This window comes from Opisthocomus hoazin, chromosome 10 (assembly GCF_030867145.1).
Source record: "Opisthocomus hoazin isolate bOpiHoa1 chromosome 10, bOpiHoa1.hap1, whole genome shotgun sequence".
Taxonomy (NCBI): Eukaryota; Metazoa; Chordata; class Aves; order Opisthocomiformes; family Opisthocomidae; genus Opisthocomus; species Opisthocomus hoazin.
In genome coordinates this window covers 24,291,807-24,580,164 of record NC_134423.1, presented here as the reverse complement: position 1 = coordinate 24,580,164, position 288,358 = coordinate 24,291,807, and the positions used below count along the sequence as shown (strand labels likewise).

The following is a 288,358-nucleotide window of genomic DNA, read 5'->3' as shown; positions in this document are numbered from 1 at the left end:
TACTAATCTAGTAAAGATTATCTATTGCACAATCTCTTGGAATAACTTCCATTTCCAGTACAGTTTTGTTAACATAGAGTTTTCCAAAGTCAACCAAATCAAAATGCTCATTGGTTCTTAGCAATGGCTAGCTAGACAAGATTTAATACCTTGGGAGCCCTTTGCTTTATCCTTGACATGACCATTTTGCTTTTAATTCGAGAAGGCTTTGTGGACAGACTGGTGCCTGCTCAGCCATAATTTTTTGTCCTTCTCTAATTAACAATCTCAGCACCATCTGCATTAACAAGGGTTCAAAGTTCATTGGCACTTTTGTTTTCTTGCAGAGGCCTCTGGGAGGTTACTAAGAAACAGCATTTCTACAAGGCTGTGTTACAACGGAATCTGACATACAAAAGACTACTTAATTCATTACATTTATTTAGTATCCTTATAACTAAAATTCCAAGCTCCACCTTCTATCAACAGTTGATTGCTTTTAAAGATTTTCAACAGCCAGTTACAGCATCTGCCTGAGCGATCCCAAACTTCTCTTGACCTCAGGGACAGAGAGCCTATTTCAGCTTTACCTTCACTCTAGCTGAGCAACCAGCCTTCAGGTTGTGTGGGTGAGTTTGGCTAGACTCTTCCCACAGAAAACAAATCATCTGCAAAAGGGAACTCCGGCCAGCCTTGCTGAATGGTTCACAAAACATTCACTTAGCCTGAAGCTGGGATTTGTGCCGTCTGAGCCAAATTTCAAGAGAGGCAGCAAGGGTTTCTAGTGCTGGGTCAATGACAGGCAGGTTATGGAACTTATGAGTAAGTGTTGAGGCCTGTCTCAGACCCAAGTTTCAGGGATGCAGGCTTAGCAAAGTGGAATCCCTGAGAACTGAAATTCTCATGTAGAACCTTAAGAACTGAAATTACAGCTCTCACTGCTTTTTCTTCTGGGATCTGGCTGTCAGCTGGAGCCCATTTGCACATAACCTCAGGTTTGCAGATACCTCCTAGACTTCTGAGACAGAAGTCATTTCATTTTAACTTGTGATGATGATGTTTTAGAAACCACAAGGAGAAACTCCTGCTCACAGGTCTCCTTAGGTATCTCTCCAAGTTATCTTCCAAGCTTTATGGCTTCTCCAGCGACAGTGGGCTCTCTTACAAACAATTTCCATCAGCAGCCAGCCTGAGAGCTGCCTGAATCACTGTCCAGTCCCCTGCAAGCAGGGATTAAGTGGTGCATTAAAGCTCTGTATTCTGTAAATCTCTGTTAGGCTCTGTTCTCTCTTGTCCACCCTGTTCTGGGCCTTCCCTGAAGTTGCTTATGTTTGGTCCTTCTGAATCTGAAATCATAAGGCACTGAGCACATTAAAACCATGGGAACACACAGGCCAGTGGAATTTACAGGTTCAGCCTCTGCAATGAGCCACAGACTTCGTAGCAGAGACTGGCAAGTTGGATGGAACAAGGGAGCTTGGAACCGTTGTTAGCCTAAAGATGAGTCCTGCTTTGTGTCATTGGCCTCGCACTGCTTAGGGGATGAAACAGATTATTCCTGATATAAATCTAGGACCAACAGTAAAAGACTCTTCATGTTGGATTTATTAATCCATTTTCCCTTGGTCCTTTTACTCCAGGCTTTGTAAACAAGAGAGCTGTGTTGTTTGGCTGGCTTGAGAGAAAGAGGTTAATACTGAAGACTACACAAGGTTCTGCAATTAGACAATTTCTTTGTAGCATAACTTAGGCGCCAGGATGACCTCAGAGGCCTTTTCTGCTGTTGCAGAAACATATTGGACAAGTTTGCTCAGCAGCTGTGCATTAGTGTTCCGTATTAAATGGGCTGATTATAAATTACAACAGCTACCCTAAGATCTTCCCATCATTTTGGATTTCTTCACGGCAACTTTCTTTCTTTCCTTCTTTTCCCTTGCCTCCAAGGGCTGCTTTGCAAATATGTGCCATCTGCTGGGAAAGCAGATGGGGGAATAATAAAAGTTATGTTTTATGGATTCATATGAAGATTGCTCTGTCCTTTTTCTCCCCTCATATTTCTTTTCAGGAAAAGAAGGTTCAGGCAAGCAGTGCAGGACTGATAGCCATGGGAAAGATGAAGGTGTGCATACACCACAGTGTCTGAAGGAAGAGAGGAGAGATTTTTCAGAGCTCATGATACAGGTGGAGTTTTATTATTATCATTTTGATGCACCTTAGGCTTTTTATTTATATTCTAAATATAATCCATCCCACCTGTACTATCTCCCTCCACACAACAAGAAGTTCAATAAATGGTGTATTTGTGCTTGCTGGAGTGAAGAGCTCATGGGAAATATTAGTGGAGAAGAGGCTGACGGCAGTCCTCTTGGCAGCCTGGGAGCGGGCACACAGCTGCTCGGCTGAGTGCAGTGACCTCCAGCCTAGCAAAGCGGCCCAGCTGCTGGGCATCAGTTTGTCACTCGCCTCAATTTCCTCTGCACACTGAAAAGACCCATGCAGGAGGGCCTGTGTTTTAGAGTTGCAGGGGTCAGGAGAGGGGGCTTTTTTAGTTGGGAGTTTTTTGGTAGATTCCCCGCAAACACTAGCTGACTTTAGCTGTGAGATGTGTTGCTGGCTTTGATCCCCTTTAAAAAACTGCTTCTTCTGTGTAGCCTGTGATGTATGTTTGAGGGCTGTTAGTCTGGTGTGAGCAACTAGCAAAAGCTACATTCTGATTAGATACACTTATTTTTCCAATTGCTTTCTGGGGATAGCTGGAGTGTCCGTGCTTTCTTAACTGAGGTGTGATTTTTCACTGAGAAGCAGATGCTCTTTGTCATGGAGGAAAAGGAGCACAAGTTCCTCTTCAGCTGTGTTATTATACCCATGTTCTGTAATCAACGGGTCTTTTCCTCTCTTACAATGTGGGCCTCAAAAATTTTTGAGTGGCATGATGGATTTTCTTGCAAGAATTCACAGCTCTACTTGCTCTCTTAACTACCTGTTACAAACTCTTAGAAGTGGTCTGTGGATCCCAGGAGTCCTTAAGCAGCAGATTGAAAACATGGCTTGCAATTGTTTGTGAGCTAAACTCAGAGCCTAAACATTTTGGCTGACTTTTGAGCTTTGTCTCTCTCTTTTTTTCCGTTCTCCCCAATGCATGCATCCATCTCAAGGGACCTGGAGACTCACAGCCTAATTCTAAGCAGCTAAACCAAACTGAATGTTTTTACAACGGTGTCACAAGCTTTTTGGAGCCTGAAACACAGCAGGAGGTTTAGGCTAATACAAACCAAAAGCACATTTGCTAGCCTGGCCTTCATGCTTAATGTGAGCAAAAGAGGTGTTAGGGTCAGGTCAGTGGCACGCGGCACCTCTGAGCTGGCTGAGATGCGAGGGCATGAGAGCAGCCACCTGATCTTAGGGTCAGGCATGGGAATGGGGCTCTCCAAGCAGAAAAAAACATTGAAAAGCCAAACTGCTTGGGCTGAGACTGATGACTTTAGAGCTGCTGTATGTATTGTATATTGTATGTATGCATTCTGCTCTAAAGCTGGCATACTGCATAGATGGTAGGAGTAGTTTGTTCACAGTTCAGGGGAAAACACACAACACTACCAAATGTTAAGAGGCTTTTTAGACCAGTGGAGAAAAGGATGTAACAAGATCCTGTCTGTGTTTGTCTGACATTGATTTCCAATTGGGAAATGAGGTGGATGTTTTTAACGGGATGATGAACCCCTGGAGTGGTTGCCTACAGTTGCCTAAGGGATGAGACAAGATCTCTGTTACTAAATCCAATATACAAAGTTCAGCTCCCTTTTCTGAAGGAGGCAATCCAGCTCAGCTATAAGTTCCTGAGCTCTATAAAAGACCACCAGGTGAATTTTTACATCCACAGGTAAGTGGGGGGTCACATTAGATGATCATAATATTCTTTTTTTACCTTCAGAGTTGAAATCCTTGAGCATGTACTTTATAAAAGTGAAATCAAAAAGATGAGAAAGGTCTTAAAGCCAAATATTGCCTGCCAAACCCAATTATCAGGACTGCAGTTCAAAGTGATCTGTGCCCTTGCTGGGCCAGAAGCATTTGACCACTGATTACAGCAAAGGATGTAAGTACCAGAAGTGAGAGGGCTGCAAGAAAAGGGTGCACTTTCCCCATGTAGAGAAAAGACTAGAGAAAAATGTGAATTGCCTTAGGCCAAGTTAATGTCTGAGTTTCAGAAGAGGACCTCCCAGAATGGTGAAGGACTCCATGCATTCAGAGTGTGGCTGCAGGGAACAGAAGAAGCAGGAGCTGCAAGAAAGCCCCAAGATGACTCTGAGCATGAGCAGGGATGAAACAGGAGATGGGCAGCTAGTACCAAAATTAGGATGTGACTGGTAGCCCCTGCTTCTTCTTCTACCCTAGCAGCCACCACGCAGGTGGGCACGAGACAGGTAATCTCACACCTTCAGTGCCTCCCTGCAATCCCTTGTAAAACAGTGAGAAGAGCCCTTGTTTCCCAGTGCAGAATGGAGGGAGCTGGCAGTTCCGTTAACGAGCATTTGCAGCCAAGCCTGTCTTGTATCCAATGCACTGCATGCATACAGGTTATGAATAATTTCTTCCCTAAGAAATGAGCCCAGGTTAAAAATAGCCTCTGAATTTAGCTGCTTGCTGCCTCCTTCCTGCTCGCTGAGGCCGAGATCTGTTGAAGTGCTGGCAGTCATTTTAATGTGGAAATGTTTAGAAGCCAAAATTGTCTGGCATCTCTTGCCAGTATGGGGAGCTCCGGGGACAGCTGTAGGGCAGACAATAGAGTCTGGTTTTCTCCTTACCCTGGCCTGGAAGTGAAGGGTAAGAAGCTCACTCTGAAGACAACTTCTCCATTGGCCATTCCAGCCTTGACCCTCTGCTAAGGTTAAGGGCCAATAACACTAGGTAGTTTTGTAATGTGGTACCTGGGTTTGGATTAAGATAAGATATTTTCAAGCTGCTACACAGACAAACTGAGCTTGGTACTCTGCCTGGTACACGGGGCAGCCCCTTGCGTGTAATGCCAGCTCCCTGTTACTGTCTATGGTGAACCTGTAAAACAAGGCATGCGTTTGGAGTGTATATGGCAACACTCTCACTTGTCAAACCCTGCTCCTCTTCTGTGGGATTACATCTGCAAGGAGTGTGCAAAGCTGGAAGTGTTGCAAGTTTAGGTCCTAAACTATGCTGATGCTTTTTATTAATCCTCAGCTCAGGGCTTGCAGGAGTTTGTCACCATATGAGAAGCAGGACCACAGAAATCTGGTAACACACAAGGATTCCCTCATCGCCTGCTGACCTGAAGGACTTAGTAATATCCTAGAATGGCACTGTAAGTAATGATACTTTCTTGCAGTTTGCAATGAAATAATCAGGATTAAACCCAAAGGCATGATTAAAACTATGCAGCTCACATCAGTTATTTATTTACTAAACTGATAATGCAGTGGTTTTTGATCTAACTAATCAAACCTCTTGGGGTGGGCAGGGTTCAGCAGATCATGCCTGAAGAAGAGATGGAGACTTCTGGTCTCTGTGCTTGGAAGGAGAGAAGGAAGGGGGAATGCAGGTATATAAAACATCTTCTGGCACCTCAAATATCAAAAACTCTGTGAGCGATGCCCTGTTTATGAGTTTCTGGCACACATATCCCCGCACAGACAAGATCAATCATTGATAGATGGTGCTAGGAGGGTGAGAAATGTGATTTACACTGGCTCTGGAAGGTCTTGAGTTAGATGCCAGCTACTGAGACAGTTTAATTGGAGCCTGCAGGGAACTGCAAAGCTGTAATACTCCATCCATATTATCAAGGCAGGAGTTTTGTCACCAAGTAAACCCCTTCCTCTTCCCCCAGCACTTTGAAAAGACACCATGGTTGTCTTGGTTTTGGAACTTTGGAGTCTGAAGTTTGTGTCCCCCCGTCCCCATCGTCCCCATCCTCGAATGGCTCCATGCTCATCAAATGCAGCTATACCTTTCTGTGGTGATGTCCTGAAGCATAATTTCCATGGCTGCTCTCAAGTCCTGTCACTTCTTCCCTTCCTCAGTTGCCAGAGCAGTGTGCACCCTCAGGTCTCACTCAGCCCTTCTCCCCTGTTTTGTGGCTACACCTTGTCTGCTCCCAGCCTGAGGTTCATTATAAAAAATGATCCAGTTTTTAGAAATCACAAGGTTCTGTGTCTTCCACTTAATTATTGTTTTATTTTAATAAGCAATTATGTTTTGAAGGCATCTCAAGGCTCCAGGCATTAACCACTTATCACCTGCTGAGTGATTTAAAACTAGTGAAGCACAACCCATTTGCAGGTTGGAATAAGGCCTGAATCCTATCAGCAGACAAATGAGTTCAGAAATACTCTGTGTTTGTAACTCTTTGCTTATGGTTTCATCTCCTGGTCCTCAGAGAAGGGCCAGTTATGTGCTGGAGGGACTGGAGGAATGTCTGTTCCCTTGCTGCTCTAATAAGAAGCAAAGGGCTCATTAGAGGCTGTGAAAGGAAGACTATCTGTTGGCCGTTCTGTACTATTTACTGTGCCAAGTATCTTCCGCAAGTCTCTCTCGGCTACAGATCACAAAACCCTAGCTGCTAAATCAACCCACGCTTAGGTATCCCTTGTGTGAGAGATGCAAATCACCTCCAGGGTGAGACTGCTCAAGGGGCAGGAATCCAGTAAGTCTCAACTCTAGAACTGATACGGAGAATAAATGTAGTCTCACAGGGCTGAGACATTAGGTACTGTTATTGGTTTGTCTTCAGGACTTGTTATTGCCTACCAAGAGGCAATTTGTTGAACCTACTCCAAGAGCATGAAACTAGCTGGCTGTAGCAATTTGTGGGAATAGACCCTGAGCGTCTCCATAGATTGCAGGGTGCTCTGAGCATCATACCTTGGACAACTAGACGTGCATTATCAAATGCTGGCTGGCTTTCTTCTGGAGCTTTTATGACCTAACGGTTTGTTTTTTGTCCTCCCACATCTCCTTGACTTCCAGGTGGCACAGTTGGAAGCCCATTTGAAAACATAAACCCATTACATCTTCTCTATTTTTATGTCACACATTAAAAATACGACAGAGCAGCCAGGCCTGCATTGAATTCCTCAGCTGGAAGGCTGAGTAGCCCAGCTTGTGTGTGCCGTAGAGCATTATTATTGACATTATCTACAGTGCTAGTCAGCACGTGTGCCATATGCTCCAAGGTGTATGTCCTCCACATATTGACTGAGTCATTTTATGTTTTCCATATGGGATCTGTCCTCAAGGTTCTATACCAACTGAGGCATTGGGATAACAATCACAAAACTAACAAGCATAATAAGGGACCAAGAGGGCTGAACCTTGCAGGGAGCCCCTGAGCAGCAGGAATAGGAGGCTTCTTAGCTCATTTCTTCCTCTTGAGTTTGGAGATAGGAAGGGAAGGAGAGGTGGGAATGAGACAAAGTGAAAGTGAGGGTGGTGTGTCCTTACTGCAGTGAACTGTTTCCTTCCCACTTGCTGCCTGATGTGTCCTTTGGGGGTAGTAAACTTAAAAGAGTCCTTTTCAATGCTGAAAATGCTCTGAATAAAATACGGGGTAGTAGTTGTTGGTGAAATGTGTTATTGTCCACAAACGTGTCCCCCAACATGACCTGAGCTGTTTTGCTCTTGTTCCAAATCTCCAGGCTCTTGGCCCATGCAGGGTAATGCCTCCTGGCCACTTTCTTGTCCACTCTGCCCACTTTTCCAGCCAGACAGTAACGAGGACAGCAGCTTTCTCTTTGGAGAAACACAGCCATTTCTAAGCAACAGCCAGCCTGAATTACGTGTCAGAGCAGCCCATGTCATGTCCCCACCTGTGCATCATCAGAATGGGCCCAGTAAAAAAACTCATTTCCCTTTATTTCCTTGTGATTTTACCTTCCCTGTCCATTTGACCTTCTATTGTCATCCTCTGTTTCTTTCTGGCCCTATGTCTGCTCTGATTTAGAAACCGATGGTTCCAGCATATGTCTCAACAGAGAGAAAAAGACATCCAGAAGAGTGTGTCTGTCAGTGTCCAGAAATGTGGAGCTTGCAGGTGCTGTTCAAGCCCTCCTTTCCCATGCGAGGTCTGGGCAGTACTTGCTCTGTGCCCATCTTCTGGCCTTCCAGCCTCAGGCTCCCTGGAGCTGGGCTAGGATGCCTCAGCTCTTTTCCAAAGACTTTTTGGTGTTCTCAGCTTGCATTTGGGGCACAGCTCAGCAAAGTTTACTTGTCACATACCCAGCAGGCTGGGGACAGCAATGCTAATATTGCAACAACTTTAGCAGAGCTCAGTGATAGGATTTGACCAAATTGCAGAGGGAAAAAGAAGCACCTGTGTAAAAACAGAAATTCCTCTGGATGATAAAGTCTATTAGAAGCAAATAAATAAAAAGCCAGGCATGAAAGGGGCACATTCTGATTCTTTCCTATTGTCTTAGTGTGATTTGAACATAATTTGATGGGGCTCAGCTAAGCAAGCAAAGCAGAGACCCTGAGGAATGGGACTATGTTTGCTGAGAAGTCAACATCATGCTGCCACAGCAGTAGGAGCAGAGGTGTGAATGAGATATTGCATAGAATCAGATCCCTTTCTCCCTACAGGAAGCTTAAAGAGATTGGAAATGTACTTGAAACCAAACAGACATAGCTGGACTTCCAAACTGCGTTGGCATTTTGCTTTTTCTTCCCCTTCCCCAGGGCAGAGCTCAACAAAGAGAACAATGAAGATGCCCTGGGACAGACTTGTGAAGACAGGACCTGGCTTTAAACCAGCGTGCAGATCTGCCAGGCGGCGACGGTCTGGGGCAATGAGGGTAAGAAAATAGCAGACAAACTCAGGTAAAGTTGAGAAGTACCAGGAGTTTCTTGGGGGCAGACATCAAGCTTATCAATACTTGTCATATGATCTATCAAAATTTATGGACACATCCCTGCTTGATGTAAGGTCTATGCTTTCCCTCCAGTCTAGTTATCTTGTTTCCCTGCAACTAGAAAGCAAGGTTTCTTTGAAACAAGACATTTTTCAGACAGCTGATGTAACTCCCTTGCTGCCCAGCACTTAGGGTGAGAGTGAAATATTTGCAATTCAATTGGACATGCTTTTAGGGCTGCACTAAGAAGTAGTAACCACTATCTAAGCGTGGAGCAATTACAGAGATGTCAGTTTATGCCTGAAGAGCCCAAACTTGCACGTGTAAGCTATACAGCAATACAGGGCTTGGCACGACTAGTGATGGCAAAAGATGCAATTCTGAGTTGCACCAGAGCACAGTTCAAAAGCTGTTTTGAAGGATGGGACACTTTAGAGTTGTAAAACGTAGATATTAGAACTAGAGGTGATTCTTCATGATGTCTTACGATGGTGAATCCATCCGCCTTGCACTTGTCCTATGGAGGCAATACAAATATATTTCCTACAACATTTTCTCAAGTGTTTGTTTTTTTTTTTCCTGTTGCTGTTAAGTGAGGTGATGTTTTTCCTACATAGTCTTGGTGGATATGCCTCAGGCAATGCTGAAACATAAGTTCTCCAGCTTGTCTGTCTCCATTGGTTCTATACAAAGCTTAGGCTGGGGGATGAACAACTACTCAGTAGTGCATCCAAGCCACAGGGGAATGGCTGGTGAAACAGGAGGGACACCTTGATAGAAGAGCTGTTTGAAGGAATATTAATTATCAGGCAGCTAGTTCTGGACAATTGAATCTCAACTCCAGATGTTCCCATTCTGACAAAGTGCTTCAGCAAAATGCTTAATTGATTACTATCTTGTGAGCTCTGTGCGTGTGTGATAAAACCCAAGACTGCTGAGCTAGAGGGATTGTCTGTTGATAGCAAAACAGTGCAGTGAGTGTTTCTTCACCTTTTTAAACTTATGCTTTTTTATCATAGGGAAACCAGGCCACATTTCAAAAATGTTCTTTAATTTATAATCTTTATTGTAGTGTCATGGTGCTGATTAAAGTCACTGAAGGCCCCAGTATACATGAATGAAGTGAAATAAAGACACATCTGTGTTTGGTCTGAAAGGCTTCTGAGCCTTGTTTAATGAGGGACTGCAGATTTAAGGCCTTCTTGATTTCTGTGTATCTATATAACAGTTGTAAGGACAGGGGGGGAGAACTAAAGAAGAAGTAGGCCATTGGGATAAAATGAAATCAACTTGAGCTTTTACCCTAGGCTGTAACTGAACCAGAGCTGAAGTTCAAATAAGAAATTATTTTCCTTCTTTTTTTTTTTTTTTCCTGGCCTTTGAGCTCCAGCCAAGCCCAGAAATGTCAAACAAGTATAAGTTGTTCTATCTTTGGGGAGGTGGGCTCTAAGCACCACAAGGTAAGGGAAGATGTATAACAGGTAAAGTGATATCTTGCAATGAGATTATAAGGTCCCAGAGATTTGACTTGTATTCTTGCAGCTGGATGGGAAAAGGTTTTTCTTGCAGACCAGATCCAGCTTCTGGTGAAATCACAGATATCTTTTCATTTAAGTCCAGTGGAAACTGTCATGTCCCTAATGGAGATGGTTCTCACAAAAAGGTTCTTTTCATGGTGATTAGTAGACTGGTTAGGAGCTGATCCAGTGTGGTTTCTCACTGGGGCAAACACACTGACCTCAATGGAAACATCCCTGGCTTTTAGGTCTCATTCCTTTTCCATACTACAAAAGCTAAATTGAAAGTAGTAGAGGAGTGAAACTAGTTCCACACTTCTGAAAATATGAATTCTTTTGCTAAAAGTATGAAATGTATTAATGGACAAGGCTTCTACACAAAACAGCCTTATTGCTAGGCAGTACTAGTGTGTTGTGTTAAGAGAGTAATTTTATGTTTTATTTTTGACTTTCCTCTCCAGAGTTCCAGGGCATTAAATTCTGCTGTGTTAAAAACCGCTATGAAGACCTCAGTGCTGCCCATGACTGTTGGAAAAGGACAGATTTAACATGGGAAAGGGATCTGAATTTGATTTGCTGAAATACCCAACTACTTACTCCTTGGTGTTTCGTTGTGCTGAATGCTTTTGTTCCTGCCACAGTTGCTCATCTGTGAGCAACAAACTGATGGCACAAGTCTCTGCACACAACCTTCATGCTTCTCCATCTGTGGCTTAAGACGGTTCACAGCCCACTTAGTCTGCAGTCACTGTCTGGATATGCCAGTCTCTGCAACCACTGATGTGTGTGGAAACAGCTAACCAAAGGCGAAAAGCCAACTTGAGGGCAACTGTAAAGCAGAGACTTAGTAGTTCTAACATGCAGAAATTTAGGAGTAATTAATCTGTTCTTTCAAAAAATAGCATCTATTTTTAGCTCTCAAAGGGGGTTGTTTTCTAGGGATTAGTGACAGGCTGTCCTGCCAAGGTGTGTAGGCTGATTTTGGAGAAGCATCCAGACAGCCTGCATGGAGGCCAATGTCTTGCAGACTCCTGAGAGCCCACTGGCAATGGGAGATTTTGTATTAGTCTTAGGCTGTAAAAACTATAGCTGAACTGTGTCTTTTTACAGACAGTCCTAATTCAGCCAGCTCAAAGGGAGCAGCAACTCTGGAGGAATCCAAGATGCCTTGACTTCCCTTCTCGGTGACAAACCCAGTACTCTTCCTTTGGAAAGCACTGCTGCAGACAAGGCAGGTCATCCTGGCAGCAGGATGGAACAGTGGCTATTTATGCATAAAACTTAAGAAAGGAATGTGGGATTTTTTTCATCTGCATACAGCTACCCGATCCCATTTCAAATGCCATTGATCCTCATCAGAAATTGTAACCTTCTAGGCCATGAACCAACTGGCAAGTGCTACAGTCTGTCATGGCTCGCGTGAGAATAGAATCCAAATACCCAGAATGACACAGACTCAGATTTGGGCATCAAATCTGAGCCTCTGGCAGGGAGATGTCAAATCCTGGGCTGAACCTCTTCTAGTCTGTTAGTTCCCAAGCTCTAAATGACAGACAGCTCCAGTAGCTAACAAACTGCTGGCCCGAGAGAAGAGATCAGTGGGAGCAGTTGGGCATTGATGAGCAAAGGCTGAGAGCCTGCTCCACGATGTTTAGAGCTTTGTGATAATAATTAGATCTTAAAATGTGTCGGTTCTGCATGACACAAATCATCAGCGTAGGCCAGGAGCATGTTTCCATGGAAGTGTGAGTGTGTGCGTCTGTGTGATTTGCGCAAGAGCTAGCTAATGCAGCTGTGACACTGCATAGGCATATCTCAGTTTGTAGACTATAGGAGTGGGAGGGAAATGATGAGAGAATGAGGGACTCTTGCTACCTCCTAATTTCCACTGCCTTCACCACTTCTGACTTCCATAAAACCTTCCCCCACAGAGCTGCAGCTAGTGTTGCTGCTGTAAATGTGGTGAGGTGCACAGCCACGGCACAAGGGTATTCAGGTAACAGCTTTCCCATCAGAAAAGCTGTTGTCTGTAAACTGCCATTTGAGTGTTTGGAGAGAACAAAAATGCTATGTCTTTATTGTTTCTGTTTCTGCCACTTCCCTTGTCTCCAAGGTTTTCAGGTTTTGAGGAGAGAGGAGGCTGTTCCTCCTAGGGAAGAGGAGGGGCTAAGGTGACCAGGGATGACTGCAGAAGCAGAGAAAGAAGCGATCGTCACATGAAGTGGATTTTCTGCCCTGAACAATTGCAGTGTGTTGAAGTTATACCTGCTCCATGCATCCTTGTCATCCAGGGGCACCACAGCAAGCAACCTCAGCTGATCATCTGGCATCTGAGACCAGTAATGGTCAGGGAAATTTCCCCTGTCTGTGACCTCCACCTGCTCAGGACTGAATCGGTTGGGACTTGCTGACATCTTTGGGTCTTTCTAGGATCTAAGGCATAAAATTGCACCTTGCTTTCAAGACAACTGTAATTTTACCTTCTAGATTTCTCTCTCTTTTTCCCTTCCAGTCTTCTCAGTATTGCCTGTATGGAAAATCCACAGTCCTTTCTGTTGTTGCTCCTTTCATTTCTTTTGTGCCTGATGAGAGCTGGCTAAGGATACATTTCCTATCCTTTTGGTTTAGATCCTGGCCAGGTGTTTGTGGAAAACCTCATGCATCCCATTTGCAAACCTTTTCCTTTAGGGTTTGGTGTGGGAACTTGTTGAAGATCTGGACACGAGTTCTGCACTCTGCTCCTCTGAATGTGACTGCAGCCATCTGCCAAAAGGGTGGTTGTAGCGTCTATTGCTGTTGAATGTGAGATCAACATTGCCATCCTTGGGCCTGTCTCTTTTGAAGGTGCTGGCATGACTACGAATCTTGATCCCTCTTTCCTAAACCCTTAATTTCAGGCTAGCCTTTCAAAGGGAAGAGCACTACAGTTGCTCTTGTGCAGTCTCTGATCCACCAGCACGACCTCGTTGAGAATTAGGTCAAAGCTAATGCAAAATAGATGAAACCTTGCAGAGCAGAGAAAACCCAGGGAGACTCCAGACTCAGAGAGCAAAGTGCTTTGTCACCATATTAAATCAAATCCACAACACAGCTAGTTTATGGTAGCATGTAGTCTGCAGAAGCTTTGGAGGATTGAGGAGTGAGGTCAGAAGGGATCTGAGGAGCTATTAATTTTATTTCTGTGCAGTAAGTATTTTTATCCAACCCCTGTAAAGAAAGACAAAATGCATGTAGCTTATGGAGCTTATGGTTGCTGAATTTCACATGGATTTGAATGTCAGCCTCTTAACTGTGGCTTGGTAACTCATCAGGCCTCACAACAGAAGCAAATATGTTGATACTCAGCGCTGGAGAAGTCAACTGAGCAAATGAGCATCCCACAGGAACAAAGGTTGTAACTTTCCTGACCACTGCTGCAGCAGTGCCAGAACCACCACTTCCACTTTGAGGTGGAGTGCATGATGTGTGGAGGGAACCTAGCAAGCCAGAGAGGGGAAGACATGTTTCCTTTCAGCATCTTGGCTGGATTGCAAAGCAGATAATCTTGTTCTGTCATGCAAAATTGCCTCTTCATGTCTTTCATCTGTGAGGGGTATTGTCTTCTCTTCTGGCATGCCAGCTGCTTTGGGGGTCATGCTGGTCTCTCCTGACCATCAATTTCTAATATTGGAGGGGGCTGCATTTCGAGGATGAAACAAAGTAATTCCTCTGTCAGCTCATTGTGAGATGTCTCTGGCTAAAAGCCTGGGAAGCAATTTTCTTATGACCTACTGTTTGATGATAGCGAACTGTTTCATGGTGCTGCAGTCTCCCCCACATGCTTGGCTTTGACTGATAAAGCTCAGCTGAGACAGAAAAAAACCCTGCTGATCTACATTGGTGCTGCTGGCAAAGGCCAGAGCCCTGCATGGGGCCCCCAAAGAGGGATGGGAATCTATCGAGATTGAGCCTGATTTAATTCTTCTTATAAAGCATCTTGGCAGCTGTCTAGATCTGACAGGTTGATAATAAGACTTTCCCTCAACGCAAAAGGGAAAGTAATTTACATTGGCTTCACACCTCTGGCAAGCAGGAAAGATCCTGCCCTATGTTAGCATGAATGGGGAGCAGACGTGAGAACAAGAGCAGGCAGCACCAGGGGGAAAGGAGGAAGGTTTGCTCCGTGCTTGAGCAAGCACAAGAAAATGCCATTTGGAAAATGCCGACGGGTGAGAGAGCTGGGCTTGGAATCAGCATTCTGTCCATGGCAGCAGTTCAGAGCAGCTTTCCAGCCAAATCCTGAAGGATCACTCTCTTAGAAGAACAGCAGCGCTACCTGATTTCATTTTGCTCCATTTAGCCCAGCGCTTCTGCTGATACACTGCTCGCTCTCCCTCACTACAGGTGCGTGCACATCAGCACCAAGCTGCCCTAAGATAGTGTGGGGATTTTTTTGTCATTTGGTTGATAAGCAGCTGATAGCCTCTAGGGAAGGACCATGGCACTCATTGTGCAGAGAAGGTCTCTCCAAGAGGTTTCAAGAATACAATTACATGGCATCTAATTCCCCATTACATGAGCAGATGCAGCCATCCCCAAGAGGACTAACAAGCCAAGTTGTAACCTGTATTGTATTCCACTTTAAATCTGCTGTCCTGCTAGTCTGGTTCTGAGTCTAGTGTCCCTTGTAAGCTGTGCCCTCATCAGATTTCTGCTGGTCATGTCGCCTCCAAAAGGAACGACTTGAGGCAACCTTTCCATGCTTCATACATGGGCTCTACTGTGCCCATACCTCAGTGCGGTGTCAAGGGATGTAACACTCTTGGGATGCACTTTGTAACCCTCAGGTGAAAGCATGCCAGGACAGTGCCATGTCCTTCAGGCAAATGTAATTTAGAAAGCTCTGCTCTTTGCAACCCACCAGCTCTAAAGGCCTCTGCCCTTCCTGCCAAAATTGAGGTGGTGGGGAGGGAAGAACTGGAATTATGTCAAAATCAACAAAAGTGGATGGGTGGTGAAAGCATTTTGTTTGCTTGTTCCCTGACCACTGGGATCATGAAGAGGCTTTGTTCTGCTGAAAGGCACTGACTGGGGCACAGGACTTTTTCTCTTGGATTGCCCTCTGTTACAGAGATGTTTTTTGGAGACCTGGTGCTTGAGCATACTCAGCCAGGGATAGGGCAGACTGGGAGACTCCAAGGAGCTTTTTGATGTCCTGGTCAAACTTTTTGGAGGTGGGAAAGAGGACACTCAGGTGCAGAGAGCTACTGAAAGCTGCTAGGAAGCAGAACAGAAGAGGACCTTGTGCTGCAGGGACACAGTGACCAGAAGGTAATTTTTTCTGACTTCTTATTTAATCTCCCTTTAAAAGAAACCTGTGTCAAAGTTTGTGTTAGTGTATTCCAGCTTTGGATAGTAAATGCAGCTGCTTCAAGGAAAGTGGAGGTCCCAACTCAAGGTTGTGGCCGACTTTAGGGTGTTAGCAGGGGTGAGTAGGGCCATGGAGTAGTGAGGAAGTGTCACATGGTGGATGGGAAGGTGTAGGTGGTTGGAGAAGGGATCTGAAAGGCCAATATTGTGGAATGTCATTAGATGATTCTGCGGTAGAAGATGATTAGGAGAAGGTCCACGATCCTTTTTTGGGGAAGCGGTCTCTAAAAATCAGGACTATGAGAACTTTATCTGAATATTAGTTGGAGGAGCAATGTAGCAAGGTGTAGAGACCGCATCAGTATCCTGGCTGAGCTGTGTTAGAGGGCAGTGTGCTTCTGCGGTGGGTACTTTGTAGCCTTGCTGTCTGGAGGCCTCAGACACTGCCTGTCATTGTGGCAGGTAGATGAGAGACCCTGCTAGAAAGGTTCAGCACTTACAACGATCTGTACTAATGAGAGATCTTGCCTGCAAGCAAAAGAGCTGAAATTAAGACAAGTGCAAAGCACTCCTCTCAGGCAGGCAAAGCAGAATACACAAACACAAAACAGGGAATACGCAATGAGGTGGCAGTACGGGAGGAGAGGACCGGGGTTGCGCTGGTTCACTAGTAGAATATGAATCAACCTCGGGACGCTGCTGCAAAACAACTCATATCCAATGCTGTATTAACGAGTGCTCTTTGCAAGATATGAGAGGCAATTATTACAACCTGCTTGGGGCTGGCACAGCTTCAGCCAAGTGTGGGTGGCTGCAACTGATGTGAAACTTTGTCTAGACCCATTGTGAAATTTAGGGAGGGAGTCCAAGATGGGGGGAAGGGAACAAAACAACCAAGTGAATGGTAAGAGGTTAGGCAAACAAGTCCTATCAATAAAGATTGAAGGCATTGCATTTGTTCATTTCAGGAGAGAAATGATGGCAATGGGATGCAATGAGTCTTCCTACACAAAAATAGTGCTTCTAAAAATGCTGCTGATGAGCTGTTTTCCATGGTCACTGGTGTAAGAACAAGAAAGTGCTTGAATTCAGTAAATGATTTAAGAAGTTTCTTAGGAAAACCCTTTTAATCCCTAGAGGGGTAAAATACTGAAGCAGTCTGTCTAGGAAAGATGAGGCATCAGCTTTCTTAGTGAATTTTTGGAATGGGCTAAGACGATTGGGTTCTGATCCCATGAAATGTCTTTCTGCCATACGTATTTATAATTAAGCACAATATGAAAACACAGCCTCTTCCCTGAGGAGTTAAAAACCCATCTATAATTAGATAAAGTCTTTATCTTTTAATGGTAAATCTAGGTTAAATGTGCCTTACGTGACAGCTGTGTTAATGTATCATTGTGGAGCAAACATCAGGAGGAAAGGGAGCTCTTTAAACTAAAGAACAGTACTGGTGCAACAACATGAGTATGAAACTGGCCAGCCATAAATTAGGCAGGAAATTGAAAGAAAGTTTCAAACTGTCAGAACATCACTGTTCTGAAACAGCCTTTCATAATGGGAATGCTGGGGGCAAAAATCAGAACTTGTTTTTAAAATGGAGCTTGCTAAATTAATTCAAAGTATTACAGAGAACTACTGCCTGTCACAACTGAGTCCAGGACTAGGAGATCCCTTTTGTTGCTGTATTATAGGAGCTGAGGGGAAGAGAAGTATTTTTATGCCAGTGGGACTGTTTTCTACTCTTTATTGACACAAATGTACTGCTTTCATCCCTGTGCTTTTTCATGTGTGAGGCTGTTATTGATATTCATTTTAAGATCTGAAGGTCACGTCTCTGTTTAAAATTGCATAATTGCACCAAGGTGAAGGAGGGAAATCCAAGTTTGGGAAAACCTTCTTGAAGGGGGCTGCAGATCCCCAGGTGCTAGGTGTCGTCTTGACTTTTCCAAGGCTGCAAACACTTTGTGCTGATTAGAGTGAGTGTTGTTTGGGGTTAAATGCAAGCAGCTAGGAAGAGCTAGGAAGCTAGCTTTGGGGAAGAGCTGAGCTACTATAGCCTGCTAAACTAGAGCCGAACCTTATGTGCTAGGTGGTTACTGCTTGGCGGGTGGGGTGAGGTGTCAAAGTGGGGCAAGAAGCTGCCGCAAAGCAACGCAGTGTGCCAAACATAGCTACTAGGACAGCACAGGCTCTGTGCCAGGAGAGGAACTTCATTTCTTTGCTGACAAATGAAACAAAGATGTGATTGGAAGTGCCACACTTTGCAGGTATGAGCAATTTCCCTATAATCAATCATCCAAACCAAATTGTTTTCATTTCTTTGCATTATTTAGCAGCCATTTGATGGCAGACAATATGAGCTGGATTTTGTTTTTCACTTGCTCGTTACGCTGATGTGATTTGTGGGCTTTGGCAGTGAGATGTTGGGGTGAAGGAAGGCTGAACTGAGCTGCTGTGTTCAAAAAACTTGATAACCAAAGACCACATCTATAGTTATCAGCTAATCACTCAGACATAGATGTTGTTTGTCTGTTCTTACTAGGTCTGTAAATTATCTGGTGGTGCAAAGCTGACAGTGAAACACCTACAGGAGAGGATGTCAGAAGAAAGAGGGAAGGAGTGAGGAGGTGATAACGTAGAACTGAGTTTGATAAGAGTCCCTGGCTCCTCCAGTAATTGCAAGAAAGGTGAGACTGATTGAGACCTATCAGCTCTCTTGGGTATTCCTAGTTATATGAAGCTATTGATGTGGTTAGAGACCGTGGAGGGGAGGGTTAGGTAGAGCAGGAGGGCTGGTTCCTGTATCCTGTGCTGAACCGTATTGAACAATTCCCTTTCTTGTGCTAGGGGGAAGCGTACATTTGAGATCTCGAGGGATCTATTTTACTTCCCCTTGGACAATGTGTGTGATGTGGGAGAGGAAGGATGACTTAGTGTGAAGCATGTGTTAAGGTGACTCCAGTGACTGGTTTGTTTTCTAACATGGATTCTGCAGCTCAGACTCTTTTTCCAGCACTTGCTGGTACTAGGTCAGGCTGAGAGAGAACTGCTTGGTGCAAATATAATAAAAGGTAAAGGTGTGGGGAGAGATAGCAAGAGTAATGCCTACTGCAGAAAGTGTGCTTTTCATCCCTTTTAAGTCTGACTTTCTCCCCATTGCAAGTTGTGGCCAAAGAGCCTATTTGCATCAAACAAGTCAGCTAGAGCCTAATTTATAGAAGTGCATCCTACAAGTGCCAAGTAACACTTCGTGTCTCTAGATGAGACAGAAGGGGCTTTTCCTTCAGGCAGGCAGTACACTGAACAGGACATTCTCATGCACAAAATTCAAAGCTATCCTTAAGGTGCTTCGTACCAGGGTATGTCTCCACAGGCAGCATCCCGCATCATAGCTAAGATGCAGATCTCTCTGCATGCATATCATGGCAGGTGTGTGTGACCTGTGATGCAGCAAATGTCCTGAAAGCTCCTGCTAATGCAGGCTGTCCCACTCTGTGGTGGTCCCCAAGGAATGCTTAGACTAGGATCGTGTGGTCCCGTCGCAGGGAGCTGGTAGGTATCACTGCTGGAATATCTCCACTCAGCACATCCCAGAACTGCTCAATTTTGTTGCCCATCAAGGCAGTACGCAAGAGCTGTCTTTCAAAGAGAGCTTTAGGATGGACAGAATTGGAGATCAGTTTAAGGATTCATTTCTGCTCTGACTCAGTCTTGAATATTTGTTTAAATATCACTGGTCTGTTTCAGTTTTCATTTAGCTGGCTTTCTAACAGTTACCGGTGGTGTGGCATGCGTGGGAGTGTGGGGGGGGTGGTTTGCTGCTTGTTGTCAAATCTGAACAAATAGAAGGCTGGGAGCCTGTGCAGTTAACGCTGGGAATCACAAAGGCATCAGGACCTCCTAGCATGTGTAGGTAAACAATAAAGGTATTTGATTATATCACTGGCACAGCAGATTAGCTCTAAGTACACACTCACCTCTCTGTGGCTCAGCTTCTTGTACGAAAATTAAGGATCATGATACTTTTCCTCCTGCCTTTGCCTTGCCCGTTTGGCTGGTTGCTTGTGGAACAAGGAATATTTCTTATTGAGCACTGCTGTACAGTGCTTAGTACAACAGACCCCTGATCACAGCAGGGGGCTTTCAAGTGCCGCTGCGTTAGGACCCCCACAGAGATGTCTGAACCCTGGTGGAAGCAGCAGGCTGTGTAGCACTAACGAAGGTTATAGATTAGGCTTGTGCTTGTCAGACTGTAATGTAGTGGAACTTCTCTGTAGCAAATGCTGCTTGTAACAAAACACTGTTTACAGACATCCCAACAGTAAGAAATGTTATTTTTCCATTGCTAATTAGTTCTTGATAGGGCAAATGTTTACCTGAAGTTGAATGGATACAAAGATCTTTGTTTTCCTGCTTTTCCCTAAGTGTGCTGTGTTTGCCCCTAAGGGTGCATCTTTCCATCTCCTTCATGTCTTTATTTTCTTTTTTAAGGGCCATTTAAATGTTGAGCACTGCAAAGCCTTGAAGTACAGGATATTTATGGACAATGCAAATTGAGTGTTTTTCCTCATTATTCTGAGGCAGTGAATTGTCCTCTCCTTTTATAATGACTATCAGGATATAATGAAAATTTAGTCAGGCCTCTTGATGGCCACTTTGTGCAATACCAAAGGCCTTTATCTCTTCTTTCACTTCCTCCATCCTGTTTCTCCTGATCTTTAGAAAAGAATAAATCCACCGCGTCCTCATGCTGGTTGATGTTTCTAAGTTCATTTAATTAACCGTGGTTTCCCTCCATTCTCCTCAATCCCAGCTTACCACTTCTCACCGAGATCGGATTTGGTGGAAGCAGAAGCAGATTCAAACTTCAGAATTTACTCGGGTGAGACCAGCAGAAGATATCATCTCTTCAAAAAACAGCTTGTTTGCTTGGTGAGGAGTTGTAGAGCAGGAGGAAGAGCAAAAGCCCTTTAATTCAGTTAAGTAGAAGAAAAGTTAATCTTCCACAGGCAGGCAAGGGATGAAACTAGCTAAATACTTAAATAATGTTCGAGGTAGGACAATGTGTTTGCCCACAGTTTAAACTCTGAGTACTACTCTATTTGAGAAGTTAACATACAAAGTTGCATTTGAACACCACCATCCTTATCCTCAAACCGTCCTCAGTGTGTCATTACTTCATGGCTCCAACTGAGAATCAGTTCCTGCTCTCAAAGCCGTGGCTGCCCTAGTGATGAGGGCCAGTTTGGAGGAATACTCTGTAGTAATCATAAAAGGAGCCTTTCACTTGTCTTTGAGCTATTGGTAAAGGCTGGCACTTGGATGGAGGTAACAAACCAAGAAACAGGTCTTTCTGCTTTGCTGGGCTGGTGGAACCAGCCATGCTGCTTGTGCTTTTACTATCAAACCTTCTGTAGGATTACACAGGCAGCAGGCCTTTAGTGTCATTGGGATGTGGAGAGGTTTAACCTGTTCTTTGGCTCAAATTTCACTGATGTCCTGTTGCCTCAGTTGTGTACCTTCTCTTACTGGGAAGTAAGTGCTAGGGACTAGGGCTGGGGTGGTTTTTTGCTATCTCTTTTCACTACCAGTGGCACATGGCAGCAGCTTCACAAGGGTTATTAATATCCAGAATGAAGCCCTCCATACTGCAGCAAGTGTTGAACCAGAAGAGGAGATGTGGTAGCAAAATACTCCATATCGTATCTCTTGTTCTTTCTGCTCCCATATTGTCACAGAATCACAGAATGGTCGGGGTTGGAAGGGACCTCTGTGGGTCATCTAGTCCAACCCTCCTGCCGAAGCAGGGTCACCTACAGCAGGCTGCATAGGACCTTGTCCAGGCGGGTCTTGAATATCTCCAGAGAAGGAGACTCCACAACCTCCCTGGGCAGCCTGTTCCAGGGCTCCATCACCCTCAGAGTGAAGAAGTTCTTCCTCATGTTCAGACGGAACTTCCTGTGCTTCAGTTTGTGCCCATTGCCCCTTGTGCTGTCGCTGGGCACCACTGAAAAGAGTGTGGCCCCATCCTCCTGACACCCACCCTTCAGATATTTATAAGCATTTATTAGGTCCCCTCGCAGCCTTCTCTTCTTCAGGCTGAACAAGCCCAGCTCCCTCAGCCTCTCCTCGTAGGAGAGATGCTCCAGTCCCCTCACCATCCTCGTAGCTCTCCGCTGGACACTCTCCAGTAGCTCCTCATCTTTCTTGAAGTGGGGAGCCCAGAACTGGACACCGTACTCCAGATGGGGCCTCACTAGGGCAGAGTAGAGGGGAAGGAGAACCTCCCTCGTCCTGCTGGCCACACTCCTCCTAATGCACCCCAGGATCCCATTAGCTTTCTTGGCAGCCAGGACACACTGTTTTTTGTCCTCCATGCTTGGCTGTTCTTTGCTGGCAAAAATATAGCAGTGCTTAAATACTGTACTCGGGTCACCGTGGCAGCCTCTGACTTCCCTTGCATAGGGGTAGACTGGCAAGAAGTGCAATCAGCGTGTGCTGTACACTTATCTGCATGTCTGTGTGTACTCAGGGAGGCTTGGTGTGCATGTGAGCAGACTGAAGTTACTAGCTTTGCTCTTTTCTATCTCCTCACCTTTTCCAGTAATCAAACCTTAGTAACCACCAGAGCCAACACACAAATATAGGTCCTTGAGATTAATCTGTCTTAGATGAAGGGGCAAAAAATTCCACCAGCTCCTGCTGGCAGAGTCATTAAAAGCTGCTTTGCCGAGCTTTCCGCTGCTAGAAGAACTCATCCTAAGATGCTCTGTGACGAAAGTTCAAGTTACAATGGCTGCCACAGCCTGAGCAGCTTTACCTCCTGGTGTGAGCCTGTGATTACACGGCAGTGATGGAAGGCTTAGTCATAGCAGCGGGTCTCCAGGAAACCTTATGTGGGGGAACGTTGCCTTGAGGCAGCAGACAGCGTTATCAAAAGCCTAACAGGGACATATGCAAAAAATGGGAGTTTAATTGCCAAATTTCCCCTTTATCTTAGTATAATTAACAAGCTGGTGTTTCTGCAGCTCTAGTTGAAGGGAATGCTCAGAAATGTGTTATGGATGAGTTAAGGAGCATGGGAGTTGTGTTACTGTGTTATGAAGTCCTAGTGGCTCCTTTCACAAAGTCGTCAGGTAACATTATTGAAGAATGATCCTTTCTTATAAAACGTGCCAACAAAATACAAGCTTTGCTATCAACCTTGATGGGTTACACTCCTCTCTCCTCCATTCCTTGGCATGTAATGAGGCTTAGCTGGCCATTCACTCGTAGCAAGAAATAAGCACTAACTTTTCAGATAAGGGGTGGACCCTCAGAGCTGAGGCTAGCAGCTTTCTGTGAATGGTGACTCACAAACTAATCGGACATACATCCGCACAAGTAATTTCAGCAGACTGGTCACAGCATGATACAGAATGAATGGGATGACTCAACACTGCTGTGTCTGTGTTGCATGCAAACTACCCAGGAGGTGACACCTGGCAGTACCGAAAGGTGAAGACTTGAGTTAAGATTTCCATTATGACTCAGCTTAGTGTCATGTAAGACCCCACCGGTCCGACAACTTGTGCCTTGCACCTGGCGATCACTAAAGCCTGCTCAGTTTGTGACTAAAGAGGCATTTTACTGTAAGAGCTGGGTTCTACCTCTTCCGTGTTTGTACATCCTTGCTTTGCAGACAAGATGACATGTCTAGTCACAGCAATGAGAAGCAGAGCTCTGGAGTGAAAAGTGAGCTCGGCTGAGCTTGGGTGTGAGTGGGACTTATCTTGGGAAGGGACTAGCAGTGTTTTTCAAGGCAATACACTCCCAGGTCTTTTGAAGCCTTATCAGGGATATTCCTGTTTTATCTATAATGGCTTTTCATAAGGGATGCAGAATGCTCCAGTATGTTGCTCATGCATCGAGTATGCACAAATCATCCTGGTTCATAGAGCAATAGGTGGAATTGCAAAACTGCACTTAATGACTGACAGCCACCTGCCGTACGTGCTTTCAATGTGATATTATGAAGGATAATTTTTCTCCTGCCTCTGAAGCTGAAAGAAACCCAGGGGAGAGGATCTCTTGGGTTTATGTGCTTTGCTTTTAATTGATTTTGGAGATTAAAGCCTGAGTGAAAGTATTGGCTTGAAAGCCCTGCGTATAGAGAGCTTCTGTTTTTGTCAGAGGATGTGCACGGGAAGCATATTGTCAGCCTGTCTGGGCCCTGACCAGAGGCTGTCAGGATGGTGTTGGTTAGTCCAGGTGATGTTGTTTTGGGGGATGTGACATTGTTTTTACAAGCTCAACGGACTGTAGAAGCTAAGTGCTTGAGCCGTGAAGCACTGATGACCAGAAAGACTTCATAGGCTTTGAATCTGTCCTCCACAGACAGGACAGAGACCCTCCTGTCCTGCAGCTGGCTGTAGCTTAGGCTGCAACATGGTCTCTGCTATGTTACAGAGGGTCTGATTTTCAGGGGAAGCAGAAACTGTTCTTGTGGAGAGCAGTGGAGAGGGACCTGGGTGTCCTGGTGGACGACAGGTTAACCATGAGCCAGCAGTGTGCCCTGGCTGCCAAGAAAGCCAATGGGATCCTGGGGTGCATTAAGAGGAGTGTGGCCAGCAGGACGAGGGAGGTTCTCCTTCCCCTCTACACTGCCCTGGTGAGGCCCCATCTGGAGTACGGTGTCCAGTTCTGGCCTCCCCAGTTCAAGAAAGATGAAGAGCTACTGGAGAGAGTCCAGCGGAGGGCTACAAGGATGATGAGGGGACTGGAACATCTCTCCTACGAGGAGAGGCTGAGGGAGCTGGGCTTGTTCAGCCTGAAGAAGAGAAGGCTGCGAGGGGACCTAATAAATGCTTATAAATATCTGAAGGGTGGGTGTCAGGAGGATGGGGCCACACTCTTTTCAGTGGTGCCCAGTGACAGCACAAGGGGCAATGGGCACAAACTGAAGCAGAGGAAGTTCCAGCTGAACATGAGGAAGAACTTCTTCCCTCTGAGGGTGACAGAGCCCTGGAACAGGCTGCCCAGGGAGGTTGTGGAGTCTCCTTCTCTGGAGATATTCAAGACCTGCCTGGACAAGGTCCTGTGCAGCCTGCTGTAGGTGACCCTGCTTCGGCAGGAGGGTTGGACTAGATAACCCGCAGAGGTCCCTTCCAACCCCTACGATTCTGTGGTGATTGATTCTGTGGTGATTGGTTCGGTGGTTCGGTGATTGTGGGAGGTGCACTCCTGGTGTGCCTATCCCTTTAGCATTCACCCATATGAATATTGGGGTGAACACACTGATGGCCTTTAAAAACAGATGTGGAGGCAGGGTAAGCCAGCTCTCCTCTTGCCTCTCAAAAAAATCTCTGTGGAGAACTTGCTCTCTCCAATGCCCCAGCAAGCAGTACCTGCCCAATACTCTTAACAACCCTGTTCTGGAGGTGATGGGACCTTAGCAACTCTAGTGTCTGTTCGGCTATGAAATACAGGCACGGAGATAAAACTTCATCCTGGCTCTCAGGGTGCACTGGGATTTTGGAAGAGCTCCAGGCATAACCTGAACCCCAGCCACAACTGCAGCAGTGGTCTGCTGATGGAGATGGGGGGGAACTACCCACAGCATATCTCAAGACATTTTTGGGCAGTGTATCATAACTGAAGCTTGGTCTCTCATCTGCATTTTATTATTAGGGATTTTTTTTTTTAAATTACTTTGAAAGCTGGCTAGTTATTTACATTCTCAACTTCCTTGATATTTTGTGTCATAAATCCTACCTTAGTCTACCTTGTATTTGATATATAAATAATGCATCTATCCTGCTTAGGGAGCTGTCTTCCGACGTCCCCTGCCCTCTGCAAACACATGCACGCAAAAAGCTTTTTTTCTGCCCTGTTGATTTTTAAAACAGGACGTTGGGCAACAATAAAACTGAGGTTTGTCCTTTGCAAATTGTTCCTAAAACTTCCCTCCCACCTGTCCTGACTCCGTTCTTAATCAGCCTGTTTCCCTACCAGCTTCTTTGGGCACTTAAAAGTTATAGTCACAAATTATACCACCTTTGAAGGACTTTCTCATAACCTTTAAAGTGTTGCCTGGAACACCATGAACAAAAACTTCCCAGTGAGGGGATGAATATGTTTTGGGCTCTTTTCCTTGGCAGACTGGGTTCTGGCTCTGCCTCTCGTTTAATGACATTTCTTCTTGTCCATGAACAGCATGTTTCTGTGCCTTCCTCTAGCTGCAGCGCACCAAATTGAATGTCTGCATCTGCACACCCTGACCTCTGTTTAGGCACTAAGATAAAGTGACCTAAAGATCTGAGGGGCTGGGCGTTTGTAGCTCTGATTAGGATGTGTCCCACCGCAGGGAGTACGGAGGGGCTGAGAATCCTCGGTTGACCAGTGTTTAGCGATAGCATGGAAATGCCAAGCTGGAGGGCTCTGAGTGAGCCCATCTGTCATAATACTAGGACTATTTCCCCAGCAGTGGGTGTTTTCTGTGTATTGTGCTATGGCCTGGAGCTGGTCTGGAAAGGATCCAGGGTCACAGCAGCCAGCAGGTGAGACTGGAGCCTGCTGACTGAGGTGTGCTGTTTAGAGTTGCTTGGAAGAGTAAGATCAGGGTCTGGCATAGGGAGGAGAGGGGAATTTTTATTATTGGGCTGATTATTTGTTATAGGCTGTTTGATAATTTGCTCCAGCACTGGAAAAAGCCAATAACTTGTTTCATTCAGGTCTTCATCCTGTGTTTCCTGCCCAAGGAAGGTGAGGGCACAGCTGCAGAGCATGGCCTGTAAATGACTGTCAAACTCATGACCTGTATGGATGGGTAGCTCCTTGTGAGGGCAGTGATTCATGCTCTCACATCCTGCTCTCTTGCTCAGTTGTGCTTGGTGACCTCCTAAGACACACCAGGGCTAGGTCTTAGTGAAAGTGGTGTGGAAATACCCAGGTCTGTCAAGCACTTTGCAGCATGCAGAGGTTTTGCAGAGCCTGACTTTGCCGAATGGAAAGCCTTAGTGCCTGCATCAGCCTGTAGCAAGCTGTGCTGCCTTGAATGTTCCTTCTGCATTCCCTGCTGTACATCTCCTCTGGATCATCGTCATCCATGTGGTTTTTCCTGCTAGGCATTCCCTCCAAATATCTCTCCCACATATGCCTCCTTTAGCACATGCCTGGCAGGTCACACAAGGTGATTAGGGAAGTCTGCTGTGATGAGCAAGATACAGGGTGACTCCAGAGCAGAGCAAATAGCCTTAAATGATATTGCTGCTGGGAGCTTACCACTGGATTGGCTGTAATGACCTTCATTTTATCTCTGAAGGGCTTTGTGATGCTCCCCCTCAAGAATTTGCTGAGTCAACGAGAAAGAGGAAAAAAAATAAAAGGATAATTTTGTTTCCGTGACACACAACCCTTGCTCTGCAGGCAAGAAAGTATGTTGTCTCGCTGGTGTCTGCTCCTGCTATACTGGGAACAGGCTTATTACAAGATCCCACTTCAGCATCCCCCGTGTGCTGCCACAAGGCTTTAACACCACAGAGGTCCCTTCCCTGAGCTGCATGCAGCTGCATTGATAGGTCAAGCATTCAGTCTGATGGTTCTGCTGTTAATGTGAGATGTCAAGGGGCATGCAAGCACAATCCTTTCTTGATGCATGACAGTTCCAGCCTGTGTAGCCGTCAGGGATTTTGATTTGGCTAATTTCTTTGGGAATCTGGAAAAATCTCTGGGTGCTTTTGTATTTTTCTGAAGGCCCTCTGGAAATCCATTTGTGTAGCTAGCAAAAGTGCACATGTGGATGCAAATGGAATTCTTGTGCTTGCAGAACGATGGACTGCATGCTTGTAAGCAGACATGCTCACCAGTGCTCTAAACACAATCTAGCAACATGTAGCCCTTTCCACATTGAATTTGTTCTCAGCTGCTCCCATGTAATGCATTTCTCTTCTCTGCATATCTCTCGGCTGTGACACTGCTGCTGTTTTGGTGGATTGCTTCTTGTAATCTTTCTCTTTTTTTCAAACAGTGAACTTGTTCCTGATGTAATTACTGTGATAAAGTTCTGTGGCTTGACGGATCATCCTTAACAGCACTGTTGCTCTTGACTTCAGACAAGAGGGTATTTTATTTCAAACTTTTGTGGAAAGGGCGGTAAGCAGTAAACAGGTTTGTTTTCCCCAGCACCGTCTTCCTCTGCGTATGTCTGGCGGAGAAGATGGTCTCTGTGTCTGTCTTCCACAGCACTGAGGTTCCCTTGGGACTTCCCTGCAGCCTAGAATAACACTAATGAAGTACTGAATGGTGGACAGCATCTTCTGTAGGTGGTGAATTTAGTGTCACCCTAGTCCTCATAGGCATGTGCCCACCATGCTGATGATGGTGTCGGAGCCTGTGTTGGACTCTGCAGGACGACCTCCACCCAACCCTGAAAAGCGGTGACTCTGGGATGAAAGCGGTAATACTGTTGTGATGTTTTTCCTTGCTATAAGCAGAGCACAGCAAATTGCAATCAAAACACACTTGCTGATAAGAATGCCAAAGGAGAGTCTTGTATGTACTCGTTGCCTGAATCCTGTTTGTCAAGTGTGGGAAGGCCTAATAATGTATGATTCAATGAATTTCTGAGTAAGGGGGGTGGTAGAAACAGAAGTTTTGGCCCTGTCTGGCAGCTTCTCTCTTTTTACAATAGTCTGTGACCTATCTTGTCTTTCGCTATTTAAAAAAAAAAACCCTAACAACTACTTACTCTCTGAAACTCATTTTTACTATTTGTTTTCACAGTCTCACTTGACAACTAAAAGCTGTAGCAATTGCAGCTTTCCAGGCTCAATTGTACTGCATACTGTATGCCATAGTGCCTTGGAACAATTTACAATAAATAGAGGGATCCATGGGAAAGAGGGATAAAAACAAATGAGCTGTCAGCATGATATAGGAGCAGGGAGTTTTCTAGGTTTCTGAAGGAACCTCATTGCAATGAATTCCCAAACAAAGGGGAAAGATGGGATAAGAAAACAGCAAATAGTGACAACCTCATGATGTGTTAGAGATTTACCCACTTGAAGGAAGCATTTGGAGGACATCAGGATGTTTGGGGAGTTAATGGAGTCTGCAGGGATTATGCCACTGTGGATCTGCATGGGGCAGTGTAAGAAAGGTTTGGGTGCATGTGTGTAAGATACAGGACTGCAGGTCATTTTGGGTCAGGACAAGAACTTTCAGTGCCTTTCCTTGTGAGTCCATGAGATGCACAGTATTGTTTTTCTCTTTTGTGCTAAGTCCTTTCTTGGCCTGCAGAATGGATGTGGTCCCAGGTGTCTGTCTCTTCTGCCTGGGGAGAGGTCAGTTCCTGCTCAGCCAATGTGGCTACATGCTGCTCTTCACCACCTTGTGGGAATGTTCATGTCACCCTGCTATTCAGGAGCCTGGGCTGCCTGTGAAGCCCAGAGAGCCTCCAGAGGCCAATTTCCATTAATGCGGTCCTTTGTGACCTTGTGGACTGACCTTGATAACTCCTGCAAACCCACCTGCAGCAGGAGAAGTCAGGGGAGCCCTCTGTTTGTGTTTTTTCCATGGCATGGCTCTTCAGAGCTCAAGGACAGTAATTGAATGTAATGTCCAAACCCGTCTGCAAATCCCAGTGCTGTGAACAGGAAGCTTCAGAAGAGCTGCTTCCCTCATCTTATCTTTCACAGACAGTTACTGTGTTCTTGATGTAATTATAGTGATAAAACAATGTGACATAACTGCTGGCTTCTATCACGGTATCACTGTTGTTGACTTAAGTGACAGGGTAATAATTTTATAAGAGACCTTTTATTTTTCTTTCCCTGGCAGCCACTGGTCGTGTTTAAGCATAGGGGCTGATATCTCTGATAAGGCGTATTATGCACGTTCCATGAGTCCTAAAACTTTTTATCGGTTTTATTTATGCACTTCTCTTCCAGTGAAATTTCCATTTGTTCCTGCAGCACCCAGGCAGTGACTCTCCCCAGCTAGCACAGGAACTGGTGTTTGCACAGTTGGATTGGAACTGCAGTGGCAGCAGTCAGTCATGCTCGGTGTTTGGGAGAGGAGAGAGAGAAAAAGGCTTTTTTTTGCACAATTCCCTTGCTTTTCAGCTGTTGGTGCATTGCGGACATGCTGGTCCCCCTACTCAGCTGGAGGAGGTGTCCTTGGGATGGCTCTGATGAGAAAGCTTGGTTAAAAATGAGCCACATGAAGAGGATTAGAGTGGACTCAGACGCCTCCCTTTTTTAATATATCAAAGCCCTGACAGAGTATATATCTGTTGCTTCAACTTAGCTAGGAAGATGCAGCCCAGAGGCAGACAGTGCAGGGAAACTTTCAAGCCAATGGGAATCTAATCATATATATTTATGTCCCTGCACTCCCTTGTCTCGGCTGTACATTTATTGATGTAGTTTCACAGGAGTGCAGAGCCCTGCTGATCTATGCTGTTGTCTAATGCTGTCAACCAAATCTCACTGTGAAGCACAGAGCATTGGATAAGGAGGGACATGTGGTACTTCTGGTCCATCTTGCAGCCATCCACACTGCCTAAAAATACTTACAAGTGCAAAGCATAGATCTTCACGGCATGTGGAAAAAGTGCTGTTCTTCTCCGTAAATATTTCCAGGTGATATAACAGGGCTGTGCATAAAGTGGTGCATGTAGGCTCCTTCCAGGAGTGCTCGTGGGATCAGATCAGCTGGTAGGACTTGCTGGATGTTCCTGATATTGCCTTACCCAGCCAGCCTGGCTCTGAAGATCCCTAGGGGAGATCCCTGCGACTATGCTGCACAGATATTAGTTCCCTGTCCATTTTGGTTGGACAAGCCTAGGTGTGTAATTCTGAAAGCTGGAGGGGGATGCCCTCATAAGCTCTGTTTCACAGTGTGCAAAATTGGTTGTGCAAGACAGAGTGAAAATACGTTTTGTTTACCTGTACAGAGTTGTCAGGAAGGATGATGAACTCAGGCAATCTAGTTATAGGTAGACTGAGTGCTCGTTTGCAAGATCTTGCATATTCAGATTATTTTCCTGACTTCCTTACTTTTTTGTTCATTACAAGACAAGAGAATGTCTGGAAGAACTGATGTTTGCATTTGGTGACAATCAAATAGAGGAAGGAATCATCCAAGAATATTAATGGGCAGTGAACCTTACAGGGTGTATAGTTTGAGCTTGTCAAAATGGCTCTGTGCGGAGTTTTGACAGTCTGCAGATTTTGAAGAGAAAGAATTTTTCATCATTTTAAACCATGCCAAACTGTTCATATGAGGAATATGTTTTTTATTTGGACAGTTCAGAATTTTCTGGGCTTTGCTTATCCAAGCCGTAGAGGAGGAAGAAAAAACCTCAAACTTAGTATGAAATAATTTTTCTGTCTCTGGTTTCTCTTGGAAAACAACACCAACATGTTGGGGTGGGGTGGGTGGACAGCTGCCTGCAGAGGCAGGATGGGCTTTAAAAAATTTCTACAAGTTTTAAAAGCCATAGTTGGAAGCAAGCCCGTGGAAGGTAAGACTGTTATGCTGTCTTTCCCAGCATGAACAACTGGGAACTGGTGCGTTTGCAGAACTGTACAAGAAATCCAAAAGCAATCTTACAATAATTCTCTTCCTCTGTTGCACTGAGAAACCGCCTTCCCCATGTTTTAGCATCACATTTAGGGAAAAAGGGAGGTCTCTGGCTGGTGCAGGGGTACCAGTAGCTGTACCCCATTGCTCTGTGCTGCTGTGGAGGCTTTTCTCGTGGCAGCGTGCCGGGGGAAAGGGAGCAGCTCCCTGCCTGTGTTTGTTCATGCTGCTCGTTTGTGATACAGTTCCCTATGGCAGCCCCTAATGACAGGCTGAACAGTTGAAAGAGGCACCAGGGGTAAGAGAGGGATGTAACTGCTGTTTTAATGCTTCTTTTGTAGTCTTTTCCATCTGTATTGAAGGTGCCTCTTTAATACCAAGTGATGACTGCCCTGACTGTCACTCTCTGGGAGATATTGTGTTTAGGTGCCCTCCTGGGCTTTTCAGGCAATCAAATGGTGGCACATGGCCGTGATAAACAAATGCCTTAAAAAATTCTCTGCCTTGCTATTGAAGTGCTCATTCTGCCGGACGCGCAACCCATCACACAGTGCAGAGAGGAGAGCTTTTCACCTAGTGCTGTCATTCTTGCAGCCAGCAGCTTTTGTGTGGCTCAGAGCTGTGGTAGAGCCCCAGACAATGGAGAAAAGGATGTTTTAATAATAACCCTTTCGGCCATCGATCTGCTGCTGATGGGAACTGCCAGGAAGGGCCCTTGGGGCTTCGGGCTGGAAAAGGACCAGGTTTGTCCTGGATCATGGTTGCACAGCAACTGCTGCTCATTGGAAATGATGCTTGGCTGGGGGTGGAAGAAGCTGAGGAATGAGGAAGAGGGGCAGATCTGGGCTTGGAATGAATTAATATTGATTGTGCAGATGAGAGGGTACTGGATCTTCCCCAGTTACCGAAATGGGCCATCAAAGAAATGAGATCTGGCTTTTCCTTGTGCTGAGTTTAGCCATTGCCATTGATGAGGAGGTAGTGGGATCATTCTCAAACCTTGGGCCTGTTAACAAGCATAGGCTAAATCTTCATTAAGCTCAAAGTGATGGCTCATGATGCCAAGAGCTGGTGGGATAAGTTAGAGCTAAGACTGGGGCATTATTCCTGAGTGCACTTATCACAGCTGTTACTACCATGTAGGTGATGGATGCAGGCATTTCATGCAGCCTGGTGTGGGGACCCAGCTGTGCATTAGACCATAGACAATTACTCTTGTTGCTTTGCCCCTGGCCCATGAGCAAATATCCCCTATACCCATACCCTGCCATAGCTATAAGGCAACTGGTGAAGAACTTGGCTGCAGTGTCTAAAGTGTGAAAAACGGCACTTGAGAAGCAAGCAAGCTCTAAGGTGAGGGAGATGCTGTCTTGCCAGGTTTCACACACACCAGTGAAGTGGGAGCTGGTGACCTTCAGCCAGCCTCCGTGATGCTCCATACATGCCCAACGCAAGGCAGCCCGTGGCTGTGCTGGGACGAGCAGGGTAGCTGGAAGAAGATGGATGAGATTCCTTTTTCATTATTAACATAATCATAAAATATCTTACAAATAATATCATGTGTAGGCATTTTCATAACTAGAGACCTCAGAGAAAGATGGCTTGTGTGAGCAAGTAGGTGCTGCTAAGCATGGGGGTGCCTGGCTGGTTGGACAGGGAATAGATGGATGGAGACTTCAGGTCTGTTGTGCAAAGGAGGCCCATTAGGTGGGGACCAGCTTGGGGAAGTGTGGGTTAAGATGCTGGAACACACTAAGTGCACACAGGCAGGCTCCTCCTCCTGCCTGGGTTTTCTTCATTCAGCGTGTCACCCATTTTCTTCTCTCTTCATTTCCTCTCTCCTCATTTCCTCTTCCACAGATTAGTTATCACTGCAGCTTCCCTAGCCTCTCCCCTCCCATCATGAAGATCTGTACAAGAAAGGCCCAGAGCCCTGCAGGGATTTCTGTGCTAGTTTCATCTTTGTTTAGACCCTCGGTTCACCTAGGAGATGGGCTGTGGAAAGGACAGGACTCCTGCAGTGCTTTCTTCTGTTGGCAGCAATGGATCTCCTCTTGCTTCATTTCCCCTTCCTAAAGGAGAGATCAGCTTCAGGGCCAAGTTTTCCACTGCTGTGTATGCAATAGTTTTTAGAGTAAACCTCAACCATGTGAGTGTGTTTAATGGTTTATTGCAGCATCTGAAAAGGGATCCCATGCCTTCATCTTGTTTTCCCCTTCGAAAGTAATTCCGTTAGTACGGCCCTGCTACTGCAGGGGTCTGTGGTTCTTTGGGGGAGCTGAGGGTTGCTAGCCTATGTATCAGTTGTGTTATATATTGCAGGCACACCTATGAAGCTATGAAGACCGCAGGGATTTCATACTTCAAAAAAGTGAAATTAATTCTGATTTCAAAATAACATTTTGTTAAAGTGGAAAGGGAAAAGTTTTGCGTTCTTCTTTTGAGGCAGCTTTCATGTTTTAGGGGGAATGGAGGAGAGAGGAGGGAGTGATGGATTCAATTCAGCTAGTCCAAAGTAATATCTCATTCTTATAAATATTTCAGCTGTTCTCAGTCAGTCTGAGAGCATTATGGTTACGCCAGGTAGTTCAGACTTATAAGAGATGTAACATCAATTAATTTGCAGCCACAGTCATCTATATTATATCACCTACTTAATCACAGGCATAAGAGAGCTGCTGACCCAGGGCTCCAGCATCTTCTTTCCAGGTCAAGCAACAAGTCACTTCTAAACCTTTCAAACCACTTTCCCTTTCCCGTTGGTGTGGGGATTATCTTATCTGACAGCTCTTTGCTGCAAGATCTTGTTTTTATTCCTGGTAAGTGAACTCCATGATGCCAAAAGAATTGCAGTGTCTGTTCTTGTGCTTTTCATCAATTCTTGTTTTAAAAACGAATAAATAAAAATAAGCCTCTCTGTAGAACCAGTTTTGGTAGGTAGGTAACAGGTGGAGGAGCTCAGCTCTTCTGTCCTTGGGTGAAGTGGTGGTGTCTGGGAGCTGGGCAGAGCGTCGTTTGGAGATGATGTGGTTGATGAGTGTATGTTCTGGGAAGACTGATGTGTATCGTGCCAGAGAGAGCCCAAAACAAGGAGCACTGTATTGAACTCTTACAGATCTTCAAGTGAGTCTTCGGCACTGTGAAGCGTCGTCACTTCAGTACTCCTTCAGGACTTCAACTAGACACTTGCTCTAAGCTATAAACATGAGAGCTACTGTGTGTGCCAAGGGCCACATTCTCAGATGCAGATCTGAACATGTTCAAAAGAGATGGGCTCTTCCAAAGAGGCTGGACTACTCTGTGTCTGTCCCTGCATGAACACAAGAGGAGACACTTGTTTTAGTAGGGTGTTTTGCTGGGCTTTTTGGACTGGTGGATTAGCTGCTCCTGGTATCCCCAGGGAAAGGCAGATAGGATGGAGTCATCTGGCAGCAGAGACCTGTCTGCAATCCACAACCTGATCTAGGCCACACTCTGAAATGCTGCAGGGCACTGTATTTTATTTGCTTTCTCCTGCATTGAATGCAGGAATGTGTTTGGTTAAAGGATGCCTCCCAGGGAAAATTCCAAGTGTCTTCCAAGTATGAAGTCGAAGGCATCAAAAAGAAAAAAACAACCCACAAAAAATACCCACCTGTGCTTTCTTCCAGTTCCTCTTTGTTGCAAATGTATGCTTGATTTCCCATTTGGGTTCATCTGGCTTTATCTTTCAGTTGCTGTTGGTTCTCACTATGCCTTTCTGTGTGTACGCAGATAGCTCTCTAATATTTGAGGTCGTTGCTGCTGGAAGTTGCTAAGTTGGTATTCTCCACAACTATCATTTCTGATAAAGTGAATTGAGCTCCTCTTAGTCCCTCACAGCAAGGCGTTTTCCCTACTGCATCTGGTGGTTTTTGTAATTCTCTCCAGCACCATCTCTAAGTGCTTCTTAGCAACGTTTGAAAAACGTATTTGTGAAAGCTGTTATCAGCACACTAGCATCGGTCTTATTCGTGCAGTCTGAAGTTACAAGCCACCTTCTCCATCCCTTTGCATGCAACTACAGACTGTATTAGACACTACTGACTATATGCTTCTATGGGAGCTCACAGTCAGTTTCTTTTTATCAGGAAAGAACTCCTCTTTTTGTACGTGTGTGCATTCTTGTTCTCACTGCACAGAGACTCCCTCACACTTCCCTGCAGCTTTCCACCCACAACTGGTAGGTTTGTTTGTTCCCTGATGCATACCTCTGTGTTTGGTTTGCGCAGGTCCAGCATACCAGGAGGTCTGCAAAGCTCTGTGGGACCTCCTGCTGAATTGCTATATGCTGCTCCGCCACCTTTTGTGTTGCCTGCAAATCTTAGTGGCAGGGATTTTGTGCTGCCTTGCTGAACAGCACTGGAAAGACTGACTGGCATCGGGCAATACCTGTACCCCTGTAACCCCACTGAAACCGGCCTTTTCGGGTGCTGATTTACCCACACTTCCGTCTGTCAAGTTTTATGATTTCAGTGATTTATTCCTTCCTCCTTTCTCAGTCCCAGATTGGTGGCTATAGCAATTGTGGAGAAAACAAGAAGTGGGGTGAGAAAGGCTGGGTAATCGGAGGGAAAAGTGGGGAATGGCGAAAATGCCAGGTTTGCAGGTACCAGGCACAAATATGTGCGTATGTATGTGTACATGTTACAATACAGAGGAGAAAAGCCTGAAGTCTCCTTTAGCACAGCCTGTAATCCTATTAGAAGGATTACTCTGTTGTCCTAGGCTATCTGATCGTGGTAAGAACTCATTTAGGTCAGCTGTTTAGGAAATTTACACACACAAGGAAAAAAATTAAATAAGCCTCTTGCTCTATTTCATAGGGATCGACAAGCTCCTTTCAGACTTTCTCTGTGCTACTGATTACATCCCTGCGCTTGTAGTTTCTCTGCATCCCTCTTAAACCCTCATGTAAATGACTTGCTTTCAGGTTTTTACTTCTAACAGCAGATGTTGGATAGACAGCATGATAGCTAGACCCCAGGTATTTCTGGACCTTGAAAGGATTAGAATTTTGAACAGTAATGTACTTTGGGTTTTGCTCTCCCTCTGTGCATGTACGCACATTATAACTTCGAGAACAAGGGTACAGGCAATCCTGATTTCTGGGCAGAACTTAATGAAAGCTAAATCTGGTCTGGTAGGGCCCGAATCAGTTTTATCCATGGCCTGCTCATTATCAGCAATGTTATAATTTAATTTAAAGCCTCTGTATTTAGAAGGTCAGTGAAGCACTCCAATGATTTCGTTTGTGGAGAGAGAAAACATGGTAGCAGTCAGTTCAAGTGCCTGTCTCCCTTGGTGCTCCAGCAAAGCCAGTATTAAACAGAGGAGAACTTAAGACAAGCAACCAAACAAAGTAGCTGGATGTGGAAACATAATTATGCAGCCAGGTAGGAGGCCCTTCATGTTAGGAAAAGTGTGGTGGGAGCCTTCACCTCCCGAACTGGAGTAACGCCATGGCTGTCCTGAGCTTTGCAGTGTATTTGACAGCCCCTGCCCCCCCAAATGTTTGCTGCAGAGCTGGGAGGGAAATGTGCATCAAAATCTCACCTTTTGCTGCCAAAACACAGCCCGCTCACGAAGGACTCCACTCTGGTTGTTGGCAGGGCTGAGTCTACAACAGGCAGTTGAGCTGCTTCTTTCCATCCAGAAGGAAATGCTGTCAATGCACACACATAAAGGTGTGAATCCCTGTTTTCACATGGCATTTTGGGAAACTAAACTCTCCAGCATCTCCGATCAGAGGAATCTACCTGCAGTCTAACAGCACTTTGAGGAGATCCACACTTTTGTACCTGTCCAGGAGGTCCACATGTCTGGCAGCCCAGTGCGGATCTTGTCTACCCAAGCTGCTGTAATCCCAGCCGTTTCTGCAGGAAGCAACCTGATCAACAGTGCAACATGTGTTTATGAGGTGGGGACCCTTCCAGAAAACATCAGACATAGTGTGAATGTGCTACGGTGGATTGAACAGCTGGTCTGGTATATACAGGCTATGTCTGTAGTAACCCCTCTCCTCCTCGAGCACCTTGCCTCTCTGTGTCCCTCAGCACATGGATCTCATTGAGTGAGCTGGAGCATTGCCCAAAGTCTTTTCCTCCTCTTCTTCCATGCTGGGATCTGAGTAGCAGCCAGGTTGAGATTTTGTCAAGGTTGCTCTTTCATTACACTGGCATAGGGCCCTGGGGTAGAAGAGTGCTTGGTAAGGGGGAAGTGAAACACTTCTATGAGCATGGAAGTCAAGGTACTCGTGTGCATTGGTAGGCTTTCTTCACCGAGAGATGTCAGATCATGGTCGCAGGTATTTCTCATTTGTACTGACAAGCAGGGCCCTTCTGGAGAGCCCTTAAGGCATGTTGGTACACAGGATTTGCAGGGGGAGGGGTGGCCTCCTCCATCCCACCATGTATTTTCCTTTGTTAAGGCCTATGGACTGTTGGATATCTGGGAGATTCTTACACCATCCTTGGTCTTGCTTTTCCCTCCAAGCTAGGACAGCAGTCTTTTACCCTTTACTTCACCTCCTCACCTGGCTCTCCTTTGCTGGATGTATTCTGGTTCTAGGGTACATTAGATGATCCTTGTTAATTCATGCCCAGCCAACATTTCTTCTTTCAGCTAACCAGACTGCTTGCTTTAAGAGTGGAGGTTCTTACTGCCAGATACCTGCTCCCTCCTCTGTGTTTCCAGTGGAGTGCTGGTGACATCCAGTGTCTAGCTGGGCTTATCACTGGCACACGTGTGTGTCCTACGCTGATATCCCCAGGGGATGCTATAGATCTAAAGACTTGTTTTCCCCCCAGCTAGTCTGCATTTGAATGAGGAATCATGCACCATGTCGGAGGTGTTTGTGACATCTGTAATTCACACATGAAGAAGAAGGAACCTTTGAGGCCAGAGTTCCTAGGAAAAGCTGCCTTTAAAAGGAGAGGCAACTGTGTGCAAAGAGAAACAAGAACTGAGAAACAAATCACGGCTTCCATTGGAGATAATGAGAATCTCAGATAGCAACACAACGTGCAACTTACTGAGGCCAGAGCGGTCCTCTCTCTCCGTTCCCCAGGGAGGCTTAGCGGTTTGTAATACTCACAGGGTCACTGCTTCCTTTCCCTCTCTGAAAGCAACACTGGCTGTGCAGGAAAAAGGCTGGAAAAAGATGCAGAAGAAATGCCAAGGGCCAGTGGCACAGGCAGCTCCTCCGCTTGCTGCTTTGTCGCTGCCTGGGGTGCATGCAGAGGGACTCACGTTTCTCAGGCTGGCAGGGAAGGAGGCAAGTCCCCATAGACCAGATGCTGAGTTCTCAGTTGGGACTGACACTGGCAAGAAGGACTTTGCTGAAGCACTGATGGTGGGAGGTCTGTTACAAGCTTGTCCCAAGTACTGCATAGGCACAGCACAGGCTAAAGGCATTATTTACCCTCATCCCCATTTTCCACCCTGTTTAATTAACTGGGGCAAACACAGTCTGTGCCTCTAAGATTTCCTGTCATGGAGATTCCTGAAGCTGTAGAGTCGTTCCCTGAGACTAAATAGAAGCCCTGATTGCTTGGGTCATTAAATACAGGACAAAGCACAGGAGAGTGATCTGTCACTGGTGGGCTAGGAGAGAGAGCAAATGGACCTTCCTGTCCCTAAATGCTGTGATTTCCTTCACTCCTCATTTCCTTTATGAGATTCAGCCCTGAAAGTAGTTGCTGCTCCTGCAGCTGTGTGCCCAACCCTGGGGGAAGAACATACTGTTGCTCTTGTTCCCGGCATCCTCTCTCCCGTTTCACACATCGTATTACAAAATAGTCCTTCCTCAGCAGGGCGCAGGAGTCTCAGTTTGGTGTGGGTGCAAGAGAAACCTCTGAAGGTCAGCTTTATACTTCAGCACTTTACAGATATTTGGACTACAAACGGCGGGACTAGGCATTAAAGAAACAGAACTTTGCTGCATGTTAATGAACTTGGGATGGAGTCTGCCTCTCCTTACTTTGAAGAAAACTTGAGATGAAGCCAAGTGTTTTGATCTCTGAGGGGATGAAGGGGCCCTGGACTAAGCTGCCAAAGCCACTTATTGCGGGACCTGTTCTGTAACTTCACCTCCCATGTGGTCCTGTTTTCCCTGACCCCTTCTGGTGCAAGAAGTCCAGAGGAGTAACGTGGTTAGCCTGCTCAAGGCCAGAGGCAGCTAACTCCCAACAGGATGCTTTCCCCGTCATCTAGCTCTGATGATCTTAGTTTATACTGTTTGTTTTCTTTAACTGAATATTTTATAAATTAACATGATTTCTGCATAGTGTTTGTCTTTCTCTCTGTGAGCCTTTATGACCAAGATAGCCTGGAGTAGGCTAATTAAAACACCAAACCATGACTGTGTCCCTAGCCAAGGAGTAAGAAGACCATATAATGGATGTGATGCTGATATAGATCTGGGAGCTGGTGAAGCAGAGCACCAGAGGATCTGTCTGTGCCCATCAGTCTTACTTAAGAAGCCTTTTCTATTCATTGCTGTTGAGGCCTGTGTCTGCCTTAAGTGGATGCTAAGATTAGGAGCCTCTGGGTGAACATCATCCTTCCAGATACCAGTGCTGCCAACGATGCAGTCAGGTACTTCTGCAGACTTCAGTGGAAAGCTCCCAGAATGCAGAGGCAAAGCTGTGCACCGTTATGGCCTGGAAGGGCTTTTCCTCTGCACTTTATTGGTGAGCACTGCCTTGAGAAGCAGCTGAAGTTGTCTTCCCGGCCCCTTAGGATGGATAGGTGTAAATGACATGTTCATGCTTATCTCACTAACTAGAGACAAGGCTGAACTGCAGCTTTTCTAACCCTAGGTGCATTGAGGAGCCAGGGAGAGAGCTGCCATTGCGGCAGCTGGAGGCGTAGGAGTTAAGTCTCCTATGTTCAGCTCTAAGGCAGTCTTAAGGGGACTTTTCAGAAGGCTGCCTCCTTCCTTTACAGGCCTTTTTTCACTATTGTTCTTTCAAGATAAAGAACTTGGCTCTGTAAAGGAGTAAGCCAAGCACTGTTTTATTGCTACCAGCTGAATAGTAAAAAGCCAAGCATAACCCATTTGCTGTTGTGCAGTGGTTAAAATCCAGCTCAGTACTTTGCATTCCAAGACATTCTGCCTCATCCTTTTTCACAGATTCCCTTGCAAGCAGTAAAAATATCTTGCAAACAACTTACGCCCAACCACAAAGCCCCCGTGTAAATATGCTGGTGCTCAATTACAGAGAGGAAGCAATTGCACAACAGCAGCTATAGGAATCCTTGTTTAATTTAAATGAGGTAATCGCTTTCCGTGTCTGTAAAGGCACTCTAATGTTAACCTCAGACTTGCAAGCTGGTTATCTGCACAAACAAATTCAGATCATAGCCAGGCTGGTGTTAATGCCTTAGGTCTTAACTGAACAAAAGCCTCCTCTGGGCATGGTCTTTTTAAATGTTTATATATATAAACCTGTGCTTATTTATGTCTGCAAGTATCTGGCTCCTCGACTGCATAACCAGACACAGGGTCCAGAGTTGGTGGGTATCAAAGCTTGTTGGATGAAGTAGTTCTCCACCTACCTGTCTGTGATCATCTTTACCTCTACAGCCCATGTTCCTGTGCTGAACCTTGTCATTTTGCAGCAAGCACCTTCCTCTGTAAGGGCAGCAAGGCATGCTCTGTATTTACACTTGCATGGAGAGGATGGACAAACTGGGGGTCTGGAGGAGGCTGGAAGCAGAGGCTCTGCAGGGAAGCAAGGAGACACTGCTGGGACAAATGTCCTGAGCCTAATTCCTGCAAAGCTGTAGGCTTAGAACGAGAGAGGCCAACCAGAGCTGTGATGGATGAACAGTTGCCTGAGAATTAGGGCAGTTTAAGCTTGTTCTTCCCCTCCACAGTGTCCTTAAGGTCTCTCCTGAAGACCCTTAACATAGATTGATGTGTACAAATCCTTTCTCTCACATTGCCCTCTCTTCTCATTTGGCTTAATTTCTAGTACAGATCTGGCTCCCCATTCTATTTTCTATTTACCAGGAGTGACTATAAGTGAATCTCCTTGTAAGATCAGCAAATGCAGTCCACTTTCCTGCTTATCCTTTCCTTCAACAATTTTTGTACTGCGGTTTGAGCTGAGCTTTTATTACTTCTGACAGCTAGGGTTATGGTCTCTGCAGAATGGCTTCCCTAACACCTGTAAGCACTCTGCCAAAATCGGTGTTAGCTGGTCTCAGATTTAGCAGCCTCCAGTTCCAGACACAGATTTTCAGTATCCCTGGCCCAACACTCGTTCCTGCCGTAGCTCACCTAGTCAGCATCAGAAGCAACTTAACACTCATCTCATTGTCTCAATCTGACCCCACTCTCTGCCTTTAAAAATGAACAAAGCAGTAATCTTCTGTCACCAGTGCTGCCACCCACAAGTGAGGCTAATGGTAGGAGAATAAGATCACCAGGCTGTTTTCTGTCATTTTTTCCACATGAGGGACTTGAATTGCATTTCTAGTTTTATAATTCATGTAAAACAAAGAGGAAGAGCTGGAAGTGTGGCTCTAAATAGCGAAACAGCAGTTCAGAACCCAGCAAGATGCATTTCTAATTGTCGTTCTTCTTGCAGGGACCATGAGAGCTGGCAGGACAGGGCTTAGAGGGTTAGCTCCCTTCTCTGCTTGGAATGGAGGTAGTCAGGGTGTCTCTACGGGGTGTATGGAGATGACAACTGCTGAACCCTTCAGACCGTTTTCCACCCTAAGGTTTTGGCTGTAGCTGCAGCAAGTAAGGGTTAAAGCTGTTGGTGAGATCCCAAGCTCTTCGGTGTTCACCACTTCCTAATGCAGACCAGGAAACTTTTGGCAATCTTGCTGTGGTGCTGTCATTAGCATACATTCATTTCAAATTAATTAAAAGCGAAGATGAGATTCCCAAACTCATTTAACTTCTTAAGCTTTGTCCTCCAGTGATTGATAGTGGAAAAACAGCTGGGGACCCAACGTGTCCTTTAGAAGGGGATGAAATGCAGTTAATCCTGGTTATATCAAAGGGAGCGGAAATGAAAAGTAAATTCCTATTTGAAAAGAGGTTTTTTTCCCCTGTGCATTTTCCCCACTGTGTTTTTCCACACAGTACCTTCTTGTCCAGGAAGGTTGGAAGATATTTGTAGCCCTGATTATTTAAATATTAATCTGTACTTTAGGATTCGTTTGTGTGTGTGAAAGAGGAAGACAAATGCAATGGAAATCTTACAAATGTACTTTCTATCCACTGTACAGAGCTGCTTCGGAGTGTGCAGTGATGTGAGTCAAAGCCAGAGATCTTATACGCTCTGACAGGACTAGTCTATTATGGGTTTCAGAAGTACTAACCTGCAGCAGCCCCACAATATTAGGTGAGGTATGTGGGACCGAAGTTTGCCTAAAATCTATTCATTATGGTTCCTAACCTGGAAAAATTCCCTTGCTGAGCTGATAGTCTTTGCAGAAGTGGTATCTGTGTTACATAAGGGAGGGTGTTTCATACATAAAGACGTCAGGATGAGAGGGTGGGCTCCCAAGGTGCTGGCTCTGAAGAAGGAGGTGTAGGCACACTTTATTTTGTAAGTGAAATGTGTGAGTTGAGAGTTATGTAAATCTAGAGTAAAACTCTGTTCTTTCCCTCTCCAAATAACCCTCCGTAGCTAGTTATTATTTTGAAGCAATTTTGCTCTCTGATGATTCAGTGAGGGAAGCTGCTGAAACAAAACAGAAGTAAATTGCAGAATAGTTAATACTGCAGAACAGCATAGGAGGCACACATCATCTTTAGTTTTTGGGTCTCAGTCCTCGCTCGGCAGTTAACCCTCACCAAGCCAGGGCAGAATATCTATGAACTAGCTGAATATGGAGGACATGTAATAAACCACTTGCAAAGAAGCTCCAGTCCAAGAAGTAAAAATTCATAAACAAGCTAGTTGACAACATTTGAATAATGAATAAATAGCAGAGAGAGGACAATTAATGTCAAGGAGGAACGGGCAAATTTTTTCACTACGCCTTTATTCATCTTCCCTTAACTGGTATTTTCCACTAAGGTAGGATGTGAGGCTGGAGAGCCAAAGACCGTGGACCTGAGATTTGGGATGTCCTAGTGGAAGTGGTTTTGGGGGCAAGCAGTTGAACTAAGTCAGGCAGAGCAAGAGGGTGTTGCTCTGGCAGCATTGGCCTTGTGCCATAAGATGCAATGGAGCCTTACTGAAGGTTTGTATGAGGAAGTTTTCGTAGCACCTGCCCACAATCTGCTCAGCTACATCCCACAGAAATCTCACGCGTTCACACATAGCTTTTGTGGGTTTGCAGTTCTTCTAAGTAGACATGAATGATGGGAGGGAACGAGTGTTTCCTCAGAGAGCAGCAAGTTAATTAATGAATCCAAAGCACATTACTATAGCAATGAGCTGATGTATTAGAAGTCACTTCAAACCAGTGACTGAAGGTCATATCGATGTGCCATGGACCTTGCATATACACACACAGTTTTCCCCATCTTCAGTAAACATGGTATGTCCTTAGCTGAAATTGGAATTCAGACCTTTCAAATGAGTGGGCATAGAAACCATACTCCTGAAGTGTTTGAAATAAACCTGCAGCTCCTGCATGTCTGAGCTGCGCATCTAAATATGTTTTGGTGAGGCCTCTGGGGCTTTTGAGAAGCCTTTCCAAATGGATATGAGTCATATACCACTTAATCATTTAGATACTGATGAAGATTGTTTGTTTGTGAGTTCTACCCCTTTTTCTGTAAATTGAGTTGGCTTTTTTTTTGGAAAAGCAAGTGTTGGCTTTTCTGTGAGATGTAACTGGTCTGCAGCTCCTAGTTAAAACCAAGCTGTTCTTCCTTGTATCTGTATCACTGAGAATCGCCAGTAAGCAATGTTTCCTGCGATGGAAGTGCCTTCCATGTAAGACAAGAAGTCATGAGGTGTAGGGAGACGGAGAGGAAAGGGAAAAGTAGAGAGGAAGCATGTCCTAATTTTGGCTGGTAAATGGATTTCTGTATTTGTTTGAATGAGAGCATAAATCTGCTGTTCAGACTCACTATTTCACTAGTTTAACGGCACCATCCTCCTCCTGCTCAGCTGTTGCATGTTGCTGAGGGAGTTGGGGAGGTTTACAGGCGTTACATCTCCTTTCAATATTTGTATTTCATTCTGCCCCATTTATGATATTTTCCTTTGAAATAGTTATTTCCACTGTGTAGGCTTTTGCTTTTGCTTTCTCTGTTTAACAAACATTAATTTTACATTCTCGCTGAATCCTGTGGATAATGGCAGTCCACCTGAAATCTGAGGTGACTTGAAAATTGCATTAATGAGTAGTTGCCTTTCTTTTACCTATGCAGCTAGAACTTCCAGACAGTTTCTTGAGACCAGGTATAGCACGGTGCCTGATTCTACTTAATTCAAACAAAAGTAGACTCCTTTTGTAAATCTAAAGGGCATTTGGAAGTATTCCTGAAATGTAAGGAGGAAGAGATGAAACTAAAACCTAGATTTCTGGATGAGGTAGGTTGAATTGGGAATGTGCTGGAGAAGGGGGAGGAAGCAAAGCAGCAGTGCCAAAAGGCAGTGGGGTCACCTCAAAAACTGGCAGCTGGTCTCCTTCCAGAGGCTTCTCCAGAAGGCAGGACTTCAGGGGAATAAAAAACACAGTAGCCACACTGCAATTAGAAGGAATCCTGCAAACCTGCTAGAGGCTCTATGTATGATGTGCATCACATGTCTTGATTTTCACCCCTTGTGACTAAGGCTTGCCATACTGAGGTTTTCATCTCTTGGGATGAAGCCACCTGCACTTTTAGACCTTCAGGACCTTTTGTACCTTTTCTCTTTGATTTGATTCCATCTTGTCTTTATAGCAGCCTTTGATTTCCCAAGTGAATTAAAGTTCCAAATGTCATATATCTGAGGATTGGCGTAAAAGGGGGTTTAAAAGGACTTATTTTTGAGCAGTAGGAACCACATGCATCCAGCATTGAACAGCTCCCAGATGTTGCAGCTTCATTTAATTGCTGAAATCAGAGATGTTGGGAATGGGAAAGTCTGATCTCCTAAACTGAAAGGCATAGGACAACATTTGCTCATCCCGTGGAGATGCTGCCAGAAGTCTGTCTCTGATTAGCAATGTTAGTGGAGTATTAACATAAGCCACGCCAGCAAGGGAAACTGTAGAACACATTATCATCAGGAGAGCCAGCTGTGTAAAGGCGTGTAAAGATGATGATATATGTAGTTTGTGACTTGGGAAGCTGACTGCTGAACAGCTCCATCCCTTAATCCAGAAAGAGCAGAGCAGGGATGGACATGCCAGCCTGCTGTTCTCCGTGATATTGTACCAAAGAGGGATGGAGCAGGGAAAGAGTAGAACAGATGTTGCCTTCATAGGAGCAGGGAGATGAAGGGGACTTCCCAGCTGAGTCAAGACTTTTGCTGTCACAGTCTGAATACTTTTGGCCCAGCTCAATTTTTCAGCTGTTTCGGATCTTGCTTTTTCAACCTCTGTGGAAGATTGATCTAGGGTCTAAATATTGTGATGGCTCTGATTTCCACTCTGAACATCTCAAGAGGTACTTTGTACTATTTGTTGTTGTTTTGTGGGGTTTTTTTCCCCTTGACTCAGAGTCTATGAATAGTCTGGTCTGAGAGTGAGGCTCAGTGATGTTGTAAAGCTACTCATTTGCTGTACTGCCTTGGATTCCTCATATTCAAATGTCAGCCATACAAGTCCTAGAATTCCTCATGTTTGCCCCATCACATCTTTCATGATGTCAGTATTGCAGGTGACAGAATTCTGTTTCTCTAAGTTTGTGCTTGAAATCCAGAGCCTTCAAGTGGGCAAATTTGGTACATCAGCTCCTGAATTTCTGAATTGTGGGCCTTTCTGCTCTGCCATGTGAAGAAAGCAGTGAGCTCTAGATCAGTAACACACAGAACTCTGGAGCAAAATGCTTTAATGTGACAGGACCAACAGGCACTTTGAAAGACAGTGGTAAATCCTACTGACATGAGCTTGTTTGCATAGTTTCCTGATGGAGATACACATTTCACCCAATGACCTTTTTGACATTTTCCTGGTTTCCCTCCTGCAGGAGCACTTCAGCAGTAAAGTGCCATACTCTGCTGAACAAACTTGGCATCTCGTCAAGCTGACTTATTTGGTATGTATTTACACTTGTAGACTTTAGTACTCTCCTGGCAATTGAGCTTCCTTCCTGCCTACATAAATATGATTTCATTATTAGCTTTGTTTAGTTGTTGTTCTGCATCTGTGTGCTTTGCTTTCCAAAGCTGCCAAAGAGAATTGCAGGTGTCAATCGCGATTTATGCCGAAAGCACCCTGAACTCTCTACCCTACCTGCCAACTCTAATAATGAGCAGCACTTTGGACCTCTTACCTAAAGCAAACCATAAGAACTCACCCCAATAACTTTTTACATTGAGGACCCCGTAACTTCTGTTAGAGCCATGGCCTGTGTTTTTGTTTGTTTTTACTTTTAAAAAAAGTATTCAGTTTTTCTCAAAGGTACTGCTCTGTCTTTTCCCTCTTGTACTCAGACCTGTAATGTTTACTCAATACACAGTCTAAGCCAGAGAAGGTGCCTTTGCACAAAGGGTCCCAAAGTACATGGGATTCATCTTGTCTAAGTTCTTGCGAAGTGCAAGGGAAGGTGCTACAAGCATGATCTGGACAGGAAATAAAGATCTTATTCCCACTATAAATGCTATTTGAGCAATTTACAATTTGAGGTCATACAGTTGCTCATAGCACTGTATTAGCCCTCCAAGGGTGTTAGCGGTCTGAGCTCACACTGACAGCAGTGGGCGCCCATGTTGATCAGGTGTTGTGGGTGCAGGTGATGACTTTCCAAATGCCTCCTAGGAAGACAGGGTAACTTCCACTTAGGGGAAAATGAAGAGCGAGTGGTTGGAGCTCCACTTTTTTCCACTCTAGGCACTGCTTGGCTGTTTCTGGTATAGGTACTGCCAAGATCTGACAGGAGCTGGCTTTGGCACTTCAACAAAGAGGCAGATGAGCTGCAAGTACACAACCTTCCACAGTTCTGGGTTAAACCAGCTGTTGTGCCTTTAGAGAGGAAGGAGGCAGTTTCTGCAATTCCTGTTTACTGGAAACTAACCGTAAGGCTCCTCTGAGCCCCTACGTCATTCATTCATGTAACATTTTCTGGTTGAAAGAAGATGTGTTTGTATGTTCTGGACTGAGGATGCACTGAAGATGTGCTAATGCCAGTGGTCTGTACACGTGTTATCTTCTGTGCAATTCTCACAGCCTGTGTACCTGTAGTTCTCTCCAGGGAATCTCGGGGTCAAAGCAGAGCTGTAGGGAGGGTGGCATTCACTGCGTGTTCAGCCTTTCAGAGGTAAAAATACTGCAGGTGACTGTTGCTTTGAGTGACTTCTAGATTTCCTTGCAGGATTTTGCAATTTCCCTGCAGAGGAAAAATTTTCCTGCACATTTCATGGAATTAATTTCTACTTTGAGTCCTAGAACTATGTTTGAATCAAAGTATTTCTGCTAGAAAAAAAAACACAAATCTCACTTTACTAGGTTGAGACCTGGCTCTGTAGTGGATGGGAAAGTTGCTGAAATTAGGGTAGATCTGTTTGTCTCCTGGGTGGGGGCCGACAGGAAAAGTTTGATGAGATGAAGGAGAGCCGAAGAAAGAAAGTGAAACCAAGCAGTGAATTTGCTAGCTGCGATCTTTGATCTGTGGCTGTCTGCAAACAGAATCGCAGCTTTGTGATTAGATGTACATGCTCATTACGTGTTGTACTCTCCAAGCAGGCATTGTAGGTACAGCACACTGTATTCCACTTCCTTCTGCCCAAATATCTTTTTTCATCTATATTGCATTAAGACCTTGAGGCCTATCATCAGGGAGAGAAAAAATACAATTTTCTTATTGTACAATGCATTTCATTCCCAGCTGCTGTATTAAATTTATTCCTATTTGAAGTGGTGTCTGTGAGTATAAATCATTTAAGTTTATATGTTTTTGTTGCTGTGGCAACTGTTTGACTAATTGAATTCCAAAGTGTCTCTCTCTATTTCAAAGCTATGATAAAGGGCACGTATATTCTTAGCAGCAGGAGTCTGAAATGGGGAGGGGGGAGGACAGTCAGCCCAGTCAAAATGACATGTCCTCAATCTCCTGTGCACAGGCTTAGCAGCTGCACCTTTGGCAATTGGTGGGGAGGAGGGCAAGGGCTGTGGAGGAGCCACAGCTACCTGTAAGCTTTCCCTGAGTACCATACTTAGAAATGCTGTTCATGCCCTTAGCAGGATGGAGAAGGCATGGAAAGCCCATGACTGAAGCAATGGGAAGGTTGTGTTTTACCTCTGTGTCTGTTTTCCCCATCCTTCATTGGTTCTCAGTGGACCTGAGGTGCCAGAGTACTCCATGGTTGTAAACAAGCCCAAGTTATAATAAGCCCCATCGTCTTTCCACAGGGACTTTGTGTGAGCTCTTGCGGCTTGTCTACTATCTGGGATCGTGCGTATGTTCCAGAGGGATTTCTTGCCTTGTCAGTTTTTAGGAGGAAAAGGCTCCTCAGAGCTATGGCAGAGGGCTAGGGAATACTGGGGTGTCCTGAATCACCCCTGGGGGACTTGCAGGGACAATTTCTACCCTGCTCTGTAATATTTTTTTCTGCCTGCAAAGTAGAGGTAGATGTCCTCCTAGACTGAGCCAGGAGACAGAAACATTAAAACTTAGCTCTTCGCAAGGGAATATGTCCCAGGATGATGGAAGGAGCAATTCCTTTACAGGCAGAAATTTCAAGGCAGGAACCGGCCTGCCTGTGCTATTTCCAGCTTGTTCTGGCCACTGCTGTTAGCCTAGAGAGGGCTCCTTTTTGTGTTAATTATGTAGGTGTTTATTACTGCCACAAAATGTTAATAGACAGCCTAATGGAAATCATGCTGACTAATGAGAAGCTCCTGAATACCTGCTGCTTTTCTCTGGGAATAACAGCAGCCACAATCCAACAGGAAATCATTTCCCCCACTCCTGCCCTGCGCTTTTACCTTGTGACTACATCGTGCCGTTAACCTTTCGTCTGGCTCTCTCTGCAATCTGGGGGAAGGCCAAGACCTCTCCCTTCCCTCCACCCGGAGGGGATACAGGGGTCTGAATGCCTTTCCTGCTTTCTAAAGAGTAATTTGTGAAGGGTTTTATGGAGCTTGAAAAGGTTACTCTATGCACCTGAGCCGATTCAGGGTGTCTGTGGCAGGAATGAAGTACCAGGAGCCCTGAGCAGATGGAGTCCTTCCTTTGCCCGCCTGCCTGCAAGGGACGCTGGCCCATCTGGGACATGTGCCTGTAGACTGACAGCCCAATTGTAGGCAGCCTCAGCTGCTGTTTATTTTGATGTGGTTTTATTCCCAGCCCATTAGATGGTCCACCAGCCGCTGCATGCTCATGCAATCATCTCGTCTCAGACAGCCAAAGACAAATTGTAATAGGTACTGGGAGGGGGTGGAACAAGGTGACTCCTAGGGAATTTGGTCAATTTAGAAAGGTTTTTTTTCTTCTTTGTTGTATTTTTAATGAATTTCCAAAGGTTTCAAACACATAAATGCCTTAAATCAATTATAAAAGGGAACCCTGTCCATCAGGCTGCCCGGTCAGAGCTAATGTGGCTAAAATGCAAACCGTCAGCTTCTGGGTTATTATTCTGATGTAGAGAAAGGAGAGGGAGCTATGATTGATGAGCTGTGAGGGTGAAACCTGATTTTGGGGCTCAGAAAGCAGCAGGAATGAGTAGGTGGTGCAGCATTTATGGGGAGAAGAGCGGGCTCCTGTTGAACAAGAGTAGGAGTAGGCAGAAGAGTGGTGGGTTGTAGTAGTGGGGTATATGTGTATGTACTGAGTTGGGAGGGCTGTCATGCTGGAAGGCTGTTGGTGAGAAGGTGGGTGTGTGCTGGATTGGCATTGGGATGTGTAGACTTCTGGGGGAAAGGGTGGCTTTGGTGGTGACCGAGAGCATCCAGGGAAGCAGGTATGCTTGGGTGTTCACCCACTGGAGGAGAGCACAGACCTCTAATTTCCATGCGGGAGGAAAGGTCTCTCTTCACCAAAAAAAAAAAAAAAAAAACAAAAAAAAAACAGCACAAAAACACCACCTCAAAAAAAACCAAACAAACGAAAAAAAGCCCAAACTCAGGAGGTAAAATCCATTGGAGATATTGGAAAGCTGCATAGTTGAAGTTGTGAATGAAAAGATTCTGTTCACTGGGCAACATGGGAACTCCCAGCTGGGACCAAGTTCCACGATTTTTCCCCTGTGGGCAGAAATTTTATGCTTCTGTCTTTGCCTGCCAAAAATAACAATTAAAAAAAAAAAAGTGGTCTTACTACGGCAGAAAGAGCCAAACATCTCCCTCGTGGGCTGTCTCACTGAACAGTTGTGAAAACACCAGATTTCATTGTAAAGGTGGGATTTCTCAATGGTGAGGAGCTGCAAATGAGGCATGTTGCAGGGTCCATATGGAGTTGCTGGTAGGAGCTCAACACCAGGCTCTTGGAAGGATTTCAGAAGAGGCTTTTGGGAAACAGCAGAAGAGCAGTTCAAAAGGTTGGCTTTCAGTAATACATAATGCTGTAAAAATAACATCTGAGCATCTTCTGTTACCTGGGCACTGGTACCTGGATCCTGTCGAGTGTTTTCTCTGGCATCCATTCTCCCTGCCTTGACTTTAGCAGGTTGTGCAGATTATTTTATGATCAATAAATATCCAGGCAGACGCTGTGAAATTCCAATCAGAAAAATTTACAACATTAAGGCAGATATTGTATAGCAGGATATAAATAAATAGAAATTGTCAGTCAAATTCCTGGCAGCTAGAGTCTGGTGTCAGTTGCAGTAAATTAAGTGTTTCTTCACAAATCACCTTTATGGTTTTGCCAAGTAAGTGTATCTGCGCAAAGGCTTTTTTCAACTTGCAATGGTAAATATGCTTTGGTCCCTGTAATTTCAGCATGAAGCCAGAGTCAAGAGGAAGCGAGTGACAGCAGTGGATTTTGCCATAATCCTGAGTCATATTCCCAGCCCCAAGATTTACTTGGGGGAGCTGAGTTTAGATGCTGAGCAATCCAGGCAATAACAAACCAGCCACAGGACAGGGAAGTGACTGGAACCTTTTAAGCCAAGGAGAGCTGTCTGCACTGTGGGAGGGTTGTTTGATGTAATGATGTGGAGACACATTGACTGCTGTTGTCTCTACCAGGATGAAGTGAGCTATGGTTGGTGTAGGCTGTACCTGGGGTTAGGTGGGAAGAATGAATCAGTCAATAGTGAGACCCTTATTTACTGCAGGTGGGACAACATTTTACCTACAGATTATTACCTTTTGTTGATGACCTTTACACTTGCTGGCCTGACCAACAATACACAAGTCGTAAAGCATCATCTGGAGGTTCCTGCACTGTTGAGATACCTGGGAACTGCATTAATTTTCAGCATAGACTTTTATGAGTTCAAGTATGTTCAGCATGGAAAAAACAAAGGAGAGGAGGACCTGCTAGTGGTAGTTTTCTACTTTATTTGAGAAGAGAGAGCTACATAAACTATGTCAGGAGGGTATAGGTCTACACACAGTTTCATCAATCAATAAATGGAGTTGTTAACATAACACTGAGGATGTGATACTCTGAAGAAGACATAGACACATGACCAAGGAGTATTTACAGCGCTAACATACAATATATTTATATTTGAGAGAGAGATTTGTGTGCATCTGTGCACACAGATACCACTGTGTACAGGTGGTGCACGCACACGTAAATAGGTATAAAAGGCTTTAAAAAAACCTTACATAATTCAAGAAATGAGTCTGCCTTTCATTTGCAGCAACTGACTATTTTTAAGGTGGAAATGGTTCTACTTTGTGGTTGTCTGGAGTGGAGGTTTCATTTGAAATCTCTGTTCTCCAATGGCCGTTGGCTGAACCTGAAGCAGGTTTCCGATGTGTGGTACGCTGTGGTGGGGTGGTGACAGAGGATGTGTGAGGTGGATGAAAGGGAGGGCAGTGGAGTTATGGGGAAAAGGGGATGCACAGCCTCTGGGGCTGGGGCAGTAACACAGAGATGAAAAAAATGACCTTTGGTGATGCCATTAAATCATCCTTTATACTAAACATAAATTATCGACACAGTTTTAAAAAAATAATTTTCTGTTTCATTTCAAGGCTGGGGAGAGAGGAAGGGACGAAATGGGGCAGGAAGGAAGGGAAGGTCTGGGGAGGGTAAATACCTCAGCACTTTAAAAAGTCCCTTGACCTCACTGCAAATCCTTAATTTAAAAAGTCTTCTTGTAAGTCTGACTAACACTGTATCAGTCGTCCCCTTCCAAGGTAGCAGCATGCTTGATGCACATGATGTGTTGGGGAGGGAAGAAGCAGGGACCCTCCTTTGGCCAATACCAAGATCAGGGTTACTCGTCTCCTGAGTTGGAGCCAGTGTAGGTGGGATGGGCAGGCAGAGATCACAACCACCTTGCTTTCACCAGGTTCTCCCTTAAGGGGTAACCTGGGGTGTTCCCAGCAGGGGAAAATGGTGAGTTGCAATTTGCAGAAGGGGAGACTGCAGGATGGAAAAGGTTGAGAACCGGCTATTCAGTTGCAAAATGGCAAATAGTGTTCAAGGGATGCAAAAGAAGCCCCAAACTAAGCAAACACATGGATCGGTGCATGGGGTAAAAAAAGTGCCAAAAAAAATCAATTCAGTAAATATCACCAGAGGGTTTGTTTGTTTTCTGCTCATGCAGATTTGCAGTGACATTAACTGAAGTTAAAATAAGCTGGTTTAAATAATAGTAACAACAAAAATGCCATCAAAATGTCTTTCCTCTGAGATGTAGCCCCATCCTCCTCTTAGTGTCAGCTCACCTGCCAGAGTGAGCTGTGGACCAGCACCTTCTGGGAGCCAAGCCTGCCTGTGTGGTTGAAGGGCAGTTCAGCTGGGAGTGGGAGCAGTTTCCTGGAACTGAAGTCTACCCTTGCAGATTTCTGGAGGCTGGGTGTTTCTCCTTGCAGCAGGAGTGCCAGCATGGGAAAACAGAGTGGTTTCTCTGTGGAGGTCATCACACTGCCACACAAGCCACTGATGGACAATAGTGGTTCAACACAGATGTGTTGCAGAAATCACTGGAGGCAAGTGCACAAAGCAGCCCCTAAATACCATCCCAAACCCAGCCTGGAGGCGCCAAGACAGCCTTCAAGCAAGAAGGCTGTGTATCCTCAGCCTTTACATGAGGAAACCTTGCCTCCTTGCCTGACTCAGAAGAGGCAGAGGAAGCTGTAACACTCACTGAAAGCTAAATAAATGGCAATCATTTGCCTGCACAAAAATCCTTCATTTCTATTAAAATAACTTATGTAAAATAGCATTTCATTAAGACAAGGTGGGGGAGGGGGATCTAATTTAATTTATTTATTTATTTATTTTTGTTCTGCTTTAAGCCTATCTATATGAAGCTCTCATGCAAGAAATTGCCTCCCAGTTTAGCTGAAAATTTAAAGGACACTTCTGAAAAAAAAAAGCAAGTCTCTTTCACACAGGGACTTGGCTGGGTGTTGGGGCTGAACAGGGGCAGTGAGAGGAACTAAAACAGCCTAGCCTGCTTGTACTGAAGCCAGAGCCATCAGAGGGCAGAATAAATGCAGTTACAATTTTGGTATTTATAAGGGTTTGAGGCAGAGAAAGTGTGCCTGGGAGAAGCCCAGCAAGGCTGAATGTTTGGAGAAACCCTCAGGACTCATTTAGATGAGCACACACCATTTTGTAGTGCCTGCTTCCTCATATCCATAGATCTTCCCTAACCAGGAGTCTCTTCTGCTTCGCCACACCTCACATCGGACTTTCACTACCCTCACAATCATTGATCCCTCACTAGGAAATAAGTCCTTGCTCATTTCCTTCCTCTCCTTGTGTCCCAGTAGGCTTCCTTGCCCCCTTCCCTTAGCACCATTTGTTCTCTCAGCTCTTTATTAAATTGTCTTTGTCATCCCCTGCAAGCTCATCCTTTCTGACTTCCAGATAGCCCTACGCATCAGAAGTCTGGCCTTAGTTTTTCATTTTCAGTATTATTAATTAGAAGTTTTGAGGTCCTGTGTCTCAGGCACTTCCCAGTCCTCACTGTCTCTCAGTGTCAGTCCAAATGTCCCAAAGTAGTAACTGCCAATCACAGCTGGGGAATATGTGGGAGATGGAATACAGAGGAAACTGCTTCTAGGAATGAGCATGTGTTGGAGGTGGGGGGAATAATCCAACTTTCTGGCCTGCTTTTCTTTCTCACACTAAGTTTTTCAGGGATGGAATGGGCCTACATGCTCCCGACCAATAGCTTCCCACCATGATGATGAGGTTCAGGAGATGTTCAGCCCTAATTTGAGGATATATCTTCATTCAGTATGATCCAGGAAAACAAGTGGATGAAATCCCAAGCATGCAGGCTTAACAAGCTGGATACTGAAGTACCTGCCTTTTTTGCATGTGAGATATGACTGCTTCTCCATCTGGAGCCTTGCCTGTTGATGCTTGCTTTTTCCTGCATGCTCTTCAGCTTTGGCTGACTCTTTTTTGACAACTCTCTGTTACACAGTAATGTGGCTATTTCATGGATTGATGTCAAAATAACTTTCAGGGTCCACACTGCCATTTATATGCCCCTTACTATGAATTTTCCAAGGTATTTGTCTGTTTACCCTTTACCAACAGGAAATTTAGTTGATGGCCAAAGCTGAATCATGTGATGCTGCCAATAAAATAAATACTCTCTTTCTAAAAGAATAGCAGTATAATATCTCTCCATTTATCAAACTGTCCCAATACACAAGAAGATAGACACATTTCACAGTCCAAGTTAGAGATGGAGCCTTCCTAGGTGGAACACCAGTGCAGGAAGAAGTAGAACAGAGAGTTTAATTCTGAAGGAAAAATGTTTCTCTCTCACAATGGATTGATGGTTTTGTGTTGTAAGCCATCCCACCTCCATCAGATCCATTAGATTGAACATTAGGAAAAATTTCTTCACCAAAAGGGTTGTCAGGCATTAGAACAGACTGCCCAGTGAAGTGGTTGAGTCACTTCATCACTGGAGGTGTTTAAAAGATGTGTTGATGTGGCGCCTAGGGACGTGGTTTGGTGGTGGACTTGGCAGTGTTAGGTTAATGGTTGGACTCCATGATCTTTCAGGTCTTTTCCAACCTACATGATTCTATGATCACTTGAAAACAAGATACCGGCTGATGATTTCACACTAGAAAAAAGGATGGGAGAAAAGAATGAAGGGTGAGACAGCCGTGCCCTGAGCGGTGTGGGCATGAAGTCCCCTGTTCCTTCTGGAGCTCCTTCAAGAGTGGAGTCCCTGCTTCACAAGCTGGCGGCTCCAGGGGCGCGGCGGGCGCCGCCGCTGTCCGCGGTGCTGATCCGCAGGGACGCGGCTCCCGACCTCTGCCGGTCCGCCAGAACCTCCAGCTTACTTAGGGGTTTTTCGGTGTTATTCTTGGGGACTGAACGGGTTTATCCTCATTGTGAACACCACTTGCACCAAATAGCGGTTATACAAAAAAAAAAAAAAATAATATGAGAAGAAGGGGCACACCAGGCACTTGCTGCTGAAAATGTGCTGGGCTACGAAGCTGTGATATCATCCAGCAGGATCCGGTCTCTCTCTTCCTCTCCCTCTCCCAAATCTGCCGCTTACCTTAATTTCAGTTTTCAAGAAAGCCATAAGCTAGGATTTGTTCTGTATTAGCAGAAGAAGGAGAAAAAGGAAATTAAAAGTGAGACAAGGTTTGTAGGATAGAGAGCTGCTCCTGTCCTGATGGCCAATGTTTTTAGTTGCCAGGGTGAATATTCCGAGTCTTTTCTCATGTACAGCAGTGGATTTTCTTGTATTATAAACCAACCAATGTCTTTTCCGGTATAATGTTTATTTTTCTCTTGTAGCGTTTCTCTTCCTCTCTCCTGCCGTTCTATTCCTAACATCATAGTGATCTTCAGTGCCCCTCAGTATACACTGCCTTTATTGACTTCGGATGAAGTTGTGGGTGTTCAACTCCTTCAAGGTTTAGCCTGGTGTTGCACAAGAAGGTTTACTTACACAGGAACAAGAATTCAGTCCCTTGCTGATTATTTCTATTGTCTCAGTCTAGCTACATAAGAATGAGGCTGGACTCAAACAGATCACAGCCAGAATCAATCCAAACCATCTCTCCAGCAATCAGAACAACCTGCTGGGAGCTGAGTAACAGCTGAATTCTTGGTGAGAGAAATTACAGGCATAAAAACAAAATCAAATAGACTCCTTGTGCTCATTCAACATTTCAAGGCATATTTATAGGTACTGCTGCATGGCATCTTAAATATCTGAGTTTAAAAGGAAACTAGATCACTCCTGTTGGGGAAAGTAATTTTTCTGTTCTGTCACTTTCACTGTCTTTGACCCTCATGAAAAAGGGGGAAAAAGACACTGAATTACACACCCTTTCAGTCCCTGTCATCTATCCTTCAGGCTGTTTGGATCCCCCTGAGATGGATCTGTGAAGATAAGGAGATGTGAAGGTCATTCCTCAGAACTGGAATAGGAACAAGAGAACTGAGCAGGAAGCTACTCATGAAAAGCTGGGGATTTCTTGCTGTATGAAGCTGGCAAGGGCCTAGTAGGTGAACAGATGACCTTGCAGTCTAGGTCCTAGTTGAGTTCCCTCCTTGGACTGCTCCACTGTATCTTTCTCCCACTGCTCCCAGGTCTTGCTGTCACTGGAAGGAAAAGCTGAAAAGAAATCTTACCATTGATGAAAATCCCTACATAAGGGAGATAATTCCACCTTATTTTTTCAATTTTACTTTCAAGAAGACAGAAGACTTGGGAAGAGAATTTTCTAGATTTTAAGATTTTAGGAGGGAGAATATTCTTCAAAAAGGTTCACAGGAAAATTGAGCAATGGATCAGCATGTCTTCTGGAGAAATAAGGCAGAAAGCATATGGCTGTCAAGGCCAGTGCTCTTTAATGGTCTAGTAGAAAAAGCACTGAGTATTTGCCTTGGAAACAGTAGTCAGTGAGCCTCGGGTGGGGAGCAGTGTATGAACCAAGATAAATCAGCAAACTTGCCATTGGTTCAGGACCAGAACGAGCTAAAACTCCTCTATAGCATGCCTGAGACTCAAGTGCTGTGTTATCTCTGTGACATAGGCGTCTAGGAAGCATTGTGGATAACAGATGGCTGCTGAATGGTGAAAGCAGATGACAGATTCTGGGCAGTGCAAAATCAGAAGACCTCAAATCCTGATTACAAAAGTCGGTTCTTGAGATTAAATCAAATCAGCCACCCGAGAAGAAGGGAGTCACACAACATTGCACAAAGCCAACATACTATCGGACACGGGAGGGCTCTTGTAAAAAGCTCCACCTCCCTCTCCCCCCTCAACACACATATACACACACTGCCACATACAGCAAAAAATATCAAGGTTATGTGTTTCCTGAGGTATGGTTGAACAAATAAATACACTTACAGAGAATTCTTTGTAAAGCAATAGCAGAATGAGTAACAGTGCATCACTGCCATGGGAAATAAAAAGCAACCCAACTGCAATTCAGCCAGAACATTCCAAACCCCAAAGGTTGGCCTCTTTTTTTTTTTCTTTAATGTGTCTGACATTTTATGGCATCAATAATGCAAACAAAGAGGAAATCATATTTGCAGAACACTAATGCACGGATGTCTAAAGCGAAATACAATACTGATTACTTTTTAAATGAAGCCACCGGTTTTTGATGTCCTGTGGTGGTTAAATTGGTCCATCAGATTCCTTCCAAAGCAAATTCCAGTCCAAAGCAGCAGCTTGACCTTCTCTGTAACCTTGGGTACCCTTTTCAGCTGTATTCTGATTTGGGATAGTAAATGTTAGTTTGAAGCAATCTTCCTGATGGGCCTGATTACAGAAATGCCAGTGGCACACAACTCCATCTGAAGATCGGGTGAAACTACAGGCGTGTCCCCTCTTCACAGGCTATCCAAACCCTTTGACAAATAGAACAGTAAGCCTACTATGAAGAGCTGTGGGTAAGAGGATGGGTGAGCTCTGAAAGAGATTTCTAGAAGTCCTATTGATATTTTGCTTGTAGGGTTAGTAGCTAATCTGTTCCGCACCTGACAGCTTGTCTCTTGCCTAGAACCTCCTGCAGATGACTGCAGAGCAACGCCTCGGTATGAAAACAAGTGTATGAGTAAGAAGTTCTGGCAAAAACACACAAACAAAATGCCCTTCCCTTCCTCTTCCATTTTTCTTAGATGCTAGGGTTTTTTTTTTAACAAAGAAGTGCATCTCAGAGATGTATCTTGAGAACCCTAGACAGGATTGTCTCTATCCACACAAGAGTGAAGAAGTTGTGCTTCTGCCTGGGAACTGTTGCTGCTTGACCTACTCTTACAGCAAAAGACTAAAGGGCTTGGGGTCCGGCCTACAATTCCAACTTTACAGCAGGAGCATTGAGTTCAGGAGTCAAGAGACTTCCTTTGAATTTTCCTCTGACTTGCAGTGAGTGAACTGTGTGAACTTCTTTAATTCATGCAGTTTTGGTTTGGTAGACAGAGTTAATAATGTGTCTGTGAGCTGGTGGGTAGGATTGGATGCCATCATCTTACATCAGCTGGGAGTTTGTCTGTCATTTAGTCCTGGATCATGTCTGATCAGAGCATTGTGTGTGGGGATTGTATGTGTTAGAGTTAATCAGTGCAAGCAGCTAATTGCCACTTGCTGACTAGTGCCTTTTAATTAGGACTGTGTTGCTGGGTGGATATGCGAAGGGAGCTGTTTGTCACTGGCAAAAAATGTCAGCCTCGTGATGTAAACCTCTTTGGGGAATTAAAAAAAAAAATACAGGCTGGGGCTACTGTCACTTTAGCACGGTAGGAAATCGGTTTCAGCAGAACTGGCCTGGATGAGGTTAGAGTCATGCTCTGCTCGGGTCAAAAATGATAGCGGCTGCTCCCCGACCCTTTCTCCTCTGCAGAAGGGTGGGACACTATGGGCTTCAGCTGGGATTTACAGGAGATACCCCACATGCATCACAATGAGCTTTGCTGTAAAATTCACTGCACAGAGGTTAATCTAGATGTCAACACTGCCTGACAGCAGTGAAATTACTCCGGGGCAGTGCTCCTTCTGAAGTCTTAATATAACAGTCAATTCCATCCTGCCTGCAGGAAATGAAAGTTTTCTGCTTTGTGTGCGGAATCATTCGGCGCCAATTTTCTCACTGTTTGAAGTCCAAACTGTTTGTGGTCTTGGGATTCACCTCACATTAAGACTTTCACTTCATTTAAAAACTCTGCTAGTCAAGTCCTGAGAACTGCAAGGACAGGAGCCGCGCAGGGAGGAAAAGAAGAGGGCAGGGGGGAGAAATCTTATCTCACCGACCACATAGAACTTAAACAGCTTCACCAGCTCTCTGTGCTCTGAAAAGGGAGTGAATGCAGAATCTCAGCTATAGAAGTATCAAGCAGCAAAGATTGGGGAGGTTGAAAGCTAGCAGAGAGTGAGAGAAAGTGTGCAAGAAGACATCCGGACCTCCCAGAGCTATGATTTTCTTTAGAAGTATTTTAGTCTTTCCCTGCTGGCACCTAAGTAGCCAGTAGTTCAGCAGTTAAACACCCCCTCAGAACAACTGCTCAAGTTTTCAGCTGTAGGATCAGTCATTTGTGCTGGGCGGGAGATCAGTTCCCATAGAGGACTCCTGACAGTGTGAGGAAGCAATGGTTAGGTTTGTTGTGCCTCCTTTCCCCTTGGAGGGATACTAAAATTGTGGGACTAGAAGAAGTGAGGAGGAACCAATGGTCATCCCTTTAGTCTGAGAAGACCTGTCAGATTGGTTGTGTGAGAAATTCAAGCCATTGAGATGAAACAAACCTATCAGGTCACTTAGCTGCTGAAGAAAGCTGTAAGATTGCGTCCTTCTTTCTCTTTGGTCTCTTATCTCTTTCCTTGGTTCAGTTTTTCAAAGTCACAAACAATGGGACTCCTATCACTTCTCTCACTGAGTCGTTTCATGGCTCAGCATCATGCTGGAAGGGAATAAGAGCCATAGGAGACACAGAATGCTCCTGCATTCTTCTTAGAGCAAAGACTGTCTCCACCTGTGTCATTTATGACACTGCCAGCCAGAATGGATATTTTGAAAACACCTACATTCTCCAGGCTTGAAACTCAATATGACTGCTTGCAAGGAGAGTGGCAAAGGGAAAAGATTTTTTTAGGACTCAGCAGCTACTTAAAGAAACATTAAATGCACATGAATTTAAAAGACACGTCGGGGCAGGGGTGAGGAAGGCACTTTAGCAGTAAAGAAGTTTGTCCACTCCTGGAGAGCAGTGCTGACAGGGGAATTTGCTCTTCTTCTGGTTTTGGTACTCATCTGGAGACAGCAGCACTGTTATTCCAAGGCTCCATAACCCTACCATCCATCAGAAAGCCACTTCATCTGAATGGAGAATAAGCCTTTTGGGTGGTGTCAAAGCATGCCTGTGTCTGCTGAGTCTCATAGCAGAGAAGCCCTGTTGATACCCAAAGCCTTCCAGCTATCAGAGGAGCCACGACAGCATGGTATCAAAGCCAGGATCCCATTTATTCAGCTTGTTGTCCTTACCTTTTCCTTACAACCAGAGAACACACCTATAGCAGTTACAAAAACATGGGATATGAACCATGGCTGTAGTGGTTCAGCTGATTCATGGCCAGATCAGAAGGAAAAATGGACATATGATGCACCAAAAATTCAGCTACTTGCATTGCCTTTTCATAAACCATTGAGAGTCACAGTTGGGCAAAGGATGTAGACCCTCCCTGGGGGAGGAAAAATAAGACAGATTTAAAAAAAACTTCTTAAGATGACATTGCTGAACAAAATACTGTCTCGATGCAGACTGGCACATGAATGTCTGTTGATCAAGTGTTGAGAACTACTCCTGGTTTCATGGGCTTGTGGTAATCCAAGTCTATATTCTTCAACCCATATCCTGAGCTCAGGGAAACTCATGTATTTGAGTTCTGGGAAACAAGAGCCTTTCACATGAAAGGAAAAAGCTCATATAGTATTATACTTCTGTCCGTGGCCCTGAAAAAACAACTTTTCAGGCCTTCTTTTAGTTGCACTTTCTTATAGAAAAAAAAAATCAAAAAAGAGTACAAACCCTAGCAATTTTGTTTTCTGGCTGAATAAATGGTCCCTTGCTTTTACGGGTTTCTCTCTCCTTGTTAAACAAATATTTGCCCAGCGTTCTAGCTAACTGTTCCTAGAGCTCCAGTATGTTGCTATTTTCTTTTGGTTTTGCCTGTGTCCACTGTGCTATTTAAAATTCTATGCCACACTCCTGAAACCAGTCTCAATTTCCCAACCCAAGACACTCATTTGCCTTCTAAAGCCAACTTTTCCCTTTCCTTGGCTTTTTTATTTCCCCAAAACCCTGAAATGAGGCAGCCCAGGCTCTTTTTCACCCCCAAAATGCATGCATTTGAGGGGCATTTAAAAAAACCAGATGGTCAAGCTTTGTGGGAGACAGGAGGAACTTTCAGTCTGGCAGTATATTCCATGTCTTCCCTTAGCTACATTTCAGCTTTCATCTTGCAGCTGGACAGACTAGAAGGAAAAGTAATGGCTGGAGAAGACAAGACAGGTCACTGAGTCCCTAAGGCATCATTTACTGCCCGAAGTTTGCAGCCGTGGGATGCGATTGCCATCCGTACCATGCATAGTACCTTCACTTCCAAGAAAGCAACATTTCAGTGACACCCTTGGGTGTCTGAGTTGGTGCTAAAAATTTTAATTTTTAGGGAGCAGGATGCAGCTGGGACAGGGAAGACCCCATGGCCCCTTCTCAGCAGTGCCCAGATTGATGTTCTTCCTGGCTCCCTTTCCCTTGAAAAAACTGCTGATGGAGGAGGGTGGGTGGTAGGAACACCTCTCTGGGCATGCTGGGAGTTAGTTCTGGCTTGCCCCAGAGCTGGGTGAGACCGGTGTTCCCAGGTAGCAGGGATAGCTCTCTCCTCTTAGCAGAGGCAGGTTAGTGGGAAGTATCTCTCCTGGAAATGGAGGAGGAGCATGAACTTATTTCTCTTTGCCTCCAAACAGTCCCCACACTGAGATTTATGGCACTCTGTGAGAGTTTCCCCCCAAATCTGCTCTTCTTCCTCCCCTCACATGAAGCAGGGCCACCACAGAGCCTGTCTTCCTACAGGGAAGAGCATCATCACCATGCAGCTCTGCTTCTGGTCCAGGGAAGATGCTTCTGGAAATGAGATCTCAAGGTGTTCACCAGGAACTCAGCACAGCTGCTTTCCTTCTTCCTTTCCAAAACTGTCACATCAAAAAGGGATGCAGTAGTTTCCATCATGTCTTTAAACACAAAGCAACCTTCTCCCCGCCAGCAAATCTCCATCCAGCACCAGTAGGCCAAGGGGCATAAAGCAGCAGCAGCACCAACCAGGAAGATGTCACGCCACAGAACTGAAGCTTATCCAGCTCTTCTGAGAAATTGCTCACAATTAACTTTGACAAAAGGACCTTTTTCCGAGGCAGTCGCTGCACTTGGTGGGACTAACAGTAAAACAGACAGACAGCCTGAACGTTGGTCTCAGCCACTTCACATCTTCTGGGGACCCACCTCCTTGCCTCTCATAGACCATGTATTCCTAACCACGCAGCAGCAAGGCTCGGTGTCATGCTCAGCTCCTGAGCTTGCCTTTCTGTCGTAACCATACAAAGAGGTGGCAAAAGGGACAGGGTGGTGGTGCTGGGGAGGAGGGGAAGGAGGAAAGAAGGAAGGAAAGGAGGATGTAGCTGCTGTGCAGAATGGTGACAGGGGAATCTCATCAAACGTGGGAACACAGTGTCTGTAGGTGATTTGATAGTGTAAAGGCCTGTGACATTGGCCAAAAGACAAATGAGAACATGAGAGCGAGAAAGAGGAGTGGACAAAATGGTGGCCTTGCACAATCTGTCATAGTGCCTGGGAGCCGCAAGAGCAAGACATTTGGGGTGAGAGACAGGCAGCCCCAGGGCAGGGTTTTCTTTTGGACACACTGGGCAATTAACAGCCATTGCTTGCTCTCCACTGGTACAGTCTCCAGTCCTTTTAGCGAAAGCAGCCTGCATACAAAGCGAGCGAGGCCAGGGCTAGCAAACTTTCAACCAATCTTTTTCACTTCCAGAGGTGGACCTAAGTAGGCAGATGAGGAAAACTAGGTGTCCCCTCCCAAAGGAGCAAGATCCTGCTGTTGAGGCGTGGCATGGTACTCTGCTCCTGTGTGCGGACTCCTGGCACCAGTCCACACCCTTGTCCCTGACCATGCCATCTTTGGTGTCCATGCTGTGAGCTGCTGGTGCCTGTTCAGTGGCAGTCTGTCCAGCATGTTGGCACAAATCTGTCCCGCTAGCCCAGATGTCTCTAACAGGCAGGGGAAGGCTACAGCCTTACTCCCACATGGTTATACCCATCATCTCCCACCCAAGCTTGCACTGCTATTTACACAAGCACAGAATAAACCCAAGGCCACTGCTGCCACCACAAACCTCCTTGTAGCAGTGTCCCCTGTCCAAAACCATAAGCCAGGTCATGACACAGCCATGGGTGGAAAGTAGAGATTGGCAAGAGACAAGGGGAATGAGAAGAGGATGCAAAAATCTCCCCCTTTCAATAGCCAGCCATAACCAGTCACCTACCTCCCCTCTCATCCTGGTCATGAACGCTACTCTGGCCATGGGAAAGGAACCAAGATCCCTTCTTCTTCTCCTCTTCCCCCATCTGTATTCCCTTCCAAACAAGCGCCACGTCCGAGTGGGCTATTTTTGTGCTGGCGGTTGTTACCTTCTCAAAATTGCCTTGACGATGCCTGTGGCGCCTGCTCCCTGCCTCCTGAGAGCAGCTGCGAAGCTGAGGTTTCCCCCTCATCCTCGATTCGCCATAGGAAAAAAACGACCTGGAAAGGTTTTTTTATTCTAAGCCCAGTCTGGACGGATGGGATTCAGCGTCTGAGTCAGCCTTTCCCCACGTTGGGATTATTTCCTGCTCAAGGGAGATGAGCTATAGGGAGGATGCTTCTGTCTCTCCCTCGCTGTCCCCACCACCCCCTGTCTCTGCCTGCCAGGCTTTTATCCTCATTGAGATGCAAGGCTGGCCACTGCGGCCATCCGCTGAGCTGTCTGCTCCTGAAGGCACCTTCCCCTCCTTCCCCCCCCTTCTCCCGGGGCTGCCTGTGGAGCTATTCTTCAGCCTCTGCATTTCACAACAGCTCAAAGGCAGATGCATCAATCCTTTCAGGGGATGGGAACGTGAGGAGAATGGCAAGGGGCCTGCAGGCAGGTGTTGGTAGGTTCCCAGCCATCTCACAAGCCTTGTCCCTCTCCCTGTCCCCTGCTAGTTTGTGCCTGAGGCATGGGGCAGGGATGGGGAACAAAGAGGATGGAGAGGAAGAGCGCTGGGATATGCTGACCCCATAGGCATGCCCAGCCGAGATGCAGGCACACTCCCAGCTGTCTGCATGCTGCAGCCTTTCCCCCATTCAGGGAGCAGGGATCCAAGCCTGTCCACTGAAGTTTTACACCAAGGACCAATATGGCCCTGGTGCAGACAGCTGAGGGAGAGGAAACTACCCCATGGCCACTAGCAAACGTTAAGGGTGGAGAGAAAAACGAGGGATGGGGACAGGGTTTGTTCCTCCCAAAGTCGCCGCCTGCGCTGGGCGCCCTGAACAAACGGTATTCCTGTCTCGCACGCTGAAATGAGTTGGGGATGATTCAGAACCGGGTCTCCAGGACCCCCCCTCAAATCCCTTGTGAAGCTGCTTCGGTCCTGCTGCTCTCCCATCCCTGGCAGCAGCCGGTGTGCGGCAGGAGGGGGTCTGGGTCCAGCCGGCTCGCTGTCTGTGGGAGGGCGGCTGGTTCCTGGTGTGTGTTTTACCCGTAGGTGCCACAATCCTTTGACTGTGTGTTCAAAAGCCTTGAGTCTATACATTTAAGAATCAGCAAATTAGAAAAATTGTCCTGAAATGTCGGAGGGAGGAGAAAGGCAGGAAGGCAGAGAGGGATGGGGAAGGACTGAGAGGGAGGGAAGGGACTGGTAAAAGAGAGTTCATCCAGGGGCACTGCCCTGGCTTTGTGCCCATCACCTGCGGGCTGGGAAGGAGGGCGGGAGGCAAGGACGAAAAGGGAGGATTGATTTCACACATTCAGTGCATATCATACAACCAGGGCAAGGCTTTCCTCCCGGGGCTCCTACCCGGGATGGCATTGCTGCCATAGCCATTCTAGAGCCCTGCCCAGCAGCCCGAACCATACTCACAGCAGGGTTACAATTCACTGCTTCATTGCTCGGGAGCAAGATACCGTCTCCTTTCATTCTCTTTTTTTTTTAATTATATATATCTTTTAAGTACTTTTTTCTCCCTTTTTTGTTTCTTTTTTTTTTTTTTTAAAGTCTTACAATTTTCTGTAACAGCAGCTTCTTTCTGTATTGGCGTGGAAGTTATATATAGAGAGATATCTATAAATATATATAAGCCAAACTGCCTTACAGGTTGTTGTTTTGTAGGATTGTTGTTGGTTTGCTTTTTGTTTTGTTTTTTCAGTGTTGTACGTGTAGCAGGCACTTGAGTTTATATGAAGATGTTTGCTTGGGAGCTGAGGGGCAGAAGGCTGGGAAGGGGGAGAGGGAAGGAAGGACGGAAGGAAGGAGCAGGCATTTTCGATAAGTGGCCACTGCTAGCCAAGGATGTCCAGGTAGATTGGTGTGGCCTTGCCCAGAGCATGAAGGATCTTGTAGATCTCCTTGATATTGAGCCGTTGCTGAGGTTCTCTCTGCCAGCAGCCCAACATGATGTCATAAACCTCCTTGGGGCAGACTCGAGGCCTTTCCAAAACTCGGCCTTGGGTAATGCACTCAATGACCTGAAACAAAGAAAGCAAAGAGACATTGAACACCAGCTGGGCAGTTCCTAGAGGATGTCCTGTCCCAGTTACTCCTTGGCTGATGTGGTATTGTTTAGTGAACGGGAATGCTGAGAAGCCAAGAGGTCTCCCCTGTTCGTGTGTTGTTAATGATAATTTTACAGTGAAAAGTTTGTCTCCAGCTGCAGTCTTGCAGTTCCCAAAAACCTTCCCCATTTGACACCTACCTACCTCAGTGAACTCTCCAAAGAGGAGGTCACAAGCAAATGAAATGAAGTTTTAATTTATGATGTCAGTTTTTCTTGCTAATTGAAGAAGGAAAAAAAGCCTTAAAATCCCCAAACTAAAGTAATATTTTGTACAGCTGAAATTATATTTTTCTTCCCTGAGAATCAAAAGTTCTTTCCATGGCAAAGCCCAGGAGAGTTCTACAAGGGAGAGTTCAGACCATCTTTTCCAATCTCCATCTCCAAGGGCAGCTTTGCCTCATTTTGACATAGAAAAGCAGCTGATGGAATGACATTTCATCTCAAATCACATCTGTGATGGAGAAAAAAAATTTGCAGTGCTAACACTCTGTTCTGGGTCAGGTCAGTGCTGCTAATCAAAGAAATGTGAGCTCTTGGACAGCATAAAAGTTTCTTCAGAAGCATGCCATTGGAAAGGACTCCCCTAAGCGTCTGTTTGTGCTTTGTTTACCAGAGGAATGGATGCAAAGGAAAGGGAAGTATGATTTGTCAGAGAGCTGCTATTACCATCTGGCCTCCTTGGTTGGAGTTGATGAGTCCCAGCATTGCAGTGTACGAGTGACCTGCCATGCTCTGCAGATAAACACAGATCCCAAGCAGTGTGTTGAGGGAAGCCACCCAGCAAGGGGTGTTTGGAATTTATCATTTATGAATAGTAATGGGCCTGCCACACAGCTCAACAGATACTTATCACTTTGCTGTTTGCATATAAATACAGAAAGGAGACATTAGGGCCTGCTGAAAACGGGGCGAGGAAGACGCAGCATGCAGAGAAGCCTGCATTGCCATAAAGCTGCTGGCGGCGGTGACCTGTGGGACAAGGTGAGTTCTGGTTTCTGACAGGACATTCTGGATATGTACAGGAGCCCTGTGGTGGCCTTTTCTCTCCAGGGCAAAGGGAGGGTGCAGACAGAAGTTAATGGACTGTCTGAGGCTTTCAGACGAGGTGATGCCTTCTGTCATCCCTCTGCTCAGGCAACGTCACTTCCATCCTTGAAAAAATCTGCTAAAAAATGCTCTGGGAGTACGAGGCCACACAGATGCCACAGGAGGGAGTGGGCATCCAAGCCTTGATAACACCCACACCCAGCAGCAGCGGTGCTTGGCCAGCCTGGTGATTGCTCACGGTCCGGTCCTGGCAGCCCAGAGCCTGGCACGGACTCATTTAACTTCTCCATGGGGCTCTGCAGCTGCAGCCAGGCTTTCGCTGAGACCTGCTCTGACGCCTCACCATCCAGGAGCTGGTGGAGGTGTCAGTGCCCTGCACCCAGGTTCTGCCCACCTCCATAAACTGTAAAAAGGAGCCAGAAGAGAGCTAATGTGGCTCCCTACCACCAGGGTAGTGTGGTCTGGTGTGGGAGTCCTCACCTTTCAGAAAAAAGTGGATACAACAACAGGAAAGGGAAGGACAAGATTTTTCCAGGGATGGTAGCAAAGCCAATACAGCTGTATCTATGCAGATTTTAAGCAGTTCTCCTTCCCTCAGGGTTAAGGGTGACTGTTCCCAGTCCTACTGCCCTGCAAATGAAACTGAGGCAGAAAGCACGGGGGCAGCTGAGCTGTCACATTGCAGCATGCCTATCACCCATGTACAAGCGACTTGTGCTCATTTGTGTGTGTTTGTATTTACCCTCCCAGGGAAATGCAAGAGCAGCTCATTAAATAGCGTGACAAATAACTTCTGTCGCTGTCTATTCCATTGTTTGCGTCTCTAAAATGTTTGCGTGTGCTACTTTGGGATGTACAGTCAGGCCCCATTGAGCACACGAATGGGCAAGTATTAGAGCTGTAATGCAACACCTTGAATTTGCCATCTCTGCAACTCACTTAATTAAGGGATGTGTATCCAGAAAGCAGAAAATGCACATTTCTCAGTACAAAAGGTGAAATTTCTGAAATCCATTAGATACACAGTAGGATAAAAATGTGCAAGGTTCCCACACACTGCTATGTCAATGCATCTTGTTCCTTTTCTGTAATGCCCCCTGCTATTCTGAGCAAAAATCTTCCAATGCATTTCTGCTGATGTGCCTCAAACCTCAGCCCTGACACTCTGCTAATCCCAGCCATCCTTCCCTCAACATTTTTACACTACAGCCCTATACTGATGGGCTGCAACTTTTGCTATTCAAAGAAATAACAAGAACGAACCAGCTCCTTGGGTCTTACCCTCAACAAGCTAGGGGAAACCATATAATAAATATCTGTATGGGAAAAAGCCCCACAGAAATGCGCCACGTGCTATATAACAGGCTTCAAACACTTTCTCACAAACTGAAGACAGCAGTAAGAGCCTCAGCTGTAAATTAAGGAGAAAGAGAGCAGAGGAAATGCAGGGCACGACAATAACTTAGATCCCAGCAGTAATTCGGGTATTCGCAGTTCTGGCAGCACCTCGAGAGTTTATCATCAGTTGTGGTATGTCAGAAACTTAGAAGGGAGAGACTGAGGATGAGCCAATACATGGCTTTGGCAGAGCCCTTTGATTCCAGCATGCCTCAGTTTCCCCAGCACTTCAGCGAAGATATGACACTTCTGCCATGGTGAAGTGTTTTATCTCTGTGCCTGAAAACGGATGCAGTGACAAACTATTGCAGGTGCCAAAGAGGGGACCACCTGTGTACAAACCGTTTTGCAAGTGTCTGCAAGGGACAGATGATAAAAAGTACAGTTTCCAGCTGAGGTATCTCAGTGCTGTTGTACCTCTGTGTTTGAGAGCTGAAACCAGGGCTGCTTCCCATACGTGAAGATCTCCCAGAGGATCACCCCGAAGCTCCAGACGTCGCTCTCTGTTGTGAACTTCCTGTACATGATGCTCTCCGGAGGCATCCAGCGGATAGGCAGCATGGTGTGTCCTCCAACCTGGGTGAGGGCAAAGGCACAAGGACATCTGAGTGAAGAGAGCCCTGGGGAAGCGGTCAGCCCTGGTGTGATGTGGACAAACTCAGGGCCTCCCTGCGAGGTACATCAACATGGAGCTGTTCAAAAAAGCTGGGCTTGCTACTGCCTCCCTGACCACCCATGAGCTTACCCACCAATCCCACCTGGTTAACGTGATGGATAGGGAGTGAAATGTATGAAGATAAATGATGCCCTCTCCTCCCAAAATAGGTTTGTAAAGAAATCAAATGACAAAATGCCAAGAGTATACTGAAACTCCACAGTCGGATGGAGGCAAGGCAAGAAACAGTGTTCAGCCAAGTATTTTGCTGAGTTTTGCAGGGCCTCAGTGCTCTGAGGCAGCCACCAGAAATTCAGCATGAGGTTTATCCCTCTTTTCGGTAAGGTTTTCTAAAAACCATGCAGAGGCATCTGCACATCACCTAATTGCATGAAAGATTTTGTGCTCATAAAACTGCTGCGGGCCTTTTCAAAGAGTGCTTTGAATATGTAAATGACTGCAGGACCATACTGCAAAAAGGCGGTCTGTTTGTAAAGAACAAGATTTTGCAGGCAGGGGTATGCCAGGCATTTAATGGAGGCAGGAAAGCCAGCCCCTTTGGAGAGTTTGGAAGTGGAAGAGCCCATGGGCAAAGTCCCGTTGGGGTATGCCAAGCCAGGGAAAGGCACTTTCTCAGTCAGGATCTACCTTTCTCTAAGGCACATGAATCCAGCAGGTAGAAACATGCAAACAGTTTGAAAGCAGATGGATTTACCTTCAGATTCACTAGAGATTTCTAAACAAGCATCTCTGAGCAGGACAAGTTTTTCTCTGTTCTGTCCTACATAAGAAGCACCATCTGTGGGGAAACAGCTAATTGATAAGACCAGCCGGCGCTGGAAGCAGTATGGCTGCAAGTCCCCAGCACTTGTTTCTGCTGAGGGTAAAGTGCCTGAGGTTTTAGTGGTGATGAGAAAGAGTGCTTTTGTGGCACTGCTTGGAAAACTGCTTGTCTCATTACGGACACCAAAAAAGCAAGTGCTAATAACTTTGTAGTGCTGCAGCTGAATCACACAGGAAGAAACCTCTCTCATCCTGTGACAGATCAGGGGAGAAGGTATCTGGTATCTAGGTTTCCAGCATATATGTGGCTATTTAAAATAATGACATTGTTGTGCTTACTTGGATGAAATGTTTCTTGTACAAACAAAAGCTCTCCTCCGAGCTGCTAGTTTTCCCAAGCTGCCACGGGTTTCTTTGCCTGATTAAAGCAGAACTAGTGTGGCGTAGGGTCAGTGCAGAGACACGCTGCAGTGCTTGGAAGCAAAAGGGACAGTGCTGGGGAGGTGTGTTGGAACAGGGTGTGAAGTGGGTATGATGCTTAGCAGGCTTTCTGCAAGAAGGGTGTGAGTCTGGGGTTTGGCAGAATTTGGACTCGGGCTTGCACTGTTGTACTCGGAGGTCTGCGGACCAACTCTTTTTCTAACTCTGAAACAAAGCCTCCTTCAAAAAAAAAAGGTGTTTTAAAAGTCTCAAGAACATCTTTCTTTTCTGAGTGCTCAGAACTGTGATGCATGAAGATAAAAAGCTCATTGCATTTCTACACCTCCTATTTAGAGATGGCTTGGCTGGTGTGTTCTCAGCTTGCAGCTCTGAACTCCCAAGAATGTTCTCCCGTAATGGAAATATGCTTTTCTTTGTTTGTTCCTTTGAAACCCTGACTGCAATTTTAGCTCTTTCCTGCATTCCCAGCTTTTACAAGTTGCTCTCCCTTCTTGTGAAGGGCTCCGAGGAAATGTTATCGACAGAACAGAACATACATCAAACTTGATTGTTACAAAAACTGTTCTGTGCTAATGCTTATTTTGTTCTCCTTTAAGTAGCACTAACTCTTCAGTTTTCCAGCAATCTCGAAATGATTACTTATTGCAAAGCTTTCCATATTTGCAATATCCTGAATCTTGCAGGATCATTTGAGATTACAGGTAGTAATGTATCGAGAACACTTAACTCCTTTTTGTACAGGTCTTACAGCAGTTCAAAATCTATGAGCCAGGTCCTCAGCTTACACGAACGGTATTACAACAATAATACTTGAATGGGAGGGCCCTGATTTACCCCACTTGAGAATCTGGCCTTGAAAGCAGAGCAGAGAAGCCAGTAGTCCCACCTCAGTTCTAATAAGCTAAAATAAACTCGAGGTCTTTGGTGTCTTCTAGACACATCCTGGTGAAGAACTGCCAGCCAAGTGACATACACAGGTAACAGTTGTCCCAATGATGTGACAAAACAGTCTTGCCTTAGCTCATATGGTGGGGTCCAGGGACTGCCAAAGCATTCATCACATCCCTGTCATGTGAGACATATCTTTTACTAAAAATCAATACAGTAATAATTAATAATAAAATTCATTTTTTGGGGGGAAAGAACCCCAAGCAATATCCAGAAAGGTGTGGGTCCCAAAACAGGGCTCAGTTCTGCTCCTAGATAAGAAGGTATTCTTTGCAGAGGTATTCTTTGCATCTCAAACAAGGTGCTACATTTTTGAGAGCTAGTGTTAAATCTTGCACCTACTAGCTAACTCTAAGCAGAACAGTCATCAGTTAAACTGTACCATAAAACCACTCCAGTGTCTAACCTAGCACATAAGGCTGACTATTATATTTTAAAGTATCTCCTGTAACTATCCCTTATTGCTCCCCTCACAAACTGATTAGGATTAAAATTCCCATTTCACAGATGAGAAAACAGATGCAGGAAGGCAGGGAGAGGCCCTGCTCTGAAGCTGTGTAGTAAGAGAACACTAAGTCGAGTCTTCCTGGTCTGCAGTCAGCCATACCCTGTTATTTGCTGATGTAGCAAAATGATTTACAGCTGAGCACAGAGGAATTGTGCTACTGATGCCGTAGGAAACAGTGTATGTCCAGGGTGACAGAAATCCTTTGCGTAACATGTAGTGGCTGTAATCTGTGTTATGCCACTATAGACTTGCACGATTACCACAGCTACATACTTTTTTTACAGGACCAGTCATTGCCAAAAGCGTAAAAGCAAAATGATGCTATTAAATCAGGCTAGAAAAAGAGGATGCTGCTTTTTTCTTTTGCAAAACCAGTTTGCATGGCGTGTCCTTGGCTTTGGAAAGAATCGTTATGTCTTTAGAAAGAAGCTGAAAGTTTGCTTCAGTCAAGCCCTTCTTTACTCAGAGCTGGGCCTGGCAGATTTCAGAAATAAGAGAGCATGCAAGACTGATGCTTGTCAGGAGCATGCTACTTCTGAGTCTTTTCTAAAACAGTCATGTCATCTTCCCACCCCATCTTCCTCCATTTCCCTTGGGAGCCAGGGATGAGGGAGCCCAGCCACCATGCAGGTTCATCTTCTAAAGGCCTCTAAGGGTGAAATGTCCTCCAACATGTCATTGCGACATCTCCACTGGGGACACACCACAACCCGGAAGAGGGATTTGCTGTCAAGCAAATAAGGCAAATAAATCCTCTTCTGTTCCTCCTTTTAAATCCTATGATACTGCCAAGCTCGTCCTTTCTCCTTGTTATTTTAATGCTTCGTAGACCTGCAGACTGGCCTCTTTATCCCATTGCCATGGCTGTCTGGCTTTGCTTGACATTTTTAGCTCTGTAAGTTTCTCTCCCTATATCGTTTCCCTGTGCCCACACTGACATATTATTCCCACTGCTTTGCTCTTTCAGCTTGCAGTACTATCCTGGTAACAAACAGAGCAACCAGTGCATATCCTCTGAGTGGCCAAGGCTTTCTTTTTCTGTCTCCATTTCAAGATCACAGTATCTTCTACTAATTTCCAACCTTTCCTAGTGGATAGTCCCAACTGCATGACCTGATCTACAGCCACATGTTTCTGATACTCCAGGGCACCTGGCCTCTGCTCTGAAACCTCATTACACATCCAAGCCCGCAGACTTGCAAGATAACCAGCCACTCCCTTTGAACAGCTTATTGCTGTATTAGACATGAACCTCAGGGAGCTCGGGGAGGTTCATGAAAGGCCAGCGTTAACGGCCATTAGGAAGAGAGATAATTACTTAATGCTAGTACAGCACTTTGATGATGTAAAGCCATGTAAGTGCTATGTAGAAGTATTATAAGGCTCGAGGTTTGTCTGCTACCAAGGAAAGCTGGTGTCTGGGGAAAAAAATCTCCTTGTCCCAGCTTTCTGAATGACATCCAGCTGATTAGGAAGGGAAAAATGACTTCTTATCCCCAATGACTTTGACAGTACAGCAGCAGGTAATGGAGCAGCAGTGTTCGGCGAAGACTGCTATATAGCCACAGTTTGGGCTACTAACAGAGATACCATGGAAATCAAAACCAGAGCAGGACTGAAAAACCCTCATGAGAGCTTTAGACTGGTGGGAATCCAGGTACTATCATGTTAAAAGCAGCTCTCGGTGGGCAGCCCTGTTTTCCCCCTCCTGGCTTCATGTACTAGCTCCAGGGCTGTTGCTCTGCGGCATTCAGAGCGGAGCCACTGAGCCATCACCTCTGTGTTCACAGCTGAAGGTTGCTTCACGGATCTCAGCTAAGAAGGGAATTTGGTCTCTGGCGTACTCTAAGACTGTGTTTTATTTTCCTTTTTGTGGAGTTTCCTTCCCAACTTTGAAATAAAAAATAAATCAGTGCTGTTGTGTGCTTGGTCATTTGACATTTGCTATCCAAGATCATTTGACAGCTTTCTTCCTGTTCCTGGCATACTTCAGGGAGGTTCTGCTCCGGCTTCTGCCTGAGGAAAGTCACACAAACAACCATAGGTGTCTTCGTATAGTGCAGCATTATTTGAACTTCCCTTTTGTGTGCAAGAAGCTGGAGTTTGTGCAGAATCACGTAGCAGTAGTGGAGACCTTGGCACCATTTCTCTCCAGGAAAAATCCATTCAACACTCAATCCACTTGGCCGAGTGATGACACACGTTCTCTGATTGCTGTTTCTGTTCCTGCTGCTGTAGGTAGGGATAACCTGGGCTCTTGTTTAATTGCACACCTGGCTGTCATCCCAGGCTGGGATGCACAGGAACATATGTCCTTTAGACCTCAGCTCTAGGAGCTGGCTGATCCCTGGAAGATTCTTAGCTCTGAACCTTCCCCCAGCAGCCAGATGTATGTCCCCATCAGGACACATTGATTCGTGCTGCGGGCAGGATGTGTTGTTCCGCAGTTCTGGACAGCCTTGTATGAGTAAGAGCCGCAGGTGGTTGGGTCACCCAAGAGGACACAGGGACAAAAAAAAGCAATGCAAGCAAGAAGCAGGAACAGCTTCTCTGTTTGGCTAAGCTGAGCTCTTGGAGAAAAACAAACAACAAACAAAACTGCTGTAGATCATTCCTTTGTAAGTCGAAGTTTGTCAGATCAGGTTGAGGCATGAGAAGGTGGCTTCTCAGGGGCGAAGCAAAGGGCAGTATGTGCTCGTGGCTGAGGATCCAGGAGAAGACACTCCTTCCCAGCCTTCAGTGCTGGATCCAGCAGCATTGAGAGACATTTGTCTATCAGATGTGACAGTATTTTGCTTCTGTGAGTCCTAACAGATTCCTGGGCACCTTTTGCAAAGCAAAAGGATTAACTCTGAAATGCCAGATCGAGCTGAGCTTTGCTGAACATTAGCTGTCCCACATTTCAAAGTTTTAACTGTCACTTTACTAGGCTCTTAAGTACCCAAGTAGTTTACATCAGAGGTAGCTGAATTTGACTGCAAGTTGTGACTGGATGTGATTCCCAAGTACATTATCTGTAATTTCCTTTCAGCTTATCCAGAAAGAAGGGTGCTAGCTATGTCTGAGACTGTGCCATTGCTCTGGCAATGCTCAAAAAATCCCCAAGGTGTTCTCCTGACTGAAAAGGCATCATGCACCATGGCCATACCGGCCCCCAGGCTGAGCCTCTTCGAAGTGATTCAAAAGCCATCACTGCAAACTCTCAGCGCAGCCCTGTCCTTGCCCTCAGGTCTTGGGCCTCTGCTGTCCCTGCTTTCATAGCCAGTGCTGAATGTGAGCTTAAAAACAGTCAGCAAACAACGAAAAGCTTCCACCAAACATTTTGACTCCCTTGACTTGTATTGTCCTCACCATGCAGCACTCCGCATGTGTCTGCTCCACTTTCTAGGAACCGCAGATCTGGTCCTCTCCTAATCCTCACTCACTGCACCATCTCTTCCATTGCATGCTCCAGCAGTGCCGCAGTGTGGGGCTTGCTGCCTGCTCCCCTGTGTGCCAGTGACTGAAGACATGTCACAGCAGTTCACAAGGGATCACAGAGGGTTTCTGGAGATTTACAGAATGCACAAAGCAACCTGTAGTTGTTTCTTCCACTTGCATGCACCTGTGCTGGGTGTCCTAGCCTTGCCCAAAGCAGGGGAGATGCAGGTTGTCTGCTGCCAGAGGCGTGAGGGTTGGGCTTACCCAGAGAGAGCATGGGGAAAGGAACCAAATGTCCCTTTCATGAGGTGATGTAGGGAGCCAGATGGACTCGCTCAGGAGTGGGAAAGACTGACCAGGCAGGGTTAATGCGAAACTGAGAAGGGGGTGAGACCTTCCTGCTGTCAGTAGGACTGTTTGGCAAGGGACCGTTTGTTCCCCCCAGATACACATACTGTGTTTAAACATGAGTCTAAAAATAAAGCCTGCCATTGACATTGTTTTTCCTTACTTCATTTAACAATCTAGTTGCTTTATGACCTGTAATTCTGAATCACGTTGAATCAAGCGGTGTAATTTGCAAGCAGGGACAGCGGCCTTTCTCCCCCTTCCCCTCATCTCTGCTCCACTGAGTGTGTTTTAATCCCACGGTTTTGGTTTTCAGCATTCCTAATGAGCTATTAACAAGCTGCCAATTACTTATGCAAATGAGGGGGGCAGACATGGTGGGGTGGCTGTAGCTAGAGGTAAATTCTGCTACCTCAAAACGGCCTGAGATAAATCACTGCTGCTCTAAGAGCTGCCTGTACCCAAGAGTCCTCTCAGTTATATTATCTGCCATCTAAAAATGCCAGAGGTAATGCAGAGGATGGTTAAGAAAAGGGAAACAGAGGAGTAATCGCACATATATTTTTAATTATGTTTGCCAATAATCTATTTGGTGCACTCCTTACCACGGTTCACCCCTCCCCTTTTCTTTCCAGAACTCAAAGCAGCAGCACCCACTGCTAGGGAAGGGCGGCACAACCAGCCTGCAGAGCAACCAAGGCAAATTTCTCATTCATGTAAGTAAATACTCGAGAAGCCATGATCTCCAGCTGTGGGACATCAGCTGTGAGGAAGCCCAGCCATGCTTCACTCAGCTGAGGAGACATGGGAGCAGAGCAGCTGTAGCTTGCAAAGCACCAAGTGGTCAGCGAGGCCACCACCAGGTCCTAGCAGGTCCTACTCACCTGTCCTAACAGTTGCTGCTAGAGCCTCCCCATGTGAAGGAGAGGTGACCAGCCTCCTGAGTCTCTGGGCCACCTACTGAAAGATTCTTGTGGCCCAGAATGACCGGGGAAGTGGTAGAACTGGGGATGTGTTCACTAATGGGAGACCTAGTGGCTTCCCAGGAGTCCTACTGCTTGGCTGTGGGTTGGCACTGGGCGGCTCTGCGGAAGGATGCATGCAGATGGTGGCCTCTGTGGTCTTCTGCACCAAAGCCACAACATGGGCACCGCATCTGAGCTGTTCAAAAGCTACAAACTAAGCCACCTTTCTCTTGGTCACTGCCCAGGTAACAGCAGGGGCTGGGAAGGCCACTAAACCTATTCAAACTACAACCATCAGATAGTCAGTTCGTCAGGAACCATATGGATTTAGCAACTTATCTGCACCAGGCTGGAGGCCCTTGCACCACACCACAGTCTTTTTTAGGAAAGACCTCCTGAGAGACGTTCAATACCCATGAAACAGCACAGCTGTCAGCTGGTTCCAACTTCAAAGGGGATCTGTAGTCTGCAAAGACTGCAAGTACCAACAGAAATTGTCCATGACTGATCTGCATTATCATTTTGCAGTGAGCTGGTAATACTACAAGAAGTGTTTAATAGCTCAAAAGCTAATCAGAGAGAGGCTAAGTTAAACCATCATGATGCAAGAAATGCGTCCATCAGAATTCCACTCTTTTGGCAATGCAGATAATGAAAATCAGCTCAGTTTCTGGCTTTGGAAAGTAGGAAGAAGATTTGACCAATAAATCTTAACCTGGCAGTATAAAAGCAAAGGCTCAAAATGGCCTGAGAAATGCAGCTTAGGAAATAAGACCAATAAAGCACTTGCATGTGCAATCGCTCTATGCTAAAATGCTTTCAGATTGGTATCTCATAATTTCCCCTTCCATCGTCCCTCTGTGTCCTGTCAGTGACTCCCCTCTGGGTAACCAATAATGCTCCATCTTCGTCTGCAGCCAGAGCCGGTCCTGACTGACGACTATACATGATTTAGATAAGGCTCCATTACTTAACTTCTAGATGCTGGATAATCAGTTCAACTGCCTTGGCATTAATCATAATAATATTCAAAATTCATTAGGCTAGATTGTTTGGAAATCTATTTCTTGTTAATGTCAGATTCACTGAACATAGGCCTGGCAGCGTAGAGAAAGAAATTTAATACAATGCAGGGTATAGGAACTCCCTGTAGAAGTGGTCCCTTCCTTTACGTGCAGCAGTTAAGTAGCAGTGAAACACTGTGAGCGTGCTGCCTGTTGGTTGATCAAGGGGCATCGCCAGAAATACCTGGCAGAGAGTGGAGTTTTTCAGGGGGAAGGTTAGATGCTCAGATCTGTGCCCACAAATCTTCACAGTACCTGTTGTATCTAAACACTGGGCAAGCAACCCAGAGACTTTTATGTGCAATCATGGTATGGAGGTATAAAAATCGAAGTCTTTTTAAAATATAAATCTGTTCCTTGCTTTCCTGAAAACTTAAGAGTACTTTAGGTTAGAGGATGGGGCCTTAGTGCTTTACCAAGATGAAAAACTTTCAGCAATAAAATAGCTGGATCATTCCTTCTAGCCAGTTTCCTGTAGGCCAATTGAGGACGGTTCCCAATGGTGCGCTTCCTAATTGTTTATTTGGACTGTTTAAGCATTTTGGGTGATGGTGCCTTCCTTCAGGTATGAGTTCTCACCCTCTAGTTGAACAGTGGTTTCTCAGCAGGGAAAGATCACAGAAATACAGAACAATTCAGAAGATGCATACACTTTCTCTCCTAATGAAGGCAGTGCAGGCACAGATGGCATCTCAGACAAATACGTTGCAAGCCGTGTTAAAATAAAGAGCTCATCATCGGAGGCTGCAGTGTCACACCTACTAATGATGTGATTAAACTCATCAGTGCCGGTGGGAAATCTGTGCCAGCTCTGGCACTGCTGAATGGAGAGCTGCATTTCACAGCAGAGGCAAACCCCAACGTCCCCCCTCCCCTCCCCCCCCTCCAACCCATGAGTTAGGCCACAGTAGAGACACACTGTATGTACGATGCTAATGGCCAGACTTCCTGAGACTCAAAAGAGGGGAGGTTGCCCTGGACATGCCCTTCCCATGCCTGCCTGAAGCAGCACTGCCAAAAGGTGGTGTGGCAGGCAGAGGAGACCCTGCAGATGGTGACAGCAGCCAAAGAGGGACAGGCACAGGAGAAGAGAGCGACTGCACCCATCTGAGCATGGCTGCGATGGGGCAGCAGCAGCAGCCCTGGCAAGAGCCAGAACTAAAGCCAGCAATAGCAAAAATGGTGGCACATCCAGAAGGTGAGGCTGGAGTTTGGCTGCAGGATTCTGCTGGAAAACAAGCTGAATTTGAAAATTTTAAGGAATCAAGCATTGCATCCTCTTCTACTCTTATTTTTCCACCTGAGACTTTCTGTGCATTATTTTTCCACCTGAGACTTTCTGTCCATTCTTTGTCAAGTTTTCTGGATGCCCTTGAGTAGGACAGAGTTGCTGGAGTCCCATGCATTTTAACCACTGTGTTAAAATTCTTCCTCCCTACTTTATTTAGCCAGGAGCATAAATAAATAAGCAAACCCACAAACACAGGAACCTGGTTCCCAGATGCCATTAGAGCCCTTAAGCACTAAGTGGCCATCACAGATACCGCTAGCTGCCTTCTGCTCCCCTTCCTGCAGTCAGCCAGACGCTCCACCCCAGTGAGCCCCGCTGGGACCATTTCACAAACCCAGCACCCGGTTGGACAATTCTGACTGCTTTTGCTGTAATATAGGACTGCTTCTAGATGGTCAGCTCTCCGAACTGAACAAATTTTCCTAGATGAGTCTCTAGCCACCAGCTCTCCATTAGGGTTAGCCACAAGAGGAAGGACAGAAGGAGAAAGTGAGTCTAAAGAAACCACTAATGTTCTGCAGCATCTGATAGGATGAATGACCCCTGCAGACATACACTGAGCAGACAGGACAGTCCTCAATTATGTAATTGCTGGAGCATTTACTTCAAGGAGAAACATGACTACAAATGCTGGGCTTAAATCCTTGGCTGGTTTCGCTGCCTCTGGATAAGCTGCTCTAGTCCAAGAGCGTTACGTATGTGTATGCAGCATGCACAGGCAATAACACACATGTCTGCGTAGGAAACAGCTTTACAGCCCAAAGAGCAGAGCTGAAAAAGAAATCCTATTAAATTTCTTTCTGCCCTTTTTCCTTTGTGAGTAAGGGCCCTAAAGGATTTGCTAACGAATCAATGGGTGCCAATCCAAATATCCCAGTGGGCAACCCACGGCCTCCCTCAGAAATTCACAAGCAAATCTTGCCTACGGATGGAAATGCTTGCCACACTGATTTTTTTTTTTCCCCAGCCTCATCCTCACCACGTTATCCCTGTGCTAACGTCTACATACTTCTCTCAATGTTTTCTAACCTTCAGACTCACAACTCCGTAAATATTTGCAATCAGGTAGCACATCTTCCCACTCTGGTCATTCTTTAGACGAACTATTTACATACAGCTCTTTCTATCCTCAGCAATCAATCGCTTCACACTGTCTTTGTTTCTGCTGCACCTCTCCAGAAGCTGTCGACCTTATGGATACTCTTTGCAGGGCTGAGTCAGGGACATATGGCCATGTAGTAGAAGAGTATTTAAAATAATGATTGCTGTAGAGGCACACACTTTGCTTTTTGACTTGGGTTCTTTACATGGATGGCTTCAGAAGAGCATTTGTTTCACTGGCACACTGAAAGCCACAAGCTTCCTGGGGAGCTGCCACTCCACAAGGGACTGTGCTGGCTGTGAAGAGGACAGGGTTTTTAAAGACAAAATGCAGTGTGGCCTGGGGCGGGCACAGTCTTACTTTACAGAGATACGTGCTGTATATTGATCAGAACTGGCTCGGTGCTTTATTAGCCACCTGAGAGGTGCAATGAGCTGCTACTGGAATTTGTGTTTGATAACCAAAGGAATTTGTCATTCTTCAAAATGCTCCAGGAGTGGGTGTCTGATTTGGGTGTGTGTGAAAAACGGAGGATGGCAATCCAGAGCAAGAAGCAGGGAGGCAGCAGGCACAAGGAGGGTGTCCTGCTGCCCACCCCTCATTTTTACCCCCGGGGCATCCCTGCTGTAGCATCCCACATGGCCCCATGGACACTGTCCCATGGGGCACGACCCAGCAGTCACGCAGCTCTGTGGCTCAGCAGAGTCCTCCACCACTGGCAAAGCTCTCCCTGATGAAGCTTGAAGAGCAGCAGCCGTAGCTACCGTTCAGCCCCCAGCTGCCTGGCACACTTAGCTCCCTCAGAGCCCTCCTTTCTGTTTTGGTTTCCCTGCATTTCCTAGCAAGCTGCTGTGGTTTTTCTTTTTTCCTCCTTCTCACTGGCAGGTACAGGTGGCCTTGCTGCCCTCTCATTGCACCTCCCTCAGCTTGAATTTTAAACTATTTAACAGCTTTAAATGCACCTAATGAGGTCTCAGTCTGCACTTTGCTGCCATCCCTCTGCTCTCTGACACTGGGAAGAAGAGTGGTTTGGAAACCTATCACGGACTTCCCTGCTTTGGAGGTCTAATTACATGGTAACTGGTGACCTTGTAAGTACAGGGTAATCTGCTGTGTAATACCAGGGTAAATTATCCCAGTACTTCTGTCTTTCTCACTGCAGCCTTCTACAGAGATGGAAATACAGCCGGTTAAATGGTAATTAATCTTTGAGCCACTTGACACTTGCTCAAGCCAGTGAGGAGTAACCAACAGAAGCCCACTGGCTCTGCAAGGAGCAAGGGACCAGCTCAGGAGCCACCACTTAGGGAGTGTCTGGTGTCGCCTGGCCAAAGCAGGGGCCACTTTATCACCCAACCTCTCTGGGTGCCGGCTGTGTAGGGCAGGGGGCATGGGCTGCCTTCTCAGAGCTGGATGTGGCTGTCTCCTGCCTGCCCTGCGTTAAGCATCACTTGTTGGGAGGGACACATCCAGTCATCTGCAGGAGGAAAGGGGCACCAGGGGATGTGGATGCCTGAGGGGAATGGGCACTCGCCCTCTCTGCGTTAGCAGGATGGGGCCAGAGGTTCAAAACTGCTCAGCCCTGGTGGGGGTGAGCTGCCTGGAGCACTTCCTCACCCTCCCCCTGAGAGAGGTGCATGGGAACGGCACCAACAGTTTCCTCTGAAACCATCCAAAACAGCCAGGCATTCACTCTGCAAAACTCCAGCAAAACCAGCTGAGAGATCTGCTTTCTCCCTCTTTGCTGTGAGATGCACCTCGTTCCCTCCCACACTAACAGCCTGTCGCCCCGAGGCTGGGGGCTGCCTGTCTGACCCCTGATACCTTTGTGGCAATGAAATATATTTGCATGCATTTTAGACCCACTGGCATCGTGGCCTCTGGAGAGCTTTGGATTTTTATAACATCCATGGTAATAATTTTCACATTATAGGCTAATAAAATATTTTAATTTGTTAGCAACATTAAGGTGGGCACTGTATGATTCTTATGACATTTAAATAATGCTTAAAAAAAAAAAAAAAGGAGGGGGGATTCTGAGCGCATTTATTTTCCAAACAGGAGCTTTGAAATAGAAAGTCAAAATCCCACACACTGGTACCGAGATCAGCTCTGACACCCCCCCCCCCACGCCTGTTTCTCTTGAATACCTGCCAAGTTAAATAAGCAAACATGGGATTGTGGCGTCCTAGTTGCAAACCTGTTTTTGTCAAGTGAGCCCTGCTCCTCAGTCACTCCGGCTGGTTATGCTGCACGGCTGCGACTCGATCTAAACATGTATGATTCCATGTGCCATTGCCCTCTGTGGGCTAGGTCACAACTAATGGGTGCTACAATGAGTAACTCAGCATTTTTGCACCTCTGCCTATACTCGTGTATTTCTTTCTACCCCTCATCAATCATACGCTGATTGACTAACTGAACAAGACTGTAAAGCCAGCAAGTCAGGGGCCTAAGCCATCCCGTCACTTCCATGGCATGCAACGTACACTGTGTGCCCCAAGGCAGAGTGCTGCACCAGCCCCTTTCCTCTGGCTGGGTAGCAATTGCATGGTTTGGAGTGAAGAAGACTGCAGTGAGTAAAGCAGGGGCATTTCAGAGGAGGAAAGTTGCCCTTGCAGCTCTGTGGGTTGATATGGCTGATGGCTCTGTGCATCGTTTCCTAACCTGTAAAATGGGGCAATGCAACCCATTGACTTCTCAAAGATGCTGCTCAGGTAATGCCTTGTACAGTAAAGCAATAAATGGCATGGAAAAGCCTGCCAATAAAGGAAAAAATAGTCAAATGTGTAGCTCAGGGTTAGTTATACCCAGCAAAAGAGACAGAGGGTTACACAATGAGTATTATGGAGAAGAATAGCAAAGAAGTTCCTTTGTTCTGTGAGTACTTTTGCCTTGTAAGTCAACTGTATCATACACGATTAAATGGCAGGTTATTATGCAAAGTCTGTACTACAAGGCAGAGGCAAGTGTGAGCTCGCCTCCCTGTTATCATTACATGACCTTGCACGTTCCCCTTTGCAACCTCAGCATTTTTCTGTGGATTGGATTTCTGGGTGGTTATTTTAAGAAAACTGTTTTAAGTTTCTTGCTTCTGTGCCAGGTACCTGCTGCTTAACAAACGGGCCATGACTAAGCATAGTCTGGAAATTAGCAGCATCTACGAGTTAAAGCAATGAGATTCCGGGACTGTCTTCCCTTAGGAGCACATTTAATAGTGGTGCTTGATTATGAAAAGGATAAATCTGATGTGATTGATGCAACAGGGGATTGGATTTGATGATCCGGGGAATCCCTTCCACCCCTCTCTACTCCTAATGAATTTATTTTTTAAGAGTGGGGGTAGATGCAGTACTCTAGTGATGGTAAACAACAGCAAAGTGTGTAGATACCTACTGATGGTTAGTGGGTCTCCATCCCCATATTTAACCTCTTCCCATCACCAAGAAGGTGGAGCAGGTCTCTCTCCTGGTTCCCCCCATCCTGAACATGCCAAGAAGAGGTGGGCGCAAGGATGCTACCTGCTTCTCTCTTTGCATTTTCCAGCTATTGAGGACTTCCAAAATTCACTCTCCTTGAACCAATACCACAAATGTCTCAGCTCACAGGGTCGCTATATATTTCTAATGTACTTACCTGTCTCCCAACACCATAATGACGGTATCCCTTGCAATCTTTTTTTCATGTGAATCTCCTTGGAGAAGATGAACAGGGATCACTTTATAACAATGGGAAACCAAGGCACAGAACTAACTGACTTTCATACGGCAACAGAGGACATCAGTAGCATGGAAGGGACCCGCAGCCCAGTCCAAGTCTGGGGTCTCACTGCTGGACTCTACTTCTCCATGCACCTAACTGGGCTCTCCCTTTCAGAACTGGAATTGCAAAGTAGAAAGTATTTTTCAGCCCAAGCATTCACTGGTCTGGGATTCCCGTCCTGTGTCAAGCCACGGGGGCTCAGCCTGGGGTCTCTGAGGGCACAGTGCACAGTTGTTTCACAAGAAATGCATGGGGAGAGTGGTTATGTTCCTTTTTCCCTCTGAGTAGTTTTAATTCTTTAATTCCTACTTGTTAATAAGATAAAATGCTGTGATTTCTGCAGGATCAAATAGTGCAAGATAAGCTAAGGGAGTTTAATTACCATGCTTTCAGGGCTGGGAAAAAAATAATAAAAAGTGAGTAACAAGGTTGTGGGTGATAGCTATAAATATGACCCAAGCATCACCTGTCATGACATTTTAGCCAAGAGGAGGTTGTCATGTTAGTTCTGGGCATGGCACTCTGACAGCGAATAAAAATCATAAATGAGAGGGCAAGGCTTGCTTTCTCCAAAATGTGGCTATTCACAGACAAGTGCTACATTTCTCCAGGACCTGATCCTGCAGATAATACCGGGTATAGCACTTCGGCACAGAGTGCTCCTCTGGCTTCCCCAGGGATTGCTCAGAGCAGTGAGTGCTAAGCCCAGTGGTAAGCAGTTACAGGATCAGATTCATAGTGTGCCAAGGATTTTGGATGAAAAGAGCTATAAAGAAGTCACATATTATTATGTCACATTGCAAAGGTCAACCCCAGTATTTGTTCTGTCATAAGGACATGACTGAAAGGCAAAAAAATAATGTCAGGGCACAGGGGAAAATAAATTTTAAAAAACTGCCTTCAGGGCTGAGGATACAAAATTACATCAGTGTTTAGAGCTAAATTCCCATCCACACCCTGCAATTCAATTTTGACTCAGAAAGGCATAAACGTAATAAAATCACCTTTCGGTGGCACGTCTTCTTATCTGCTGACATATCCCCTGTAAAATCAGCGATGTCTAAACTCACACTCCCATGTGCTTCTGGCAACAGTCAGGAGCTGCCAGAGCCCTGCTCCGTCACGGATCCCAGGAGGGCTTTGTGAGATCCACTCAGCTGCTTAACACCACGTAGGCATTCTCTTAATCCCAGTCACTCCCAGGGCAGGAGGAGTGGTGGTGACACTGGGAGGAAGATGGATGGTGGAACAGCTAGTCCTTCATCACCTGGCCAGGAGCATACAACTCACCTAGCAAAATCACAGGGAGGTTTGGGTAATTGGACCCCAGTAATTTGTCCTGATCACGGCTACTTCACAAATATTTATGCCCATCTCGCTGGACTTGCTGGCACAGGGAATCTATTGAGAAATAAAGTGTGGAAGCCATCACTTTCCTACCTTAACTTATGATGGGTCATAATTGCTCTGCACAGACAGTGTCTTTGCGTGGATTAGCTCAATCCGCTTCCAAAATGGACTCAAACAAAGGCTCCCCAGCTTTCTGGATCAACAGAGCACTTCCTTGTGTGCCAGCAGCAAAACCATGAAGAATAAAGTTCAATCTTGGCTCCTCTCACAGGCTTCTGTAGCTCACCTCCAGTAGCCTTGCAGCTTGCTGACAGTGGCTTCTAGGATGCTGGGACCCTCTGGGCTGAGCATCCCTACGCAGAGGCTCCAGCATGCAGTGAGCACAACGCAATGGTGGCTTGCCACCATGGGAGGGAGGGCAAGGTGAACAGAGATGTTACCAGCCCTCAGCCACCTTGCGCAGCTCCCATCAGCTGCCACCTTGGCAAACCCAAACTCCTTTGCACTGCCAGAGCATCAAACCCACACCGATCTCTCACTGCCACTCCTCTGGGCAAGGGACAGGAGCAGCAGCGGGGCAGTGATGGTTGACATCCACTCACCCAACTGTTCAGATACCGAGGCTGTGTCTAGACTAGCAAACAAAAGGCATCAGGGCAGGCATGTGATGTTCCAGCTGTTCATATAGTCTGGTTTTAGTCCATGCCAATTTGACAGTGTTAAGCAACTGCTGGGAGGACAACACAAGTCAGGGACAGTTCCCAGTAAGCAGTGCAAATGCCACCCTGCTTGGAGGTGCAGAGTGGTTTAGCTGTACGGAGACAAACGGTGCTGCACTCGCTGCCGTCAGAGCCAGATGATGGTCCACGCTGTCCACTAGTGCAGACACAGCCTGAACACCCGTGGAGGAAGATTGCACTGAGTACTTTGCATTCATCACATATTATCTCACCATACAGACAAGCCCCAGAGAGTTGCTATAGTAGAAACATGTCCAGTTCCCATCACACACGAGAGCCCCTTCGCTGCCAAATGCACTAGACCCAACCTAGTCCCAAAGCCACTCAACCCCATGTGTCACTTCATGCTCAAGCGGCACCAGTCCCCCGCTTCCAGCTGCCCCAGGGGTCGAGATCCACTCACTGTTGCAGCTGCCGGCGGTGCCAGTCTCTGTCGCTGCCACGCTGTGCTGAACTGGCCCTTCGGACGCGGCCCTTCCTGACAGTGAATGGGTGAAAACAAGGGAAGGAGACAAACAAAAGAGAAGGGAAGGGTGAGAGAGGGAGGGAGGGATGGGGAAGATGAAGCAAGGGGACAAGAAGGGAAAGGGTATGTCTTTAACCGAACCGTATGTCTTTCACTGGCTACAATATCCTAACACTGCACAACCCTTCCTGTGAGGGCACGGGGCAGGTGGGACCCCCTGGCCCTGGTCACCACCATCTTGCACCCCACACCATCACCTGCACCAGTTTAGAGGGAGGGTGAGGAGCCAGCACTGGTACTGGGTGAGAGTCACAGGGTGCTCTGGCCTCCTGAATCTTCTTCGTGGACTGTGAACTACATCCCTCAGGGGACCCAGAGTCCCTCTCTGACAGGAGAAATTTTAGGAGGCTTGAGCAGTTCCTCCCTATCAGGTACTTAACCATCCTGCTCCTCGTCCATCACTAGCCTTCCTGGGCACAGTGCAGGGACCCATCTGCTTCTGCCAGCAGAACAAGACCCAGGCCTGATGTCCTTACTCAAGTAAGTTCAGGTTATCCAAAGTTAATGGCACTGTTGGCCAAATGTCCCAGCGAAGATCCTGATACATCACCCTACGCTTCCCCAAAAGTCTTTGTCCCATCAATACTGTTGCAGGTTGGGAAGGAAGAAAAAACTTCATCCCACAGCTTCCGATTAGCTGCAAACCTGCCAGTGCCTGCAAAACTGAACCCTAGCAGGGGACAAGGGAAGCAAAACAATGGAGCAGAAAATACAGCACTATGTTTTCCAGTGTATCAAGGCAGGAAAGATTTGGGGAACGGAAGGGAGGAAAAGGGGTAGGTATCTCAGTGTGCAAATTAAAAGTGAATGATGAGCCTAAGGTCTACTGACTTTCTGGTAAGGTGTTTGTATTCCCACCGGGACAAAAAGGAGACTAAGTCCCAAGATGAAAGGGCAGTTGGTGAGCATGGTTGTTTGGGGGGAGACTTCTGGCTGTGCTACTTAGGAGCTCAGGCTGACAGCTGCCCTGGGAATACCAAAAATACAGCCTCAGGGTGTGTCCAGCTAGTCATCACCCCGGGTGCCTTCCCACCCCACACCAGAGGTGAAAATTGAGCTGCTGAATGTAGCTGACAGCTCATTCTGCTTGGGGGATTGCTGCGTGATTGACTGGCTCACCTCCCTTCCCAAAAAGTTGAGGTAGGAAATGGGTGGGGGGGAAGGCTTAGAAAATTGTTTCATGATGGTTGTTTAAATTGCCTCTGCATTACATTGTTACAGTTAGGGAAAAAGAAAAGACCGATCTATCACATGAAGCCACATCCTACAGGCAGCTGTGGCAGAGGTATGGACATTGGAAAGAAGCAGAGCAAACGAAGTCATCCAGCAGTGGAAAAAACCATCAATGTAATATAGTGCAGAACAAAGAAAATTCTGCCTCTAACACAGAGCTGAAAGAGAAACATCTTCCTCTGTCAGATCTATTACCATGCATTTATTCCAATAACAAATAACTAACCCAGAGAGTAACCCAAACCTGATTTATTCCTCCGTCTAAGTAAATATGAAGAGGCAGCCGAATCTGACTGTAAAAACCACTGATCTCATATGTTTTGCTTGTATGTATTGGAAAAAATAGGAGTGGAGTTTCTGCCTTGCTGCCAGGGGATGCTGGCAAAGCATTTGAGCTATAGATAGTGTATCTTGTCACTAATGACTGCAGGGAACTAAAAGGGATTTGGATTTTTTAATGCTTCACATTAATTGATAATATGGTCTCAGAATTCACAGTGGAACACAGGATTTGCTATATTGTATCAGTCTAGTGGCCCATAAAATCTGGCATCTTGCCTCAGTGGTGCTCAGAAAAATCATAATCTGGTGTCTTTGCTTATAAGGTTGCTGGCCATTTCTATAAGGCCATACAATTGAAAAAGAGGAAAGGTCTTTCTGGCCTGCACAGGAATCCTCTTTAAAACCCTGAACGTGATTTTGGCAGTGCTGTGTTACGTCTTTTGTGTTTTTCAATGCAGGGAAGAAACTCTGTGGCAACAAACATTTTCAACAGACACACTGCTGGCTTTCCTCTTGGTCACCACAGCCCAAATAGTGAGAAGGTGAACTTGTGTTTTCAGAGGGCAAATGAGAACACAACTGGGGCCAGAGCCTTGGAGATGCCTTGTACTGAGCAGAACGATATTGATTAGGCAGTGTAAAGGTTTCCCTCACTAATTCCTTTAGCAGTCTTATGTATTGCCCATATAATTGGATGGGGATGAGAGAGGTGGAATCACTTCAAAGCTCAACACACACGGAGAAAAGATCCTATTTTGTGTGTGTGTGTAATTTTGTGCATCGTTGCCCCTTGATTGTACATTGAACACGGTCTCTTTGACAGCCCAGCCCTAAACAGTCTGTTTATTAAAGACAGCTGCTTGCAAATAGGGGCTTTCTCCATCCAGCTGGCGTAGAGAAGGAGCTCGCTGCGGCTGTGAGAGAGGCAGGACTATGAAACAGAAGGGGATCAGGAGGGGAAAGCCTGCAGAAACTCTGACCATGCAGGAATCAGGGGTAAAAAAGAAAGGCAATGATTTCTTTCCTTGCAAACATCTTAAGGAGGATGATGAAGATATTTGCACCTTAATTTTTCTAGGGAGGTCTTCAGTTTGTCTTGAGGCAAAGCATAATTTATCTCTGCTCACACTAAACTGGTTTAGAACTTCTCTGGCTCCAGTTCTTTTGCTGATCACACTGAGTTTGGGGATGCTCCCCACCTTTCCTGACCGATATGTGATCTCATGACAGTCCCCATGGTAAAGGAGAGCTGAGATCATGGTCCTGCAGGCGGGAAAGCAGGAGGAAGTCCCGGGCCAGCTGGGATGCAGTGGGGAAATGGGTCCAACAACCTAGAGAAGGTGAGAGGGGAGTGTTTTACACATCCAAGTCTCCCTCGACTGTAAGTGGCAGTGCTCCTTCCAAAGCGTGAATGTTTCATTACAGTATTCTCAGGAGCACACACACTGTTACTGGTCCACCTGGGGCTAGAATGATGAAGCTTGCTGGCATATGGTTCTCCACCTTCTTCTGCTCTAGCTACAGTTTAAATCAGGCCACCTTGGTACAACCCAGGAGCCATGAACTTCTCTGGCCTGCTCTGTACAAAATCCTTCCTTGTTTCTGGTGACACGACAGAGGAACATGTTTTGGAGAGATCTCCATCACAGGAGTCTCTCTCTGTCTCAACACTGGGCACTGTGCTCTTTTCCACACAACTTACAGCTTTCAGGCTAATGGGATGTTCAGAGCGGGGACAGCGGGAGGAAGGGAGCGCATCGTATACAGGCAGCCTCTAGCAGGTGGATGGTCACTTGGACAACACAAATTAAAGCAGGGGTAAAAACAGTTTCACAGTCAAGGATGCAGGTAGGGAACTACTTGAAGATGGGTGGGGATCACAAGTAGCTTCTCTTCCCTCTCTGGATCTGTTGGCTGCACGCAGGGTCCACTGAAAATGGAAGAGAGCCCTGCCCTCCTTAGTTAAGTTTTATGGGAAGGGAATTGTTTTGACGGAAAGGGCTTCTGAAATGCCTGCAGGAAACTTGCTGTCTCAAGTTTTCACAGCAGAGGCGAACAGGCTTGGGTAGTTTGGCTACGTCGAAAAACAATCCCAGCTTTCTGAACTGAACTGGATCTCCGACTTCGTGGAGATGGTGTCACTACCCCTCAGCTGGGTCCAGCATTTTACTCCCAATACTCTCCCCAGCTCCCAGGAAAGCAGAGATCAGCCTGGAAAACTTTTAAGAACAGCTAAAGCCCAGTCAGCTGGGACACTGACCTCAGTCAGAGATGCACAGGGGAGAGTATGGAAACAGAAAAGCCCGCAGCATATGCGCCACAATAGACTTCCGGTCCTCAGTAAATCCAGTGGCACAGGGATTTCCTGAAACAGGGGAAGTATGTTGTGTTTGCTAGCTCCTCAAAGATTACTTTTCTTCCACAATTCCATTCAATCACTTTTTCAGCCCATCTCAGCTGGTGGCACCTACCATCTCCTGAGACAAGGAGTCCCAACACTTTTCTAACCACTGTAGTATCTCCATTGGATTATAACATGCTATGAACATCACCAGGTGTTTTAGGTTGTGAAATACTGAATAATCAACAATTCCTCCCTATTTGGTTACATCTATGACCTCCGCAAATGGAAGGTCAGGAGTTAAAAACCATCAGGAAGCTAAACTGAAGAGGCTTTGAACTCCCAGCTCTCTGGAGCTCAGTCCAATGGTTGGGAGAAAGCAAAAGCCTCACTTCAAATGTCTGGGAATGGGGCTGAGCTTGATTGGAAGATCATAAGTTTGATTAGCTCTCAGTGTGTGAGGGTTTGGATGGTTTGGGGGGAAGATAGAGGGGTTAACCATGGAGGTCAGTATTTAGGTGAACAATGAGACTATATTAAACAAAAAATCTGAGCCAAATGACTTGCAATGCAGCAGCAACATATCCCAAGCAGGAGGAGACATAAGCATGGAGGTCAAGTACCATAGCAGGCAGTTTTTATTTCCCAAAAACAAACTGCTCTTTTGTGCCTGTGCTTCAAAGAAGATGTCACAAGATTGCGAGAGCTCTTCACCTGCCACATCCTTCTTATTACTGAAATGAAATAAATGGCAACAGCATGAAAACAGCAACTCAAGCAGGAGAAAGACAGGTAGACAGTGAGGAAAAGAAGAGGGGGGAAACAGGGTGCGGGAGGAGGTCTTGGCAGGGTGGAGAATTAGGGCAATTACTATTTCTGAGAAAATGCCAGAAATACAACACAATCTAATTTCCCCAATTAATTCCTTTGCACTTGAGTTGCTTTGTGTGAAGGGCTCTTAACATTTCAAATAGAAGGAAGGGGGAAAAAAAAAAAAGACTCAACATTTGTTTTTTTCCCTCGGTGTAGAGATGGGGAAATGTTGAGGAAAAATATCTGGCTAAAACACAAGATGATGCTGTTACATCTTCCTTTCAGGAGATAAGGAACTGTGCCGCAAATTCAATTTGCAGAGGTTTTTATAGGAGCCACAGAGATATCAAAGACCAGCACATTCAATATCACACTGACTTTTCCTGCATGCAGAACACACCAGGACAAGCACAGAGACAGTTAACCCACACAACCCACATTGAGCAGTTCCCTCACCTCCCTTGTTTCCAACCCTACTGCAAGTTAGGGGGAAATGGGTTCTTCAGCCCTCAAACCACCAGTCAGGGCAGCTGTAAAGCACCATGGCATGAGCCATCCACACCTCATGGGGCATAGAGGTGGCAATGAAAACAGAGAAAGAAAGAGCAAATCAGGGGCTGGGGCAGTGGGACATGTGGGGTAAACAGATACTGAGAAGGGCACATAATACTTTCACCAGCAGACAGGGGCTCCTGCACATAGAAAGACTGTAGCTCTGCTTGGCTGGCCCCTCTGTATCAGTACTAGGGGTCTCCAGGTCACATCTCCAGGTCACTATGAGACTTTCCTGCCCTTACCTATATAGGTATGACAAAGCAAGACACGTTCACTAGAATCCCACGTAGTACAGCAGAAAATTAAAGTACTTTTCATTCTAAGTCCTTTCCTTAGTGCAACGTACATTTACAGAGATGAAACCTTCCCAGCGCACAAGCAAAAAGGATGGAGAGAGAGTAGCACATTGTATTCTTCACCTCAGAGAAGGGCTACAAGAGACAGAAGGTGATGCTTATCTGCACAGCGCTTAGGTGCTGGAAATGGTACTAATGTCGGAAGCTGAACGTGGCACACACATTGCAGCATCTACACAAGATTGCACACAAGAGTCAGCACAGCCAGGGACTGAACTTGCTTTACCCCACCCATCAAAGCTGAAACAGAGCCTGAACACGCTGCCTGGATGTACGGAGTCTGGCTCACACTCTGTCTGGAGCTGACTAATCCTGCCAGTGTATACCAGGTCTACAGTAATACCTCAAAGCGGCAGCTTTTCCCCCCCTACCCCAACGTGGGTCAGTACCATATCCCAGACAGAAATTCAGAGGCAGTTTTCCTCCCCTCTGCCTGCTGGCATTTGCCTTTGTAGGCGATGCTGCAGAGCCCTAGCACACTTCTTGCAGGCTCCCTCCTGGTGCGAACAGGACTGGGCAGCAATTTCCCTCCGCAAGGATCGATCTCTCATGCTGTAAACATGCTGCAAGAGATGGACTGTAAAGCAACAGAGAGAGCTTCAAGGGACACAAAATCAGGTGTTGCAGAGCTGAAGGATAAACATGGGCATTAAGGAACCCTGTCAAGGATGCACAAAAAATGCCAGTGGAAGAGTACAGCTAAACTTCTGCAGTGAGTTCAAAGCTGGTGGGAACAGAGCGCCATTCAATGATGGCTGTGATAATTTAGGCACCCTCTATCTAGGAGAGTGAGGGTCAGACTAAATCTGCTTTCAGTGTAAGGCTTGTCTATTGGTCTTATCTACCATGCTGAATGAGCCTCCAAAGGAGCATGACCCAGGCAGCTGCTAAACCTTGGTGATCTATTACTTGCATGGAAACTTCACTGGAAAAATAGCCAACTGTACCCGGGAGAAAGAAAACAATTCTGAACTCCAGAGAACTAGAGAAAGAGGTGGCCTAGATGGGAGATGGTCATCAGAAAGCAACCTGACAATGGATACTGAATATTATAAAATATATGGGGTTTTCACTAGCCCTTTTAAAGACAGAGAAGAAAGAAAATGTTTACACAGTAAACCTTCTGCTTTAGAGGAGGATGCTTCTGCCAGAAGGATCCTAGACTTTTTAAAGAACATTGACCTAAGGCCAAAGTCATAGCAGAAACATTGTTTTGATTCTGATGGTCTAAGGATGTGAGAGCCACGGTTCATAGGAAGAGATATTAATCTTTTATTAAACAACTGATACTACTGAAAAACAACAACAACAAAAATGCTCAGAGAGGGCTTGTGTGTCTAAAATTCATTCTTTTTTCCCCTCCAACAATATTATATGTTCTAATAAAAGATATTACTTCTTCCTGCAAACCTCGTCTCTCCCAAATCCAAACAATGCTCCAGAGTGGTGAGGACACAGAAGCAGGGAGCGTTTTTTGTGATTATGTTTAAGTCTGTGTTGCTAGAAATAGAAACATACTTTCAGAGCCCTTCGCAAATCCTGCATGTGTCTTTTTTTGACAAGCAGGTATCCTCTACTTGATGAACTGTGACGAGGAGAACACTCAGGACAGACCTCTGGGAAAGGATGGAGCTAAATCCCTAAGAGCTTTTAAGCAGAGGCCAAGATTTGGGGCAGCATGCCAGAAGGGTAGGACATAGGAGATCTGGACAGAGGGAAGTCATAATGAGGTTTAATGCCTACATAAATCCTCTCTCTAGTTGACATGTGTCTTCACTGCTTATGTCCCACCCACGTCAGGACATTACCTTGGAAGTTATTCTGGATTTCTGACTACGAGTTAAGACTGTTCTCTTCCAAAGATGAAGAAATATTGCCTTTTCTCTGGGCAGCTGCCACATGATTTTTGTTTTGGAATTGAATTACGCATTTCGGGGTTTAAAAGGAAAATGATCTGGAGTTTACCAGAGTTCAGGTGAGTTCAGAGCCACAGGACTAGGGAGCAACCAAGCCCCAGTCTGCTGAGTGAAAGAGCAGCTGGGGGTCCTAAACCCAGCCCTGGTGATGTTCCCAGCTCTGGACAAACCCCTCTAGCCCCTGTGGCAGCCTCCAGCTCCCCAGGCAGCACTGGGCGGGCACCTTCTGCCTGACTTGCTGCAGTCTCTATGCCACACTCAGCTTGGCTGAGGCACAACTTCCCTGACCTGTAGCGTCCCACCACCTGCTGTCACAGTCCTGAGTCATACCTAAAAAAAATCACCTACTCACACATTTTTTTAGAGAAAACAACAAGGAAAACAAAATCCACTGAAATCTTTTCTCTCCAATATGGATATATTTTATCCTGCCTTCCCACAGAGACCCACACCAATGACTGCACAGCACATTACACAACACATCACAGAAATGCTTCTTCAGCATCTCCGCCTTTACTTTTCACAAAGATGCTGGGCTACTTCTCCTCATCTCCTCAGTCCCTTCACTTTCATCGGCTTTCTAATCAGATGCTGTTTCACCTCTCCCCACCACCTACACCTGCTGTCCCACTCACTTTGATCTGGGGCAGTACAACCTCCACAACCATCTTCTCGCCATCCTGTCTTGTTGAAAGAAGGTTTAAAGGCACCATCTGATGGGGTCCCTCTGTGATGCACAAGGAAAAGGACGCATCTGTCTTCAGGCAGAACATGGAGAGCCTTGCAGAGAGGGAAAACAAGCCTCTCTGCTGCTTTTGTTACACAAATGTTTGTTTTCTGTATCCAAATGTGTAACAGGAAATTAAGCAGTTCACCTTTGTTAAAGCATTTTTTCATCCCACAAATGCAGGAGCCAGATGGTCTTCTTTCTTTGTTTTAAAAGATTAAAAATGGGAAAAAAGGAAATGACTGGGAGCTAATCCTCAGCCTGGAACACACTCACATACCCACATGCCCAGTTATCTGTGCTCGTGGGGCCTGGGCAGGAGCAAACACAGGAAACCAGCAGGCTGAAGTGAGTCTGCTTGCAGAGAGCTCCAGACCTGTCACTTTGTGTCAGCTTCGAGGTGGAATCCTTAACTGTGTCCCCAGAAAATGAAAAATTACAGTATTCTCCCTGGACTGCAGCTTGGACACATCAAGCATTATTTTCTAGAAACCACCTGAAGCAGCTTTGCTCCAGGTCCTACTGATGGGAACAGCAGACCATTGACAGGGGAGAGCTGCTGTGCACAAACACTGAGAATCAGACTGGAATTCTACCAGGCAGGTTGTAGACGTGACCAGTGACAGCACCAAAGAGTTAAAGTTCAACTCTTCAGCCACCTCTCCACCTTCCATAGGTGAGACCCAGGAGCCATTTGGTTCTCACATTTCTCACAGTGGAGCTCATTTGCTCTGTATCTGTATCCATTCAAAAGCCCTCGCTGAGATACCTTGGTGGATTTTGTGATGGGTCTATGCACCCAAAAGGGTTGTCTCAGGAGCCTTGAAGAGCCAGTTTTCATGATTGTGAAGTCAAACTGTTTTTCTCATCTATGTTTGCAGGAGAAAGTGAATGCTTCTTCTTACCAAAGTTAAAGTCAAGTCTAATACAGCCAATTCACAAGACCCATGTGCCTTCATTAGTGTCACAAGCAGGTTTCTGTTCAAAGGGTTAATCAGTCGTGTTCGTAGGGAACTTCGAAGTGCAGGTTGCCACACAGAAACCAAACAGATTTCCCAGTCCAGAGACGGCAAGGCTCACACCAGTTCTTGCAGAGAATGAATGTGGCAGTGCAGTGCAAAGGCAGAAGGAGAGGACAGGTACAAGATAGTGGTGGATGAGGAAGGACAGAGCCTGTCACCGTAACTGTGAGTGCACCAGAAGGGTGACTAATGAGATCAACTCTATGTGCTCTCCTAGTAAACATGTCCCACAAGGTACTGATCAGAGAAGGTGATTGAGAAATGAACCTATCTGGGTTCTTCTCATATGCTGGAAGGAGTGTGGCTGGGCTGTGGCTGAAGGACAGGTGAGGAACACTTGGCTCCTGGACTTCTGCTCTTTGCTGGGGGGAATACAGGACCTGGATGGGCTTTCCATCTCTGCCATTGAATCCTGCTTTGGTCTTGGGAAAGTCACGTAAACCCTCTGCCACTCGTGCCACCGGTCTAAATATGGGCAATCAGAACCGTATATTGCTAAGACCCTTCTTCTAGGACTACTTCTGCTTGTAGCAGAGGAAAGGTCTCCATGCATGCAGAGCATAGACTTACTGATCAAGAGTTTTGAAAGTACCAAAAGTCAATGAAAACCGAGAAAGGAAAATCAGCTAAGGACAAAAGGCTGTGCTGGTCTGAAGATCAGCTCTTGCTCTGGTAAACAGGTGATAATTAGTTACTGCTTTGGTCATGCTTGGCAATTTGTGTTAGCAGAGAAAAGTCCCCTAAAAAGCTTTATGACACTGCACGAGATAGTATGGAGCAATCCTCATCAAAGCATTTTGCACAGACAGGATGAGGTCTACAGGACACCACCACAGAGAAGACAAAAATCCCACAACAACGGACTGGCCTGTGGAGATCATCTCAATTGCCACTTTCTGGGGGACCTCCCAGCCTGCTCATGTCAATAGCAGCAAATTCTCCCAATGTGCAGAGAGCTCTCGGTGCTGCAGGAACACAAGGTTGGCTGGGATTGTCTCAAGCGATGTGACACTTATTGTGGTTGGGGTAGGTCTAACATGGCTGAAGGAAAGGAGGCAGACAAGAACATGGGTAATCACGTGGGCTGCTTCTCATTCTCCCCTCGGCTCTTCTCTTTCCTACTCCTTCCTGAAGTTTCAGCAGTGATGGGACCACAGCCAACTCTCTTCCCTCACCATTGCCCAGTAACTGCAGCAAGACCTTTTCCCAACATGGGCTTCCATGCTGCACAGTGAAGTTTGGTTCCCTCAATGGTAATTAAACTCAGTGATAAGCCAATGTCCTGGGCTGGGAGAGGTCATATGTCTCAGCAGCAATCTGATCACATTTTTTCTCCTCCCCAACACAGTAACTACAGTTGGCAACTGACTATCACAGAAAGAAAACCTTCTGAATCAGATCAAGATCATAGGTCAGCCCTTTCTCGGGTAGCTGATAGAAATCATCCTCAAAGCCAAACATCCATGTTGTAACCAGAAATAAACTAGCTTTACTCCAAGCATCAGGATAGAAACCACTGCTCCTTAGCCTGAAAAGCCCTTCCCTGCTGGTGCATATCCCAGTGACAAATGCCTACTCCAGTGTGCTTCAAATGCTTTGCACATCACAGCTTCCCCTGTAGCTGAGGAAGGGTGAGAAATGCGCTGTCCCCCAGGGAGGTTGCCATCCCGGGCAGATAGGGCAGTGCAGATGGGTACAAAGGGAGTGTGCAAGACAAGGGGACAGTGCGAGCACAAATCACAGAAGAAAAGGCTGGAAAGGCATTCCTGACTCATTGAGTCTGTCCCCAGAGATGAGTGCAGGATTAGCCTCTACACTAAACCCAGGCATTTTATCTACCTGCTTCCTGAACTTCTTTAATGACAGGCCCTCAGCAACCTACCTCTGGCAAATTATTGCATTGTCTAAATGATGACCCTGCTGGAAAAAAGTATTTTGAGGTTGAATGTAAATTGCATCTTATTTCCTCTTTCATATTTTATGCACTTATCAGTCACTCTTTCAGTTGCCTTTTCTCTAGGTCTCTGTATTAAGTTTCTTCAATGTAATACCGGAGGTCATAGCCTGTAGTCTTTGTCATGTCTTTGGATTACCTTTAATTTATCAATGCCTTTAAAAAAAAGGGAAGAAAAAATAGGAAGGAAGTAAGAACAGGATGACTTCAGAGCCATCTCGGAGCATGTGACTGTGTGCTGGGGTACCATAGAGACCTCTGTGTGTAGACACCTGCATGGATGTCTGAACTACAAGCACACCCAGTACTGAAAATGAGTGAGGACAGTGATTCAGGGATGTCTGATTGACATCTGTGCACATGTTTCAATGAGGGAATAACCAAGCAAGTGAGCACAAGAGCTCCAGAAACTGATATACTGTAACGTTTCCTAGTCTCCCTTTGCTCTGAACATCAGACTGCAGCTGGAGCTGCCTTACCCTGTAGTAATCAGTGCTGTAGACATCTCTTGACATCCCAAAGTCTCCAATCTTCACCAGCAGGTTGGCTCCGACCAAGCAGTTCCTGGTGGCCAGGTCTCTGTGGACAAAGTGCTGGGAGGCAAGGTACACCATTCCAGAGGCGATCTGGCTAGCGATGTGGAGCATCTGGGATAGCCCTAGCTCCCCTTTGGCTTGTCGAGGCTGCCCATCCACGAGGATCATAGCATCTGGGCCATGTGCCCTATAGGGAGGAAGAAGCAAAAAGCATAGAGTTGGGTCTCAAAAGTGACCAGAAGATAGGAATCCCACAAGGTCGCTGTTCCTGCTGGGGTGGGGGCTAGCCCCCAAGTCTGCACTGTGAGGATGCACACACAGCTCCAGTGGAAAGAAAAAATAAAAGCTTAAGAGAACAGGAGGTTGAGGGAACATTTGGTGGGTGAGTGGGTGCCATACATCCTTCTCCTATCCTTACCCTACTGCAAGCGATCTCTCATGGCTGCAAGTGGAGACAGACTGCCAGGACAGAGGGATCACTGGCTTGATGCAACATGGACATTCTTCTCTGGCAAGACATATGCGAAAACTAGTGAGCCTCCAGATACTTACATGTTTGCTCCAGTTAATTCTTATACCTTGGAAACCTTCCCAGAGGTAGAGATATCATCCCCTTTTCTTCCACAGCCATCATATTTTTGTTACCTGATCTCTTTATTAATCCCAAACAGCCTCCCCTATTTCCTCTGAACACCATATGGCCAAACAACTGCCCTCTGATTGATATCAATACAGCCAGAGATCACAGAAAAGGTTTCAGGTGAACACAAGCAGCTTCATCCCTGGAAAATACCTTTTATACCCTAAGCTATCCCAGAGATAACACAGGTACTGTGAACTGTGAAGGCACGAGCACAGGTGCAAAGGTTAGACCTGGATGTCAGCAGATGTAGAGAACATCCTGCACAACAAAAGGAAATATATTGCTGAACCAAGTACATTGTAAATGCAGGACTTACGGTCAGTCTCGTTGCTGTCCTGTGCCCTTTTTAGTCCCCTTCCTCACTGTGTACCAAGCCTGTCTTTGCCATGCTCCCTCTGTGATGTCTCTTCCCCTGGTGCGTCTCACCCTGTTGTAGCCTATGTGAAGGTAGAATAACAAAAGCCCTCATATTTAGGGAAAAGCAAGAGCTTTTGCTGTGACCTTCCTCCTTGTGACTAAGATACAGTATAGCATCTCCTCTGAGTCTTTCATACTGTTCTCTTTGAAATGACTCTTGGCATTTCACCCCTGTCATCAGCGGTAACCCAACAGAGAGACAGCAATTTGTAATTGCACATACAGAGCTTTCCCTCCTTCTTGACATGGGACTGAACAACCCACAGGAAGATCCAAACTGTGCCTCCCTTGTCTCTGTTCCCTAATTGCTCTGTTGGGCTTGAGGGTGCACCAAGGGATTAACATTTGGGTGTTTGGAGTTCAAATGATAGTTTTTCAAATGCTACCCTCTTCAGCTACCTCCTGCTGCCCTGCCACTGGGAACACAGCCCTGAAGGTTCTCTCCTGGTAGAAAGGACAGCTGGAAGAGAAGAGGAACTCCAGAAATCAGTGCTAAAGAGCCAGGGGTAGTTTTGGGGAGCCACAAGTGTGTGATGCTGCAGTGAATGTGGGATGAGCTGGCTGGGGCCAGCACTGCGGCAGCAGGAGTCTTGGAAGCTTGTGGGCATGGTGGGAGCAGCAGCACACTGGAAGGACTGCTGAGGGCAAGGAGGGGCTGCAGAAAAGTGTATGCAGAAATGACTCCTTGATGTCTTATTTAAACAGCCTACAGATGGGTTTACCCCAGGAAATTACCTGCTGGCAACCACAGATGTTGACAGCAGGTGAAGCTGAGCCAGAACTGAGCAGGTTAGCCAAGAACAGCAAAGCAGGACAAACAATAGCTTCTAAAACTGTGCTGGACAGTTTGTACCAGTCATGCCTTGCAGTTACACCATATTCAGCTGCAGCTGATACCTGTTGTCATCAAAGGTAAACATTCCTATGTGAGAAGTGAAGGATATATTACTATCTCATTACTGCCACCTTTTTCAAATACAATAATGGCCTCCAAAGAAATGTCTGTGAAGGAACACATGGTGTTTAAAAAATGGTCAACCAACACCTTTATTTCACTGGGTCTTTGTACATCTTACTATATAGGACACATCTCAGTATGTCCTATATAATACATACATCTTCCTCCCTTTCTCCATCCCACATGGTTATAGTCCAAAAGAAAGAGGTATCAACACATTTATGAAATTAATGTACTAATATCCCTCCTGTTAAGTTGCGTCAAGAAACCTCCAGGGAATACGAGAGGGATCTGCCCATCTCTTCTTGGAGAAACGGGTTTATTTCATCTTTACAGAAAGGCCTTGAGATTGTGTGGATCCCCTGTTAAAGAACTGTTGGGGATTCTTTCTATTATGGAGTCGTGGAAGCTTTTGCCAACATGGGGAATAAAATTGCCCCTCTGGCTTCTTCTGCTGAAGTGCCTCTTTCTGTCCCAAGACAGTCTGAATGTGGGGCCACTGCACTGGAAGGACTGACATATAAACATCACAATTATGCAACTTTTCTAACAAATTCTATTGCCTTTCTGAGTTAACAGCAAATGGCAACAACATGCTATAGACTGCAAAGAGGGTTGCTATAGACTGCAAAGAGGGTCTGTAAAGGCAACATGCAAATATCCCTACTTGAAATGTGCTGCTGCCACAGACAGCAAACAAAAGCTAGGAAACCAGTGACAGACGGAGAGGGAAGAACCGGTGGAGATACTCAGTGAGCAGAGAGGGAAGGCGGTTGCTGCCGACCCCCGAGCAGCAAGTCTGTGTGCCAGGCAGCATCCAGCCTTGCCACAGACATCCTGCGGGCAGTCTCCAGCCCCTGTGTGCACCAGCCCCAAGGATGCCGTGCTCCCTGCAGAGCAAAGTCTGTATTTCCCCATGCAGGATCTTTTCACTACCCCTTTTCTATTAGCCAGGACACCACAACTGCAGTGTCCCCTGGTGCAGAGAGCAGGGTAAGCTGTTGTAACACCAGAAATGGTTTCACACACAGGGCCCCTGGGAGGCATGTAGAACCATCCCAATAGATGCCACCTCTAGGCCATCTGGTGGGTGTTGATCCTAGTGCTTCCTCTTGCCACACCAGTTAATTTTACAGACAAATAAAATTCTCTGTCTTCTGTGGGAAGCACACAATGGCCTAACAACACTTAGGGGAATTTATTTATTGTGCTTTTCTCTAGGAAACTGGGTCTAAAGTGAGCCTCTTCCATTTTATTTCTTTTCCAATTTCTGTAGTTAAACTGGGAAGAGTCCATATGAGTGTCTCTTACAGACTCCCAGTGTCCCTGGCCTCCAGTGCCTGGGAGCAACTGTCTCCTGCTGTGGACTGGGTGAATCATGCCACAATAAAAACTGCTTTTTACTGAGGGATGCCAGGCACTCCTACACCACTGACCCTCTCTGACCCCTTACAGCCCCTGTCCCCCAGAGTCTCCCACCAGCAGATAGCCGACCTGACAAACAAAGCCAAAGACTCTCTTTCCGTATGCCCCCTTAGGAGTTTTAAGTTCCCATTTATTAGGTATAAGGTCCTTTGTCCCAAAAGCCAGCTTCCTTTGGGACACAGAGGGATTTCACTGCCTATCACACACCAACATGCAGAGAAGGGAGCTCGTAGCTGCTTGCTCCACAGATGCATGAGAAGGAAAATCTCAGCCAAATACAGCTGGAAGATGTGCGGCTGTAATCCTGGGGACCACGCACTGGAAAGTTTCTTTTCTTTTGTAAGAGCCAAAGATAATACAACAACGAGCTTTTGTCTCCAGTGACACAGGGACAGGCCCTGGTCTCCTAGGTTGCGAGTGTTTCTCAGATATCCCAGGGAATGGCTGGGAGATGGGGATGGGGGGGTGCATGGCTTCAGCACAGTATCAGCCTTAGGAGCACACTGTTGTGCGAAGCAATTCCATGAGGCAATGCAGTGGGCACAAGACATACCTCTGTGACAGTGAGAACCAGTTTTGGACTAAACTGTTTGGGAGGTCAGTTAGAACAGAGCAGGAGGCTATGTCTCAGCTGTAATGTCTACCTTCTCTAAAGAGATAAGGTTACTGGTTCTGCCAGGAAAAAAGATGGGTCAATTTTCTGCTCTTCCTTGTGAAGCACTTCAAGAACATGGTGTCTCATGCTCTATTTAAGACTGCCTTCCCCCAGTCAGAAAGCTGAGGCACTGTCCTTAACACTGCGTCTCCAGTCTTCACTAAAACACCGTTTTAGCCCAATGCACGGTTTCATGCCTGCAGGCAGAGTTCAATCCACTGCTGCTAGGAGGTTGCTGAGCCCTTGCAAGACAGGGTACCACAGGAGAGGGTCCCAGGTGGCGTGGTTTTGCCTCACTTTGCAACAAAGAACCACGCAGTTACTCTCTCACTCCTTCCCCCTCCCCAGTGGGATGGGGAGGAGAATCAGGAGGAAAAAGGCAAAAACTCATGGGTTGGGATGAGAACAGTTTAACAGAAAGGCAAAGGGAGAAGAAAAAAACAATCAATAATACTGATACAAAGCATATACAACATGCAGTGTTCTCACCACTCAATGCTTAGCTTGCTCCTGAGTAGCAAAAAGCCTCTTCTTCAGCCAGCTCCCCACTTAAATACTGAGCATGACATCACATGATATAGAACATCCCATTTGATTGGCTGTTTGGGTCAGCCCAACCAGCTTCTTGTGAAAATTAACTCTATCCCAGATGGAGCCAGGACACCAAGGTAATCAAGGCTGCTCCCCCTTGAATGTGGGTATGAGGAGCTCTGCAAAGCTAGTGTAGCATCAGCCTCCACTCATCCTACCTTGTCAAGGATGTCATGTATCCAGAGGCTGAGACAGGGACTGAGCTATAAAATCATATTCAATCTACCCACAACTGTGCTAAAATGAGGACAAAGAAACCTTTGGGGTCCTTCCCCCTTCTGGTGTAGATGATTGCTTAGAAACTAAAACCTCATGGAGGGAGCTGTGTTTCCTGGTCAGAAACTGACTGTGATGGTGGAAAAATAATCGTTGCGTGTATCCCAACCCCAGGTCTATACCTGCTGTGCTCAAGCTTCTTGTTCCTGCTGCAATCATGTTCACACTTAGCAGTCAAAACAGGAAAATATCAAGGGTCCAATTTTCTAAAGACTGGGAAATAAAACTACTAATTATTTCAAGAGGCAAGTACCACTCCACTTGCACGCAGGTTTCAGTGGGTAATTTCTGTATCGTGGGAGAACAGCACCACAAACATCCTCCCACGGTTGCTCCCTGCCCCTCATCGCTGGCAGATTCAGGGCACACAAATGATCTGCCTTATGCTGATCAAATGGCTGAATGATGACTGGGGGGTCCTCCAGAAATTTGTATCTCTCTAGAGGCAGGGAAGGCAATTATGGCACTTCTTCAGGCCTCGCCTAGCTTCTTGAGTAGCGTGATGACATGGGCCTAGGATATTTTGTACCTCAGTGAGCGTCTCTGTCTGATAAAGCTTAGGGAACAAGGACCAGGGCTGGACTCCACAGGCATTGCCTGAGACCCCTCCAACATCTCTCAGGTCTTTTCTGAATATAGGAAGGAGAACTAGACATCAATAAATACCCAGGATACCAATCAGACCAAGGATTCCAGCAAGTTTCTCGAAGGAATGTTTTGGTTCTGGTGCTACTGAAGCTGGAGCTGGGTGACATGGGGAGTGATGGATAGTAGCCTTCCTCCTTCAGCAGGGTATGGCTTTGCTGGGTGGATGGGACTCTGAGCTGCTGACAGCCATGGCTTCAAGCCCTTCTACCTCCACAGGGCAGAGACGGATTGCAGCCATGCTTCCTGGAGCTTCAAACTTGCTGAGGTGGGAGAAGAAAAGTCTGGTTTCCATAGCTCACAGGGACCGCCCCCGAGACTACCTAAGAGAAAATGCTGGGGCAGGGCTAATAAAGTACCAAATCTCATGAGGACCAGCATCTCCTACAAGCTGTCCTTGAAACAAGCATCTTTCATTATCCAACCCACCAGCATTCACGTGGCAGTGGTGTAACTGCTGTACCAGATATGTATAACAAGCCACAATGAGGCTGTAGAGCAGCTGTACAGCATCTCCCATGCCTTCCTCCACACGTACCTCAGGAACTTGTTCAGGTCCCCGTGCTTCATGTACTCGAAGACCATGATGAGTGGGTCACCATCACCACACACGCCATAAAACTTGACAATGTGCTCATGCTGCAGGTTGGTGAGCAGCTCTGCCTCCCTCTGGAAGTCCTTGCGGGCTGCCAAGGTGGGGTCTTTCAGTGCCTGAAAGAAGGGGCACAGATACACACAGGGTGGGCTCAGGTAGGGGCAAAGCCAGAACACATGGGTCGCAGTGTCACAGAGGAGCTGATGAGGAAAGGAAGGGAGTGGAACCACTGCCACTGGCATGGTTGCATTGGGAGGACAGGTGGTAGGTGCCGGTGGCACCACCTCGGCATTTTGTTCATGTAGTTACCGGCCCAGTGGGATCCCCAACTCATTTCCCAGGCAACAGCAAACATGCCTCAGAGGGTAATAGCTTCCAATTATTCCCAACTCGGGCAGGATTTGTACTGGTGACCTAGGGGTGAATGGCTTCATATCTCATTATTATTAAATTCCTGAGCCAGCCAGTCCTTGCTATCTGTCTTTTATTTTGAAATAGCTGACTACACTGCCTTGATTCAGAAGATGGATTTGCCTGGCTGTGCAGTTATTGTGTGGATTTTTCAAACTGCCTCTGAAGAAGGACACTGTCAAGTCTTTTCTCATGATTTTTAAAATCATGTTTTTCTTCCCTGCTGTTTATAACAGCTCCCCTGGCAGACAGATGCTGAAATCGGTATCCTTAGTTAGAATATCTCATCTTCCACATTGCCATTGCACGGTAGCCTGTGGGCTCAGTGGACTAGCCCAATGTCGCCAAGTTGCTATGAAGATATCACTGTGGGTGCAGCCAGTGACCAGGGAGGGTTCCCCAGGGTTGCAGACTGGCTTGTCCATGCATTATTGTGCAGTTGCATCAGAGAGCTAGTCTGAAAGCAGCGTGTTGTTATCCCAGAGTATCAAGGGGGGGTACTTAGTAAAAAAGTTGAAGTCCAGAACACTTGACAAGATGGTATGGCCACAAGAATCAGAATGGTCTTTGCAACATTTAAGGAAGAGGCAATTCTGGTTTTGAGTTGCTGGGCCTCAGTTATATTCTCCCAATCCTCCACATGCCAGGACTGTTTAGTACCAGTTCTGGCTTTAGCCATGCAGCCTAACAGGAGCGGAAAAGGATTCCGGGCAACTTGTTCCAGTTATCCCCAGATTCAGTCTGATGTGCACTGGTTTCCCCTCAGTGGTGGGGAACACTAGGTAGCTCCCCCCCTTACTTACACATAAATACGCCTGCCCCCTATTCCCCCTGCCTTGAATCCCCCCAAACACAAAGGAGAGGTTGGCATCAGCAGATGCAGGCTCCAATTTACATGCAAAAAGGGATGTTGAGCATCAGAATGCTATGCATAGAGTAAGGGGCTGAGCACACTGCTATTGCACCTCCAGCTGGTCTATGGCACTGGGTGCAATGCCATGCACAGCAATGTAGTCAGTAGTAAGGACACTGCCTCATCTCCTCTTCTGCTCCCAAACTGCTAGTAACATGGCATAATTTAATTTCAATTCCATGTCCTCTGGGATAGCTTAACTAGAGATATTTAGATGGATGTTAGTTACACTGTGCAGATGGCAAAGCATCCATCCTTATCTCAGGCACCCAATTACTTTTAGTCATTTAATATCTTCATAAAGTTGATGCTACCCTCTTTTTCCCAGGAAAACAGTCCCCTCCCCCATCACTCTTTTCTCCCCCTTTTTCCTGTCATTGCATGTAATATTTCAAGCTGCAGTGAGATTAGGTTTCCTCTCTTTCACATACAATCATTTCTACAGGTGTTGGGACTGTGAGTTTGTAAACATCACACACACACAAAAAATTGAAAACACACATTATTAAGGTTGCACAGCCAAACATTTAGAAATGAGGGAAAGAGGAGCTGGAAGTGATAGAATAGGGAAAGAAGACCAGAACTGGAGGAAGAGAAGGAATGCCTCAGCAAAACCACTGAAATGCCACTCCTAGGAAAGTATGGGGTAGATTGTATTTGTGCCTCCATCACATGATGCCTGCGTGACATCTGGCAAGTCACTCAGCATCTGCAGGTTGCAGCCGTTGTCACAAAGTGTCAGTTGTTCCAATAGTACCTGGGAAATCCCCTCTCACGCAGCATCAGAACCAGGTCTGCACAAGCGCCATGTTTATTGCTGCAGCAGGGTTCGATGTGGGTCTGGTACCTGCTGCCACAGGGCTGGAAAGGCAGGTCAGTAACTCCATCCTCCACTTAAGTGGATATTTTCAGCTCAGTTCCCTGCTTCTCAATATGCCCTCTGCAAAATGGGGATGATACAACCCCAACACCTCGCTGGGAGGCTGTGAAAACCAGCGCACTCACATGTAGGGAGCTCTCAGGCACAGGAGTGATCATCACAATGAAGCAGTCCATAGACATATGAAAAATGTGTTCAGAGGACATGCCCTGAATACCAGCCCCTTCAGCATTTCTAGTACTTGACTCTGTAACCTCAGCACTCTTTGCTGAATAGTGGTTTTGTGCATCTCTTGGGATGTTTTTAGAAGCAAGCTGAATAAAACAGGAAGCTTGTCCATGCCATCACATCAAAACTCAGGTTATCTGCAGGGCTGCAACCTTTAGCTCCGTTGAAAATCTGAGTCCATTTAAACAAGTAACACAGCCTCTTTCTTTGGCCCTGGGAGGGAGTCCCTGAAAGCAGAGCAGAGGCAGACTCTGGGCTGTGGACTCAGCTGCCCTAACGAGCATGTCCTGCTGCTGCCCTGAGCTGCAGTGACCAGGGAGGTAGTTCTCAGCCTCCATCAGAAGCATGAGATATTCAGGAAATGCAGCCAAATCTCAGCTTAATATGTGAAGTCTTTTTTCTTTTCTTTCTTTTTTTTCCCCCTAAGACTTATAATATGGCCCAAATTAGAGTGAGTTTTTCCCTGCCCCCCCATCCCAGAGCTGGCGAGAAACCAGGTTTCAAGGCCCTGCTCCAAAGCTGAATCTGTATGATCTTGCAGGATGAAAGGCACTCTGGAGATGTAAGCTTATAGTACCAATTAACAGAAACAAGTTCGGATGCTGTTTCTGCCTACATGCAAAGGAAACTCAGCAGAGACTTGAGACACAGAATCGCACAAGGGATGGCTGACACTGATAGGCAGGTATCAGCCTTATGAGCAGGCAATTAATCATATGGGTAGCCGTGCTACCTCGGCTTTAACCAGTCTCAGAGGTGAAAGGTGCAATCGTGCAGTTCACAGTCAGAGTATAAGGGGACAAAAAAAGGCTTGAACTGCCAATAATTAAAACAACTCTCAAGTAACTGGATGCCTCCAGCATCCTGGAGAGAGTGCTGGAACCTTTCTCCTTGTAGAGCGTCAGTTCAAATGCAGATCTTCTTCCAAGGACTTAGGTGGCATCAATTAACTCCCAGGGATTAGACTTGTGTGTCTGCCAACTGGTGCCACTTGAGAGGAGAGCACATTTCTGCCCTGAGTGGGGTCCTCTGCCCAGAGGCACGCTGATGGGGCACAGCTCACATGAGGACCCTCACAAGGATGCGAAGAGCACAGCACAAGCCAAGCTGAACTTGTGTCAGCTCAAAATCAGGAAACCAAAACAGGAGCGATCCGTGGCTATCCAAGCAGTCCCGAGCTGAGTTGCTTTGCCCATCTTGCAAAAAACCTTTCAGAGAAAATAGATCCCAGCAAATTGGTCAGTCGTGCTCAGGTTTTAAGTGCTCATTTTTGCTGAGCCTTTTTTTCTGTTTCAGCTTCTGTGTGTTCCTCAAAGAGATAAAATCCGGAAAGAGAAGGGGCCTGCTCCCTCGCAGAGGGAAGGTGGACTCCACACTGCGCTGCTGCAGCTGTGCGGGATCTTGCAGCTTCCAGACCAGCTTCTCCTCCCAGTCTGTCTCCTGGCTGCATCAGCAGGAAGAGAGGCTTTGGCATTGGCGAGAACAGACGACCTTGAAGCGAAACACTGAAAGTTTGTGTGACTAAGTGGATTTACCACAATCTCCGGCACCAGATAAATCTCCTCCCCTGGCCCCCAGCCCTCCCCTGCTTCCCTTTCCCACGCAGGCTCATCCAGCCTCGTGTCGCTGGCCAGCCCCTGCCCTACTCTGTGCCATTCACTCTTGGGATTTACCTTCACTGCCACCAGCATTTTGTCGTTGGTGGGGCTGAGGTTGTAACACTCGGCCAAGAACACCTTCCCAAAGGCACCTTCTCCCAGCTCCCTCTTCAAAACGATGTCTCTCCTCTTAATATGCTGGACATCTGTTGGAGGGAGGGGAGGAAGAGGGAGAGGGTTGAGGGAAGAATGAATCAGGGTTAATTCAGGGAATGGAAAACAGCTAATTCAATTTTCTAGCAAGCTGCAAAGGATCTGAAACTGCTTTGCAAAAATATCTACAGGGATCTTTTTACCCACCCACAGAATGCAGCCATCTCTGGGACGGAGCTAGCCTCATGCAAAACGTCTGCGAGGAAAGTACTTGAGGTTTCTCATGTTTTCACTATAAGCTCATGGCAATCTTGTCCTCAGTGAGAGGATCCTTTGGGGCTAAATCTGCTACAAAGGCCTGAATCTCTTTGGAATGATCCTGGAAGTAATTGACCTCCTGTGAGGCGTAACAAAGGTCACATACTTCTGATGCCAGGCCAGGTGAGATTAGAAGGTCCTGTTGAGTTTTGCATTTCAGTTGGGATCAGCTTAAACCCAAACTTGGGCAGATTTTTGAGGCTGGACTTTGGCAAGTCAAAGCATTCCTAAGGGGAGGAGAATCACTGACCCCCATGCACCTTAAGGCAAGAGCAGAAGCTGGCTGGAAGTGCCAAGTACTGCCCCACAGCAAGACCCTGACCCCGCAGCCATCTCCAACGCAACTGTTCCTTCAGAAACAAGGTCATCCCAGGATAAAGTCATTGGCACAACACACAGACTCAACCCATTACTTTCAATGATCCTTTCCACTGACATTTAGGACAGCAAGGACTGACAGAGAATAGCAAGCAAGCTTTCAGGAAGAATCAAAAGAGCAATAGCTATTAATTTAACAAAGGTGCAGAGGTCTATGAAGATTGGCCTGCTCAGCTAACAGAGTCATTCATAAGGGCTAGATCTACCCAGTTACTGGGCACCTACAAAGGTAGATAAGTGACTAGCAGGATCTCCGCAAATGCTGGGTCATGAGTAAATGTCACTGGTTGCTGGGAGAGCTTGGAGGTCTCCATACTCTTTCTTGGGATGACACTAGAGCACAGCTGCTTCCTGACAAAGGTGTAAGCACCTTTCTGGCATCACAGTGCCCATACAGCTCCTCTGGAAATACAAAATGGCTTTTTTTAATGCCTGGAACGAACTGTGGAAGCAGCTAGAGACGCACAGCCATGAGAGTGTTGTCTGGATGCGCAATACGCAGACTTAATATCTCTAAACTGCTCTTCAGTGATGCTTACTGCCTCCCTTGAGAACTGTAGTAGCACAAACCACCCCCAGCTTCAGCCTGATGGTCATGGCAGGGCAGTGGGAGTTACACACTCTTCTCCAGAGCTTGATGAACAAAAGCTGATGCATTAGAGGTCACCTCAAGTAGCGGCATTAGATGGGACAGTACCCTCTTCCCACTCCTCAAGTGGGGCATTCATAACTTGGCCCTGCATCTGCTTGCTCACAAACCAGACTGTTTTTGCGTCTTTTCCATCTCTTCCGTGTGCCACAGAGGCTGGACAGGTATGTACCCCTTAGCTCAGATGCATTTCCCTTGGGGCACTGCAGATGCAGGAGGTGGAGGGGACTAACACCAGCTTTCCAACTGGCTGCAGGGAAGCATCACCAACAGTGACCATAATCTGCCACCAGCTGCTACCACCCAGGTGCCTGAGTAGGCACCCGCATCGACCCAAAGGAGCATATGCCCCACAGCAACATAGGTATCACTTAATGCATCAAAACCCCAGTCGATTGGAAGACTAATATCCTAATGGCTTTCATACAATTAAGCTTTTTAATTAGGAGCTCACAGGCAGGTTTAAGGAGCTGCCATCTCCGGTCCGTTTGCTTGTTTGGGAAGATGGATGTTGCAAGATTGTATAAGCAATGGGCCTTGTAAAGAAGGATGCCTCTATAGAGAATTCCTGTTGACCTTTTCATTAATTGTTCAATAGACTGAAAACTGTTAGTTACCAATATTAATAATATTAGTAACATTAAAGCACAGGATGGTACATCCAAAATGACTTTGGTTTTAAATCTGTAGTGACAGCCAGGGAGAACAAATCACATGTGGATTTTGCCTTCTCCACCTGGTTTAGCTAAGTGTTTAAGGAGCACCTTGAGAAATCTGAAACATTATGTGTTGAAATGTTAAGTGATGCACTTGGGTGAGGAAAGTCCTAATCTCAAAAAGCTCAAATGGCACCAATTTACGTAACAGAGCAGAGGAAAAGGGTTTTTTCCTCTTTCTCTTGGCAAGTATTTCTATAGCACTCATCACTACAGTATCTAGGATTTACTGTATTGATGAACCATGTATTTGCATTCTTGGTCTCCTGAATAGCAGCAGTCAAGAAAGCTGCGGGGGAAACAATCTTGTATTAAGAGGAGCCCAAGGACACTTTAAAAGACTCAGAATCCCAACAGAAAAGTAGAAATTGCAATCCAATTGCCCCATTCGGTGTGAGATAAAAAAGAAACTGCCTCAAAATAACCAACAACACTATTTAAGATTATTTACACTTCTGATGAGTTAGTGGTAACACCATGAGAACTGAAGCAAACCTCTCTTTCTGAACTCCCCAGAGTGTTGCCCAAAATTTGCAGCTCCCAATTTTTCCTTCCAACAACATCTTAATAAATGATCAGACATTTCTGAGAGCCAGCATCCAGACTGTGTAATTAAGTCTACATTATTAAAATAATATCCCATCTGTTTTCAAGACCAGATTTTGCAGCAAGTGGCTAGGGTCACCTGAGAAGCTTCAGGGAAAATTTATGTGAAGAATTAAAGGAGATATTGTGGCAGACAGATATGAACTGAGAGAGGAGCAATCCTTTTGCGGTAGTGGACTCCTGTAGCATTGCTGAATTTCAAGTAAACTTGGACGGTTATAAAAAATTAAAGGTCCATGAAGTTAAGCAGTTTGACAGCAACTGCACTGTCTTAATGTAGAGTCAGAAAAGTACTTTTGCTGATCCCAATTTCTTTCAACCTCAAACAGCCATAAATTTTGCTTCATAGTATTTTAGGCACAAATGGAATAACAAGTGAGTTATAATAAATTGCTTTTTCACATGCTATAGGCTTAAAATACTGAAGTATACACCAAATTCTTCCATTCACAGTGATATCAGCACTATGATTAATTCTACATTACTATTAAATATGGGCTTTAAACATAAAGCAATGACAAACCGCCCTGGCACTGTGCGAATGGTTGTGTTATTGTGCTAACCTTGCATCTCGTTGCTCGTCTGTCCTGGCTGTAACTCATAAGGAAGGCCGAGTAGCCATGAAAGATGCTGTGCTGCAAGGGCACCTGGGAGGTTCATCTGCATAAATCTGTTTACCTCTTCTTGGAGAAAGCTGAGCCCTGTCTGATAAACAGCTGTTGTTTATTTGTTTTAGACAGGCAGTGCTGTGCTAATCTGTCTCGGCTGTGTTGCAGTCAGCCCTGCCGACAAGGTGTATGCACACTGTCTTCCCATAAGTACCACTCTTTTTTTTTCTCCCCCCTGCACCATTAACTTATAAAAACAAGCCAACAAGACAATTCAAAAGAAGAAACCATGCAGGAGCCACAGCACGACCTGACAGGAAAATAACCAAACTTGACAGCATGATGGGAACTCATTCAAGACAGCGCTGTACCTACAGGAAGGATGTAAGCATACAACGCTGAAGTAATTCCAGCTTTAAATGAAACATCTTGCAGTCCTTGTTTTGGGATTACTGTGTTGCTGCACGACACAGAAGGAGAGTTGGGCAGATCCCCCACCTTTCTTCTTGTCCATCAAGATTTAACACATGGAGAATGTGTTTCAAGCTCTCGCTTTCACTGTTGTTCTGAATGACACACGAACCACACCAGAAAACACCCGACCTGCAGCTGGTTGGAAATGCCCCATGACTTCAGTTCAGTGACAGCAGCACGTGGGTAAGCTAGAGCATTAACAAGAAGCTAAGCCTGGGCCACTGCACTCACCTTTACAAATTGCCTCCAGAGCTGAAAACTTTCCTTTTCTCTGGAAGAGCTAAGGCAGCAGGGTTGCAGCTTTGGATCTGCGATGGGATCTCACCTAACCTCCTTTGAACCTGTTGCAGGATGGCTGACTTGATCTGTGCTTAAAGTGCACTCAGTCAGAAAAGTGGCTATCTAAAACCAGCAAATTCTTGCTCCCCATATTAGCTCCCATGTGTCCCTTAGTCATGTCTGCTCCTCTTCTCAACACAAACATATTCTAGCTTGCTAACCCTGCGAACCCAGCACAGCCGTGGGACATGGGGAAAGAAGAAGAGGGAACAAGATTGATTCTGCTTTTCTGTTACATCAATCTACCGTGTCCTGATGGGTCACTTCTGCACTAGCCCCTGGGATAGAGCCTGGAAAAGCCAGAACTTTTTTGTTTAAATCACTGATTCAATGATTCTTCACCCGTCTTTTACACTCATATTTCAGAAGCCCTGTTGCTTGTGACAAAGTCAAGGCAAAAAGACACCGACTCAGCCTCCAAGTCCCAGGCAGAGCATACAAAGCTCATTAGAGACCATGTATGATGAAATCACCTTTTTTCTAATAACCAGCTCATTTCAATCACATGAGCAGAAATCAGTAAGTTGCATGGGTACATTTCATGACTCTAATTTTCCAATTATTGTCTCATTTCCAAATCAGTCCTGGGGGTCAGGTGAGGAAGAGTTGGGTTCAATGACACTGAGAATTCTGCATTTCAGATTCCCATCACAGCCAGCATCCTTAAAACCATGGTTTGATGATACTCTTGAATCCTGGATGCACATGATGAAGTGTTTGGACACAGATGACTACAGCATGAGGTAAATGGACAAATCAAACTCCAGAGTAAACCACAAGCAGTGTCAGTATTTCAGTTACAGCAAAATGCAAAACTGCTTCTTAAGCTGGATCATTTACACTGACTGGAACTCGGTCTGAAATCAATTCCTCATATCTCCTGCTTTCAAACTTCTGGACAGTGGTCTGTCCGGTTGCTGTCTTTCTAGCAGGTTTCTCGTCCTTGGACTCCTAATTCACGAATGACATGTAGCTCACTGGGGAAGCACAGCAAAATTACAGAAATTTCTGCTTTTACTTCTGCCATCCTCTTTATCAGCAGCTTTCTCTTCTAGCCTAGAAAAGACCAATATGAATTTTCTGTCTGTTTCTTCTTCTCCACACATATGGCCCTGTTTTCCCTAGAGGTAGGTCATTTCCTTCACCTCTCCATCACCAGCTCCTGACTCCCTTATCTTTGTCACATCATGACATTTCTTCTCTTTTTTTCTTCTTCTCTATTTCTTGCCCCCCTTGCTGTTCAATCCCTGTTTTAAAACTGACTTCTTTTAGATGTATTTCTAGGGTATCCTGATTTGAGTTTGATCCTGGGCTCTTTGTGGTAATGGCCTTGATTTTTATAAGCTTCTAAAACTTCATATGCATCAACAGCACTTTATAAAGGATAACAACAATGACATTTTTCAGTGGTGGCTGAGTCATTTGCTGTAACAACTAATTTATGCCAAAGAATTGTCTCTTCTTTCTTTATACATAAATTGTCCAGAAAAAGGTAGCAAAGTTCTCATTTAGTCAGTATGATTCACTTCTTTCTTGACTCACTGCTAAAATAGTTCTTATGAATAAAACCTACATAGCTTCCCTGCTCCATGACGATTAAAATCAAATAAACAAAGCTTACAATTTACACTGGAAATCTTGTCATTAACACGTGTAACTACCAAACAGAGTACCTTCCATGTCAGGCAGTCAATTGCAACCTGGATGTCAAGAAAAACGTGTTGATGAGTTACTCGATGTACCAAATCAGAGCAAAGTGTGCAGATTGGGTAGGACCAGATCAAAAAGCCTTGCCGCTGGAGGGCTGATAAGTCATTCTCTCACAGAATTGTCTCTTAGTGAGAGAAGATAATCCACAGGCTAGCTGCACAGAGTCTGAGTCTCCCTCCTGGCCTGGTGCAAATCCATCAAAGTCAATGAAGGATATTGATTTCAATCGTGGACTGCTGTGAAGTACATGTAAACAAAAGAAGAATCAGTCCTACATCATTTAAAAAAATGGAGACGTAACCAGGCTGTTTCTTATCTCCGTATGGACTCTGAGTAGGTAGCCCTCCACTTCTGGTGACTTCTCTCCCAGCTCTGACACAAGCCACCTCTGGGAAAAGGCCCAGATACGTGCTTCGGCAGCTCGGCGCTGTGCCCGGGTGCTGGTTCTTTTCCAAGTTTCTCTCTTAAGGCACCCTTCAAGGACTCAGATTCGAAAGAATTGTGATTATAAGCACCAAGCAGGTCTGACAGTCCTTTAAAAAAAAGCCCAAATTGTGGAGGTTTATGTAAACCATATCTGAATCTCTGGCAACATGGTGGAGCAGGTACAGTCCTCAGCTGAGCCACGTGGGATCCATCATGTGGGTGCACCAAGGTCCTTCCCATCTCTTTCTTTGCAGGCCCTGTGGACAAGACCACCTCACTCAGACCTTTATCTTCACTTTGGGGGCAGTGTTTCAATCTTACTAATTCTGCATGGCAGTTCTAATAGCCATTTGTGTGTGTCCACGCAGCAAAAACTGAGATGTGAGACTTCCTCACATCTTCCATCCATCTCTTCTCTGGCCTTGATGAAAACAACCTGAAATGCAAAGGATGCTCTGCTTTTGAGGATTTTCAATCTCCAGCAAACCAATGCAGGTCATTGGCTTCACAGCCTCTCTTCAGACAGTTTTTCATCTCTTGTACATTACCAAGATGCTGGCGACTTGCTTCCGGGCACCTGATTAAGTGCCCGTTTATGTACTGTGTTATCGAATGGTTGTGATCATACTCCTTCATAAAGCCCTTAAAAGATAACCACTTGATGTTTCTGCAGTTCTTTGCATTTTTTTACCATTCCCTTCATTCCTTGGGAGCAGCTACAAGGCATTAGTGCAGATCCCAGATGTGAAGGAGGCATTATTGCCCAGCTGACCCGGAGCTAATGCAGTACATGCTGCTAAATGGAACTTGGTAAAAAATAGTAGGTCTCGACGCATTTAGCTGGACAATCTGGACTAAAAATAATTATCCAGGAACACCAATCTGCACCAGGAGCTGACATTCAGTGTCATGAAGTTCAAGAAAACAGGAGAACAGAAAACAACCTCCTCAAGCCGTATCTCTGATGCTTTGAAAATACCTTACATCCATCACTTCCAAGCATGCCTCCGTCAACAGCTCCTCTGGCTTTTGCTGTTGCAGTAGCAGGTGGAGAGGAAGCCCTGACTCAAAGGGCTGCCTTTCAGTCGTCAGCTAACTCCAGCCAGCCGCGATCCAGGGAGAGCCGCCTTTCTGCAAAACAGCCCTCAAGCTCCACAGAGCAATTTGATTAGTGGCACGGAACAACTGGATTAACACCCGCTGAGCTGCCGTAACTTGAGCTGCTGCATCTCCTCTGCAGCACCAGCTCCGATAGCAGCCACACAGCAACTGCCGGCAACAAAAGTCTACATGTACAGTGCTCTCGGAGCTACATGTAAGTGTACAGGGAGTGTGTGTGTGTGCACACGTAAGTGTGTAAAAGAGGTGACAGAGAGGCAAAGTGCAATCACCTCTTAAACCAACAGCTCATCATATGCAAGCCCCAAGCCTGTCAGACTCCCTCACCACATCACGCTGGAAACCATTGGGAAGCCGGTGACATTACCTCGTGTGACATACCTGCAAAGTTTAAACCCAAACCAAAGCAAACTCTCATTTTCGTCATGAAAAAAATCTGAAAAATAATAATGTTAGAACATGCCTGACACCACCCCCCCAAACACTTTTTAAGCAAAAATTTCTGTCACAGCTTAAACCTCCTATAAAAACATAACATCATTTCAAACTCTTCTCAACCATTTCAGTCCCATAAATCTGAGTACAAATCACCTAGTAATCATTTTATGGAGAAAGCAATGTAAAGTGTCCTGTGCTACTGGGTGCTGAGCAGTCTCAGCTGGGATGCACAACATTACAGAGTCCTTCAGAAGCACAGCCATCCCAGGAAGATCCCAAAGCAAAGGAGCTACAGCAAGAGGAAGGCTCCTGTACATCAGCCCCAGAAAATGTTTGGCAATGACTAGAGCAACAAAGAAAGGCAACCTCCAGCAAACCTGGGCCTTGCACAGCAGCCAGCTCTTTCCTTTAAGAGAGCATCCACCTCCTCTTCTTTCTGTAGGCTTATAACTGACTGAAATTACCCAAACAAGAGCTCATCATATCAACGGGACCCTTCCTTGATCCAAAAAGGTAAATCCCTTCACCCATGCTGTTGTCAATGGTTAAAATGTCTGTTAGTATGGAGACCTGGAAGACTTCCCAAAGGAAATCTTCTGCTTACAAGGCTCCCTGCAGCCACTGAGGTCGGGGTCTGGAGCAGGCATGCAGCAATAAGAGGGTTCCCAGCTGCACCTTATCAGTCTCTGCCACCGCCGAGCCTGCTTGTGCTCAAGACGTGTCAAGATCCCCTCAGGTTAGGACAGACCCCTTGGTACCCCTTGCTGCTTTCATCTCTAAAAAGCCTGGGTGCAGGTTCACCCCGTGCCCAACTATGCCTCTGTACATACCAACTCCTCCTCACCTGGCTCTCAGGGGAACATGAAACACTGCTAATGAGACTAAAACCTTACAAATGTTCCAGACAAGACTTGAAAACCAACCAACGATTCCCATCATCTCCTGCACTCTCTCAGATAATTTCTGGCTGACAGTAGGCTGCAAAGCCAAGCTGCCTCTCCAGCTTCAGCAGTCTGTCCCCTGAGACATCCAGCACCAACATCACGTCCTGAGGGGAAGCTCGGGCTCTGCCTTTTGTATACAAGGGTTAACATACAGGACTGGGCTCTTCTGAGGAGGAAGACTAAGCCCATCAGGAGACAGGTAGAAGAGGGACCGGAGTGGGCTGCAGAAGTCCTTGCATTGGGTAAATGTCCAAGATCCCCATGGCAGTGTATCGTAAAAGGGACGTTACACAAAGCAGCATCCTTCATCAACTCACTGGTGCGCTTCAGCAGCTCTTAGAAACCAGGACTGGGATTCTTGGCAGGGTGCGAGGAAAAGGGAGTGAGAGAGGGGAAGGGAGTTTTTCTGGTGAACATGTTTTCTTTCCACCAGCCAGGCCCCTAGGTCCCCTGCTGCCAAAGCACTCAGAATAAAACATTAATTCAATACCACACATTTAATTACACATTATTTGAAAGTGAATTTATTTAACAGAGGAAAATAGTCTTCAGAGAGCATCTGCCTCCCTCAGACTCATGCGTCGGCAGGGAAGGGGCTTGGAGAGGAGATAGGAGAAATAATGGTTTGTTTTACATCAGCAGCTATTGCCGTTCAGTTCATTCCTTCAAAAGGGGAGATTTTAAAGAGATAGAGTTGTGTTTTGTCGGAACTTACCGGCTGATTTGATTTTCCAGCTAGTTTTCACTTGATTGGAAAGTGCTGCTGCAGACAGATATCGCTTGTCTTTCTTTTTTATTATTTTTCCGAGAGAAAGGAGGGATTACTGGTGGAGGGACAGAGGAGGATTCGCTGCCCCTCAAGGGACCACGCAGTAGTCGGATTTCAGGCTTAAGGCTTAAACAACGCAGTAATCAGACACTTAACAGCATCCTATTGCTGAGATGGATAATCACAAGAAAGCTGGAAGGGACTGGGTCTGAGCAGCAGCCTCCCAGCTTTGAGATTGTCTCCCAGCAGGAACGCAGAGGCTTACCTCCTGGCCCAGAGGTCTCAGAAGCTTTTGGCTATCATCGGCTCCCCCAGCCTGCGAGTTCACTGCCATGGCTCTGCCTGCTCCAGTGAGGCCAGAAGCCTGGCAGCACCTGCTTTCAGGCAGCGTCAAGCCTCACATTTTCCCAGTTAAAGCTCCACTGCAGAGACATGGGAACCGACTCCAGTACCTGCCACAGACACCCCCTCTTCAGCTGCGTGGGAATCACACTGAGTTGCTGCAAGACCAGGAAAGAGCTGCCGGGTCCTTTGTAGGAAGTTTGCTCTCAGTAAACACAACCTGAGCTTTCTCTTTTGCTATCCTCTGGATTTTAGAACCCCTGAGCCTTCCTAGCAGGAGGATGTCACCCAGAGCTAGGTTAACTGACTCATGCCACAACATGAGCCTTTCTCCCAGCCCTCATCCCTGCTCTGGGTCTTACTCCCACTCTTTAATTTGGGAGCAGCATCAAAAATCTCCCTCATCCCTGCAATAGCCTTGATTCGATTGCAGTCCCCAACTGGAGTGACAGGCAGACATGAAAGCCTGCCATGCCAGAAGCATCATCGCTGCTAGCGTCCAGTGCTCACTCCAGCAGGACACCTTATCCCAGCTAGTACTTACCCCCACAGCGGGGTATGTCTCTGACTGACAGACATCCCATGGTCAATCTACTGCCCTTTTTGGCTTCACCAGCCAGATCCTGCTGGTGCCATCCTGGTCTCAGCAGTCATCTTCAGAGACATCACGCAGTTTACTTCCACACTCAGGTAGATGCTGTATCACTGGGTTCAGATCACAGTCTTAAGCTTTCCCTTGCAATTTTGAGGGTTTAGGGGGGTTTGATACTACTGTTTCAATGTTGTTCAGTTTCTGGTTTGAGGGACCTAGCCACAGGCGCATGCTGCTTCTGCCTAGTCAGACTCTGCTGTCATTGCCTTCCTAACAGCTTCTGACCTTAATGTGCCCCCACCATAAATGCTAAAAAAATTCCACATATATTGAATATGTTCTGGGGACTATGTGACTATTAGAAGGGTGGCATTAAACAAAGAGGTAGGGTTTGGAAGTGGTTTGAGTGCCAAACTTCAGCTGTGGTCCGTAGTGCAGAACGCACTCTGAACAGAGTAAGAACTGGTTCCAAAGTTGGGTGCAAAATGAAGAAGTATTTTTAGAAGTAGTGCAGTTCCCTCCAGACGTGGAAGTACAAAAAAACTTTCAGAAGAATCTGTTGCGACAGAATTTCTGGACCATCTCAAAGCAGGCAATTTGGTGAGAGGGCCTGGTCTTCTGCATTTTCCAGCTATTGCTCCAGGCCAGTTAGAAATGTTTCTGATTGTTGCCAGCCCCACCATCATCACAAAGCAAAAGGACAATTTTGGACATAGCATCTTCTGCTTTTTTTTTCCTCTTTTTTTTTTTTTTTTTTTGCTTCTATGATCTCTGGGTACCTATGTCTTTTCTTGCCCCATGCCCTGTCATTCATCCTTGAACAACTTCCTTTGGTGGTCATTAAATGAGTGCCTAATGCAGCTAAACTCATGGAACAAGAAAAGTCCAGAAGTGAGACCATATGGAGTAAAAACATGAGGTGTTGAAAGACAGATCTCAGGCTCAAGTTATGATTTCATTAGAAAGCCTCTCTCCAATTTGCCCAATTTCCATTTCTCCCCTTCCTTCCCACCTCCTTGGACTCCCTTTCTCACAGGACCAACACAGGAGGTGCACTTACGTCTGTGGCTTGATGAGGTGTTCCCTCGGACTCATGTTTTCCTAACACTCCGAATGGACCTTGCTCCATCTTTGTTTCTGCCTGAGGTTTCCTTGGCTTTCTCCCGACTTGTTTTGTCTGCACAACCCCATCCCTTTTTTCATCTTGCCAACTTCTCCTGCAGAAGGAAACCCCTGAAGGAGGAGTAATGTGAGACAGCTCTGCCTGCTGGGCTCTAAAATTACTGTGGTTTGGGATTTCAGCAATTGTTACGAGGCAGCAAATTATGCAGAGAGGAATAAAGAGAAGGACGAATTGTACAAAGGAATTAGCTAATCTGATAGGCATAGCAGCTGGTCCTCATTTAGCTCTCCAGGTCTGTGCATAGTTGGGGCTTCTTGTACTCCTTTGGTCTGCGTCCGAGTCACAAGTAGAATGCAATGAATATTGGACTGGTGCTCCTGTGATGCGTCTCACAAAGAGAAATCCACATTTCCTCTCAGGTTCCCCTTGCTGCTGACAAATGAGAAGGGTAACGATAAGTCGGCTCTAGACAAAAGAAGGGAGCCCACCAGTACCCTGGGTCCATCCTGCAGAAGAGGACCTCTGAAAGGCAGCGGCTTGACCATATGTAGACTCTGGAGCTGCTCCACGGTGGGATCTGACTCATTTCACAGACACTGGCTAGGCAGAGGCACTGTCGGCTCAAGACCACCTTCCTCTCCTTGGCAGAAACAGAGTGCTTTGAGGAGCGAGAAGTGAACCTTGGACAAGGCTTTGGAAATCCCTCATCACCAGTTCAGGACTATTTAAGGAACCACATGCTCTTGTTAGGACACTGCCCTTCCTTCCCTGATGGTACTGCTTTATCATATCCTTGCCATGTCCTGCCTTTATTATGATTATAAATGAGAATCCATCTTGGGTTTATTGTCTCTGACACTCCCAGCACAGGAAGAACATGGGGTCATAAAACACTGTATATTTGTCCATTTGTCTGTCTGTCATCTTTCAGCAATGTCTCACACCATTATGAACCAGATGGTTGGGGTGAATTTTACAGAAAAACATCACAAACTTCACTGCATGCAAGACAGAAAAAAAAATCTATCGTTTTCTCCTGTGGCAAAACATCAGTGTCTGCACCAGGGGAGAAATACCAAGTTAATTCTTCTTAAGGGCCCTGGTGAGCCTCGAAAAAACATTTTGCAGTGCTGGTAGCCTCAGAAGACATGATTAATTGCAGATGGTGAAAAGGTGCATGTTCAGCTTTAACTGAACTATGCGTGAGGACTGGATGATTGCTAAGTTGGTATTCAAGACACACGGGTAAGAACCTACTAGGATCTTCATCTACAAAAACATTATTTTATATGTATACTTATATATATACATATATATTTCTCATATATGGCTTAACAGCTTAAATTTAAATGTGTATACTGGAGTTTTACAGCAACATACTGCTAGTGGAAAGGACCAAAATCTGCAAGATTGCTGAGAAAGGATGGAAAGGGAAATAATGTTTTGCAGGTAGCTGAGGATGCAGAGACATAAAAAGCACCCCCCAAAGCTGGCAATAGCAATTTGTAGATGAATGTATGTGGGTGATGCTGCAGAGCACAGAGTGGGGTATAATGGTAGAAAGATCTCCAATATGCCATTAGCTGTTTCTTCTCACTAGCCTAGGACAGGTCTCATTTCATCGGAAAATCTCTTGAACAAGAGTATATATGTTGCTTTCCTAAACTGTCTTAATTGGAGGGCCAGCATCAGATATTGGGATGGTAATGTGGAAAAATCAGAGGCCAGTTTCCACTAACCTAATCCATCAGTCTGCCTCCAAATCCTGTTTCATTATTGCAGTCTGAGCTTGGAAAGTGACCCCAAATTCAGCTTGCATTATAAAGGTCACTTTGATGTCTTTTCTTTACCAATCAGAGTTTAAATCAAGTCCCGTAACCTTTTACCAGGGCAGAGATTGTTCAAGCAAGTAACGTGCAAACCTACCCAGATCAATATCTGAGTGCAGATGAGCACTGAAAGCTGTAAACTTCTCTCAGACTTCTTGCATTTACACAGTCAGGCTGCAATTCTCCTGCAAACAGAACTCACAAGAAGTCGTCTGAGGTCTCAAGACTAGAAACTGGAATTGCAGAGAAAGAAGACTAAATTAAAAAATAATGAAGGAAAGAATAATTACCGAGCTGCTCAAAATCACATCTTCATTTCTGGAAGGAGTTCAATGAAGGAAAAGCTTCCTATGCTGTCCAGCTTGCTTCATTTATCCTTTCTTCGTAGCCTGTGTTGTGTCTCTGTTGCATAAATTACAGTTTCCCCAAGCTACGTCTCTCCAGTGTGGGTCTATTCCCAGTGCTGCTCACGGTATTGAAGGAGGGTCAAAGAGGTCCTCTTTCTCTCGCTGGTTCTCTTCGCTTGCTTGGGATTTCTCTCTCCAATGCCTCCCAAATCAGGAGAGGCACTGGGTACGTTTGGGACCATGGCCATAATCAGTGCTGGTGAAAAAGCACTCACGGCCGTGGTGTTACTGCAGGGACAACTCTGGCTCCTGGTTTCAGTGGATCGATAGCAGACATTATGAAAAACACAGATGATTAAGACTGACTGAAGACACATCACTTTCAGCCTCTTTCCAACTGGAAACACTGTTAGCAATATCTCCTTTCTGTCTCATGCTCTTAGGGCAGATTTCCATGCAGGCTCTGATTTTAAATCCTGCACCAGTGCTTCTACCCCCAGTCATTAATCTCTTATGCTGGTCTTCTCAAATACTTGCTGAAAATCTCAGTGTACTATATCCACTGAATTTCCCTTATATATAGTGGCAGTTAGCTCCTCGGGGAACACCAGTGGATTAGTTGAGTGTGACCTCCCACTACTTCAAGCCACATAAGTTTGGCCTTCACAGAGTGTTGCTTTTCCAGGTGTTCTCCCACAACATCCCTTAAAGTTTAAGAAGATTTTCAAGAATATCCCAGAGCAAACATTAAACTCACTGGTCTGTCTCTTGTCTCTGTTATGTCCACCCACCTTCCAGCTCCCATCCATCTGCCCCATTTTAGACAGGCAATTTAAAATGTCAGTGGAGAGCTCGGCAAGTCGTGTACATGCCCACAGTTGTGTATGTTACAGGATGTGCTCTCCATCTGTAGAGGATGCTCACTTTGTCCTGTGCCCTTGAACAGCTGGCCACTGATACGGGGAGATCTTTCTCTTCATCCTCTATAAAGTTGGATGCAATTTTGGCAGATGAATAATATTTAATAATCCTTCTCTCCTCTTATCGCTGATATAAGCTGGCTTTCATTCTCTGTCGCCAGTCTAAGTTCTCTATATATCACTCTCGAGATAAGCACTTTCTCCTCCATATCCTCTGTACCAGCTCACTCCTCGAAACTCCAAACTGCTCTTGCTGTGAGGCCAGTTTTATTGTCTCTCAGAAATACTTCCATGCAAAAGGACCTTGTTGTCTGAAATACAGCCTCAGCATCCCGTGTGACTGCTGTTTTCCAGCCTTTTTTTTTTCCTCCTGCTTCTTCTGTCTCCCCTCTCCTTTCACTGTGATACTTGAGCAGTTGCGGATCACGATCTCTTGCTTAGCCAGCCTGGCGTATATCAATCCTTTCATCCTTTCATTTATTCTCTATATTTTCACTACACTGAATGCTTAGGGCAGCCTTCCCAACTGTATCTTAAAGACCTGTATTAAAGCCCAGCTAGCTTTCTTCAACTCGTTTTGCATTCCCCGTAAGACTGCTTGCTGAGAGGCCAGTGGTTTTGTATGGCTGCCCTTTCCACAGACCCTCCTCAGCACTTCAGCTCTGCAGGGAGTATAATCACTGCATCCTAGATGCTCTTCAGTTTCAAGTATATTTATTAAAGCTGCTCAATTTCCTTTAATCTGTCATTCCTCCTTCTCCTCCCCCCACGATTGCCTTCTTTTCACTGAACTATAAGTGCACTGAAGGAGGCTTTTACCTCTGACCCTCGCCGCCTGCTGGGTGCCTTGTGCACTGATTATCGCTCGTTACCTGTGCAGCTTAATGAATGCGCCGGGCCCTTTGCGAACCAGTGCAAACGTCGCAGACAGCACGCTCCCACTGGTGACCCCTTGGGACTAATTGAGGGAGAGAAGACAACACTTACATGCACAAATTGCCTGTATCATCAGCACTGAGATGGAAATAAAGACCAAGAAACTATCCCAGGCCTGTCTGAGAGAAGGAAACCTTAACGACAGAGAGTGTCCGTGTCTGCCAGAGTCTTGTATAACAACGTAATTCTCGAGGGGGTTGAACTATGTTTTTATGTAGGTGATGCGTGTCCCTTCAGTGACAAGGTTGAGCGTAAAACCACAAACATCCCTTCAGAGCTGGAGCTGAAACAGCCGGAGAAGCCCCAGTTGATATGAAAGACATCAACATGCCTTCCAGTATGTTAAGCTGTGTGAGCACGCACACACCTCGAGTTTTAATTGCTGTATTAATGTATTAAAGCACTGACACAAACAAACAGGGCTGCTTTCACAAGCTACAAAATCCTTGAGTACATTGTAATTAGCTGGGCTTGTTAAACCACTTAATAAGCAATAGATAGCATGTGTCTTATGCCCCCGCGCCTTGGCTCAGTGGGAAAGACAGGCAAGTGCTCAAGTATGAAATGAATTCAGTTCTTAGGTGAACCTTTAAGAAATATCATTTAATTCCCTGTCACAGAAAACTTCTGCCCTGGGCAGACAAAGATGAGACCAGTACCAGGGTCACAGATTTCTCTGGTCACAGTCCCTATAATTCCCATGGGGTCCTGTTCACTGTCTGGCCATGCGCTTCCACGTGCTTCTGTGTGAACTGCAACAGCCTGGGGAAGGCAACACACTTGCCTCAGTTTCCCTTCCCAAAAATGGCCTCCAGACTATACCCTTAACAAGTCTTACTGACTCTTCATTGACAAAGTGCTCTAACAACCTTCAAACAGGACACATACAGAAAAAGGGAAGCAACACACCAGGACAAAACACCATGTAGACAGCATTTCTCAGCAGATCCCAAAGCTTTAGAGACTAACTGTAGGTTCATAGGAGTCCTTTCTCCTTTGAAACCCCATCCTCTCACTCACTACACAACAATTTCACAAAAGGAATCTCACTGCTCAGCCTTGACTGGGTGGGTTTGGAGGAAATGCATTTCCCTGTCCTTACCCAGGCCCTTAATTTGGGGACCAAACCTGGAAACTATTAGACTAGAGACTGTATGAAGCCCCCTGAGAATATGCCTGATCTGATTACAGAAGAGGAAAGAGCTGCCATGTGCTCACTCCAAGACTAGGCAGCTCCCAGGCTGCGTCTGGTGGTTTCCAAAGAAAGGTGGGAAAGGCAGGCACTGGGACCATGGAGGAGAAAGCACCGTGTTGGACGTGGAGGGGGGTTACCTCTTCAAATGCTGGGCTTCTTTTCTTGTGATGTCTCATTTTTTGGGTATTCTGGGGAAGAAATATCTAAAACCCTTTTCTGAACCAGGTAACTGAGGAGTGTCAAGCATTTGGCAGTATCCGAGCCTCCAGTATGTTCATCTGGATGGGTTATGGAGAGGGACCAAAGTAGTGAGAGCCAGGAAAATCATCCAAACGGAGCCCATAAGCTTTCTGTCCAGCGAGTCATTAGCAGGACTCATGCTGTGATCACCCTCTTCTCACTCCCTGAGGGGTCCAGGGAAAGAGGAAAACTCAGCATGAACACAACCAGAGCTGTGAGACTTTTCTAGGGTTACTCAACATCCCTGAATGCAGAACAGGGAGGCAGTGCCTTCATTTTATCCCAAATTCCAGCTTACACTCCCAGTGATGCCACCAATCCACGCGCCCCTGTGCAGTCCAGCTGGCTATCTAGCAGCCAAATCAACTTTCCCCAGCACATCACCAAGCACAACAGCAGCTCTGAAAGAGTGAGCAGAGAAGCTTCCTTAAACACTGCCTCCACCTAAGTCCACCACCAGCACTTACAGCTCTGCAGCTTATTCCTAAATCCCACTGGATTCTTCCTTCATCTTTGTTCTGCCTCCTGTTCTAGTGCTGCACCCCAGGCCTGCTGCCTTGGAGCTTCCTCCAAATGCTGCATTCATCCATTTTTAAAGGTGACCTTCCAACTTTAAAGGAAGTTAGTAAGCCTCCCTGTCTTCATTTGCCCGCTCCTTCTTTTCAACCTCCTTATTATGAATTAAAAAGGGGTCTGAAAGGTTTCTCTATTAAAAAATAAAATCTTTAGAAAGAACACATGTTTCCAAATCATTTCTCTCTCGGTTTTTGCAGAAGCCTTCTTGAGTGTCACAGTGCTTGTTTGCTTGCTCCAAACTATCGGCTGCCAGCTCTGATGGTGAAACCTGCTTGGGTGTTTGAATTCCTCCCTTCCCCACGGATGCCTGCCATCCCCACCCCACCGCTGGCCTCCCCTCCCTCGTGCTGTTGCTGCTGTTTGGCAAAGCAGTGCCACGAAATGTTCTGGGTGAAAAATAACCTTTGAGGGAGCAGGGGTGGGAGTGGGGTTATTTTTAACTTGGATCATACTAGACACCCGGGTTAGACTGTGGCCTCATAGGCTCTTGTGCTGGTACAAATGAAGAGCAGCAAATAAATAAAGTTCTCTTTATCTCACCTTACTGCCAAAGCTGCATCTTTCAAGCCCTGGGGCCGTATAGTAAGAGAAAGGGAAGGTGTCTCCAGCCCTTAGCAATAATAATATTACTCTTGCCAATGAATTGGTCACAGTAATTAAAAAGGCAGTAACAAAGCAACATGATAGCTTCCTGCTGTTGTGGTACAACATTTTGCTATTTAATCAGAACAGGCAGGACCTGAATTTTTACTGTAACTCAACAGAAATAAAAAAGAACACTATGCTTTTGTAAAATGAAAGCTCAACTTCCAGCCCTTCTCTTACATTATAGAATCAAACCAAAAAAAATACAAAGGCAAAACAACCGACCAGTCTCTTCCACCCTTTTCACTTTTTTGGCTGTGAGTTCTGGTGCTATTCAGACTAGTTATGTTGAATATTTCTTTTTGCCAAGGGACAGGACACCACACACCAGTGCCATGCAGCCACACTCTAGATTTAGTCATCAGCATCAGTGTCCATCCCAGAAACCATAGATATTTTATGTGCTATGGACATCTGGCTGCCAGGAACAAGGCTGAAACCCACAAACTCATTTCATGGTGACCACCGAGTGACCACAATTTAGCAGAAGTGCTTATTCACAGTTGGCTTGTGCCGCACCGAGCCTGAAAGTACCTGGCTCAGTCAGAAAGCAGCCAGCCTTTCTTTCCAAACCATTCAATTACATTTTTCCCCGCTGATCTTTGCCAGACCCAGTGTTAACCCTTCAACCCTGCTTGACCCCAGAGCATACCTTCGACTCATTGTTCTCCATCCAAGTGGCCGTGTTGTTCCCAGCAGCCCTGCTGTGCTCTCACAGGCTCACTAGGACATACCCTTTACTCCTTTAAAGGCCAGCCATCAAGCTGCACAACAAGGGAAGCAGCTACAATTATCTTCTGCTTCCCAAGGAAAAGGCGAGATCTTGAGGAGAAGGTGCTACCAGGTCAAGTTTTAGTACAATAAATAATGGAATGTTTCTGAGCTCACACCCTCAGATTTTACTTAGCTCTGATGCTTGATTTCATCTTTGGGCTATGAATGATTCATGGAGCCTTAAAATATATACAATCTATTTCTCCCAGAACAAAAATCTTTATTCAGGGTGTTGTCAGGGAGCAACACGTGTGATACCTGTACTTGGGCTGGGCTGTCCTTTGAGAAAGGACCCTTGTGGCTCCCCACTTCTTTCCAGACCCAGAAGGTATTCTGAGCTTGAAGCTGAGCTTTGCAGGAGACCCCAGCTCAGTCCCTACCACACAGAGATGTGCTTGCTGCTGAGGGTCTCAGGAATTGCTTTCTTGAATCACACCCAGGACCAGTTGAGAGCCAGGCTCTTCTCATTCATTCCTGGCAGCTAGAGTGTACAAATACCACCAGTGCACTGTGGGGGACTTGAATCATTTATGCAGGATTACAGATGGGAAAGCTGCAGCAGAAACTTACCTCTAGGTCACAGCCTCATCCACTGAGGACTTTACCATCCCAACTTCCAGTTCTCTTCCTTCAGCATTTAATGATTGTGTCTCTTCTCTTGGAAATCCAACACCACCTTCCCACCATCAATATTTGATTCCTACTGTGTGTACAAACACAAACATACACACATCCCTGCACCATCATCAGCAAACATCTACTTACTTCTCCAGAGAAGAATATAATTTCGGGCATTTGCAAGGATGTTATGTCAAAGTAACCTTCTTTCCAGCTGGAGAGATGACCATCCTCTGATTTCTCGTTGGGGAACATAAGCATGGGCCTGGGTAAGATCTAGTGAAAGCTCCGAGCCCATGAGGATCCGTCCTTACTCAGAAGGGAGCACAAGCAAAAGCACAGGCAAGAGATGGAGAGGTCTCAGACAGGGCGGGCTTGGCAGCAAAGTCCTCCATGGCTCGTGTACAGCAAGCTATTGGATGCCTCCCTCCCTGTGCTGGCAGGCCAACAACCCAAGTAGCCAGCAAACATGAGCTTCACAGCTTCACATAAACTAATGGCACAGATATGCCCCCAAAGGTTGAACCATCCCTTCAAGGGATCATCCAGTATATTCCTGTGCAGTCCATTTGTTTTCTGTCATCCTTTCAGGATCAAAGAGACAGCTTTCAGTCTATGCTGTATCTGCGGCTCATGATCACCATTTTTCCTTGCTCTTTGGTGTTTAGTGATCTTCTTCCTTAGAAGGGACATTGTCAATGCTTACCCATTTGGGTGTACCTGACAATATCTTTTACATTCAGGAGTCGTCTTTATTTCCTAAGGGTGACTCTGTTTTTTTGGCAAGAGATATTCTCCTTCCCTTGTAAGACTCCTATTGATATCAATCTGCCCATTTTCTATGAGGCTCAGGCCAACACCACTGAATCCAGGGAAGGAAATTTGGCACAAGATTAGATACTTCACACATTACAGTCATGCAGAGGAGCTTAAGGACCTACACAGAGCAGTGCCCAGCTCCCAGGAGTCTTCTCTGAGATTAACAGGATTAAACTGAACTTTCAGTCTAGTTGTGGGATAGTATTTTCATCCAAGATGCACCATCAGGGACTTTGCTGCTTTCTTCTGAAGTCATGGCTACAGATCTTCTGTTGGGATTGAGTGCCAAGTGTTTCATGTGGTTGTGAAAGAGGCAATCCACCTGACATGCATGCTCTGCTGGCACCAGGCAGAAGGGCGAAGGCACACCAGAGCCTTTTTTGTTTGTTGTTGATGAAAATGAGAGACTGGTGCTACCATCAAGTAGCTACCCTTGCAGTTCTGTGCTCCCGAGCTTTCCAAAGGAGTGAAGAGCCATGCCAAATGCCTCTCACCGCTCTGCCATACCTGCTGGCACCCCGGCTGCACCCCAGCCACCAGCCCTGACCTGGGCAGTCAAACAGAAGCGACGGTGGGGGTTAACCCCAGTCTCCAGCAGCACTTGGCTCTTCTGGTTTTCATCTCTGAAACAGTGCCAGATCTGCAGCATTTCCAGCCAGAGGAGGCCCTGCTAGTTCCTGAGCAGGGACTGACAGTTTCTCACTGATACCATCTAATGCAGTCAGTTATCCTTTATGCATTTAGAGCAGATCCATCAAAGTAATTCCTGCTACAGGTCTGAATTCAGTATATGACACACAATAGCTCCCTAGAAAGAGAAAAGTGACACTTACCTGTCTTTAAGCAAGTTCCTTCTCAGTCGCCTGCACCGTCTGTGCACCGTGAGATGTGATGGCTTTGGGGGACGTGTACCTCTGGAGTTGTTCTAAGAGCGCTGAGCGTATGACTGGAGATTAAACACTCTTAAACTTGCAGCCCCCTCTGGCACCATTTGATGAACAAATATGTCTCAGAAAACACAAAGCAAACCTACCTGCAGCTACATTCAGCAGCCTACGGAGGACTAGACCAGGCACCACCAAGCAAGGAGCGACTGTGCACAGCTGCTCCTGTCGTCCCCGAATACTGCTTGGCATTGATGCAGCAAAACCAAAATGCTCTATTGATCCAGAATATCTCTAAAATTGCCAGGTAACAAGGCCTCATGAGGAAATCTCAGCAGAGATACAAACTCTTTAGCCTGGCAAGATGAGCTCACATTGGTGGTGGTTGAAGTTCACACTGCATTATCACGATGCCACCTTACATCCCTGTTATTGGCACCAGGGCCTGAATCTCCACAGGACCAGGCCCTGAACACATGCAGAACATAAACTTACAAGACCATGTGCTCCTTCTCTCTTGTACCAGATGCTGCAATGCACTCCTTACCAGTATACTCCACAGAGTGCAAACATCCCTCCCTCCTTCTCCCAATTATCTTAATAAACAGCCTGGACACATCTCTGACTCACTTAAGTTAATGATGACCTGGCCATGATTAGCTTATTCAGACATCCTGGCAGTTTACCGAGCCTAATGTGACTCCAGTCTGGCTCTTTCTGACTTTTCTTGAAAGAGGGTGATCTCCATCAGCAGCTGTGCTGCAATCAGTGAATGGAGACCCACACACAGATCAGACACCGGCTGCTCCCAACATTCAGGCTGGAGCCATGAAGGTTACTTGCTCTTGAAAACAAGCTCTTAACTACTCCAACGGCCTGGGGAACAGCAGCTTTTCTTGCCTGCAGACAGACCTGGTGGGGTGGTACCAGTACCAAGATATGAAACAGAAACACGGCCTCAAGGACAACCCCAAATACCAGATTACCGAAGAACATCTTTGCATATGACATTTCTGGCTGCCTGTCTGAAACATTCACTCACCCAACCTGAAAGTAAAAGCAGCACCAGTCAGCCAGTCACACAACATGAATATTTGAAAAAAAACCCTTGGAAGAAAAAGGCCAAATAGTCTGAAATCATAGGCAAAACCTTACAAAAAGTCAACTCATCTGCAGGAATCGGGCACAGGTCACAAATGACTCACTAACAGCAGAGCAAATTATTTAACCAGTGCTTGGAATGAATCCCTCTGCTTTGTAGACAACAACCAAAATTTATTCTTTTTGATTAGTCAGCAGTTACACTCACAAGTTCAAAATTAATATTAAAGTTCAAATGTAATTGTCTTATACTTGCACTCTGCTTTACTGCTGGAGAGACTATCATCTTCACTTAACGAAGGAATCATCCCACATTTATTTACCAGGGCTGGGAGTGTGGGTTGCGATTTTTTCTAGCTCTTCACTTGACATACTCCAAGCTTGAACTCCACCTCAAAGTTCTGTCTGGCAAAAGCTCAGTTAACACTCATGAATTTCTGTACTGATTTTAATAAGAACAGGCACTTACTATTTCTCTGGAAACCAATTACCAAATCCCAACAAGGAAGACAGACAAACAACCCCAAGAACTCTAATAGTGCATCCAAGGAGGTGAAATTTGAACTGAAGAGTGACGTCAAGAACCAGCACAACCAAACTGAACTTCCAGCAGAAGCAAAAATGTATCATATCTGCACCCCTAGGCCCTCTGTGTCTTCCCTACATGTCAGTTCACAAGAAACACAAAGGAAGCCACATTTAGCAAATTAAGTTATTTATATCATCGTGTTTCCTATGCTGTTTTTAAGGGGTCAAGGCAAAGCAGTATCTTTGTGATCCCCCACAGTGTGGACACGGGGTAGCATGTCATAAAGCCTGCAGTGCACCCCTGTGGCACAACAAGCTCAGGCCACCGAAGATGTGGGGCCAGCAGGCTGATGCTCTGTGGCATCAGACCACATGCTGGCACCACCAAGAAGCCTGCCTGTCACAAGGAGAATGGGGGGACATCAGAGAAGCCACAAGAGATACTGGCAAAACACAATGCACCGCAACACCAGAGGAAGATACATCACTTCACCAGGCAAAGCACCTTTTCCAGCTCTGTGTGTGCTGGTCTCCCGTCACACTCTTCACCCTTCAAAATGGCTGTATGCACTCTCCTGCAGCTTGTTAACTTTTCTGCCAATTGATTAGGGTCTGCAGGCATTGGTACATACACAGTTAATGAAGACGCTTTGAGTCATTGCATAAACCCCACCAGAAGAGCTTCAAAACGTTAAGTAAAACTGACGTCATTGATTTCCTGCATGCTTTCTTCCTGCTGCTTCTCCAAACCTGTGATTTTTAGCTTTACTACTGTGTCTAGGCCTCTTTTATCCTCTGCTAACGCCAGGGCTTAACCCTCAGCATCTGCAGCTTGTTCTGGGTACAAATCAGAGCAGAGCAGTGATGCACTGCTGCAGGTTACTGAAACAAAAGTAGCTCTGCCTGGTCCACAGCTCCTGGGACTTCTGCCCCACCATCCCAGCCACAGATATGTGCTGGAAAGGCCAAAGACCTGGTGGCAGGGAAAACTACCACCTTTGAAAAAGCTCCAGCCTATTGAGAAAGAAGAGCTAACTCCTTAAAAGCATGTCTAAATAAACAAAAGAGCAGCAAAACTGTCAAGACTCATCCTGTGCAACTTGGATAAGCAGCTACAGAGACTCAGCACACCCCAGTCATGACCTACAGCGCCACACACATCAAACACTCGCCTGCTGCAAGTCCAAGCCCAAGGTCCCACCGCTCCACGCGTTGTTTCCATCATGCAGAGAGGTATCGTGCCAGAATCATACCATGCCCATCACACTCATTCCAGGTATGAACTAAAAGAAATGTGACTTTGTCTTTTTAGAGTCAAAACATGAGGAAATGAAGCTTCTCTGCTTGTTCACATGCAGGCTCTACACTCTGCAAAAACTGAGAAAGCAGGGTTGTGATTTTCAGGAGAAGCTGATATGTACCACTGCCCACACCCTACCAAACCAGTATCCCAAGCTGCTCCAGTAACAAGCTCTGTAAACAGCTCAAGAGCCATTTGAAGCCAATGCGGGAAGGGAAAGCAGGACAGCAGTATCAACTCATGGTCCAGCTGTCTTGAAGAGCACAAAGCCTTCACATGGGTGAAGGCAACACAGATGCAACAGAGGCAACCAAGAAGCAAGCACAAGGAGAAACAAGTGCCCAACCCCTCTGCAATGCATGTCAGAGACCACAATCATAGGTAAGCTATCTGCTTGGGAACCGGCAGCAGCAAAAACATTGTGGGAGCTCATAGGTAAGGAATCAGTTGCCCTGAAATACAAAGCAAGGTGAACTAAGGTTGACCATACCAGCAGCCCAAGTAATTGGCTAATCAACCCCCTATTTATAATGTTTCTGCACTGTGAAACTTGATAACAGACCCTGAAGTAGTGGGGAGGAAAAAGCAGAAATTCCAACACCCATGTTTTTTTCCCACACCTCAAAAAGCAGAGTGAAATTGGGATGAAATCGAATGCAGCTCAGCTGCGCATCCCATGTGTAAGGTTACATGTCAGAAGAGAACCATTTGTCTCAGGCATTGCAGACATCCTTGGAAAGGTAAAGATCTCAGCCATCAGCTAATCCTGTGAACCACAGCACCTAATCACTTCTAGAAGCACTCTCATTAGAAGAGAATAACATGCAGAAATTCACTCATAGCATCATTTTGAGACATTTGATTGAAAGTCATGCCAGGAAGTTACAGGAACAGAAGGATGATGAAAAACATGTTTCTATTTTGCTCATCGAAACTCTCACCAGGTTTTCTAAAAGGGTTCCAGGACTATCCACCAATCTTTGCTCAAACCCACCCCCAGCCTCATGCTCACAGTCACCTGTAGGTTGGCACAGCAGCTTTAAGTCACATAAATGACATCTCCCATTAACGATATTGAGACACAACCACTAAGACTCATCCTCATGCCGAGCCCTACACACTGCAGAGTGGCTCCTCTCTCCTTAAGAACAACCAACAGTCCTTCCATGAACTGCTGATGAGTAACCCGAGTGCGTCACTTGCTTGTACCCGACGACCTCTACATCACACACATCCTTGCTAGCTTAGTAGGAGGTTAATTGTCCCTGATTAAGGGACACCAGTCCAACACACAACAGTAGAGCAATTTGCATAGCCAAGCAGGGACACATGCAGCACCAGCATGTTCTGAAATGAGCACTGCAGCCAGAACATTTTTTTAGTGTCAAGCTCCCTGAGACATAAGGCTCCTAATAAAACTCCTTCCACCAAGTGTAGAAAATTGCCTTGGCAAATTCTGACACCATCTCCCAGCAGTACTGTCTTGTCCCTGAGAATATGACCATTTTGATCTACAAAAACCAGCAGGTTGTCAACTGAGATCACCAGCAGCTAAGCTCTCAGGCAAGAAAACATCTTTGTACCTGATGAGATAGATTGACAGAAGCAAGAGCTACACCTGAGCAATGTTCACATCACAACTGTAAAACGCACCTCCCGCACCCCCCAAATAAGCAAACAAACCAGGCTCCCCACACATTGACCATCTCAGGAAGAAGTAGACTATAGGATGTGTCATTCTGAACATTTATTTATTTTGTCTTCAAAGAAGAGACCTGATGCAGCTGTTTCGTTAGAAAATAAAGTGTTTATTAAGAAACTAGACATTGAACACCCCTATAGTCTCTGTGAAAAGGGACCGTCCCATTTCCCATTAGCACAGGATGATAGTTATGACAAGATAAGAATGCTCAAAGATGGAGGAATCTCATTGACAGAAAATGAGGTAATGATTTACAATAATTAAAAATAAAATAAAATTAAAAAAAAAAACAAAAACATCCTTAGACTTGCTACTTAAAGCCACCAATCGCAAACAGCCATGACTGGCTTTTGTTTTCAGCAGTGAGGAACCAGAGACTTTAATTGGTGTTAAACAAATGGAGTCATCGATCACAGTGGGGAGAACTGCTTTAAATTATGCCGTACGGTCCAGAGGGTTTCTTCTAAGCAGAGATGGACCTGAGCTGTAAAATTCAACCCTTCCTCTGCTAGGGTGTTTGGGTATAGGCTTCTGGTCCAGGCCCATGGATGTATCTCTACGACTGATACACACAGTTGAGAGCAGAGTCCCCTGAACAGTGCTAGGGAGAGGAGACAGTTCAGACGGACAAGACATCCCCAGGTCAGGTGGGTGACTTCCAGGAGATGGGGAAATTCAGTTCAGACAAGCACCCAGTGATTCACACGCTTGGTGAAGCTCCTCCTCACTCTGTGAATCTGCAGAATTGAGGTGTCAATAACACATGGCCGCAGGTCCTCTCTGGTGGTGCACCTCTTGCATTTCCAGCTCCGATGCGGGCAGGAAACCTTGTTGGGAGTTTTGGTCATGGTTTGTGAAGCTATCCAACCTGAGTCAGGCCTCCTCGTCTTAACGCAGATGCCCCCCTAAGGCATGTCCATTAACTTAAAGCAATCTGCTACTGTTTCTCCTGTACTCTTCTATTGCACTTTTCCTTTTTATGCGAGTGAACGAGGAGAAGAAGCAAGAGAATGGAATATTCCCAGGGACATCCCTATAGGAAAGCTCATAATAAAACCTCCTGGCAATCTCCAGGGCAGCTCATGCAGGTCACCCATAAAGGCAGGATGAAGTAGAACATCCCATTCTGAGGCTTCTGCCCAGTTCTGGCAAAGGGGGACCATGACTCTTTTCAGTGGCAGCAGCCCTTCTGGGCTGGTGATTTAGAGACATCCCTGATGTGATATGGTCATCTCAGGCCACCGAGAAGGCAAGCAAAACTGAGTGGCTGGTGAGTAAGCTCCTGGTTGAATCCTCCTCTGAGAAGAGGATCTGGCCACACCTGAAGCTTTTGGAAGGTGTTTTTTTTCCTCTAGAGAAAACTGCCTTGCTTATAGGTTAACACTGATATGTATGAGCAAATCTGTATTTCCCGTACATGTGATGTCCAGAAAGTCCAAGGAAAGCCCTTGGAAGTTGCTGCGAGGGCTGCTGGCTTCTCTTGAGGATAGGATCAAAGGGTTTACTTTTTCATCTGAGAGGCTTTGGATGAAGTACGACAAAAGTGGGATGGGAGAGGGGGAGAGAATACAAATATTGGCCAGAGAACAGGATCGATATTCCTGTTTATGCCAGAGAAGAAGCAACAGAATACTTATTTTTCCTCCCCTTCAGTCAGTCTGCCTCAAACTGATGTTTCTGGGTATGTGACTGGGTTACAATCAATCTCTAGCTGGGTGGGAATACAGGGGAGAGCTAAAGAGGGCTGGAAAAGGCCCAGGAACTGGGACCTGAGTGCGTCTGATATGCTTTTCCATTTTGCTTACTGCCCTAGTCCTGGCAAGGACACAGACCCTCCTGCCATATGGATTCTCCATCCATGCAGGAAGTCCAGGCAACTCCTCAGATAAAGCTCATCACTCAAGCAGCAGGGAGAGACCAGAGTACAACAACAATATAGCCAGATCCAACAAGCTGCTCTAACACAGACAGACAGACAGACAAAAAAAGCCTCCTAGAATATGTGCACTTCAGAGATAACCGCATTCTTTTCCTGTCAGAGAAGTAAGATTTTTTTTTTCTTTCCGTTATTATTCCTTCCAACATTATTTTCTGTGCAAGAACTGGGAGCAAGGCTGCCTTTGTTCTTACCAAAAGTCTTCATTCTGCTTTAGCTTCTTCCAGGCTCCCCGCCTCAGCCCGCTCTGGGAGACCTCCCATGGCGATGCCACGGAAGAGGTGGTGGCAGCGTTCACTGGGTGTAGCGAAGACACAAGCTTACAAGGAAAACTCCAAGCAGGGAGGACATGACTAAAGATGTCAGTTTGGTTGGCTTGGTTGGTTTTGTTTTGTGTTTTATTTTAAAGCAAAAGTACAATTATTTACTGTGTTATTAGGATGACTCCTTTCAATTGGGTTTTAATTCTCTTTATTTGCTCTCATTGCTGCTGTCGTGCCTTGCAGGAATATTTAACGAACACAGCGACCATTGGAGGAAAAGAACAACCCTGTTATCTGGTGACAGAAAACCACAGTTTCAGTTGGCTTTAACGTGTGTACAGGCAGGGCTGTAGAGTCCTATTAGGAGGAGACCTCAATCCATACAGACCACGCTTACTGCTTCCCACCATTTTGAGGGCACAGCCTATAAACTTGACATCAGAACAGGGACTTTTAAGGAGTTTTTAAAAGCCATGACGTCCTTTGCTGAAATAAACACTGACATCCTCAACATAAATGCCTTGGTTAAGAGGTTTGGAATGTCCGGGGAGGCTTATTGGATTCAACATAATTTCTCTGAAACCTAAAGGGGAAAAAAAAACAGAAAAAAGAAAAAAGCAAAATAAAGTAAACAAAAAAACAAAAAAGAGCAAAACTAGAAAAAAAGAGAGAGATATCGACACACATGTAATTATTAAAAAAGAACCAAATGAATAACCAGCAAACGGCTGCCGTTAAATTAAAGCCAAAATACCCTCTCTGGGCAGGGCTACCTCGGTCTGTCTTTCCATGAAGAACAGGCAATTACTTCTTATGGTGAGTGTGGGCACACGTGCTCTGAGGACAAGTGGCATGCAAGCAGTCTGAACAGAGAACTGGGAACAACTCTCTTCTAGAGGTTCCCACTACTCAGGGGCAGAAAAGTCCTAACTCCTACCTATCCCATCTTTCCCCTAGGCAGGGAGTGAGGAAAATGGAGAATCCTTTCTATGCCTGCTTTTCTCTCATGATCTATTTAGTGCGGCTTAACAGTTCTGAAGCCAAAGAGCACCATTACAAGGCTGGGGAGACCTGACTCTTATAACCCTATAGACCTCCTTAGCCCCAGCTGTCCCATCTACACAAAAACCTGCACACTAGAGGCATCTTCTCCTTACACAACCCCACCACTTTAATTTGAAGGTTTAGGATTTGCCAGAAATACTGGCCAGATGAAAAAGAAAAAGAAGTGGAGCAGAGAGAGAACAGGCATGCTCCTTCCTTCAGTCCCTATGAACTTACTGGGCAAACAGAACATTTTCAAGGGCTGTATTAACCATCTCTTCATAATGCTCCTGCCTTAGGATGCCCCAGGCAGGGAAATCCATTACTAGCATGTTTCTATTACAGAAATTATTAGATGTTTATTACTGTTAAAGATGAACATTATTCTCTGAAGCTAAATAAATGCAAATATTCAGGACTTGTCAGGGAATAATGCTCTGGACTGGAGGGAGCAAGCCTGTTCTGGAGCACTGGGTGGGAGCTTCAGGAGGGAATCCTTCTGCTGAGACGTCCAGTCCCACAGCCCTCTCCCCAAGGTCTGAGTGGAGGAGAGCACGTTCTGTTTCACTGTTAGGACACAGCCTGATGTTTAGCCTATTTTTCCCTTCTTCCTGACTGGAACCCCTGTTTTCTATCATCTTTTGTGCTAAGTGCTGCAAGTTCTTGTAGAAAAGACCCAAGCATTTGTCTTCAGGTGGCAGCTAATAATTTTTTACATTACTTTCTCAGATACCTGTTTGTAACAAAATTTCTACAACTGAGGCCATCCCAATGGACTGGAAAGAGGCATGGCAGGAATAGGCTTTAATCCTTGAAAGTAGCTGCTAAGACTGCAATGAAGTTGCTCTTAGCTCAGATCAAGTACGTGGACATAAAAGGCTTCTAAGCCAGCTTACCAAATCCCCTGAGTTGCCAGGACCAAGACATGCGTGGCAGGATCCTGATGACTGCTCTAATCTGTCCGAAATTCTCATGAGTTTGAAGAGTTTTTTCCAGAAAAATTACTGGGATGTCTTGGCTATACAATTACTCTAAGGTCTGGAAAATGCTCCTGCTCCTCATACAGCCACAGGATCCACAACCAGCCTGGTAAGTTACCCCAAGTCTGGCACCGCTAGAGAAGCACAGAGCAGCTTGGATGCCCTTGTGAATTGATCTCAATAGGAAAGGTGCTTTCCACTAAAGTAGGAACAGAAAGTTTCTCACACCGTATCTACAACAGCCAGAATATTTTTTTCCTACTTCTTCTGTTTTTTTCTTTTGTATCTATATGTCTTTCTTCTCTGCACTATCTTGTTCTATCTGCTGATCAAGCGCATGCCTCTATTGATGAAACTGAGGATGCAGACAAAAGCTGTTTGTTTGGTTTGGAACTGTTTAAACTTGTTTGGGGGAAACTATCTGTTATTCTCAGTGGCCCTGAAGAGCTGATCCACATGGGAGAGTAAGCCAGACTCAGCTTTGGTTGATGTGTCACTAACAAAATTCATAGGCAAATTCCAAGTGTTGAAATATCATTAGTAGTGAGAAAGAGCCTAGCTCAACTCTCAGAGCCAAAGCAGAGCTTAAAGTGCTGATGCTTGGAAAAGTCAATGTAAACTAAGTCCATTTCTTATCAGAGTCACTGGGAGACAAATAAACATGGCATCCCTGAATGTCACTATTTATCGTGTTTTGTTTTTCATAATATAAATATATTTTATGGCCACCAAAGGATAGCTGGGAAAGTCTATACTCAACAATACCAAGTATCTCCAAGGAGTACTCCTGTCTGCTTTATTTTCTTTGCAGTTCTTAGCTCTGCTAAATTAAGGCAATTCCACTTCTGCCGGACCACATCCAACAGACCTAAAAACCCACTGGGGACATGCAGCCTCAGCAAAGGGACATGTGAAAGATCAGCAAGACTTAAGGCTGGGGATGCTACGGGCTTTGCTCTTTGTCGTCAGTGCTATGCTGTGAATCCCAGCTGCAGGTATCTCCAGTGACAGCAGTCTTTGCAGAATGGGACTGCAGTAGGGGTTACCCCATAACCAACATGCAGTCACTACTGAGGGACAATGAAGAAAGTGGCAGGAGGACAGCCTACATTTCTGAAGCTTAGGTGCTGAACACATATACTACTGACTTGGGCAAGTAATGCAGCATTGGTCTTTTTGGCATCCTCTCCTTCTGATTTATTAAAGTCCCCAAAGAGTCTGAAAAAAAAACATGCTTCTCTCTGACTGTTTTTCTCTTTCCTCACTGCTGTCTCCTCCCATCTTGTACTGCTACCTTCAACCCCATTCTCTTGTATGGAGCAGAAACCAAAAAGGCTCTTGCTAGGTTTATGTCTTCGCTGTCAGATGTGAGATGGATGATGTTCACTGAGATGTCCAGGGTTAAAATGGGTGAATCTCAACAGCTTCAGAGTTTGGATGCTGCTATGACAAATGTCATCTTTCTACCATCAAAGCTATTAGGACCTGAAAAATGAGCTTGGAAATGTCTTAAAGAGTGTGGGGGTTTTGTTTTACTTTTTTTTTCACCAAGAAGAAAAATAAAAGAGAAAGAAAAGTATTCACCTTAGAAGGAGTTGGGGAAATTTTAAAAACAATCCCCTTTGTGGAGTTTCACATTTGTCAGTGCTAGCTGGAAAATGGGAGGAAAAATACTAACTTTGACATTAGGTTGTAGATTTGGAGGGAAACTCCAATATATAAGCCTGAAAATAGTAAGGAGGTAAAAAACCCCACCCTGTAGATCCAAATCAAAAGCATCTCCAGAGACCTACAACATTGGGAAGGGTCTGACAGATTAAACTTTGTGCTTCTCCCTGTTCTAGTGAGCTCACTTTTTAAATTCAAACGTGATACTCTCTCTACTAATAGCCATGGTATGGTAGTGGAATAAATGTATGGAAAGTGTTGAAGAATAGGGAAGCAGGAATGAGCTCAGGTTTGCTGTGCAGCTCTAACAGCTTGAGATGGAGGGGGCAGATGGGGCATTTCTCTAAGCAGGCTGGAAGGATGTGGCAATGAAAGGACAAGAAAATTGAAGGAAACCAAACCATGCAATCAGTTTTTGTCCTCAATCTTGGCCATCCACTTAGTCCTCCAGAGCTGTCTTGCGTTTCCCAGCACCCTGGCTAGTGGGTCTCAGGCACTCTGCCCCATGCACACACCCAGTCCAGCCTACAGATAGCGCCCTGCAAGCAACACCCTGCCTCCACTGACTGAGAGCAAGACTAAGGAAACAAACCAGATAATTTCACCTCGCCTTCCTTGTTTGCCTTCTGATAAAATTGCAACCATTCAAATATACCACACTTCTAGGGCTTGTGAGATCTGAGGCTGCTCCAGGTCACACAAAACGAGCAGCAGCGAACATGACACGGGGACGCGATGGAACGATGCAGAAAACGATGCCCAACTCCTCACGGCATCTCCATCCACCACAGCAGGAGTGGTGCAGCCCAGTTTTGAAACACAGGAATGCAAACTGCTTCTAAAGCAGCAGCATAAATTGCTGTGGGAACGGAAGTGAAAAGCAATGGGATACCATGTAACACCTGGCAAAAATAGGTTAAACAAAAATAGCAAACTAGGGGCAACAAGCTGGCCAAACATAACACTGCTATCCACACAGCCCACGTTAGGCAACGGAGCTTTGATCTCTCTTCTGTGTTACAGCAGAATTTATGATATAAAGGAAAAGCAATAGGAGGCTCAAACAACAGTATACATTTTATCTTTCTCTATGCACAGATATGTAGTATGAATAGCACCAAAGGCGGCATGAAAACCATCAAGCCTGGCCCGCATCCAGAGCAAAGGAAACAGCCATCCGTCTAGTCAAAGCCAGGACTGATACATCTATATCTAAGGGGAAAGCAAGATAGTAATCCAGGTTCCTGTCATGGATGGGTTCATCTGCAGGGCTATAATACAAAACCCTCTTTTTTTCTCCCCCCCCCCCCCAACACACAGCAGGGTGAGATGAAACCCAGCCTGAGGCCTCGCTTGCCACAACAAAGCAGGTCACAGAAGCTCAGCAGAAGCACATTATGAGGTTCTCCCTGAATCTCTCAGCATGCAGAGAAGCACATCATCTCCTCTACAGCCCAAGGTAAAGTCAAAGAGCCTGGTCCTCCTGTCATTTACACCAGCCCAACACTGTTGACCACAATGGAGAACCACAAGAAAATTCAGCCCACAGATGAATTTCACACCAATATACAGACATCAAGCAGACCTTCAAGTAGATTACAGCTCTCATAAGATTCACAGAAAGGCCCTGAGAGCTACAGAAATTCTTATGATTATTCATTTTCATGGAAAGAGGGTCCTTATCCCTATCCACAGCAGCTCACCTTGCATCTTTGTTCATTTTCCATTGTTTAACCTCAGGCATGAGAGTCTCCCACTTTAGTCAATGACACTTGACGTCACTGGAAACCTCTTGGGAATATGCTAGATGGAGCTCTAGCTACAGTTTGTGGCATCTTCATCTTCTCCACAACCCCAAATCATGAGCAGGGGATTGCAGCACTGCATGTATTTTTAAGGAAAGGGAAGAGATGGTCTGAGAGCAAGCAGAAGCAAATGGGTCCAGAAGATCCCATTTCCATAGAAATTTCTCTCGTGCTTAACTAGAGCAGAGGAAGGGGTAGGAGAATACCACAGGCACTCATCAGCTGAACAACGTTCCTTGAGAAAAGGGCAGCGTTCGCAGATTTTCACGCAGTGAACTCTTTAAGACTATGTAAGATTCATTAAACCTTTGGTCAGAGGAATTCCAATATCCATTGCATTTCTACTGTTGCTGCCATTAATGTGGGCCATGTCCGTATTAGCCGGGATCACAAGTTTGTTTTCTCTGGAACTCTTTCATGCATGGAGTAGTTCCAAGATACTAAATGATGTAGCCTGATAGCTCAGGAGGCAGAGCTCCAAGATTCCCCACCGATCCCTCTTAGGAAAAGCCCCAAAGCAGGAAAGCACTTACCAGGGTATAAAACAAAAAAATAAGAGGGAAAAAAAAAATTTTTTTTAAATCTATTTAAGACTAAGGACAAAATAAAAAGGCTATTTTCAGGTCTGAGATGCCCTGTGATTTGAGTCAAAGCTACCCTCCCTGCCCAGAGGCAGAGCCAATGCTTTTCTCCAGACTGCACAGAGGTACAGCTATTTAAAGCCACTCGGAGGCCCACTGCATGGTGGAAAGCAGCCAGATCAGTTGGGCCTCATTGGTTTTGTTTTCACTAGATTGAAGCCAGAGTATGTGAAATGACTTGTAAGAGGACCAGGGAAGGGGGAAGGACTGGGCACCCAGAAGTTTCACCCACAACATGCAGAGCTTAGTCTCTGCCTCATTTAAATTGTACTTGGGTCAGAGAGAAAGTACCTGAGCAAAGAGGATGGCTGCTTCATCCCTCACGACACCCACGGCCGCGCAAAAATGTGTGGCAAAACTCTTGGGGTTTATAGGTCAGCCATGAGAACAAGCTGCGGGAAAGTGCAAAACGCCTGAGAGTTTGGTGGTAGCTGACATTCTGAAGCTATTGCCCTGCCTCTGCCCCTCTGTGTGCTTGCACCGTTATGTCCAGGAGCCTTCTCCTCTGCAATTCTCACTGCCTGGAGGATCAACCGCGTCTCTCTGCCTCCACAAGTCCCTACTTCTCACCACCATGCACTGTCTGTGCTTCTGCGCTTTGCAAAGCCCGCGGGACGCAGCATGAAAGATCCCATCCCAACAAGTAATACATCATTTTCATCACTTTGGTTTTCAAATATATTCTTTTGTCAATTTTTAATTTTTTTTTTCAAGTCATCCCTCAGAGTGCTGCCGATTTAAGCACTGTGCACAGTAACAAGAGTTCTCATTTCCACTTTGCCTGACAGGTATCCGCGTCCCTCTGACACCGCCTCTGTTCCCCAGCCGCTTCAGATAGCAATAGCTACCCTAAGCATCTTACACAGAGTTATTGAAACCGCTGACTAATCTGCCCAGAAATGAATATCCACTGGGAAAGAATCTGTTTGGGCTCGTGTTCCTTAATTGCTGATTAATTCCAGTTATGGTACAGCTGATCCACCAGTACGACAGATTGCCACATCAAAGAGCCAACCAGCAAAGGAAGCCCCTAAGTTAGAACAGCAACAGCCCTGTTGCAAACTTCTTTTCAGCCAGAGAGCGCTTCGTAAACGTTAATCTGTTATGCCTTGCTCATTCCCTAGGGAGGCAGGAGCTGTTACATCATTACACAGATGGCAAAATGGTGGCAAGGAGCAGGACCATGGTTCCTCCAAGGTCTCCGAAGAAACCAACACCAGCTGTGGGCTCTCAACAGGGAATAGCCCCAGCTCCCAGACTCCTGTCCTCTCCAGGACCTCTGGGGTCTAGAAGGGGATGGAAGTGCTGGATAAAACCAGATGGCCGGGATGTGAGAACAGAGGGAGACACATATGGTTGACAGGAAAGCACACAACCACTGCAGCTGGGACCTTCACTGTCCAGGCAGTGCCAACAATACTCTCCTGCTCTTCAGAGGACAGGAGGAGGCTGGTGGACGAGCTGATCAAGGCCTAGGATAAATCCTTGCTTGCTCAAGGCTCTTTTCTCTGCTGTCTGCTGCAGCAATACATTGGGGAAGGCCAGAACTGCCCTCCAGGAAGCCCAGGAGCAGTACAAGCCCAAGAGCCTGAAGTGTCAGGAGAAGCATCCTGTGGGGAAAAGCGATTTTGTGGAGTTTACAAGCTGAGGATGGAAACTGAGGAGCGCAGGAGATCTCAGCAGGCAAGGAGGCACCGAGCACTACAGAGGAGTTGTAAATGGGAACAGGAAGAGCTGAGGGCAAAAACACAGTGAGAGCAGCAGGGACCCTCAAGGAACAAGCTTTTGTTGATTTTTTAGACTGTTTGGATACTGTGTTGTCTGGAATTATTGTCCTTCGTCTGTGTATCTCCAGCACTTCTAATCTGCTGATTGTTTTGGAAACAAAGGCTGTAACATAGCTCTTCTTTTGGTAATTCCCCCACTAGATGGTTCTCAAAATAAATGGTCTTCTGCACCGAAATATGTCAGAAGTGCATCATTAATCTTCCCAGGGGAGAGCTCCCAGCTCTAAATTTTGTTTCAAGACCATGTTTTGGTACCTGCCAGTATATGGTAAGCCCTAAAACACACACCCCAGGGCACAGGAAGGGCTGTGCTTTCCCCAGGGGAAGAGGGTACAGCAAGCAGAGGAACACAGGTTTATGCTGGGATTGTGCTGCTCCTAGGGGAAAATTTGGGTAGTGCCAACAAAATGTGTGGCAGGTATTTGTGGTGGCCTTCAGTCTGCAGGAGGGGAGAAACATAGTATGTTTTTGCAAGAGAAGGTATGAAATGCCTGGCAAGATCCTTGCAGCCAGCAAAGCAGAGATGAAGTGAGTGGGGACCCCTCCCATGCAGTGCACCAGGGGGGCTACTGCTGTGCAAGAAGACCCTTGCTCCACACAGAATCACAGAATCACAGAATAGTAGGGGTTGGAAGGGACCTCTGTGGGTCATCTAGTCCAACCCCCCTGCCGAAGCAGGGCCACCTACAGCAGGCCGCACAGGACCCCGTCCAGGCGGGTCTTGAATATCTCCAGAGAAGGAGACTCCACAACCTCCCTGGGCAGCCTGTTCCAGTGCTCCGTCACCCTCAGAGGGAAGAAGTTCCTCCTCATGTTCAGACGGAACTTCCTGTGCCTCAGTTTGTGCCCGTTGCCCCTTGTCCTGTCACTGGGCACCACTGAAAAGAGCTTGGCCCCATCCTCCTGACACCCACCCTTCAGATATTTGTAGGCATTTATAAGGTCCCCTCGCAGCCTTCTCTTCTTCAGGCTGAACAAGCCCAGTTCCCTCAACCTCTCCTCGTAGGGGAGATGCTCCAGTCCCCTCACCATCCTTGTAGCCCTCCGCTGGACTCTCTCCAGTAGCTCTTCATCTTTCTTGAACTGGGGAGCCCAGAACTGGACACAGTACTCCAGATGAGGCCTCACCAGGGCAGTGTAGAGGGGAAGGAGAACCTCCCTTGTCCTGCTGGCCACACTCTTCTTGATGCACCCCAGGATCCCATTGGCTTTCTTGGCAGCCAGGGCACACTGCTGGCTCATGGTTAACCTGTCATCCACCAGGACACCCAGGTCCCTCTCCGCAGAGCTGCTCTCCAGCAGGTCCACCCCAAGCCTGTACTGGTGCATGAGGTTGTTCCTCCCCAGGTGCAGGACCCTGCACTTGCCCTTGTTGAACCTCATCAGGTTCCTCTCTGCCCAACTTTCCAGCCTATCCAGGTCATGCTGAATGGCAGCACAGCCTTCCGGTGTGTCTACCACATCTCCCAGTTTGGTGTCGTCAGCAAACTTGCTGAGGGTACATTCTAACTCTTCATCCAGGTCGTTGATGAAGAAACACCACAACAGATAGTGAGCTTTGCAGAGCAGGGAAGTTCTAGCACATCACAGCAGGGAAGCAAATGAAGACCTAAGCCCAAAACAAGTGGCTACTGTCAATTAGAAGTCTTCATTCAAAGGAGGGAGGAAGGACCAGGGTTTATCTCCTACAAGATTTTTCCAGCAAGTGGTCTAGCTGTGAATTTTTGCTCCAGCAGTCAGCTCCAAGCTTAACAAACTACGTAACTGCCAGACCCTTCTCTGACCCAGTTTCATTATGGGTCTGAAAATAAGTCTCCCTCTCACATCAAGTCACCCAAACGCACAATGCCTTTAAAGCACTTCAGCCCAATCTTATTTCACACCATGTAATTCTGTGCAAGCCTTTGTATCCACCCCACTTGTGTCATTGGTGTGTGCTGATCAAATATCAGCAGCGATGAAGGACATGGAAGGGCCTGAGCTCCCAGGCCCCCAAACAGGGAGGCACTGCAACATGGAAACTCATAGGAACATGGTTGTTCAAAACCGATTTTCCCTCTGCTAGAGGCTTTCAAGCTTGAGAAAAAGGAAAACAGCTTTGCTTAAAAAATACTTTCCTCTTCTGCATCATCTGTCATCCGAAGTCCTGCCTGCCACCACAGCCAGGGCATGTCCTCCTCTACATATGCTGCTCCTCAAAGCAAGAGCTGCCCACACCAGCACGAAAGCATGCAAAAACATACACTTCTAACGGCACTCTCATGTTTACATACGTAACTAAATGTAAGACATCACAGTCCACAGCCCTGAATTCAACCTCACTGTCGGAAACAGCCTATGCACAGAGGAAATCGAGCTAAGCGATACCAAAAGTGCCAGCAGAAAGCAGGGAGAGTGTGCACACAACCTGCTGCATGCGGGACACGTGGGACGGCCAGGGGGAAAGCGTGTGAGAGAAAAGCAGAGAGGGATGCTGCAGCGCGGAGCACGTGGCAGGGAGCAGAGGACTGCCAGAGAGGGGCCGGAGAGCGTGCGAGCACACACGTGTGGGGCTGAGAGCATAACGCTGCTGAACATTTACTCTCACTTTACATTACGGATTTAATGGCTTTTAACAGGAGACTTTGTAAGCGATCAGGAATTGGAACAAAAGGAGCTGGGGGAATAATTATTCTAACCAGGGGAGCTAAAGAACATGGCAAAATCGCGTGCTGAGCAATCATGCTAATTAAAGGCACCCAGAAGAATCAGGATAGAAACGCCAAATGGTATTCACTCTGCTGCCCTAATCCACTAACTGCCTCATCACTTTGACTCCCACCAGCTGTGGGAAGGACAGCTCTGGGTGAGTCGGTTTGGAGCAAAACAAGTGATGGGGGTGGGAAGGAGGTTTGTTGGTTGGTCTCCTTTGTGGTGGGCTGAAGTGACACTTGGCCTGCCACACTGAAAATGGCTGCTTTACACCAGCAGCCTGGAGGGGGACCAAATGCCCCCACAGCCTCTGGCTTAGCAGCAAGGATCCAAATGCACTGCCCAGGAAGCAGAACAGCTGATGGCAGCTAACAGCATGAGGCTAAACACAACCCACAGCCACAATGCTGGTCCTTTCAGCCTGGTCAGCCCTGCTGTGTGACTGCTTTGACCATTAGCTGTGTGAGGTGGCTCAGCACAGTGGTCTGTCCTGGGCTGTGTCCAGGGAGTGTTTTTCCAGTGCCATACCAGAGCTCTGGCAGCACTGAACACACTGCTTCCTTGTCTACACAGCTTTGGTCGTCACTGAGTTGGTTCCACTCAGGTTGGTGCAGGGGCTTTCAAAGATAGGGACATCTGCTGTGCAGTGGGCATCATCCTGATCTTCTACTGCTTAAAATGTCAGCTAGGGTTTGTGCCATGCTAGCATCAGAAAAGCAAGAACTAACACTACAACATGGGCAAATTTTCACCTAGAAAAAGTGGAGACAAGCAAAATGTCCATGGTGTAGGGAAAGGAAACACAATATTGCTCCAAAAGCCTGCAGGCTTTACAGACCCAAACAAAAAACTTCTATGTGCTCAGCCTGGTGTGAAACCCAGGACAGACTTCTCAAGGAGCTGCTGAGCCTCGACCTGTGGGGGATGTCAGGGGGAGATCTTCCTTGGACATTGCTGGAGATCAACAGGGCATTACGTGCCAAAGCAGATGGATGCAGAAAACACAGTGATCAGAACAAGACACACAGTGGTGAAATTGCATGCTGAGTACAAAGAAGTCTCCCTTTGTCCTTTCCAACCTCCAGGAGAAGGTTAACCTCTGATAACTGCTTGGATGAGATGTGAATGCTTTTCTCTGCAGCAGTGCAGACCTGGGTTTTGTTGCAGCAGTTGCCTGCACTGGCACAGAGTGAGAGCTGTAAGTAGGGGAGGTGGGGCAGCAGAAAAGCAAATGCTAACAATTGCCATTAAGTAACAGCTTTCTGTCTAAAAAGCAATGGTTTGTTTGTTAATCAACAGGTCCATTAACACGGAGCAAATGCCTCTCTAATGGACACCCACAGGATCACAAGCTGAACTATTTGTGTGTGGCATCTTTTGATTGATTCACCCTAAAGATCATCAAGTAAATGAGAGAGGATGTAATATTTCTGCAGGAAACATTCCACAGCGGATACATTGATTGCAACATTCAGCCAGCTGCTGTGTGCCAGTCTCTTCTTAAAGAGACTTCATATTTGATTCTCTGATTAAATACATCAAAACCGAGAACAAATCAGGGACGTTGGCTCAACCGTGCCAGGTGCTTGGCCCATGGAGACCTGGTACCCTGCCAAGGAGGGTCACACGAGTGGCTGATGTCAAGCCTGCTCCCTCTCTTCCTGCCCTCAAGACTTACGATCCCATTCCCTTGGTCCTTGGTTGGCCACACAGATCACTGCCATTCTGCTGCCTGGCCTCTTCCTGCCACCACTAAACCCTCGACCCAAGCCAAGGGAGCCTGTTTGGTGGCACACCAGGAACACAGATCTTTTGACTCATCTATTCAACTCTACCTGCAGCTAAAGCTGCAAAATCATGGTCCATTTTGCCTGGCAGTGCCTCTGACTCCTGCTCTGTCACCACAACGAATCCGTTTTTAACCGAAAGCCCACTGAACACCCAACAGGACAGAAGGAGACAGGGCTGAGAAGGAGGAATACCCTGAGAACCCAGGAAGAAAGTCCAGGACCCGTAAGGAAAATAACAATAAAATCATCAGCTGAATAATTTGCCACACTAGGAATCCCAGCTGGCAGCTATGGCCCACGAGCCAGAGCTAAGGGCTTGCTGCAATCTTCAGTTTGCAAAAGCGGGTTCTTTTTCCCACAGACCAAATGCTGGGCTGACATCTCCTTTATGAGCTGCTGAAAAAACACCATCTTCTGAAGGAGCTCTGCAAAAACACAGTGACACTTCCAGTTTACGAGCAAGTCCTGCCACCGCTCACCAAGCCACAGCCTTGTAGGTGTCAAAGCCACTCTGAACAAGACCAGCAGGGCCAGGAGACCAGGGCCGCTGCTACCACTTCTGAAATGACACTCTTATTTCACATGCAAATGAGCCACACAAATTGAGACCAGACTGTCCTTTTCCCCTCCGAGCTACTCATAAATAACAGAGGCATGAAGCAGGCTAAGGGTCTTTGAGGCAGGTGAAACACAGGGGTACAAAGAACTGAGCATCTAATTGGAGACAACAGGAGAAAGCTGAACACTCACCCAGGTCCCTTGGGGAGACACAGCTAACCCTCCCCTCCGGAGATAAGCTCCATCAAGAGGGCGTCCAGCCTGTTGGAATAATGACTCCTTGAGGCAAATCAGAGGTGCCAGCAGCTACAAATGAGGGCCTTTCTCTGCTGTAGCTTCCATCCTTTCTCCCCTTCAGTACCAGCAGGGAAAAAAAAATCATAAAAAGAGCCTGCAGATCCTATTCAGGCTGAATTACTTGTGCCATTGCAGCCTCAGAGCCAGACAACAAGGTAAAAGCTGCAGGTATAAGCTTGGACATGGATGCTGGGCTCCTGCCCCCACTTTCTTTCTTTTCAAAGAAAATAAAATCAAGTTTGTATCGACTATTGAGAAAACAAGACAACATTATACAGGACACGACCCTCCACAATCAAATTAGGTCATTGCAACATCATAACCAGCACAGAATACGTAGCCCTGATAGCATATAGGATCAAGGAGAGTGATTTTATGCAGCAAACATTAAAAGACAAAAAGAAAATTAATCATATCAGGACACCAAGCAAAACCAGAGTGTGAGCTAAGTTTGGAGCAGCAGGAACAAGCAGCACTCCTGTCTCAGGGCTTCGATCCCTGTGTCCCCATTCAAACTGGCCTGCCACTTCTTGGAGTTGGTCATTAAAAACCTGGCAAGTGCTGGGAAATCTCTTCGCCACTTCCTGCACAGCTTTCTTGCTTCCCCAGTCCCAGAGCTCTGATAGTTTCTGAAAGTGTAAAGCCACTATTCACAGAGCAGTTTGCCAGCCGTGGCCCTCACGGAGTCAGCAAAACGCCCAACAGCAACACACCCAAGGTGCTGATTTCAGGAGTGCTGAGATCTGTTTAGATAGGGGACTTAATGTCCTAGTTTTGCTGTAAGTCACCACTTCTGTGTCTGTATATACATTGCACACAGATGATCAGAAAATAAAAACTAAATGCATGGTCCAGCTGGGAAGACTTTCACCATTGTGGTTTGGCATTCAGCTCTCCTCCCATCTCCCTCCTCCAGCTCACATATCTCAAACATCCCCTGTCCATGCCCTCTTCCTTGGTGTACCCCAGTGCAGGTCACCCCCCATCCCAGCTCTCTGCTCTCCTCTCCTGAGCATTCAGTCTCCCACAGGAAAGCCTTCATGACCCAACTGCAGAGACAAATCCATGAAGCCGTTTTAACCCAAACACCCTACTACAAGAGGGAGGGAGGTCTCCAGCAGTCCAGGCGCACACGTTGGTAGGTATTTATGGTGATGTGGAGGCCACCACGTGTTTCTGGAAATGCGAAGGTGGGTTAGCACTAGGTGTAGCAGCAGTACTGTTCACGATACCTGTACTGTGAGGTTCTAGTTGTGGAGCCTGGGGTCTGCGTGAGCTGCGAGGTGAGTACTGCCACACCAGATGGGTCAAAACCCAGCTCAGCACAACTGCCCCAGTGCCTGTTTCACCCCATCAAGTGGAGGAATATGCACCAAATATATTCATCCTGATACATGCAGGAAGGAAGACACAGACCTTCCTAAAACCTATGATTTACATAGCAGTCTGAAGCAGTGGTTTTCCAACTGCATAATGAGTACATTATCTTTATCTAAGCTGATTCTCCAGAGATGAAGAGATGGAAAAGAATAATCGAAGCAAACTGTGATAGAGTTTTTGATTAAGCAGCTGATGATCAATAAAAGTTATCTGCAGGGCACAGAGTGTTAATGAGCTACCATTCCTGTAGCAAAGAAACACCTGAGCGCATGTTCCCCACTCAACACAGCCCACAGAGGTCAGGGAGACCTGCTCCTCATGGATTGACAATGCGAGAACATGGGCCACCGAGTCCACAGGCCTCCACTGCCCTCATTCCTGTTAAAAGGGCGATGGTGGAAGAAGAAGAAATAACCTTAATGAGGAATGTGGATAGAAAGAGAGGAATGAAAAAGGTTAACAGCCTGATTCGAGGCCTGAGATGTTATGTTTGGGGAAAAAAAATATAAATTGAAAAGGCTTTCATAACCTTCTCAGACAGCTCCATTAATTTAAAGAGGCCTTAGAGCTCTGCAGCTGTAACGCTGGCGTCTAGCACACCTACAGCAGGGAGCAAGCAGGACCAGCCGGCCAGGCTACCAGCTCTCTGCAAACACCGATGCAAGGCACGGAACAACCCACAGCACACCCCGCAATTACTGTCCCGTTACCCCTTCCCCCACTGTGATGTCACAGCAAAGAAGTATTAGGTGCTGAATCTTAATACTTATTTATATCTTAAATTCATCCCCAAAGATTCTAAGGCATTAAAGAGTGGACTTTATAGAGAATTTCTCATAATATTGTCACCACCTGTTTAATAGCATGCAGCAAGTGCGGCTGCACAAGGGTTTCAGAGAGCAAGTGGAAAGGAGAGCTTCAAATTAAAGCTGAGACGAGACTCACATCAGCAGAGACATAGAATATCATTACCTCTTCCTGAATTTAGCCATTTCACTGTAACTAATCATTTTACTCTTCCAGAAATGTCCGGACAACTGTTAGTGACCACAGGGAGCTGCTAGGATCTTTGTATTACATTTTCTCACCACACAGTTGCCTACTCTGACAGCCCAGCCCAGCCTGCCTACGAAAGGGATTTGTTTTCCCAAAACTCACTTAGCCTTCTCGTCCTTGGAGGGTCTAGGGAAAGCTGAGAAAAAATCAGCAGACAGGATGCTCTTTCTAGAGTGTCCCAAAGGGAACAGAGGGGATGAACAGCACATTAGGATTTCTCCCCCTATTTCTCAAACTCTCACGGAACTGTGGTTTGCAATTGCCCTCTGCAGAGACTGCGACAAGAAAGATCATTAATACTGCTTGACACTGAGGATCTTTTGTTTTAAAAAAGCACTGCAATTACTTAGTTCAAATCTCTATATTATTTATAAGATCCATATCTATCATGGATATAGTATTTACACTGCTATGGGGAAGCGTAATAAATAAGACAATAAGTGCTTCGTTCCTCCAAGACAAGATGAAAGTCTACATCTTTGAGCATGGCGTTTTCCTTGGGCAGCAAGGCTCATATCCCAGGCTCGCCACTCAATTCCTTCAGCCAGGAACTAAAGCCACTTTAAAAAATAACTGCTCTTCCTCCAAGCCCAGCACCCAGGCTCCAACCAGCTCCAAAGAAGAGGGCCAGGAGGCAATGTCTAGGTGGAATGAGGTCAGCAGAGCTCTTAGGAGGTGAGCAAGGAAAGGTCTTTTCAGAATTAGTTGAGAGAGCAAAGCATAAACATATTAGAAGGTAGCATGGCCCCCATGAAGGTGGAAAGGGAGAATTTGATGTAACTTATCTGGAAGTGAGCAGAAACAGCTCAGAACTGCCGTTTTGTGGGATCATAATATACAGCCGACAGCTCTGAGAACTTGTTTGTCCATCTAAACCCCTGACTCCAAAAGACTGGCTGTGAGAGGACTTCAGGTGACAACTCATACACATGCAACACAGTCCAATGGGCTGAACATGGGCCAACCTGCTAGCTGTCAGCAACCTGGTGCGACCTTGAGCAAATCAATGTCTTTCCGGCTGCCTCTCCTCATCCATAAAATGGAGAGATGAAGATGCTTGGCCGGCACTTGATGGGCTGGAAGGAGAAATGCCTCTTTCCAGGAAACAGTGGAAGTGCAAGGTGCCGGGTCACTTCTCCTCATTGAGAGGAGGATAAAATACACCCCATCCCTCAAATATTCAGCTGCTTGCTATACTTTCAGTAAGGTTCCCCTGACATTTGGTCTCTGTTGGGATCTGGCATGAGAACAGGACAGTCCCACCCCACCCCATCCCTGGAATTTGCCCAGGATTTATTTTTAACACAGCCCTCAGTGTGAACATTTGTGATGGGATTCGTATGAATTCTTGCTGATCTCTGACACTGAGCTAGCCTCACCCCTGGCTGCGCCGATAGCCAGGACTGTTGAGAGAACAGATGATACAACGTCCCCCATCCTGAACAAGGAGTCTAACATGGGGCGGACACAAAGCATCCCATCTCCTTCCACATGTAGGAAAGAAGCTTTGGGCAGCCACCTCAGATGGAGATTCTCCTGCTGTCCAGGGGGTGACTAACTTTTCCTAGAGCATAAGACACTCCAAACAGGGCCCTAAGCTAGATTTAAAATGAACTTTCAGAATCATGGAGCCCTTTGCCAAGCTCTTTATTTCCTGTTGGTTTTGAATTGTGAGAAATGAGATAGAGCAGAAGCTGTGTCTCATCTGAGAGAAGACTTGAAGACTGAGCTGCAGCTTTCTGGTGTATCAAGACCTCAGGTATGGCTTGAAGCATGAGGTCCTTTGCTTCAGTATATACTTGATGGCCATCATCTCCACTTGCTCAATGCTCCACATCAATTACAGTGCAGAGATGTAAAATGACTGATATTTTAATACAAAGGGCCTGTCATTTATTTATTAGCTGGCAACAGGCCCTGCAGTCCAGGATAGATGCATTATAAATCAACTGCATTTCTAACCATTAAATATTCATCCAATTCATAATGTAGGATGCCTGTAATTTCCTTATTAGTGTTGAGTGTGAAAGATTTTTCTTTCTCCTCCCTTGCTGTTACTTTGTGTCTTTGCTTTCCCAAAGATCTTGCTCATCTGAGGATTAGCTCAGCTTAATCTTGCAAGAGGGAGGCACAGGGGTGGGAAGGGCTGGGAGAAGAGAGACAAGGGCTGAAGTAATTTTGTTCCAGTGTTTTCTTCTAATTGCAAATTTGCCATATATACTTAGGAGACTTAACTGCCTGCTCTCCTAGTCACACTTATGGGAGCCAGAGAGACTGCTCGTCCTGAATTTAAGAGATGCTTTTACAGAAAAAATAATTAGATAGATCCCTTTTCCCTCGCAAAGGGAGAAAAAGGAGGTATGGTGGTGAGATAGGGAAGGATGATGTAAAATCTGTTCAAATGTATTAGCAAGAAAAGAACATACGCCCAAATGTTATAAAACAATACATTTCGAATAGATCAAACATATATATATATATATAAAACCAGGTAAGTAAAGTAAGCTTCAGACTCCGTGCTCCAATTCATTGAGGGGAAAATAGGTCAGTAGGGCCAAAAGAAAGGTGTGACATTTTTGCAGACCCGTGACTCTGTCAGAGAATGGCAGGTACTGCTGCAACATCAGCCAGAAATAGGAACTTTGAACTAACATCAGGAAAAGCCAAGTCTACACAAAGCTGCAAGTCATCACTGGTTCAAATACTGCATTCCATATTGACCACGATTAGCTGCAGATAGCAGGACAGCCCAATCATTGATGTACATGCAGAAATTTTCATGCTTTCACTGAAACTCTGTTCCTGTCTCCTAAACAGATTTATCCAGGTAGAAACAAGGAGAGACAACCCAAAAAAACAGATTCAAGCAGGGTTCAGCATTAGGTAACTTGCAGTCTGTTTAGAAACGAGCATGCAGGAATCTAAAAATGGATTATGCAATAAACCCTGCCTTAATGGGAGACAAGCCCGGGCATCGAGAGCAATCCTTACGTGATGTGAATTCAATGTACTTTTCACCTCAAGATATTTGGATATGAATCTGACATCAGCTACACGTGGAAATGGGTTTGCTGAGTTCTCAGATGGGTCTGTTCACTTTAGTAAATCACACCAAGTTCAACAAGGCTAGTGCTTTGTGCTTAACCGGACTGCAAGACAGCTGCTTCAGGTCAGGGCTTCAGGAGCACACCAGCAGTAATGGTGCTTCCATTAGCAGCATCACCTTCCTCCATCCCACCAACCCCACCGATGGTGAACCCACTCCCTGTCCGCATCCACTACTGATGAGAGCAAGACAGCCAGAAGGATGCTGAGGCAGGCTGGATATGTTCCACAACTAAGAATGACAATTTCTGCCTTTTCGTTAGATTAAAGTGAAGAAATCGAGCTCCGCTCTACAGAGAGCGGTACTGTCTGCCTGCCCCATGCTACCAGGAGGCACGAGCCATCCCTGCCTGAGCACACCATCTCCCCAGAGCCAGCCACCACGCTAGGCTGGGAAACAGAAGCCTGCTTTGACATGAGAAGCTCTATAGGCAGAATAGCTTTTACATGGGTCTTTCCTCAGCTTTCGGGACTGAGCAGGGTGTTTTGGGCTGTCCAGCCCGAAAGCAGCACTCAAGGTAGGTTTTTGGGTTTTTAACCTCTATTGACGTACAGCTTCACTGCTGGATTCTGGGCTGTACTGCTTGTCCCACAGGGCAGTGCTACTAATAATGTTCCCGCTGTGTGTGCAGCCATGCAAAACTGCTCCAACTCCTAAACAATAACTGCTATTTTTAATTAGGAATCATAATTTAATCAGACAATGAACAAATAACGAGACCCCGCAATCTTCTAACCAGAGAGACAGCTCCTGTCTGATCGCAATAAGCCTCCACGCACTTCTGAGAGCTAGATTTTAAAACTGAAAACAGTCTCAGTTAGACTAAAAAGTCACAACATAATGTCACTGAAAACTCTGGGAGCTCCCAGTGCCTTCAGGGGTACCTCACGGCCAGGTACCACGAGTGCATCCCCCTTGTCCTGGGAACACAGAGGTACCCCAGCTGCCAGATACTTTCCCAACAGCCAAGCATTATGAGCTCCAGTAAACTCATTAAAAGCAAGACAAAGACTTAACTGACAGCCAAAAGAAATCAGCACCAGAACTCTACCCACATGCACATACACACACCAGCTATTTTTAAAGCGACCCACAGCAAAGTTCACACAATCAATGAGCCAGTAGGAGAATACTCTTGAACCCTCCTTCATTACACCTGATGCTAGGGGCTGCCAGAGTTTGCAGCAGCCTCAGGTCGTGCACTGTGTCGCTCGCTCTTGTCTTGCAGGGACGAAGCCCTGGGCTTGAGAAGCACTGGCTGATGAACAGACCCCTCCTTCATGTTTCGGAGCACCATGCGGTCAAGAGAACAAGCATGACTGGATAGACAGAAGCACCAATACCTGGGCACATAGCCAATAACATAGGAAATGAAATCCTGCTTTATCCCCATTTCAACCCACTCCTTTTCTCTCACTCTGCTACAGTGAGTCTTGACTCATGCCAGACCACAGGTGAAAAACATGGTGGTGCTGCCAAGCCTTGAACATCCCCTAAAAACTGGAGGTGCAACCATCTTTGATGGCTTCGGGCAATCCCTAGCAGGGAATTGCCTGGTCAGGAGCATTGTGGTGTCCTTGGCTTTGCTGAGCAAAGGCAGAACTGCCAGTGTGCTCAGCAGAAATTCACTTGTGCTACAGCAGCATCAGTTGTGAGGTGGAGGTGATCGGTGCGTAGGTGTCACCATGCAGGAAGTTGTGCCATGGGGAATGAAGAAGAGCTGATTCAGCAGAAGTTTTATACCACCCACAGTGCATGGCTGAGCGAGTGGAGAACACATGCCCATGTACGCAGGGATGGTGGTGTGTGCGTGGGGGCCAGGGGATGCTGCAAGAGCAGTGGGAGTGTGTGTGAGCCCCTGTGTGAAATGAGCAGGTGGTTGGATGCAAGATGGAGTATCAGGAGTGCACGTACACATCCTTCATGAGATGGCGCATGTCTTGGGCAGCCCAGTCCCACCTGCTTGATGCAGGGATGAGGCTGCCAAGCAGCGAGAGCAGCCTGCGTTGCTAGAACCACTCCAAATCCAGAAGGAAACCAGTTCAGCACTTCCCCTCATCTGGCTTGTTAAGTGCTTGACAGTTCACACATCATGGGCTTCCTTTCCAAAATCACCCCAAGGAAGCCAACTCTGCTTTCTGGCCCCACAGACATCAGGATTAAACAGTCCAGAAGAGATGTTTTTAGGCCAGAGGAGCAGGTAGAGTTGTGTATGAGAAGATACTTCCCTGTCCACTCCTTGATGTCTGTATCCAGGAGTATTTCCATCACCAGGGCAGCCTCACTAAAGGCAGGTCAACATTAGCAACTCTAAGCCATGTCCTGCTTGATTTATGGGTTTCTCTTCATAATGGATCCCCATCATCAGGAATGTCCCTGCCCAATGTGTTGTCACCCACTGCAGCTGTTCTGCCAATGTCGCTACCCCATGCCATGGCTGGAGCCTGCTCAGACCCCTTTGATCTTGGGTGTTGCTACAAATATCTTCATTGAGCACACACTAAAGTAGCAGAAGTGGGGTCTAAAACCCCAGCAGATGCAGGAAGTGATCAGCTTGTGTGCAAACCAAGTCGGGTGCACACCACATCTGGAGCAAGGCAGGGTTGCGCTTCTGGCTACAGCAGCTCCTTCTAAAGCAGGCAGGGGCTAGGCAATGCCAGGTTTCCCACCCTCCCATGCTGTTTTTCTTTCTTTTGGTACAGCCATACAGACAATATCTGCAGAGCTGACTGAGAAGCAAGGTATATGCAACGGATTTTGCTGGCCTTTCCAAAACAGCCTGAAAATCTCTCATTTCTGTAGCACCATCATGGCAGGAAAGTCTGAAGGCTGACTCACTGAGCATGAAGCTGCAACAGATACAGGTGCAATAGGTGGGATGGGCACTCCACCTCTGCAAACACAGGTTGGACTTCTGAGTTCTGGAAAATGTGGATATTTCTTCCACTTGCTCATTCAGAGCAGGATGAAACAACACAGAGCATAAAACAGCCACAGGTAAGGAAAACAAGTGGAGAGGGCTGGTAAGACCTGAACGGGGTGGATCAAGTCCCACTGGCCGTGGCATCTTTCCTGTTAGTCAGATTGTTGCAGTCTGGAGAAGGGGATGAGAAGGCAATGCTTGGGGCAGAAGTTCATTCCTGCTCCAGGGGGTGACAGAAGCAGTAATTTTTGTTGCTCATACTTTTCTTCAGGTACCTGCAACATCTCCTCTGGAATCATCCAGCCAGAGCCTGCAAGCTTTCTTCAACGTCCGAATCTTTTGCAAGACTTTCACATCAGCACTTGGAGCTCAGAGCAGTTTGTATGAGGGGCAATGCAAACCAGACGGAAGGGAAATTTGGAGGGCAAAAGGTCATTGCAGCAATCCCCAATGCCTTCCACCTGCTGGCACCTGAGTCTTGAGGTCAGGGCTTTTCCACAAACCAAGCCAGAACCCCAGGCTTTGCTAGGACACCTGAGGAGACGCAGAGTAGAGTAGCAAAACACACATAAATGAGAATACAGCCATTCATAGGTCTTCATTAAATTGTGTAAAAGTATCTCATGCAGGTTGACTGAGAAGAAGACTGTAAGACAGTGAGGAGCACTGGTGCAGAAGAGTCTCGATCCGCAAGTGCGTACTTCAGAGAAGTAATGAGCATTGGGTCCTGCTGGAGAAGAGCCTGGGGCTTTCGTGTTAGAGGAGAGAAGAAGAAAAGAGAAGTGTGGACAAACTGGAGAAATAGCAGAGACCTGTGGGAGGAACCGAGACCTGGAAAGCCTGGCCCCAGGCTGGGCACTGGGCAGCAGAGTGCTGCTGTCACTTCATGCTGGGCTCCACGTTTATATTGCATGAAAATAATATTTGACAAGTCCTCTTATCCTGGGGATGAGGGGGAAGGAAAAGTTTCTATTTTCCACGACCAGCAGGTTCAGTTTTCTGTTTTAGCCAAATGAAAGTGCAAGCATTTATGGGTCTATTTTTATGTTGCTGTTGTTTTTGGCAAAAATGGGAACATGAACTGACCAAAAATAGAAATGCTGCATACTTTTTAGCTTCCCATGCCCAGGATGAGCAAAACACACTAGGCAAACAAAAAGACTTTACAGGCGTAAGGGTAAATATCCTTCCCATTTCTGTTTTCAAGACCTGTTAGAAACAGAGGTAAGGAAAGCTATTTGTTTGAAAGATAGGATTTTTGAAATGACCACAATGTTCCTTTTAAACTGCACTGAAATACCAGATAAAGACAGGGTACTGAGTGAAAGAGGGCTGATGGCGCTTTTATTGTGTGATTTGCCTTGTTTTTTTCTGAAGTACTTCTTTTTAGCCGATTACCATGTATTTACAGTTAGTGTAATTATATCTAATTACTTAATTAGCATGAATACGTGTAATTACTAACTTCAAATATGTAATTATGTCAGGGCAGCCTGTAATAAATGAGGTTGAAAAAAACCCTCATTAGGACTCTACGGAAGGATGGCTGCTCCACCCGTATGGAGAATGCATCCCAGTCCCCAGACTGAGCCAGTCCTGGACGAGGAAAACACAGCCAGCTCCAGTTATGCCTGGTAAAAATCTCCACCAAAATCAAACCACTTGCCCCAAAAGTCTAGCTTCACTGCTGTGGTGGGAACCGAGCAACGCCTGCTGGGAGGCAGACAGGGATCTGCAAAGGATCTGCCCCCCAGATTCATTTTCTCCATCGAGGTTTGGATTTTTTTCTCTGATTTGTGTCATTCTCAAGAAGACTTCTTTTGTCAGGCAAGAAATATGAAGGAACAGAACAACTCCAAAACCATGCTGTGGCATCTGAGTAAAGCTTGAGAGATCAGATCCAAGAACTAATCTGCATCTGAGGCATTCTGCTTATAATTAATTACTACTTAATTACTACTATTAAAGTAAAACAATCTTCCAAAATATTTATTCTGAAACATTACCAATTTTTCACCACAGAAATTTCCAGCTGCTCATAATTACAAAATTTGAATTTTGCATATTCAAACCCTGAACATCAGGAGATGGAGCTAAAACAAGAAGTTGCTGTTACTGCCAAGCCTGCCCGGAAGGACAAATAGCCATCTTCTGGACACAAATGAGGGCAGACAGGATCATGTTTTGCATGACCGAATCCCCTGACCATAGGCTGAAGCCACGTTGTGCTACATCCTGTCTCCTCACCACATATTCTGTCCACAGTGTTTGCCACAACAAGTCCTATTCTTCTCCTCTTGTCTGTTTATTTCCAAATATAGAGAGGTGAAAACTCATCACAACCTGTCGCTCCTCCTGCTGACATCTGCGAAGCCAATATGCCACTTGTTCTCTTCTATGCGCAAAAGATCAGGAGAAAAAGACTGGTTTAGGTTATTCTTCTGAAATTGATTTGCGGTTGGGACTATCCCCGTTGCCAAGCTCTTTGCTTAACCCTCCGGTTAGGGCTGAGGACTCCTGAAACAAGGACTGGTTGCAAAATGGGGACAGCATCTTCTCAAAGACTCAGTGCTTCATCATGAGAAAACAGGGTGGTGCAGTTTCTCCCATGGCTCTTTGAGAAGTCCTCAGCCAGGAAGTGAAAGAGGAGCCCAAGCGTAGCTCGTCCCTCCCGCTCCTCTAAATCAGGCAGTAGCAGAAAAGGGGTAAGACAACTGCAAAAATGCCAGAAAGCCAGTGGTGAGAGCTGGCTTCTGCACTGTTCATCCCATTGATGCAAGGACAGCACATCCCCAGTGAGGAACACGTCTCTACCTCCTTGAGGACACATTAATGAGAAGAGCCCACAGGACAGCATTGCACAGCGGGAGCGAGAGGGGCTGCAGCTCCGCGGGCAGGGAGCCTCTCTCCATATTTCAGCTGCAATTCTATTATGCAGAGCTAAGTGGCTGGGAATAAACATCCGTCATCCCTGCGTGATAAGTGATGTTTTCTAGTATAGAGGGTGACAGAAATCTATATCACATCAATGTACTATTAATACTGCATTAAGCATATAGAGTTTGCTCTCCTCATTGCACCGCGGTAATGGGTATCGGCATGTCCCCAACCCAGACAACATCCAAGAGCACAGGGATGCTTGCAGGAGGAAGGAAGCAGAAAATCTTCATGATGGAGAGAGAAATCGCTTGCTGAAGATGTTGCTCTAGGAACACCTCAGTGCAAAGGAGAGACACTGGGTGCCCCAGAGCACCTTTGCTCACAGCTGGACAGTAGCTCTGTGGGAGGTGGGTGGCGGGAGAGGGGTGACAGCTTGCACCAGTACAGGCTTATCTGGGCATCAAGGCACTCCCCAGCCCAGAGGACTTCTCCTCTCTACAAGTGACAGCAAATGAAGAAGTGTTTTGTGTCCAAGTTCTGCACAGGAGGACAGAAAAACTCCCTGGCACGAAAACCACGGGAGAAATAAATATTCTCCAGCTCAGGTTTAAGTTGAGCAGAGCACATCAGGTGAAACAAACCCCTTACAGTGATATCTCCCCAAAGCATGGTTAATTTAAAAGGTGAATTATGAAACTTTCCAGCCTCAAGCAAAGCCACCAGTGAAGTCAGAAGTTTTGCCCAAGTCCTAGGGACTAAAATACAATACATACACCAAATCCAGCCCTGTCTGATGTCTCAAAGCCCGAGTTTTGCCTTGTGAATGACAAGCAAATCTAAAAAAATATAAGGGCTTTCAGCCTCCCAGCGTCCAGCTGTGGTTTGCGCCCCACAGCCTCGCAGCCCCAGGAAACTTGGAGCTCAGAGGTGGCAATTTGCCACAGATTTCCAAATGTGCAGTTGTCACTAGTGCTGCATTTCACCCCCGTGGCACCATCCACAGGAGACGCGGCTCCAAATGCCATCCCTAAGCATCTCTGTGAACTCTTCAGGTCCTAACTAAATAGCCCCGCGAAACTCTGAGGCCAAATCCTGCCACGAGTGGCTTCCCCTGCAACCCACCCAGCTCTGACAAACCCCACAGGGCACATGCTCAGAGCACAACTTCCTCCTTTGAGGTTTAAGCTCTGCTACTGCACAGCTGCAACAGCACCCACATCTTGAAATGATTGGCGCATAGATCAAAGAGTTTCAAGAAAACATAGGAGGGGAAAGAAAAAAAATAACATGAGGGAGCCCCTCCTCCCAAGCCATCAGAGTTGGTAAATGATTTTGAGATGACGTGCTATAAGAAATGTAAAATATATAATTAACGGCACTGAAAAACCACGCTACATTCAACTTCTCCGCTCCTGCCTAATCACCACCCTCCTCCTCCCCTCCCTAAAACAGACCAAATTTAGCACATTAAAATGAAAATCAAATGGAAAGCCAGGCACGTTCATTGGTGTATCCCATCGCTCCAGCAAGTGAAGCATGGCGATAACAGCTCGGGCACTGGCTCATAGCACCTGGGAGGGGCTGCCCCAGGGACATCTCCACGGAAGCAGTGGCTGCAGCTCCACATCCCGATAGGAGGAGTGGTGGCCAGGGAGCACCATGCTGCTGCCGGGCACTTAATGCTGAATGAGTTTCTGCAGGTTGGGGGACTGGCCTCTCCCTGTTTCCAGCGGTTGAGTTATGTCTCCTGCACTTACGAGTCAGCAGCAGCCAAGGCAAGAGCAGAGGCGACTCCAGTGCAAAACTTCCTGCTTCTGGCTGGGCCACATAGATAGTTCAAGCGGGGTTTTTTTTTCCCTTTTTTTTCACAAGCTTTCAAATTTTCCAGTTCTGTCTGGAACCAAGACACACCAAAAAGATGAGCAATAGCAGGAGAGGAACATTATCCGAACCTCCTGCGTTGCTTGGCTTGCATTGCAGAGCTGGTAAGAGGCCTGGGAGAACTCAACTACCGTTTTCGAGCCACGTGTCAGGGAGGCTGCATCTCACCGCTGGCATGGGATGCGGTGCGGCACTCCCAGAAAAGCATCCTTTTACCCATTGCTTTTCTTTTACATTCAGAGTTTAGGAGTGCAAAACAGAGAAGACCACTTGATCACCACCTGCTATTCTAACGAGCTCAGTTCACAACTCAGATTTATAGAGGGAAGGTACAGAAGTTTTACAGAAGCCCATGAAAACGAGACATCCAGCATCTAATCCTCCTGTTCTTTATCTCCACACATCTGCCTTATCTGTGGCCACATGTCCTGAGCTTTCCCTGGCCCGGCAGGGAGCCAAGGAGGCAGCCCCATGGCTGGGAAACTGCTGGAGGAGGAAGGGGAGGCAGGTCCTTTCCCCAGCCAACAAGGCAGAGCCCAGCTTCAAATGGCATTTTCAGGCATGTGGGGAAGGTGACTGGTGGGTGGCAGAGGGAGGGTGAAGGGAGGTGAAGGTGAGGGTGGAAAGTCCTCTCTGGAAGCACCTACATGTATGTTGTGATTTCTGAGACCTGAGATTCACTTTGGTTTCTGGACCATACCAAGACCCACTCTACTCAAAAACCTCCTTTTCTTCTTCCTCATCCTCTTAACTTCTTCCTCCTCACCCTCCTTCCCCCATCCCCCCAACCCATTTCCTGGTCCTCGCAGGGGTCTCCAGCCGAATCGGGCACTCACACGTGTCTGGCTTGTGGCAGTTGTGACCTTGTCGGAAGTACTGTGGGTTCTCGATGACGGGAATGCGGGTCATGCCGATCACCACCGTGTCTGGGCCAGCATCCAAGGACGAGGGCGTCGTGATGCCGTGGTTGATGTGGTGGAGGGGACTAGCTGAATCCTCCTCTCCGCTGATCACTGCCACGGGACCTGCAAACACCACACACATCCATCAGGCACAACAGGGGAAAGAGGACCCACGCGACCTGCTGACAAGCAAGAAAAAATAGTCAGACCCCCAGGATGGGAGTAATGGGAGTCTCCCAGCCATCCCCAGCCTGTCTGAAGTCCATTAATTGCTCTCATTTGAGCAAGGGCATGGAGGGAATTTCCCATAGGAGGAGCCCTGTGCCATGCTGGCACTTGCACCTCTTGGGAGCTACAGGCACCCAAGGCTGGCAGAGAGAAGAGCCCCCAGCAAGATACAGAAAAGGCAGCACCACAAGCTTTAGGCTGAGCTGTGACAAACCCAAAAAATTCCCTCCTCCTTGCCACCTATAATTCATCCACCACCATCCCAAGTACTTCTAATTCCCAGTTCTCCATCTGCTGCTTGCTTATGGGATCTGTTATCCATCCCCGTGAGGCTGAAAGGGACCCGGCGGGGATCTCAAGGTGTCCTGCCTGCACTGACCCCCATGAAAAGTACTGAAGTTGCTGCTCCACAAGCATGGAGCCCTCAGCATCCATCTCCTTGGTGAATGCACACAACAGACTTTCCCCACCACCTAAGAAGTACCCACCATCATCCCAGCCAAACGCTGCCCTCCTGGGCCAGTACACGTGCCTGCCCTAAGTCCCACAGCACCCACTTATGCATCCTTGTCTACCTTCAGGTCCCCAGAACCTGAAGGTCCCCAGCAGGTCCCCAAAACATCAGCATGTCCAAATGCACCCACATTGATCTCCCTACTGCAGCCAGCCAGCCAGCAGCCATGCTGCAGCTCCTTCAGTCCCCTGCCCCAGCCATGAATCCTCACAACCAAGTGACTGAACTCAAGAGCATCACTACTCTAATCTTGCCCTAACCAATGGCAGGCTTGTTCCCATAGGTAAAATAAAGTGGTGAAGGAAAGACCATCCATACCTGAAAGCCAAGGCCGGCATCCCACACAGAGCTATTTTACAATATCCAACTGTACCTCAGTTTTGGTTTATGCTTTATTTTATTTTTAGATCTTCTAACTTCAGCCTTTGCTATCAGCCGCCAAGGCTGGAAACCTCAGAGGACATCAGTCCTTAATATATTATTCCCCACTTCCACCTATTCTCACCTGTCCTGGGGTCCGACCTGCAAACCAACATCACAAACACCTCCATCGTGAGGTGAAACCTGATCAGTGCTGCAGCCATTCATGCTGTGTAAACACAGAATCCTGAGCAGTTGGGCAATGTGGAGACTGCACTGCAACCTTCCAGGAGGACCTCCCTTATATATTCACATCAGAAGAAAAACCACACTCAACAAGAGATGCTCCTTTTCTCCTGTCTGGATGCTACCAGGGGCTACCAGAAGCTCAAGAAAAATGAGCAGAGATGATGCATTGAGGCTTCAAACCTATTCAGAGGCCTGCCTTTTACCTATGTCACATAGCAAAAGCCTCTCTGCCATCAGTAATCTACTTCTAATTGCACAATTACTTTACTATGTAGCACTAGCAACAAAGAGGGGAATTTTCAAGCCATTTTACTCTCCGAAGCTTCTGGGAGGAGAGAGCGAACACCAGCTCCATGCAGTCATTCTGCCTGCATTAATCTAGTCTAAAGGCTGCTCATTTTTGGAGCTTCAAGTATTGTTTGTTCTTCCAAGTGGGATATAATAAAATTATTGTGTAATTAGCAGAGTCCTGGCAGCCATGGCAAGTGTTTTAGTCACAAGAAAAAAAGGTCTCTCCCTTTATTGTGAACTCCTTCTGGCAGGTTCTCGCTTTTTTTTTATGCTACTTCCCAGGCCTGCATGATTTCCAGCTTTTGAGACGCAAAAGCAAAATTCAGCTCTTGCTGCAAGACGCCTCTGTTGGGACTACGCACACTGTATTTCTCCAGACACAGAAAGCAAACAGGAAATTTAGCTTTGAATGGCTTCTGTTCTTTCGTGTTGTCAAGTCTTTACATGCAAACCAGGAGGATTGGTTTTTGCAATGTGTGCATGTCCCTTTAGCCATAGCCTTCACCACTGGCTGGCCCAGCTGCAGTGGGAAGACCTCTGCATTTCAAGGTCCAATTCACAAAAGAGGTCATAAAAATATCATCTGGTATAGACTGGTGTAAATAACTTGAACAGAGACCATAAAGATCTCCCTTGCAGTGGCGCAGTGTGAGAGGCTATTGAGGGCTTATTGCTTTCCCTAAGCAGCCAAGGTGTTGCTTCAAAAGAAGGTACCTAATTATGCAGTGGGATGTGAAAGGCCCCTCTAATAAAAGGTGTGAAGGAAGTCTTCATTGTCCTCTGCTTTCAAAGCAGAAATCACACCTTTATGACAAGGAGCGGAGAGAACATCTCCTACAGCATTAGTGCTGGAGCAAGATGGTTGGTTTCATGAACAACCATGGGACATACGCCAGGCCGGACCCAACCATGCTGGGGACGTAGTTCTCAGGGGCTCACAAAGCCCCGCCAGTACATAACCCTTGCTGTCCTTGCTTGCACAGCACCTCCTCATTTTTAAGAATCACAGATCACAGCAGTGTCCCTCTGGTGCAAGCAGGTTAGAAGGACACAGCTACATCTAAAAGAGTACAGCATGATCAAGGAGGTTGGGTACTTGTGAAACTAAGCACAGCCAGCATCTGTTACTCAACGTTCTGATGGCAATTTTCTTGCCAACAAACAGATCCCGAGTCTGACCTTCTTAATACTCCACGGGTTTTTTTTTTTTGCAGCTCACTTCTTAGGAGGAATTTCTACAAGCGATATCCCTAGTTTCATGCCCCAGACCTGTCCAAGATCTATGCGGTAAGAGACAACCATGCCTCAGCTGATCCACAGTTGCACTCCGAGTCCCCAGCAAACAATGGGTCCTGTGAGCGGACTCAACCTCTTAGTCATCCACCTCAAAGTTGATGCTGCTGAGCTTGGACATTTACAAGATCTACCAGCTCTCAAAAGCCTCAGAGACAAACTCTGATGCTCCATGACCATCTCAATCCCTTCCCATTTCTATAAAAGTGGAAAACTCAAGAACTGCCAAGGTGGACCTGCTGGAGAGCAGCTCTGCGGAGAGGGACCTGGGTGTCCTGGTGGATGACAGGTTAACTATGAGCCAGCAGTGTGCCCTGGCTGCCAAGAAGGCCAATGGGATCCTGGGGTGCATCAAGAAGAGTGTGGCCAGCAGGACAAGGGAGGTTCTCCTTCCCCTCTACACTGCCCTGGTGAGGCCCCATCTGGAGTACGGTGTCCAGTTCTGGGCTCCCCAGTTCATGAAGGATGAAGAGCTACTGGAGAGAGTCCAGCGGAGGGCTACAAGGATGGTGAGGGGACTGGAGCATCTCCACTACGAGGAGAGGTTGAGGGAACTGGGCTTGTTCAGCCTGAAGAAGAGAAGGCTGCGAGGGGACCTTATAAATGCCTACAAATATCTGAAGGGTGGGTGTCAGGAGGATGGGGCCAAGCTCTTTTCAGTGGTGCCCAGTGACAGGACAAGGGGTAATGGGCACAAACTGAGGCACAGGAAGTTCCGTCTGAACATGAGGAGGAACTTCTTCTCTCTGAGGGTGACGGAGCACTGGAACAGGCTGCCCAGGGAGGTTGTGGAGTCTCCTTCTCTGGAGATATTCAAGACCCGCCTGGACAAGGTCCTGTGCAGCCTGCTGTAGGTGACCCTGCTTCGGCGGGGGGGTTGGACTAGATGACCCACAGAGGTCCCTTCCAACCCCTACTATTCTGTGATTCTGTGATTCTGTAGTTGCAGCCAGGACACCACAGGGATAGCACACCACATACACTATAATCTACCCTTGCAAGAATCCAGGGACAGTTTACTGCCTCTGACTGTATTTCCAGTTCTTGAAAAAAGCAAAATAAAGCCCATTTGCAATACTCCTAAGGAACACACCCAATGGATACAATGCACTAGCTTTCAAGCTCTCGGGAACATTTCCGATGACGGTAAGCACTGAGCTGGCATGGACTACAACATATCATTGAGCCAATTCATCCCAATATCCTCAACAGGATATAATTGTGTTAAAGACATAATTTACAGTTGAGGAGTTCTCCAAGTTTCCCCTACTAACTTGAGTGAAGGAGAGGGGTAGGAATCTGGACAACATTAAATCCTACAACGCAATCATGGCTCTTTATCACTTCCATTCTTTCATTCGTTGATCCTCATGAGTCCCTTCCAGCTTGCGATATCCTACGATTCCCATCTCTTCTGGCTGGTCACAGCTGAGATCCAGCTCCCTGATCCAGGATCCACATGACCACTCTGTTGGTCCTCAGAGAGGCAGACGAGTGCTGAACTTACTGTACAAGCCTGAGACAAACTTTAAAAGCATCACTGATATCAAGCAGTCACTAATCACTTTTATAGGTTTGACTATTGCTCTGACACACAAAATACATATTGACATTAGTAACTCCTGGAAATAAAGCAGCTACCTAGACTTCAATTTTTTTAATCTATCTTGGCAATAACATATAATTTTTGCTGCTAAGTAGGTAAAGAGTTTGAGTTTCTGAGGTATAATGCTGATGAGTGGCTTTGTTTGGAATAATTCTCACTGGCTTCAGCAGTGCATTTTCCAGATAAGGTTAAAGGAAAAAATGGAGTAAAAAAAAAAAAAGAAATACTTAGGTTTACCTTCCACTTGACAGAGGAATGGTCAGAGACACATAGGAATGAAGCCAATTTTGTACTGCAAAAATGCAGAATAATAGTGAAGGGTAGCCTAGATATATCATCCTCCTGATATATCATCCTATGATCTTAAAACACAATATAAAGTATTTTGGAGCTCCTCTGAAATTTAAAATCTAAACAGTGATGTAGTAGCTGTTTCTGTGAATAACTCAGCCTATGCTATGGAAAAACATAGTGTGGCTATTAACTTAAAAAATTGTTGGTTAATACTTTAAGAAGCTTCTGGATGTTCTGAGAATTGAATATGCCATGTCTATACTCTGAAAGGCTTTCAATGACTCTTCTTCCATCCAAGCAGGGGTCTCACCATCCAGCAGCATCCACACTGCTTGCAAGGACAGGGTTTATCCACTCTCCGTGCTAACCCCATGCAGTTGTCCTGACGGGGAAGCAACAACAGCGACAGCGATGGAGCCACAGAGCTGCAGAGAAAGGCTGGGGACACACTAGGCTGTCCCAGAGCTACCTCTGGGTGAAGAGACGGGCAGCCCCTGCACCAGCCCAGAAGCACAACCACTGCTGGCCTGCCCCTCTGCAACGCCAGCAGGAGACCTAACCACGATGACCAGAAAATTAGGAGCTGAATGCTTCTGATATTACTCAAAGAGCTCCAGGGCAGCTTGAAAACGTTGCTTTTGGAAACATCACAAGCAGCAATGCCCTTCTCCCTTCCCTCCCACACTTCCTCCGCAGCCAACTCCTCTTTCCCAAGACAGACAGCTCATTCAAACACCACCATTCCCGGCCTCATCGCTGCCCTCTTTTCTCTCCCAGCCTCCTGGTCAGGCTATGTTCCATCCATCCCAGCAATGCTACAGCTCTTCTTGCTTTGCCTCCATTCTGATATTATCATCTCTTCCAATACTGAGCAAATACTCTCCCACATTGCCCCAAAAGCGCTGATTTTCGGAAAATCTCCTATCGTTCTCAACTCCGCACTCTTCCTGTGGATAAACTAGAGTTTGGCTTGGTGTTTTACTTCATCTCCTTGTTTATCTGGAAGCTCTATGAAATAGGATATACCTTTTAGTCCATGTCTGTGAATCGCCTAGCTCATTCACAGTGTTATATGGACAACTTGTTACTTAAGAAAAATAAAGCAAATAATAATAAACAGCTTAGGGAGCCCCTGTTTGCATGATCATATCATAACGGTAAATTATTTATCAAGGCTAAGAGCTATACTTTCTGATAAAACACAGGCTCAGGCATATAGGGAACTTTATAAATAACCACAGATTAGAGAAGATAAGATAATGGTCACTTCATACACATCCATAACATAACGAATGCTCCAAGGCAGAGAGGTGAGGAACAACAAAAACTCCAGCTTGTTATTACAGTAACCTCTCCAAAACAACAAAAATGATCAAAGGTGTAGAAAACATGACCTCCAAGGGAAAACTGAAAGAATTATGCTTTGTGTTAAGAGAAGAATACTGAAAGAACACGTGATAACAGCTTTCAAATATGTAAATGGTTGCAGCAAAGAGAAATATGATATCTGTTCTCCATGTCCACTGGGGGTAAGACAAGAAAAAATAGGTTTAAATTGCACTGAGGGAGATTAGGGTTTGAATGTTTTCCTTAATCCCTGGCAGTACGGATGGTTGAGCACTTGAACAGATAACCCAGGGACGTTGCAGCGGCTCAGCCACTGCCAGGCTGGGAAGGGAAAGGTTAAAGAAACTTCTTTGAAGGACGGTTTCGCTACAACGCCTGATGCTGCTCAGAGCCCTCTCAGGCTGCAGCACTTTTTACCTGCAACGAAACAGCCCTCAGCAAGGACTGCTCTTCCCTTTTTGATGCTTCCAAAGAAACTCCAAGCAGGGACCTCGCCAGCGCTGCAGACCAGGTTTGGGCAGCCTCCGAGGGTGCAGCACTGGACCAGGACGGAGCCACGGTCTCTCAATGTGGTTTCAGAGAGAACAACTCCATCCACATCCCAGGCCACATGCTCAGGACAGAAACTGAGTTTGCTGAAGCAGAGAGCGAAGAGGCAAGCGCTCAGGGATGCAGGGTGATCCCCTTCCTCCCACGGCTCCGGGAGCTGTCACTTGGAACATCATTTTTTGATCAAAAATGATCACTGCAAGAGCTAATTGTGCCATCCACATTTTCCTGTGTAATATAAAGGAGCCATATAATTAACCTACTTAATTAGGAATTGTATATGACCCATAACTAGAAAAAAAATGCTCTCCTAGTAAAGTGGGTCACTGTGCATTGTGTAGCAAGCACTGAAGCTGATCTCATTAAACTCCAATATATATTATGCACAAAATCCTCTCCTCCTCTGACTTAGACCGCTGTTGGAACTTCCGTATTTCCCTGATCTTAATCTGAAATGCTGTTCTTCAAAAGGCCATATCACTGAGTGGCAAGCAGATAATTCCAAGACACGATCTCTCAGCCTTGCTTTACAAGTCAGAGCTACGCATATATACATACACTTTTGTTTTTAATGCAGATAGTGGTGTCTCCTTCTCTGGAGATATTCAAGACCCGCCTGGACAAGGTCCTCTACTACCTACTGTAGGTGACCCTGCTTCGGCAGGAGGGTTGGACTAGATGACCCACAGAGGTCCCTTCCAATCCCTACCATTCTGTGATTCTGTGATTCTGTGAAAACTAACCTCAAACTCCAGTTCATCAGGAAACCAAAAAAAAATGTGCTGGAGTCGAAATCAAACCATCCCCCAGGGCTGATCTCTACATCAGCAAGGAAGGGAACTGAAACTCATAAAACAATAAGCACAAGCACAACAAATACAATTAAAACTCTGCCCATGCTCAGAGCAAGATTGCATTTACTGTCTCATAAAAAGCGCCTTGTCCTGTCAGGCAAACAAAAGGAAATCAATTTCTTAATTTTTATTGGCAGATGTGGGCATGGGGCCAAGTCAGCGCTTGGTGCCTGCGTGGAACCTGCTTGGAGCCAGACTGCCGAGAGCTCCAGCCTATCCCCTGCCCTCCTGCAACGGGAAGGAGGCACTTCTTATTCCCAGGATCGCCAATCCCAACTGCAGGATGGGCCATCATGTGGCACCTCTTCTCCTGAGCCGCAGCAGACCCCTCGCTTGTACAAAATGCTGGGTTTTAACCTGAGACCCCACTAATTCCAGCTCTGTACACTTGCTTTTTTCACCACCATCTCAACCAGGTCCAAGAGTTTTTTCCCACACCCGTACAGCTCAGTTCTATCTCCCTATCCCAAGTACATCCTGGGATATCCTCCTGCAACATGGAGTGATGTCCTCCAGCACCCATGCTGCAGGAGGACATCACTGGAGAGGCTGGCCCGTACAGCACAGTTCTGGCTTGAACCGCACCATGACCAGCTGTGAAGCCTGCAAAGGTCCTGACCACTCCTCTGCCATGGCCCACGGCGTGCAGACTGTCCCATTGGCTTTTTGGGGAAACAACACATGTAAATGGTCATATTCGTGGGCCTTGCAGGCAGACGAAGACTCTGAGAACATAACTTTGAGCTCATGAAGGAGTCTACTCCAAATCCTTGGCTTTCAGCTCCTCCAGCAGCAAAGGCAGGAGAAAATGAACAAGCAGGAATCCATTTTCCCAGTTCTTGAATGAGAAGATGGGTTCAGGTCCCTGACCATCTCGAGGAGCTGAAAATCCCACTGCACTTCAGAGTGAAAGAGAACGAAGGGCAGGCCTGGGTGCCCTGCACCCACTGCTGCTCGGGTTGGATACGTGACTCTTCCCCCACCCTGCTGTCACCTTCCACCCTTTTATAAATTGTGGATGCATGATAGTATTAAAAAAGGGCAGTCAGATCCATTGTCAGTGGGCGATCCCTACGTCAGCAATCCTTAAAGCACTTCAGGATTTTTCCTGATGAAATGGTCTGCCAAAATGTCACCTTTTACAAAAGCCCCTTTCCCTCTTTAACTACTGACATTTCCATCTCTCTCATTTTTTCAGGTGTTTTCAGGGGAAGAAGGCAGCTCTTGCTACAAAGGAGGACACACCAGCCCTACATATTCCTCCTCTTGTCCATTCCAGCCTCCAGTTGCCCAGACAGTCCCGTCATGGAGCATCACTCCAGCCCCAAACCCAAACCTCTCCCAATCCTCCTATGTCCTTTCCCCGCCTCTGCCTCTCTCAGGTTTATTAATTGAGCTTAGACACGAGTCCTATAAGCACTCACACACAGCAATGGAAACATTAAGATCAAATCGTATAAAATATGAAGTCAATATATATGATGGCACAAATGCATAAATCCAGCAGAACAAGCAACTGAAAATGCTTACAGTAAAAATGAGGAGACAATCTAATAATTAAAATAGGAGAGCTCTGACAAGCCAGGGCTGTGCGTGACAGCAAAGCCAGCCAGCACCTGCAGAAAGGCCAAGCGGGAATTTTTACATCTAGGCTTAAAGCTCCCAGCCCAGCAGTACCAAACCTCTTCAGCTCAGAAAGTGTATAACCAGGAAAGGGACTGCAAACAAGATACAAGGGTAACCAGGAGAATATTTTAAATCCTGCAACACAAGGATCTACTAACTCTTAAAATATCGACGAGCCAACACCTTTTCCCACATAATAGGGGAAAGATACTGGGAAGCTGCCTCATTTGCCAACAGGAAAAGCTTTTCACTGCTGAAGTCAGATGACAAAAACAGCTTAGTAGTACAGACAGCGAGAGAGGAAGAAAAGTTTGGTTTATTCAATTATTGCCACAGAAAGGAAGACGATATTTCATCTGGCAATACCAGTGCTGGCATTCAGACCACCCCAGTCACCTTCCACCATTCCCCCCACCTGGCTTTCCCTTATTTGTTGGTCACAAGCCAATTTTTCCCACTGCTGGGCATGCATGCTCCCTGTGGGATGGGAGGAGCCTGCTGGGGTCCAACACATCAATCATTGCAGAGAAACCTCCTGAGACAGTACCTTGGATGGCAGAGCCAGCAGCTGCCAGAGAAACACACACCTGGATGAGGCAGGAGTGAGCAGGGGCACCCGGCGATGCAGCACCTGTGTGCAGTCGAACTCCCTGCACGGCCCTGCTGCAGCCCTCCTGCCCCAGCTCCAAGGGTCAAAGAGCTGGTAGGATGTCTGGGTGTCTGTTGGGTAATAGATGTGCAATGAGACATCAAAACAAGGTCCTTGCTGCCTCATCTCCCACGCACAAGGCCATCATTTCCATCTCTCTTTATGGGATCAGCTACATTTGAAGCCAAAAACCTCATTTTCTTACCCCAGGTCTCCACCATTCCACTGCACCCAGCTGCCTGTTCCAATGCTGGGCACCATCCTGCCTGCCCCACATCCTCTGCTTATTGCCGTTTACCTTTTTTTCCCCCTTTCTTCTTCTTGACTGGAGATTTGCCTCGGATTTTTTTTCAGACAAAGTCACCGAGCTGTCACCTCGGGGGCACCTTGAACTCTAGAGCAGTGCAGGCTTTACGAGGCGAGAGCCAGGCAGCGGCTGGGTAAAGGCCTTAGCAGCACCTATTAATCTCTTGGCTCACTCATCCCTATCACAGACATACCGTAAAAATGATATAAGCGTTTCATTCAAAAGGTGCTGCAGAGGGAGTGGGGAAGAGCATGGGGCCATTTGATCTCCAGTGTGTCTGCTCTTTACCTCCAGGTATAAATACAACAGCAAAATCAATCGGAATAACATCATATCAACTTTCTAATCTCTTCTGTTTGCAAGATGCACTTTATATACTGCGGTGTTTCCTACAGCTTGTCTACAGGAGGCCCCGGCACCTTTGCACCTCCCAACCCGCTGGTGTGCAGCCATGTCCTCGCTCCTGGCCCCTTCAGTGGAAAGCTTCAGGATCTGCAGATCCAAACCACGGCTCTTCCCCTGCTCTGTATGGGAGATGCGGAGATATCTCCCAAAGAAACATGGCTCGTCTGCGTAAGTGCAGCGCTGACATGCTCTTGCTGAGCTCTGGGTCATGTTAGCACTCACTATAAGGTAGATGCTCGCTCACTCACACTCCTTCCTGAGTGAATGGTAGCTTGCTCAGGGTTGGTTGATGGACAACCAGGCACACTCAGATCTCCTGCTAAGCACACCGTGGGGGGACAGTCCCACCGAAACAGGGAGACAAGCAAGGCAGCAGTAGTATAAGCTTTCCTCACAGCCTCGGGACTCCATGGCTGTATTCACCCAGGGGCTCGCACATGGTGGTCCTGATGGCTTTTCACCTCCTCATGAGCATTCAGTACCCAGGAGCCAAGTGACCCCGCGCAAACACCCAAGCCTGGAGCAGGGCTGCCTATTCAGCGCTGAGCAGACACATTTCCTTCCTGCATTTCCAATTTATCGTCAGCCCAAGGTTTTTTATCCTGCTTCCTGGCCCCCAGCCACCACAGCGTGAAACTGTGACAAACTGACAAACATTTTCCCTGAACCCTTGCTCGGGTGAACGTGCAAACACAGCATGAGGCTGGAGAAAGGGCTGCCTGACAAGACGTCAAGGGCCATCTTCTGCAAACTCCAGCTCAGCACCGAGGCTGAGCATGCTCTCCTCCACCTCAAACCAGACCTAGGCTGAACAGCTGCAAGATGGAGAGGAAAGCAGAGGTGGTTTAAGCTACACCTCGGTCTTAGCTTCAATTCAGCCAGCAAAGAACATCCACATGGCGTGCATTAAGGCTGCAACAACCGTATTAACTCACTGTGGCCGGCGTTGGGTAAAACTTTGGGACGTGGTATACAACTCATTCAGCATGGAGCTCCCTTAGTACAAGGAGGCCACCAATGATGCCTCATGAGGTGCTCCATTGGCAGCTCCACCACCACCATGCCCAGCGTGCTGCTGGATTGGTGACCTAAGCGAAGAGCGCAATACTGCAGGAACCAGTGTCTGTGGCAGGAAATACCCAAAACAGCGAGAACCAGTGAAGAGCTCAGAGGCAACAGCTGGAACCACTACTGCCCTCCTGGCCCAAGGGTTTTTCTGACCTTTGCCAAGACTGGTGCCCAGCACTGCTAATAAACACAATCCATGGAAAGAAAGCCCTGCCAGCAGCAGCTCGATAGTGCAAGCCAGTGCAGCAGCACACGCATCCCACTGGTCAGGACCATAACACACTATGAGTAAGTTTCTTACTATCTCCTTGCCTGGGTCCACCAGCTGCCTCCATCCCCCTTCCATTGTTCCCCTTCCCACGCCTTGGCTGCCGCAAGATCAGTCTTGGGTCATCTTGATCTACTTGGAAAGCTTAGCTGCCATGAAAGCAAACCGCTTGTCCTCTCGCTCCAGTCTCTTACTGAAATTAGTGCCAATGGAAGCGTCACTATCAATTTCATAATGTTATTGGATGGACGTAAAACTGGGCCAAGTCCCATGTTCCTGATGGGCCATCAAAGGGGTGGGGATTATGGGTAAGGAGACAGGCAGCCCTTGCAGGAAAGGCAAAGGCTCCAGATCAATTAGTCTGACGAGGCTATCTTCCAGCCACATCACTTCATGCTGACACCAGCGCCTTCTCCCTGAAGCCCAGCCACCCCTGTGCCGAGAAAGTTTATTTTCTCCAGCGCTAACCAAAGCCTCTCTGAGCCCAGGCAGCTATGCATCCGCTATCCAAATATCCAATTTATGAGACTCTCGAGACACCAAGGGATTGTGCTGTCATTACAGGACTTTAATTTTCAGGCCTTCTTATTTTGGTTTAATATTCTGTCAAGATTAAAAAAAATCACACGTTAAAGAAAAATAAATAAATGCCCCACTCTGCATTGCTCAGAGATTTCAAATTAAATGAAAGCTCCAAATGCAAAGTACCTGGCACAAGACGTGGTTTGTCTTTGCTCAGTGTTTTTCTTCCTAGGTTTTTTTCAAGATCCTTCTTGGACCATGAAACTAAACCGGTCAGTACGACCATCTGGTTCTCGTGCAATAATTAATAGTGCTTGTAATTTTTCAAACAAAAATAGTTCTCAGTTGTTGCGTTTTTGGTCAACTTTTGACCTTTTTGTTTTTAAATGGAATTTTTATGAATACATCAAGCAGCCATAAAGGCTGCAGATGCCAATGCACTGGGTTCAGCAGACGCCCCACGTGCCCAGTCTCTGCCAACAAGTGAGCGACTGCATTCACTCAGGGTGTGAATTTGCAGACTCAAACTTAATATCAGACCCGTGATGCTTGCTTTCAGGGCAAAAGATAAATCTTTACGTGGTCAAAAAATAATAAAAAGTCTTTGCAGCTGTAGTTTGGCTTAGTTCATGCATGAGGGCAACGAAAATTTAAAACATCTGACTCTCAGAAAGTCAATTCTTTTTTTTTTTGTTCCCCTCCACAGTCCTCCTTGAGATGATCTCCAGCAATGATATCAGTCTCTCAGATTTAATCTATCCCAAGATAAATAGCGTGTTGCTTACAGAATCAAAATATATTTAACTTGTATAATGCTTTAAATCCTGAATCAGCTCCCGCAATATTATGAGACTCTTCTGGAATATGAAGTCCATGTCAGAAATATCCACAAACAAACAAATCCTTTTTCCTTCATACTGAGCAATTGGGAGAGGAAGCGTGGCCAGGGCTTGAGCAGCCCTAGCACTCCTCAGCCCGTGATGCTCATATCAATAACGGTGCTGGAGGTGTCAAGCTTTGCTGCAAGTCTGGGGATGAACATTTGCTAAAGGGAATAATCATTGAAGAAATTAGGTTTGTCAGGTTTTCTTGAGTCAACTGTAGACTTACAGGTAGGGGGGAGACCCTTGACATTTTCAAGGCAGAACTGATTGGAAACCAGTCGATTGTTTTTGGGTCAACTAATACTAACTGCAGCATCAATACACTGGTGTCATGCCTTACTCCAAAATTTATAATCCTTGGTCATAAAGGTGGTGGTTTTTCTTAAAAATCACAGAAGAGTCCCCTAGAGAAAGGCTCCAAAATTACAGCTTTCTGGGAGCTGACAGCTCATTTGCAATGGGGTTTCTACCTGCCTTGCTGGGACCCTCACCAAGTTTGAGAGGGGTCCTGTGAACAGGGAGGCAAAACAAGGAGAGGATAAAAGACTGGGAGTTGCAAAGTGGGACAGAAAACTCCCCACTTGGAGAACTCACTGCATTGCTGATCCACCAGCCAAAACAACCCCTTTAATGAATTAGAGAGCTATTCATTGAAATGGCTTCCTCTGTCCCCACACTGTCAGTTAATCTGTAATTCAGATAGAACAGTCAGAAGGCAAGAGTCCAGCATATAAAATGATTAATTCCTCCAAGGCCTTAGGAAATTTCCCTTGCTAAACAGCGCAGCATGCTCCCCTCCTCAACGGTGAGCTATAGGCATGGACACAGCTCCCATTGGAGGTCAGCAAGGTACGCCACTTGCATTTAAATACAGGTGCTAGCAAATGCATGAGGACTGTCCTCATGTTGCTGGGTTGGCAGTCCCAGGGTGAGGGCTCTATTCCTTGCAAGGAGCTGGCCTCACACCTCCCAGCACCTTCCCACTCTGCAAGCCCTCCAGCGCCCGGCTAGAAATGCTCAGACACTTGTCACCCTGTCATCCCAACACCAAAACTTATAAAGATGGGAGTTTTTATGCAGCAAGAGTGTAAATTGTCAATTAAAGCAGGCTGGTCTGCAGAAATGCAGCATCTACGGATTCCAGTCGAGAAACAAGCAGGTGGTCACCAATGCGAGCACGGAGGTTGGGGCAGAGCACATCTCCTCTCCCAGCTCCTCCATGGGAATCACCCCCAGTTCCACCTCTGTCCTTTACAACATCAGGAGCTAACCAGGGCACTGGCCTCAGGCCAGAAGACGCCACTGAAGAAGCCATACAAACAGAGAAGCTTCAGAAAAGAAATGACGGGTGAGAGTTAACCAGATGGACACTCTGCAGAGGGTGGCTGGGCCATGGGAACAAGTCATACGGAGCTCCAAGTGAGACAAGAGGCACCTGAACATGGTGCCATCCCTGGAAGCTGTGGAATCACAGAATCACAGAATGGTCGGGGTTGGAAGGGACCTCTGTGGGTCATCTAGTCCAACCCCCCTAACAAAGCAGGGTCACCTACAGCAGGCTGCACAGGACCTTGTCCAGGCGGGTCTTTAATATCTCCAGAGAAGGAGACTCCACAACCTCCCTGGGCAACCTGTTCCAGGGCTCCCTCACCCTCAGAGGGAAGAAGTTCTTCCTCATGTTCAGACGGAACTTCCTGTGCCTCAGTTTGTGCCCGTTGCCCCTTGTCCTGTCACTGGGCACCACTGAAAAGAGCGTGGTCCCATCCTCCTGACACCCACCCTTCAGATATTTATAAGCATTTATTAGGTCCCCTCGCAGCCTTCTCTTCTTCAGGCTGAACAAGCCCAGCTCCCTCAGCCTCTCCTCGTAGGGGACATGTTCCAGTCCCCTCATCATCCTCGTAGCCCTCCGCTGGACTCTCTCCAGTAGCTCCTCATCTTTCTTGAACTGGGGAGCCCAGAACTGGACAGCTTACTCCAGATGACTCCTCACCAGGGCAGTGTAGAGGGGAAGGAGAACCTCCCTTGTCCTGCTGGCCACACTCTTCTTGATGCACCCCAGGATCCCATTGGCTTTCTTGGCAGCCAGGGCACACTGCTGGCTCATGGTTAACCTGTCATCCACCAGGACACTCAGGTCCCTCTCCGCAGAGCTGCACTCCAGCAGGTCCACCCCAAGCCTGTACTGGTGCATGGGGTTGTTCCTCCCCAGGTGCAGGACCCTGCATTTGCCTTTGTTGAACCTCATCAGATTCCTCTCTGCCCAAATTTCCAGCCTATCCAGGTCACGCTGAATGGCAGCACAGCCTTCCGGTGTGTCTACCACACCTCCCAGTTTGGTGTCATCAGCAAACTTGCTGAGGGTACATTCTAACTCTTCATCCAGGTCGTTGATGAAGAAGTTAAACAAGGCTGGGCCCAGTACTGACCCCTGAGGGGACACCACTAGTTACCAGCCTCCAACTAGACTCAGTGCCGCTGATGACAACCCTCTGAGTTCTGCCATTCAGCCAGTTCTCTATCCACTTCACCGACCACTCATCCAGCCCACACTTCCTCAGCTTCTCTAGGACAATATCATGGGAGACTGTGTCGAAAGCCTTGCTGAAGTCAAGGTAGACAACATCCACGGCTCTCCCTTCGTCTACCCAGCCAGTCATGTCATCGTAGAAAGCTATTAGATTGGTCAGGCGTGATTTCCCCTTGGTGAATCCATGCTGACTACTCCTGATAACCTTCTTTTCCTCCACTTGCTTGATGATGACCTCCAGGATAAGCTGCTCCATCACCTTTCCCGGGATGGAGGTGAGGCTGACCGGCCTGTAGTTCCCTGGGTCCTCCTTCTTGCCGTTTTTGAAGATTGGAGTGACATTGGCCTTTCTCCAGTCCTCGGGCACCTCTCCTGTCCTCCAGGACCTCTCAAAGATGATGGAGAGTGGCTCAGCAATGACATCTGCCAACTCCCTCAGCACTCGTGGGTGCATTCCATCGGGGCCCATGGATTTGTGGACATCCAGATCGCTTAAGCAATCCCTCACCCAGTCCTCCTCGACCAAGGGAAAGTCGTCCTCTCTGTAGGCTTCTTCTCTTACCTCTGGGGCCTGGGATTCCTGAGGGCCAGTCTTAGCACTGAAGACTGAAGCAAAGAACGCATTCAGTAGCTCTGCATTCTCCGCATCCTCCGTCACCAGGACACCCGCCTCATTCAGCAGCGGCCCCACGTTGTCCCTAGCCTTCCTTTTGCTGCTGATGTAGTTGAAGAAGCCCTTCTTGTTGTTTTTGACATCCCTTGCCAGCTTCAATTCCAGGTGGGCCTTGGCCTTCCTAGTCGCATCCCTGCACGCTCTGACCACATTCCTGTACTCGTCCCAGGTGGCCTGTCCCTCTTTCCACATTCCATGGACCTTTCTCTTCCACCTGATCTCCGCTAGAATCTCCTTTTCTAACCATGCAGGTCTCCTGCCTCCTTTGCTTGATTTCTTTCTCAGGGGGATGCATTGCTCCTGAGCGTGGAGGAAGTGTCATTTAAAGAGCGACCAGCACTCTTGGACCCCCCTGCCTTCGAGAGCCCTGGCCCACGGGATTCCTCCCAGTAGCTCCTTGAAGAGGGCAAAGTCAGCCCTCCTGAGGTCCAAGGTTTTGATCCTGCTTGTCGCCCTGCTTCAAAACAAACATCTTCCTATAGCCAGGAAAGAGGCATGAAGAAGGGGAAAACCCTATTGCAAAGGACTCTTGAAAGGATGCAAGAGGCTGAGCGTCAAAACAGTTGACCCAGCCATGGCTGGCATAAGCAATGGCCATTGTCAATATGAAGTGACATTAAGGCAGGACCGTCACAGTCTCTATTTGATTCTGCTGGGTCTTACAACCTTAGTCACCAGCTTTTAAAGCATGAAAGCATAAGAGTCATCATCAGCCAAATCCCTGTCTCTCAACACATATTCCGTATCCTGCCCCCAAGCTACTTCATCAATGTCCTGAAGGCAGGTGGGAGAGAAGCTGTCTTGCATTAGCCTGCGAGCCATGAGGGCAGAGACAGACGGGGCATTCGGCATTTATCTCAATGACTAAGTGCTGCCTCCCTGCCCCCCACCCCATGCCCCCAAAACGCATCCCTTCCTTAACGGCTTTGTAGCTCTCGACAAGAGATGTGGCAACACATCCACGCTGGTAAGCCAGACCTGAAGACACATGGAGGTTGAGTGACTTTTCCATCTGCACTGTCGAGGGAGCAGGAAGGAGTGAGTGGGATAAACAACATCCTCAGCATGGTGATGAAGTGAAAAAGAAGAAAAAAAAAAACAAAGAAAAAAGGGAGCTTGCACAAGGCTGGTGGCTGTCTAGCTGGGAGTAGCATGTGTCTGCTGAGCATCAGGTCAAGTGCTCCTTGCACAAAGCCCGCTTTGGGCTGCCAGAGCATCCTGCAGCAGACCCTGACAAACCCACTTCCAAATTCACCTGCATGGAGGCACCCATCAGGCTGGTGGCACCCTATGGACCATGGCTCAAGTGTGCAGGCAGCAGAAGTATGCGACCGGAAAGCAACATGAGGCAGGGAGAGCTGCAGCGGTGGAAGCACCTGTGCCACAGCCAACCTCCTTTCTCAAAGCAGCTATCAAGTCCCTGCAGCAGTAATGGAACAGAGCCACATTTCATCCTACCTCTCAAGGAAATCATCACTGCTGTTACGCAGACACAATTATGTCTCCAGAGCCTTTTAACTGCAGCTCTTTAGGGCTGAGTGGGTTGATAGAAGTCTGTTCACGGGGCTGACATCGCTTGGCTGGGTAGGGACACTGCCACTGAGTCAGTGGGTGGGGAAGGATCAAAAAATAAGACTGGTGATGGTGGAAGTCCTAGGCAATGCCAAGGCAGCATATCCTGGGGGATGTGCCCCTACTCCCTTAACAGTATACCACAAAGGCCATGCCAATTTGTCATCTTATTCTTCTAGAAATTCCTTTGAAAGAAAAACAAAATAATAATATATGGGAGCTGCCTGCTTTCCTTTTGTTTTTTACTCCCCCTCTAAAGGAGACCACCACTCGGAGAAGGATGGCTGCACTTGTGTATCAGCCACAGCAAGGCAATGCACAGCAACATAAGGCTGTCTCGTCCGCAACACCCTCACTCTCCAGGTAGCCCTAAGCAATGCCAGGATCTGAGCACTGGGAAATGAGAGCACAGGAACACGGCTTGGCCATCAGTCTCTCGGACAACTTGCCAAATCTGTGTCCGCAGCAGAGGGATGCAGGAAGCTCTTACTGTGGGACCCTTGAACCACATCGCGTAGCCCTCTCCAAGCTTGGCAGAGCCAGACGCAGGCTTCTTTATTATATCTGCCATCTGTTTATTTGCTTTTCAATCCTCTGCTCCTCCTGGCTATGCTCAAAGACTCCTACCTGTTCTCCGAAAGCTTTGCTGGGTGTCAGTAAACAAACCACAGGCAGGGACGAGAGTGGGGAGGGGGAAGGCAGGGGACAGCGGGGAGGGGAGTGGAGGGAGAATAAAAATTTAATTAAAAGACACTTTTGCTTCAGGGCCTCTGAAAATTACAAACTCATAAATCTCTTAGTAATGCCCTGAGTGTTTGCTATGCCAGGCCGCCTACCAGTCCCACCAGGAGGGCCACAAAGCGCAAGCACGCAGCTCACCGGCTCCCTCCCTCCACCCTGAAACATTAGGCAACCTTGAGCAGCCTGTCAAGCCCCTGATAAGTGTTTCTGCAACGAGGAGCTATCAATCTCCATCCCTGTTAGTGGCACGGTGCAGGGAGCTACTTGGTTTTTTTGCAGCCGTGGCACAAGAAGAGGTGGGAGATAAGTCATGGCAAGATGGGACCAGAAGACCCTCAAGACATATTGCTAGAAGCACTGGTTTCTTCCAAAGCATATTTTCTAATAAGAATGGTCAAAGAACAGGCATAAAACAAGACATGGATCCAGACGGACTTCTGCTGGCCAGCGCCCATCTGATGGCACTAAAGAGAAAACCCTTCCTCTGATAATTCCCCGATGAATCAGCCCAGTATTTTCTTCTGTGGCTGAGATGAATCTTCACCAGGGGATGCACGTATGCTGTCCAGCCCAAATGTACTTCTCACAAGGACAACACACAAAGATAGCAAGCATCTTCTGTCTAACAGCGGCAACAACAAGCTGTTTCACCGTATTCATCATTCGGCAAGCAGTGAGGAACAGACTGAACGTCCAGCACGTGGGGGTGTTGCACGGCTCTGCTATATTTAGCAGAGCTCTCAGTACAGTCTTTGGTAGTGCTATGAACCAACAAGTCTTTACCAGTAGTCTGTCATAGCAAGGCTTGGAAAGGAGGAATCTGGGGTATTTTTCACCCTTTACTCACAACCGGTCACAACTTTGAAGGTGGGAGTAGAATCTGTTCTCAGTACCATGGTCAAGTCTTGGACCTTCTCTGCTAACAAGCAGGTGGTTGGTAAAGCGGTAACGAAGTCTTGCTGGCTTTCCTTTAAAGTGGGCATCAGTGGGTGCGAATGGAAAGTTTCTTGCACAAGGAGAGATTAGTACATAACAAAATGATTTGCTGAGTGATATCCTTGGCTAAATTGCAACCAGAAAAATAATAAAAAGTTAAAGACAAGCTTTCAGAATTACCCAGCCCACCATGGGCTACACTTTGAACCATCTCAGCTATTGACCCATCTAGTAACATCTATTTTTCAAGAGATTGAGCCAAATGGGAGAAACCAGTGTCAGTTCTACCAGGAAGCAAGAGAAGATAAAGTGAAAAGTTATCTGCCAGAAAGGAGCAGTCAGCTGCGCTGAAGAAGCATCACCAGCACCAACTTTTACAGAGTCTTTCTAGGAAACCACAAAAATCTCACATCCCTCCATTTAAGCAACGACTGCGCTTCTGTTTCAGGTCACAAGTAGAAGCAAAAGAGCTGAAAACTGAGGGAGGAGTATCTGTAACAGGAAAGCTTTGGGAGCCAGCCAGTTCTCCAGAGCTTCCCAGCTAAATTCTCCAAAGCATGGTTTGAAACACCCAGGACAAATATAGACTATTTGAATCAAATTCTTAACAACCTACAAAGGAAGGGTGTCAACAGTCCACTTTGAGACTTTGTTTCACATTTCTAGACCATCTGCTAAAGGATGAAACCCCACTAGGCTGAGAAGGCAGCACAGCTGATGCCATTGCTTCCAGCAGGTGCCCGAGCACCGGTGGAGCGCAGGCAGCCACTAAGGCTGGTTTTCCCACAGCTCAGGTCCCCTCGTCCTGCTGGATCAGGTATCCACAGGAGCAGAACTGGAGGCAGGTCCGAGTCAGGCTTTTTTTATAAATAGATTTTCTTGGCTTTATTAAGCTCTCTTTTCCAAGGCTGCTCTCCAAATTGGAAATGTGTTGCTTGGAAAGCTACAGGGTGCAGAGACGAGAAGTCAAGCCTTCTCGAGAAAAAGCAGCAGCTCACCATGCAAATGACTGCTCTGCCAGAAGCATCAGTAAAGAGGACAAACAGCTCAGAGTAGGATCAGGGCAATTTAACTACTGTGCACACCTCCTGTTCTATAAAAGCATCCTTGATATCATCCATGTCTACGGACTGCTTGCGCACCCATCTGTCTGCGTTATTATTTACAGTATCTAAGTATTTATCCACAACACTTATTTATCTAAGTGGTGTCTCCTTATTCTATTTATCTTTCTATAAAGCTGTAATACTTGTTTCTAAGGCAATAGCGCTTCTTTTACCCCCAGAATTCCCAAAGCAGGGCAGTTCCCAGGGGACGTGACTCCTTCCTCTCGTGTCCTCACTACAGTTCAGAGAGGATTGCATGAAGGTGGTGGGTGGGATGGAGATAGGACGTGTGCCCACAGGGCAGCAGCAGCTGAGGGAAGGTGGGCAGGCAGGCAGGAGGACGCATCCATGCGTGCGTGGAGGTGCGCGTGACAGCAGACGTGTGGGCAGGGTTCAAGCTTTGAAATGTGGAATATGCTGCCACAGGGTATTTCTTTTTCGGTGTAAGCTGGGATGGCGGCTGACCCAGCTTTCTCCTTCTACCTGCCTAGCTGCATCTCCCTCTTTCCATGGCACTCTACACGCAGAAACGCACAAACCCGGCAATGCTCTGCCCTTGCTCATACCCAGATAACTTCACTGGGGATGACCATGCCTGGTACCTCTCAGGGTTGAGCCTTTGTTTTTTTCCTACAGGCATACTCACAGCTTGTGTCCTCACTCCTCGAGTGGGCAGTGAGGGCAGACCCTTATGGAATCAACAGCAGGGACCACCCCCTGACTAGCACGAGGAGCAATGAGCACCCTCAGACCCCATAGACAAGGGAGGTGGTGTTTGGGTCTGCATCCCCCACGCTTCTTTACTTGTGGCATTGCCTACTGCTTTATCCTTCTTTTTTTTCCCCTTGAAAAGTGACAAAGGCAAACAAGAGCTTATAAATTATCAATTCTTGATTGATTTTGCTGAGAAAAGCACATAAAACAATCACACAAGAGAGCAGAAGAATAATTTAGCATTTCAAGTGGGGAACGGGGAGGCTGCTTAGACAGCTCTATGTAGGCAGAGCTCTCCTGAGTCACCCAACAGGATCTCCCCGCACCAGCCTCTTCCTCTTGCCCTTTCAAAACAGACAAGCAAAGCCAGAACCTTTTCTAGCAGCTTCTGTAAAACACAGAAACCTGTATTCCCATTAACAGGACAGTCCCAGATTAGTTATCTGATGGTGCACACGCATGAACGCAACTCCATGCACACAGGCTTCCACTAAGAAGATCTCGTGGAGTGATGGTCCAGCACTGATACACAGCCTGGGAACTAATCTGCAGCAGAGTAAGACTTCTGCATAAAAGGCTACAATTTCCACCCCAAAAGCTGCATCACCAACTAGGCAAGGCTATTATGAGCAGGTTTGTTAAATCAGTCTGCATCAACAACTTGCTGCTGTGGATGGTTCATGCAACTGTGGTTCTCCCATTCACACTTAGCTGCATACTAGCAGATACTTTTAGAGCTTTTTTCCATCTGTGGACTCCCAAAAAACAGTTCTGCCAAGCGTTCACAGCTCTAGAGTTTCTCCAGCATCACATGCAAACTTGCTTTTCTGAGTCTATGTGAGAAATGACAGTTTTTCCCAAAAAATTAGCAATAGCAGCACCCCACTGCCTGCTGAAAGGGCTGCACATATCATGCTTCAACCGTTCCACCAAGACTACAAAGAACACCATTGAATGTCACTTAGCCATATATGTAGCTTTTAGTGTCTGTTTATGGAATCAGTATGATATTGTAGATAAAATGTTTTCCAAGGTAGTTGATAAAACTACCCGGGGATTACCTGCAAAGTCAGGGGAGGAGAGAGCAAACCAAACCACCCTGCATCCCTGAAAGAGCTGCTATCTGGGGACCGAGACATCCCGAGAGCTGCAGGTCACCAGCTGAAACCCAGTGCTAGACCAGATGCAGACCAGAGAAAGCAAAGCTATTACCTGCACTTTAAGCCAGCCAGCCGCCACACACTGTCACAGTAGCAGCAGCGCTGTTTATTGATACGTTTTGGGGTTTTATAGGTACATTCACTACTTCCCATCTCTTCTGTTCTGTAGCCTTTGGCCACGAGAGCCCACTGTACTAAACAGACAGACAAGACTAGTAGTTGGATTCTGGATGCAGGGGAAAACTATTTGGTTGGCAGCAAAGACATTTGTGCATGTGTCTGTCTAAGCGTTGGATTTCAAACTGTCTGGGTCTTTACTTAGGTTTAATTCTGAAGAAAGAAGAAGCATTTTCCACAGTATGTAAACCTGACTTACTTCATCTGCCTTTTACACAGAGTGGTTTCATTTTTGACCACACAGCAGGAAAAAAAAACAAACATATTATTTAGAAATACATAAAGGAGCAGATGAAAGAGGTGGTGGCTCATAGATGGGAAATTATATTCCTTCACTGTTGCAGTAATGATCTGATTAGGATCCAACCCTACCGCATCCTTCATGCGCTAAGTCATCTTTCCAGAGTTGCAGTCGCCTGAGGGCGAGGGGTGGAGGGAGGGGTTGCACAGGAAGCTCTGGTACAATGCGGTACCGAGAGGATTGTGCGTTTGCCCTCTAGTCACCTTGCAAAATGAGAAATTTCCTTTGGCACCGAAATACCTTTTATGAGGATTTTGGCAAGCAATGTCTTTTTAAAACTAGTTTCGTCTCTCAAAAATAATTTATGTGCATATTTGGATCCTTTGAATCCATCCATCCAGTCAGTTATTTCCCCCCTCTCCCCCAGATTTACCACCTTCCTTGCAAATCTGCCTTTCATCTCGCTTGCTCTGGTTTCCAAGCTGCGTAGGAAACCAAAAAAAGTGTGCCAGCGTTGCTCCACCAAGGCCTATTCTGGCTGCTTCTGGCAAGATTTTCAGGATATAGTCAGAATATCTAAGTTTTTCCTTTTTCCCCTTTTCAGAAGTTAATTTCCTCTGATCCAGACAACACTCTCAGGCCAGACAAACTCCTGGGGAACTTCCCACAATTAGCTGCCCTCCTCCAGGCTTCACACTTGCCATGATTTAGGACAAGACCCCTCTAACGCAGCCTGAAACCCAGCTAAGCTCCTCACTTCATAAGAACTGCACATGTGTGCCAAGCCCAGAATGAGCCATGGGATAAGGTCCAAAGGTAGGACCCCAGAGCTACCCCGTCACCCTCCAGGAATGGCAGAGGGAGAGAGCATCGGTTCACTGCCAGCCCAGGGGAATTGTCCCTGTCTTGGGAGCCTCTGACCATGACAGAGGTGCTGCACCTCCAAAGGGCTCAGCAACTCTCACTGGACTCACGATGTAACCCATCATATCTACCAGGGTGATACCAAGGTGCCAAATGGTTTTGGAAGAGGCCCAGCACTTCTTTGACAGCAGCATGTCCATAGGCACAACCTGCAATCCTATATTGATCTGTACCCGTACAGCTGCCCCGCAAATATCTCCCCTCCCAGGCTGACACGCAGTGGACACCATGGACATTGGGAGAAAACAGTCCCTGCTCCTCATGCAATTGGGAACATCTCTCATCCACAGACATGGTGCGCAGCTTTTTGATGTGATGCTGTTACTGCTGCTGGTATGCACGCTGCCTTCACCGCTACAAAAAATAAATCCTGGGGTTTTTTTCCCCTGCCTTCTTAGTTTCATATTGACTTTTTGTGGCCAAGGAAATACAGCCCTAAAGACAATACAAGGACAGGGAAGGTGGAGCAAAGGAGATCAAAGATTCCAATTTACTCTCCCACGTTCCTTGTAGGAGTCAGAGATCAGTCAGCAGTAAAGCTTTAGCAGTAGACATTAGAAGGCAAATAAAGAGGTTCTTTTTCTTAATGAAAGACATGATCGACTTAACAGGAATCACACATGCAGGACCCTGCCCTGCTGACACCCAAAAGGAGGTTTCTGCAGGTCTCCAATGCAAGACCAAATCACTGCCCATGCCATGGTAGCACCTCCAGTGCTCAGAAACCAGGGAGCTTTGCAGGGGCTGTAGGTACCCTGTATTTCCACTACAAATGGGTAACAAGAGGGACAGGAAGGCTTGAAGCCTGGGTCAGCTGCAGAGCCGAGGGCCCAATGCAGGTCTAGTCCCACATGGCCCACATCTGCTTGGACATGGGACTTCCCCAGCCAGAAACCTCAGCCACGCACGGCTCCAGTGCTGCCAACTCCCATAGATGTGGGCTACCAGAAGGGATCCATCCCTTCATCCCCCCACCCTAGCAGGGCAAGAATATTATCACACAATTTCAGACATAGCCAAAATGGACCATTGATCTGTTGCTGCAACTGAGGAGCTGGGATGTTGGACCAAATGGAACTCCAGGCTGGTTTGCAGACTCATGTGTCCAAGATAACGCAGCAGACCATGCTTGTAATTTGTCAAATGCCACCTAGAACACAGCGCGCACAGCCAAAATGAACATTTTTTTAGAGGCAGTGACATAGAGGAAAACAAGCTCGGGTCCAACTGACTTCGTGGCCAAAGATTACTGGCTGCAGCCTGCCCCAGTCCGTGTGCTGTACCTTGGTAACCTTGGAGGGTCGCGCTTCGTGCTGTGTATACGAGAACAGCATATTCTCTGTATGCATTTCAATCTCCTTTATCAGAGTCATTTGGTTCCAGCAGATCTAAAGACCAATTCAAATATCACAGCCGTAGCGTTACACGAGGGGAGTGCAGGGCAGGGCTACGTAAGGCTATCACAGCAAAGGCTGCAGGCTGGGAACAGTACTGGCTCCTAAAACCTCCAAGAGCTGCTTGTGTTGTCTGTCAACACAAAAATAAATCATTGCCTGTGCCTCTGTCCACACACCATCTTTCTTGTTTTCTTCCACTTGGTAGTTCAAACTCTGCCAAATTCATTAGTTTAGGTCACGTTTATGGATGACACACTCTGTACAGCCACGAAAAAAAAAGTAATCTTGGCTCTTGGGTGCAAAATATTCTTGCTGTGTCCATTGCAGCTGAGGTCACAAGAAAAACAAATTCACTAGCACTTAGCTGGTGCATACTACAGCTTTGTTTCCAACCACAAAACATTCCTCAAAAACAATGGCCAAGAAAGCGCTGCTGCTTTTTAAACATTACGTTTCCCAGGGGTACGCACTGGGTTATTGAGTGTAGGGAAGATAGGGGAAAGCTTTCGTTCCTGTTTGGGGACTCATTTGGCTGCATTTCTTTTCTCATCATAAGTTATGGTTTTACTTATATTTTATTAAAGTACCTAGAGGCCTTTGGGAATGGATGCCCAGGAATAAAAAAAAATTTAAAATGAAATTTAAAAAACCCAGCAGGATCAGGAATGCTGCCTTCTGCATGCGGATTTTGTCTAGACTCGAGACAAGGCTTAGCCTGATCACCCCACTCACTCTGACCCCATCACCTTCAGCTGCACTGCTGGCCATCCACAGATCTTTGTCCCTGCTTACCCAGTGGCCCTCTCCTCCGAGCCTGTGGCCCCTGCCATCCCCATGCCTCTCAGACCTGACCCACGGCACCGGTCTGAGCAGTGAGACAGCGCGAGGCCTAATGCCTGGCTCAACCCGCCGTGGTAGCAGCATCTTCTGCTCATGTATACACCAAAAGCTGCTTCATGAGTTCAAATGCTCCCTTTAATGAAGCGATGAGAAAAAAAACCTCCTCTCATGCTGCTGAACACAGCTCCCTCCTCATGCCCCTTTTGCAAATTACTGGGATATTGTCGCTAATTATCAGGCTCAACAAGTGAAATTGTGCAATTTGCTACAGACACGCTGGAGAATCGATGTGAAAATCAGGGCCCGGCGCGAGAAGGAGAGGGGAGCATGCAGGAGCCCTTTGGGCAAGATGCTGTGGGGCAGCCCCAAGGGAGGGGGTCCTGCCAGCGGTGTTTTTGTGTTTGTGTTTCAGTGTTTGCTTTTTTTTTTTTGCCTGATGTTTACTTCAAGCATCGCACTCTGAGGGCTTATAAAGAGGATTAAGTGGTGAGGAGGTCTCGCAGAGTTAGGAGGAATTAATCAAGCAGCAATCAGAAAGGAAATTAATCTGAAGAGTTAATTAATCAGCCAAGGCAGGGAGACTGCAGCCAGTCGTCCCTATCACGCCTTCCAGGTTGCTATTTCACGCACCGGCAGGGCATCACGAAAAGAAGAGGGAGGTCCGGGGTGGGTGGGGATACCCAGACACCCCTCTTCACTTTTTAAGGAGAAAGCAGAAGTCCAACAAGCCCAGGTTGTTTCCATACCCCCATCCCACCCTGCAGGGACCTTGGTGAGGACATTTCTACCCAAGCGCAACAGGGCGAGCACACATCATCTGCCCCCCTCAGCCCAGCTCAGAAGTTTGCAAAGACTGAGGCATCCATTTCAGAGAGACTTCCACGCTCCTCTTACCTCTTTCCCGTGGAAAAGGGATCTAGATATGCAGCCCACAGTTTTTTGATTGCTTAATTGATTCTATACACCCCATACTCTCTTTCCAGCATCCTAAATAGTCTTTTTACTTCTCCATTGTTCAAGTCTTCTACATATGCACCACTGGGGATCACTTCCCCTTCACTCTGGTCTAACTTCATTTTACATATTTAGCTTTTCTTTTTCTTAATCTTTTCTTAAAATATATTCCCTGCAGAACCTTAATCATTTTAGTTGCTTTTCTCTGAATTCCTTCTAAAAGGCGTCAGGCAGAATGTTTTGCAAATTTGCTCTCATCCCTTCCAGACTGCATTTTGACTAATGCCCGTTTCCCTTGGGATGAGACGTACCCCATGCAGGCTGCCTGATCAGGGATGCTCAACCTTCACTACAGCCTGAAGCACTTGGGGTAAGAAAACTCCCTGATTCACAGGGGCCACAACATGACGTATCTTTGAACTTACATGACCTAGGCCAGTTTGGGAAGACATCTGAAATTTCATTAACTTCCCCAGTGTTAAAACTCTTTATGCACAGAGTAGGCATTTTGGTTACCTGGATGTGGAGAACAGCTTGTATTGTGTGTTTCATAGACTGCAAGCAAAGATTCATTTCTGTGTGCTGCCTACAACCTGCCTCCAGGGAGGTGCAGCTGGTCCGGAGCTGAGCCCAGGGTGCAAGGAGTTATCCAGCGGCCCCAGACCAGCTCCTACAAAACCACATCTTCATCTGGCAGCAGGGCCCATCCCTCCACGCGGTCACCCTGTGATCACCGAGAAGTGCTCTTTGGGGCTGCTGCCTTCTGCGAGATGACAGCTCAAACCCAAACCAGCTCAGCTCGGGCAGGTTGCATCATCCCACAAAACAACGGTGTCTTCCCCAGTATCAGCAGCCCAGGCAAATGCCATGGTGATTAGAGAAACAGTAGACAGATCGAGGTTCATCTCACAGAACCAGGGCCACCTCTGCAGTTAAGGGGGAGGAAGACATCTCCATCTGCCACATTTGGGCAGCACAGGCAAAATGACCTACCAGGTGCACGTGGTACCATTGCCAGAGGATTCAGGACAGGAAGGAAGCACGCACTGTGACAGACAATCAGCATTAAACATCTTATTAGATACACAACCTTCTCCCATCCAAAATATGTCAAAATAAAAGGAAAACACCTTCATTTGTCAAAAAAGGACCTGTCAGGCTAGGGGAATGGCTGAGAACTGGCTGGAGGCATTATCATATGCAGAGGTGATGAACGACTGGGGAGAAAACAGCTGCAGCGAGGATGCCAGGTGAGGGTTTGCTGGCCACTCTCAAGTAATGTACTCCGTCAGCAGAAGGCCCCATAAAGTAGCTAGAGCAGACTTAAAGGAAACCACATCCACTCATTAGCTTAAACAGCCATGTAAGCCCTTAAAGCATTTATTCTCATTTTTATCCCATTCCCTTCACATCAGTTTTATTTCCAAGGAAGACTGGGAAGCGCTGCCTTCTCTCCTTAAGTAAATGCCACGCTCACACAGAAAACTCCCACATCACCCAAGGCCGTCCCTCCCCCTAAACCATGAACTTGTCTCTTTTTCCTTTTGATACATAAAGGCTATTTTCACACATCCTCTAGAAAGAGCACACACACGCACTGCGTGTCTGTAAACTGCTGGATCCATTTCATTATAACTCACTTCTTCTGTGACTGCCACTTATAAAAAATTGATTTTAATAATTTATAGTCTACTCAGCACTACAGCACTCTGATCACCAACAGGTATCCAAAATGCTGGTTCTGGTCCGGAAATCTCTCCATTCAGAGCCAGGGCCTCAGATACCTCAGCAATCAATGCGTCTCGGTGTGGTACCCCGATAGCGAGATAAAAGAGATGCTGCTGCTCTTCTCCACACTAATAATGCCACAGAGAGGATGCATTAGCAGATAGCAGCTCATTCCTTTGAAATCTCCCTCCTCTCCTGGCTCCAACAGAGACTAAGGAGTGAAGATCTAGTCCCTTGGGGGGTTGCCACTGTGTTCTGACTTTTAGGGGTGCAGTGCTTTTGATTTAGGGTTTTCAGGTGGCAGTTCAAAGCAGAAGACATTAAACCCTTGTAGAGCATCTGAACCCACTGCAGGAGAATCCCACAGTATCGCCTGCAACAAATCCCTGGGTCACACATAGCTGGAGATGAATAGATAAAACACCAGGATAAACTGAAAGAATAAACACCGTGCACATACACACAAATATGTAAGCTTGGATATAAATAAGTGCGGATAAAAATGCACACCCTCTCAGATGATGCTATCAAATGCATTATTCCCCAGATCCCTACAGAGCAGCAGACCATCTCCAAGGTCATATTAGCGTAGAAGTAATGTAATCCCATTACCCAGACTCCTTCTCCCTCCCTTAGTTTCTATGTTGATGTTTGCTCTCTTAATTTTAAACACCAGCCATGTATCTTGTGGACCAGCTTGGGACCACTTTGCTCTAGTAGCAGTAAACACACGGTTTAATTCACTCATTCTCCAGTTAAAAAAACACAAAAAACACAAAAAAAAACCCACCAAAAAAAGCAGCTTTTCCTGCATGAAATACACACGTCTGCCAGTACGATGATCAACGCAGGGCATGCTGAAAGCTGCTGTAACTAACTCGGGCTCGGAGAAAAAACGGAGCATGAAAGGCGGTAAGCAGAAAATCCGTACATACTGCTCTGTCTGGGAGAAAAATATCCAAGTGGCAAATAACTCAGCTGTGAACAACCCACCATGTGAGCGTCCCGAGGATGCAGCTCAGTGCTTGTGCTAAAGGGTATTTGCTAATTCCCCGGGTGAGAGACAGGTCATTAAGAGGAAAGCTGGACAGAGTGCTTAACACCAGGGGGGAAGCAGGGAAGTAGGGTGAAACAGTTGGCAAAGCAAGCTGCAAAGAGAAAGAGGATGAAGGATAGCGCAGGCAGCGGCCACCATGGCCACTCTGCCCCATGGTCAGCAATACTGGTCCACACAAGCCCTCTGCCAGCTTCTCCAGGGAGTTCATTCTCTGGAGCGGATAAATCTTTAGACAGTTTGGCCCCTGGGGTCACAGCATGCAAAACCTCTTGGAAATCTGGCTCCACTTCTTCGATCCAAGCCCTAAATTCTGCCCATGCTGGACACTGTCCCTCCTCCACTCTCACAAACTTTCCTAACAACTCTCCAAATCTTCCTGAAATTCAGGTCATTGCTCTCTGTCTATTCACCTTCTGAAAATATCTCTAATCTCCTTTTTTTCCTTTTGCTGCCTGCAGAAGATTGTGATAATGTGTCTTCCTTCACACCTCATCTCTTCTAGCTGACACAATAACAAAAAAGTTTAATAATAACAATGTCCAACAAAGAGTACAGTGATCTGTACTGACTAATCGTTGGTGGATGCAAGAGAGATCTGCCAGGAACATGCATCTCAAAAGACACCGAGCATATGCTTAGACTTCTCCCAAAACCCCCACAAGTCCCTTTATGGCAAGCCCATGCTGAATGAAGACCACAAGGGTGGTTAACATGCACGCCCAGTCTTCAAGGAAGATGCTCAGGACAGCATTTCAGGATGCTTTTTGCCCTAAGCATGCTTTCCATCTTTGGGTCTCCCAGCCTTTAACCAAGTCTGATGGATGTCCCCAAGGCTCACTGTACAGTCAGTGGTGAGACACACATAGCTCCAAATGCTGCTGCTTCTGCCTAATGAGGAACCCACCCCTCCTGGGTGGCTGTGGAGGGAGTCTGCAGTGATTAGTCTCATTAAGCCTCTGTAAAAGCTACTCTAACATCAAACTGATGGACTATCCAAGGCAGACTTGTTAGCAGAGGATAAATGAAAATCCAGCCTTGGTATTTTAACAGTCTACAAGGCATCATTTCTGCTTGGATGGCCCTTAACCCTTACATGTTCTGGATGGCTCATTCAGCTGCTGGTCACAGCAGGGAGCCCATCTCAATCCCCAAGCCTGTCTCTGTCCCAGTCTTCTCATCAAGACCATACAAACTTGCCTGCTCTGAGTTACTGTGCGTAAAGCCTTTTTCACTAGTTAATGAAATATTTTTTTAAGTACCTTCCCTTGTTCCCATTGTACATACCTCAGCACTTGTTAGACATTACACCTGGGATTGGTGAAGGATGTTAGAGGAATTTCAGTAGAATTTGTCTATTAATTCCTTTCGCTACTTTTTAAACTCCCGTGCTTAGTAAAATGCTGGCACACATGTCCTTCTCAACAGGTAGCCACTAATGAAATTATCCACCAGCTGCTTTTACAGTAAAGCTCAGCTGAACTGGTAGAAACCCTCCCCAAAAAGTACTGCCAAAACAGTGGGGCTTGGAGCTGCTGTCACAGCTGGCAAAGGCTGGAGCAGATGTGCATCACCTGGTCCTCACCCTTGCAGAAGCACACACACAGCACCCCCCCGCCTCCCAGCCTTGTGTCTGCAGCACAAGGCAAGACACAAACTCAGCAAAAGCCTAACCTGTGCATTTGTGATACACCCCAAAAACAGGGGTAAACTACCTCAAACAGATGAGGACTGCACCTTTCTTTGTCCTCTTTTAGAGCCATTATTTACTAGAAACATTTCCCTCAGTGTCCAACTTCTAGCAGACTGTGTCTTGATATCCTGAAGACTTTCTTTGGTACCGCGACACCTTTGACCCCCTGTGCCTCAACAGCTGCAGCACAAGGCACGAACACAGGCAACGCTGCCTGCAGTGCTTCTGCTCACTCCCAACACGTGCTAAATGGCAAAGATGGATACACACACCTACTTCCAGGCTTAGGACTGGTGAGTTTAAATTCAAATCTGCAGTCCTGTAGTAATTCAGGAAGGTGCTGTGATAATTGTTGAACCTGATCTGAGTGTGATGGAGACATGAGGTTAATAACTGGAGGCTGCCAGGCGCTTTCCCCTGCTCTGCACTAGCATAGGATGGCCTTTGGCTCCAAAGACATGGGTTTGTGTATTTTGCTTTGGTTTTATTGCTGCCTGGAGACAGTTGTATGTACCTCCTCAATAATTTAAACTGACAGAGCTGTGCTGGACTCTGTATCAACCAAACCTCTTTGTCAAGGCAACATCCTTCAGTAGAAAGTCTGAAGGACTGCAGTATGTTCAGTAGAGTCACATCCACAAGTCTCACATCTCCCATAGCTGCTGTCCTTACAAGACAATAAAAAAAATCAAGATTCAACCACCAACTTTCCATCTCCCACACCGCTTACCAAAATGGGAAACACTCAGTGCTCACTCCTCTTTCCTCCTGCCTTCCCCATTCACACTCCAGAAAAAGACGCAAGCGCTGCCTTCCCTCCCTCTCCACTGCTCAAGGCACGTCATCACACTTCGGAAACCATTAGCACAAATTCCAGCCAAGATTATTTATTCTTAAAAAACCTGCCCAACAACAAATTTTCCTCCAGCCACTCCCAGACTCCGCAGCTCAGTGCAGATAAATAGGCACTTACCACCAGCTACTAACTTCATAAAGCATCTTCCCATCTTCATTCCCCGGCGATGCCTGTGTGCACACACGTGCTTGCACTCCATGTGCACAAAGCACTCTGCGAGAGGACTTTTCTCCTTCCTTACCTAAGCGAGACATGAAGCACCACGCTGTCAAATAAGCGCCTGGGCTGCTGCATCGCCTCTCTCTCACCCTTACACATCCCCATTCCTTCTCATCTTCCAACTCCAAACTTCACAACACCTTTGCATGTAGTAAAAGCTCCATGCTGTCCAAAATGTGCGGTAGATAGTGATGGTGCAGGGCCCATAAATTTTTCAAAAGACACATGTGCCATAGCAGAAAGCTCAAAGATCTTGAAGCACGTGGGGCTTTGTATGTATGTGCCAGCTTAGCACCGATATCTGAAAGTAAAATACTCAGAAATGGCTTCTGGGAAATGCTCTCAGGTGCCGGATTCAAGATTGAAGTGTTCTCCACTGAGAATGAAGGATGTTAGAGGACCTGTAAGTTATAACAAATTTGCACGAAAGCCTGATGGCTTTGGGAACCACATATGGATGAAAAAAAAAAATCTAAGGGTGAAGCCTGATGCAGGAAAAACATACAGATTTTTGCTACTGATTGGAAACCAGGATTTATCCTCAAGGCATAGTTTCGGGCAGCACACTGCCTCCCTGCCTGCATCCAGGAGGGTTTCGAAAGGCCGGTATCAGAGCGAGTTGCTGCACCATGGATCAGCAGACCAAACAGGAATTTCCACTAAGGTGGATTTTGCAAAAAAGAGAGCTTACACAGCTTTCTGCCAACTGTCTAGTACCAGGTAAATAAATGCCAGTTTTGGTGTCATCCAAATAATAAAATAAAATTTAAAAAAGAGGCATCTGGCAGGCATTTAAAGGCCCAGTAGCACGTGTTAGTATAAAAGTTTAATAGCATCTCTCCTCATTTAACTGAAAAGCAGAACCTCATTCCTTTTTGGCAGATTAACAAAAAGGCTGCCTGTACAACTGGTCCCAAAACCACTGGCTGAAACCCTAACAAAGCTCTGGCAAAAGCACACCCAAGTGAGACATCCTTTGCTATAGCATCCTTAAACCCAATACAGATCTTAGCTTCTGTGTTGGGATGCACGTAAGAGGAAGCAACTTATTTTGGTGTGACCTGATCACAGCAAGTTCAGCAGAACTTAAATCAATGCCTTTACTTATACATATCAAAAGGTAGGAAGGTGCCCTGTTTTACCCTTACATCTTCAGTTTTAATATGTCAGAGTGGAATACATGTCCTTTGCTGATGAGGGGTTTTAGCACACGCTGACATCCCATTAACTCCAATATCATGTTAACAGCAGCCAAGAAGCATTACTCGAAATCTTTAAGCTGAGAGAATAAGCCCAAATCACTCCTAAATACACCAGCAACATAATGAACTTTGATAGAAAAGAAGCATAGTGAAGACCATATGTTTTCTTGTTAAGAAGGTTGGACTTGATCTCAAAGGTCTTTTCCAATCTTAATGATTCTATGATTCTTTAAGAACTAAATAGCTACGTAAAAAAGGGGAGAAAATTCTAAAATCCAGCTGTCCTGCAGCAGCAGAGTGGAATTGAATTTCTGCAGGCACCCAGCAGAGGAATCAAGCTGTATCTAATTTCAATTTCCATCATGACACTTTAGATAAAGGAAGATTGACAGCAAACAGGAGGTAAAAGAATTAATACGCTTTTTAAAAAAAAGGAGAGAAAGAGAAAATAGCGGTCAAACAGCTAAGCAAGGTCCTACTGAAAAATACAGTAATATTTCCTCCCTTCATCCCACATGCCAAGGGGACAGACCTGCAGCAGTCTACAGCAAGATACTCGGCAAAAGCACTCAGCAGCCCAAAAGGCATGAAGTCTCATTACCAGATGCTGCTACCAATTTAATTCCGAGCGGAGAAACTTGTCAAGAAGGCAGACGTACTCTAAATCTGTAAGGACATTTCTCTTTATATATGCACACATATGCACATAACTTTAATTTGTTCTCCTGGATGATGTGCAGAAGAAATTAATAAGCTGAACTTTAAAATTATAGTAAAAAAATCAAAGGAAATCTTAAGAAAAAAATATTTAAGAGCCTAAATGATAGCAGAATCGAGAGGATGAAGCAGTTGGTCTATAAAAACAAATCATGCTGAACTACCTTCAATGCCTTATTTTCCCCTGATTGAATTACAAAATTAGTCAATGAAGGCTGTAATATATTCGGGCTCAGTAAAATATTTGGTAGTGTCTCAGCAAAAACTTCCTTGAAAAATTAATTCAAACTGGCTTGGTTGTGAGTGCTGTCATATGACAGTATTAATAACAACAGTAAATTTGAGTTACATGTCTCTTCCCTGCTAGTGCCAGTCTGGATGCCACAAATACAGCAAAGCTTTAAGCCGGAGAGACTCACCACAGGGACTGGTGATAAGGCTGGGTTTATCTAGCATCTTTATTAATTAGTTGGAAATGAAACAAACCCACTGAACTAGCTAAGCTGTTGATATGTGCCTGTTTAGGGGGCAGAGCGGGACTGTAATACTTTTGAAAGCCACCACTGATATGGTGGCTCAATGACCGAGCAGATCTGGCTCATTCCTGCTGGCTCCACGACCTTCTTGTAAGTTGAGTGGCACCAAAGGCACAGAAAAATCACATGGGCAGCACTTCCCTTAGCCAGCAAACACAGGCAGAAGTAAGAAAACCAAGATGCAAACTTCAAATAACAATGAAGAAGGACAAGTTTTGGAGATAAATCACAAATTTAGTGGGAGGCAGAAACCTGGAAAACAGTCAATGTCCAAATGGGCTGGTGGCAACAGCAGGCTGCAAATGGGTTATGAACCTGTGAGGAAGTAGGACCATGCCCTGCACAGGGGGCAGATGTCCCCAGCACGCATTGAGGGACAAAACCTGGCATAATCCCCACCCTTGCCAGGTACAGGACCAGGAGTCTCCTGCACACCAAGAAAACTCAGGAAAGGACAACAACAACAAAAATACGACCATGATGCTAGAAGGACTGAACTGGGATGAAAGAGGGTTTGCATCCATGCCCTGGCTTAGCACTGCAGGAAGAGCCAGCTGCAATGACCCTGGGGACATCCAGCGATGCTGAAGCCAGGGGGATGGAGAGTAAAAGCATGTAATGATTTAACTTAAATAGAGACCAACTAGTTCTCCAGGGCAGCAAACTGCCCTGCCCCGGGGTCCAGCCCCAGAACGCCTTTGGTGACCAGCACAGAGCAGCACGGGGACCCTGCATGTCACAGGTCCTCCTCATAGCTCCCAGCAGCTGGTTTCCCAGCATTACCCCTCACCAGTGGAAGCGGTTCCCCAGCGTTACACCCCACCAGTGGAAGGGCCGCCTGCCCTGCCCCACTGCGCCAGAGCCCCTCACAGGTAACTCAGCCCTGCTGCAGCATCCCATTGCTGCGTGCGCAGGGATGAGCACAGGAATTTACCCAAAACCCACACAAAAAAAAAGTCTAAGAAATCAATTAAGAAATCAATAAGAACAAATATTGATCCTAGACCACTGTTACCTCAAAATTATGGGATTTTCTCTATTTTTTCCATAACATGAGACATCTCTCCTTCATAAAAAAAATGTTAGAGCTTAATAAGTAAGACCATGCTAAATATTACCCCCACTATCGATCAGAGAAAGAGCACACCGTTGCCAGGAACACCTTGGATGAAGACATTGTTTGCTTATTCACACAGATCATGCACCTGCTGATTGTGGGAAACTCTGGTTCTGTATTCCTCTTCCCAAAGCAGGACTGAAGCTGGAGCCCAGTGGAAGCACCGCAGCCCCTGGCCAGACCCAGGAGCATCCCTGGATGCCATGAGAGGGTGCCGAGGCACTCCTGAACCAGAAGTGAGCAGACCGGGCCAGCAGCTCCCATAGAGCCCCACAGTCTGGGAGGACACAAAGCAGAAATCAGCCCGTCAGGACGCAGCTCCACATCCGTGATCCACATCTCCATGCTGCATGGTAAGAAACGCATCTCAGCCCAAGGGCAGCAGCGGCTTTACCTTCCTCCCCGAGTGCCAGCTCCACTTAGCGTAATGATTATTAAGCTCTGTCAGCAGATATGAAACCAACAGACACAGCTCCACAGGCAAGCGCTTTGAAAGCCGCCGAGACGCTCCTGCTCACAGGTTTTCTTTATCCATCTGGAAAATTGCGGATGTCACAAGAGCTTTTAGAACATCAAGACGAAATCGTCTTGTCAGCAACAAAAGGGCCAGTCCTCCCCTGCCCCGATCCCAGCAGCTGTCTCAGCACTGCAGGCTTCTGCACGAGTGGCCGGTATTTTATCAGGACGCCGATGCCGCCGGTGCCAGAGATCTTCGCCAGCACTCTGCCCATCCTGGAGCTACCGTGGCACCGGCATCTCAGCCCGTGTCGTGTGAATCTTACTCTGAAGGAAAAACAGGGTGAAGGAAAACAATGTTTTTCCCTTCACACTAATTCACAGCCTCTTGCCTGACTCTTCACTGCATTAGGCTGGGAAGATCTTGCTGTTTGCTGGGGAGAATGAAGCATGTGTCCTGGGACAAAGAGATGCAGGTTCACTGGCAACAGCTCCTCCTACAGCTGGTTGAAGTGGAACAAGAAGCAAGTCAAAGAGCTTTTAATCCAAAACTGAGGCTGATCCATCCATTTTCTCTGCCATAATTATACGGTTTTTCACCCGCTGTAGTTTTTGAAGCTGCTGCACTGCTTCGGCTTGGGTGGCATTAAAGGCAGATGTGGCAAAACCACTTTGCCAGAGACCATGCTTCTCAACAGGACTCTGATAAAAAATGGCTTTTTCCTTTTCTGTGGAGAAAACCCCTTGCTGGTGACAAAGTGAGGTCTTTCCGCAAGATCAGAGGGTATCCAGCAGAGTCACAAAACCACCCCAAGACCAGGGTGTGTAGGATGCTGGGCTGCAGCGTTAAGGGTCCAGAAGAGGCTGGTAACTCCTGCAGATGCTGGGCTGCCATGAGGTAAAACAATGAAGAAAAACTTTTCTGCAGCTAGCAGGTTCCAGTAGATACAGGGAGCAAAGAGGCTGCGAGACGCAGAAGATGGCCACAAACACCAGCTCCACACTCTCCTCACACCGCAAGCCTAGGAGCAGAGGGGAAATCCTGCAATACAGCCTGAGTGTGGAGCAGAACATGTTGAAGGCGGGGGTGAGATTTTGTGGGTGCATTGGGCATCATTCCCAGCATGACGCTCCTCAATGGACCCTGATGGCAACAGTACTTCATACACAGAGCCCAAAGTGAGACCTGTTGCCAGTTTACATGGCCATAGGCAATATTTCCTGGGTCCCTTTCCTGAACCACAAGACAGGTCCAAGGTGGAACAGAGCATTCCATCCTCTGCCCTTCGTCGTCATCCAGGGCCATGGCACTAACTGGAGACCATTCTTCCAAACAGAAACTGGATTATAACCCTGCCCCTCAGACATACAATATGAGACTCCAAATGTGATTTATTCCTTCTGTGCACAGAATACTACCAAAGCAGCTGCCTTGTGTACAGGCATCATCTTCTGGTCCATTGCTTTTTAATGGCACAGATGTAGATTGAAATGAGATGTATGAGCATCACATAGGGATTCTGCACCTCTCCCACCTTCATCAACAGACACTGGTGCTGATGATGGAGTTTCTTGGGTCTGTCCAGGACACAGGCAGGCTCGTTATTGCACCACAAGAAAGAAGTTGGAGATGGAACAAGCCCATTAGATCATCAGATGCTCCAGTGCTCTCTACAATTTGCTTCCTCAGTGCTTTCGCCAGTCAAAGCTTGAACAGCCCAAGTGACAGCTACTGTCCATTCCCTTGGAACGTTATTCCCTGCTGCCTCCAAATTCAAGCACATTCAGCCCAGGTTCAAAACCAAGCAGCACCATTTTCTTCCTTTTCCCACATTTGCCATCACATGTCCCAAATGCTTATCTTCTCAGTCTTGCTGTTTAAATCACAGTTACCTGTCCCTTGACCAAGTGTGAAGCTCTCCTGCCCCAGCGTTCAAGGACAGAGTGCCAGATCTCAGCATCCCTGGCTAAACACCACATAAATGAACAACAATCCTACAGCAAGTCACGAGGAGGAAGAGGTGATGAACTCACCAGGGACATCCTCCCAGAGAACCATTTATCATCATTAACAGTAGCAAAATCTTTTTCAAAGAGTAATTGGACAAATGCAATATAGACAAACTACAATTAAAATACTAATTAAACCCCTTTACTTCTTCCTATACTGCCCTGCACCTGATTAAAACCACATCAAAGTTGACACTTAGTTGTCTGGTTGTTGGCTGCCTTCAGAGAGGCACAGGAGAGCACACAGCATGCAAGGTTTGTGGAGATCATATCTCTTCATCAAATTAGATACATCGGTTAAAAAAAATACCCTGTCCTGCTGCTGTATGTTGTACCTGTTCTGGACATAAACAGAATTATACTGGCTCTGTGCTGTCAATCCAGCATCTTTCACTAAAGCAAAGCCATGTGAAGACAGATGGACAGACACCATCAGACAAAGAAACAGACACAGATTGGAGCCATGGATGCGAGGAGCAGGCAGGCAGGAGCAGCACTGCTGCGGAGAGGAGCCTGCTGAGGATTAGTACCTTCTGCATGGTCCTTGGGGGAGGCTGCTCAGATGGCTGAGCCTGGGCGATTTCACAGATGTGGAAAAGATGTATGCAAGCAGTTGGATGAGGAATTGGGGCGACTCAGTTGCTCCTGAATGGAAAGCAGACAAAAGACATCTTCCCAACCCTGCAGTGTGAGGGAAGCAGCCATGGCTCATTCTCACCCTCTGCCTTCTCAAGGTTGTGCCCACCGCATACGCAAAGGCAGAAGGAAGCACAGTGCCCCAAGCAGCAGGGTCTACAGCACTGCCACTTGTTAATGCTTTGCTGATGGAAAAGCCAGCGCTCTGAGCCTGGAACCTGAACAGCTTCAAAAAAATTATGAAAAAAAAAAAAAAAATTCAACATATTTCCACCACCTCGGATGAGTTCACATCATGCCAAATCTCAGGTGAGATGAGGGTCACTCACGCAGCTTTTGACTCCACAACGTGAGAATGGCTTGTGAAAGTCCATGGTGAGACACCTGTTAATGTGGAACGGCCCTGGGAAAACTCCATGGGGCTCCTTTGGGGTGAGTGAGCACCCAGGATCCAGCACCCGGCTGGTGACCGGAGCAAATGTGTGCACCCACAAGCGAGGGAGGTTGCACACTGGAAGAAAGAGCCTGCAGTAATGCAACGTGGAAGAGGCCTGGGGCTTCTCAGGTCACCTGAAAAGTACTGATCAGACTTTTTTTTTTAACTGCTTTTAGTAGTTGTCTAAAATAGACACTTTGGTTTTGTAAAAGCAACCGAAATAGGATAATTGCTGGTCAACGTGCTTTACATTTCCTTTATAAATAACTTATGAATACTTCTGGGAGTGGGAAAATATTTTATTTCTAGATCTAAATAAATTCTGATCTTCTCTTAACCATGTCTCTTACAGGGTCGTTCGATGCATCTCTCCAGCCAAGGGTGGCTCCTTGCTCCTTCAGACAGCAACGAGTAGCAGCACCACCCCATCTTTCAAAGCCTTCACTGGACTAAGACCACCTGGGACCAAAGGACAAGGAATGTGAGCATCAACTGCCGGCACGAGAGCAGATCTGGAGACGCAGAAGCGGGTACCTTCTCACAGCAGCCCAGAGGAGAGGTGGGATCTCTCGAAGGTTTGCCAAGGATCCCAGGGCTGCATAGCAGCTTTCCCTTGCTGCGGCCGCACCCATTACAGACTGCATGCTTAGCAGAGGGCGAGGCACCTGTCATTTTGAAGAGTTTTAAGGGTTATCACCTTGAAGCACTAAATAAATAAATAACTAGGAGAGCTTGCATTTCAGCAGAGTATAAACAGGCATTTATAGAAAGAAGCCCCATTGAAACCACACGCCCTTTCAATCCACTTCGCAGGCAAATAAAACCAAGTAATATCAAGTGCGAGAAGTATATCGAGGGACTTTTCAAACAAACAGAAGGATACCAACAAGGAAAAGCCCTGACCTCCAACGGCCCCACAGGGTCTCTCTCTGTCTGCACATTTCAGAGTCTCAGCCCCTCGGCACTGCTGGGCTCTGTGCCTCGCACACCCAGGTTCAAAGAAAGCAACAGCAACCAGTCCCCACTTCCAGTCCATTAGTATAGCTCACCATACAACCCTGAACCCCCATGGTTAGCCGTGCTTTTTAATATATGGCTGTTTCTGTCCCATAGCCGTGCCAGGCTGGCTGATACTACTTTGCTCTTTCTTCCTGCTCCCGCTACACGGCAGGCTCCCAGGAGGATGAAAAGAAAGGGCCCTGATCACAGATTTCTCCTGAGCAACTAACCCTTAAGATGCAGGCTCTCCAAGATGCAGAGTGTTTGTTCATGCCTATACAGCTGCAAATAAATAATCAGGGAAAAACAACAAGTGCATGATTATAGCCAGACATGGCCAAGGCAACGTGGGTCAGAATTAAGCCTCATTTGAAAGGTAGGTCATAGCTCTTGTATATTTTTTTCCTCCCCTTTAAAGCTGCAGAGATAATTACATGAAGGAGGAAAGAAAAAAAAAAAAGATAAACAAAAAAACGAATCAACAAAAGCAAAAAGCCAGGCACCCGAGATATCTTTGCAGGAGCTGGTCCTCTTGAATCAGAACCCTGGAATTGTTCTCCAATCGACTCAGCGGACAGTTACCATCTGTTTATGGAAAAAAATGTTAATAACCCCCAATCATAATCAAATAGGCAACCACTTTACTTTAAGTACCTATTAACTAATGCTAAATTACAATGGAACAGCTCTGCAAGTACTTCTGACATCCACATCCACATCAGCAGTGCCAGCACTTTGATCAGGGCTATTAGAACAAACACCAAATGAACTGATAGCGATGCGATTCCTCAAACATTACAGAAAGCGTGGGCAGTATTTATTTACTGTTCTTTCTTTTCTCCCCCATCTCCTTGTTGTTTCTGCCTACTCAGAAAGAAAATATGTATATGCTCGTGTACAGATGTACACACCGCCCGTCACAGCAGACCCTGTGAAAGCCTGATTCCCTGTGTTTTGTTTTTGTGTCCAAGGCTGAGCTTCCATGCGGATTCTCCGAAGCCCAGAAAGGCTCAAGGTATTTCCATCAGTGGGGCATCACCTGAGTTGTCATCCTCTGTTTAGCCCCCCTGTTCCCATTATGCCTGTAAAGGCACTTCTAAGTCCTTCTCCCTCTCCTCTGAGTGGAACTGGTCAGCAGAGCCAAAAGCTGCAGCAGAGAAAGGGAAAAATCAGGCAGGCAGAGCTGTACACACATGCTTGCACGTGCGCAGAGAGGCAGCATGATCACACGCCTTATTTCTTTAGGAAATCAGATTAAAAACCAATTGACTCTTTGCCAACTGTAACCAAGTCTGAACCATTAGCTGGCACTGTCTCCACTCGAGGAAGAAAACCTCGTTTGGAGAATGCAAGTGGTTTTTAATCTCAGAGCCTGGAAAATAGTTCATCTCAGCAACATGGCAGGTGCTCTTGTCTCTGGATTTTCTCTAGTGTCTTTCTCCCACTATCCCTGCACACTCAATTTTTTAAAATTTTTTTTTAAAGTTGTGCAGCACCAGGAATACATCACAAAAACACGCATGAGCACACGTTCTTTACCTCTAGGCATTTACAAATGTAATAGAAAACAAGCAAAAGGAGGAAATATAGGTCAATCAACCTAAGCATTTACGCGGCCTTCATTGCTGTGCCATCCGAACATTTTGTTAGTCCCAGGACTTTTCTGTGCCATTATTATTGTTTTATGAAATTTCATTTTTGTTAGTCCCGGGACTTGCATGTGGCTTTTTTATTATATTAAGAAATTTCATTTCCTGTCATCTGCTGGGATTAAACTTTGATGGGAAGACACGGGTTTACGAGGCTTGCGGTGACAAGCCTGACCCCAGAAGATGAGGTGTAAAACCCTCCACCTCCGGCGGGCAGTCAGGGAATGCAGGACCCCAAGCCTGGAGATGTAGCAAGCAACAACTGAGCGTGGGATACCGGTCTCATTACTCCCATGTGCTCTATCCCATCTGTAAAACCCACTCCCGTGGGACACGGCAATACACCGAAGTGCCCCGACTCCCCATTCCTTGCTCTGCTAGATCCCGTTCTTCTTCCCACAAGGCTTGCAAAAGCATCTCAGATCCCCCTCTAGATACACTGCCCTTCACCAAATGATTGCAGCCCATATCTGCGACTTCAATGCTTCTCAGATTTTGAATTCACTTTTCCCAGTGGTTTCCCCTCCGCTGCCTCCGTGTTGCCCATGTAACGCCACGTTTCACAAAACGCCTCTTTGTTTGCCATTTTCCTGCTGCCTCCACCACCCCAGCTCCGGTGATCCCCCAGCTGCTTCAAACCACCCCTACCTCCCCCCAGCTACAGGAGCCAAAGTCGACAGGCGGCCAGTAAGGGGATCTGACCTCCACCATCCCCTGCTAATGAATGCCCTCTCTGGAGGGAGCAGTGAAAGGCGAGGGGGATGGCGCAGAGCCAGCCTGCACGAGCTCAGTGGAGGGGCGCCAAGGAGCCGGGAGCACAGCGTGTTAGAGTCCCCTTCACAAGGAGCTTTTGTTGATGCCACTGGTGCAGCCCGTCAACGGCACGCTTGGCAGCACAGGCTTTTCCACCACTTGGCTGCTGGCTGTATCAGTAGCTGGGTCGTAACCAGAGCGGTGGCTCTGCCAGGACTCTCATGCAATGCTCCAAGGGTGTGCTATCAGCCAGAAGAGGACAAATGTGGACACATCACCATCTCATAGTCCTCCCCCAGCCATGTGTCCCAAGACTTTCTTTTCAGCAAAGGCAGCTGGGATGTTGGACACTTTGCAGGCCATTAGTCCACTTTTAAGACTGGTGGGCAATTCAGTAGGTTGCCCAGGGGGACTTTCCAGCCCAACATGACATCCAACCTTGTCAGTCGAAGTCCACCTCTCTGTCTCTCGGAGATAAACCATCTGCTTAACACTACGAGACACAGAAGGAAAAAGATGTGCTCAGAGAGACTCACGAGGTGCTTTGGGTAAAGAGCCCAACATGAGCACGCAATGTTCTGCATCCGTGACAAAAACAACAGGAAAAACCTGCTCCTGCAGGCCTGCCAAGCTGGGATTTCAACAACAAGTGGCAACATATCAGCTGGCAACAAACAGCTCCTGATTCAGGGAATGATGCACTTTCCCAAAAAGACTCAGGGTTTGCATTTTTTTTCTTAGTAAATGATAACATGCTGGGTGCCACACAGGATGGCTCCTGCCCAAGACTTAACTGATAATGAGGGCATCAAAGGAAAGTGCCAGCTAAAGGATATTTGCCAGCTGCACCATCCTGTACAGGGTGTCAGAATAAGGTAGGACCTGTACATGAGTCCCTGGAAGAGCAGCGTGGGGCCACTCAGTAAAGCGATTTGATGATTTGGACAAGGACATCACCTCATAAGCAGGAAACCTCTGGGGAGACGGAAAAGAACAGCAATCCATCAGTGGAGTGAAAGGGGAGACACTGGGGAAAGAGACACCAAGCACAAACTCAAGCTTCAATGTGTCATTGCCATCTGCAACAGCTCGGCTGAGACCCCAAAGCAAGCTAATGAGAGAACAAGGCTCTGGACTCATGGACCTGCCAAGCAAGGAAGAATACTTTAGAAACTGCATTTTGGAATGCATGGAGGGGACTGTGACATATCTTGTTGGGGTGAGAAATAAATCAGCTACAGCTGGCAGGGCAGGCCATAGCCAGGGTACCACCAAGCATCCCAGCCACTGCAGATGAATGGAAGTGTTGCCTTTGTGTTGTGGGTAAAAAAGTGGGGAGGTTTGGTAGTAAGCCCAATACGAAGAGCGAGATACAGGCTAAAGATGCAGTCTGGTAGCATGGGAGTTGACAATGGCACTACGGCTAAACAAAGAAAACTATAGGCAGAACAGACGCTGGGGAAAAGCAGGAGACTCGGAGCAGGCAAGGCCATGTGCTAGGAAGACTGTCCACAGGGCAGGAGGATCTGCAGTCTCCAACAGGGAGCAGAGCTTAAAGGTATGAGTTGGCTGCCCATGGTGCTGCCCATGACACTCGTGATTCATTAAAGACCTATCACCCTCATTTCAAAGATGTATATAATTTCTGTCAACTTCATGTCACCAAGCAATGTCATCAATGAAACTTTCAGAAACTTTGCAGGGTTGTGTTTTCATATCAGAACTGGAAGAAATACAGCATGACAGGGAAGAAAGCAGGCTTTTCTGGCTAAATGTTTTTGTCTCCCAAAGACTGCACGCATAAGGGCCCATCACAGCACCCCTCTCATTTCTGGGAATGCAGAATATCCACTAACACACCTCTACAAACACCTCTGAACACGCATACACACCTGTTTACCAAGACTGGTTACTTACATAATGTTCACTCGCCTTTGATTCTTCCATTAGGGTTAGAAGTTGCTTCTCCTTTTTATATTTGTATCTCTAAGCCCCATCAGCAATAAATGCCCAAGCACTTCCAAAGTGTTCTGACAAATTCCTCCAGCAGGCACATAATATCTTCCCAATTTTACAGATGGGGAAATTAAAGCATAGACAGAGGTTAAGACAGCTAATTGCCTACGGACACGAAGTGAGTCAGTAGAAGAGCTGGGAATTGATCCCAGGAACCGTGTCTTCCATTCCTCTACTCCACCCACCAGTCAGTACACCCTACCAGATGGTTCTTATCATTGGACATATGGACTAAATATTGCTAAGTTGGTGTAGAAGATTTGCTATTTAATTAAATGTCCTGTCTTCCATCTCCGTAGGATGCACAGGGGATACTCCAGCCAGAATCCCATCTGGACCCACTCAAGAAATGTCTTCATAACACAAACAAAGCCCTAGGCAAGCACAAGAAACATTCCCAAACCTATCAACCTGCCCTGCAACACAGACCCCAACAAGGCCAGGAAGCAGGCTGCGACTCAGAAGCCTTGGAAGAAGTTCATGGTTGTCAAAGTCTGGCTTCAAATCATGTATGAGCCACCAATTAGGCTGGGAACTACTTTGTCATGTGAAGGCTCTTCCTCCAGCCTTCACTGGGCACCACCAACGCTGTCCAACTGGAGATACCAGCAGAGTCACAAAAAGCAGATGGCACAGAGTCATCTGCTTTCTTCTGGTATCAGCTCTGTCACATCACGGTGCTGGGGTTGGTAGGACAGAGAGACCAGTTCTGCCTGGCAGACATCAGAGGCCTTCTCACTTTCCAATCACTATCAAGGACACTTGAAACAGTGCTCCTAAAGTGATTATTCGTGATGCAGAGGAGGAATCTTCCCAACAGAGAGGCAACAGAAAGAGGCCTTCCACATCGCTGGAGAACAGGTCAGCAATTGTTTTCCCAGCATAGACCTTACATATTTACAGCAGCATTTTGGTCCCCATTCACAGACAGGCACAGAATGGGCACACCTGCCTTTCTGACAGAACCCAAACTAGTTTTGTATCCTTCTGCTCCCCCTTCACACCCTGTGCTCTACACCCAGTGAAACACAAGGGGAAAGCCATGTGTCATCAGGTCCACAAAAAGGATTTCACCCAAGCTCTCCTGAGTACAACTCCCTCAACGCATGGCTGCAGGGAAAAGGCTCAAAGCTCTTCTGAGCAACCTTTAGATGTAATCATGTACTGATAAGGAAAACACATGCATACTTCTGCCAAGCAGAAGCACATACAGGTGAGAACCACCAGACTGTATATCTCTGTTACTCTCTCAACAAACAGAAGAGGGTTGGACAGCATTCTCTTTAGAAGGTTTTGCACCAATACTGACAAAGTAGGAATAAAACCACAACACCTTTCCACGTGTGCTATAAGAGCTGGGCAATCCTGGAAGGTGCCTCCTGCTAGAGAAAAGCGACTGCACGTACCTTTCATCCCAAACTTGGACCGCCGGCCGTACTTGTTGATCATAACAAAGAGGACGACCAAGAGGACACAAGCAAATGCTGCCAGCCCAACCGCTATGGAAACCTGAAAGGAAAAAGCCTTAGAGTCAAGACAGAGGAATTTAGCAGTCTAGAAATACAGCACGTCTGTGCCCAGTTAACCTTTCTGTAGGCTCATAACATCTGCTGCAGCCCCGTGGATATCAGCTGTGGAGGAAAACACGAGCAAAACCAAACGGCTCTAGTACATCTTGGCAGCATTGAGGATTAGGAGGACTGGGAACTCCCTATCAGCGATGTGGTTCTGGCACTAGTTCTCCCCAGCCTCTCACTCCATACATCAGCAGGGAAGGAAGGGAAGGAGGATGTCTACTCCAATGTCTAGGCTCTCTATTGCACGGCATCATGAGCCTCCATTTGTGATACCACCACAATGCCATTATGTCACAGCACTAAAGCTATTCTAACCTGAGCTGGGAACACACAGGAGCAGCAGAAAGTTCTTTAGAAGGAGCAACTCTGTCTCCATTCAAACATCCCTCAGGACAAAGAATGAGGGAAAATAGTACACCACAAAAAGAAAAGAGAAGAAATTAAGTAGAACTGGTTTTTTTCCCAAAAAAACCCCTTTGGTTTTCCTAAAGCCTCTAATGGATCCCTATTCATTGTAATTTTTAGTAGTATTTATACTACAGCAGTGTCCAAAGTCCTTCACTGGAACTGTAGTTTCACTGTATCAGTGTACAAGCAGAGGAAAGGAAACCTCCTTGCCCTAAAGGGTTTGCAGTTCCAGGCTTGTTTTAATATTTATGAATATTTATTTCTTCAAGTCTTTGCTCGAGATACTTTTATTGCATTGACGTAAACAACAATTTCTTTGGCATTTGTCCAATTATTCTCCTGTATAGGGTCTTGTCATGCATTTAGACTTCGCTTCCTTTTACAAAGCTGTATTCTGCCGTAACAGAAAATACATCATTTAACCAAGAAAAAAGTAATTTCATTTTGCAATCCTTTTCCCTGCCCTTGATACATTAGCTACGATATTTTAAAATTTTTATTTTACCACACTCTATTTTCATCTCCCAGCTTCTTGTCTGTGCTTTATATCTAATAATCAGTGCACATTATTACTCCAGTCTCACTGTTCAAAGCTTTGACTTCAGTTATAGGAGGTATTCATTTGGATGACAAATGAAACCAAGGTGGATAGAGTTTTGTTCATTCTGTCGACACCTGGTGGGTTTCAAGATCTTAAAACTTCCACAGAATTAGAGCAATTGTGTAACACTTGATTTTTTTTTCCCCAATACTTATACACAATTTTTTTTCTTTTCTACCTGGATTCTGCAGAAAAAAAAGACAATGCTGAGATCTGGTAAGCTGCAGGTTTTCTTTCCTTTTTCATTTTTGGCATGTCCTGCAGAGCAGGAGAGAGGGCAAACTGGCATTGACAAAATTGAACCAAGCTAAATCTAAGTCCCTCACAGGGGTAAACTTAACTGCTCAATAATAGTATGAAACACACAATTGTCTGTTTGTTTGTTTATTTGTTCTCTGGGTGCTACTCTTTTAGAGTGAGAATTTCTGACCCTGCCAGCAGCAACTTCACAGGATGGCTTATTTTCAAAGAGCTCCCTGGTTCCACACTGCAGACCCAAGAGGATCAGATGGTTCGTGTCAGTATTTTATTTGTCTAACACAAGCCACAAAATCCTTCTGATTGTTGCCTTGAGTGATAAAGGAAGAGATTTTCCTTGCAAACTTCTCAAAACAGCACAGGAATGTAAATACCAAATCATCAATAACAAGAAATGCATGCAAAACAGTTCTACTGAGCAGAGGACAGGACTCACCCCAAAAGTGTCCTCCTCTGGTTTGTGGGTCACAGTGATTGGTGGGGTGGGACTCACTTCATAATCACCGACTGAAACCAAAACACCAAAAACAGAAGGTTCAGTGTGGCTGCTATGGGACTCCCAAGGCATCAGCACATCCTTAATGGCAGTGCCTGAGCTAAGGAGATCCAGTGCACCCCTACCAGAGCTGCAGCTTTCTATTTCAGAAGGCACCAAAATCAACCTTCAGAGATTTCCCTGTGCACATCAGCAGAGAAAACACAGACCAGGACAATGCTGATGTCACTCTAACCTTACAGATGAGAAACATTTGGGTGCCTGGTGTCCTAGGGTGGGTGACCTCCACCGCTGAACCATCTCCTGGAGTTTTCAGAAATCTACTGGGCTAAGTAGGGTTAAAACACGAGACGGACTCCAGCAGAACTTCTTTCAAAGAAACAGTTACTTGGATTTTTTTTTTTTTTTGAGAGGGGGAGGAAAAAAAGAATCTGTTGAGGCAACACTACTGAAGTTGAGTCCTGCTTCTCATCCCAGTCGGCACTAGAAAGCATGTTGTAAATGGGCCATGACAGACAACTGCTTTGGGGACTGGCCAGCCTGCATCTGTTTAAGACCCCTTCCGCTACACCACAACCAACTGGTTAGAGTTTTGGTGATATTTATCTCCAGCCCTGCCATTTAAGACCTCTAAGACTGTCATTTCCAATACAGGACCTTCTTCAGGACAATACTAAAGGGAAATGAGCATCTCCTGGGCTCTAGAGATTGTCCAGCTGATCAAAACCTCCCCAGTCATCTTGCTTATGCATGGGGACACCAGGGCCCTACGCAGCCTCCACCAACCTGCTTTTGGCTTCCTGATTCTTCCTCCAGGAAGATGTAAGTCACAGAGGGGCAGGGGGAAACCACAAAAACAAGACACCCATAGTGTGCAAAGGGCAAGGAGACACTTACTTGAGACAAAGTTGTCCGTACTCTCTGTGGAAAGGACAAAGAGAGAAGCAACACAGTTAGTAGCATAGCAAAGGGAGAGCAATCTCATTCCCAACCTGCCTCATGCACACTCCACCACCCCAAAGAGCCCAGGAAACCAAAACATTTTATATTTTGTCCCGTATGGGCAAATGTAACTGGAAATCGCTGCACGCGTACCAGCAGGACATGTCAGGACGGAGAGCACAGGGGTAATGGCGTGGAGTTGAAACAGGAGGGGAGGGATGCTACTGCCAAAAGAGAGAACAGTTAGCAGCACTCTGTGTGGAGACTTTTGAATAGTCTTAAAACAACCCTGCTTTTACCAGGTGAACAAAGCTCAACAGACACACAGGCTCAGCAGGATGGAAGTGGAGGGAAGACAAGGAAACTTTGCCCAGGGAGAAAGTCCTATATGGACAAGGACCAGCTCCCAGAAGGACAGTCCACCTTGGGACAGGGGGTTAGAGACCTCCTCTGGGCTCCCTGAATAGCTCACTAAGCCACTCATGAAAGCTAATAACACCTGAAATGGCCATGGAGGCTGTAGCTGTCCCAGGGCTGCCTCTTGCCCAAGATAGCTGCACCAGTGCCTGCTGTCAGCCACTTGACTGCTCGAGTCTATTCAGCAAAGCTTCTTCAGCTCCAAAAGGCAGCTGAGACCCCAGACGATGAGGTATAAAGCTCTCGGTGACACTCAGTTTACATAGCATGAGAACAACGTCAGTTTTCAATTCACTCGCCCATGTAAGAAACTGAGCCCAATATTAACTGGAGTTTACACAGCTTTGCTGGCAGAGGGCTCCTGGAAGGACACTGAGACATTTATGCTGAAGTATGGGTGAGGTCTGGAAGAGAAGCGTAAAACAACTCCCAAGAGACAGATGCAGCTTTCCAAACCAGGGGGGAAAAAACCTGAAAAAATATTTTTGTTTCAAGTCAAGCAGAAGAGTAACTCTCTTTGGCTTTTTCCAGCAAAGGAAAATTTAAAAAAGGAAGAAATATTTCTTCTGGAGACTTTTTCCTATTAATGCAGACAGGGTCTAGTCGTAAAGCTCTTGCTGCTTCTACATTTTCCTCTTTCCATTTTTCTCTGCTGGACTAAGCAAATTCAACAGAAACCCACAAAAAATTTTCCCATTAAACCCTTTTTTTCGAAGCACAAAACACAGCCAAGAAATGTCAGCCAAGTAGACTTCTGTGAGAAGTTCCCAAAGAACTGAACACTCATCACGGCAGGGAGATAGGTACATTAACCTTTGTGCATTTAATAAGCAGATGATAGTCTATGGTAGAGATGCCAATGACAACATGCAATGAGATTTGTATCAGATGATGACACAAATCTTGTCCTGGGAGCCACTGCCCTACTTCCTAGAGCCACAACATCACAGAGATGTAGGATATAGCAAGGGGCACATCTCCCAACTCCCATCCAGCTTCTAATAGCACCTTTCTCCTCTCAGTCTGGGAAGCACAAGCTGGCACTGTACCAACAAGAGATTGCAGACCAGGGGTTTCTAAAGCAACATGATCACAGGTCCTTTTCTATGCTGATAGGAAGCTTTCCAAGCACTACACTTTCATTAGTCAAGACTAACAATCTCATCCTGGGTAGCGATAGCAAGTCTTGCAAGCGTGAATAGCTATAGGCAAGAAGTGTCTTGAATAAACCACACTGGGGAACCTTCAATTTGTGGCATTTTCTGAGGGAACCTGCCTTCAAATAGAAAATTATAAACGTCAGCTGCATTGAGGGTTAATGTCAGCTGTGGCAGTGGACAGAGCAATGAACTTCAAGGAAAGTAAATTACAACCTGCATTGGGCTGACAGGGTCTGCCAGGATGAGGAACAGCTTGGGACATTGGATCAGAAAAAATAAAAGAAATGGGTCTGGTCCTGCTGAGAGATGGTTCAGGGTCTGTAAGTACTCTGCACCAACAGCACCTGCAAGACGTGGGTGAAGATGCATTCACAAGGGCAATATTTTACGTGTATTTCACACAAACGGATTCTCCCAGAGCCTTTGACACAAGCAGCTTCTCAAACATCAACGTGCCTTCCCATGTCACAGCACAGCTCAGATCCATTTCCTAAATCAGCTCTCTGGAATAGCAGATCTGCCTCCTTTTCTGGAGGTCCAGCACCTACTTTAAGAGCTGTCCCCATTTCACAGATGGGGAAATTGTGTCCCAAAAGGTGGGACCTGACAGAGCTGAGAGTGCAAACCTGTGCCTCTCCACACCCACCTACATTTGATAAGCTGCTCTTCTGCCCCGACAGCAGGAAACATATATAGGTCAGATAGCCAAACAGGGCATCATCGTTGAAATCAGAATATAAATTTTCCACTCCCATCCATATCAGCTCATTTGTTCAATTGTCAGATCTTCAAGGCAGAGATCTGGGGTTGCATTTATGATATTTGACCTGCAGGAAAACTCTGTGTACATATATGGTGTGATATAAATAATAAATGAGAGTACCATTGGTATTTTTCTATATTTAGCAAACGCCCTATTTTGCTGGATTTTCTTGGGCTGCAGAGGCCAATTTAGAGCTGCCACATTCTCATGGCATCATTCCTGAAGGCAGCAGCATGCACAGATCTTAACTCCATGATAGCCAGCATGGTGTTACAATGACAGAGAGCAGACCAAGACTCTCCATGCTCCTACAGAGGAGACAGATCACCACAAAAGTCTCCACTGCACTCCCCAGAGCTGGATTGTCATGTCCTCAAATGCTTTTTTTTGCAGTTAAGCCCTGAATCGCTAGGGATTACAATGGGGAATGTCAAACCATCAGATAAGAAATCACAGCAAACTGATGCAATGCGACTAATTGAGCCATCGCATCTTTTGTAGACCCATCATCCTGGAATTGCACATGTCATATTTAGAAAGGAAACAATCCCAACGCTGTTGCATCCAGCTATAATCATTTCACAAATGCAAGCTAGAAGATAGAAAGGGAAGAGCTACACCACTTTCAAGGGTTTCCCTTTCTTTACTTTATAACTAGCAATCACATAGAAGAATATTTTCTTTTAAAAAATTAGGCAACGTCTTTGGGGGTCCCCAGAGGAGATCCAAAAATAATTGGCCACACTACACTCTATTCCCACTGAAATCCCTAAGGATATTTAAAAAACCCAAAACATTGCAGAATATATAACGCAACAAAAATATCTAAACCAGTTAGTTTCTCTCCCTGTGTTAGTTGTTACAACACCAAAGCACGCTTTAGTAGGAGAATCATGCTGGTCAGAAGGGGCCTCCAGAGGTCACCTCTTCCAACCCATTATTCAGACAAAGCCCAAGGTGGGTTGTCAAAGCCTTGTCTAGGTGCAAGGATTACTGGTGGGACCATAGTAAGACCTTAGGATTGCAAGCAACCCTAATGAGATTAACTGAATAACCTACCTGGAAAGGGCTTTTCAAGGAAGTGTCCTTTGATGGTTTGGTTGGCTGAGCCCAGCTGGTTGGTGGCCACAATCGTGTAGTTGCCATTGTTGTAGTGAGTGGGTTTGTTGAAGAGCAGGCAACCCTCAGACACTTCCCCTTGTTGATAAAACTCCATGTGGATGATCTCTGTCTCCCGGAGGACCTGCCCATTGTGCAGCCAGTGAAGGGTGGGAGCTGGATTCCCATGCACTGCAAATGCAATGCAGTGCTCCAGGTGTAGCACTGGCTCCTCCAGGGTTAGGATGCGAGGCGGATCTAGCAAAGAGAAACATGGCAGGCTCACAGCACACCTCCACCCATATGATGTCTCTGTGCACCATGGAAATCAAGATTATTGAAAATGCAACCTCCAAAATCCATTGTTCCTGCTGTTCTTCCCATGGATGTCTGCAAAGCAGCAGCGCTAAGTCACAAGAACCATGCCACGCTCCCCAGAACGAGGATCTGAACCATAGACAGTTATCTCGAGCTTGTGACCAAGGGGTACAAATTAACAACAGGGATGATCCTTTCACCAGTCCAGAAACAATTTAGCTTGGAGTTGCCTGGTCTACACACTGACTGCTGCTCTCCTTCCCTCAAGGGATCAGAGGGAGGCTGCCTGTCCCCATTAAGGAGGACACTGTGACATAGCACTGCTACACTACACATGTGCAAGGTGCCCTTTGGGGGGTCTTCAGCCACACTGAGCAATTTTGGATTGCAAAGATGTGGAAGTAAACATCCCTCAGTGACTGCTTGTCCTTGGGGATTTCGATTACCTGAATATCCCAAAGGAGTTCTCACCCTCTGAACACCTTCCAGGGGTGTTTTAATTAAAGGAAGTTGAGTGGGAGAGGGAAAAGAAAAGCAGAGACTCCACCGCAATTTATTGCATATGCATTGTCTTTTCCCCCTCCCGAGGACATCCCAAGAATTCAAATGTTGCTGTGCCAGCACTTCTGAAATCCCATGTACAACGCCTACACGTAAGGTCCCAAACCCCAAAGCTGACAAGGTCTGAACTAGAAGAACAGACTTTTGTGCAAAGGACACACAAAGATGTGGATCTTCCCTAAAACTCTCCTTTTCCTGGTACCGTCCAGCTGCAAAGACAGTCCATGGGGCATCTACAAGGAACAAAAACAATGCACCAACATTGGCCCATCTTTTGGAAAAAAGACAGTGAATTTTTCAGGCAGTGAAGATTATAGAAAAAACAAAAGGGTACAGAGCTGGTTGGAACTGAGCAAAATTCTCCCACCAGCACCCAGCTACCCTGAACCACACAACGGTGTCCCAGCCACCTTCTTTCACTCACAAGCCTAGATCTGCATGTGGCTTGTTCACATCTTCCTAGGAGAATTCAAAACAGGCAGCCACCTACATGCACAAACCCAGATCGTTTCAGCATGAAATTACAACCCAAGTGATGGGTCTGGGCAACAAGAGCAGGGGTAGCAGAAACTGTCAGCAGCTTAGAGGATTACACGGGTAGAAATAGGCATGGTGCTGTTTTAAGGTGTGGAAGAAAAGATGCTAAAACACAGTGCAAAAAACACCTCCGTGCTGACCAGTCACCCCAGAGCCGACACAGACTTTAATTATCTCCATTCCTCAATCCATCCATAGTACTTATTGGAAGAAAGATGAAAGTAGTAAAGCATCTACTCCCCTCTTCCCAATCCCTTGTGACCCCATGTCTTTACAGTGGCTCCTGCACTGCGCTGGACGTACAAAATGCACGGGTTCACCAAGACTAGCCAGAATCCTGCGTGGGTCTCCGCTCTACCTGGCAGAGTCGGGGGTGGGCAACAGATTTGCAGACTAGGTCAAATATTACAGACACAGCAACATATAGTAAATCTCAGCTGCTTGAGAGCACAAAGCTGTGTAAACTTCCTCTTAAGGTCAGGTTTGTGTTAAGTTATATTAGAAAGAACAGAGAAAGTTTAGCTACTTGTATCTAAAAGTGAACAGTTGAAATTTGACATGTGTGTGTTTACACGGCGTTTGCAGTTTAACTTTGTAGGAACAGATCTGGGAGGAAGCACTAGCAGCCCTGAAATCAGAGGCAAGATTTACACTGGCTTTAGCAAGAATGACATTTCACCTCTCATGTGGCATCACGGCGAGAAACTCTGTGTTTGTAAACAGAGTTTTAGCCCTTCTGAGGCTTTTCCTTACTCTGCTGGATCTTCCAAGCAATGAGTGGAGGGATGTCAGTGTGGCACTGCTGCACCTCCCCTTCTCTAGTGCTCATTTCTGCATTAATGGAAGCAGCAGGAAAGCAAAAATACTGACCCTTAAGAGAGAGCCATGCAAGTTTCCTCCTCCTCCTCGCTGTGCTCAGCTCCTAATCCTCACCCACAAAACCAGTAAGCCACAGGCAGCAAGTGGCCATGCATTCACACAGTTCCAAGGGCAGCCCTCCAGCCTCCTTACAGTTAAGGTCTCTCCTCTGCTACTTACAGTAGACGGTGAGCAGCACACTGGCATTGCTCATCCCCACCACGTTCTCAGCAATGCAGGTCAGCAGGAACCCGTTGTCCTCACTGGTGACATTCACCAAGGTCAAATTGATGGCATGAACATTGGTCCAGTTGAGGTTGGTCTAAAAATCCCAGAGAGAAATACAGACAGAAGTAAGTGTCCATTGGCTTCTCTCATCCCTGCTCCTGCCCCCAGTAGCTGAGGATCCCAGTTTCCACAAGATGCAAGAAGGTCTCAAAAATCCAAGACAACTAGGATCTGGGTGAAGGGAATTGTTTCCTATAAGAATATCTACTGGGATGAGAGCTGCAGCATTGTGGCACTGATAAATATGACTTGCCTCTACAAAATCTCGATAGCTGCCCATTTCAGCTACAGCTATTGCAAACACCTCTGTAAACAGGTGGTTTCATTAGAGGAGACACAAGTTAATTCAATTAGGGAGCTCTGAGATATGAATCTATCTCATCTCTACTTCCCAGCCATACAGAAGAAAGATTTTGTTACCTTCAGGTCATTGCCAGGTTCTCACTTGGATACTGTATGACCTCGAATTTCTTTTGGATACAGCCCTTTCACATTTCTCATAGCAGTCGCCACCATACACCTGACCCTCTGTCCTGCCTGCACAGATTGAGGGAACCCCTGGTAGGTGTTTTGCCCTTACCACATTGGGCAGAGACACCACTGAGGTCTTGCAGCCCCTACCTGGTGCGTGTTGATGGAGTGGAGATCAGCCACCATCCAGTCAACGTCGGGCAGCGGCGAGCCAGAGCCATTGCAGGTGATGACGGCGTTCTCACCTTCCCGTACTGTCAGGTTCACATGGCTCACACTGATCTCAGGGAGGTCTAGGAGAGCCAGACACCAAAGCGCTCAGGTGCTGAGCAGCATTTGCTACAGCCAGCTGCTGGGTGCACACGAGTAGACTCTGATCATGCCAAGCTGTTTCCCAAAATCAGCCTCCAGCACCCTGGGATAAGTAGCAGGAGGCAACAGTATGGCCTTGCCCTACCAAGGGAAAGATGAGGCTTGGAGACGAGGGAAAATATGAACACCTGAGATGTGCCAGCTGAACAGACCCTCCCATCACACTCAAATCCAAGAGTTGGTGTCCAGTTCTGGCTGCCCTTCCCTTCACAAAAACCCCTTTCTCCACCTCTTCTACTCCCACAGAAGCTGCTTTTGAGGGCAGTCACTCGGGATGGGAAAACTGCATGTGCTGGGAGAGGATCCAAAGCATTCCCACCTCCAGGGACAAAGAAGAGAAAGCCCAGCACTGCAGGCAAGAAGACTGTGCCTCTAATTTAGAACAATCAAGAGAAGATGACCAAGGATGTGTCCTCATATTAAAAGCAGCTCTCCTAATAAACGGTGCCCTTGTTCTTCCTCAGTGGTAGCAGAGGTATTCACTGATTTATGGTGGCTCTGATTTACACCACTTCCTTACTCGCCACCACGGGTGTCAAATATCCTTTCAACACAAAACAAGACAGTGCTGGTTGCAAGAAGAAGGGCAAACAGTCTTCTTGCGTGGAGGAGGCTTTCTGGGCCCTTCGTAGAGGTAAATTGGGTAGGCAGGGCAGGGTGGAACCGACCATCAGTCACACACCACTGTAGGACAGCAGCAGCCGTCGTTCTGACCCAAAGCCATGGATGGGGATACACATGCTTTCATTGCCATCAGGGAGTGACGCCAGGAGGGAAGCAACATCACACTGATTGAGGGGATGTCAGAAGAAAGGAGGCAGTGACCAAGGCCTGGCAAGCTTGTATAGATGTCAGGAATCAGCAGAGAGGGAGATGGGAGGGACATGTATGGTCTCGCTTGGTTGAGCTGGTATCAAACATGGCCACACCAAGCCATGCCAGCCCTCAGCACCGAAGGACAAAGACAAATGGGGTGTTGTCACAACATCCCTCGAGTCATGTTAATACTTGAGCAGAAAAAATCTCCTCTGGAGGAAAGCAGATCAGCGTGACAGATTCTTTCCCTTCCAGCAGACTGTGGGGTCAGAGGAGGTGCTCACCCTGCACACCAGCATATTTGTGTTCCCCAATCGGCACCCTGCTGTCACTTCAAGTCTAATGCCACCTTTGATGGAGTCACCTTCTCCTACTGTCCCTGATCCCTAAGGATTGGTTTTTTTCCCTTTAATCCTTGCAGATTATTCTTCCCATGCGGGGAGGAAATAACAGCACTCTCAAATCTTTTTAGTTCATCCATATGCAGGCACACTTTGGCCAGTTTCCAGAGCTTAATAAAGGAACATCGTGAACTTGAAAAAAAAATTTAAAAATCATAGAAAGCCAAATGTGTATGCTGTTTGTCTACTACTGCTGCAAGAAAGAAACGCAAGTTCCTAGAACAGAGAACATTCATCACAAAAAAATCCCCTCTGGTTTTCCTCCTTTTTTCAGCCCGTGAGTTTGACAGCTGCTTGTTTACAGACAGTGTAATTGTTCTGTTGAAGGTACACCTCCTTCTCCTTACTCTGCAAGGATGCTTTCCAGTAATGGCAATAGCAGAGCAAAAACTGACACCAAACAGGCAGCTGATGCACGGACAAGGTGAAGGAAAAAGGGATAAATGTTGAATATGCCTCATGTTGCTCCTGGGGCCACTGGACCCTTTTAAAAATCAGCAGGAAACAGAAAGAGATATAAAGTCACTCCTACCTCTTCCCTACAGACATGGGCTTTCAATTGAAAAAATAAAACAGAAGAAAATGAACACAGATGTGCATTTCCTAAGAGTAATTATGAAAGATAAGGTGACAGCACCTTTTAACAACATACTGTTTCTAGGATTTGTTAGACGGAAGAAGAGCAACATGAAACATATCCTTTTTCAAGACATCACACAGACTCTTCGCACACACTTTGTCAAGCAACAGCATTATAGTGAAGGAAATGCCCCAAATCACCTGATACCTTCACTCATACAGCTACCAGCCCCACACTTACACAGATATTCTATTTTTAACCCACAAGCTACCCTAATCATCTTCAATTGTCTTGTACTTGATCACATGGTGGGATTCTACTACATCAGGTTCCCCAAGCAAATGGTTGAATCAGAGGTGCCAGACAGGACAGGGCTTCCTCCTTGCACCCTCCTGCCCTCCCCTGCACCCAGCCCCGGGACCCCAGTGCGGGCTGTGCCTTACCGCACTGGGTGATGTTCATCTCCTGCAAAGGGATGATGGCAGCATCCATATTCATGCAGTAGAGCTCCTGGTACTGCAGGTTCGCCTCGCCCTTCTCCTGCCAGAGCTGGATCCAGCGGATGTCACAGCTGCAGTTAAAAAGGTTCCTCTCTAGTCTCCTACAGGCAGAGAGAGCGTGAGAAAGGATGGTGGGGTGGGGAAGGACAAGCAGGGCCACCGCCTGGCTCCGAGCTCCCTGAGGAGGACGGCCACCATGCAGGTGCAAGGGGCCCTTTAGAGCTAGGGGAGAACTTCCTCCACACTATTTGCCTGGGGTCTTCTGGCACACGTTGCCTGCATCTCTCCTGACTCCAAAGAGACCAGAGTTACACATCCATGCATTCACACAGTCTCCTTCATGCACGCACACAAGGTTTTACATCTCCCAGGGCAGCACATGGATACACACAATGTCTTTCACCACAAGATCTGCACATCTGCAGCTGGGTCCCACAGCAGTGCTGTTCGGACACCCAAAACATTCATCCCACAGCAAAGAAGCCGGCAGCTCCCCACTATCCTAAAGTATTGATTCATGTTATCAAACCCCACTTCAGTGGGTGTCCAAAACCCTGATGGGCGAAGCACACCTCCAGCCCTCACAAGCACTCAGTGAAGCTGGCAGCTCTTCTCCTGAGTACCTTGTACAAACACAGCCTCCTGGTGACCCAGGGCACAAGCTAATGCGCAGGGTATTATGCATTTTAATCAAATCAAGCAGCCCTGCACTGAGACCCTGCTGACCTGGCTAGGAGAAATGGAAAAAAAAACACTGCCTTTAATGTACTTCTTTTAAAACAGTTACATACAGTTTATATACCAGGAATGTTTATTATAATTGATTTTCCAACCTATTAACCATTTAATTTACATTTTTAAAGCCCTGCAGCTTTCTGTGGTGATGCAAGGAGGGCAGGTCCTAGCAGGGATGAGAGCCCAGTGCTCAGCCAGGACAGACTGAGTTACGAACATGGTTTGCAATGAGAACTTGAGCATAACAGGAGATACAGCCTGAACAAACAAAATATCTCCCCACATAACCATGATAAAAAGAAAGTAGGGACCAGAAGTGCCGGGGCTGCAAAAGGTGAGCTCAGTCACGCCGAAGCAGAAGGGCATCTCCAAAGGCCAAACCATTGCTTCACGCAACAGCTAGAGCCCCCTGTCATACAGTGGGAAGCTGTTTTTCTGGTCCGTTCCACATATTATTGCAAAATTCATGCAGGCTTTTACAAAATTAATTCCACTGACTAATAGGATTTGGAAACAACCTTGCAAACATGCACAGCCGCTCTTTCATCCGTACAGTACTGCAAGAGGAGGAGGAGGAGAAGCGATCTTCTGGTAGCACCCAGGGGTGTTAAACCTGAACCCTGATGATGCCACTTTGCATATCCTCACAGTACAAGATGCTTTCTGACTTTTTTTCTTTTTTCTTAGAACAAACACTGAGTTAGACTTCACTCTATGGCTTTTCCCTGGTTCATTCCTTTCCTGTCAAAAGCACCTAAACATTTGCAAGACAGGTACAAGGCTCAGACAAGTGACTCAAAGGCCAAAGCACTAAATTTAACAGAGCAGAGCAGCTTAGTGCAGTGATTTGGTGGGATTTGAATGACGAGGCATTCCCTGCACACTATGACGAGTTACTTCCAGTGCCTCACGCAGGCTTTGCGTCCTCTTCAGCATGGTCATGAATCCATGTTCTCCTTGGGATTCTCCCAGGGTCACTGCTACCAGCAGGATGTGAGATGGCACATGGGTAAGGGCCATGGGCTCAGCTAATGGCAGGTCAGGTAACTGGAGTTGTACCCTCGGACCCAGGGGAGCTCAGAGGCAACAGGGGAGAAATTCTGCCCCGTTGCAAATATCCTCTCGGAACAAGGCTGCCGGGGAGAGCCACTGTCCTAGCACTTAAGGGCGGCTCTGTAAGTAACAGACAGCAGCCTTCCCTGCCCATTGCTAATTCATGAAGGCCCATGAATAATACAGGAGCACTGTGCTTCAGGGCAGAACTTACCCACAACCTGCCCCAACATCAGTGACGTAACTTGCTCTAATCGAGAACCCCACAGGGGCTTTTGCACAAATTAACTCCCATCTCCAGCAGCTGGCATGGCACTGCAGGTAGAAGGGGCACAGATGTGTGCACCCATTTTCCCTAGCACGCGTTGCAGAAGCACTCTTGACACATGGGAGATGCCCTCCCTCCTAGCTCGGCGTCTGCCATGCCAGCCAGCTCTCCAGAGAGGTGCACAGGGATTTCCATGCTCACACTGTCCTGCACCTGCCCAAAAACCCAAACCTCCAACTCTCTCCTCAAACCCCATCACTGGCCCAGGCTCAGGGTTTGCAGGGGTCATTAGGAGCTGCAGCTACCATGACTTCTGTAACACGTCCCACCAACAACAACCCTCTGCTTCCCTTCTCCTTCAAGGAGGAGAAGCACCTTGGGGAACACAAGGTGCCGTTTGGCCAAAACCCACTGTCAGGTCAGAAAGCATCGCCATGTGCTGCAGAGACATCTCCCATCACAGCAGGAAGAATAAAAATTGGTGCTGAAAGGCACGGTGGGGCAGCCAAGAGGTCTTGCTGTTAATGGGTGCAGCAGCACCGCAGTGAGAATTAAGGCAAGGGGCTCTTTGTCCTGAGGTGTATCCAGCACAGCTTACTCCCAGAGAGGACAATTAAACCCAAAGGGCATTTTTTGCATGTAGCCTTAGCCTGGAAATATTGCCAAAGAATCGCTTGGTTACAGGCACTCAGGAGCTGCACACACTCCCACACCTTCTGAAGGCCTCATTAAAAACTGAAAACGCCTGTGAGAAATAACAACTATCACAGCCACAAGCAAACTGCCCTCTCTCTGCACAAGCATTTCTGCTTTTTGCACTGAGGAGTTGGCCCAAAAATGGACTGAACCTGCACATGAGCCAGAGCCAGCCACCAGTCCCAAGCAGAGCACAGGCTTGCAGCAGGGTGTGCTCCACCCACAGCCCCTTCAAGAAGCAGGTGCACAGCAGGGCTTGTGTTTGGGACAGAGGAAAGCTGGGACAACCATGCCCTGCATTGTCATTCAGGGGGACGATGACAGAGCCAAAACACTAGAGCCATGTGGGCACAAAGTCAGTTCTGCAGAGACAGCATACCTCAAGTGCCTGGCTAAGCCCAACTTTGCTTCCCACAGAAAGCTGTACCCACTGCCTCCCAAAACTGCCTGGACAGCCTACACCAGGGTGGACCACTGCAGGAGAGGGGTGCCATCAGCATCCCAGTATGTACAGGGACATACAGGACACACACAGAGCAAGTTTTTTTCAGGCTAGGCAGCTAAAAGACATGCACGCCCCATCCCATGCCTCCCCACTCATCAGCTAAAACAAAGCTGTCAGCAGCTAAAGCCTCTCAGAGGGCAGTGGAGATCCTTGCCACACTTCTCCTGTCTGTTTTGATTCACATAAAGCTGCTGTTGAGGTTTCATACACTTACAATTAAGACACTCTCCTACCTTGGGACTGATACCGCTTCCCTAACCTTGAGAACCAAAAAGCGCCCAGCAGAGAGAGAACAAAATCTATTTTTGTTTTTCATTTATATTTATTTCCCAGAACCAGGGCTTCTCTTGGCTGTCCAGCCAGAACTGTTGTTTCCAAACCCCTGCCAGAAAGGGATGGAATAGAAAGGGAAGAACTCAGACAGGGAGTGAAGCGTGGCGTCTGATGGCTGGATTAGCTAATGCAGAAGGCAGGCAAGTACCCACTGTCTAGCTACAACTCTATTAGTGTGACTGTTGGCAGCAATAAGTTTTTAAGCTAGAGCCACAGACGATGTTAAGTTGGACTCATAGCATTAACGGAGATGCTGCTGTGCCCCATCCCCACCAAAGCCTCTTGCTGTAGCATTGCAGAAATCTACTGCAGGGCAAGCTGGCAGGGACTGCTGGTATTAGAAATGCTGATGGGCCGGGCAGAGCAGCAAGATGTTCAGGACTACAAGGTTTTATACAACCAAAGATGTAATTGGATCCAGAGTCTTAGGTCTTTCTGGGAAGGAATTTCTTGAAATGTCAGCCCTAAGCTCTCTGAGGACATGACAAAGGAAGCCAAGGACATGACAGAGGAAACCAGCTGTGACTTCTGGATAAGAAAGGCTCTAAGTCTAATGTTTATGAGCTGTTGCATGTGTCAGATGCTTCCCTGTGCACACTCAGCTTCAGACTTAGGAGAACTGTGCACACGTTAGCTCAAGCCCTGCTGGTCAAGGTCAGCCCGTGCTGTGGGAATTAGGGCTGGAGTTACTGGAAACCATTCCAAGCCTTGCTTCTGGCCAGGAGAAGAAAGAGATAATATTCTTTGGAAGCATGCCTCATTTTTGCCAGCCTTTCTTCAGTGAGTCAGCAGGGGAAAAGCTCAGCTCTGTTGAAAATGAAAAGAAACTCTGCTTTAAAGCAATACCTTCTCCCTGAGCTTGAGATGGCTTTAATGCAGCCAGGCAGCTGTTTCAAGGCCCAAGTTCCCATCCACCTGCCTGCTCTCAAAGCGTGGCATGATTTTCCCGTTAGTCTTCTGCTATTTCCTCCTCCATGTTCACCATGAGTGGCTTTGTCAGGTCTCATGTTCCCTGCCAATCTCCATGTCACATCAGTTGTAGTTCCTCTCCTCCCAGTACTCTCCTGGAGATGATCCTCCCATCACATCCCTTCCCACATGCTCCGCTGCTCCAAGCCACTTCGTTGCAAGTCACAGTTTTGCCTTCAGTGACTATCCTCCCTCCGGATCCATGATTGCCTGGTGGCACTGGGGCACTGGTACTCTACAGGGTGTGTCTGGTGAACCACTGCAGACCCGCACATCCCACCAAGCCTTCCTGCAGACCTAACCCTCTCGAGAAGAGCAGATTCTTGCCAGCATTTATGTGTCCCTGGGGTCTTCTGGCCTCTCCATGGCTGTGCACAAGTGCTGCTGCTCAGTCTGCCTTCCTCGGGCTTGCTGCTTCTGCATTGGTCTCTGCTGTTCACCACCTTCTTCCTTTCCAGAGAGTTTTGGCTCAACGTCAAGTCCTTGGCTGATGTCAGTCTGCAACTCCCCTTCTAGCTTTCACCAGTGCTTCACACTCACTTTATGTGGGCCATGTATTCTGTCTTCCTCCCAGATTCTGGAAGCCTCCTTGAAGCTCAGTGTGCCAAAAAACTGTCTTCTACTCACCCATCCTCTGCATTTCTGAAAAAATTACAGCATTTCCAACTTTTGTGCATCCATTACTCATTTCTGCCCGCCTTGGGGATTTACTTTTCCTCGGCAACAGGTCCCATCCTTCTAGCACTCAGGACCATGACCACCCCACAGTACATAACACATGTCTTTACCTTAATTCCTAACATCTTTATGTGAATGATCTGTTCAGAGCCAGGTGTAGCTCAGGCTACTTCTCCATGCTGTCTTCTCTTCAATAAATCCTAAGTTCAGCATGACAGTCTCATGGCCCCAGGAGGACACTGCAGGCGCATCAGCCTGCCCCATTAACACCAACGTCCTAGTGGATGTCAACTAAAATACATCTTTCCCATCACGCTTTGGGGAATAGCAGCATCATGTTGTTCTGGTACGGACTGTCCTACCTGTGCTCATGTGGATGGAAGGTCCTCAGTGACAAGGGAAAATTTGTCAGGAAGCACCAGTGACAAAGTAATTCTTCCAAAAAAAGAGACTTGACCAGGCTCTTAGCCCAGCCAACAGCAAGCCAAAGCCTAAGGGCATGCACATTTGTAGGTTTAAGTTCATCACTGGAGCTGGTGCCAGGGAGTTGTTTGCCAAGACCCCTTTTGCAGTCCAGTGGCAGGAGAGGTCCATCCGAGGCTCCAGCCCCATGCGGTGCCAAGCCTTCCCACACTACACCACACATCACATCAGTGCTGCTTTCCCACCCCATCACCTCTCCCTGCTAACCAGCCCGCCAGTCTGCCCCATTTCTACCTGCATTACTTCTTTCATCAATCAGGGCATGTTACCTCCGAGAAAACTGCTCTGAGCACAGCTCCAACTGGAGCCAAGTAGTTCAGATCCTTCCCATTTGCCGGGCTGCAGAGCACTGTCCCCAAGTGACTACTACACTGACAGTGACCAAAGCCACCCCAAGTACACCAGCTTTCCTGTCAGGATCACCATAGCAGGACAGGACAACACAACACAGATGAATTCTTCATCAGGTGGGGACAAGTACACTTTGCTGCCCAAACAGCAGCACCTCAATTCCCTTTGTGCTTGGTGTTGTTCTTTTGAGCCTGACTTGGGCTGGCAGACCTGGGATATGCCTGAAGAAACAAAACATGACCAAATGAAACAAAGCCACATAAAAACAAGACCTGTTGGAAGTATCCCCATCAATCTGCAGGCTCACCATTACTGCAGGCCCTGCCAGTGCCTCTAGCTGAGGACTGCAGCCCCATTTGCTCCTCCACTCTCGGGTCTCTCTAGGGTAACAATCATCAATCTGAGTTTTACCAGACAGTGCAATGACAATAAGTAAAGGTCTAAGAATACAAATGACTCATACTATTAAACTTGAAACCTCAGCCAGGCTTGAAAAATATTTAGAGCTGTAATCAGCGAGGAGACAAATTCCAAATTCAGCTTTTTAACTCTGCAAGCCAGATTCCCCATCAGAAGGGCGTTTCTCTATTTTCTAATATCACTATTAGTATTTTTCATTAAACAATTTGACAGAAATAAAATACACTGCAGTAACACCAGTGATAACACACTTACTCCCACTTGAAAGACTGTCTTTATTCTTTCATAAGTCACTTCTAGCTTACAGCTCTATTGATCATCGGTAAGGATGAATGGAGCTTCCCAAGATCCTCTGGGACAAATCCTACATATATATATATATATATTTTTATACCCACCAAACAACTATTTCTAAAATTCAACAAAACAGGTCATCAGGGCAACACTTTATTGATTTCATGTCCACTTATTCTTCAAGCACAGTGCTGAATGCTCTATCAATAATTCAGCAGGCTGAAGGCCACCAGTGCCCCAAGAGAAACACTATCTCATTTCCCACATTGGAGCTGAGAGGTGCCTCGATTGCTGGAGAGCAAAGCAGTCATTCACCGAAAAAGCACGGGTGTCTTACAAAGCACGTGCATGAACTAAGGAAAAACATTTAGCCCTACCCTGCAATAGATGAGGATCAACTATCTGAGAAGATTCACTCAAGATCTGGCCTAGTAAGTATTTCTAATACATTTCCAGAGCTAGTCAACCATTTACTACCCCAAGCATGACTTGTTCATCATCCCGACATTAATTAGCCAGCTGCTGCTGAGTTAAAAGAGAAGCAGTTCTGCTCTGGTGCTCCCGTACCCAGGAAACCTCCCAAGAATGGTGCTGCCCATTGGAGTTTTAGGTAATTATTCACAGGCTCCAAAATAGCTCTATTTGGAAATCGTTCCTCCTCTCAGCCTCCCCTCTTCTCCCAGGAGGTACCTCCAGAGTGGGACTTACAGTTCAAAGAGTCGCAGGGTCTGGAAGAGTTGCCATGACAGAGTGGTGAGCCGGTTCCCAGAGAGGTCTCTGAAAATTAACAAGAAGAAAAAAAAAAAAAAAAAAGAAGTCACGGTAAATAATTCCTACTGCACGTGGCCCTATCGCCTCTGCAGAGCTCATCGTCCTCCTCAATAGGGAGGCTGTTAAGTAGTTTAGGACCCAAGTTTAGATTTCATAATGAGAGATTTTAATGAGGACAAACCCAAATGGAAGTTTCTCATTTTGCTCTTTTTTTTTTTTTTTACCATGGGAGAAAATGTTTTATATCCTGCTGCAATGCTAAGAAAAAAAATCCAAACAGAGGAAGATGCGTCTGATTCTTGCTCGTGAATCTGGAGTTTGACCAACCATGAGCAGAAAGAACAAGCCTGATGTTATAACTTGGACAAAAAGTTAAGCACAAACCTCATGTTAAAAATAGTAACAGCCAGGTTCAAATGACAGCACGATGATTACCCAAGATGTTATCATATGACCTGCAATAGCTGTGCCCTCAAAGTGTCCTGGTGTGGCTGTGTTGTTTGCACCCAGGGGTACCGCTGCTACAGCAGCCAACAGCTTCCCATCCCTCTCTCCATCTGCCCAAACTTGCAAAAACATAAATCTCATATACCTGGGAGAGCTTTGCAACCCAGCAGACAGCGCCTCTTCAGCTGAAAGCCAGAGATGATGAAAGAGCGTAAAAGCAACCGAAGTACTAAAAACAAGAGGAAGAAAAGTGTTTGGGGCAGAGTGAATAGAAAGAGAAGAGCCCCAGGTTTCTAATGGCTTGAGAAGATGATGATGAAAATCTTTCTGTAGTGGGCAGCCTTCCTGGGGACATGTGGCCAGCCTGAGAGCCTCCAAATGAGGGACCAGCCTATGGGATGAGCAGAGGGACAGGTGGTCACAAGCTCTGGAAGAAACCGAAATCCTCCCATACCTATGCAGGCCTCCAGAAAACACAGGAGGTGCTGCCTTGCATCCTTTGTTGAATCCACCCATATCCCCGCCAGCTCCCTCCCCACTGCGAGCCACCCGGGTGGGCTGTGGGTGGGCAGGGCAGCTCGGTGCGAGGCTGCTGGCACCCTCTTGCCACAGCCCTGCTAGCTGGAAAGAGTAATGAAGGGCCAGAAGTATGAACCATCAAGAGGTTCATTAAACCCTTGGCTGGCCAGAGAGGAGGTACGGGACAAAGTGGCACAGAGGTGACAACGGGCAGCCCAGCCATGCCAGGCTCATCACACAATTCCTGTCTAATTTGCCGGAACATGCTAAAACCAAGAGTGCAAATCCTAGAATGGATCCTGCCAGTGCAGGTCTGGTGCACAAGGATTTGGGATGAGAGATTCACGTGTCATCTTACACTGAGTTGCAGCGAGAGTGGAGATGTGTTGGGCAAATGCAGAGAGGGCACAACCCAGGGACCGACAAGGGAAAAGCAACTCTGGTCCTGTCCCACCTGCTACCATGCGGTGCTCTGAAGCCCAAAACTCTGCAATGAGGAGTGGGGAAGCTGCTGCAGCTCACACAGCAACCCATCATCCCAGAGGCTCTCCATGAGCCTGGCAGAAGAATAAGCCCAAACACCATGATGGCACAGCACTGCATGATTAAATTCTGTCTCTGCTTCACAGTAGACTACCCCGCTGCGGAAACCACAGGTACCTCGTTTCACATGACTAAGATCCCACCACTCCTACAGCTGTATACAAACTGCTTCCAGCCTCTGACAAAGTTTGGAAAGGTGGCAAAAATAGCAGGTGAAGCTAAGCAGGGGGGAGGAGTATTGCAAAACTCCCTCTTTTATCCACCCCAGAGCACTGAGCACCTGGAAACTTTGCAATGACAGATGAAAAGTAGGAGGGGAAGGAGCAGCTCACTGCTACTGAAAAGTGAGACAGTAAACTCCCTCCCCCAACCCAGGGAGAAGAAGGAAGCGTAAAGGGGGATGCATGAGAGACAGCAAGATGTGGGAGAGAGGCAGAGATGCAGAGGAGGGAGTGAATCTTGCTGGAATGTCCTTTCTCAAAGGTCATGTTTTGCTACATTAGGCAGAAATGTCAAGAGAAAATTGGATTCTGAAAGAGAAGAGAAAAAACAACAGGCTTTCCACGCAAATAAGAGAATCAAAAATAGCATGATCGTGTTATTACAATTTAGGACACAGAGATGGAGAAAGGAAACATCCTCACTAATGCAAGGAGCTTTGCCAGGCAGATGTGCTCCTCTTCTCATCTCCTGCAGTCCCTGGAAACCAACTCCTACCACCTCCTCCCTCCCCCAGACAACAAACCACAGCAAGTATTAGGCAAAGAGGAAATGGGTCTTCACTTGCACACATCTTGTAGGAGAGACTGCTTTCGAAGGGCAAAGCCGGTGTCCGATCCGATCTGACCATCAACTTCTGCAGAGCCGGTCAGAGGGACGCGCACCAACAGCTCCATTTCAGATCGGACAAGACACACACAGGGAGGAACATGTTTGCCACTGGAAACAGACACCTCAGACACTTTAAAATGTCAGAAAGGTTCCTGATCTCAGCACAGAGACAGAAAGGGGCTGCACACATAAACACACATTAAAAATACACCATTTTGGTCACAAAAAGTCCAGAAGTGAGAGATGCCAGGATTAGGTTTCCACATGCAAAGGGTACATCTTTCCAGCTTCTGCTATAAAAGACAGAGAGCACAGCACTGATTTCTCCCCAGCACAGATCCATCCCACACACTGGATGGGGTAGGTTTCCCAGGGAAATGTGTAATTAGAGACTGTATCGCAGTACATGCACATGAGGAGAGTAAATTATGGCTCCACGGGTAAACGCAGCTCCGACAGTTTGTAACTCCTGTTCAGTGCTTACAAAGATCTCCCGGTGCTTGAAGTTTGACTGTGCGCACTGAATTTCCCAGTATTTTGCAGAGCATAACTGGGGAGGATTGGGGAAAATCAAGGCCCTCCCCAGCCGGGACTAATCCTCTCCCAGCTCCAGCTGCCCATTCTGCCTTCCCACTGCTGCATCCCAGGCCTAAAGTCTGTTGTCAGATGCAGATCCCCATTGTTTGCAGTGACCTGATACCCCACCCTCCTGCACCCATGACTGGGCAGCACCAGGTCTCTCCTCCCCGACCCATTTGCCTTCCCTCCCACTCAGCTGCTTCTCCTCAGCAGGCTGAATCACACTACCCATCACTCTCCAGCCACTCCCAATTACCTCTCAGCCCCAGTGTCCTTATCCATGCCCAAATTTCATGTGAGCTTTGTCTTTATGTTCTCCCAGTCCAACCCCAGTGTCCCAACAAGAGCTGCTGCTCCTTATCTCCTCCCAAACACCCTTTGCAAAACTTCTCCCCTCCAACTGGATCAAGAGGCACTCTGCCTACATAAGGAGATATCCCAGAACAAAATCCATTTTTCCAAGCAAAATCTGCCCTTTGATAAAGTTACTTTCCCCCAACAAAAGGAGGGTGCATGTGCTCTGTAACAGGAGCATCCCCCTGTATTTTCTAGCTTAAGCAAAATAGCCCGTTTCCCCCTCCTCCCTTCCATTACCTCAAACAGTTGAGCAGGTTTTTATTTGAAACTAGAAAGAAATAATAATAATAAAAAATATTAATTTAGCCAGGAGCAGACACCCAACACAGAAAACTTCAACCCAAGCAATTAAAATTTGGCAGAGTTATAGGAAAGTGGAAGCAGTCCTGTAGCAGAGCATGCCAGACAACCTTTATAACATCCTATGCATCAGCCCCACCTGTAATAAAATACAGCACATCACACATTGAGGAAACACAGGCGGAGAAGCAAAACACCTTCCCTGCATATTTCTCAGTGGTGAACAGAAGCCTGTCTGTCTCAGGATAGACCTGCCATCAACGCTCCTGGAACATATTCAAACTACTTCTTTGCCATAGGGCATTTTCTCCATCACTCACAAGATGCCATTTTCCACAGAGACAGTCTTTAGAAATAGCTGACAGGTTCTTTTTTGTCTCCAGAGCAGGTTTCAAAGGAGCTGTGTAGGGAGAGGGTGTTGGATGGAGCTCACCTGGACCAGGTCCAGGGCAACAGACACCCAACCCACCCATGACTCAGGCTCAGCACCACACCGCTCTCCTCCTGCCGCAGCAGCCATGCTCCTGAGCCTCGTGCTTTGCAGGTGACTCATCACACCATATCCCCACCAGCAACCCCACGCATACCTCAAAGGTGGGACATTATCACCCAGTGACAGCAAAGTCCCAATTCTTGCTTTCTCCCACCATCCTCCTCCTGTGTCTCAGGAGGGGACACGCTGTGTCCTGCAAGGTCTCCCACAGGAACTGGGGAGACCTTGCTGGTGACCAGCAGGGTAGGTGACCATTGCCATTTTGTCCCAGCACAAGTGACAGATGGGGGCACAGAGCTACATCTGCTGAACAAGATCGTGCACTGAAAAAGGGGAGGATGGGCGTGGGCCAGGAGAGGAATCTGGGTCCATGCAGCCCAGAACAAGTGGACTTCAGTGCAAAAGGAGATAACATGTTTTCTTCTCCCACAATTACCCAGCAGCCAAAAGTGTTTCCGCTATTAAAGCCATTTTTATTCAGCTAAATTAAGCCAGATGCCTCATTAATGACACCAATGAGCAGGAGCCCCTGTAATTAAACCGTAAGCTATATTATGCAGTTCAGCCCAACGCAATGGCAGAAACGCTGCTGCTGGGGAGGGACCCTCTGTGCCTGTCCCTCCTCCACGCATTTCCGTCCTCCACTTGCCCTTGTTTCCATCCTGACACATTTATTTCTGCATGGGAGAAGTTTTTCACACATTTTAATAATATGGTGCCACTCTGAAAATCCTGTTCGGGGTGGGGGGGGGAATTAACTGCACAGAGCAGCTGGGGCTGAGGGAGCACGAGCGACTGCCTGGCAGAAATGAGAGGCGAAATGCACATCCTCAGCTGCGGTCCCCAGCGCTGGATATGCTGGTGGCACCACATGGGACTCCCTTGATATCCCATGTTCTCTGGGCACAACGGGTGCTTCCCATCATCTCACAGCTGACTGCAGCCTTGGCCGGGTGCTGGTGACAGCAGGAGAGGAAAATGTCAGCAGCCTCACATGCTGCTGTAGGTGTAAGGGTAGCTCCATCCAGGCTTTGCTTCTGCAGCAAGTAAGCTGCTAAAGCTTTGGGTTTGAACCAGAGAAATGCTGGAAAGTCACTCCGGGACTTGCTTGTCCCTGCCAGATAACTTCAGTGACCTCTAAAAGCAACATTACACTCCCCATCGCCTGCCTTGCCCTCTCTTTCCCCCTCCCTCCTTTTCCTGTTTAGTAAGCAGCTTTGCTCATTAAGGGAAAGAATGTACTGTCCTCCCTTAATGAATGTGCTAAAATTACCCCAGCAAGTCCCAGAAGCTGTGGCAGTATGGGCCTCCCCACAAATCAGGCTCTGCAAATATTAGGCTCAATTGAAATGTCCGATAGCTCAGCACAAAGCCCCAGCAGGACATGCTTGAGATAGAGCCTGCAAAAGCACCAGGCAATGCCAAGCGCCTGCAAGCCTCACGTGCCCAGAAAGCAGAGTTAGCAGAACGGGACACAATGTTACATTGGTCAGCCTGAGATTTCATTGCTGCCAGCAGTTCTTTCGTTTGTGCTCCCTGTCTGGGCTCAGCACCAGGACATGTGTATCAGTGCTATGGAGGAGTAAGAGGTCCTCCAGTCATAGTCTGGCACTACCTACAGTGCAGTTCTGCTCCTCAAGCAATTCCTTAGCAACATCCAGGTCTTTACTGACCGCAAACACAGCAGAATCAAAAAGCTTCCAAGGTTCAACCTTCCTTTGTGGGTTTGAACAACGTAACTAACTCCTTTCTCACATCCATGGGTACTGTCCTGTGCCTTGTAAAACATGTGTCACACAGCATGTCCCGTCACTTTATCGTCTCATTCCCCCCAGATTATTTGTTGTTCTAGGTCTAGAGCCAGAATTTGCAATAATATCTCAAACTAAAGCATCCTGCATCAGAGTTGAGCAAGAGACCATCGTCAGTGACACACAAGAAGAGACCCTGCCACTCCACGTGCACCACTGCTAGCCCTGAAGGTGCGATGCTGGAGGAGGAACCACCAACCCCTCTGTATTTCTCAGTTGCACAATCTTGATTCGTAAAATCCCAGCTGACACTGAAACAGGGCTGAAGGAGGTAGAAGGGGTGGGTCTCCTGCGCTGTTCTTTAAACAACAAAATTACAAAACAGAAGTTGCAGAGCAAGTGGGAAAGGCATGAGGCACCACGCCTCTGTCACAGGGCTCCCATGGCCAGTGCCAGCGGCACATCTGCCCCCCACCTCTCCTCCCACTGCCTTTGCCAACGCAGCAAGCCATCTCCTGCTGCTGCCTTCATCTCAGCCCATCCCAAAACACTTTAAAGGCCATTTTAAAGGCCATCTCCAACCCCATGATGCTTCCACACCCTTCAAGTCATCTCTGCTGAAGCATGTCCCAGCTGCACGAGGCTTTGTTTGGAGACAAATCACCTCTCGGAGATTATCATTGCTCACAGTTTTGGTTCAGCACACGGTACAGATGCGAAGCCATCGCCAGGTGCGAGTAATGTCTGCTATGCTTCAAGGTGGATCAGATACAGGGATCTGGCCCTCTGGACTACACTCCTCTCGCTTGTTGCGTGCAGTTTCCACTGCTCTTCTCCAAAGACATCTGGGCTCTCAGAGAACTCGAGGAAAGGTTAAAAGCTGGGTCAGCCCTGCAGTTGCTTTCCCTTTGCCTGCCAGCTTCCCTGCAGGGCAGAGTCCAGCAGCATCCACAGAACACACCAGTCTTCTGCTCAAAGAAAAGCAATTCAACCTGCAATGGGCAAGATGCCTTCCCCACAGCTGCCCTCCTGCAGCTGAGACTTCCTCAGGGCTGCTCTGGCTTCACTCCACCTCTTCTCTCCCTAACTGTAGTAATTTTAGATCCATCTTTATCCTAGAAGATAACTGTATACTGGGTTTTTCTCCTGCTTCAGCATGCAGAAGTAATATTGGAGATTTGTGCCGATTGAGAACAAGGGTTGCCAGCTGACAGCTCCAGCAAGGGGTTGGGTTTATCCTGCCTGTTTGCCTCAAATTGCATGTTTCTTTGAGCTAGGAACAGAGAATGACTGGGGAATGCCTCCCACTCGTAGCATTCCAGTGGACCCAGAGAAAACCCGACCACTGCGAGAGAGGAGAGCTTTGTGCTGCGGCAAGGCATAGCAGGAGGAGACGGTGTGGGAAGACAAGCAGTGCCCAACAGGCATTTCCCAGCATTGCCGAGTACACTGTGACACCAGACCCCAAATCCATGCCCTTCCAGGCTCCCGGGTGTTTCCCACCACCTCCCCGTTGAATACACTGAAGCAGCAGGGACAGGCTCTCAGGAGGTACCACCCCAGCTGGGGGGGTCACCCCAAATGCACAGATGGGCACTGGAAGAGCTGAACAAGGTCCACACAAGAGCCTCAACTTCAGTGCATCAAGCACAGAGCTGATGGGACAGGATCCAGTCCTCCTGCTCCCTCCTGAACTAGGGTTGTGCTCTTAGCTGATAGAGGGCTCTTGCATCAAATTTGTATAAAAAAAAAAACACTCCACCTACTTGGATGCCCAGAAATCAATGAGCCCTGAATAATCTCAAACACTGCTCTTGCAGGGTTAGTAAAGAGAAAAGTAACAGCTGTGTCTGAGCCCTGATTTGCCTGCCACGGGGAGGGGTGCCAGAGGCTGCGAGGGGCTGGAATGGTACCGATAACTCTGCAGAGCCTCTGAAGAAAGGAAGGAGTACAAATATGAATATATATACACACACATACATATATCTCACAGCAATAGCAAAACAACAGGGCATAAGGCAGGCTAAGCTCTCGGCAGACACTGCTAAATGGTTTCCAATTAATTAACTGATTACATGATAGAACAGAAGGGGATTCAAGTGAGTGCTGTTGACCTTTAAGAATAATTAATATCATCAGGATTGCAAAACTCGTCCAAGAAAAATAATTAGGAAGGTTCTAATATTCCCTCCAAAGCCACATCGAAGGGGGAAAGTTCTGGTTAATTGAGGCATAGTTCCCAAGTATTTGCTAGAAAACCCATTTCTCCCTTACACTTGCTTCCCCCTCAGAGCTCCCACACACACATGCTTCTTCCCTACCCCAGCCAAGCCTCCGTCTCCACTCCAGATCCATTTTGCCCATCACCTTATCTACAATCTCTTTCTGTTCCATTTCAACCTGCTTTCCTAATGACTCCTTGCTCCAACCCTTTCTTGCAACCCTATCAGGCCAGACTGGTCCCTGACCCTTCCACAGCCGCATCCCATCCCCTGCTCGTCTTTAACCAGCCCCAAGCTCCACTCTCTGCCTTCCTGCACCTCAGGAAGAAGGCCTGTTCCTTCTATGTGACGTGGATCCATTTTTTATCTCCAGTCACCACTGGCAGCTTCATAGGCTGACAGAAGGCAAGCGCTACATGTAATCCTTTTTCTCCCATTACACTGCACCAAGCACACAAATACTCCCACCTCACTATATTTTTCCTTGCTTCTCCTTTTCCAGTTCGCTTGGTCTACACATCCTGTGTGGGAGAGGGGCTGGAAAGTCACCGAGCCAGGCAGGAACTGCAGTGGTGAACTTCGCAGGGAAGGTCGCTTTGACACACTGGAAGGGAGGTTGCATGAGCAGCCAACATATCTCACAAGGGAAGCGTAAAAACAAACACCCTACAGCTCTGGAATGAAACCCACCTTTGCAGCAAATAAATTTCCTCTGCTGCTTATTATCATTAAAACTTTTGTGGCTTGACACTTCACTAAATTATAGATAAAAGGAAAAATTGTCTTCCTGGGCTCAGAAAAGCAGGCTGCTGCCAGAGAGCTGTGTTTACACCAGCTAATGAAAAGGAAGCTTGCCATTAGCCTACAGCACTTGCCCCACCTCAGCGGGGAGCAGAGCTACCTGCACCCACAGCACAAGGGGCCTGGGAGTAGCGGCTGGACCCCATGAGGGACCAGAGCTGAGGAGCGCTCAGGGGAAGTGGGCTGGCGTGGGGATCAGAGGACCAAAGGGACCACGCTATCAGCCAGCGGAGATGGCAGCTGCCACTCCCCATGCTCCGTGGAGGCTGCTGGCCACAGCAGGAGGTGAGGCTGACTTGCTCCAGCTACACCTCATCAAACAGAAAGAAAAGTACTCAGCTTAGGAGACAGACAGCATCAAGCAGGGAGCTGCCTCGCACCAGGCTGCTGCTTCCCCCCAGGGGCCCATGGCAGGGGGATGGGGAGTAGGGAAGCAGCAGATGCCTGGAGCACACCTGAGCATGGGCACAGCCTTTTGTGCAGAAATGGTCCTGTCTGCAGCATCTGAGCACACAAGGAGGAGTAATGCTCAGAGCAGAGACCTGCCTGCAGCTACACCTGAGCTGTGGTATGATGTGTCTCGTCACAGCCCCAGGCACACTTGGCTGATGGGGACAGGGAACTGTTGGCAACTTAATACACTCAGAGTCCAGCAAAACCTGCTTGCTACACTCCACACTTGTCACCACCCCAAAAGCAGAAACATGTTTTGTCTTTGACAATTACCTCTATCAAAAGAACACAAGAATGTCTGGTCATGGTAGTTACATTTTTCCTGTTCTTCTCAATACGCAATGTACTTAAAAAGAGAAATGTCTTTCACCCAGCATTTATCTTCAAATATTGGTCACTGTGAGGAGTATTTTCAAATGAAAAGACTAATCACCATGAAGCACCGAGTGCTTCAGACTGCAGCAGGCATTCCTTCATTATTCTGAGACAGCAAATTACCCACAATTATCAACACGCACAACTGGATACAACAAACATTTAGCCAAAGCCCACAGGTTGTGGTTGCAGTGAGGCTGGATGGCAGATCTCCGAGAGAACTACTCATGTGAGAAACCCACAGACAGCAGCCGGGTAGCGGTGCTGCAGGACGACTCCATTCACGCTGCAGAACAAAGCCAGCACCAGTAGCCGCTGCAGTTGAGAAAGTTTATACCGCATCTGTCAAACAGGCACCTCGGCAGACTGGCTTCATAGCAGGAGAGACAGGAGATTAAAGGTGCTGCTGGCAGTGAAACCAGGCTGGTCACCCCTCAGTTGGGCTCACACCTGATGGCTGGATCCAGCTCGCACCTGCAACCAAGTGTGCACAGCCAGTGTTCCACTCACTGCCCTGGGGTGCTTGGCTTCCAAGAAAAGAGGGAAGGAGGCAGCAGGGTCAGGCATGGAGGCCGAGCTGCAGACAGAGACAGGAGGTCGGAGAACTGGAAACCTGATGGGTGGGGAGGCAGAGGGACCCAGTCACAGGCAGGAAGGCCAGGCCTGGGTTGGATGCTGGGAAGCTCAGCTGCAGGCAGGAAAACGGGCATCTGGGTTGGAAACCGGGAGGCTGGGGCTGCAGGCGGGGGGGCCGGGAGCCTGCCGGCACTGTCCGTGGTGCTGAAGCGCCGCCCCTCGGGGAGCACGGTGCTGGCCAGGACCCCACCACCCCCAGGGACACCGCTGGGCACCAGCGGAGCTGCCTGGGGAAAGGCCATGCATGGCCCCGTGGCATGCCGGAGGGGAGCAGATGTGAAACATCCTCACCTTCTATCGCTAGGAAGCATATAAACAACGTTACCCACAGCGCCTGTGGAAGACAAACCTCGGGCCCTTACCGCAGACTGGTTAATATCCCATGGTCTCCTGCATCCGACATAATTCACAGCTCAAGCCTTTACAAACACAAATGAGGGGTGGGGGCTGGTGGGAAACTCCACACCTCCGCCCAGTTTTCTAATAAAATTTTATAATTCCAATAAAACACATGACTGCCTAACATATGACATTTAAATTCTTTTCTGGTCACACACCATCATGAATTAATGTCCCATCATTCATGACCTGTCATACCTTACTGCTCAAATAACATATGATTTCAATGTTTCTATTTTTTTTTGCCCTGGTGCTTATTACCTGTACTTCAAAAGGGGAAAATCAGCCCTTCAATCATACTGTTAGTAAACCAGTATCATGGAAAGAAAAATTCCAGGTGAGAACTTGTGTGGTGACTTAACTTACACTTATCCTGCCATGATTGTTCACTCCCCCCCCCCCAGCAGCTTTCAAGGGGGTTTCTGTGTCCTCTGGTCCCTCTTGGGGAGGGTAGTCCTCCCTGTGCAGCACCTCTTACACCGGCACAGGCAGGCAGAATATGCCTTGCACCACATCTAATCAACAGAGCTACACAGTCTGGGGAGCAAGCAAAAGGGACAGCCGGAGACTGTTTCTGGAGTATGTTCATACTGCAGTGACCTCAGGAGCTAAGGAACAAGATCTGGTCCTTGTCCTGCCCTAGTCTGATGATGTCAGAGATATGATGATGTGTAGTTGTTTCTCAGTTAAATCTCAGTTTCAGGACCACATCTGAGAAGAAGGTTTGGCCTCTCTTTGAAGTGAAGCTCACAGCAAGACATCCATCAGGCCATTGTTGCACAGCAAGGACTATGTCACAGAGGATGAGACCCCCCAAAATATGAACACGTCTAAAGTTCACATTTTACCCCAATGCTAAAATAAAGCTAGTTAAAAGACACACACACCCCCCTCCATGTAGGAACAGCCTCATTCAAAACATCTCCAGCATTGTCTGCAGCCTTTTTTAAAGAGAGAACGGGAAAAAAAACAGGACCTTTGAAAAATCACCATTACCCATTTCACATATCTGCCAAAAGAAAACTGATCGAACTCCAGAAAGGAAAAGAAGCCTCACAGCCACACAATGCAGCTGGAAAGAACATCTCAACATTTCAAAACATGGAAGGAAAGACAAAGCCACAGCAAAATCCTGAGAGCCCAGGAACCAGAGTGATAGGCATAACACGAGAATCTGAGCAGGCAACAAATATTGGTGATAGCATTATTAAAATTCATCTTACATTGCAACAGCATCCCACAATTCAAGGCTAGGTTTCACTAGAAATCGCACAAGGTGCTACTCTGCAAATAGGTAAATAAAAGCAGAGAAAACAAATGTTATTATTCCAGGCTTTCAGATGGGGAACTAAGCCAGGACAAAAGTCTTGCTGCAAGGTGCACAGTGCTTGGAGTTGAAACCTTTCTTTCTCAGGTCCCACTAGAGTACATCAGTCACAAGCTCACCACTCCACCTCCTATTACAATACAATAAACCCTTTCCACAGCCAAGCAAAGCAGTCTGCAGTCCAGAATTGTTTGCCCAGCCCTCTGAATACAGGTCAAATTATTTCAACCCAGCCTGAAGGAAAACCATAGTCCTGCAGGGAACTGGTCTCTCCTCTGGCCTTGTACACAATGGCTAGTAAAACACAGGATCCACCTCAGAGGCTGCAGAAAAAAGAATAGCTGCATTTAACTGCTTATCAGTCACCTGCGGTAAGGACAAGGAATAAACATGCCATCAAACCACTGCTGCTGATTAGCACATCAGCAAGGATCTGCAGTACACTGGCATCCAGGGGACAAAGCAGATGGGGGGCAGAACAGGAAAGTTTATGGAAGCAGAGGAGATGTTACTCTTGTTTGTTTCAGTGACTGCACCATAAGCATGCCCAGCATTTTATAGAAGAACTAGAGATGCGTCGGGGAAAATGCTTCCTTGAGTAAACTGCAGCACAGAGTTTTGCTCCAGAAGGGGCTGAAGCATGAACATCCTTAGAGCACAAATGGGAGTCAAAGGGTACCCAAACTACCTGCCTCTTAAGGGATAGTAAAGTAACGTTCACTTCATGCAAATTAAAGGTTGTTTAAATCTCTCATACTTATTTTGCCTATATTCATGAAGAAATTCAGTTCCTATTTAGTCCTTTGCAAATGCAAAATAAAACACATTAAACTATCGAGGAGGTGGTTTAAGTAAATGCATTTTACTTCACCCTCCCAGTGAGCGAAGAGCTTACATGTACTCATATACTGTGTCTCAGATGATACACACAGACTCGTTAGGCTGCACTCACTCGAGAGTACAGACAGGAAATTAAGAGCAATTAACACATGACAGTTTGGCCTAGGAGGAGACTGCCAGGATGGGTATGACAGCAGTGCAGTGATAAAAGGACACAGTAGGAAGAAATCATCAGGAAGGAGGAGGAAGGGTAATAGGACATCCAGAATCCAGTGGAGGGTTGCAGGCAGTCACAGGGCCTGGAGCAGGTTACAGGAAGAGAGCAAAAGAGACTTTAACCCTGCTTCGTATGTAGGAACGGCTCGCTCAGAGCAAGGCAATCATTAACTACAAAGCAGGGGAAAATGACCCTCAAGCCACGACCGAGAGTGAACAGTGCTATACGTGCAGTAATTCAGCATTCTGATATTTAGTTTACGTCTTTGTTTAGTGTAAGATCTCAATCAAGCTCCCAAACACACAGAGCAAAGAAGGTGAAACTTGCCAGCCTTGCAAGATTGTTGCTTGCAGCCCTTTGAAAGCATGTGGGCCTCAGTTGCTGGAGGGCTTCAAACGCTGCCCCGAAACAGCGTTGAAGAGGGCAGAGAGTGACTCACCAACCTCAGCCACCTCAGTTTTCAGTGGATGCAGCCCAGTTTGTTTCCTGTCAAGACTGAAACCATAACACATCTCTGGGGATTTCCATGTCAAAGCCACAAACTATATCCAATAGCAGGGTACCAGTTCATATAACACTGCACAACTGCCATGAACCCAACCAGGACACTGAAGCTAAACCCACCCACAGAAAGCAACACAGCCTACAGAGGAGGTTCTGGAAGGCTCCAGATGAATCACTACTCAGGTTTACCTATGAAAACCAGCCCACAGATCAGCCAGCTGTCTTTCACCAGGCAAAGCAGGTCCCTGTGCATTCCCTCTAGCACCTTCCGGATCTTCCCCAGTCCTCACTCCTGGGACAAAAACACTGACAGGATCACACAGATAAAAATTACTGTGGAGCAGAAGGTGATGTGACTATACCATGCTCAAAAACCAGTTTCACTCAGCAAAAAGCACTCCAGGGTCTCCCATCTTCAACACCCTTGGGTGAAGACTGGAAGAGATCCTCAACCTCATCCTTACTCTGGCAGGCAGCTCTGAGAAAGAGCTCTTTGACAGGAGCTGTGTCTTGGCCAGCCCACAAACCAATTTAGAGTGTGTATAAACCTCCAGAAGACAGTTTAAGAAGAGCCTCTGAATGCAGACAGAAATGGCAATTATTAATTTTCTAAACAGAAATCTGACTACTTAAGCCTTATTTAAAAGTGTGCCTGTCTCTGTAATTACACAGCCTTAATTTGTTTTCTTTACTACACAATAAATAAGGTGTGCACAATTACCCTCTGCAAATACAAGGCAGTGTCTCCTGACTGGCTGACTGAGCACGCAGCCGCCGAGGAAAGCATTTAGAGGGAATCACAGTCTTTTAAGTACCTGCTTCCCGGTAAAGGGGGATTCAGGCACTGCAAACTTGTCTAGCTCTAGGCACAACTTTCTGGGAGCCTTCTCTCCTACATACACATCTCTACTGCCCCATAGCCAGTGCAGGCTGGACACTTTGGCCAGCAGCAAACAGGTCCTGTCCTCTCCTATGCACTGATTCCTGGTGCACTGTGAAGCTGAGCTCTCCTGTGGACTTCCCAGTGCCTGATGAGGGAGGAATGTGATAATGTTCTGTTCTTCCCCACAAGACACTACAACAACCTCTCTCATTATTGTTCCTCTGCCTATTTTAATGATATGCATAGGAACTTGATATCCTTATGACATGTAATCCTCTATGAAGTTCAAATAAATTGGCCAAAGCATTCCAGTATTATTAGGAGAAAGACAGAGTGAGAGCATGCAAGACTTTTTCTTCTAATAAGCTGTGCTAAACACAGTGACATAGTAAATATGTATTCAGATGGTTAATGAGTCTCAAATTTGGGAACTATATCATCCGAAAGTTTTCTTGTGCATCCTCAAGCCAAAGACTGAGGTTTTCTGTCAACACTAAGCATTTCCTACATTCACCTACATCACCTGCTAGCACTAACTTCCACAATTCTTGGCTACAACAGCACTGTTTTCCACAGCCTCACATCCAGTGCATGATGCTCTCCAGGACCATCCCCATATTAGCCAAAGGGGTCTCAAAGCTGCACAGAAATGGGACCAGAAACCCACCAGTGCAACTTTGCCTAGTGAGAAGACCTCCAATGAGAGCACAAAATGACACTGGATGATACCCAGTTTAGATCAGACCCTCATCCATCCCCATTCAACATCCAGCCAGTACTTGTTCTGGAAGGAGTCAACTGCCTCAGCCTAACAGCCAGCAGAAGAGGTAGATCTATGTTGCAAACCCCACTGTTATATTCAGGAGTAATTGCCTCTGTAGCAGTGGCAAGCTTCACAGCGCCGACGATCAGACAAGCGATGGAGCCCTAATTCTCCTCATTCAAGGAAAGGGGAGAGGGAACCAAAGCTATTTGTGGATCCACGCCTCTGGCTCCCAGTCACCCACTGCTCCTCCACTGATTAGGTTGGCCTCAAGCCCCTCACACTTATACAGCTAATTTAAAACTTTAAAGGACAGACATGCCCCTGCCAGACTGCACTTTGGAGCACTTTGCGGTCTACCACTCAGGCAGCTGAATGCTGAAAATCTGCTTCATGGGTTTCTTGCTTTTCCTCCCTGACTCTGAGATGGGGAAGGGGGGGAAAAAAATCCAAGCCAAACCTCATCTAGAACCATTATCTTAAACAAACCCCCACAAACCTGAGCTCCTGCAATTAGAGCTGGGATAAGTGATCTGCTTGTGATTGCACAGCTGGGGTCTGAAGACAACTGCGTGTACAGAGGAAGGGCCAGAAATAGAAGTTGCTGGGAGAAGGCAGAGCTATCTGGCCCATCTGATAGGAGGAAACCTTGATGAAAGGCACTGAGTAAAAACTCACTTCAGCAGGAGGCTGGGATTTAACCCAGGATGGGGGACACACACGCACAACAGCTTCTGAGTCCTTACAATTTGTACACAAGCTTCATGCAGAAAAATGCCTGCTGCTGCTCAGACCCAGCTTGTAGCACCCTGCAAAGTTCCAGCCCAGGGTCCCCACCACCCTGTGCCAGACATCCCTGGCAGTGAAAGCTCTCTGTAATTTATTAGACACATTTGCCATCTTATTGACTCAAGCCCACCTGCAACAATTCAAACAGCCAGTAAAGGAGAAGGAACACCAGCGCAGCAGTGAAAACTTGTAGCAAGAGCTCAATGAACCTTAAGCACACCATCCCATGGTCCCCAGCCCTGCACTCATCCAGCTGCAGCCAGGCCTGCTGCAAGGGGATTGGGACAGTATCCCTTGCTTCTGCCAGTTACTGTACCTGGTTACAGCAGCCCAAGACTTAAAGCAGAGTGACATTTCCATTAATCCTTTTATCCCTGGGTCCTACGTGCAGCAGCTGTAGAAAATGTCAGGCCTTCAGCAAGCCGAGCTGCCTGGGAAGCAGTGGCTGCAGAGCACCCAAGGAGCGACCTCGATGCACTTGCACAGTGCCATGACCACAGAGGGGACCCCGGGTGGCACCAGGTGCCTGCCAGGTTGTGCAAAGCCTCAGGAGCCACTGCATTCCCCCCATCAGGGCAAGAGCACCGCAGGAACAGAAGCCCAGCTGTGAGGGACCAGCAGCACCATGGCCTGAGAGCCTCTGGGGAGCAGGATGGAGCCACCATCCCTGCAAGCACCAGGTCTCCATCCCTGGATGCCCGGCATCTGCCATGGGGGACATCCACCTTGTAAACCTCCAGACTGCTGGGTCCTAGGAACAGCCTCAAAACCCGTCGGCCAACACTAACCAAGTAATACACTTACTTGCCTCGAGCTTCGAAAGGCAAGGAAAGAAAGATGTTAAGAACATGATCAATCTTCCGTGGCCCAAGCAGTAAACAAACACATATTTCATCACCACATACCAACCTTAACTCTTGACACAAGATGGATGTCGTTTTTTTCCATCTCAAAAGTAATCTCAAAAGACAAAAACAAACACTTTTGGAAAAAGCAGTAACAATCACATATGTACACATTAATGACATATTCAGCCTCAAAATGAGTGGAGCCTACATGGCCTTCTAAACTCCTACAACATCCAAACTAATTTCATCAAGAATCAAAAGTTATGTCTTATCTGCTAGATACATAAACAGCAACTGCACAATTGACAAACAACAACCCCCCCCAAAAAATCATATGGGAGAGGTATTCAGAGAGAATGCTTCCCATCAAAAAACAACTACAGAAAACACAAAACAAACACTAAAAATCAAAATAACAAAGTGCAGAAACCAGGAAAATCCCAGTGGTCAGCATTAAGAAGGGTTTATTATGACAAAATATACACTTATTTAAACTCAAAAAGGCTCTGTACTTGTTCACAACTCCCTTAACTATTCTTGCCCTTTGGTACTGCAGATCTCCTATTTAGCAAGTACTTTACCGTCACTTAGCAACTGTAATGGTTTTCCAAAAAGGCAGCTTTTGGGGTTTTTCAGTTCACATAATCTCCGAGCAGACATCAAAAGACAAATCTATCCTGCTCTGCAGGTCGCATCTATCTCCACCAGGAACATGCCCATATCGATGGCCGCATGCATCCGCAGACTCTAACGGATGTGTGCTACTGCCGTTTTTCATGGAAGAAGCCACTAGCATTGGTTTCCAAAAAGCAGGGGTACACACACTCTCCATCCAGCCCATCAGTTCATGCCCAAGACCAGTGGGCTTTCACCAACCCCTTTTCACCTTTTATATCTATACCGGAGCTGATAGGGGTTTGATCTCGGACACAGTCACTTTGACAAGATATTTCAAGCCTACAGAGCGACTTGCACACTGGCCTGAAATACAGGCTTTCCTTTATTGCCTTGGGAGAAGTAAATACACATCCAGGAAAGAAATCAGTGCCCTTGACCTCAAGGATGCAGGAATTCCCCAGGGCACTGTACCCACCGGCTAATGATGCCCCAGCAGCTGGACATCCACGCAATGTCCTGTGATAACAAGACTCCAGCCAGTCCAGCACAAAAACGTCCCTACCCCCAACCCACTGCAGACGCCAGTTTAAGAAGTCAGTAATTAGGAGCAGAGCTGGCAGCTCCACGCCCCAGGATTTGTACCGGAAAAGTGCCCTTTGGTTAAAAGGTAAGTAGTGAGGCAGGCACCAGCTGTGTGCTGGGGTGTGCAGCCATCCCCCGAACTCTGCAGAAAGGGAAATGTGTACCAGCCACCACAAGGCTGCTAAGGAAGCAAGCACTCAGAGCACTGATCAAAGCCAGACTACTTATTAGACACCAAAACCAGTCAGCATCCCAGCAGGAGCCCACCCAGTCCTGTGTCGGAGCCCACTGCACTTCCCTGTGCCTTCGCTTTTCCTTCTCCCCACCTTTACACCTCTCCCTCCCTTTTACTGTCAGCATCCCCCTTCCCTCCCACTGCTCTCCGCAAGAGGCACTTTGGGCATCTGCTCTGGGGATCACCTTTCCGCAGGGAGCAGAGGGAAAAGGGGGCAGGAGCCGCCAGCACTCACATGTAGCGCAGGTGAGGGTTCTTGGCGAAGGCGCGTGGCTGGATGTTTCGTAGTCCTGAGTTCCTGATTGTCCTGCAAAGAGATGCAGAATGGTAGCAGTGGAGTCAAGGGTGACCACTGCTCTAACACCCCACGGTCAGCACCCGAGGTGCACTGGGAATCCTGGGGTGCCACCCCAGGAGGCACTTCTGTCCCCAGACAGCCTTTATGAGTTACAAGCAAAGAGAAGAAGCTTCATCTGATATGGTGACAGCACAGGCTCAGCGCAGAGCGGCTGCTGGGTGTGACTCTCCCCCCACATCCACCAAGGCTTGCTTGAGTGGCACAAAACATCTCCTGCTCATCTCCCTCCATCTTCATGAGCAGCACTGCCTGCTCCCACAGCAAACTTAACTCCCAGCACCACCATCTCCCCTCCTTCAAACCCAGGACAAAACTCTTCTGACTTGCAGCCCTGATAAGGAGGGGCGAGTATTTTGTGTACAGAGTTATGGACATTGAAAGGGGAATCCTTTTGCCACCCTGTTTTGGAGAAGCTGTATTAGCACTATGACCAGGGGCATAGTTGCAGACAAAAGTATGCTCAACTCTGTTGCTGCTTTCTTAGGTGAGGTGAGAACAGCAGCCAGACTGCTTACAAGGCGTGTGTGTTAAAAGCACAGCTTGCTGAGGTTTGGTTATCGAGCCCTCAGCAATGTGCACCTCTCCTCCAACCTGCAGGCAAACTGTACCTAACGTAAATCTCCCAGTGAAACTCATTAGCAGAGTCTCCAATTAACCCTGAGCAACACTGTGCATCTCATGCAAGCAGCACCCAGGGTGCTCCAAGGATGGGAGGGGGAATTAAGAGATTAAGTGGTACCCTCGCTCAGCCAGGCTTCCCAAGCACCCGGCCAGTCCCTTCAACCTCACAGAACTCAGTTTCCCCTCCGTGATTCACACCGTTGACCTCTCCTGGTGCTCGGAGTGTTATGCAGGGTGATGCAACTCCCTTATCATGCAGCACCACTGTGATAGCAGCTGCACTAAATGAGGACCAAAAACCCAGCCCTGAAGGATGGGTGGAGACAGCTGGAATTTTGCATTGTGGGGCTGAAATGAATCAGACCAACGCACAAGCCCAGAACAGCAGGGGAGAAGAGAGATCAGGGCTGATGTGCACTGACAGTGCTGTCAGGAGCTAGCAATCTTCCTTCTCACAGACCCAGCAAGGACCAAAAAGCACTTCATCTCCATTTTGTGGAATCTCGTAGCAAAATACAGCAGAGCCAGTAGCTTAAACAGGCTCTGAACACCACGGCAAGGAGACTGTGGAAGCTGCAGCTCTTTACTGGAAGGAAGTGGCCGCACAGTGCTGTTCTCCTCCCCAACACGCAGGACATACTCACAGCCTCTGGAGTCCTGTGTACAGCTCCATGTCGACAGCGTTCAGCGTCTGCAAGTTCTTCCAGTTCTCTATGTGTCTGTGGAGAAGAAGGAAAGGCTCAGCTGTGGTACAACCAGGTGGTCGCTCTGCCCATGCAGGGAACAGCACACAGTGGAAGCGCATCATACCCTACCACCCAGCCCCACACTTCTTCCCACCTTCCTTCAGTCAAAACCTTCTTGCAACAGGTCTGGGGACTTGACCTGTGCTGGCTTCCATATCCACACCTGGCACGCATCACGCTGCCAAAACAAGCAGTTTCTCATGCTGCTTTTTGTTCTGTTTTCCCAGGATTTTGGGAAAGCCAGATAACATGGTTTTACCCACAGTTTTGAACATGGAACATGCAACCAAACTGTTGAACATCCTTGGCCAAGCCATTGCCCCTTCTCTGCACTTCACTGCACGCATTGATGAAACAAAGACATGATTGAGACAGCTGACGCAAAAGGAGTGAAAGAAAATAAAACCTCTCAACAAAAACTTGGGGCCTAAATGGAAAAAAAGAAAAGTCATATTTATCCAGTCTCTTACTGGGGTGGACAAACAGGGTCCTAATCTTTGCTGGCTGGAAGTGCTGCTGGCAGGAGAGCGCCAAACTTGGTTTGGAAACAGTGCCTTTATTATAAATTCCTCAGTCGCCCGGGGCGCTCTGGCAGATATGTTATATAGAACAAAACCAGAAATAGATCTGTCACAACGGGATTGTTATTCAGTAAATATTAGAGCTGGGGGAAGGTGACAGATCGACAGCCCCAGAGAACGGGGTCCCCTTTTATCAACAGCATAGAAGCGATGCTGGCAGCAGCATGGCCAGCTCGCTGTGGCCATGTGCCTCTACTACAGCTGCAACACTGCGTGGTATAGGAGTAGCTCGGTCCTCATCCCCCAGGCAGTCCTTGGCCAGTTCTCCCAGACTGAACTCAGATACCATCCCACCAGAAAGCACAACTATTTTCAAGAGGGTGTTTGCTGGGTAGCAGGTGAAGGTAGTCCTCTCTTAAAGTCAGATGAGTGGGAGAAACATCTGGCTGGTCCCCTTAGACAATATGTAAAAAGCCCATCCTTAAGGTTCACGAACACGTGCTCCCCAGCTCACATCTGCCCTGATGCAACAGTTGGCTTTGGGCTCAGCCCTGGAGAGGGGAAATGTTTCCAAGTGATGAAGGGTTGGCATGATAAGCCATCACTGAGAACCATCCCTTCTAGGCAAGAAGGTTACAGGACCCCATGTGGTGGTCCAGAGGGTAAGGAGAAGAAGGACCGTTGACCACTTCCAGAGCAGTCACAGGGGCCGTACTTTCCTCCTTCAGCACTCACTACACCATGTGCTTGCACAAGAACAGACCAATTTGCATGACAGAAGTATATGGACCTATTTGAGACTTATCCCAAATACCATCCAGATCAAGCAATAAAAATAAAAAGCCTGGACTAAACCTAAACATATTCCTCTTCTCTCACCATGCAGATCCAAGACAAGCAGAGACCCACAAGAGTCACCTCTGCTTTCCACATGTTCCATAACTGTCTGCATACCCTGAGGGGTTAGTGTAAGGACACAGCATAAGCTCCCAATTGGCTGCTGCATGACAGCGTAAGTTACAGTTCATCCTCAATGACCTGCTCATCGGCTTGGATCGCCTGTGTCCCAGACAGAATGAGAAACAGGACATTATTACAGCCATTTCGTATTCCCTGCCAACTTCTAAGGCCCCTGTGAACACCTGCAGAACAAAACACAGACTGGAAGTCATCAGTCGAGAGATCCAATAGCTCACTGAAACCCTTCCGAGACTGGGTAGGACTGCGAGTTCAGGTCCTGGGCCACAAGATTGCAGGACTGAGCAAGGCTAGAAACACAACTTGAAGACATTTTCCACCTGCAGCTCCAACAACCCAAATAACAGGGTCCTCCAGGAGAAAGAAAGAACATGGGAAGAAGCAGGAACGGGGTGGTGCGAGTTTACCACCAGCGCATGCTGTAGCTACAGCATCTGAGCAATGACCTTCGGGGAGGGATGGAGCAGCCCCAGGCCAGGAGCTATGGAGCAACCACAGCTGGGAAGGAGGCGGCGGCCAGATTTGCTCTTGTTTTATTGATTGTGTTTGCTAAAAAAAGTCAAGGTTATTTTTGACCTGACACTCAAAGCCATGTGGGCAGCATTCTAGAAGAGGCAGAAAAAGACCCGAGCTTGTTCCCAGCGATATGCAGAGGCATAACTTTCTGGTGACTCAGCACTGGAGTACCAGGGTCTTGGAGGCCCCCGTGGCAAAGCCCTCCCCAGAAGTGACATTACACTAGACTGTAAATATAACTCCACAACCTGTGTTCCAGCTTCTCAAACAAAGCCCATGAGCTTTCTGAGCCAGATACGCTTTGGTATATTATTTAACATAGACACACAACACCCATAGAGTGAGAGACAAGAGAAGCAACAGTGGAAATAAATAAATACACACACACTTACATACAGGATAATCCCTCAACCCAGCAGCTGCTTCATGTAGAGTATAATACAGGGAAATAGCGTCATTTTGAATTAGGTGCACAGGTCAGCAAAGGACTCCGAGTCCTTTAAACTACACAGACACTTCCCTTCTCAGGGACGTCCAAAAATGGCTCTTCCCTTTTTTCCTCTGATTTTTCAATTTAGCAGGAGTTGCACCCTTGCTCCTAGAAGTGGCAAATCAGTCTTGGTTCACAGGCACAGCGAAGATACACCAGAAAAAACATTTTCTTTAGTTCCCTGTTGTTTTGCAATGAGTAGTGTAACTTTGTGCTGGCTGGGTTCGCCTGAACCCACTTTAAAAACAAAACAGAAATGCATCTTATTCTGAAAGCTCAAGGAGTCAAGCTGTGATTGCAAAATTGGCAGTAGTTCCACAGGAAAGCAAACCAATCAAGCAAAGAAACTCCACCCCTAAAACAGAAGTTCCTCTTCATGTGCTTCAGCATCTCAACTAGTTCCCCCTCTTTTCCTTCCAGGGTTTTGCTTGCCCTAGAAATCTTATATACTCCCAATTGCTGCCAAAGACTGAGACCTTCCCTTCTCCCCTGCCTCGGTTCACTAACCTGACAGGAACACTGGTGCTGGGTTCATGCCAAATACAGATGTGACAGCTCCCAGCCCTGCCCTGGTCTCGGCAATCAAGCTTTGAGATATGAATTACAGTCAGCAGGTTACTCACTCCTCCCTGTAAACATCTCTAAGCATATATTCCCGTGGCATTCCTCAGTTAACACTTAGGTGAGCTGCTCTTCTGCAAGATGCTATAGCTTCAAGACCAATACCATACTTCACAAATCCTGAAGTGCTCACCATATACACATCCATCCAGACCCATTTCCAACTTCTAATCGAGACCATATGAGATGCATTGCTAACACAGATGAGAGTGCTTACTTTTTGGTGGGGGGAATAGAGGGAGCATGGCGGGGAACGGCGAGAAGGAGGTGTTTCTTTAAATACTCGCCTCTTTCTTATACTTCTTATCTGTTTGGAGGGTCCTGGTGCTCCAGGTCTTGCACTACAGAGTTGCCTTCACACCATCCCTTTTACAGACCAATCAAAGCCCACCTTAGGAGCAGCTAGGGCTTTGCCCTCCCGACTCATACTGAAACACTGCACCAGAACTCCCCTGCTCTTCTCATTTCTTACCCACAAGAATTTTACATTCATTTTCTCTTGTGTCAAAACTGTCTTTGCTTAAGCAGCTCTTTTCGTTTCCCAGCATTTTATCCTCCTTCCTTTACAAGCAAGAGCCAGACCCACCCACCTATCATTTATAAGTTACACGAGGCCAGCTCTTCTAAGGCAGCGCGTCTGTACCAAGCAGTGAAGTGCAAGGCAAATTGTCTCAAGTGCCTTGAAGAGATACTAACTCAAGTCCCAGAAGTGAAGCGGATATATTGCTCAGGCAGAGTCCTGGTGGAGAGGTTATTTTGCTTCTGGTTTCAGACCCAACATAACTGACGCTGACGCTTGGTGACCTATGCAAGAAGGACCACTGTGATAGATACTGTAACAGAAAATGGATCTCCATTTTCTTCATCAGACTATTTAATTCCCTTTTTCTTAAAAAAGAGTGACCAAAAACACAGAGCAGTCTCCAGGAGGTTTCACTTCTATAACAGCACAAGTAACACCCCAGTTATACTGGAAAGACCCTGAGATCACACTGAGCTTTCTCACAGCCCCATCAGCCTGGACACTTGTTTTCAGCACATAATTCAGCACTGCACCAAGTACTTCTATCCACCAGGTCATTTCCAACTGATATGATTTCCTAGCTTGCAGCAAAAGCCCCGTTACACCCACTTTTGCATTCATCCCACTTTGCATTACAGACTTTTTCTTGATTTTACTACTGCAGCTCTTCCCCTTGGCCATCCTCACCCCACCTTGTGTTCCCACAGCCCAGCACTGTGCCAGCAGCAAAGCCCAAGAGCGTGTTCCTGCCTTTTTTGCCAGTGTCCTCAACAAAAGCAGAGTCAACAACATCACCTCCAAGGAACCTCAGCAGTCATCTCCTCTTTCAACACCTCCCACCACCACTTCTCTCTTATCCAGCTCTTCACCTACAATAGCTGGGCTATACTATGTCTTCTCCAGAAAAACAAACCACTTATGATGTAATGCAGCACCATATTAACCTCTCACCATGAAGTAATCATTTTGCTGAGGCAATCAGTTACCTTTCCAAAGGAGGATATGAGGTTAGCCTGACAAAAGTTATATTTAGGAGGCCAGCCCTGGGCCATATCTCAGCCTCCATGTACAGCCATGCCTTTACAACTTGGTAAACACCTTGCAGACCACTAAAGTCAGACCAATGGTCAATCCACAAGTGGCATCCTGTGTCCCAGTTAACAGTAAACTCGTGAAGTGCAAAGCCCTGTTTGCCAGCTTCACGGCTCTTGGACATGATGTCTTACTCCCAGACTCCAGGGCACTGTGTGAAGCCAGTAAGAAGGCAGCTGTCTCTGCCCCTGCATCACACAGAGAGAGATCAGCAATCTTATTGACTGTATGGTAACCAGAGTCACAGGGTTTAGGTTTCAGCTGGTCTCCAGGAGTGTCAGGATCTTGCCCCACTTGCTGGAATGGTATCAGTGGCCACTGTCCCAATTGGAACAACAGTGCCCATTAGTTATCCAGAAGGACACCACGCAAGGATGTGTTTGACAACACAGGCTGCTGTCACCTTCTTGAGACCACACAGCAAGCCTGCATATCTTCACATGCTCCCCTTCCAGCCCAGGGCCAATGCAGCAAGGGAGACAAGAATATCCACTGGGATTTAAACACAGCCAGTCTCATTTCCTCACACATGGCAGAAGTGAAAAGCAGCCTCTTATTCCAATTTATAGAGTGATTAGATTGAGGCTACTTAATGTGTCTGGCCTTCCTTCACCCTCCTCATACAACAAGAACAATATTTATGTAATCTCTCAGCTTTTCAAGTGCTGTGGTCAACAGCTAAAAAAGGCACTCGATAAGCACCAAGTATTCTATAACATGTGTACATACATGCTACCCAAATCTATATCTAGCCCAGAGCGGAGTGACTTTTCATCGGGATGGCATCAGCTCCATTCATTGCCAGAGCAGATGACACGTCTCTATTACAGCCATGTTGTGCAAGTGCCACCACTCATGTTTGGGTGCTGGGCAGCGAATGAATTGTGTGCCAGCAAGTAGGCAGCACCCTGACACACACAGAGTATTATTTATATATATACACATAGGAAAGGCAAGCAGAGCATTTGACTCTTCTCTCTTGTAGGGCAACAGGAAAATTAATTCATTATCCAGGCATATTATACCTTGCAATCCAGACAGAAGCATTAGCTTTCAATTACCTGATATGTTTAGCATTAGAAACAAACCTCCTGGCACGCCAGCTCCAGACCACGCAAATATGAATTTGATTGCAGGAGAGGAATAGAGAGGAGACGTCTCTTAAAACCCTTGACCAGTAAGACCTGCCTCCTCCAAGCAGAGGTGTTGCAGATGTCAGTGGGAAGCTCTGGAGGCTGGGAAACCTATGGCTCTGGGGCAGATCCCACACCCCAGGGCAAAGCACAGCCACTGTGGGGGCTGCCGGTTCCATTTATCCATCCCTCACACCCTACAGAGAGCTGAGGAAGCCATAAAGGAATCAGCCATCTTTCACAGTATTATAACGCACTTATCGCATACATTTAATAACCAGAGGCATGAAGGACTTGATTCCCTCAATATGGAAGTTATAAAAGTGAATTGGTAACTGAGCATTAAAGGCAAGTGCAGCTGAATAAAGACTTACGAGGGCAATATTTTCCCCAGTTAAAGTGTGGGCTTCCCCTTCCCAAAAATGCATTGAAAAGTCACCCAGCGGTGGATAACTTTGCATCATTGAGGATAATTTGAGGTCAATGGGAAAGGGGGGCGGGGAGAAAGGAAATCCAGCTTTGTAGAAGCAATTATGAGCATAACCCCACAGTGTAATTGTGATTCGTCAAGCTAACAATCATAAAACACACCACTGCAACACAGCTCGCTCCGCACTAGCAGATCTGCTCCTCTTCCTGAGGCCACGTAGGGGTACATGGGTGCTACAGAGGATGCAAGGGGGATGCACCCTGTCCCCATCCAACCCAACGATCCAAACCAGGTCCTTCCAGAAAGGCTGGGCAAAGGAAAAAGCCCCCAATCCCCCCAGGTGGGGAGGGCATGGGAAAGATACAGCCATGCACGAGCCACCGCAGTGTGGCACCTCAACAGTCTTCCTGGAGAAACACAGCTGCTACACACAAGCAACTCACAGGACACAAGGCAGTCAGAGGAGAGGACTTCCCTGCAGGACACCTTTCAGATGAGCTCAGATGAGCTTCACACTCAACCCCACAGCGTCTGCCTGGCCCCAGGACAGCTGGGGGTAACCACTAGGTGCAGAAGAGGTGCTACAGCTGCATTACCTAACAAGATTGCCATATAAAGACACCCTACTGAGGAAGATACCCTGACAAACAGCTTTAAGCTCTACTGATTACATGTTTTTTCCAGGCACTGCAATTAAGCCGTGCTGCCTGGCACCCATAAGGACGCTTAGGAGTTGTACCTAAAGGAGATAGTGAAGTACATGCTTTTAAAAAACAGACATCAATGCCAACACGACCAGGACCTCACCCTTTCCTTTTGTCCCCAGGGACACAAGACCATCTCAGGCACAGGGTGCATGATGGTCCATGTTTGTTCATTCACCCGTTTTCTTTCTACGATCTCCACAAGCCTCCAGGCCACCACAGGACAGCCGCCACATCCCACACCAGCTCTGGCTGGTGAGTTACAAAGCAGAAAGCACCCCTTCCAGGGACAATGTGTCCATATTACTAGAGGACAGCGGGCTGCCTGGACCCAGCAGGGACAGATTGCTGCAGCACACAGGAAGCAGTATGTTCCCTTTATCGCACACTATATCCAAGGTTTTTCAGTGCAGGAAGAGTTATGGCCAGTCACCCGCTTTCAGAAAGGAAGAAATAGATGCAAGTGAGACAGCAGAGCTGAAGAAGTGCTGTGGGTACCAGTTCAGCTGCCATCACAACAAATACCCTCCCTAATATCCCATCACCGTTACTCAGCTAGTGCTGGGAGAAAGCAGACTGGGGATCCCAAGCAAGAACCAAGGTGTCCAAAATCATCCTAGTGCTGAAGAAACCTCATTTATCAGAGAGGAGCAACAGCTTCAGGAGGAAACTCCCAAGGGCTGCAGGATCTGCTGCACAGGGAACAAGACTGGGGGGGCCCCTCTGCATATAGCCTGGGCTCATGGCTCAGCCCCAGCTCCCTGCCCACCACCTTGGCACCTCCCAGCTGCTGCAGGCTTTCTCCCCACCTCTTATTTATTGTCTGTCACTATCTGACCCCTGCACAGTCTCGGGCACCACCAGAAGTGAGAGAGCACGAGATGGGATGAGCAGTTTAGTCTTGCAGACATGAACATACACAAACAAATGCAACCACCTTGGGGTGAAGCATCAGCAAGAGCGAGAGCTCACTCCCCGCCTGCAGCATCAGCCGTGGTTGATCCCCTTTTCTTCTGGGTGGCAGACTCGAAAACTATGGTATTTTCCCAAAAGGGCATGTCTTTCATTAGTCGCCAGCAGGAGAACCTGCAAAGCCAGTCCTCTGTGCCCGGAGAGGTGCTTCCCACCCGTCAGAGGCAGATCTGGGGTGCACAGAGCAGAGGCTTCTGCTCAGGACTGCTAACGTCAACCTGCACATGCCTAATCACATCGTATCTCTGAAACAGCCTTGCAGGCAGCTGGGATGGGAGGGCAATCCAAGCGCAGAAAAAAAAACATTCCCCTGGGAGTTTTACCCCAAGTACAAACGTCAAGGTGAGGCAGCACCCTTTGCTTTAAGGGACACAGGAGACCAGAAGAGCTCCCATTTTTAGGCAGCTCCCCAGGCACCTGCCATGCCAAAGGAAAGAATGTTTTTATCCATAGAATTTTATATGTAATGAGAGCCAGCAGTGCGCAGCGTTTTGTGGTCTTTAAAGATCAAACGGCATTTTATAGAGGAAGCTGCACTCTGGTCAAAATCAGCTTCAGTAATCATGTTTTGCCTTATTAAACCCTCCCTGCAAATTCAAACTTGAGGTCAGATTCCCTCACACTCCCATCTCCGTACAGATCCAGGGCTTCTCAGAAATTAATATGTATATATATAAAAATTAATACAGGCAGACAGAGCTGCCAAGCTCTGCTCCAAAGGCAGCTGTGTTTCTCTCCTGGAAAGCACAGTGCCTACACACATTAGCAAGACAAGAAGATGTACTAAAGGTACGAGATCACTAGAGTTCAGCTTGGAAGGAATAACTTTCGGTACCGAGTAGTGCCAAAGAGTGTGAGGTGGAAAGGAGCCTCCCAAAAAGGCACATGGTCTTGGTGAGGGACAAGACGATGTCCTGATAGACCACATTAGCTCAGCAAGGACCCAAAGGGGAGCACTGCCAGCCACACGCATGCATTGCACTTCATGCTGTGCTTCAAGACAAGAAAATGGATGGAAGATGAAATGGAGAACATAAAATCTCCCACAAACTTGTTGTTACTGTGATATACAGCGCTGCAAACAAGGATGCAGGAGCAAGAGTCCAGCACATCATCCTGTTTCCAGCTTTCCCAGACACCCCGAACACCGGGAAAGGTGCTGAGTGAGAGGAAGGGAGTTTCAATCTTTCTTGGACTCTGATCCCGCTCCCATGAAGCATTTGTTTTCACAAACGGCTCCCAAGGAGCCTGAACTTTGATCCTGCAGCTTTTTGGCTCCTCAGATGTTTATGAGGCTCGAACAAGCGGGCAGCAATGCCCAGCTGGGCTGGCCGCAGTCCAGGCTCCCAGCCGCTCCGCTCGGGATGGCCACAGGCAGACCAGCTCCAACCTGCAAGAAGACCTGCCAGAGTCCTCGTTACCTCCACGACACAGCAGATCTGCCTGCCCAGCCCATCAGCTCCTCCCTATAAAGCCAAAGGACAGCGAAACCTCTCCATTTAATTTATTTTGAGCCAACTGCCATGACACTCCCCAGGCTTGTATCTGCATTGCAAATAAATAACAGCCAGCTCTGTCCACCCTGCCCAGCAGTGATGGAGGGCCTCCTCCATCACCCATGAGAAGGGCTCAGTCCCCTTCTCCCCAGCCAGGAAAAAAATCTTCCCCCTTTTCCGCCCCTCCCCCAAGCTTTTCCTACGAGGGACACACACACTGGCTTGCTCTTATTACAGAGGTGTAAGAGCAGAAGCATCACTCGGGAGCAGGGGGATGCACGCGTCAACACACGGTGACTTGGACCTCTAAGCTTCCCGGGATAGCAGATATTTTGTGGGAAGTGAGCTGGCTCTGAAAAGGAAAAGCTAACCAGCATGCCTATAAACATGACACAGACAGGAGGAGGCAGGGAAGGGAAGAAAGGGGAGCAGGGAGGGAGCAGACACTATAAAAGCTCCTCTCCCAGTGCTCTACTTTGTTCATATAAACGTGAAAAAAAAAGTGCCTTGCAAAAAGGTTATAGGAGAAGACTTTCTGACAGCCAGAGACGCTGCTAACTGGGTTGTTGTGTTTGAGCTGATCCAGGTACGTGAACAGCAAATCTAGGAATGGTTTCTATCTTGTATCGCAGCTCAGTTTGCCATTCCTCCAGATAAAGGCGTAACTGAATTATGGAGAAGCCTCTGCTTGCCTGGCACCTCAGCAGAGAGCAGCACTCACAGCCAGGCCTTGCCAGCACTGTAAAACCAGTCACCCTGACCAAGCCCCTGCCCTTTGCTCCCCATGGGCACCTCCTTCACCAAATGTGGGGTGAAACCCTTGAGGTCACGCTATCTAAAAACGCTGCCGTGGAGCTGCACTGGCTGTTAAGCAAATACATTTTTCTTTATACCAGGAGCAAGGCGGGAGCGCACAACCCGAGTTACTGCAACTTGGCCAACACATGGCAACTCATTAGCCCAGTACTGACATCTCCACCCCTCGCTTGCGGGCTCTTCTTACACCATTTAAAGATGTTCTTCATCACTGGGGCTTGGGGGCTTGCACAGAGGTTCAAGACCACAGCAGTGAGAAGCGATAGCACCCAATCCCAGAGGGGCTGTGGCAGCCCACGCATGCCCCTCTTGATAGCCCAAGGCCACCTCCCCTCATAGACACAAGCAGCCTGATAGCCTGGTGCTCCTGGAAACCAGCCTCCTCTTTCTGAAGCATTCCCGAGAGGCTGGCATTAAACTGACAGGTATGAAATTCTCACAGGAGCATTTCAGGAATCCAGAGGTCCTGCTCAGCTGTAATGGCAGAGAGCAGCAAGCGAAGAAGCCAGGCTGCACCTCCTGACACCGCCTGCCCTTACATCACTTGGGTTGAAGATTTATTTACCGGGACACATGTGTTTTTGTCGCTGGTTAGGGTCATGGAGCAATTTCAAAGCCAGAAAGCAGATCATCGGACAAACGCGTTCCAGGGAGATTTTGTTGTTGTTGATGGACATTTTTTTTTTTTTTTTAAAAAAAAAAGAACCCCTCAAACTTTGTTTCTGTTCCTGGGCAGCTGGAGAGCCCAGAAGGTCCCAGCACCAGCCCAACCTCAGAGCAAACTACGTGAGCCCAGAGGGTTATCAGCAAAGGGAAGCTCATTCTGCACAAAGAATATGGACATTGTCTGCCGCCGGCCACGGGCAGCCCTCCGGGGAGTGGGCTGGCTCACTCGCAGCCTGCAGCAGCTGGGGCCCAAGATCTCGTGCCGCGTGCCAGGTTGGGGCTTACTGGGGACAGCAGCTGGCGGGGGGCAGTTCTTCTGCATGCTGGCTCCTGCTCCCTCCGTGGATATTGCAACGGGACAGAGAACGGCTGCTGTGGAGATCCCTCCTCTACTGAGGCAGGAGGGCTGGTGCCTGGTGTAACCAACCTACAAGGCTGACATCAACCCACCAATATGCCCTCACCTGCAGCCTCTCTGCTCCAGCCTTGCACCGAGCTTGCAGGATGCCCACCAGTTCCCAAGCCACCTTTGGGCTCTCCAGGTAGCCAGCAGACCTGCCCAAAGCCCCAGTAGCAGCCCCTGACCCCAAGCCACCAGCAACCCACAGATACTCCACAACAGCACTGGGTCAAGCCACTCTCCGATCTCACCTGCTGCAACGCCAAGACTCACATTCACCCTCTGGGACAGTACGTACGGGGTCACTGTGCCAGACTTACGCCTATCACCACATTCCCAAAGCTTCCCATGCTAGAAGCATCATTCACAGCCCTTCTAGCTGTTTCCCTAGCTCCCAGCAAAGGGAGAGGAGAAAGAAGCAGGGTGAAGCCAGAGGGGAGGGCAGAGCTGAGAGCCAACGCAGTGCTGGGATGCTCAAGGGCACGAGCTGCAGCTCCCTTCCCTGGGGCTCTGGGCCCTGAGGAAAAGCTGGGGAAGGTGAAAATCATCCCTAACTCCCACCTGAGCTGACACAGCCCCTAGAACCGCTGGAGCAGTGCCCTAGCATCAGCAGCTGCAGCATCCTCCATGGCCCCCCCAAGAATGGCAGCACACACTGCCTCCACGCAGCACGGCCCTGCCCACTCCTGCCCCTTCCCCAGCCTGGCTGCCCCCAGCCCTACCGAGCAGCACGATGCAAGCACCAGATTCAGTTTCCATATTTTAGGTGATGAGAACATCAGGGTTGCCTGCAGGCCTGCCCAGCCATGAGGTTCCACACAAATACACCAAGCCAGGGAACTTCTCCTGGGTGATACGCCATACAGGATCCTCTGAAGCCCCCACATACTGACCATCAGCTTCTGCCCAAGACTGTTTTCAGCTGGGTTGTTTTTGATTTTTCACATTTTTCCTATATCTCCCCTTTGAAAAAGCCCGTAGTTGCTATGGAAATAGTCTCATCAGTATGGGTGGAGCGTAGCAGTATCAGCCAAAACTCCCTGTGGCTCCCAGTTAACACCAGTGCCTATGAACTGGCAGTGCTGGAGATTATATCAAGCTGCACCAGGGATACCCTAAGCTTAAAACAGCTCTTGGCACCAATGGGTAAGAAAGACTCATCTGCGAGTCAAGGGCAGGAACCTGCAATTCACCCAGGGACAAACCAGAAAAAAAAATAATCAAGACATCGTCACGCTGGCTAAGAGACTAGAGGATTCTAAACAGCAAAAAGCAGCAGTCTGTCCTAGGGATAGCCTTGCCGCGAGCAGGAGGTGGCCACAGACAAGGGCAGCAGAGCAGAGTTCTTTCACTGGCCCTGCCACCAGTCTGGTGCACCCCTCCAGAGAGGTTTCTGCCCCTCTCTGTACTCACACCTCCCCAACTCTAATACAAAGCTGATAAACAAGCAGGGTGCGAAGGGCAACCATCAAGTGCTGTGAAGAGGGTGGAGAGCAGAGCAAGAATCTTTCCCATCCAGCAAAGACAGCAGCGTGTTGGGCAATGCTAGGTGCTCCTATGCACCCGCTTCACCCGCTGAGTCACCCCGTCCCATCTGAGGGGTCTGCAGACCATTCAGATTTTACACCACGAGCCGATTCCTTGCTGAAAACACTGGCAGAGTCATTGCCAGTGAAGGATCGTCCTTTACCATTAGACTTTGGAGCAAGGTTCCCTGGTACCAGAGACCAGCTGGGTGGGAAAAGCATCTTCTCCATGGGAGCGGACAGCAGGCCATCAGTGCTCAGTGCGCACAGACGTGCTATGGCCATTCCAATAGAGGCAGCACATCTGCCATTAACCCTCAGTTTAGGCTAAGTGCTAGGGACCCCCACCTCCATCACCTCACCTGGCTAGGAAAGAGAGAGGATGTGACGTCCCTGCCAACATCATGGACACCTCTCGCCTCCAGTCATGGTGAGCAGCTCTATTCAAGCTGGTGTTGTCCATCACCTTGTCACCAGCTGCAGCCCGTGACAAACAGCAGCTCCCCTAGCAATGACAGCAGGAGGCTCTCCCAGCTGCAAGATGCAAATACAAGCCTCTGCCACTACCACAGGCTGTCCCTAGCCATCCCCAACATGAGATCACTTCACAAATGGCAGTTTAACCCCGATGCATCCTAGTGCAATAGCAATAAGCTTCTGAGCTGTGCGATGGGCAATCACATCACCAAACCCTTGTCAGCACTCACCATGGACAACCATGTGAGCAACTCCTTTCACAGCTTCATTGCATCCTTGGCAATGAGCAGGCTACAGATGTTTCCCTAACCTTTTGTCTCCTAGAGCAGGGATTTTCCGACATCCAATGTTGATGTCACCATGCAGATCTCTCCAAGCTTTGCCATACTCCCCCACCCATCCCATACGAAGCCGCTGGGGCTGTCACACAGCACATCCCACGCTCCGCTCTCTATCCTGCCTGCAAAGGGGAAAGCATAGAAGCATATGGGCAACACCACCACGGCACCGTGAGGCACTACAGTATGTCCATTGGGCTGGCATGTTACTGGTGCCAGGGTGGATCTGAGCACAGCACGGAGCATTGCTGGACCCTGCCAGTCCTCACAGGTGCACAAGCCTAATTAAAGGTCTAAATAACAATTTGCATCATCAAACTGCAAGGGGCACATCTACCTCGGGAGCCATCCACTTCTTAAGTCTTGCCAGATCCCAAATGCTTTCCCAAAAGGATGCACTCGAGAGAGGTAGATGGGCTTGCGCTGTTACTGAGCCATCCAGGCTTGGTCAGAAATGCGACAAACAGGAGCCTGTGCTCCAGCAACTGCTGTTTCCCATCCAGATTTAATGAGTTCAAGACCTAAAGCACAAAGCAGCAGCCGAAATCCTTCCCACTCCCACCATTTTGTCCCATACCCAGGGAACACACAGTCTGTTTTGCTCCCTGCTGGCAGAAATCTCACGGCACCAGCCCACAACATTTTGTTCCACTGTTTTGGGGAGCTGTTTCTGGAAGAAGCTGCCTGCAAAGCAAAGGGCCTCTCTGTGAAAGCAACAGAGATGCCTGAATTAGCCCCACTGAGGCATGCAACAGCAAACCCCGGCTTAAGCCAGGCACGTGGCCAGCCACCCATGACACTGCCACCTCCATCTCACAATGCTACGCCACTGAGCACCACTGTCCCTCATGCAGCATCCCCAAAAGCCTGGGTGACAGGCTGTGCAGTCCATGTGCCCGCAGCCTTTTTCCCTTCCGTGACCATAAGATGACCTCCATGACAGAACAGGGACCATCCCATACCACGGAAAACTAAAGCACAGATGGAGAAAAAAACTTATCCCTCATCATACAGCAAACCTTCCAGGATGCCTTTAGATGCAGATCTCCCAGCATCCAGCTTCTCACCATCTTCACCCCAGCCCAGAGATCCCCATCAAAACCTTAGCAGCAGCGATGCTTTGGAGAGGCCAGGTCAGCCCTGGGGATGCTTCTACTGGGCGGATGCTGCTACCAGGCAGATGCTGCTACCAGGCAGCAGAGCAGCGTTTCAGGGCTGGCCCCTGGGGAGGGCACCCCGATGACTGCCTGGGTGCACCCTGGCTGCACCCCACAGCACCCCGAGATGCCCATCAGAGAGCCACCACCTGTGCCCATCACTCGCATAGCAGCACAGCGCCTCAAATAAAAACTCCCCACAGCCAACACAGCGAATAAGATTACAACAAATATAAACTAATGATACAGCTGTCAAGACAGATTAGACTGCACAGTGTAAAAAATTGCAGGGCTGTTTAGTCACAACAATATAAGATTAATTTATCAATACAGCTTATGTGACACTGGAGAGATAGCAAATTGAATAAGTGAATCTCTTCTACACCTTACACAAGCAGGGAGTCTCAGGCCCGATGGGCACAGGGATCTGGATGCTGGTGAGGATCCACAGGCTGGGATCAACCCAGTGGGGCTGGTTTGATACACCCCAGCGGGTCCGCACCCCCTTCCCAGGCTTGGGGGACGTGCACGTGTGCCACCCACATGCACGGCTCTGCACCCACATGCTCCAAAATGTGCCCACCCTTCTGCGATACCAGGCTGGAGAAGGATGCTACTAAATCAAGACATGCAGAAGCTGCTGCAGGGAGGAACTTCCCAGACCCCTTTCCACAAACTCCTCCAGGACTTGAGCCATTTATGTCATCTCACCTTTAAGCTCTCTTCCACTTACAGCGTGTGCGTGTTTTGGCACACACAGCAATCAGAGGCAGCGATCCACTGTGCTAACACATGCAAAAATATGCACAGCCACCTCCACCCTTTCGGGGCTAAGCCCTGGCAGACGCAGGCAAGTTTGCAGACCTGACAACATCTCTCAAAGGGTGCCCCAAAAGCGAGAATTCAACCGGCTGGTCCTTGGGAGGTGCTTCCCTATTGATCCCACAACTTTCACCCGAAGACTACAGCATCCCCGGCAGACCCGTATCGTTTCAGATCTCTCATACATTGCCATCTGCGGGTTAAAAATGTGCAAGTAAATAAATAGCTGCAGCGATAATGAGCCATGGTTTCGATCTGTGAAGGTGAGAGCACAGCAGCAGCCGCCGATACGAAGGAAGCGCCCGTTTCTATAAATATTGAAATCCGGTAATTATCATCATTAGAACTAGTTGTGATTTAGCTGTAGCTCAATCCCAACAAGTAAGAATGGCATTTATTTGCCACAATTAGAACAGCTAAAAATACCTCCTGAACCTTGCCTGGTTCAGCCCCAACCCACCACCCCCCCCAGCAGGCTCAGCCTTGTGCAGGGAGCAATGCAAAGGGGGGACCACTTGAAGGACCATGGAGGGGGTGAAAAAAACCTGTGCTCCCCCAGGGAGACCAGGACACCAACACAAGGCCACCCCATCTTCCAGGAGCCCTTCCCAGCTCCACTCCATGGCTTTCTCCCTGACTTTACTTCAGACCAACTAACTCCTGTCCCACCACACTGGCTCACTGGTGCAAGTTAGATGCTCCTTGTGCAAAGCAACATCCCTTCTAAGCAAGTAGCTTTTCCCCTACTGAAAGTTTCTTTGCACTTGTATGAAACAGCACAGAATTGCTTTAAGAGGCAAATTGAAAGGCCTGGCCCACCCAAGCCATCCCACTGGCAGTGGGGTGCAGTGGCACTGGTACACCCAGCTGATCCGAAAGAGCCATTGCTGATGGACACGCACGTCTCCTCACCTCATGAGGATATTAGAGTTATGCCAAGAATCTCCACACACTCAACATCTCTTCCAGGCCTCAAAAAAGTGCTAACGGACTCCAGAAGTTCAGTGTGCCAGACAGACAGACACCTCCATGGATGCACTTGCTGGAAGATCTCATCCTTCCTGACCTCTACAGGCAGGGATCAACTCCTCTTATAAAATCCTGTGAGGGGCATCAAGCTACCCTGTCCTACCTCTGCAAAGTGACCAGGGTGCTATCACTGCTCCAAAAGCCTTTAAACGTGCAGGGACTCAGTCATCCTCCCTTGGGGACTTGGCCATCCTCCCTTGGGGGACACATCTGCACTCCAGCTGCCATCAGCAGTTTCCCAGCCTTTTCCCCGATGTTGTTCTCTAATGATAAATAAACGCCTGCAGGGTGCAGATAAATATTACAGGAGGCAGCACTTCAGGGCAGCTACAGACACTTCTTGGCTTCCCACCCAAGCCCATGACCCAGGAAAATCCCCACCCACTGACCCAAATCACACAGGGCCATGTCCTTGTGCTTGCTCAGAGACACCAGATTTTCCCCAAGGAAACGTGCGCAGCTCCCCCGGTCAGGGATGTTCTTTCTGACAGTCACGGTGAATATTTTCCCCTGCTTATTTGATAATATCTGGAAAGGGCCGTGAAATGGGCAGCTTAACGATTCTCCGCTGTGCGGGGGCGAAGGCACCGAGGTGCTCCCTGCCAGGTCCCAACAACAGCCCAAACATTCATCCCAGTTCCCTGGGCTACCACCTGCTCCTCCCCAAAATGCCTCCAGCCCTGGGACTTTCTCAGCCCCCACCTCCCTCCAAGGGTAATCTGACCCCTCCGATGGGTTTTTTCCCCCATGCTTGCCTCTGAACTCTCTCCAGTTTGTCAATATTCCTGTAATAAGGTGCCTCAGACTGAGGCCACATTCCTAAGGGGTTTTTTTATTATTATTTTCGGGGTTTTCTGTTGGTTTGGGGTTTTATCTTATAAAAAAAACGCATGTCGTACCTCTGCTCCCACAGCTCCCCCTCTCCCCAAAGGCAGCCCATCGCTATTTGTTTAGGGCCCTAAGCCAGTTTTCAGTCCATTTGGCAGCGTCGTATCCAAGGCAAACTGAACTAATTTTGAGAGTAAGATTTGGCGAGACACTATATCAAATGCTTTGCTAAATCCAAATATATTAGGATTTCCACGTCCTGCTCAGCCACTAATTTTGCGATTCCATCAAAAAGCAAAAGCAATCAGGTTTGTCTGGCAAGATTTATTCTTTCTAAATCCCTGCTGTTATTGCTCATGCTTTCCTTATCCTCTAGTGCTTCACTTTCTTAATACTGCAGGACTGGAAGCGTTTGTTGGAAATTTATTTTTGCTATTTGTATGGATTTTGAAAATCTGCCTCTGCTCTCCTCCGCTGCCCCCTGCCTTCCCCACTGCTGTTAGCATCCCTGTACCGCCACAGTACACATCTCCTCCTCTGTCCTCCTCCCAAAGCCAGAGCACAGCAGTATCATAAGCCCAGTGTTAATACACAACTGGCCTCAGACACAAGATAGAGAAGAAAAACTAATCCAAAAAAAAAAAAAAAAAAAAAAAAACAAAAAAAAAAAGGATGTTTGGCAGCTGGAGAAAGGTCTAACGGAAACACCCAGCTGGGTCAAGCCCAGGTCCATTGCAGAGCACTGCCAGCAGCGTGAGCAGTTAATATTAATGCCTGAATCAGCCTTCCCCGAGCATCACATCATTTCACTTGTGAGTCTTCTGGCAACCGCCCTCCGGGAGATCAGGCAGATTTGAGCCACAGGTGACACAGGTCAGTGCCTTTCCAGAGGACATGCACAGTCCATGGTAGTTCAGGCGAGCACCTCAATAAACCAAACCCTGAACCACTCAGCCAGCAGAGGAGCTCCTCCAGGCTTGGGGCTTGCAGAGAGAGGCCAGGAAGGGCTGCACTCCCCTGCTCCAGGCTGGCACCCCAACTTCCCACTCACACCTTGGGGCACCCAGAAAGCCACATCAGAAGGTGCTCAGATCTCCTGCAGCATTTTCCTCCGTGAGGAGCCAAGCAGAAGTCTTTGAATTCTGTGTGCACGCAGCAGCTTTGCAGACAGCAACATCCCAAAATGCCCCAGTGACCCCATCCTGGCTCTGGCTCCGCGCCTTCTGCTGTGCGCTCCACTGACCTCCGTGGGCGCGGGGCAGAGCCGCTCACAGATTTCAGGCTAATGCTCACTCCTGCTCATTAGGAGGAAAAAGGCAGGTCTTTCTGAGCATAATCGGTTTCTGCTCACTAAGTCTGTAGACATAGCAAGGCTCAGTATTTTACACATCAAACATCAGCTAGCATCCAAGCCCCCCATCTGGGTGCTTGCACCCCTGGGAGACTCCATCCATGGCAAAGCAGCAGCACTACCAGCCCCGTTCAAGGGTGAGCTGCCCACACAGACCAAGTCATCAGCTCTAGCCACAGCCTTTCCCCCACAAGCACAAACATCTCCTCTTGCATGCTCTGGCCCAGCCTAGCCTGGCCGGGCTGAGCGGGAAGGATGGGGTTACGGGCAACACAACTCACAGCAGTGACCTGATGCCCCTATGCTCAGTTTCCTACACTTCCCTCAGGTCAGGTCCCTTGCCTCCAATCCTACATGCTGTCCCAGCATCATCATAAGGGAAAAAACCACAGCATTGTCACCCCTGCAGCTCAGGGCTCAGAAACAGGGCACCAGCATCTGGCAGAAGCTCAGGTGATGGTCCTCCATTACCACAAGGGACCTCTGCTGCCCACAGCTTCTTCAGTGCTCGCTGAAGGCAAATTAGAAATGGACACAGAGAAGCTAGGCTAAAGCAAGGCCCCAAGTACAAGGGATAAATGCAGATTTTCTCTTTGCTTTGGCTACTTTTACATCTCAAAAATGTGTCCTGGGGGAGCAGCCTGCTCCAGGAGCCCTCCCGAGGGCTGGGATGTCTGCATTCAGGCGCAGGCTCCACCAACACCCTCCAGTTTGCACCCAGCTGGCTGCAGCCCAGGGGTTGAAGATGACAGCCCAGCCCTGTCCTCCTTCCAGCACAAGGATGACCTTTCCCGCAGGCAGCCTGGCAGAATGTCCTCCACCAGCTCCTGCCAGTGAGTCAGTCCCAGGGGAGCTGTCTGGAGGGATTAACCGGCCCTGGGGCAGCTGCCCTCCATCACCCATCACCGCACCCTGTCTCCCTACAACTCCCCCAGTCTCACTGGGGCTCAGGATTTACAGTGCAGGCAGAGCAAGGGTGTTGGCAGCAGAAAACTGATGGGGACAGAGGGTTTACAGGGAAGGGCCGGTTTCGGGGAAGGCAGAGCAAAGCAGAGGGTGATTTACAGGGTCAGCAGCAATTTGCACAGCAGGTAGCACCGAAAAGGTGAGGATTTACAGGGATAGGGGTACTTTTAATGGGTGTTTATTAGGAAACGAGCGTCTCCTTCCCCTGACCGCTGTGACCCAGGGAAGGGCACAGGAGCAGATGGATTTGCAATGATCCCATCCCTTGCTCTGGAGGTCACGGACAGGCCAGCATCGGGGACCCTCCCCATCCCAGCGTGGCTGCACGCTCCAGCTGGTTTCTGCTTGTCCACGGCACCCTCAGGGTCATTTCAGGGTGTCCCTGTCCTGCCACAGTCCCAAGACTGTCATCCAAGGCCAGGCTCGATGGTCAGTCCCTCCAGGGAGGCTACAAACAGCAAATCCTCGGACATCTCCTCCTTGGGTTGAAGGCCCTTCCTCCTGGCAAGCCCCACAGCCCATCCCCGCCAGGGTCTGATCCAGCCCATCTGCTGGCAGCGAGGCAGCATTTCTCCTGCTGCCAAGGCTCCTCTCTGCCGGGATGGGGCTGCCAGGCTGGCGACGGGCAGACAGAGGTCACGGTCTGCCATCCTTCCATCCCACGGTGCGGCAGGCGAGACAGCCCCAGGGGCACAGCACAGACACACACGAGTCACATCGCCCAGTCTCTGGTCATATTTTCCAGTTGCTTCTGGCACCCAGCAGGAGCCAGGGTCTGGGGTCAGCCCCACACATGCAACCCTGAGCATTTTGGTTTGGGTAAGCAGTTTCCTTCCCTCTCCCACCACATCTTCCCCCCACTCCTGAACTGCACCAGGGCTGGCAGGGGATGCACACCTCAAGTGCACGGTGCAAAAGCAAGGGGTGGCAGCACGTTTGGGTCCCAGTCTGCCACAAACCACACAGCCCACACTCGTACTAGTAGCAGCACACCAGGGCTGGCAGGTGCCAGGCTGGGCATGGAGACAGAATCACAGAAATTACAGAATCACAGAATGGTAGGGGTTGGAAGGGACCTCTGTGGGTCATCTAGTCCAACCCTCCTGCCAAAGCAGGGTCACCTACAGCAGGCTGCACAGGACCTTGTCCAGGCAGGTCTTGAATATCTCCAGAGAAGGAGACTCCACAACCTCCCTGGGCAGCCTGTTCCAGGGCTCCATCACCCTCAGAGGGAAGAAGTTCTTGCTCATGTTCAGATGGAACCTCCTCTGCTTCAGTTTGTGCCCATTGCCCCTTGTCCTGTCACTGGGCACCACTGAAAAGAGTTTGGCCCCATCCTCCTGACACCCACCCTTGAGATATTTGTAAGTATATATTAGGTCCCCTCGCAGCCTTCTCTTCTTCAGGCTGAACAAGCCCAGGTTCACACAGGTTATGCCTGGCCTGCTCATACTACCAGGGGTTAACCTCAAGAGTTGTAAAGAAATACATAGGAGAAGTTGAACCTGCACTGAGACTCTGGTTGCCACTCCACCATATTGTCACTTCCTCCCATCAGCGCATGCCACGCTGTGCGGGGCACTCCGGGAAGCGTGGCAGGCACCACTCTGGTCTCTGTCACCAGGAGATGCCAGGACCAGCTCGTTTGGGAGTGAGCCAGCAAACCCTGCTGCCCCCAGCCCTTCCCCGCCGCTGCTCCCCTTTGGTGGTACAAGCCGAGGGCTGCCTATGCAGAAGTGACGTTCGTAATGCATCGTGGCCTGGGGACCAAAAATTCCACTGTGCCAGCAGGAGGGTGCCCATAGGTGACATGCCAACCCATGCCTTACACGCCTCTACATTTACTCCCCAGAAAGATGCCAGGTGTTGTTTGCAACACAAAAGGTGGAGAGGTTGGTCCTAGAAGAGCCCAGGAAAGCAGGAATTCACTCAGACATTTAATCTCCGTCTCTTTCTCCAGACACTTCCCAGATATCCTATTTTGCACCAGACACCAGGACACCACATACTTAACAAGTGCAATGCCTGCAGGGGACACACAATTTCTCACGTTGTTGGGTTGCTCAATACTGGAGCACAACAGGACCGGGAGCCACTAGCAGAGGGAGGGAGGGGAAGGGCTCCAAGCATTGGCCACAGACACCCATGAAAGCATCGAGCACTGCCCAGCCCTGGCATGCCACAAACAAGATGAAAATAAAGTTGTGAGCAGCCTACACAAGGCAAGAGAAGTTTCTCTCTTTCAGCCTGTACAGACAGCAGTTTTGCAGTACAGATGGGTTACAAGTCACACTGGGCAATATCCCAACATGTAAGAGCCCTGATAACATCCCATCACTCACAGGCGAGGGCTCTCTCCCAGCACAGCCCGGCTGGCCCCGCAGCTCCTCAGGGGCATCTCCCCAGCACAGAAACACCGACATGCACCAGCACCAGGGCAGTGTCCCAAACAACTTGGTTTTCTTCTCCATGCAAAATTTCCAGAGAGGCATGCTAGCAGCATCCAACCCTCACAACTTCCCCGAGCGAAAACCTGTACATCTTCACCCAAACCACAGGCAGCGGCAACACCATCGTCCCCACCCCTCTACCCCAAAGTTTGACTAAAGCTCAGGAATATCTTTGCTTTTATAAATCTCTGCCTTTTAATGATGGCTTCAAGGCTCAGAGAAAAAAAGGCCCATTAAACTCGCTGAATAAGTTAATGGGGCAGAGAGAATCCATTTCAAAGCCACCCCAGGCTATTTTCCTCTGGAGCTAAAGCCTGAATAAGCAAAAAGGAAAAATTAAAACTGTACAGTGCTTTGCCAATAAATAACCCCCAGTGTAATCCGCTACCAGGCAGGCCTCCATTTGCAGAGATAATAGGATGCAGATCAGTTGCAAACCACCTCCCCTTGCCGGGACCACCACCTTTTGATTGGAATTAGCTGTACCATGGCAGGAGCCTCCACCTCCTGCCTGTCCCCCTCCACCTGGCTGGGCAAGAGGGGGATGCCACATCCTACAGAGAATTACCTAAATCCAGCACTTGGCTCTGCAGTTCCCCAACACCCACGCTCTGAGCACACATTCCTGCCTCTCTACCTTCTTTTTCCCAGCCCTCCTGTCTGTTCAGGGCCCTTCACCCCTGTCTTCTCCCCTCCTTCACCAGCAGCGCCGTGGGTCGGTCCTTCACCCGTCAACCAGAGCCCGCACACAGCCGCTCCTCCCCAAACACTTAAAACACAAGTGCATGTCCCAGAGAGGGAAAAAAAAAAATTAAATTCCCTGTTTGTAAATGTTGATCCCACTAGACGCTGTTTGTTTACTATTTAATATTTAAAGATGCTAATTAAGTCTCTGAATAAATAAATCTGTTACCCGTGCCTTTTGGAAGGCAGGGATCTTTCCCCCGGGGACAGGGCAGCGTGGAGCACAGCGGGTGCTGGGCAGCCTTCCCGGGGCTGGGGACAAGCCTGGGGCAAAGCCTGAGGATCCTGCCACCATCGCTCCTGGAAGGGAGAGCTTAACCACAACATGAAGCAACACCAGGCACAGCTCAGACTGGGGACATCGGGGACTTTGGCCATTATGACCCAGAGGAGGACGCAGGCAGGGCAAGGCACAGAGACAAAAATTTCCTGGCAGGAAAATCTGTGCCTCTTGGCCCCAAGATGGGATCTCATCTACAGCTGAGGAACCAAGGGCTTGTGCTCCCAAGGGCCAGAGGATCTATACACAACACGCTGGGGGGACACAAAGACAAGCATCAACACACACCACCACAGCCCACCACTGGAGCAGGCAGCCAGGGCTGCTCCGGGGACCAGCTACAGGCACCCACCTCCCTCCCAACTGCACCGCTGCCCTGATCCAGAGCAGGAAACCCACCCAGCTTCATACCTGAGAGCATCCCAGCTTCAGCTCCTCTTCCCAAAACCACTGCTGCAGCATCTTGCAAGGAGCACTGCCTGCCTTGCTCATCCACAAACCCTAATTTCCCTCAATGCCCACACCTCAGCTCTCCCACCTGATACCTCTTCAGCCTCATTAGGCTCTGCCTCTTACAAATCCAATCCAGCTGAACCATGCACCTTGCTGTTGTTAACCCCCTGGGTGCCAGGCCCCATAGAGCTCCCTGTTGTGCAGGATCCCTTCCTGCACACAAGAAGGGCACAGAGCTTGCCAAGGCAGCACCAGGTTGCTGCTCTGACACTGAGCCGGCTCCATGCTACTCCGCCCTCCCCACTGCAGAGCCTGGGGCAGCCTGTGAGGCTGCTGGCAGCACAGATATGTCCAGAGCCCATGTGAGGTCCAAACTAGAAAACAGTCCCCAGTAACACTCAGCTTCTCCAAACTGGCACAAGGAGACCCCCAGAAGGACAAGGGTGCTCTCCACAGGCTGGGGAGCTAGGAATACAGAGCATCCTTTAACCCATGTCCCACTGAACGTTGCTTGCTCCCCAGGAGGCTCAGCAGCAACCACCACCAAACATCTCAATGGCTTTCAGCTCACTTTTCCTGGGATATACTTTGGCTAGGAGAGCACAAGGAAGGCACAAGTCAGGAAAACCAGGACCCACATCATTGCCCTGGAAGCACCCATCCACATCCTGGAGGCAAGAGGTTTGGAGGATAAGAGAGATTTTTCCAGCCACACAAGTCACAGAGCTCCCCAGAGGCAATCCCATCTGTACCAGGATGGACACGAGGAATGCACAAGCTAGTCTTGCCTATCTGGGTTAGAAGCAGGCAGGAGGAGGGCTGTGGTCCAGGACAAGGGCAAGCAGTCCAAGGGAGCAGTTACACAGCTGGATCACAGAACAGATAGCCAGGACTCCTGGTTCCCAGCCCAGGTCACTGCACAGCATTTTCATGGAGGGCGTGGGATGGGGGTTGAGGCTAGAGCTGCTCTAGGAGCAGAAGAAAGATCAGCAGCTGGAGGCACCCAGACTCTCTCCCATGTGGCTTCATGTCCCGGCAGGGTCAGGAGTCAGACGCTGGCATCGCTGCGGCACAGCTGAGCGCTCATGTTCCCAATTAGCCCTGGCAAAACCCTGAGCATGCAGAGTCCCCAGCAGCACCCAGATTCCCAGCATCTGTTTGAGCATTTCCACATTAACATTTCCTAGTGGGAACCACCTGAGGAGAGCTCAGGGGGAGCTAGTTAAGGGTCAGCCTTGCACAACCCAGGAGGATGGGGACTTCACAATGCTCACATCTCCGGCTACCCATTTCTCAGTCCCCCAGGGACAGCACGGGGCAGCCAGCAAAGGCACCAGTGCCCTGTGCCCTCCCTGGCACAACCGAGCCAAGCATGGAGCCTTAGGGGAGCTGCAGGGAAGGGGCTGCACAGAGGATAGCACCTGGGATCAGCATCTCCATGATTCCTTCCCTGGAGCCCTAGGATCCTAAGGCCATTTAGTTGTCCCTGCAGCAAGCACTGAGGTCAAGGACAAGCACCCCAAGCTACCCACCTGTGCTATCACCCATCACACTCCCTTGGGAATCCTTCCTGACCTCTCTGCTCCACTGCTGGGGCTTTTGTTTTTAATTAAATAAGCAGCTTTCCTTTCTGTTTAGGCAGATTGAAGCTGGGAGAAGGCAAAAGTGGAGGTGGGGGCACGTGCTGGAGGAAGGGTACAGAATGGGGACAGTCACTAACAGGCTCCATTACCTCCTACACCAAGAGGGCTGAGTGGCAGCTGGAGGCAAGCTGGCTGCACACATGGTTCTGACTTCTCCTTCAGCTTTCCAACCTCTACATCACACAAAAACAAGCTAAAAATACAGCACATACTTCCCTGGTGCTACTCTTCCAGGCAAGCAGGGGCCAGGTCACACTCAGAAGGTAATAGGGCAGGACCTCCAGCCCCATGGGGTCTGGAAACAGACATGGAAGACGGAGATGCACAAGGGCACACGCAGCAGCGTTGGTGGAGGCTGACTCCAGTGCAGCCTTCCAAGAGGAGTCCAGAGAGTTTTTTATCTCCTTTTCTTCAAATGAAGTGAAGACCAGATCCTGAGCTATGTCATGGCCCTAATCCGTGTCCATCACCCACCCCCATGCCATGATGCTGGGGACCCATTTGCTATTGCGTTGCAGGACCACTGGGTGTCACAGCCCTTCCACCTCGCTGGCAGCGCATGGCAATCGCCGGCAGTGAAATAACCAGCCCATCTTGGGCCCAGCTGCCAGGAAGAATGAGATATCCTTCAGGAGCTCCACATGGAGGATGCTGCAGGGCCAAAAGCAGCTTCCTACCACCACCAGCCCTTTCCGCATCATTCACCAGGCTCTTCTCAGGTTTTCTTTCTTGGGAAAGGGCATGTGGCCTCTTTAGCCCACCTACCTCCATCCAACCCATGCAGCAAAGAGTTAATCAGAGAAGCAAAGAGCATCAAAGCCACCCTGGAGGCATTCAGAGACAGCTCTCAGCCTGTGCCCTCTTGCCTCTAACTCCAGGATTTCTCTGGGGACACTTCCCAGGGATGTTCAATACAACAGGAGTGATATAACAGCCTTGTATAAACAAGGCCCCCCCACCATGCTTGGCCTCTCCTTAAACCCTGGCTTGTGCTGGGCTGAATGCTCTCCAGCCCCACTCTGCTGCCTGCACACCAGTTGCACCTCTGCTTCATACCTCAGTTTCCCCATCAATAAAATGAGCAGAGCTGTAAAGGGCTTCCTTGTGGATCACCCACAGCCACAAGCCAGACGCAGACAGCAACACACCACCCCGAAACAGGCACCTTTTGCCCAGCACTTCAAACAGCCCAGAAATACCTCCCCACAGCCAAAAAGCTGCAAACCACCCCAATTCACAGACGGGCTGGGGCTGCATCGCTTGCGACACGGGTGTAAGATCTATCGGTACGTGGCGGCGCGCTGACCGCATCCTCCCACCGCCGCATGGAGAAACAAGCCGTGACCCAGCACCCAGGCAGATCCCAGGGGACCATCCGACGCCGCGGGTGCCCACCCGGGGAGCAGGCTGGGAGCCCAGGGGGGTTACGGCAGCACGGACAGCCCAGAGCGGAGGCTCCTCTCCCGCACGGCATCCATCGGCGTGACAGCGAGCAAGCGGCGGCTCGGACCCGGACCCAACCCCTCATCCCCCGCAGCCCCGACGGCCCCGGCCCGGCTGACGGCTCGGTCCCGGAGCCCGGCTGTCTGTCGCACGCTGCCGCTTGCCATCTAGCGGCACAGCCACCGCGAACGGGGGAAGGGAGGGGGGGACGAGCCAGGCTGAGCCGGGCTCCGGCTGTCACCGGGGGGCACAGGGTCGGGGGGAGGGGGGTTACAGCACGGCCCCTGTCCGGAGCAGCCTCCCGACGCTGGGAGATGCCCACGGGGACCAGACCGGTGCAGCCGTGATCCTGGTGCTGTGTGCGTGGCCCTCTGGGACCTGGAACGGGGTTGCTGCTGCCCAACCCTTGGTGCGGGGCACAAAGTGCCTGCAATACCCAACCGCTGTACGTGAACTGCAGCCTCTGAACAAGAAACTCGCCCCGCAGCACCGTCTCAGTGGAGATTTTGCTGTGAACCCCTTGGTGCACGGGAGAGAGCAAGAGAATTTGGAGAAGGCCAGAGCCTGCAGGCTTCTGCCAAACACACCTGCTTAGCAAGCACCCACACAACCCAAACTCCCCTGCTGCAGGAAACCCAAAGCTCAAAATCACTGCTATTGCACAGTGCCCAGTAAATCACAGAATGTTGGGGGTTGGAAGGGACCTCTGTGGATCATCTGGTCCAAGCCCCTGCCGAAGCAGGGTCACCCAGAGGAGACTGCACAGGACCTTGTCCAGGCAGGTCTTGAATATCTCCAGAGAAGGAGACTCCACAACCTCCCTGGGCAACCTGTTCCAGTGCTCCGTCACCCTCAGAGTGAAGAAGTTCTTCCTCATGTTCAGACGGAACTTCCTCTGCTTCAGTTTGTGCCCATTGCCCCTTGTCCTGTCGCTGGGAACCACTGAAAAGAGTCTGGCCCTGTCCTCTTGATACCCACCCTTCAGATATTTGTAGGCATTTATAAGGTCCCTCCTCAGTCTTCTTCAGGCTAAACAAGCCCAGCTCCCTCAGCCTTTCCTCGTAGGACAGATGCTCCAGGCCCCTCATCATCCTCGTAGCCCTCTGCTGGACTCTCTCCAGGAGCCAGAACTGGACAGAGTACTCCAGATGGGGCCTCACTAAGGCAGACTAGAGGGGGAGGAGAACCTCCCTCAACCTGCTGGCCACACTCTTCTTAATGCACCCCAGGAGACCATTGGCAACCAGGGCACACTGCTGGCTCACGGTTAACCTATCATCCACCAGCACACCAAGTTACAAGCGTTATTAACGCTCGCTTTCGGAAGCCTGGCAGGCTCAGGGGTTGGTTCACTCCCCACCTGACTGCAGCCCTCCTTGAATGGGATGCACCCAATCCATCCATAAACTCGTCAGCAACATCTAAGAAGGGCATTGCATTGAGCAGGACAAGCCGGTGTGCCAGGGTAGCACTGGGCAGCATCGCTGAGCACGATTTACCTGTGGGGTTCGCCAGTGATGATCCCACAGGCCATCCCACAGCCGGTTTAGGGGGTTCACTGAAAGAGCCCAGCACTGCTGGGTGCATGAATGGTCACAAGCCTTTAGGAGACCACAAGCAGCCTCATGCCAAAGCACGTGAAGGTGTCACCCCCACAAGGTTGAGCTGATGTGGTAGAGCAGACCGGGAGAGCTTCCTCTAACTGAGCTCTACAAAAGCCCATTGCCACATCTCCAAGACTCCAAGGGAAGCAAGGCAGGTCCTTCCTCAGTCTCTTTCCCTCCATCTCTGCTTCTCTCCACCATGAAACACCTGTCCTAGACCCAAAGCAGCCCCATCTCACTTCTCCAAGCCCAGGGAGACAAGCCAGCAGGCAAAGCTGACAGACTTCCCCAAACCCTGCAGGAGATGAGGTCTGGAAAGATGTCACATGCATCCTGAAACCATCCAGGTCACCAGCTCCTCCTGTCTGGGCAGGAACTCAGGCCCCTTGTTCAACTCAGAAAAAGCCTGGAAAGTCCTGGCAGACATCAAAATTGTCTCCTCCCTGGAAAAATACCTGGTGTGGGTCATCAGCAGAGCCAGGCAATGCAGACATGGCTGGGGAGCACTTAGGGACCCCAGTGAGATCAGGCACGAGAGGGGCAAAGACACCAGCATACTATGACATGAAAAGGCAGGTGACTCAACCCAGGAGGAATCCTGTGTCCCAGACAAACCAGGGCTGTAACCCTCAGGTGCCTGATGTCCTCTGCTTGGTGTTACCTCAGCCACTGCTGGAAAATCAGAGCTGAGACCTGCCCACGACAGCTGACTCCTCCAAAAATCACCTTTTATAGTGAATCTACCCCAGATCCTTCTGCTCTGCCCCCACACATAACCTGGAGGTCTGCAAAGGTGACAGAGATTCCAGATTTCACCCGTGCCAGGAAAGTGCCTCCCTCCAGGACTGGTCAGCAGCAAGAAAGGTCATAAGACCAGGGCAAGGAGCCAGCAGCCAGGCCAGGGCACACACTCAGAACTGGGTGCCCCTGGTGTGAGTCTAGCTTCTTCGCTGCACAGGGCTACACCCTCCATGGGTCCAATCTCCTGATGCACGGGGGACGATATGGGGCAGTCAGGATCAGTGCTCCTGCCTTAAAGCACCTGTAGAGAATCAAGACCATATCTCAGCCCACCTCCTTGTCCTAAACATCTCTGCACCCTCTTCTGTCCTCACAGGCTCATGCTGCATCTGCCTCCCGCTTCCTAACATGCTTCAGGACAGCCGCCCTGCATAAACAAGAGCTCTGCAAAACAAAGCTGGATTGAATTAGGGACCTTCACAATGGTCTCTTCAGCAGCCAAAGTCTCTGGGACCAGGAGATGGGAGGAACAGTGGGATGGGAAGCCTTGGGAACACAGAGTCCTTCATCTCCGGAGAGCAGCAGCATACAAGGCACGCTGCGCAGGCTGTGGCTGATTCACAGAGAGGGGAACAAGTTTGTGTCCTGTTGTCCGAAGCAGAGCAAACACCAATTGAGCATTACAGGAGTCCCTCTCCCGGCTGTCTGGGCCACCAAAGCAAGTTCTGCTCCCCCCAGCCCTTCCAGGAAGATGCTTGCCTTTTCTTTCTTCCCTGCTTCCCAGATGCAGGCACACATGGGCATCTCCGGTGCCTTGCCTCCAGCAGCGAAGGGGTGCTGCCGCTCCGTGCACCCCCTCACTCTCCCCCACGCCACGTGCTCCCAGCTCCCGCGCAGCGAGTGGGGACTGCGCTGCCGCTCGCCCCCCACAGCACCCGGCTCTGACGTGGCTCTTCCACCCCCAGCCAGGCCCATGGGATGGAGTGAGTGCTGCCGTGGGCTGGTCAGACAGCCCAGCAAGAAAGGATGGGGCTGCTCTTCTTGTCCATGAGGGGTAAAGATGCCCCCCCCAGCACAGTGAGACCCCAAAATCCTGCATCCCATGGTGCTCTGCAACAACCCACCTCCTCTTGAGTTGCTCTGAATTCAGCTCACCTGGTTGAAGGAAGCTACAAGCTGCACAAATAAACCCTGCAAACCCACCTGTTGCAGTATTTTGTTGTAAGGAACCCATTCTCCCCTGGTGAGGTTGTGTAAAGGAGCAAGGCTTTATATACCCGGGACTTCTCCCTACCTGGAGGGAGCCCAGGGGTGACAAACACAGGCCACCGTCGCCTGCCTGGCAGCATCTCCGCAGTGCCATAGCAACAGCTGAGAAGTAGGGAGGCCCAGATGGCAAACTCCTCCGTCCGTCCTTCCCCACGCGCCGTGCCAGCGCATGCAGGCGCTGCCCACGCTGCCAGAAGGGTAACTCCCCGGCCCATCCCTGGCCCGCAGTGCCCACCATCGCCCCTACACACGGCAGCACAGGCGAGCCCAGCTACCCCATGCCCTGGCCATACCCCCCATAGTGCCATGGATGGGGACCAAAGGTGACAAACATCCCAGCTGCTTGGTACACAGGGGCAGAAGGGGCTTTGTGCCATGGGACCCCCCCGGACTGAAGATCTGCCTGTGCGTTTGGTCTTTTTAGAGAGGTCTTGCACAGGATGGAGCCCCACACTGCAGGGCTGAGGCTGGGTTGGAGGAAGCCTGAGCATCCCCGCAAGTCACACCTGGCTGGGGACACGGAAAAGGCCACCCAGCTGCACAGGGAAAAGCAACAGCGTGAACTTACCCCAGCCCCTTGGTCACCCTCTCCCCAAATTGAGCAGGGGAAGTCCAGCAGCACGACTCCAGATTGGAGCCATCTCAGCTGGGGTCCAAGCCAGCCCCTCGGCTAGATGGGACCCTTGGCAGCTCTCAGGGATCTGTGTGCAGAACCATGTCCCCAGGCATGCAATCTGAAATTGGACACATTCCTGGGCAGGCTGGGAAAGGGCAGAGGACAGCAGCAAACCCAACCTCCTCCTCCATCTCAGGGAAAGCACCTCCTGCCCTTTTCCTGCTTCACCATTAACCTGGCACCGCCTGGATTTGCACAAAGGTTGTGTGCCACCATCCTCCCAGTCCAGCTGGGGCAGGAACCACCCTACCCTCACTGCAGTTGCTCTGCTCTCCCTGAAAAGAAGGAGGACGGGTGAGAAACCAGAAACAGCAGCAAATGGAGAAAAGGCCGTTCAAGGGGTGCAAGGGGAGGCTCGATGATGGGGTACAACACTGCAGGCACCTACAGGGCTGGCCCACCCTGCCAGCCTCCGTGGGCAGCGCTGCAGTCTGGGTGTCTCCTGTCCTCCTTCTGTCATCCTTGCCCTGGGGGTCTTATCAGCCTGAGATGTGAAATAACCCAAAGTGCCCGACGGCTTCGCCCCTGTTCTGGGGGGACCTGCCTGAGGGGGGTGGGCTGGCGTGGAGGGGCCTCCACCCTGGCTCAAAGGGGTAAGATGGAGAAGCCCACCAAGCTGTCTCACACTGCCTTCTTTCTCCAGCCCTCTGAAATTGGCCCTGGCAGCCTTTCACAAGCACCACCCAAGCTCTGATGGCAAAGCTAAGCTCATCTTTCGGACATGAATAAGGCCCCGGTTGGCACCAGGGTGGTTTCACCACCCCACATCCCATCACCTTTTCACCAGCAGCAGGATGAACCAGAGACCACCACCTCGCCCAGGGCCTGCGGGGAGGACCCATCTGAAGCATCACAGCCCCTTGGCCACAGGGACAGAGCTAAGCCTCCCCTATTCACCCCCCCAGCCCCGTGGGCAAAGGTGTCTTCGCCCACTCGCAGCTCACAGACGAGGCAAGCTGCCTAACGAAGCCAAGCCCCGGTGAGCGTGGCAAGCAGGGGGAAGCGCCATTCGGTGCCCAGCTGAATCAGACCGGTGCCAGCAGTGATTCAGCGGTGACCAGGCTGGGCTTCGACGCGCCCCTGGAAGCATGCAGGACCTGATGCCTCCCACACAAGAGCACGAACATGGGTTCAACCCTGGCTCCCAGCAGTGACTCCTTTGCTAGGAAGCAGAAACCTCCCCGCCCCCCAAACCATCCTTCTGGTCCCAGAAGAATCCTCTACGAACCACTGTTGTCTTCCCAGTAAGCACAGACCCCTGGGGAAAGTTTTAGCTCATACTCAGTCTCAGCCCCTCACAGCATTTTGGGGTTCATCCCACTCCTGCGTCTTGGCCCCTCTCAAGCCTGAGGAAGGAGGCGGGGGGCCAGCAGCGATGCAGGGAGCAAGGGAACGTGCTTTGCTCAGTGTGGAGCAGAGACGCGTACTACATCCAGCAAAAACTGGCACCTTCTCCTCCTTCCCAACTTGAGAAGCTCCTCTCCGAAAAAATACCCAGCATCTCTGTTTCTGGAGTTGTGCGTTTTTCCTTTTTTTCGACGCTCTCCTTTTTATGGACTGCTTATCAGCATTTTTCAATTTCAAAGCAGTAAAGACATTTTCTGGGCACAAAGGACACACGTAATACTACCTCTTGCAGCAGTTCAGCTGTGTGCGTGCATCTGACAACGCACACTTGCTCACGCTGGCAGCTTCCAAACCCTTCGCAGCCTTTCCCGCTGCTCCCCACCCACCAAAGGGTTAAAACCAAACCACAACAAACAGCAAACAGGGAAAAAAACCCACGAGTTTCTCCGACTTCCCCAGCATCACCCACATCCCTCTGGCACCTCAGAGAAAACACTCCAGCACCGCGACGCAGGATAAATACGGGGCAATTGGAAGGGAAGCACTGCATTAGTTTCGCCCTTTACTTTCCCCATTTCTGCTGGGTTTGCAGAGGTCTGTTGGCAAGGTGAAGGCAGGGCTTGGGGTTCAGGGTCAGTGGTACCCGCTGAAAACCTGCTTGTGCACCTCATGAACCTGCAAGCAAGCCGGGAAAGCAGCTGCCTTCATCTTTAACCAGCAAAGGTGACAAGCAGAGCTGCGAAAGAGGCACTGCAATTACTCCATGGCTTTGCTGCAATTGCACTGTGACCAAAGAAAACAGCCTTAGGAAGAGACCAGCAAAGCCCTCTCCCTCCATGCAACTGTGCGATGGAGGTGAAAAAAAATAAATAAATAATCCTCCATTAGTCATTTCAAACCTTGCTGCATTTAACTGCCAGAATAAAGGATTCCACCTCTTCTCTGCTCAACTCCCACTGGCAACTTGCTCTGGGGGCTACATTTCCCTAAATGCTCACATTTCAATTAGCATTAGAATAATGAAATGGCTCGGAGTTCATCTCACCCAAAAATGTACTGGAAAATAAAGAGCAGAGATTGGAAGAGATGAGGATTTTTTTTTCCGCACACACACAGCATGATGGATTCAGGAGAAGGAAATCTATTCCTTTCTCGACTCCGCGCTGATGAGATTAACACGGGCTTTGCTAACTGCCTCTCCAAACAAGGATAATGCAACTTTAAGTTGATTTTCCAGATAAACAAGCATGCAAACAAACGCAAAGTGCTCAACTAAAAATACCTCCCCGTTCCGATGCTTCTCCCCACCGCCACCACCCCGAGATGAACACACACAAACCCTCTCGCAGCACCACGGCGACTTGCAAAATTACGACAATGTGAGTTAAATAAGCTACTTAAGGGACATCTCACTGTCCTATTCCCCCCCCCCAAAAAAAAAAAAGGCGAAACCGCAGATCCCCAGATACACTCAGGCAGGGCAGGGAAGGGAGCATTTTCGGTTGTGGGGATGAAAAAAAAAAGACGTTCTAATCGGATCCAAAGTCTCGAAAGAACAAGGAGCTCGGAACTTGCTTTTCTTGCCCGATTTGGGTATATATGTGGCTGTGTGCGGCTGTGGCGTTCCCCCCCCCAGCCCCTTGCAGAAGCAAACAGTTAAAGGAAGCAGCAGCTTTAGCATCTTTGCCTGATGCGCTCTCTCCTGCTAAGGAATCAGATCTCATTTACTTTATTCCTCTTAAGCCTTGGCCAAACTGTTGCTGGGCTTTTCGGTTTTAATTTTTTTTTTTTTTTTTTTTTTTTTTGGCGGGGGGATGGGGTAAGGGGGGAAAAGCCGGCGCTGCGTCCTCCGCATGGGCAGCAGAGCTGAGCTCTGCCCAGGCAGCGCAGCAACGCCGAGGGCACCTGAGCCCCGCACAGGCAGCCCAGCCCGCAGCCCGCCGCCGGGGGGGGCCGGGGCACCCCCCACTTACATGGAAGTGATGTTCCTTGAGATGTCCGTGATATTGATGCTCGTGTTGCCATTGCTGCTGCCCGAATCCTGCCCTTCCAATAGAGGGAAGAGGTTCCCATCATCCGGCTTCTTGCAATTGATGTCTGTCTTGCTGCAAAGACAATTAGCAGGGCAAGCCAGCACCGAAAGCAGATAGTCTCCCCAAATGCTCCAGAGCAAAAATACCCTCCAGAAAGTGCACTTGGTAGGGCAAAGAGAGACATCCATCTCCGATTGCTGCTTCTAAAAAAGAGGAGGAGGAGGAAAGGGGGGATGGAGGGAGGGGAAGGGGGGGAAAGGGGGAAGGAAACAAAGACAGAGGGAGAAAAAAAACCAAAAAAAACAAAAGCCACAACAAAACCTCAAGCGATCAGATGCAAAAATCCTCCAGCAGATGAAATCATGCTGGCAGCTGGCTCGGAGAGGCTGTAATTCCCGCTACGGTAGCGGCAGCGGGAGCGGGCGGGGATGCATGCTGGCCCGGCCGCCCGCCGCTCCCCGCCAGCCGCTCCGGAGGATTGCAACGGGAGGCTGGGGAGGCAGCCGGGGAAAGAAAGAAATAAATAAATAACAAAAACGGTGCGAAAGTCACCAAGTCCCACCTACTGGGCAGAATTAAAATTGACACACCTGCAAAAAAAACACACAGAGGGAGAGGAGGGGGCGACCTCCCCTTCCCATCGCTTCCCTCCCCCGGCCTGGCCAGCCCTGCTGCGGCGGGCACAAAAAGCAGGGGAGGAGGAGGAGAAGGAGGAGGAGGAAGGCTTGCAAAGCGAGCCGGGCTCTGCAATAAAAAGGATTCCCCACCCCCCTCCCTCTCCGCTAAAATCAATCTAGGGGAAGGGGGTGGGGGGGGGATAGAGAGGGAAAAACCCACCCCAGCAGTGCTGGAGCCCCAGCTCAGCCCCGCCAGCGGAGGAAAAGTTGCAGCTGGGGTTAAATTTGTGCTGGGGGGAGAGCGGAGGGGATCTGGCTCGGCTCCTGCTTTCTCAGGCTCTTTCGTCTCTTGGAGGAAGACGATGCTGCCTTTCCCTTGGCTGTTGGGTGGGTTTCCCCCCCCCCTCAATCCGGACACAAGGGTGGAGAGGAAAGAAAGATTAAACTGAACTGGAAGAGAATAAAAGCCAGTGTGGATTACAGCAATTTAAATTTTGTTTTTTTTCTTTAGAGGATCCTAGCGAGAGGCAGATCAGACGACTGGGTGGGAAAAAAGCGACTGGAGAGCACCCAGGAAGGACTTTCTAGAAAAGACGCACACTCACACACACACCCCAAATGCAACGGGGACTCAGCCGGCTGCCGGGAAGCGCAGGCAGGAGCACCCAGGGTCGGGGCTCCCGTCCTCCATCCCCTGGCTTCCCTCTTCCCTCCTGCAGCAGATTCTGCAATCAGACATGCAAAAAAAAAAAAAAAAAAAATCCTGAAAGAGGAAGACTGAAGTGTTGAAAAGGCTGAGCTCAGAGCGCCGAAATGGCATCAGGAGAGCAGTGAGCGCGAGCTGAACAGCAGAGCGAATTAAGATGCATGGTGCATTTTTGGCAAGCACAAACCCAAGCAGATCAGAGCTCTGCTTAATTTGCTCTGCTTTTCTACAGCGCTTTTCTGCATGCCTCCCCCCCCCCCCCCAATAGTTTCATGTCTCTGCTCCTCTGCACAGAGACACAGTGATAAAGGGACAGTGCTGCAAGCAGGAGCACAGGTGAAGGGAGGAATTACAGGTGTAGGACTCCCAAGTATTTCAAGGGTCTGCTTCTGCCAGGCACGGGGCTTTGCACAGGGAGGAGAGACAGAGGCACAGGCTGGACCAACGTCTCCAGGCTCTGCTCTGCACCCTGAACCATCCTAGTCCAAAGGGGGCAATAGGATTTGGGAGTAAAAAAGGGGAAAAGAAGAAAAATCAGCTGCAGGGAGGATTTGCAAGCACAATTCGTGCACCCGTACCCCTAGGCAGGGAGCAGCCTGCCCACAGCTACACTCATGGGGAGCCCGTCCCAGAGGGGCACGAGCAGGGCTCAAGCTTGGGTAACTCCTCACCCCCATTGCTGCACAGCCACATCGCAGGCCCTGGGAGCAGCAGTGATGTACAAGAGGCTGCACACACCAGGGCACCAGTCGTACTCCCAAGGGGGGGTTTCTGGGGTGCCAAGCAGCTTCACCGGGGCTCCCACTGCCAGGAGTCCCCAGGGGAAGCAGGAGCACTCATCTAGTGAATAAATACCGAGGTAGGAGAGCTGGTTTCTCCCTGAGCTCCACCTGCTTTCAAATTACTGAAGTGAAACACCTGGATCCAAAGAGGTCACTGAAGTGCCTGGCACTGCAAGGAAGATGAGCAGGGGGGGGCCTGGTGTGTCCCCCGCCCCCATGAGATACAGCTCCCATCCTCAGGAACCTGTATGGAGATCGCAGCTGTGAAGGTACCAGAGAGGAAAACACCCAGGCATATTTTTTACTCCCTGCCTCAGTTTCCCCACCCATGTCAGAGTGATGCCGTTCTTGTGGCTCAGCACTGTGACCTGACTGGAGAAGACACTGATGGAGGGCACTATGCCACGTGTCCCTGCCCCTGGGGAACACCGGGCACCCTGCGATGCTCAGCCAGCACGTGGGTTCATCCCTCAGCAACACAGGGCACAGGGATGTCACACTACTTGCAAACCCAGTGCCCCAGGGCAAGACTGAGGCTTCCTTTCTACCGGAGGTTGGTCACAGCCTTCTCGTGACACAACATCGATCACACCATCACGTGTGAAACCAGTGTGAGGCCATCAGGCTGCCCTGGTGTGTCACTGCAGGGCCAGTCACAGGGTGGGGACACGTTCAGGGGCACAGGGCTCTCCTTGCAAAGATGAGGTTTAACCCACAAAAAGTTGGGGATGCCCCAGCCCAGCTGTCCCAGCTCGGGGGGGATGCAGGAGCCCACCCGTCCCCACAACGTGCACAGCCTGTTCTGCCACCCAGAGCCAGCAGATGATGAGGAGGTTTCGTGCCAAGCCATGGCTTTCTCTGCCACTAATAGATAAAGCCACCACTCGCAGAGGAATTGTGTCCGGGCAAAGCAGGGGAACGGGAGGAGTGGGAGCACCCAGCTGG

General features: G+C 47.5%; 1 protein-coding gene across 3 annotated transcripts; it reads right to left on the bottom strand.

The window, feature by feature from the left end:
- Window positions 1–51,866: 51,866 nt before the first annotated feature.
- NTRK3 (neurotrophic receptor tyrosine kinase 3) lies at window positions 51,867–286,279 on the bottom strand. 3 transcript variants are annotated; one of them, XM_075431339.1, is made up of 18 exons: window positions 285,249–286,279; window positions 250,672–250,746; window positions 249,284–249,355; window positions 230,674–230,742; window positions 223,124–223,281; window positions 220,662–220,804; window positions 219,933–220,074; window positions 217,440–217,736; window positions 213,996–214,019; window positions 213,039–213,109; window positions 211,165–211,267; window positions 164,337–164,525; window positions 108,772–108,902; window positions 104,610–104,782; window positions 98,405–98,648; window positions 86,604–86,678; window positions 69,241–69,399; window positions 51,867–66,289 (listed from the first exon to the last, which is right to left on the bottom strand). In XM_075431339.1, the coding sequence occupies exons 1-18, from the start codon at window positions 285,494–285,496 to the stop codon at window positions 66,104–66,106; spliced, it is 2,559 nt and encodes an 852-aa protein (XP_075287454.1). In that variant the 5' UTR covers window positions 285,497–286,279; the 3' UTR covers window positions 51,867–66,103. The 3 variants fall into 3 exon arrangements, with proteins under 3 accessions (XP_075287454.1, XP_075287455.1, XP_075287456.1); XM_075431340.1 differs by lacking the exon at window positions 86,604–86,678 and having other exon boundaries at window positions 285,249–286,278; XM_075431341.1 differs by lacking the exons at window positions 51,867–66,289; window positions 69,241–69,399; window positions 86,604–86,678; ... (1 more) ...; window positions 104,610–104,782; window positions 108,772–108,902 and adding an exon at window positions 134,873–137,596 and having other exon boundaries at window positions 285,249–286,262.
- Window positions 286,280–288,358: the final 2,079 nt, after the last annotated feature.

What these genes read in the sequence shown, in the direction of transcription:
- NTRK3 (XM_075431339.1), bottom strand. Translation starts at nt 285,496, where the DNA reads ATGGATGTCTCTCTTTGCCCTACCAAGTGCACTTTCTGGAGGGTATTT. An exon ending in TCAAGGAACATCACTTCCAT is followed by an intron (nt 250,747 to 285,248) that starts GTAAGTGGGGGG and finishes TCTTCTCCACAG; the next exon opens with ACACATAGAGAACTGGAAGA. An exon ending in AACCCTCACCTGCGCTACAT is followed by an intron (nt 230,743 to 249,283) that starts GTGAGTGCTGGC and finishes GTTAATTTTCAG; the next exon opens with AGACCTCTCTGGGAACCGGC.